This window comes from Micromys minutus (assembly GCF_963924665.1).
Source record: "Micromys minutus genome assembly, chromosome: 1".
Classification (NCBI taxonomy): Eukaryota; Metazoa; Chordata; class Mammalia; order Rodentia; family Muridae; genus Micromys; species Micromys minutus.
In genome coordinates this window covers 243,812,534-244,100,273 of record NC_137969.1, presented here as the reverse complement: position 1 = coordinate 244,100,273, position 287,740 = coordinate 243,812,534, and the positions used below count along the sequence as shown (strand labels likewise).

At 47.6% G+C, this 287,740-nt stretch overlaps 3 protein-coding genes across 5 annotated transcripts; 2 read left to right on the top strand and 1 right to left on the bottom strand.

The window, feature by feature from the left end:
- Positions 1–19,195: 19,195 nt before the first annotated feature.
- CCDC88C (coiled-coil domain containing 88C) lies at positions 19,196–134,813 on the top strand. Of its 2 annotated transcripts, XM_080931258.1 has the most exons (30): positions 19,196–19,282; positions 19,730–19,830; positions 25,061–25,169; positions 64,516–64,585; positions 78,023–78,081; positions 78,797–78,880; positions 80,772–80,912; positions 81,288–81,472; positions 82,953–83,034; positions 83,345–83,503; positions 93,643–93,789; positions 94,403–94,547; positions 98,786–98,970; positions 101,438–101,575; positions 102,888–103,949; positions 105,902–106,029; positions 106,765–106,906; positions 107,598–107,780; positions 108,795–108,956; positions 109,986–110,263; positions 112,006–112,149; positions 114,286–114,472; positions 115,696–115,841; positions 117,750–117,839; positions 119,178–119,416; positions 124,568–124,756; positions 126,332–126,400; positions 129,117–129,185; positions 130,540–130,829; positions 132,628–134,813. In XM_080931258.1, exons 1-30 carry the CDS (start codon positions 19,223–19,225, stop codon positions 133,621–133,623), a joined length of 6,039 nt encoding a protein of 2,012 aa, XP_080787384.1. In that variant the 5' UTR covers positions 19,196–19,222; the 3' UTR covers positions 133,624–134,813. The 2 variants fall into 2 exon arrangements, with proteins under 2 accessions (XP_080787384.1, XP_080787385.1); XM_080931259.1 differs by lacking the exons at positions 19,196–19,282; positions 19,730–19,830; positions 25,061–25,169; positions 64,516–64,585 and adding an exon at positions 71,039–71,145.
- A 30,278-nt stretch (positions 134,814–165,091) lies between these two features.
- Positions 165,092–166,198, top strand: GPR68 (G protein-coupled receptor 68; the record flags this gene model as incomplete). The annotated part of the gene is made up of 1 exon (XM_080909027.1): positions 165,092–166,198. The coding sequence occupies one exon, from the start codon at positions 165,092–165,094 to the stop codon at positions 166,145–166,147; it is 1,056 nt and encodes a 351-aa protein (XP_080765153.1). The 3' UTR covers positions 166,148–166,198.
- Positions 166,199–171,428: 5,230 nt separating this feature from the next.
- On the bottom strand, positions 171,429–253,504 carry DGLUCY (D-glutamate cyclase). 2 transcript variants are annotated; one of them, XM_080924771.1, is made up of 13 exons: positions 253,321–253,504; positions 216,310–216,436; positions 211,405–211,555; positions 208,391–208,589; positions 205,715–205,865; positions 204,428–204,550; positions 202,595–202,795; positions 196,922–197,182; positions 191,834–191,933; positions 188,538–188,686; positions 186,140–186,259; positions 177,253–177,404; positions 171,429–172,822 (listed from the first exon to the last, which is right to left on the bottom strand). In XM_080924771.1, the coding sequence occupies exons 2-13, from the start codon at positions 216,407–216,409 to the stop codon at positions 172,673–172,675; spliced, it is 1,857 nt and encodes a 618-aa protein (XP_080780897.1). In that variant the 5' UTR covers positions 216,410–216,436; positions 253,321–253,504; the 3' UTR covers positions 171,429–172,672. The 2 variants fall into 2 exon arrangements, with proteins under 2 accessions (XP_080780897.1, XP_080780898.1); XM_080924772.1 differs by lacking the exons at positions 211,405–211,555; positions 216,310–216,436; positions 253,321–253,504 and adding an exon at positions 209,168–209,255.
- Positions 253,505–287,740: the final 34,236 nt, after the last annotated feature.

Genomic DNA, 287,740 nt, shown 5'->3' with positions numbered 1-287,740 from the left:
GGAAAGTTCTCCCACAAGGAATGGCAAACAGTCCTACTATGTGCCAGCTGTATGTACAACAAGCTTTAACCCCTATTAGAAGGCAATACTCGTCATTTTCCATTTTTCATTTTATGGATGACGTCCTTTTATGTGGCCCTAATGTTCAAGACTTAGAAATAGCCTTTGATGATTTAGTTAAGTCCTTACAGCATTTTGGGTTAACGATAGCTTCAGAGAAAGTTCAGCGATCACAGGTGGGAACATTCTTAGGAGCTGTCATTCACCCAGAATTTGTTGTACCTCAAAAAATAGAAATCAGGAGAGATCATTTACAGACATTAAATGATTTCCAAAAGCTCCTAGGAGACATTAATTGGCTAAGGCCTTTCCTAAAGATTTCTACTGCTGAACTAAAACCCTTGTTTGATATTCTTGAAGGAGATCCACAGTTAACATCCCCACGGTCTCTGACCCCAGGGGCTGTGGCAGCCTTACAAAAGGTAGAAAAAGCCTTGGCTAAAGCTCAGCTAGTCAGAATACACCCTGGTGAACCTTTTGAGCTATGTCTCTTACAGACTGAGAAGTTGCCTACTGCAGTGTTATGGCAAAAAGGTCCTTTGCTGTGGATTCATCCACAGGCTTCCCCGGCCAAAACTATTGAATGGTATCCCTTGGCCATAGCCAAACTTGCCTTGCGAGGATTAAAGGCTGCTGTTACTCATTTTGGTACCTATCCAGAAAAAATAGTTATTCCTTATACTACAAAACAGTTACAGACTTTGGCTGCTGTTGATGATGATTGGGCCATACTTGTATGTGCTTTTTCTGGGACATTTGACAATCATTACCCTAAAAACCCAATTTTGACCTTTGCGCGCTGTCAGCCTCTCGTGTTTCCCCGTGTGATAAGCGCAATCCCTCTTACTAAAGGTGACATAGTATATACTGATGGCTCTAAAACAGGGCTAGGTGCATATGTGCATGAGGGCAAAGTAGTAACCAAACAGTTTGCCCAAAATTCCCCTCAGTTGGTTGAATGTCAAATTGTTCTAGAAGTTTTACGTGCTTTCCCTGGTCCTGTTAATATAGTTTCAGACTCCTCTTATGTAGTTAATGCAGTTAATTCTCTAGAGGTAGCTGGTCTAATTAAAACTGGGAGCCCAGTTGCTTCCATATTTATGCAAATTCAGCAGGAGCTGTTATCCAGACGTTCTCCTTGCTACATCACGCACATTCATGCCCACTCAGGCCTACCTGGCCCGATGTCACAAGGTAATAATTTAGCAGATATTGCCACCCGAGCTACTGCTTTTGCAGTCCTGACCCCTGTGGAGGCCACCACCCGGTTCCATTCTCTGTTTCATATGACAGCTGAAACCTTACGTAGGCATTTCTCCATCACCAAAAAAGACGCCAGAGACATAGTTGTCCGCTGTGGAAGCTGCAGCGTCTTTGTCACCACCCCACATATAGGGGTAAACCCACGAGGCATTCAGCCTCTCCAAGTTTGGCAAATGGATTTCACCTATGTTCCCTCCTTCGGAAAATTAAAATATGTACATGTGTCCATTGATACCTGCTCAGGAGTTATTTTTGTTTCTCCTTTATCCGGAGAAAAGGCTTCTCATGTTATCACTCATTGTCTTGAAGCGTGGAGTGCATGGGGCATACCTAAAGTGTTAAAAACAGATAATGGTCCTGCCTATACCTCAGCAAAATTCAAGCAATTTTGCCATCACATGGGAGTTTCACTCCTGACAGGATTGCCTTATAATCCTCAGGGTCAAGGCATCATTGAAGGTGCTCATCGAACCCTAAAGGTTTATTTAAACAAACAAAAAGGGGGAATTGAAGAGGTGCCCCCCCACACCCAAAATGGCCATTTCTACTATGCTTCTTACCTTAAATTTTTTAAATTTGGATACTCATGGCCATTCAGCTGCCGAGCACCATGAACAATGGCCTGTGCCACCTAAAGAGTTAGTAAAATAAAAAGACGTCCTCACTGGTAATTGGAAAGGCCCAGATCCTATCTTAATATGCTTCAGGGGAGCTATTTGTGTGTTTTCACAGGGAGAAGAAAGCCGGATTTGGATCCCAGAACATCTAACACGTCGAGTGCTACCAGAACAAGAAGCTGTTCCACCTGCTTCTGATGAGCCTGTCCTGCATGACGATTCAAGCGGAACCGAGTTGGGAGATTCTGTCGGTGTTTCCAAAACCGATGCCCATTTGCCTTAATGCAAAACTTTTTCCTCCTTTGTTTGACACCATTAAAACCTTTGATGTACCATACTTGCCCTTAGACACAGAGATAGCAGGGTTAGGGGATTATAGAACTCTTGCCTTATCAAGAAATTTTGGCATGCTTTTGTGCAGAGAGACTGTGTTTCTGCTCTAGATGGTGTGCAAACTCCGTACTCAACAATAACGTGACAACGTGGTCATAGCACAAGCTCTTGCTGCACTCGAAATGGGCACCTCTCCCTCTGTTTGGCTTAGTATGCTTTAAGAAAAATGTTGGGTCTGTGTATGGATAGCCCCTGCACCCTGAGCCTTCGAGGCATTGCACCAGAAATGGGTATCCTACACATAGGCAGCCTTTGCACCCTCCAGGGCTCGTTCCCATTGCACGCAGGAAGGTGCCTTACCCAAAATTATAAGATATGCTTTAGGAAAAGTGATGGGTCTGTGTCTGGATAGCTCTTGCACCCTGAGCCTTTGAGGCATTGCACCAGGAATGGGTATCCTACATGTAGGCAGCCTCTGCACCCTGCAGGGCTTGTTCCCATTGCACGCAGGAAGGTGCCTTACCCAAAATTATAGCTGATCATGGTCTTGAACCCTAAAGGTCCAACAAGAGCCTGATGGTTGATCGGCCATGTTTTTATTTAAGAAAGAAGGGGGAGATGTAGAGAGCCGTTTGTGCCGCACCCAAACATGGCGCCGGCTTCCCGCCGAGGACTCAGCAAACAAAGCTGTTGCCCAGCCAAGAGACTTAGTGCACATGTGCCACATATGTCACAGCCCGCTCTCGGGGCATGCTAATGAGTTACTGGAGGGTGCACCAATCAGGTAGCGACACGAGTCTCCTGGGCATATATAAGCAGTGCATTTTTCTTCCACGTGGGATCCCCTGCTCAGAGTGTTGTACAATAAAGGTTGTTCACAGAAGAATCCTGTTGTTGCACGCCTTTTCCTGCCAGCGGGACGTGGGGCACGTGACACCTACCAAAGTGTGATATTGCTAATTTTATGCCTCTGATGGCTAACGAGGCCACCACATCAGGGTACCAATCAATGACTTTTGCAGGGGAGGCATTGGGATGGATCCACAATAAAGGTCCATTTTGCCACAAGACAGCTGTCGGCAATTGCATAGTTTTGAAAACACATAAATCAAAGGGCTTGGTTTCATCAATGCACTGTAATTGAGCATCTTGTAAAGATGCTTTCTACAACTTGTAAGGCCTGGTTTGCTGTTGGCGTCAATGTTTTCGGAGAGGAGATATGAGGGTCCCCTTCCAAAATGTCAAATGAAGGTTTTAACTCAGCAGAGGGAACCTTTAAAAACGGTCTCAGCCAATTTATATCTCCCAATAATTTTTGAAAATCATTTAAAGTGTGTAAATGGTCTCTTCAAATCTCTATTTTTTGTGGAACAATTTTGTTAGGGAGAATCCTTGAACCCAGAAATGACCCTACGTCTGCAAATCAAACCTTTTCGGTAGCGATTTGCAAACCCTGTGAATTAAGGACATTAAGCAGCAGAGGATATGCTTGTTGGAGAATATTAGTATCTGCATGAGACATTAAAATATCATCCATGTAAAGGATAAGCAAGAGAGTAGGAAACTGCTCTTTTATAGGTGCCAGGGCCATCTGTACAAATAGCTGGCACATAGTGGGACTATTGGTCATTCCCTGAGGCAAAACTTTCCACTGAAAACGTCTGGTTCTGAATGATTAACTGTAGGTAGGGTGAAAGTGAAATGTTGCCTATCTTTACAATGAAGGGGAATGGAAAAGAAACAGTCTTTTATGTCTATAATAATAATTTTCCAAAATTTTGGCATAGCTGATAACAATGGCAGGCCTCTTTGTACTGGGCCAAATAAGCGCATTTGGGCATTAATAGCTCGCAGGTTGTGGAGCAATCTCCATCTTTTAGATTTTTTTCCTGATGACAAATATAGGGGTGTTCCACGGAGATGTGGAGGGCTCTAGGTGTCCAAGATTTAGCTGTTCTTTAACCAATTTTGTAGCTGCCGATAATTTTTCAGAGGATAGAGGCCATTGAGGCACCCAAACCGCCTCCTCTGTTAGCCATGGGATGGGTAGCAAGTTCTCAACAGCCCCTAAGAAAAACCCAGTCCCTGTTTTCCTTGATTACCCGAAGAGGGGAGTGGCTCTAGTCTTTCTTGTTCAAATGCTCCTAAACCTTTTCCCTCAGTATATCCCATCTTTTTCATAATATTACGTGATTGTGGGGAATATTCATTAGTCAAAGTAAGTCCAAGTCCGGACAATATGTCTCTCCCCCAAAGGTTAACTGGAAGAGGAAGAACATATGGGATAAAATGTCCTGATTGGCCCTCAGGCGCTAGCCAATATAACGATTTTGAACTGATGGTGGGGCTAGACTCATATCCTAATCCCTGCAAGGAGTGGGAGGACTGTGTAACAGGCCAGGAATTAGGTCACCAAGTAGATGAGATAATACTTTTATCAGCCCCAGTATCAAGTATGCCAGTAAACCCTTTTCCTTCTACAACCAATTCGAGTGAGGGGCGAGTCTGTAAGTCAATGGCCAAATAAGCTCCGGGAGCATCAGGTGACTGGCTATTGTTGGGCATACATTTTGGTAATAGTATCAGTTGTGCAATAGTATCTCCCATGGATATGGAGATGACTCCGGTGGGGCTGGAACACAGGACTTGAAGTTCACCCTGATGAGCACTATCTAGTATAGCTGGCAGCACTACCATACCCTTTTTTGTCATGCTAGCAGTTCCTAGTACCAATCCCGTAGTGCCCGGAGACATTTGTAAGGTTAAAACGGTGGGGATTGGTTGAAAACCCATGTCTGGCACTAGCATGAGCTGGGTGGTGGAACTGAGGTCCAATCTTGTGGGCTGGCAGCCTGGGGGAGCCCTGTTTGAGGGGCCCAGTGCTGCGGGGCGTTGGTCCCATATGTTTTGGGAGCCTGAGACCTGTGGCCCCGAAGCCCGTTTTTTGGCATACTTGACTCGGGCATTCCTTGCTGTGGCGGGGGAAGTACTCATCCCTGCAGATCTTTAATGGACCGACACTCTGATGCCCAGTGATACCCCTTTCTACACCTAGTACAGATCCCTGGAGGCCTCTTTTGTCCTTGTCCTGGGCAATCCTTTTTAAAGTGTCCAGGCTTTCCACAGTTAAAACAGACTTTAGGACCTTTGTTTCCTTTAAGATTTAGATGCTGGAGTCCTTGGATCACGGCCGCCACAAAGGCAGCATTGGTCAGAGGACCTCCTAATTCATGACAGACTCGGAGCCAATCTTGTAGACCCTTATTTTTCCTAGGGGTTATAGCAGCCTTACATTCTTGGGTGGCTTGTTCAAAGACTAATTGTTCAATAAAGGGCATGGCTAGATCTGGATCCCTAAAGATTCTAGTGGCTGCTTCGATCATCCTAGCCACAAAGTCTGAAAATGGTTCCTGGGGGCCTTGTATAATTTTTGTCAATTGATTTTCACCTCAGCCCTTTTTTGACAGCGCTTTCCAAGCTTTCACCGCTGCTGCCACAATTTGGACATAGGCTCCCCAATCGTAATTGATCTGGTTATTGGTGTATTGACCCTGTCCTGTCAGCATCTCAAAATTCCAGCTTCTTTGTGGTCCTTCACTGGCTAGATTAATTTTTACTTGAGTATGGGCAGCCTCATGCCACAGAGCCTTCCACTCCATATATTGGCCCATACTGGGTAAAACTGCCTTCATTGTGGTCTGCCAATCTCCAGGAGTCAGCGCGGCAGAAGCCAGGCGCTCAACCTGGGATACTGTAAAATTGGCATTGACCCCATACTTGCGGACTGAGTCTGCAAGTTCTTTTATTTGAGTGAACTCTACGGGCGCATGAACTCGTCCCCCTTCCGCTGCCTCAAAAACAGGGAAGGACTGAAAGATCTTGTTATGTACATCCTTAGTAAAAAAGGAGTCAAGTGTCGCCCCGGGGTCGTACGGAGGTGGGGCGGTTGGTCTTTTCAGTGGAGGGCACCGACCTCGCCACTCATCAGGATGGTATCGCTCCGCTTCATAGCGGGCAGCCTTTTCCTCTAGATCCTCCTTTTCTGAGGGATCGAGATCATAATCTAGGCCAATATCCTCCAAGTCTGCCAGTGGGTAAAGTCCACGACTCTTTGGAGGTTCTTTTTTATGATGTTTTCTTTTTTGGATGTTCTCCTGAGAGGCCCCCAGTGCCAAAGGCTTAAATGGTGCCCCAGAGGGATCAATTGCCAACAAAGGCTTATTTAAAGGTCCCTCTCCGCCAGAATTACTGGTGGGAGGCAAGCTATCTTCCATGAGGGCGTGCTTTCCCTCCTCTGTCACTACAGGGGACTTGCTGGCTCCTGTAGGGCCTGTTTTCTTTGACTAGTCAGTTCCCCTGCCTAGTTGCAGTCTCTCACTTCGCTCTGTTTCTGACATGCTATCCTGAATCTCATCTAGGGCCTCCTGTCCTGCTGAAATAACGGGCTTGTATATATCTCTTCCCAGACAGTCTTTAACCATTCGCCATATGCCCATCGTTCCTGGTTTAAGCTGGCCGTACAGCAACTCCCTCTTAAGATCTTGTTCTAATTTTGTCCAAGAGGCCAGGGTCAAGGACCCCAAGCACAGAAACCAGGGAGCAACTCGGTCTACTTCCTTCAGGAAGCCCTGTAGGTTTCATTTTGAGAGTTTTAAATCATGGTCTTTAAGGACGGTCTGAAGCGCCATCAGTAAAGAATGTGAATTGCTCATCCAGCTCCTTAATCGACAGGAGTTCTTATGGGTGAGCAAAAACAGCTCAGCGGCTTATCTACGTCCAAGTGACACAGTGCCTAACAGTCAAAGCGATGGAAACAAAACGAAACCAAAAGGAAGAGAACGGCTGCAATAAGGACGAGTATCAGAGCTTCTCCTGCGCCCCAGTCAGCGATATCAGGACCAAACATATCTTTCAGAGCCTACCTTTATCCTGCAGTTCTGGATCCTCTCCGTGGCCAGAGGGTCTCCTCGCGGTGCCGGCAATGTTAAGGCTTGTCCCGGGTTTCGGCACCAGATATCCCGCGCCACCGTCTCGCCAGCAAGAACGGATGTGGTACACAATGATCCTTCTGCAGCAAAACTTTTATGGAGGAAGATGCCGAAGGGTGGAAAAGCACCCAGTTTTATGCCCCTGAGGGAGGCGGGGGAAGTGTGTCTCTACCTGATTGGCTGCTCACTGGTGGTCTGATGATTATGCCCCGAGATGGGCGGTGACTTTGGCTCGCCTTGCTCTTCGCACATGCGCTTTTAGGTTGTTTGTCAGTTTTAGCTGATTCACGGCCCCAGAAACCGGCGCCATCTCTGCAGGGCGTTGGCTGCGGCCCCTTACAAGTCTTTAATAACAACAAAAACAACAAAAAGCCCACATACACATGGATGCTGAACAATGCTCTACTCAATGATAACTTGTTCAAGGAAGAAATAAAGAAACCAAAGACTTTTCAGAATTTAATGAAAATGAAGATACAATATTCCCAAGTCTATGGGATACAATGAAAGCAATGCTAAGAGAAAAACTCAAAAAGAAACTGGAGAGATCATATGCTAACAGCTTAACAGCACACCTGAAAGCTCTAGAACAAAAAGAAGCAGATGCACCGAAAAGGAGTAGAGTGCAGCAAATAATCAAACTCAGCTGATTCAACCAAGTAAAAACTAAAAGAACTATATAAAGAAGCAACAAAACCAGGAGTTGCTTCTTTGAGAAAATCAACAAGATTGATAAACCAGACTAGCTAGAGGGCAAAGAGAGAGAATCCAAATTAACAAATTCAGAAATGAAAGGGGAGACATAACAACAGAATCTCAGGACAAGAAATCATCAGATCCTACTACAAAAGCCTATACTCAACCAAACTGGAAAATCTAGAGGAAATGGGCAATTTTCTAGACAGATACCAGGTACCAAAGTTAAATCAATATCAAATAAACCATCTAAACTGTCCCATAACCCCTAGAGAAATAGAAGCAGTTCTCAAAAGCCTCTCAACCAAAATAAAGCCCAGAACCAGATAGATGGGTTTAGTGCAGAATTCTATCAGATCTTGACAGAAGACCTAATACCAATACACTCCACACTATGCCACAAAATAGAAACAGATGGAACACTACCCAACTCATTCTTCGAAGCCACAATTACACTCAAACCTAAACCTCACAAAGGCCCTACAAAGAAAGGGAACTTTAGACCAGTTTCCCTCATGAATATTGATGTAAAAATACTCAATAAGATTCTTGCAAACTGGGCTGGAGAGATGGTTCAGCGGTTAAGAGCACTGACTGCTCTTCCAGAGATGCTGAGTTCGATTCCCAGCAACCACATGGTGGCTCACAAGCATCTGTAATGGGATCTGATGCCCTCTTCTAGTGTGTGTGATGACAGCTACAGTGTATTCGTATACATAAAATAAATAAATATTTTTTTAAAAAAATATTCTTGCAAACCAAATCTAAGAACATATCAAAATGATCATTTGCCATGATCAAGTAGGCTTCATTGCAGGGATGGTTCAATTTATGGAAATCCATCGATGTAATCCACTATATAAACAAACTCAAAAAAAAAAAAAACACATAACCTCTCATTAGATGCTAGGAAAGCATTTGACAAAATTAACACCCTTTCATGCTAAGTCTTGGAAAGATCAGGAATTCAAGGCCCATACTTAAACATAGTAAAAGCAATATTCAGCAAACTTGTAGCCAACATCTAACTAAATGGGGAGAAACTTGAAGCAATTCCACTAAAATAAGGGACGAGACAAGGCTGCCCACTCTCCCCCTACCTATTCAATATAGTACTGGAAGTCCTAGCCAGAGCAATTAGACAGCAAAAGGAAGTCAAAAGGATACAACTCGGAAAGGAAGAAGTAAAAATATCACTATTTGCAGATGCTAAGATAGTATACTTAAGTGATCTCAACTAGAGAATTCCTACAGCTGATAAACAACTTCAGCAAAGTGGCTAGATATAAAATTAACTCAAATAAATCAGTAACCTTCCTCTACTCAAAGGATAAACAGGCTGAGAAAGAAATTAGGGAATTGACACCCTTCACAATAGTCACAAATAATATAAAATACCTTGGTGTGACCCTAACCAAGCAAGTGAAATATCTGTAGGACAAGAAATTCAAGTTTCTGAAGAAGGAAATTGAAGAAGATCTCAGAAGGTAAAAAGATATCTCATGCTCTTGGATTGGAAGGATCAACATAGTAAAAAATGGCCATCTTGTGGAAAGCAATCTGAGGATCAATGCAATCCCCATCAAAATTTCAACTCAATTCTTCATAGAGTTAGAAAGAGCAATTCTCAAATTCATTTGCATTAACAAAAAAACCCAGGATAGTGAAAATTATTCTCAACAATAAAAGAACTTCTGGGGGAATCATCATCCCTGACCTCAAGCTGTATTACAGAACAATCGTGATAAAAACCTCATGGTATTTGTACAGAGATAGGCAGGTAGATCAATGGAATAGAATTGAAGACCCAGAAATGAACCCTCACACCTATGGTCACTTGATCTTTGACAAAGGAGCTAAAAACATTCAATGGAAGAAGGACAGCCTCTTCAACAAATGGTGTTGGTTCAACTGGCAGTCAGCATGCAGAAGAATGCAAACTGATCCATTCTTATCTTCTTGTACAAAGCTCAAGTGGATCAAAGACCTCCACATAAAACCAGGTATACTGAAACTAATAGAAGAGAAAGTGGGGAAGAGCTTAGAACCCATGGGCACAGGGGAAATTTTCTGAACAGAACACCAAGGGCTTATGCTTGGTCGATCAAGAATCGACAAATGAGACCTCATAAAATTGCAAAGCTCTTGTAAGGCAAAGGACACTGTCAAGAGGACAAAATGGCAACCAACAGATTGGGAAAGGATCTTTAACAATCCTACATCTGGGGCTGGAGAGTTGGCTCAGCAGTTAAGAGCACTGACTGCTCTTCTAAAGGTCCTGAGTTCAAATCCCAGCAACATGGTGGCTCACAACCATCTGTAATGAGATCTGATGCCCTCTTTTGTTGTATCTGAAGACAGCTACTGTGTACTCATATACATACATAAATAAATAAATCTTAAAAAATAAAAGACTTAAAGAAAACAATCCTACATCTGATAGAGGGCTAATATCCAATATATACAGACAACTAAAGAAGTTAGACTCCAGAGAATCAAATAGTCCTATTTAAAAATGGGATACAGAGCTAAACAAAGAATTCTCAACTGAGGAATACCAAATGGCGGAGAAGCACCTAAAGAAATGCTCAATATCTCTAGTTATCAGGGAGATGTAAATCAAAACAACCTTCAGATTCCACCTCACATCAGTCAGTATGGCTAAGATTAAACAATCAGGTGTCAACAGATGCTGGCAAGTAGTTGGAGAAAGAGAAACACTTCTCCATTGTTGTGGAGTTGCAAACTGGTATAACCATTTTTGAAATCAGTCTGGTGGTTCCTCAGAAAATTTGACATAGTACTACCTGAAGACCCAGCTATTCCACTCCTGGGCATATACCCAAAAGATGCTCCAACATATAACAAATATACGTGCTCCACCATGTTCATAACAGCTTTATTTATGATAGCCAGAAGCTGGAAAGAACCCAGATGTCCTTCAATAAAGGAATGGATACAGAAATTGTGGTACATTTACACAGTGGAGTACTACTCAGCAACTAGAAACAATGATTTTATGAAATTCCTAGGCAAATGGATGGAGCTATTAGCTACCATCCTAAATGAGGTAACCCAGAAAAGAACACACATGGTATGCACTCACTGATAAGTGGATACTAGTCTCCCAAAACTCTGAATATCAAGAAAGAATTCACAGACCTTATGAAACTCAAAAAGACAGAAGGTCAGAATGTGGATGCCTCAGATTTTCTGAAAAGGGAGAACAAAACACCCAGGGGAGGAAATACAGCGACAAATAGAGGAGCAGGGGCTGAAGAAAAAATCCAGAGGCTGTCTCACCTGGGGATCCACTCCATATGCAGCCACCAAACCCAGGCAGTATTTATGATGCCAAAAAGTGCTTACTGGCAGGAGCCTGATATGGATGCTTCCTCAGAGGCTCTGCCAGAGTCATACAGATACAGTTGAGGATGCTTGCAGCTAACCATTGGACTGAGCACGGGGATCCCAATGAGGGAGCTGGAGAAGGGACTGAAGGAGCAGAAAGGGTCTGCAACCCCAATGGGAAGAACAATATTATCAACCAAGCAAACCCTCCAGAACTCCTAGGGACTAAAATGCAAACCAATAAGTACACATGGAGAGACCCATGGCTCCCGTTGTGTATGTAGCAGAGGACAGCATTGTCTGATATCAATGGGAGAAGAGGCCTTTGGTCCCCTGAAGGCTCGTTCTCCCAGTATTGGGGAATGCCAGGGAGCTGAGGTAGGAGAGGGTGGTTTGAACAGGGAGCACCTTCATGGAAGGAAGTGGAGGGGGAGGGAGAACAGGAGTTGGGGGAAAGGGGATAACATTTGAAATGTAAATACAGGAAATATCCAATTTAAAAAATCATTAAAAAAGAGTTTAACTCAAGAAATAATAAGGAACTTAGTGACACACACCTGTAATTTCACCACTTAGAAAGCAAATAAGATCAGGAACTAAAAGGTTATCCTCGGGCTGGAGAGATGGCTCAGCGGTTGGGAGCACTGACTGCTCTTCCAGAGGTCCTGAGTTCAATTCCCAGCAACCACATGGTGGCTCGAAACCATCTGTGATGGGATCTGATGTTCTCTTCTGGTGTTTCTGGGGACAGCTGCAGTGTACTCATACAAAAATGGATAGATCTGTTAAAAAAAAAAAAAAAACTCCTTAAAAAAAAAGGTTATCCTCAGCTAAATAATGAATTCAAGACCAGCCTGAGCTGCATAGTGAGACCCTGTCTCCAAAAACAAAACAAACAAGTTGTATTTCTGTATACTTGCAATGATCAAAATCTGAATTTTTTTAATGATTCAATATACACTGGCACTGGGAAGCTCTTTCTGCCACACTGGAGTTTATGAAGGCCTTCTAGGAATAGGATTTCTTTTAAAATATGTCTATAAAAGTATATGTGCACATGGATGCCCATGGAGACCAGAAGAGAACATAAGATCTGGAGCTGGATTATAGGCAGTCATAAACAACCAGATTTGAGTGCTGGGAACCAAACTCTGGGCCCCTGCAAGAGCAGCCAGTGCTTTTTGCCTCTGGGCCATCTTTCTAACCAGGAACAGAACTTCTAAAACAAATTTGGAAGGCTGCTGTCTTAGTCAGGATTTCTATTCCTGCACAAAACATCCCAACCAAGAAGCAAGTTGGGGAGGAAAGGGTTTTATTCAGCTTACACTTCCATATTGCTGTTCATCATCAAAGGAAGTCAGGACTGGAACTCAGGTTAAGTCAGGAAGCAGAAGCTGATGCAGAGGCCATGGAGGGATGTAACTTACTGTCTTGCTCGCCCTGGCTTGCTCAGCCTGCTTTCTTACAGAACCCAGGTCTACCAGCCCAGGGATGGCACCACCCAGAATGGGCCCTCCCCCCTTTTTCACTAATTGAGAAAATGCCTTACAGCTGGATCTCATGGAGGCATTTCCTCAACTGAGGCTCCTTTCTCTGTGAGAACTCCAGCTTGTGTCAAGTCTACCCAAAATCAGTCAGTACAGCTGCCTACTAGGCTATTTCTGGAGCTCATAGATCTTCAGTTTGAATGTTTATATCAAAGATAAGATAATTCTATTTGGACAATAGGTATGTTAATGTTGACAAAACAAAACAACATAGAAATCCCAGAAGTACCTAAAGAAAGCCAAAATGGTCTGAAAAGAGGTAGTTTGTGTTCACAGAAACTTTAAAAAAAAAAAAAAAAAAAAGACTTGTATTGAAGCCATGGTAATGCACACCTTTAGTCCTAGCCCTGAGAGGCAGAGGCAGGTGAAGATCTGTGAGTGAATTCCAGGCTAGCCAGGGCTACATTGGAGACCAAGTACAACAATAAAAATAATATATTAAATAAGTAATCCAGGCAGTAGTGGTGGATGCCCTTAATCCTATCCCAACGTTTCAGAGGCAGAGGCAGGACAATCTCTAAGTTGAAAGCCAACCTGGTCTACAGATTGAGTTCCAGGACACCAGGACTACACAGAAAAACATTGTCTCGATGAAGTAAACAGATGAGAAACAAAAATTATTAATTGTATGTGTTATGATTATTTTGCCTGCACATGTTTTTGTACCACCTGCCCTACTGGTGCCCTTGGAAGACAGAATAGGGTGTCAGACCCCCTGAACCTAAAGTTGCAGATGGTTGTGAGTCCTACTATGTGAGTGCTGGGAACCAAACTCAGGTCCTCTGCAAGAGCAACCAATGCTTTTAACCAGTGAGCCAGCTCTCCAGCCCTAGTGCCAAAATCTGAACCAACCTGCCTGTGGAAAGCCAATGAACCAGTATGAGACCAGTGTGATGCTGTGTAAGGAAAAGATGACAGGGAGATGCCTCTGAGGGGTCCATGTTGGGAATCCCTTCCCTGAGGGACCAGCCACACAACAGTATAGTACGGAATAGAGTTTATTCAGGCCATGGGAGAGTTAAGAGGGTGGTAGAGGCAGAGAGAGAGAGAAGTAGAGGAGTAGAGGCCGGCCATGAGCACATGGGACAGAGGGGGAAGGGAAGGGAAGAGGGAGGCTGCAAGAGCACAAGGGCAAGAGAGGCCAAGAGAGAGAGGAGGGGTCAAGCAGCTCCTTTTATAGTGTCAGGTCACTGGGGCGGAGCATACCTGGCCACTGCTGGGTAATTGAGGGGTGGGGTATACCTGGCTGTTGCTAGGTAACTGAGAGGTGGGGTTTACAGAATCCCAACATGCTGTATCCCTCGAGGACTTAGAAATTACAAGAAGGACATAGTACTACCTGAAGACCCAGTTATTCCAGTTCTGGGCATTTACCCCAGAGACACTCCAACATACAACAAAGATACATGCACCACAATGTTCATAGCAGCTCTATTTATAATAGCCAGAAGCTGGAAAGAACCCAGATGTCCTTCAGTAGATGAATGGATACAAAAATTGTGGTACATTTACACAATGGAGTACTACTCAGCTATCAGAAACAATGACTTAATGAAATTCTTAAGAAAATGGCTGCATCTAGAGAATATTGTCCTGAGTGAGATAACCCAGTCACAAAAGAACAGACATAATATGCAGTCACTGATAGTGGGATGCTAACCCCAGAAAGCTCTGAACACTCCAGAAACAACTCACAGACTGTGTGAAGTTCAACAACAACAACAAAAAAGAATATATTTTAATTAAAATAGAACTGTATCACATCCCCCTTTCCTCCCTACAGCCCCTCTTAGTCTCTCTTCTATCCCCTCAAATTAATAGCCTCTTTTCCTATATTATTGTTACATATATACATATGTGTATGTATATGTACCCATAAATACCTAATTACAACCTTTAAAAAATGTATTCAAAAATAAATAAAAAATAAAATAAAATAAAATACAATTAAAAAAAAAAGAAATTACAAGAAGAAAAATGGGAGGGACTGACACATTTAATCAAAGTGCCCAGTTTATATCCACAGCCAGCAATACAAACATTTAAGAATCTGAAAAAGGTCTAAATATGTGCATACTGGATGAGCGTTGTTCAGGTGGCAGTGCACATCTGCAATTAATATCCAAATGTAGCAGAAAATACCGAAGAGTCGCCATCTGACTTCTCAATAGAGGCTGAAATTTTCTAACATTTATGTAGGCAAAGAAAGAACTCCACGGTACAGCACATGTTCACCACCCCAGAGGCCCTGGGTCCTGTTTCCAGCACCATATAAAGTAAGATGAAATTAGTATGAATTACAAGTGGCTAGTAATTCAAGAAGGAAATAAGGGTCTGGCAGTAAAGTTGCACAGTGCAGTGTAAGAGCATCTAAAGTGTACCAGGTCTTACGTTCAGTGACTGATGTTAAAAACAAGCCAATGAAACATGATTACAAAACAGCAGTGACTAAAACCATGTGTCACCGACATGCAGAAATCAAATAGACTTAAGGCTTCAGAAATCAAACCTCATGGCCACGGTACATTTTTCTCATTGCTAGGCTAAAACACCTCACCAAAAAATTTAAGAATGAGTGTATTTGGAGGGTTAGAGGAATGGCTCCGTGGTTAAGAGCATTTACCATTCTCACAAACACTGGGTCTGCTCATAACTGAACATGGCTACTCGTAGCAGCTCGTAACTGTTCACATCCATCTAGAGGCAGATAGGAGGTGCACATACATATGTACATACATGCAGTCAAATGTTAATGGACACAAGTAAAGCTGATAAGAGTTTTTAAAGCATTTGAATAGAGGTACCTTGGATAGACAAATAAAACTGTTAAAACCCCAAAGCCACAGTTATTAACCCCTCATGAGCTGTTAGTTAGGGAGGCCCGAGACCCTCAGTTGGGCAGCTAAGGCCTGCTGAACTTAGACCTAGTCAAAAGCCCATGTCACGGGGAGATCGCAGGCTCTAGAGAAAAAGCTACCATCTCACCATTGTTTTGCTAAATGAGTATGTATGGTGTGCCCACAGATTTGCCTTTTGAAGAAGTGCTTGTGCCCACAGGCTACTGGTTCTGTCCTTTGGTCAAAGAAGCATCTTTTACAGTAGGCACTGGGAATGTTGTCAGGAATCAGGGACTGTTGACCCGTATATCTGTATCACCCCTTTCAAGGCTGCTGAAGGAAGGGTAGAGAGAATTAAACACCCAAGAATGGGGTGAGGTGCTGGGAAACTCTCTTCTGAGCATGCTGCAGCCATGACACTGTGAACTTATTTATTCTAGTTATATGAGTACACTGTTGCCCTCTTTCAAACACACCAGAAGAGGACATCAGATCCCATTACGGACAGTTGTGAGCCACCATGTGATTGCTGGGAATTGAACTCAGGACTTCTGGAAGAGCAGTCAGTGCTCTTAACCACTGAGCCATCTCTCCAGCCATGACACTCTTGACCTTACAGCAGGTGTTGTTACCTGACCAAGATCAGGTCCATCAATACCCTGTCCTGGAGGTGGGAGGGGATTTGTGAAGCCCCACCTCTCTCTGATGGATTATACAGGGAATGGCTGCTGGTTCTTCTTTAATGTAAGGACTGGAGGTGCATCTATGTTCCTGTAAATAATATCCTACTCAGGCTCCTGCAAGCTCATTGAAAGCCACTGGGAAAGGGGGTGGGGAGACAGAGAGAAGGAGAGGGAGACAGACAGACACACAGAGAAAGGTGATTAGCAGGAGTGGCAGGGAGGGGTGGAGAGTAGAGATGAGAATGGTAGTGGATGTATTCAATATATATGTATGATAATGTCCACGAAATTTATGCATAGTTAATATATGCTAATAACATAAATCACCCTACCTTCTACTGGGACACACAATTTAAGCTCCTACCAGGTGACACAAAAATGCCATTAGTTATCATGATGGAGTCAATATCTCCTGAGTAATATGCTTCCTCCTAGTCATGGTGGCCCGTGCTTTTAATCCTAACACTTGGGAGACAGGCAGATATCTGAGTTCTAGGCCAACCTGGTCTATGTAGCAGGTTAAGTAAGTACATGGCGAGTCTTTCTGAAAAAGAAAAATTTCCATCTAAGGACTGTAAAAGCAGCATATACATTTATATCCAGAAATGAACAGAGGCATTTTAAGAGGCCGGTGGAGGGACACTATCGGGGCAGTTTTTCAGTTCTCCTGAAACTCGGCCCCACCAAGATGGAGCTCAGGACCAGCAATTCTGAGAGCAGCAGCGGCAGCAGGCTGGGGGCCAAGATGAGGAAGACACAGTGGCTATGTATCGCTGCAAATTTTTACAAGCCTCACTTTGAATTTCCAACTTACCTAGACATTCTTGAGCAGGGAACACAATCCCCACATTTTCTTTCCAAGACTTGCAAACCTTATTGTCTGAAAACTTTCTAAGCATAGCTGGGCCACCCCTGGAGTTCACTGTACAGCTGCCCACAGGAAAGAGGGAGCTGGGGTAAATCCTTCCTATCGCAGTGAAAAGGTCCAGCCAAGGAACAGTGGTGGCCAGTGTATCAGTGACCACAGGTGGCAGCCTCAGATATGTGACAACTAACCGCACTCCTTTGTCACCCGATAGGACCTTATGTAAAACCAAAAGGTGGAGCGACTTCTATAAAACATTAATTATAGCTAACGTTTCGTTGGCATCGCTATGAGAATTTCCCAGGGTGACTATGTAGGAACTGACAACATCCTCAGGGGAGAAATTATTCCCACACTAGAATGAAATGTCTCACAATGGTCACAGAGCAGTTATTGGATGCATTTGATCGTTTGATGCACTGGATTCGATGCAATTGTTTAAAATAATATGCTTATTAGATAAGCTAGAAGAATATGTCTTTTTAAAAATTAGGTTGGTACAGAAACACATAACAGACACATAAAGACAGTTCTTACGCTTCCAAATATGCTATCTACCCACCTCACCAATCTCATTACGTAGCTCAGGCTAGCCTGGAACTCAAGGCCCTCCTGATTTAGCCCCACCAAATTCTGTGATTACAGGAACCAGGATTGACTGCCACAGTCTGAGGCAGGATGCCATTGAGCCCAGGCTAGCTCTGAAGTCGTTATGTAGCCAAGAATAACTTGAAGATCCTCTTGACTCCATCTCCCCAATACTAGGGTTACAGAGATGTACCATCATCCCCACCCCATTTTTGGGAGTAAGATTTATTTATTTTATTTTTTATGGTTTGAATGTTATGCCTTTATCAATGTCTGTGCACCATGTATATGTTTGGTGCCCTCAGAAGCCTTGGAATTAAGTTTAAAGATGACTGTGAACCATCCTGTGGGTACTGGGAAACAATCCCAAGTCCTCTGGAACAGCAGTAATTGCTCTTCATTGAAGAAGCCCCCTGCCCCTTTATTTATTACCTTGACTTCCACACTTCTTGGAACCTTGCCAGTATACTAGGGGGCTACAGTGCATTAACAGGCTTTCCAGCCAAGCAGAACTGTAATACCACATGTCATCAGCAGATGTCGCAGCCCTAATATGTGACAAAGCCACGCTGCAAAATTACTAGCCAAGGGGCAGCCATTGAGTATCCGGTGTGTTCTCGCTAAGCGTGTGCCGGGGGCTTCGGGTTAACATTGCCACATCACAGTGAGGATTAAACTCGTCAGTCATTTAGTGTTCATGCAACAACGGCCCAGCTCGGGGAGCGAAGTTATTACCAGGAAGTGGGGAGAAAGTAGGGCTGCAGGTCTCTAAGCACACAGCCCCGCCAGCAGGGGGCACGGCGTCCATCGCGCTGGGGTGGAGGGGGGGCCCAGCCTCAAAGCTGCTGCTGCGCACTGCGGCCGGGACGGGCTCTCCACCACGGTGTGCTATGGTGGACGGAGGGTAGAGCCAGAGCATTGGCGCACACGCGTGGGGCGGCCACACCGCCGGCATCCTGAAGGAACCTCTGGAAGGGAGAAGCCCGGGGAGTGGGCAGAGCGGATGCACCGGTGCGCAGCCCTGCAGCCCGAGGAGAACACCGAGCCTCTTCCTCCCCGGCCCAGGTCTGCGCGCGCAGGCTGCACCTGCCCGCGCACTCGGGCCGCCACGTGCTGTGGCCCCGCCCCGCTCCCGTCCCCGCTCCCCCACGCGCTCCCCGCCCCGTGCGGCTCCGCTCCGCCCCGTGCGGCTCCGCTCCGCTTGGCTGCGCAGGGCACCGGGCGACCGAGGAGGGACCGCGTCGCCCCTCCCTCCCCCTCGCCGCCCCCACCCTCTCGCTCTCCCCGGGCGGGCGGGGCTGCAGCCGCGCACCGTGGGCTCGCGCCCCGCCTTTGTCTCCCGCGCCTGCCGCCGGCTGCCAGAGCCGCTTTGTGCGGCGCGGCCGCGGCTCAGCATGGACGTGACGGTGTCGCAGCTCGTCGAGCTGTTTTTGCAGAGCCCGCTGGTGACCTGGGTGAGCGCTCGGAGCGGCCCCGGGGACCGGGAGGCTGCGGGTCGGGTGGGCGTCTCGCGGCTTCCCACTCGGGAGCGCGCACCTGTTCCCGGCGCCCGTGGGGGCGGGGAAGGGGGGTAACCCCGCTTGAAGCCCGCGGTTGGGGGCGCCGAGTGGGAACGCGGACCGGGCGGGCTGAGCGTGCTGCTTTCCAGTGCATCTGAGGCGTGAGGAATTTGTTGAGAAGTCCCTTTTATTTTATTTCTGTATTTTCCTCGCGCTCCGGGACGCTGGAGAAAAGTAGCCAGAAGTTTTCCTCCTGTCCGGCGTCTGTTGCCTGGCGCGGGAAAGGACAGCGGCTCGGGAAGGGTCGGCTTTTGCCTGCGAAGAGTACCGCGGTGGTGGGTGACCCTCCCTGGCCTGCCTTGTCCCCAGGCGTCAGACCAACATGCTTTTGCTTCCCTGCAGGTGAAAACTTTTGGCCCGTTTGGAAGCGGCCACCAGGACAACTTGACTCTGTACATGGATCTAGTGGACGGCATCTTTTTGAACCAAATCATGTTGCAAATGTAAGTTGCCTCTTCAGGGAGGAAGTCTTAGGGAACCTAAGATTGTAGTGTGAATGCCGGATGGCCGGGGGAGGGAGGGATCTCGTTCAGGTGGGCCGTTGGACTCCCCCTAACACCTTAAGGACATTTGCAGTTGACTCATTTGCAAACTCAAGGACTTGGTGGTAGTCTGAGCACTGACATCAAAAGTCCCTTTTCTTTTTTGGAGGGACACAGAACTGTAAAGAGGGTCTGGTTACAGGAAATGTCAGCTGGGTCTGGAACATCGCAGTGTGAACGCAAAGTTTTCACTGTGGCTTGGGAACTGAGTTTCTGAGTCTCCTTCCCTTCCCAATTGTTGGGCCAGATGCAGTGGTTATGCCTCCTAGTGTGGTTGGGATTTAGAAGGCACACAGGCAGCCATCCTGTGTTTGGACTGTTTGCTTGGGTTGAAACAGGGTCTTGAAGATATTACTTGCTGGCTGTGCCTCTGACCACATCCGTTGTGGAGTTCTGCAGAGCCTGTGTCTGTCTGACATGTCAGCACTACTTAGGTGTTGGCTCCTACCCCTACATTCTGTGTTTAACTTAGAAGCTTTGGGGATCATATTGGAAGTGAATGACAGTGTGAGTCACGGGCACTTGGAACAAAATAAAACTGGATCAGCCTTTACATGTACCCACTCAGCTGGGACTGATGGAGGTGTCACACTCAGTAATCCATTAGCTAATGAAATATAGCTTGGATTTTAGCTGGGTGTGGGGGCGGGTAGGGGGTGGTTTCCCAATTAGATGACTCCATTTGTCTTCATAGGACATTTGGTTCACAGTGGTGGAAACCTGTCTTTTTTTTTTTTTTTTTTTAAATTCTTCTAATCTCACTGATCTTCAGCATTTGACCAGATTCTAAAGAGACATTTGCTGTTGGCTGTGGCTGCGCTTCTCAAAGGACTGATGAGAATGAGGTTTTTTTCTGAGGCTTGGGCCCTGGCCACACTCCTGCCACCCTGTTCTGTCAAGCCCCAAGAATGGCTGGGCTCCATTGGTGTGAGGACCATGCAGCCTATCCCTGTAAAGCTTGAGACTGTTTAATTAAAGAACACAGCAGTGTCCTGCAGTCTCCCACTTAGCTACACACTGGCACCGGGGAGAACAAAAGCCCAGGGACCGAGCCTCTTCTTCCTTGACCTTTGGAACTCTCGAAGCCTTCACCGCTTTCCTGTAAATCAGGGAAGCCTGTTGGACTGCGTTTGGCCCCAGGCGAGATTCTGCTGGAGAGTTGGCTGCTCCCCTCCCCGACAGTTTAGTTATTGTCCCCTCTGTCATCTCTTAAGTGTGCTCATTCAGGACGAAGGACTTGGTGGGTGTGCAGCAGACCTGGGACAGCCACAGAGACCATTAAGTGGCTTCCCTGGACCAGGAAACAGTAGTGGGCACAGGACCTGCCAGTCATAACTTGGCGCCAGGTAACAGGCAGCAGAATGTCTGCCTCCGGAAGTGGGTGGGGCTTGGCTGCCAAGCGGGCTGTGGTGCTCCCTGGAATGTATTTTCCCCTACTCCGGGCTGTGACTTGAGATGCGGAGATGCGCACACCTTACTCCTTGTAAAAGTGACCTTGATGAAACACAAATAGGGGCTCCTGTAGTTTTGTGGTACTCACCTGTACCATCCAGGGTCCTGGGTTCCATACCTGTCACCTCTAAAGATGGGTAACTAATAGAACCTTGGAAGACAAGTGGTGGTGGTCTACAGCTTTATTCCTAACACTTGGAAGGTCAGGAGATGAAGGCCAGTCTGTGTTATATGAGACCTTATCTCAAAACACAATACCAAAAAGAACCCTGACTGAGTGTTGAGCATCCTACTATGTGCTCAGAGTAGGCTTGAACCTGAGGTCATCTTCCCACAAGCAGTGTGGCACTGGGATTCTTGTGGGTGCCTCAGTTTCCTTATCTTAACAGTGGGAAGCAAAATTCTACCCTAAAGAAATGGTCCTGGAGATTAAATGAGATGATTGGCTAGCACTTAGCTTGGTACTGGATAGGACTGGGTGTTGGGGTCAGTCATATACACAGGGTGCTGGGTTTCTTCGGTCTCCTTAAAAAAAAAAAAGAAAAGGTGTGAGTGTGTGTTTGTGAAGTCGGAGGGCAGCTTGCAGGAGTTGGTTCTCTCCTATTATGTGGTTCCTAGAAATTGAACTCAGACTTGGAGGCACCTCACCAGCCCCTCTGCTCCCCATGAAAGCTGAGTCTAAGGTCTAGGCTAACACTTGACGTCAGCTGGGCCTTAGTCTTCCTTACTGCCCTTGGAGCAGTGTTAGTGTAAGGATAAGGTGATTGATGGCGGGTGCTACCTCCTTCCTGAGCTGGGTGATCAGTTCTCTCCAGGTGGGAGGCTGTGGCGGAGCAGTGTGGCTGACTGTTGGGATAAGGCTGAGATGAGAGGCTGTTACCTAATACTTTGGAGCCTTCTGAAGGCTGGCTGTGGTCACATGACTGCACCTGGCCATTGTCTATGGCAACCTGAGAAGGCTGGGTAGTAGTCTCTTGGCCCTGGCCTCCCTGACATCAGGCTCACCTGGAAGCAGGAAAGCCCTGGTGGGCTCAGCTTTCAAGGGAGGCCCAGGGCTAGGATTCCGACTAGGAGAGTGCCCTGGATCACGGGCTGTTTTCTTCTGTCTGTGAGGACTTCTGGGAAACTGGGAACTTTGCTAGCTTCCACTGCTCACTGTTCCTGCACTGGGCAGATTGCTCTACTCCTGAAGCCTCGTTTTGCTCATCTGTGCTAAGGGGGCAGGATTCTGTAGATGAGGGGAGAACCAAGCAAGGTGGTGCATATTAATGTCTGGGAGTCATTTGTATAGTGAGTGAGGCAGGGCTGGGTCATGTGTGCATCGGTATCATTGTGGCGGTGTGTACCTGTACTCGTGAGGAGCCGCAGTGAACTGGGAGCTCTGTCTGCTGACTTGTGCCCTGGTTAGGAAAGTGGCAGATTTCCCTCAGCCTGTGGCTTATTCAGACTCTTGTGACCCCTGGGCCTCTGACCCTCATTTCTAGCAGCCCGGGATTCGCCTTCCTTAAGCAATGCTAAAACGTTTGGTTTATTTCCCAATAAGCGCTCTTTATTTACCCCGAGAGACTTCTTAACTGAGGGACTACTAATGATCATGATAATTAGTCTAATTAGTCATATAACTAAGCTAATGTCAGGGTTCTTTCCTAGTGTTCCTTCAGTTAGCTGTTTCTTTTCGTGCCTGGGGAGAACAAAACCAGATATGGCTCGTACATCCCAGGCCCTCGGTAGGTGCAGACCCTTTGCCAGTGGTTTGTCAGTGGTGCCTACTGGTGTTGTGGGTACCTGATATTCCTGAAGGGCCCCTCTGGTGACGACAGAGGCAGCAGGTGTGACTCCATTAGTAAGATGGTTGCCTAGTGTTCTCAAAGCCCTGGGTTCAATCCCTGGCATTGCACGTAGCAAGTGTGGTGGTGTACTCTAGGAATCCTGGTGGGAAATAGAGGCAGGAAGATCGGAAACTCAGAGTCATCCATGGTTACTTTTAGTAAGTTTGAGGCAGCCTGGGCTATGTAAAACTCTGTCTCAAAGAAAAGAAACCCAGGATTAAAATGAGGATGGAAACAGTTGGGTGTCCTAACACCTGCAGTCCCAGTCATTTATATTCAAGGTTGAGGTATGAGGAGCACTGAAAGTTGGAGGCCAGCTGGGCCACATAGTGAGAATCTGTCTCAGAAGTAAAAAGAAGAAAGGAAAAAGAAAAGGATGTAGCCTGGGTGTCAAGTGCTTGTCAATCATCTGGGCAGCCTACGTTCATTCCCTCACTTGCCCCAAACAAGAACGGTAGGTTAGCAAAGCCTGCAGCTTCTTTTAGATTCATGTGTTAAGCTTTGGTCCCGTGAAACTGCTGTTCTGCTCACAGCTGTGACCCCTTACTTGTTCATGCTAGGAAGGCTTCTGTGGCTAACCGCCTTCACAGTTGAAATGCAGAATGCTGCCTCTTTGCTAAGGCAATCTGGGGAGTGTTCTTGGCTTTATTTTCTTGGTAACAAAAGACCCTGACGTGTAAATAGGATTTCACCAGACTCCATCATGCGGTGGGGACAATGTTGTCACCTGATGTGGCCATTTGAGGGGCTGTGAGATGACTATGTAAAGTCAGGGACTGTGGGAAGGTTCAACTGCTTAGGACACTGTGTGGAACCTCTGAAGTATATGTCAAATATTTACTCAAAGGTTGACTGTTAAACAGCTTTCGTCACAAAAGGGCCTTGTGCTTCTGGTGACATTTGAAATGATTCAAGGTGTGGGTCTTTTCCTTCTCTTTCTCCATCTTCTGTTAATGTGGCCTTGAGAGAGCCAAAGAGCCCTGAGATTTATTTCTGTGGCTCCCCATCGGCTCCGAGGAGACTCTGTGCCTTCATCATCACAGGGCTTTTGATAGATGAAGCTGGAAAGAGGGGCTTTGAGTTCCCTGCTTTTATCCTTGGTGGTGCCTTGGGAGTGAGAGGCCTTTGCAGTGAAAAGCAGAGCTCCCCTCTCCACTTTGCTCTTCTTGGCAGCCGTTTCCCACACTGAGGATCTGAGGGAACTGTCCTGCATGTAGATGAGCCGAGCTGTACATCACGTGAGCTGACGTCTAGATCCTTTACTCGATTTTGCCTGAGGTTGGAAAATGATCCTCGGGGCTTTCCCACACTCAGCTTTTCCTGTGGGGTGTGATAGTACACCAGTCATAGCCTAGACCTGGACTAGACCAGGACAACAGGTTGTCAAGACACTACCGCATCCCTGGAGTGTAGATCATGAGCAGGACTAACCTAATTGCAGATGGCAGGGAAACCTTTACTGAGTGGAACATGATTCTGAAGGTCTCCAAACATGCCAGGGCCCTTGATCTGTATTTTTCTTTTCCTTTTTTTAAAAAAAAACCAACTTATTTATTTTATGTATATGGGTGTCTTGTCTACATGTATGCTTGCACACTAGAAAAAGGCTATCCCATGGGATGACCGTTACAGAAGGGGTGGAACCCAGGACCCTCAGAAGAATAGCTAGTGCTCTAAACTGCTGAGCTCTCTCCAGCCCCTTCACGTATTTCTCTGTCTTTTTAGTGTAAGATGTGGTTGGAGTAGGTTATCGGTTTTTATATATCTGTATGTCACTTTCGTTCCTCTGCTGGGGAAGGAGGTGTGTTGAATGCCCTGGGGTGTGAATTTTACTCTGTTTCTTACTCTAGAGACCCCAGGCCCAGCAATCAGCGTATCAACAAGCATGTCAACAATGATGTCAACCTGCGCATCCAAAACCTGAGTATCCTGGTGAGAAACATCAAGACCTACTACCAGGTGAGGCTGCTTTGCTGGTCCAGAGAGGGGTTCCGACAAGTCTGTGATGTGGCCTCTTGAGTGGGTTTACACACGTGTGCACAGAGCTCCCTCAAGTGGGTGTGCAGAGACCCCTTGAGTGAGTTTCCATGTGTTTGCAGTGGGGCCCCTTGAATGAGTTGCCACAGGAAGCCAGACTAAGTGGTAGCTATCTGCTGGCCTGTGGTACTTTTGCTGTTAGCCCTGCTGTGGGGTGTCAGTTTGAGGGGGAGGGGGCTTGCATTGTCGATTGCTTCATTCCAAATGCTATGAGGGCTGGAGGCCCCTGGTTCATAACCTGTTCTCTGTGTGTTACTTGGTGACTCCCTGGAAGAGGTGCATGGTCCATGCTTCTGCTCAGTGGTTTGTGCAAAAGCCACTTGAGAGCAGAGAGAGAGAGAGAGAGAGAGAGAGAGAGAGAGAGAGAGAGAGAGAGAGAGACAGACAGACAGAGAGACAGAGAGACAGAGACAGACAGACACAGAGAGAGAGAGACAGAGAGAGACAGAGAGAGACAGAGAGAGACAGAGAGAGACAGAGCCACAAAAAGGGCTACAGGGGCCAAGAATGGAACCATTGTGTTTCTAGGCCAGCAGGAATCTGGGTTTAAGGAGTGAAGGATCCACTTGATATTGTTCCATGTGTCTGACTAGATGTGCAGGTGGGGTCAGCACTGCTGACACTCAGAGAGTATTAGTGAGCTCTTACGGGAAGTAGGCTGCAGCTGGGGACCTCAGATCCCTGGCTTTTGAGACTTGCCTTAGCACTGAAACTACCTTCTGCCATATGATATCTCTTGACATTCCAGGTGAAAAACACAGCCTCTCTGAGTTGTGTGCCAGGGTTTCACCAGACCTGTGGCCAGACTCTGCACTTCCAGCTTACTGGTCTGTAACTGAGCCCTGGTGCTGGAAATCAGAGGCTGAGCTGAGACTCCCCTCTGCCTCAGATGCTGCCTTGAGTCAGCTGAGAGACTGCTGGCTGTGACTGGAGCCTGCACTGAGCCCAGGCCCTGCCCAGGGCTGTGCGTGTTGCAGGACACCTGCCTTCTCTGCAGTCTGGATTTGAAATGGGTTGGGAGAGGGAAGGATATTCTGTCATGATTGTGTCATGTCAGGGGAGGTAAGCAACACACGTGTAAAAGTATGGCTGTGGCACATGCACAAACACACCTGTACACATGCACCCCCCAACACGTGAGAATGCACATACACATACCCATCATGTGCAAAACCGAAAGAGTGGGGCTGGAGATTATATAGCTCATTTGGTAAAATACTTGATGTGCAAGCACAAAGACCTGAGTTTGATTCCCACATTCCATGTTGAAAAAAATCCAGACATGGCAGTGGGCACTTCTAATCCCAGAACTGGGTTGACAGAGATGGGAGGATCCTTAGAGCTCACTCGCCAGCCAGCCTAGCCTAATTGGTGAGCCTTAGATCCCAGAGCAAGACTCTGTCTAAAGTCTATGGCTACTGGGGAACATTTGAGGTTGACCTTTAGCCCCAAAGTGAACACACACATGAATATTCAGAGCATGGTTGTGGCTCCGTGAGATCTGAGTATAGCATCCAGAAACTCCATCCGGTCCCATCTCTTTAGATGGGGAAGGAGCCAGGGGCATGAAAGATGTCCAGGGCAAGGAGATGCCTGGGAGCCCCAGGAGAGGGTTCTTTCTTTGATCTAAGGGGAACTACACGTAGACTGTGAGCTGGGGCATTTCAGCTAGTGCCTCTTGTCAGCTGGTCAGAGGTAGTGGTGTACTCTGTGAACTTGGCATCTGTGGTGAGAAGCCTGTGGGGCTGTACTGGGTAACAGCAGACTCCTATCTGCAGGTGCCATTTGTAAGAGGCAGGTCCTCTGTGCTGCCCTGTCCCAGAGGAAACAGATGGTGCTGAGCATTCAAGAGACAAGGCCCCTACCTAGTCTATGAAGCCAGGTAGTGATAGTGCATGCCTTTAATCCTAGTACGTGGGAGGCAGAGGCAGTCGGATCTCTGAGTTTGAGGTCAACCTGGTCTACAGAGTGAGTCCCAGGACAGCCAGGGCAACACAGAAACATAAACATCAACAAAACCCCCACGAAAACCCAAAACCAGAACCAAAGTAAACAGAGAGTGGAGCAGTATAGTTACTGGGAAGGTGTCCTAGGTCTCAAAGCTGATGTGAGTCACCTCATTGCAGCTCTGGTTCCTTGAAAACACTGTTTGAGTCTCCCAGGGCTCAGTGGGTCCCCTGCTGCCAGTGATTAGCAGCTATGAGGGACCAAGTCTGGGCTGGATGAAAAGGCCTCAACATTGTCTCCATTGGAGACTGTGCCACTGAGAGGAGCTTGCTGCAGAGTTCCAAATGGGAAACTTACAAAGGAGGAACTGGGTGACCCAGAAGGACTTGGGGCTGGGGAAGAGGACCTGGTGTTCTTATCTTTTTCCACTCCTTTAGCTCTTTGAAAGTGGGGATGGCACCGGGTCACCGTCTAGTTCCAGGTAAGCAAAGTGTACATAAGCACTTGCTGGGAGCGACGGTCACTGTCCCCTCATCTTGACAGTTTGGAAAGAGCTCGTGCCATGTGGGCACTATTGTCTGACATGTGACCTGTGCACCGTGTTCTGTCTTTTCTTCCTGACCTATGGGGAGCAGAAATTCAGTTAAGTTAGAAGAATACTTGACCTATATAGACAGCTTGAAAAACAAGGACCTTGGAGTCGGGTAGCGCTCACCCTCTTCCAGAGATAATTGCCCATCCCATTTAGTATTTCCTGCCCGTTGTTGGGTGAATGGGTTTTTTTTTTTTTATGCTGTTATGGGCATGCCGTAAGTATAACTGTACATCCTGCCTTTTTCCCTTCTAATGTAGCACCATAGCTTATTTTTGAGGGTATTCAATGGGCATTTTCCCAAGGAACCACTGCCCAGCTTCCCTGTTGGAAAGTAGCCCAGAGAATGGGATGAAATGACCCACATGCCGTTCCCAGCCAGGCACAGTGGTGCACGCCTGTGATCTCAGCGCTAGAGAGGCAGCAACCCTGGGCTGGAAAGCTTGGGGCTAGCTTGGGCTGCAAGAGTTAGAGAACAGCGTAGGCCGCACAGCGAGACTGTCTTGCAAAACCAGCCACGAAGCAGCTCTTGCACTTTCCTTTGTCTGACGTGGCCAGGAGGGAGAGGGGTCACCCAGTGGTGGGGGATAGGGTGCTTTTTTTTTTGAAAGTACCTTTTAAGTGTTATCTGTGTATATGGGTGTTTTGCCTGCGTGTATGACTAGGCATCACATGCACAGCTGGTGCCGCAGAGGCCAGGAAGTTAAGGTACAGAGCATTGTGAGTTGCTGTTTGGGTGCTGGGAATCAAACTGGGGTCCTCTGCAGGAGCAAGTGCCCCTAATGGCTGCGCTGCCTCTGCAGCCCCCCAGCTCCATGTTCTTGAAGGGTCACCCCCGGCCATGCTGGGCAGTCGTACCGACTGTGCTGCATTTCCAGTCCTGCTTTGTGTGACCTTTGACCTCTATAAGCAGTGATGCCAAGCCTGCCAGCCCTTTGGCACTTGTGTTAGATAAGCATGTGGCAGGTTTGGCAATATAAGTGTCTTGAGAAAGTGAACAGTTTGAAGCATGAAATACTTTTTCATGTGTACCACTGTACCTGTGGGTTAGAGGACACCTTGTGAGGGCCAGTTCTCTCCTCCAACCATGTGGGAACTTGGCAGCCAGTCCCATTACCCACAAGGCCACCTTACTGGCTGGAATGAAACACTTTGTCAAAAAGCAGGACCAGAGGCAGGGAAGCCCACACCTGTTATCTCAGCACTTGAGATGGAGTCAGGGAGAGCAAGCCTCAGACCATCCTTGGTTTCATAGTTTGGGGACAGCCTGGGCTACATAAGACTTGGTCTTAAAAAAAAATCACAAAAAGAAAGAGCAATAGTTCCCCGCATCACGGATGGCAGTGTCGTACTGATCTCCTCAGCTCTGTTGTGTGCCTCAGGGAGTGCAATGCAGTGTTTCTTTAGCTGGTCGAGGGGTCGAGAAATTCAGGCACACACGGCTTATTTCATGAATAACACATTACACTGGCTTTGCAAAGAAATTACCTTCCCCACTGCCGACTTGAAAGACTAGAATATGTTTGTCCTCTTGATTGGCTAGTTTGCATCTACAGCTGAGGAGCTGAAAGATAATGTTTTTGACCCTGAAAATGTTTCCTTACTCCAGGTTAGGAAACGTGAAAGGAATTTAGCTCGTCTCCCTGCCTGGGGATCCCCACTGTCAACATTTTGGTCCTTGTGATTGTGTTCTTTGTGTGGCTCAAATTCCCCATGCTCTAGGCAACCTATTCTTTTTGTCATTTAAGGAGAACTGAGTGTTTTCCCTCCCGTTTAAGCGTTCGCATGTTTGAATATCTGCGTGTGTGATGTTTTTATCTGGCTCTGCTATCGTTGACGATGCCCATGCATGCCTGCATGCGTGCGTGTGTGTACGTGTGTGTGAACACATGTGATGTTTTATCTGGCTGTGCTGTCATTGATGCTTCTCGTGTCCCCGGTTTTGAATTATGAGCAGTATCACCCTGAACATACAAGGCACATAGATGTTCAGCAAATAACGGTTTTCGTTTCCCCAGGGTAAATTTCAGTTGTTGGGTCAAAGGGCGTGAATACTTTGTGTGGGGGTGTCTGCTTCTTAGTGTTACAACAACCCTATTTATAGGCCTGTCCTTTTTTTTTTTCTGGTGAATTACTGTTTTGTGCCTTTCGCAGGCTTAGTGGCTGCCGCCCTGTTTGAAAGACACAGCATTCTGTGCTGCTGCTGAGCACTGGGGATGTGTGTCCTCACCCGAAGCCCAAAGCTCTGGGGTGTATGTGTGTTTGCTTCCTCACTTTGCCAAAGCTGGGGCCTCTCAGAATGCTAGGCAGACACCGCCTGAGCTACACCCTGTGCCTGGGATGGTCCCTGCCAGTCTGCTAGGGTGGATTCCCATTGACTGCATTTGGGGATGGTGGAGGAAGGGAGAGATCAGAGAGTCGGAGGCAGCGGGACTGGCTCTGTTCCTTGTGGTCAGTGGAGCCTCTGTTTTTTCGTGGGATTCGGTGTGAATGCTGGCAGATAGCTTAAAGCGAGAGCATCTGGGGAAAGAAGTAGAGGACAGCCATCCGTCTGCGTGGGCCCCTCCTTTCCTCTTCCTGCCCCCTGCTCCCCCATGGGTGTATGCGGAGTGATGAAATGCAGACAGGAAGCCCTGGTGGCCCAGAGGTAGGTGTGGCTGGGTGCAGGATGGGGGTGGAGGGGTGGGGCATACCCATTCTTTGCTTCTTTGCTGTGTGGTTCTGAAGGCTGTTTATGTCTGAGATACTTAGGGAGGGAGATCAGGTCAATCTGTCATTGCAGCTTGTCAGAAGACATGGTAGTGTCCCTGAATACAGGTCTAGGAAAGATGAAGATCCTGACTGATGGCTCTCTTTAGGGGGTGGCATTTAGCTTGCACCTGTGTCTGAAGGAAGCCATACTGTGGAGGGGAATCCTGGGAGACACCTGAAAGATGGATCTGAAGCAGGCTGGAGACTCTGGATTTGGGACAGGGGTGAGCTTGGGGCATCATGCTACCGAACATGAACTTCATCCTGCTGGATTATGGATCTTAGGTAGTTTTTATTTTTCTAGAGATCAAAGCCACGGCCTTGTGGTAGGCAAGCACACATCTGAGTTGTGGGCTCACGCGCGCGCGCACACACACGTACTCAGAACTTTTGAAAGTGAAAGGCTGTAGCTTTCCTTTTCCCTGTTTGTTTTAGAAAGGAAAAGGACGGAGATGAAACCCTGGCACCTATGTAGAGGATGGATGATGAACGTAGGCCCTGGCAGGGGGCAGAGCTGGGAGCTGGTCATATGGCCTACATCTGACCAGTTTAGAAAACAAAGTGATTTTTGGGACACCACACCAGCCTGAGGAGGAGTGATGGTCTCGGATTAGTGGTCACCTCTGGAGCCTGTAGTTGGGTGTGATGAGGAACCAGTGTGGAAAACAGGCCAGCTTGGGTTTGGGACATGTCTGGCAGTCACATGTCAGAGCTCTGTAGGTAGTGTAACCATCCAGGTGGCAATAAGCCCAGGATCAGACTGTGGGGGGACTAAGACAGGCTCCCTAATGTGAAGACAGGGAATCCTAGGTACAGCAGAAGCCAAAGGAGAGGAGTAGTCAGCAGAGAGCAGACTCACAGCCAGCCCACTCCCAGCTGTGGGCTCGCTTCATGACCCAGCTCCACTGAGATTCCAGGCTGAGGAAAGGGGCGGTCAGCAGGGGATCTGTTCCCTCTCAGCCTTGTGGGCACGGGGAACCAACTGCTGGAGACCACAGCACCCAGGGCTGCTGGAATCCCTTTTCTACATTCCCAGGTATAGTGTTTTCTCTCCCCAGCCTGCCTCTCTGTTGTTGGCTAGGGGTATGGAGCCCTGGTCCTGAGGACTTGCCATTCCCAAACCTCTGGGGAGGCACGGTGTGAGGTCACCTGCTCCCATTCTCCCCTCACCTTTGTTATCACCTCAGACTTTGTGAAGGCCTATTGAATAGCAACAGGATTGTGGGGGTGGAGTCCAATTGGGAATCAAAAGGCTGAGATACGTGGGGGGGGGGGTGCACGACTTAGTCTTGGGACCAAGGCTTGGCTGCCCTATTCTTCATTACAGCCACATCCTCAAGAGGAAGAAGTTACTGGCCTCATTTTGCAGATTAAGAAACGGAGATTTAGGAAGGAGGAAACTTCAGCCTCAGGAAGCGTGTTTTCCCCTAGATGTTAGATGCCTAGAAAAACTTCTTTCTCAAAGCCAAGCTTCTGGAGTCTGTGGGGACATGACTTGCTCTGGGTAGATCAGCATGGGTGCAGCTGGTGGAGCAGAATGGGCCAGACTGGGGCATTGTTTTACAGTGTCCTGAAGGGGTTTCTGCTTTTGTGTCAGCCTGGAGCCCCAGAAGTGAGGGCTGGTTTGCTTGAGACACCTCTGAAACCAGCATTTCCGGGGTTGGGCAGCAGGAGCATCTGGCTTGTTCTCTCACCCACAGAGCAGCAGAAAGTCAAGATGCAGGGCTAATTGCTGCTGGTGGGAGGGGTGAAAGGTGGGTCTGAAGTAATTAGCAGAGTTGGGATTCTGCCAGGAGCATAGGAGGCTTATGTTGTCAGGGTGAGCTTGCTTGAGTGTGTATGGGCACATGTGTTAGTACGAATGAGTATTCATGTGTCTGTCTACATGCATATGCGTATTGTGTGCAGGTATAAATATGTGTGAGTGCCTGTGTGTGTGTGCATACACTTGAGTCTGGGATGTTCCTGTGAGCTCCTCCTCTTCGCCTTGAGTCCAGACCTTGGATCCCCAAGGCTTTTTCCAAATATCCCTGGACCTGTGTGCTGGCCTGCTCCCACTGGCCCTCTGCTCCCAGGTGTGGAGAATGCCACCAGCCCTGTGGCGGAGCTCTGTTCTGTCCACCCCAGTGCTCAGGGCCTCAGGACTCACTCTCCATCCTCCTGTCCAGAATCTCTAATGCACTCTTTGACCATATTGAGGTGTGCTCTTGCACCGAGGTTCCAGCTCCGTCTTATGAGGAATTGTGTTTTCCAGTCCCTCGTTTGTGGTGGGTGCACAGACCGTAGGAGGTCTGAATTCATGCTGCCTACAAAAATCGCAGCTAACACCATGCACGCTGCACCTGAGTCTCCGGTCTGCTGTGTTCATTGTTCAGCACTTCGAGTGGTGCTGTGCACATTGGAGGATGAGAATCAATTCTGTGCTGGAATGAATGAATGAAAGTTCAGTGATTTGTTCAGTGGTAGTTTCCCCTGCACAGGAGAGGTGGGAACCAGTTTCTCTTATGACCAGATAGAAGAAATGGAGTTCTTAACATTTTAAAGTGAGGAGGGGGGTTCTCCTATTTCTTTGAGGTGGCTGTCAATGCCAAGGTCAGTGTGTTTGATGTTGTAACAGGGGTATCAGATGAAGTCTGACTGAAATTTGCCCAGGCATGCTTTTTTGCTCCCTAAAAGCTGGCTGCCTAGTACACAGCCAGGCTAATAACAGTTTTTGCTATTCAACTCTCCCGTTTGGAAAGACAGGGCTGTTTTGTTTTTTTTTGTTTTTTTTTTTTTTTTCCTGTGATTTTTGCCAAGGCATTTCACAGATAACTTCAGTCTGATGTTTCTAGTAATCGAACGAGGAAATCAGGATTATAGGGGGATACACAGGCTACACCCTGCCCCAGGTTCTGAGTTTATTGGTAATAGTTTGGGGTGTAGGCATTTTAAGAAAGTAATTAGATACTCTGACAATGTGTATGCCGCAGAGGTCTAGTGGCTTGAGATCCAGTTTTCAGTAGACAATGGATTGATGGATGTCACTCTGATGTTGAGATACTCTGAAAGCAGACAGACCCCTGTCGCTCTTAGGAGCTACTACTAGTCTTGGCCTGGAAGACTGTCAGCAGGCCTCTCTGTCTGACGAGCACTGAGTGGTAGCCTTTCTAGGTACTCAGGCTGTGAAAGCAAAACCAGCATCTGAAGGACAAACAGGAGGGCAGCCATGATGGGGAGTTCCATTGCAGGATTGTCTTGGGCCCTCTAACTCCTATTTGGATAGGAACCCATGTGACCCCATTCCTAGCAACTGTAGCTTCATCCGTGTAATAAAGCAGTTGCCCTATGTGCTTTTGGGAGGTATAACCAATGACCTGAGTCTGTGGGGTCTGTGAACTGAAACAGCATGGCTCCCCCTCCCGGCTGTCTTTGTTGGGGGAGAGCTCCCGTTCTATAAGTGAGGGGACAGGGTGCATGCAGATGGGGGAATGTAGGAGTCAGGAGACACAATTCATACAGAAGAGTAAACAGTTGTTACAGACCTCTGCAGAAGCCAAGGGTGGGCTTCTCAGCTCCTCTCTGGAGGAGCTCCTCTCTGGAAAGAGGGATGATTGGCAATGCCTGCTGAGGAAGGTGGCAGGAGGGTTTAAAAGGGCTTAGTGCTGGGTTGTGCTACACCATGGATCTGATCAGGGGTGGCTGGGCTGCCCAGGGGTCTGGTAGAGGTATGGTAGGCAGGCAGGACCTTCCAAGAGCATTCTGCTCTGATTCATGTGCATGTGTATGAAATGTGTGTGTGTGTGTGTGTGTGTGTGTGTGTGTGTGTATGTGTGTGTGATTGCACATGTCTTCCCCCTGCTGGCCCTTTTCCTCTCTGATCTTTCAGTTTTATGCTTTCTGGGTACATGTGGAGTGCTGAGCAATGAAACTCTAAAAACAGGCACCGAGTGCTTTTATGTTAGTCTGTCACCACACCCACGTGGAAACAGGGCCGCCTTCCATGTGTATTAATGACATGAGCAAAATAAGTGGCCACCTGATGAAGTAGATAATTTAGATGAAACCATTTCATTCGTGGAACGTGTGGGTGGCTTGCTCTGGGTCTGCATAGGGATCCTGGCTCTGGACCACAACAACCCAACAAAGCCCCTGACCTGTTGCCCTTTCTGTACTGTTGACTGTTGGAGGGCTGCTATCGGGCAGGATTCCACCCTGACTTCACAGAGGTAACTGTCTGTGGCACAGTGCTGAGGGCCCAGGAGGCTTAAGGTCCCCCACTGTTTGCTCTCTGGCCTGTAGGCTTTTCATGTGGTGTTTGCTTTGTTGATGGAAATGCCACATGGTACTAAGAGCCTTAAGCTCAGGGGGATAAAAATTAAATTGATCATTTTCAACTTGGTCTAGCCAACTAGGCTCCCCTGAGCCTTCTAAGGTTTAAGCTTAAGCTTTAAAAAAAAAAAAAAAGGCGTCCTTTTCAAACGTGCTCTTGCTTCAGGCCAGTAGCTGTAGGCAGTGAAGTGGAGAGTGAGGCCCAGAACTGAGAGGCTGCTTTGGCACTTTCTCTACATTATCTTGTAGTCCCATTGCCTTGGGAGGAAAAAATGGTGACATGAATTTTATGGATGGACCTTGAAGAGTTGCATTTTTCACATGGAAATGGACTAAGTGGTGTTCTAAGCTCCAGGTGTCAGAGGGATGATGGTTCTGGCCTGCTCTCCTGACTATGGGATAGAAAGTCCACACTTACCTAGGTGTAAGTCACCCAGAGGTGTTAGCGATGCTCCCACCCAAGGCTTTCTCCCTTTCTCTCCTGCCCTACCTTTGTCTCTTGGGAAGCTGTGTGACAGGCTTTTTGAGCTTCTCCTTCTAAACTTGCTGAGTTTTAACTGGGGAGAGCATTTGCTCAGGCTGCCTCTGGCTTGGGCAGCACCTTGAGGGGAGGGGGCCTGAGGAAGTGCTTTCCTCTTCTGTCCAGGAGTTTAACAGTGAGCAGCTCTCTCTGTGTATGTATGTATATGCCTCTGTGTGTGTCTGTGTGTGTCTCTGTGTGTGTCTGTGTGTGTCTCTGTGTGTCTCTGTGTGTGTCTCTGTGTGTCTCTGTGTGTGTGTCTGTGTGTGTCTCTGTGTGTGTCTGTGTGTGTCTCTGTGTGTGTCTGTGTGTGTCTCTGTGTGTCTCTGTGTGTGTCTGTGTGTGTTTCTGTGTGTCTCTGTGTGTCTCTGTGTGTGTCTCTGTTTCTCTGTGTGTGTCTGTGTGTCTGTGTGTGTCTCTGTGTGTCTCTGTATGTGTCTGTGTGTCTCTGTGTGTGTCTCTGTGTGTCTCTGTGTGTGTCTCTGTGTGTCTCTGTGTGTCTGTGTGTGTGTCTCTGTGTGTGTCTGTGTGTGTGTCTTTGTGTCTGTGTGTGTCTCTGTGTCTGTGTGTGTCTGTGTGTGTCTGTGTGTGTCTCTGTGTGTGTCTCTGTGTGTCTCTGTGTGTGTCTGTATGTGTTTCTGTGTGTCTCTGTGTGTCTCTGTGTGTGTCTCTGTTTCTCTGTGTGTGTCTGTGTGTCTGTGTGTGTCTCTGTGTGTCTCTGTATGTGTCTCTGTGTCTCTGTGTGTGTCTCTGTGTGTCTCTGTGTGTCTCTGTGTGTCTGTGTGTGTGTCTGTGTCTGTGTGTGTGTCTGTGTCTGTGTGTGTCTCTGTGTCTGTGTGTGTCTGTGTGTGTCTGTGTGTGTCTCTGTGTGTGTCTGTATGTGTCTGTGTGTGTCTCTGTGTGTCTCTGTGTGTGTCTCTGTGTGTGTCTGTGTGTCTCTGTGTGTGTCTGTGTGTGTCTGTGTGTGTCTGTATGTGTCTGTGTGTGTCTCTGTGTGTGTCTCTGTGTGTCTCTGTGTGTGTCTGTATGTGTTTCTGTGTGTCTCTGTGTGTCTCTGTGTGTGTCTCTGTTTCTCTGTGTGTGTCTGTGTGTCTGTGTGTGTCTCTGTGTGTCTCTGTATGTGTCTGTGTGTCTCTGTGTGTCTCTGTGTGTGTCTCTGTGTGTCTGTGTGTGTGTCTCTGTGTGTGTCTGTGTGTGTGTCTTTGTGTCTGTGTGTGTCTCTGTGTCTGTGTGTGTCTGTGTGTGTCTGTGTGTGTCTGTGTGTGTCTCTGTATGTGTCTGTGTGTGTCTGTGTGTGTCTCTGTGTGTCTCTGTGTGTCTCTGTGTGTGTGTCTGTGTGTCTCTGTGTGTGTCTGTGTGTCTGTGTGTGTCTCTGTATGTGTCTGTATGTGTCTGTGTGTGTCTCTGTGTGTGTCTCTGTGTGTGTCTGTGTGTGTCTGTGTGTGTCTGTGTGTGTCTCTGTATGTGTCTGTGTTGTCTGTGTGTGTCTCTGTATGTGTCTGTGTGTCTCTGTGTGTGTCTGTGTGTGTCTGTGTGTTGAGGAGGGACGTAATGTAGTGTCTTCCTGTTGGTCTCCTTCCTCTCCTGGCTCAGTCACTGTGGGGTTCCCTATTGCTATGGTGCCGGCAGAAATTCCTGCTGGACTCCAGGCCCTTTCTTTTTCTGTCCATTGAGGTAACTTCTGCCCTCAGCTCCCTGGGTGTGGCCTGTTCAGGGACAGGATTTCTTAACTGGATTCTGCTGTCCAGCTGGTGTCTAGTGAGCAGGGCTTTTTTTAGGCCCAACTGCTGTCCCTGTTCTCTCTCCTGCCCATGGTTGCTTCCCTCAGCCTCCCCTGGAAGGCTCCTGAACCAGCTCATGGTTTTTGCTATTGCTCCCATGTGCTGTCTCCGTGTCCCAAGGGCAGGAACTCTGGTGCCAGCTGCCGCCCTGCCCTCACACTTGCCTGGCTCTGCTTGACTCCGGTGACTGATGCTTTCCTAAAAGTAGTCCAGCTGCTCCAGCAGCTTCCTGCCCTAGCCCAGGAGCCCGGAGCCAGGTGAGAGGCAGGGTCAGGAGAGACGGTTCCACTTTTGTCTGAATTGAAACTCAGAACCTCATTATCAATGGAGGTTCAAAAGGTGGGCTAAGGTGATTTCTCAAGTCAGAGCCTTGTGACAGGCCTTTTGATCTCCTCCTTCTAAACTTGCTGGTTTTTAACGGGAAGTAATTAGAAATGTGCCCACTGAAGCTTTTCTGTCTCTTTCTGTTGTGACTGAGGTGCCTGACCGTCTCCATCCTTGGATGGGAGGTTCAGGTCAGGACCTCTGTCCTCCCCGGTCACAGTTCACAGCCTTCCTTACTTCCCGGGTTAGTGGTTGGAATTTGTGGGACTGTGGGAGAAAGACAGTCTGATGCCAAGGTTTATGGGTCTTCTAAGTCCCTGGGTCTCCTTGAATATCTCCTGGATCCAGTGTCTGCAAGGCAGCACTGAGCTGAAGCACCAGGCATTATTAGGTTGTTGGGAACGGCATCAACTCAGGGAACTTTTATCTGGTGGCCCAAGGAGGATCTGACACCTTAGGCTCCACAGCTCAGGGTCAGGAGTTAGAGAGTGAAGTTACAGTTTGAAATCCAAGCACGTGTTCAGGGTTGAAGAGTTCAGAGGGTGTTGAGGGGTAATGAAGCTTTTAAGTTCCCGAGTGGAGCCAGAGCTTCAAAAAAAAAAAAAAAAGAGGAGAGAAATACAATTTTCCAGAAACTTCATTCCTTGTCTTGTAGAAGGCTGCCTGGTTTTGGGAGTCATTAGTTCTTAAGCGCAGAGTCCAGGGAATTACTGTTTAGTTCTGCAAGACGCAGAGAGCTGTGGAGTGAGGGAGAGCTGGATGGAGAACAGCGGCTCGTGTAATGAATGCCACTGAGCCGTGTGTGCACTGATCTGTGCACCTGAAACAGCCAGGTGCTGTCAGGTGCTAAGTATATTTTCCTGCAATTCAGAAACAAGAAGCAAAGAACCCTCGCCGCCTTTTTCTTTTGCTTAGAGGGAGAGGCAAGTCTGTGAGGATGTGAAACCAGAGCTGAGTGTGCTGGGCTTCAGAGTCTGATCAGGCACGACACACGGCCATCTAGAGAATAGGCAGGGTGCCTTCTGAAGCTTCTGGAATGTTCTAAATCTGGACCTCTGTTAGGTGCTTAGTGGTGACGATCGAGAGTTTTGGGGCGTCTCTTTCTTGTTCTTTGTTATGGCCTGAAAGTTTTGTTTTGTTTGAAGCAGGGTCTTTGATGTGTAGCCTTGGCTGACATACACCTCACTGTTGTAGACCAGGATGGCCTAGAAGTCACAGAGACATGCCTACCTCACTGCCTATACAGTATGCATTCTTACCTTGAAGATGAGGAAATGGGAGTTTAGAGAAACCAAGGATCCTGTGGGTTGTGAGGTCTAGGATATGAAACAGTAAGCAGCCAAGCAGGAGAACAACTCTTCATTCCTTCTGGGGCCTTGAACTCTGCTCCCCTGTTCTCAAGGAAGTAACTTGTCCGATTTCACTCTCTGGCCTTGCAATCCTGACATAAAGTGAGACCAGTGGTTGGCTTCTTGAATGTCAGGAGGGTGTGGCTTTGCCTTTTGTCCAGCAGTGCTGGTTTGTAATAGCCAGTTGACAAATCCTGCACCACCCCTGTGCCAGTACATTCTATAGCGCTAACATAGGGGCCACAGACAAGGCTATTTGTAACCAACAGAGCCTCCCAGTTCTGAAGGCTAGCAAGTGCCGAGTCCAAGGGGCAGCACCTGGTCACATTCTGTGCCATAAGGTGGCAGAAGGCACTGGGAGGGATGGGAAGGCTTTTAGATGATGAGGGAAACCTTGATAAAGCCTTTATTAGTTCTTGAGAGCAGCGCCCTGGGGCCCAATCACCTCTCCAACACTGTTGCCTTGGGGATCAAGTTTCCACACACTGAACTTCAGAGGACCCTCTTCAAACCAGAAGCAGCAGCGGGAGGCTCAGTGTGTGTATATGGGTGATTGTGTCACGCATGCCTGTGGAGATCGGAAGACAGTTTTGTGGAATCTGTTCTCTTCACCTCACATTACAGTTACTGTAAACTGAAGTTGCCACACAGGGGTCTTTACCCACGGAGCCATCTTGCTGACTCAGTTAGGGTCATTTTAGAAATTCGTGTTTGCACCTAGCCAGAATTGACTTGGCAGAAGTTGTAGTATCCCTCCCCACTTGAGGCCTTGGATCCTTAGACTTGCTTCTAGAGAAAGGGGTGGCATCCTCTGGAGGAAGGTGGGGCTTGGAGGCCAAGAGGAAGGCACCGCCGAGGTCAGGAACTATGTCTGTTCCCTTTTTCTCTTGAGAGAATGGAAGGCGGGTGGGTTGTGTCACGGTTTCCCTCAACCCCAGTTCTCTTGACCTTTAGCTGCTGAGCTGGGGTGCGGAGTGTGTGTGTGTGTCCAGCTTTCTTTAGCTGGAACAAATTTGATCCCAGTGCAGGAGTGTGAACTGATAACCTTGGCTTTATCTGGCCCCACCTAACTTGTGGGGTTAGGACCAAAATCCTGTTCGGGCTGAGAGGAATCAGGAACTTGTATGCTTTATTTTTGGCCTTTTTTTTTTTTTTTTTTTTTTTTTTTTTGATCACTTAGTCATAATGAAATGAAAGCAGACACATACCTGCCATTCATCCTCCTGCCTCAGCTCGTCAAAGTGGTTCTCAGTTCATTGTCTTGCTGAGGCTGTGGCCTGTCCCTGGGAAGGGAATCTCTGGCTTCCTTGCGACAGCTGAGGTCTATTAATATCTGGGGAACTCCTTTTGATGGATCCCCGAGGGAGAGGCTCACAGCTTGCTCCCCAAGTGTGCTTCTGACTCATGGCCCACTGTTGGAACAGATCTGTCTTTATTTGGTGGAAACGGCATGTGTTCGAGTGTTTCAGTCCTTTTTTAGTCATTTTTAGTGTTACGAACAGGCTGACAGCTTGCCATGTGCGTTTCTTGTTTATGTATCGGTTTGGGCTCCTACCCTGAACTGTTAAAGCATCAGGCATGATGCTCTCTGCTCTGCTCTGCTCTGCTCTGTGCTTCTCACCCACATTACACAGGAGGAGTGTGGCTAAGCCATCATCCAGAGCTCTGTAGCCAAGCATAATCATACCTAAGACATCTCCCGAGAAAATGCTGCTGGGTCCCTGTCCAGGCCTTAGAGTACCTGAACTCAGAGGTCAGGGTCATTGTCAAGGGCATTAGAGGGCTACAGGTCCTGGCTCAGCCCTCTTAATTTACATAGTAAGGGTTGTCTGAGACCACCTAAATGATTGAATAATTCAGCCAGGCATAGGGATGTAGCTCGGTGATAGAACGCTTACCTCATGTACTCGAAGTCCTGTGTTGGATTCCCAGCAACACACACGCATGCAAAGTGAAGAGCAGAGCTTGTCATGGCTCCACGTAACAGGGTTGACAGCAGTGTGGCTGTACCTCATAGATTGGCTAGAACTCACTTGAACACCCCATTTCTCACCCACTTCCTGACTGAAAACAGTTGGGATATTTCTTGGGGGTGGGAGTTCCTTAGTGTTTCTAAGACTGTAGTAGTTGTTTATCAGTCCACTGTTGTTTGAGCTTGAAAGGGTAATAGGTGTGTAGCTTCCTGTTGTGTTGCTTTCATAGAGTGGGCGCTGGGTTCGATCTCTAGCACCACCCAGTCAGACCGGACAAAGGCCATTAGCGCACTATCATCCCAGCATTCAGGAGGTGAGGCAGGACGACCAGGAGTTCAAAGACATCCTTGACTACTTGGTATCCCTATCTCAAAAAACAACAACAGAATAAAAAAACAGAAGGTTGAGAAAAGGGCTTCAGTGGGGTAGCGCTCACTTCCAGCTTCTCTGAAAGATGCTTGGGAGCCCCGTTTCCCCAAGAGAGACCAGCTAGTTAGCTGGCCTGATGATTTAGGGTACCAGCATTGCTTGAGACTTGCATCTGAATAGCTTTCATTAGAGGATTTTGGTAAGCAGCGAGGGCCTAGAACATCGGTCCTTCTAAGGCCCTCCTGTCTAGCACACGGGACAACACGTGGTTTTGATCCACCTCTTAGAGATCTGAAGAGAGCAGTGGCTGAGTCTAGACTTCATATCTCAACTCCAGTCCCTCAGGTTACTTCCCTCCTTGCCTTGTTTTTCTTCCTGAAGCTGCATAAATCCCTGTGGAAAGTCCCTAGGGCGGCTGCTGCTTACCATTGGTGTCTATGCACATTTAGCCTAAGGAAGGCCCTTGTGACTTCCTTGTTGCCTGAAGCCTCTACCAAGGCAGACTCTACAGTGTGCATGTGACTAGAAATGTGGGAAGAACTCTAGGAAGAACTTTGGGGGTTGTTGAAAGAAACAATGATAGCCAGTTGAGAGGAAATCTGATTTCCTCACATGGGGCACCAATGATGTTTTTATAGAATGTTAGGAAGAAGATGATGTCCCAGGTTTTGGCACCAGTTTTAGGAAAAAGATGAAGAGAGTGAGGGGGATATGGTCCATGGAGGTGTGGCGAGGCATGGGGGAAAGGGGGATGCCTCTGTGGGACCCATGTTGGGAATCCCTTCTCCCTGAGGGACCATCCACAAGACCGGTATAGTACAGAATAGAGTTTATTCAGGGCATGGGGAGGGGAGTTAAGTGGGTAGTAGAGGTAGAGAGAGAGAAAAGAGTAGAGAAGCAGAGGCTGGCCATGAGCAGTGGGGGGGGGGGGGGGGGAGAGAGAGAGAGGAAGGAGCATGCAGCCCCCTTTATAGTGCCAGGTCACTGGGGCAGAGCATACCTGGCTATTGCCAGGTAATTGTGGGGTGGGGTTTACAGAGTCCCAACAGTTGTAACCCTCAGTGCATTCCTGGGTTCAGTTATCTCTGATTATACAGTTCTGCCGAAGCCACCTGGCCTCATCTTCCCCGGAGGAAGGTGCTACAGCTCCCAGCATCCTCTGGGCCAGTTTTCAGGACTTGCATGGACTGCACCCTGCCTCTGGTACCTCATTCAAGAGCATGTGGAGGCATTAAAGTTGGGGTTGCACACCTTCAAACCTGCTTAAGTGGGTGACAGATCCCTGTAAGTTTGTCTTAAGTGAGCACGCTCCTGGCTTGGATGTCATCTGGTATAACCATGCTCAGTTCTAAGCTTCATCCAAGGGGTGCGGTTCCAAAGTGGCAGGGTCTAATTGGGTCTCTCCTGTGTTAGGCATTTTAAGATCATAACCCCCTGCTTTGCCCTCTTCTGCCCCCATGGCAACCCATCCCTGCTGGCTGCTTCCTCCAGTCTGCCCTCTGTAGAGCACTTGCCAGGCACCCTGTCAGCCTAGAGGTCCTAACTTCAGAACCTGAGGTGATAGTATCGTAACTCAGCCAAGAAAACACCACCAGCAGCTGTGGAGTTGACATAGCCTTGGAGGTTTGACTCGCACATTTCTCCAGCATCATGTCATTCTACGTGTCTCTGTGCCTCGGCTTTCTTCTTTACAAAACGAGACAGTAGATTGGGCTAAGGATCCGTAGGTCAATCTGTTTAAACACTCAGGATGCTGTCACTAAGTCACCACTGCTGGCTGCTGTAGTTGACTTCAGCTTTCTAGATAAGCGTAGGCTAGTTTATAGCTGACAGCAGAGCCCTGGGGTTGTCCCAGGTGTGAAGAGGAAGTATGCTGGCCCAGAGAGAATGGTGAGGTTTCCCTCCCACTTGAACAATTGCATTGTGGGAAAGTCTGAAATGTGCTAGTAACAAAACAACATGGGCATACACACTGTGGTGGTTTGAGTGAGAAGTGTCACACATAGACATTTGAATACCAGGTTGCTGGTTGATGGCTCTGTTTGCATAAGTTTAAGAGGTATGTCCTTCCTGGAGGAAGTATAACACTGGGGGGGGCAGGCCATTTCTAGTTGGCTCTCTCTGTTCCGTGTTTGTGGCTCATGATGCGAGAGTCCCCCACCTCCACCCCTTGTAACCACCATGCTTACTGCCATGCTTCCTCCTCTCCATGATAAACTCTTACCACCCTGAAAGTTGCACTGGACATGGCGTCTTGGCACAGTAACAGAAGACACACACACAGAGGAGGCAGAGGCAGAGAAAAAGAGATTGGCCCCTAGAGTGAAGATTTTTGGTCAGCCTTTAAAGCATGTCCACAGAACAGGATGGTGGTTGAGCTGTATGTACCTCAAAGTGTGCACATGCATGTCTGTGGTTGTATATGCTGCCTTTTTGGTTCCTACATGGATTAGCTTTTTAACTGTAGCTTTGTCATATGAGAAACACGGAGACTAAGCCTAGTCATCAAAGAGCCCATTAAAAATTATGAAGCAGATGGCTTGGGCATTGTTCTTATTTCACCGATGAGAAATGAGGCCCTGGAGTGTGGAGAGGCTTGCCCTGGGCCATAACCAGAGAGAGGGGATGGGGGCGGGTGGGGGGGGGAGAGAAAGTGTGTGTGTGTGTGTGTGTGTGTGTGTGTGTGTGTGTGTGTGTGTGTGTGTTTTGAGTCAGAGTCTCTGGGAAGAAGCCCGGGCTGGCCTGGAAAACTCACAGAGATCTAGCTGCCTCTACCTCTCTAGTGTTGGGACTAAAGGCCTGCACCATCTTGTATGGCCTGAGTCTCTGTGTTGATTTCGGAACCCAAGTCTTTCAGGTCTCTGCCCATCACTTTTTCTCTACACCATTTGTCTTCTGAAATAAAATTCCTGTGGTGGCCCCAGTTAGGGGTGGAAATGTGCTGTAGGGAATAGTTCCTGCTCAGGACGAAATGAGCTATGGATGCAGTAGGAACAGAGTGTGGGAGGCTTTGCTCGTAACCCTGGCACTGGGGTCGCAGGAAGATGGAGAATTCCAAGCCAGCCTGTTATGTTAGTAAGACCTAGGAGGGTATCTTGCTATACAGATTGGGCTAGCCTGGAATTCTCAGTCTTAGGTGGATCTGCCACACTGTTGGAACTGGCAGTAACATGCATCATGATCCTGATGCAGTGGAGCCGTAGGAGTTTATGGTAAAGTCACTCACGGGTCAGGAGAACGGTGAATCTGGTAGGACGTGAAAAGGCTCATGGTCGCTAGCATTCAGTGGTGGACTCTTTGGGGAAGCTGCTTGCCCATGGAGTATACTTCCCACCCGCATTTTTAATGGCTTGGGTTCTACAGCCCCAAGGATCCAGACTTCAAAGCAAAACCAGCCTATGTGCTATGCTCAGTGAAAAGGAGTGTTAATGCTGGTCTTTGGTGTGGTGCCTTAAGAGGCACCTGGAGATCTGCAAAGCCATGGGGTAGGGTGGGGGTGGGGAGGTGTGTGTGGGATAAGGAATGAATAACAAGAAAGGATGAGGTCTGTTCTCTTCTGAAGATAGGAATTGTATTATGCTTCGATAATGAGGACCTAAGAGCCACCCCTTATTATGTGCTTGAGGGACAGATTTAGGACATCGCTGCCTAAGGGAGGACCTCAAGACCAGAGTCCAGCATCTGGCTCATTACCCCATCACGACATGCCCAGTTCACCAGTTAGCTCTGTGTGATAGAATGGCAGTTTGGGTATTAGGTGTTGGTGGAAGGATGGGTGGGCCACCCCTCCTGTGGCCTGCTCTTGAGACTGTCTGGACGGCCCTCGTGGCTTGGGTTGTGGAGCACTGCCTGTTTTATTTCAGACTGAGTACTATGCACTAGGCCCATTGGTGTCCAGATGCGGTGCCTTCCTTCTGCCTTCCCAGGACTTGCTGTACTGTGGTTCTAGTGCACAGTGAGGTGCTCAGAAAGGCTGTCCCCCTCCCTCATGCTGGGTGCAGAATTTGGCTTTTGTCAAGAGAACAGCTTTGTACAGTCACCCCACTTCTGTAGAAGTTTACCAACCAATGTGTTTATTTGTCTCATGGTGAGAAAAACAGCATGTTTTTGAAGCTGTTGTGTTACTGTGCTGTGTGCTCTCCGCTGGAGAGTCAGGTTCTCTGTCCCAGCATGTGGTGGACAGTAAAATAGTTTATAACCTGCAGGAGTGTTCCTGTCTTCTCCCAGCACCTTGTTTCATCAAGAAGGAGACCGTTCCCAGGGGTGTCTAGTTTCCCATCAGCCATTCACCAGGCCCTACACTATTCTTGAGCTGGGAGAACTGGTTTTGTCAAGTGACAGCTCAGAATAGTCGTCAGCCAGGAAGATGTCAGCTAGCAAGTTGGGGCTGACAGTGGAGGAGGCTAACCGCTGGGCCCCTAGCTGTCTTCTCCCTGACAGAATGAGGGAGGAGCCCTCCCCTTCTTGGACAGTAAGGTGGAAACCTAGATCAAAGGCTGCATTCAGTAGAAACCAAGCCAGTCACGCTTCACAGATCAGATGGTGGCCCCCTGAGTTCCTAGCTGGACCTCTGACCAGGCCAGCCCTGGAGGGAGCAGGGGGAGGGGGAGGCACCATAGCTGGGGCTGGAGGGATGGCTCACTAGTGGGGACCTCCCAGTCTGTAGGCAGAGACCTGGACCTGGAGGGTGCTGAGAAGGGGCCAACCTGATCTGCTTAGTGAACTCCAGTGGTGAGTTGCAATACTGCTCAGGATGTGGCTCAGCATAGAATATTTCCTAGCAAGCACAAGGCCCTGGTTCAGTCCTGTATAATACAGAAATCAATACTGAAGCCAGGCCTAGTGGCTCAGGCTTATTATTAGTCCAGTGCTCAGAAGTGAAAAGCAGAAGTTCAAGACCCTATCTCAAGCAAAACCAGGTTGGGGAGGTTGTTCAGCAAGTAAGAGCGTGTTGTGACAGCTTACGGACCTGCACTTAGATCCTCAGCAGCCATGTGAATAGTCTGATAGCTACACACATACCTGTAATTTGAGCGCTGTGGCGGGAGGCAGAAGGGTTGCTGGAGCTTGTTCTCACTGGAATGGGGGGGTGGAGCAGAAAGCTGACCTTTGCATGTACATAGGGACTAGTGCACGCACACACACACATACACACACATATGCATGTACAACGTACCTACCCACTCCAACCCCCACGAACACAGATGAATAAAAGGGCTAACTAAGGATGTGCTCAGTGGTAGACCACTTGCCTGAGCTCTGTGACACTTTGGGTTCAATTCCCAGTATCACAAACAAAAATGAGACAGAATAAAAAGTTAAAAGGTCTAAGAGGATGTGCCTTGGTGGTAGGGTGCTTGCTTGCCTGACCAGTGTGACGCCTCAGGTTCCATCCCCAATAGGCAGCATGTGAGCTCACATGGTCCAGCAGATGAGTCTTTTTCTTACTGCTGGCTGGTTCGATGAGACTCACCATGGACCTGGCTCAGCCCAGGGCACTAAGATGCACAAGTGTGCCTCATGCTATAGGTGCGCAGAGCTTGGGGGAACACAATGAGACATGGTGCCTCCGTTTGAGGAGCTCTTCAGGTTGCCATTTCTAACTGAGGAGACCAACTTAGAGGACAGGTCACTTAGGGCAGGATTTGTTGCATGCCCACCTTTGCATGTCCTCCTACCCAGTGCTGGATTGTGGTCTCACCATGGTTAGAGTCCCCCTAGAGACCTTCTAGGCCTGGGAGTGGCAAACAGGGTATGAGAGAGAGAGAGAGAGAGAGAGAGAGAGAGAGAGAGAGAGAGAGAGTGTGTACATGTACACTGGTTGATTAGCTTTGGGTTCTGAGTCCTCCAGCATCATCTTAGGAAAGTGTTCAGTCTGTTCGTTGTGGAGACAGGACAGGCCTCGTATCTTACCCCCCCTGCCCCCCACCTTGCATGAAGGATAGTATCAGTTTACAGATGAAAACAATGGAAACCCAGGGAAACTGCCTCTGTGCCCAACTGTCGGCCTAGAATTAGGACCCAGTGTTGCAGACTCATTCCAGTGCTCTTTCTATTGCCTTGGCATCAAGGGATCATCCTAGCTAGAGGGAAGTCAGTGCTAAATGTCTGGGCCAAAGTATTTGCCGGCTGTTGAGAAAGTACACTATAGAGAGAGACCAGGAGAGGCCTGACTGGTGTAGAAGACAGATTTGCAGTCTCCCCTTCAGTGCCTTGGGTGGTGAATGCTGCTGCCTGGTGCTACACCTTAAAGCATTTTCCCCTCAGCCGCTGGGAGAATTCGGTGTCAGCAGCCCCACCCACTCATCGAACTTCTGTATTGGCTTCACAATGCATGCAGAAGTCTTTATTTATGGAGCACTGGGGGGGGGGGGGTGTGTGTATTTGAAGTGTGTGAGTGTGGTCTTATAAGATAGTGCTCGTCTTCTTGTGGTGGAGGGAGGAAGGGGTGGAAGGCTGTGCTTTGAAACTCTTGTACAACAAGGGAATATCCTGACCCCGGGTTTGTGTGGGTTGGGTCTGTATGTTGTATCTCCAGTACTCTGTGTTTGGTTGAGGCATCTTTTTGCATACCACATGTGACATGGATGGAGGATGTATCTTAGTCTCTGTTACATATCATGCACGGATAAGAAACTGGAGCCCCACCCTGCATCCTTCCGCTCAACCCAGAAGCTTCTGAGTAGTGTGTGGCGTGTTCCACGCAGGGTCCACAGCACCTGGAGCCTCGCTGAAAGCGGATTCAGGCATACATGGCTCCAGCTAGAAGCTCATCTTTCTTGCAGGAAGAGAAGCGAGTTTGTCGGTTGGAAGAGTTGCCTAATTTTTCTCGCCAGCAATCCTCCTTGCATGGGATTGGCGGGCCACATACTCAACCTAATGACTGGCATTCTGCTGGGCCAGTGGCTGGCAGTCACAGTCGTGGAGGGGAGAGAGAAAAGCTACTCTGGTAGGGGAATTGAATTCACATCCTCTGCAAGGAGCACTCCTAACTACTAAGCATCTCTTCCGCCTGTAATCGTGATTAAAAGAAGAAGAAGAAGAAAGCTTGCAGAATGAGTGGCATTCTGTTGTGACCCCGCTTGACCCCGCCGTCACAATGGCCTTTCTAAAGAGGCTGCTACCTAGCACTCTGACTCTGTGTTTCTGCCCCTCCTCCTTCTTGAGCTTTATATAATTAATGCTTTATTGAAAAGTTGTGGCATACCAAGTGCTCCCTCCAGTGACTGAAACCTCATCATTGATAGGTTTGCAAAGCTTATTCACGATGCCTGTGTTTAAATAGTAAAGTGAGTTTTGTTTTTATTGGACAAACAGTAGCAGGAAGTAAATGAGATGGTGTGAGGTCTTGATTCTCCTAGGATCTCCCTGCAGGGAAGGTCCCAGGAGAAGGGTCCTTGTAGGGTCCTATCTCAGAGTATGGGAGGCTTCTTCACAGTGGGTGTGGCCAGGCCCCAACAACTTAGCCCCACTTGAAACCCTGTCAGCGATTACAGCCCAGTGGTCTCTGTTCCAGTCTCTTGACTTGTCTAAAATGCTCTTTCTCATCCTATTCTCGGGTTTGACTCCTTTAACGAAACCTCCTGAGGACAGACAGTTAATGTGTTCCAGCAGACCCACCACTAGGAAGGCCGGAATGCATAAAGAACTCCAATTGGGGGCCGTGGCCTGCTGAGGTAGACCGTGGCTGCCAGCTGTTCAGAGTAACATGCAGACAGCTGTCGAGAAGAGCAGGTGCCAGGCTGCCGGGAAGGGAGGCAAGGTCTTCTTGGTATCCATTCTTTGTGGACCCATGGGGGCTGACTGAGAGGAGGCGTATGAATCAGGGGACTTAATGATGGACATATAAAACCAGTCAGCCCATGCAGTGACACACCCCCAGCTCATTCACCCCGTGTGGCCACGGCCTTACTCACACTGGTCTAAGTATCTTATCTGTGTTTCCACACTTGACCCTGTGTAGGTGTTATCTTTGATGTACTACTCGGACGAGAAAGAGTGTCATCTTCCCTTGTCTGAGCTGCGTCTTGGGCAAGAGATAACTGGGTGTTTTTTTACTTGTGGGTGGGAGGTGTGGGTGCCAGAACACAGGGTTTCAGAGTCAGGTTAGCTTCCGGTCAGGACCCAGTTCTTGCACACCTTAGTCTGTAATGCTGGTTTGTGGCTTCTGTGAAGGGGACATTGCAAACCTGGAAAAGGTTCCCTGTTCTGTTTCTCCTCTGAGTGTGAATTGTCACACTTGCTTTGGAAAATTTATTTGGCATTGTCTGGAGTTCCACACACCCTGCAGCCTACCTGGCTTCCTTCCTAGGCACATACATACCAGAGAAAAGCTAGTACACAGACTTAAGGAGACACGGAAGGGAATGTCTCACTGTACTCAAGTGCACAATAACAAAAACCTGGGAGGGGCCCAGTTGCCTATCAGTGGACACACTGAGACGAGACTGCACAATGGAATATTACCTAAACAAATTAAGTGCTGTGGCATGCGCTGCCGAAGATGAAGTCTAGCAATACGTAAATGTCAGGTCAAAACAGCATGCTCCTGACGCTGCTCCTTTGTTGTAAGGTGGAAAGGCTACACTAAAATCAAGGTATTTGCTAGGAACAATTACAGACACAGTAACAGGGTTTAAGGAAGCAAGTGGGAAATTTTCAGTTCTGAAATCTGGAAGTGGGGTGTCTGGTTAATTGTTGGTTCTGTCGGGGTACTGGCCTTTGTTTTGGGTTGGGGGTTTGCAGGTGGTCATTGAATTGTGGAATGAGGGGGAGTGAAGGAACGTGGGCTGTACAGAGATGAGAACCAGGAGCCCAGGATTATGCTCAGTAATAAACCCTGTTGTGTGCACGTCAGGCCAACAATCCTGCAGCTGGAGCTGGTTTTAGCTAAGGCTGCTATGGCCCAGCGTTTGCTGGGGGTGGGGTGGAGTCTGTTGTCATAGTTACCATCCCCCCACCCCTGGTTCTGTCTAGTCACCACCTGTCCATCCAGCTCAGGTCTCCCTTCTCCAGGATGCCCGCTGGCTACCATGACCTCAGCCAGCTTGTGGTTTTTCTCTTCCTTAACTGCTTATTTCCTATCTGTGACACACAATTAGTGTATGGCCTCCCTGGGTAATGGTTTCCACATGTGTTCATGTGGGTCTCTTGTGAGATAATAATCCTCACAGGGCAGAGGTCAAGTTTTATCTCCTCTTCTGTGGTGGATAAGCTCCCTAGTTCTGGGCCTGCTTGCCCCTTTCTCCCATACAGCTGAATCCCAAGTCCCCTTGTGGCTGCAGGGCCAGGCAGCCCGTTTGGCTGTGTGAAGTATCCGTAGCTACTGTGCTTCTGGGAAGCCTTCCTGAGAGGAGCTGCCTGCCCGCCTGCACCTTTCTTTCCTTTCTGCAGAGCAGGGAACTGGTCATGGCCCCAGCCTCTACCCAAAGGGCACTGAATGGAAAGCGCCCAGGGTCACAACCTGCCGGGGCTCACTTGGCTTCTCATAAACTGGAGCCTCTGAGTTGCTGTTTTTCAAGGCTTTGTCACCACAGCTGAGCATAAGTCTCTGTGATATGTCCCACAGCCTGCCACTTGCTCTTAGCATTGCTGGAACAGGATGAGGATTCCCTGAACTCAATGGCTTGAAAGTCTGGGGCATCTCCCGCTGACTTCTAGACTCGGGGACCCTTTGCATTCCATTTGCTGAGAGACCTGGATTTCCAGTGACTCCTTTGGTCCTGTCTGCTCACCCTCGAGTGACCTGGCATCCCTGGGCTCTTAAACCCCACCTGCCCATGAGTTGTCTGAGGTTAACAAGGCACTTGTGTCCATCAACTCATTTGCCACGTAGGGGTCTGTGTGTTCAGGCTCTCATTGCATGAACTGCTGTCTTTGAAGCATGCCATGGTGGGGGGGTGTACATGGGGACGGGCTGAGAGCCCAGCGTCTGCACCAGCGTCTGCACAGGAATGGGTGTTACTGCTGGTCCAACCCTGTTGAGGGTGGCTGTCCTACCTGATCCACCAACTATCATTCCTGTCTCCTCCCTAGAGGAAAACTGGTGTGCACTGTGGGGCTTGAAAGGTGGCACTTAAAATGCTTTAGTTTCTCAGTTCATTCTGGTGGTTTTGGGGTTTTGTGTGTGTGTGTGTGTGTGTGTGTGTGTGTGTGTGTGTGTGTGTGTGTTTGAGACCGAATCTTACTATGTTGCCCCTTATTGTTTCTCTTGTGAGGCCAGTGTCTTAGTGGACACCAGGTGATAGTGGACACAGGATGAAAGGGAATGGGGTGGCTTGGCTGTGTTGTCACCTAGGGCAGTCCTATAAGAGGCCCTGCAGCAACCTTGCCCTCTGACTCTGACTGGGGCAGCGGCTGCAATTCTGGAATGTTAACCTCAGGGCATGTCTGGCCTCCGAAGTCTGACTGTTTGGGAGAACACCCTTTCCATCTCAACAAGCCTGGGGCTACTGTGCGTGGCCAGCTGGAGACTGAGCCAGCCGGCTTACCCAGTGGTGGCTGATCTGCGAGGACGCTGCCCTGTAGGTGGAGTAGGCCATGCTTTTACTATTTTGTTCTTGTTCATGTAGGCCACCGCCTGGATGACAGATGCTGGCCTTGCAGCACTGTTCCTTGCTGATCTCACAGTGGGGAGGGCTGATCAGTGAGTGCCCAGAGGGCCAGAGAAATTGTCCCTTTCTTTCACATTCACACCCTGGTACCCCACTGTGAACAGTGGGAGGCTCAGCTACTTTTGAATGCATGAAGACCTGAAGGAATCTAGAAGGAAAGCAGAAAATGGAGACCAAGGTGGGGAGGCAGGTGGCTTACCAAAGTCCTGAGAGACCGCTTAGGCTTTGGAGGGTCTGGGAACACTGGCTGCAATTGCCTCAGAGAAGCCTGGCTTGTTTATCTACCTGCCTTTCCTTGGATCTCCAGATTTGTGTTGTCAGTCATCGTGACCTCAATGCTGGAAGGCCACACTCCACTTGAGGGTTACTAGCCATGCAGTAGGCCTCATAGCTTGTATCTTCGTCCATTCCTCCATACTTGAGAAGAGTGTGCAGCTGGAGGGAGCTGGCCACCCACTGCCATGCCTCTCAGAAGATCCTGTGGTGAACTCTCAGTTACTGGGTCTTCTCATGTCCTCTTTGGGCTACAGCAAGGGGAAGGAGTCCACTTGGACTGACTGCCTGCTCCTTCCCAGTGGGTTTGGCTGCACCGGAGCTAAACTGATGTACTTACTTAATGACTAGGCCTTCCACTGGCTGGCTGTGGTGCTGTGTGGCTGCTGGTCTGATTTTCTGAGCTCCTTGAAGATGCTCTTTGACCCTGGCTGTCTGCCTCACACTCAGCTTACCCACAGCTATCCCGCTTCCCTGTTTGGAAGGAAGGTGAAAGGCCCTCGGTCTTCAAATAGCAGCTGACTCAGTGTGCCTGGGTGAGAGACAGTTTTTAATCCCTGTCAGTAAGATCCATTGTCAAGGCTGTTCACATTAAGGGTGAACATGCTTCTGGGGGACTTGTGGTCCCAGGATTAGGTCATTTGGCGGTCGATTCTCCTGAGTGCTGGGCTGCTGTTTGCCACTGAATCTTAGGATTAGGAGGGAGACTGCAAAGTGAGGCTGGTTGATCCACAAAGCCCAGGGCACAGCAGTGAAGGTCACTCTTGCCCACATCCTCTTAGCATTCAGTACCATATACCCTTTTAGTCACCTTTCACATTTGATTACATGGAGGGGGTGATGCTATACCTAATTTCTGGCTCAGACATTGTTCAGTCAAGTATGGCACGTTCTGCTTTCAAGTTCAGATCTAGCCTTAGACACCCCCCCCCCCCCTTTTCTTGAGATTAAAAGTTTTTATTCTATGTGTACAGTGCTTTACCTGCATTCATAATCTGTATCATGAGCATGCCTAGTGCCCAAAGAGACCAGAAGAGGATGCTGGATTCCGTAGAAGACAGCTATAGACAGTTGTGAGCTGCCCTATGGGAACCAAACCTGGGTCTTCTGCCAGAGCAGCCAGTACTTTGAACCGCTGAGCCATCTCTCCACTCAGGGTCCTACTTACACTCCAGAGAACCATCACCAACCACCTCAGTCTAAAAGCCAAATGTAGAATACCTTGGAAATCCTGGGGTCTTTGCTTCTCTAGTGGGATATCAGACTGCAAGAGCCCATGGCAGATGTAAGTTGAGCTTCCAGAAGCTTCTTCCATCTAGGCTCCTCCGACTTGATCTTTGTTTTGCCTGTAGTTCTCATTTCACATCTCTTCCTGCCTCACACCCCACGTTACACCCCTGTCCTGTGTGATCCTTATTTTATCTGAGGCCCTGATACCCATGACTCAGATGTAGTTCTTCTCAGCCCCTTCTTTACTACAACATCCTCCGGAGCCCCAAGCTGTCAGAGGAATCTGTGGTTCCCCTTTTTGTCCCCTCTTTTTTTGAGACATCATCTAACTATATGGTGCTGATCAGTGTGGTACTCAGACCAGGCTGGCCTCAAACTCACAGAGAAATGCTTACCTCTGCCTGCTGAATCCTGGAACAAAGGAGTGGGTCTTGTATTAGCAGATGGCTCGTAACCTAACTCTGGTTCCACCTGCCTAACTTAGGACTAAATAAGATACTGCAGTATCTGACTGGTTACTGGCTCCCTGGGTAAAGTATCCTAGAGATAGACAGTGTGTGTTGAGGTCCTGTGGCTCCTCTAGACCAACCTCCCTGTGGCTATATCTGATCAACCAGTACTTAGTAGGTGTCTTCTAGGGATAGCAGCCCTAAAGTTGAAACATCTATTGAGATTTCACTTCCTGCCAGTATATTACTCATGAAACTGGTTTCTTCACCTCCCCCCCGTTCCTGGTGTCAGTTCTGTCCTGAGCTGTCCTCCCCAGTTTCCTGCAGAGAGCATATTCTTGGTGATGGAGCTTTCTTGCTATCTAGGTGAAGTGTCTTCTCTTGCTACAGATTCCTGTCTATGTGGAAAGTGGCCGATTTAAAGAGATTATCTCACAGGGTGGGGGACAGTGAGGGGACCGTTGGAGGGTGGACACACATCCTGCTCATTTATCCACTGTTTCTCTCTGCAGCCTTTGCCATTCATTCTCCCAGGCACAGACTGAGTCTGGCAGCTGTCACTCAACCACTACTGTAGACCCTTCCCCTTCGAGCCCAGACTAGGCCCTCCATTCTCAGTAGGTGTCACAACTAGCCCTGGAGAGTCAAACCTACCCTTAATGATACAGGCAGGTGTGTGTGTGTGTGTGTGTGTGTGTGTGTGTGTGGTGTGTGTGTCTACATGCCTGGTCCATGCTGTCTGTGTGGGTATGGATGTGTCGGTACTGTGTGTCAGTTTTCTATGTATGTATGTTTGTGCTGTATGTTGTTTTTCCTCATCAGTTGGAAAAAGGAGAGAGAAGATAGTTCCAGCCTTCCTTCCTTTCTATGCCTGGCCCAGAGGAATGAGTGGGGAGAATTTCTGTTTCTGAAGTTTCAAGAGCGCACAAGTAGCTATGGTCTGACTCTGTCTCCAGGGCTCTACATTCTGGGCTGTGACCTTGGATCTTCATTACAGTTGGGCTTTTCTAAGTTGGTGTGAGAAGGAGGGAACATCCGTGGCTCCTGAGTTTGTTGTGAATGAAACCTCCAAAAATCCCAAGGGTACCAGAGTGGCTTTGGGTTCAGCCAGCACTGGCTGGGGCCTGATTGTATGCTGAGGATGGGGCTTGGTCACCTGTGGGGTAGGAAGAACACTTGCTTGTCTGGCAGGGTTTCTGAAGTTGGCAGGGGCTCTTACAAACTATAGATAGGGAACTCCTTGGTGAGTCACTCCCTGAGCGGTAGCTCACACTGGGGCTCTGGAGGGGAAATATATCACTTCAGCCTGGGGTTGGAGGACAGGGGTGGGGGCACCTCTACAACTTGTTTAATCTCTGTTGCCACCTCCCCTGCCACAGACCCAGGCAACCTACATACCTGCACATGGCTGGTTGCTACCTGCTCTTTGTTCCTTCTTCATATTTCACTTTTAAGATCACCTACTTGAACCTCTGATTTAACCCCTTCTATCACTGTATACCCGAGGCAATGAGGTTTATTTTGCTCAGTTTGTGGGACTGAAAGCCCCAGATCAGGCGGATGTTTTGGATGCCTAATGGCAGAGGATGTCACGAAGGCAGGAGTGGGTGCAGAAGAGACCACTTAACAGGCAGAAAGCAAGTGAGATTTAGGGGTCTCTTGAATGACCTAGTTGCCTCCCATTCATTCAATTCTGTTTCTTAAAGGCCCCACCATCTTCTAGCATTGCCACACTGGGGACTAAGCTTTTTTTCATGAACCTTTAAGAATTGCACACCATATCCAAACTGTAGCAGGATTCATCCCCCAGCAGCCAGCTGTCTTAGGGTACTAGGCTTGCTGGAGGAACTGCCTCCTTCTGGCTATCGGCTCTGAGAGCAGGCCCACCCACATACTCAGGCTGTCCTCTCTGCTCCCTGCAGGTTAAATGGTTTTTGTTTTGGGTCCAAAATCTCTGAACAGGTATACCAGGTAACTCTCAGAAGGCACCCAGAAAACAGAGAGGCCAGCATTAAATAAAACACATTTCTCTGCCTTCTAGATGCTTGTGATAGAATGGGGGTGTTGCTAACCCCAAAGTATTGGTGTTCCCAGGGTACTCATGAAGGAAGCAAGGTCTGAGCTTGTCCTGGTACGTGAAGTGACAGACTTGGGTGTGACCTGGACTCCAGTTTCTTTTAAGTCCTCATGGGTCTTGTGTGATGTGGGCTGCCATCTTAGCTGGGGGCTTCTGGGCACTTGTTGCTGCTCTTGCTTTGGACCCCAGGAATGAAGAAACCAAGGGCAGTGTGCCAGGTGTGGAGGGAAGCAGTGGTTGGGGTGGTGCCACTTGCTGGGATGTAGGAAAGGCTCTGCCTTGGTTACTGAAGTGTGTGAGTGTAGTGCTCAGGGTAGAGGGTGTCTGCTGGGAAGTTGGCCTAGAACCTCCCACATGACTAGAGGTCCAGAGGAGTGCCTTGTTCTTTCTTTCTTTCTTTCTTTCTTTCTTTCTTTCTTTCTTTCTTTCTTTCTTCCTTCCTTCCTTCCTTCCTTCCTTCCTTCCTTCCTTCCTTCCTTCCTTCCTTCCTTCCTTTCTTAAGATTTATTTTATTTATATGAGTGCACTGTAGATCTCATTACAGATGGTTGTGAGCCACCATGTGGCTGCTGGGAATTGAACTCGGGACCTCTGGAAGAGCAGCCAGTGCTCTTAACCGATGAGCCATCTCTCCAGCCCAAGTGCCTTGTTCTTAAGACAGCACTGCAGTGCTGGACCACCACTGTGCTGCACCCTAGATGGCATGTGTCATGCTTGTCTTAGCCCATCCTGCATGTTGCATTGGCCCCTGATGGGGGATGGGGGCAGGCTCATCACTATCACAATCCAGTCTCCAGGGAACCTTCTCTTTGCCTTCTCACCAGGGAAAGTCTTGGCCTGTCCCGAAGTCTTGTTCTGCCACCTGGTTGACAACAGTCAGATCACTCTTGCTTATACGACTGCCGTTCTCCGTCGCTGTCCTATAAGCTAACGATGGAAATGTTGGTTGGTAGAGGATGGGACAGCCCTCAAGTGTAAGACACAGTTCTCTCATCTCGGCTGCACAAGTCCTTTCTTCCTTTCCCAGGAGCCTTATTGTGCTGTGAAGTGGGCCCTCATTGCACATTCTTGAGCGAAGGCTTGTGGTGTGATGCAGAGAACCCTAAGGCAGGGTCCAGTGGGAACTGGGCTTGTTTTTCTGGCTCTGTGGGGAGATCCATAAGTCTGTTCTGGTTTGAAATAATGGATTCTTGGAGCCTGGGAACAGCTCAGTGGTTAAGAATGGGCAGTGTGCTCTTGCAGAGAACACTGGGTGGGTGACAACTACATGTAACTCCAGCTCCAGGGGATTCAACACCCCCAGCTCACACACACCTGGCTACACACAGGCACACATACACATGATTAAAAACAAGACTTTAAAAGACAGTAAATTCCTCATATTCTCTAATGTTGGTTGGAACTGTATGGGCGAGACCTGCCACCCCTACACTTATGGTTGTTGATGACATCATTAGAGAAATTGGTCCCCAAAGCCCCCCCTCTGGCTTCTTGTGACCAGGCATGTGTTCACCTCATGCGGGATTCCCTAAGTACTTTCACTCTGCCCTGCTTCCTGGGTGTTAGAATATCACAGCCCTAAGGGGGAGGGGCAGGCATTTCTCAGGTCACTTGAGGTGTCCTCTGGGTCCATCCCTGTTGAGTTCCTTGAGCTCCTCCTGATGTGTGTGCAGCTGCTTGCTTGTCCAAGCAGGCAGCACTGAGCTACCAGTGTAGGATGATGTCACGTCCCCGTCCCCTGCTTTCACTCTGAAGGAAGTAGACTCCCTTAGAAGCCGGAGTCCTGTTCTGCTATGTGGCTCCAAAGGGGGCACTTGGTTTGTCTTTTCCCATGGTGCTGGCTTTTCTGGAGGCCCCTTCCTTATAATTCTCTTTGGTCAGCTCAAAGGTATTTGTCTGTCTTTCTGTCCACAGGGAACAGGCTGGTGCTTGGTTCTGTTCTGTCGGAGCAGGGTTTCTAGTGACTTGGTAACCTCAGACAGGCCTTAAAATTGCCTTATCCTAGAATACAGCTTGGCCTAATTAGGGAAAGCCGTGCAGCCATGCTTGTTCAGATCGGCTGGTTTCAGGCCCTGGGGACCCTGGATTAATTGAAACGAGGCGGAACAGATGGATTGAGTCTATCAGCAGAGCTCCATGGCAGCCTCTTCACACTAAAGCACTTCATTACCCGCTGATTGTACTAGGGCTCCTGCTCCAGTCAGCAGGGGCTGTGTTAGGACTGGAGGCCCCTGTGCAGATGGAATTACAAGCTTCTAGTCCCCCGGGTCGTGCTTTGAGCAGGTGTCATGGATAAATCACTGTTTTATGTTTTTTCACCACGGTTAAATTGGAAAATCGTGGTCCTGGCGGTAACAGTCTCCAAAAGCTCTCTGTGGCTCATGATTTTGGGGTCAAATCCCTATTGCCCTCTCAGGAGTGGCAATGTGGGAAGCATGCTGGCCTGGGATGAAGTGGCAGTCTGGAAGTGTCATGTCATAGTGAAGGCATGAAGCAGGTGTCAGCCATAGATGTTCTGGTTTGGGCCATGGCGAGATTGTGAGGTTCTGGACAAGCTTGCTCAGCCCTGCCCCCTTACCCTGGTTCCTCTTGCGAAATCTCTGAGCAGCAGGTCCCACAGACTGTGTGCTGGTGATTCCTGTCCTTGCTCCCACATAGGAATGATGGGAGGCAAACGGGACAGGAACCTCTCTATGTCTGGGTACTTCTAGTAAGAACTGAAGTGATAGATAAGGGTGTGGGAGCCATGTTGGAAGGCAGCTTTTGTTTTGCACAGTGTTGTTGAAATGCATTCTGGGAACCCTCTTGGCCAAATCCAGGTGAGAGATTTTGAGATGTAGCAGGTGTAATGTAGATTGTCTTCAAGCTGTTTGTATTTTAAAGTTAATTCCACTTCCCCAAGAAGGGCTGCCTTCAGTTCACTCCATCTGAACCTTCCCATTTTGATTAGTAAAATAAAGGAAAGCCAGTGACTGGGCGGGGTGAGGGAGGTGGAGAGGGCGGAGGGGAAAAGTCGCGGCAACATGGAGCTTCCCAAGGACCAGCTAGACCCAGGTGATATACTGATTGTCGTTAAAAAGCTATGATTAAGGATTTTCCAGGTCTAATAGCTCATATAGCAGGGGAGTTTGTATCTTTGTCTGTTTGCTGCAGTCTTGTTGTGTAGTGGGTTTGTGGATTGAGAGTTGAATATATAAACCTGTATGAAAAGCTATCGATTGGGCTGTAGAGTTGTGTTTGTGGGATTTTGGGGTAGAGAAACACCCCGGGACACAGGCGGAGAACAGGCGGTAGAAAACCGCCAGGGAGTTGCTTGAACGGGAGATCCAGGTGGCGGCTTGGACCAGGTGTGCACGGCTCCGTATCAGGGTCGGGCCTGAGGAGTGAGACCTCGGGGCGATAAAGAGATAAATTATTTTAAAGATTTTTTAATATTTACTGCAACAGTGTAAGAAGGCCACCAGGGCTCAAATGACCCATGTTATACTCCTCCAAACCTCAGGGTCTCTGTGGGGCTGTTCATGCCACACTGGGCAGAGCGGTGCCCTGCAGTTCCTAGAGAAGTTTCACAGTGGGACCCTGATGGCGTTTGTGGTCCAGTGAGGCAGTTCCTGACGGCCGTCACCACTGTAGTTTGGGAATTGAGGAGTAATCCTTGTTTTGTTCAGTTTGCTCTGAAGATGATCACATTTGGGACTCTGTAGTTTATAAAGCACAGTATGTTCAAGCCAGCATCCCAGATTCACTTTGGAACACATCTTTTACATTTATATTCAGAATTCCATTTATAGACATTCTCACAGAAAATTATAAAACATTATAAGCTATTTCTTTTTTCCCCTCCCACTTTGAAATAGTTCTTTTTTTACTACCAACAGCAAGCCATGAATCTTAAGGAAATCCTGAGAGATTATACTACGTTTGAAGGCATGAGATAATTCAGTTAAAGGAAAGCATTTGGGCTTTCAGGGTTTGGTTCTTCATCATTATGGGGGAGAGAAGACACCTGCATAAAAGAGGCTTTGTAAGAAGCCTTAATGCAGGCCTTCAGGAATATTTTCTGACTAAATTTCCTCAACTGTCACTGTTAGAGGCTTTTTGATGCCTGAGTGGAGAGCTGATTGACAAGTAAAATGTACCATGGAAGTGGCGGATAAAGAATTAGAAATCAAAACAGACAGAGGGGAGCAGGCACGTGGTTGGGGGCATTGTGTCTTAGCTGAGGTTTAGGAGCCAAGAGGGCTCTGGTGGGTGTCTCAGGGTTGTGTGTGGAAGGGCATCTCAGTGGAAAGAGCAGATTGTGCACCCTCTAGTACATGCCCATGCAACCTGGGACAGCTAGACTTTTCTCAGCCTGGTCTTTTTCCTGTCAGACTTCTAAGTATCCTTCCAGTTTGGGTCATAAGCTTCCTGCCACTGAACTCTGGACAGCACTTGTGCTGTGCTGTGGCTGTCTGCCTGCTGGCTGTTCTCAGCCACAGCAAGGTCTGCAGTGTGTGTTCTGTAGACCTGAAGGGTGTGCAAGCAGCTCACACAAAGCTGGTGTCACTCATGTTCCTGCCTTTTAGTCTTGACTTTGACTGAGACTGTGGGTAGGTCAACAGGAACATTCTTTGTGGTTTTGTTTTGCCTCTGCGGAAAGCTCCTGTTTTGCTGCATGGACCATCCCCATCTCCTTGACAACCGAGAGCATCATTTTCCTCCTGCTGCCTCTGTAGAATGTTTGATTTTGGGGGAGCTTTCTTCTCAATTCAGAATTAACAGCTGTTATGCCAACTCTTACAGAGAGTGAGTCCTGAACCTATGCCCTTGGCCTCAGCAGCTCTTAATTTTCTTTCTGGACAAACCATCAACCTATAACTATTGAGTTTCAGTGAGAAATCGCTCAGTCATTAAGAGCACTGGCTCTCTTCCAGGAGACCCCAAGTTCTTTGTGAGTACTCAAACATGGTACCTCATAGCCATCTCTGACTTTAGCTCCTGGGGGTCTGACATCCTCCTTTGGACACCACAGGTACCAGGCATGTATGTGATACACATATAAACATAGTATGCAGACAAAACACCCATACACATTTTTTAAAATGTAAGTTTCACTCAGGGTGGTGAAGGGCTGTTCTTTCCTTTTTTTTTTTTTTTTTTTTTTTTAATAGAATTTGTCTGACTGATTTTGGTGACAGGGTCTCACTGTGTAGTCTTGGTTGGCCTGGAGCTTGCTGTGTAGACTTCACAGATTACCCCCAAGAATGGTGAAAAGAGTATTGCTTCCTATACTTAGCTCCTTTTGAGAAGAGTGCTCCAAAGTTCAGGAAACCGTTTTGTGATCCTGATCATTGTGAGTGTTCTGTATTTGGGTCTCTCTTGAGTTCCCCCCCTCCCCTGCATCTGTTAAACATGTATCTAACAGTGGCTATTCATTAGATGTTCATTCAGCTTGCTCTTTAGTTCTGTTCTTGAAACTCTTTGAAGCAGGATCTTACTTGTGTAGTGTAGGTTGGCCTTAGATGATGGGCAGTCTTCCTCCTGCCGCTTCCTAAGTATTGGGATGATGGACCTAAGACCTGTGCCTGGTATGTTAGAATTCTTACAGTGACTGCTGAAAACCACAGCCTTGAAACTGGTTTCCTTCTTCCTACTGCCAGCCAGGGTCAGAATTCAGGAAGGGTGTCGTACATAGTGTAGGCACAGATGCTGTCCTGAAGCTCTGGGGCCACAGGTGCCCCTTGAGGTTGTTTTCTCTGTTTCCCTCGGTCCTAAGCACTTGATGAGATCCTGATTGGAATGGCAGAAAGGATTCCTTTTTATTTTTACAATATAAAGTGCTTTCCGCCTCTGGTTCCTCCCTGCTGCTCAGGCTGCCTCTGCAGGATGCAAACACACCCTCCACTGACCCAGATTTGGGGGATTGTTTGAAGCAGTTAACTGACAGTAGGTCATACCAGGATTGGATTTAGTCCACTTTCATTTATGAAAAGGGAAATTTGGGGTTTCCACAGCGTCTTATGTGAGGCAGCGACAACAGATGTAAAGTGTGTGTGTTGGGGGGGGGTAGAAAATCTTACCCTCCACACTGGGTAGCGGGGCTTCTCTCTGGAAGGACAGTTTGTCAAGCCTTAAGGCTATGTCCAGGCCTGTCCCTCATCAGGGTGCAGCTGTGGTATTTTGGGGTGGTTTTGTCTGGGGGACTGTGGAGAACACAGGGAGAGCTGGGCTGCACTCCAGCGTCTGCCAGCCCTGCTTCTCACAGCCAGCCTGGGTGGGACCAGGTGTCCAAAGCAGGCTGTGGCAGCCATTTCACAGAGGTTTTCTGTTCCAAGTGCCAGGCAGAGGGGCCTCTCGTCAGCACCCTGCTCACGTCCCCACTAGGCTGAGGGCCTGGAGGGAGACTCCACCACTGTGGGAGCCTCGACACATTTGCTAGACTTTTGTTGGGGAGGTCAAAGGTGCAAGGGAACTCAGGGGCCACCAAGTGCCTTGTCACCTTTGTGGGTATCCTGTAGCCATCCGTGGCTGTCAGAGGTACGGCTGGTACATCAGGGAATGTAAGTTTCTATTGTTCATTGGAATTAAAAGAGCAGGTATTCATTTAAGTGCATTTGGAACAACTAGGGAATTCAAATTGACTTGTTCAGTTGTAAATTCTATGCACCTGTACAATTCAAGTTTTTCCAAATTGCATGCCAATTGCAGAGTGATCTGAGTACACTCTGGATTTCAAAGATCCTTGAAAAAGAATGTAAGATGACTCAATAGTAATTTTTATCTTGAGGGTTTTTTTTAAATGATTATATTTAGACACTGGGTTAAAAATTATGAAAATACTTCTCACTTTTATTTACCTTTCTAAAGCTGGCTTCTGGAAAATTTAGAATTACTATGTGTCTAAAGTTACATGTTACTGGCAGTTCTGACCTTTGAGCCTGCTCTTGCAGGAAACTGATGGATGGATGATCCTTTAGGGGAACTAGTTAATGGCACTTGAGCATTTTTCCCTATTGACTTGATTTTTAGGAGACGCCTGACGTTTTAAGAGGAATCACTTTTTAAAGCCTGTTTATAATATATTGTTTTGTTATTATTGGTTCTTTGAGACAGCGTCTTGCTGTGTAGCCCAGGCTGATGTGAAACTCATACCTCACCCCTGTGAGCGCTGACATAGGCGTTCCCAGCCATGCCATAAAACATGTTTTTCATTGCATAAATAACACTTTTCTTAAGGGAAATTAGGGAGTAGCGATTAACTGAGGCGATGTCCCAGTTTTGAAGGACCGTTTTCCTAGCAGCACTTTCTAATGATATTTTGTTAGTGTTAGCGTGAAGCGTCTCAGACTTTACAGATTACCTTGAGAACAGTGAAGAGAGCCTTTCTTCCTATACTTACCTCTGTCTGAGAATAGTGCTAGAGAGGCCTGGACAAGGTGGCAGCAAAGCCACCGGGACTGGAGGAGGATGCAGAGAATTGTTAAGGATGGTCTTGTTCTCCCAGAGTAGCCTCATGCTGGGACACACCCAGATGGGGCGCTGCCTAACAGGATGGGCGTGCTGGCCCGAGAACCCCGTTTTTCAGGTGCCCTGTTTGCACATGTGTTGGGAGAGCTTTGTATGTTACCATCAAGAGTCTTGTTTGAGATGACAGCCATGGTTAGTTAGTAGGTGACTTGTCCCCACTGTCCAGTGTCTTGCCTCATGGTTCTGAGATGGTTTTGATGTGCCCAGCTGTGAGACTAGCCTACTGGGTAGTCTTATCTCTCAAATGCCCGTGGGAAGCCTGCTGGATACAGCAGAGAAATTCCACTTAAGCTGCAGCTCAGAGGCAAGCTTCACTGCTGTGCCACCCATTCCTTCCCACGGCTTCCATAAGACTGGAAGTGCGTGTGTGTCCCCTTCCGTCCATACACACACACACACTTCTTCACATGGGTATTGGTGATCCAGACTCAGGTACACCACATACTGGTACAGGCACTTCACACACACACACACACACACACACACACACACACACACACACACACACACTTCTTCAAATGGGTATTGGGGATCCAGACTCAAGTTCACATGCCGGTACAGGCACTTCACCCACTGAGACATCTCCCCAGCTAATTTGTGGAAAGCAGTTTTAATCTGGAAGGAAGACAAACCCTGCCCAGCCCAGGGGCCAGAACTGAAAGACCCATAGATGCTAGGCTGTGACTGATGGCCATGTCCTACCTTCTTTCGGAGGACTCCTATGAGGGTCAGGAGGCAGCTGTCAAGGCCACCTGACTGGGCTGAGTAGCCAGATGTTTTCTTCTAGCAAGTCACTCTCTGCAAAAAAATAAAATAAGAACATTCCCCAAAACTTGTACTTACACTCAGATCCTCAGCTTGTTAACGCTCAGTGGTATCTCCATTTTTTTATTCCCTGTTTTGTTTTTAACTGTACCAGCAAAATGAACAAAAAACAATTCAGGGTAGCTTCTAAGACAAGTTTAACCTGGCATGCCATGTATCTCCTCCCCAAACTTCTGCGTGTGCAACCGTCACTTTCGTTTGACAGAATGATCCCACTGTGTGTTGAAAGACTTATCCTGTCATTTAGGGCCCTCACGGTTGACATGTAGCGGCTGCACACTTCTCCGGTGACTTTATTAGCTGTTGCTTAGCCAGTGGCTCTTTCCTTTTGTCTCCTGTTCTTAACGGTGTCTTTTTCTCTCTTTGTCTCTGTAGGAAGTTCTCCAGCAGCTGATCGTAATGAATTTGCCTAATGTTTTGATGATTGGCAAAGACCCACTGTCTGGTGAGTGCAAGAGCCCCACTCCCACCCCCTGCAGTGCCCGGGCAATGCCATCAGTTTGGACAACTGTTAGCCACAGCTCTGGCTACCAGCTTGGAGGCAGCACAGGGAAACGTGTGATGGTTTTGGTATGATTTTAGAAAGTGTTTTTTTTGTTCTGAGACTGTAAGCCAAGCATTTCCCTCTCTGTTCTCAGATCTTCATGTGCTTTGTCCCTTCAGAGAGGGCAGGTTTGACTTTGGGAGTGTGTTGTGGTAAATATTAAAAGGATGGCCTTAATCTTTTATTGGGCCCCGAGGTCTCACTCCTCGGATGCTGCTCTTATGTGGAGCCAAGAGTACGAACTCCGTCACACAGTCCGAAAGCTGCCACTCCACACCCTTCCCAGGCGATTCACTCCGCCCACCCTGTTGCTTCTGTCCCGGGTGGATACGACCACCCCAGTGTGTGTGTTCCTTTCCTTCACTGCTCGGCACAAACATGACTCCAAAACCGCAGGTTTAAATATTAAATTCTCAGTCCACAAACCCTCTACACAATAAGCTTACATCCAATGGTCAGAGATACAAACTGCTCTTCTATGTGAGATAATAAAGACCTATAGAAACCCCTTAGAGATAATAATAACCTCATCAAGCTAAAGATGCGCCGAGAGAAACACATACATCTGCATCTGTTTCCATTCTTGCCCCAAATTTTCTCCTCTCCTCTTCTTCCCTTTTCCTAGCTTTTTCCCACCTATCTCTCCACTGTCCAATCATGTGTCACCTTAACATCAACCCACAGGAGTAGAAGTTGTGATGGGCTCTGCAGACACTGTTGTGTATCAGACTTCATTGTGAGATGTGTGTGCCGAGACTGGGATGTAACCACATTTTGGGGAGCCGCAGGGATCCTGTGATGTTTGTGTATATTCCGTGAGTGTAACCCTAGGAATTCCCATGTCCCTCACTAGACTAGAGCACCTGACAGGCAAGGATTCTCAGACACTGCATAAATATGTAAAATGGCAAATCCTCATGACACCTTCTGGGTATCACAGGTAATTTCCAGGTGACCTGAGTGGTGTGTGGCTGCCCTTACACATTGTCACACTGCAGCTCTCCAGCTCTAGGATGAGAGCTCCTTGTGCTGGCTCCATGTAGTTCATTCTTTGTTTGGCACCTCGGAGTAGGAGCTGAGAAAAACGAGGGAACCACACCTGCAGGATGGGCTGAGGCCAAGGGTCCTGACTTAACAGTTTTTACAGAAGGAGCCTGTGAGCTGCCCCTTGGCCTTGACAGCCTGGGGCTTAGCTGTCCTTTCTCCTGATTGGGACAGTACCTAAGTTGTCTTAAAACTAAAGGAAATGTATATCCAGTGAACTGCCTAGGACATAACTTTTAAGAGCCATTCATTCCATGGCATGATCTTGGGAGTGTCAGCAGTAGCTTCCTGGTACAGTAGAGGTAAGCAGGACATTTTTTTTCTGGGTTCTGGCTGGTAACATGTCCACCTTTTTTGGTTTTTTGGTTTTGTATTGTACACCAAAAAAGAAACATTCTTGACACTGGCCCGTGAGCATCTGTCACCAGCATGACGTGGTGGCCCTTCCTTGTCCACCAGGTTGCTTGGTGGGTCCTGCCTGTGGGGACCCTCCCCATTTCATCCCGTTCTATCTCATCAGCAACTGGAAGGAGCTTTTGTCCTCCAAACTCCAGCTCTGGCTTCGTCCAGCCACCTCTGAAGCCTAGGGAGGGTTGGTTGGGACCTTAGAGACTTGTATGGAACACTGGGGAAGTGGGTTGCTTCTCTGAGAACTGTTGTCTTCCAGGTTGATACTGGGCTGGTGTTAGCCAGGAGACAGGTGATGGCTTGTAAGGTCTCAGTGCCAGCAAAGACTGCCGTTCTGTCTGCTTTGAGGGCAGGGGAGGGGCCACAGTACAGAATACTTGCCCCTGTGCCAGCCTTTGAACCCATTTTAAAGTGTGGAAATGACAGTGTGCTTCTGGGTGTGTCTGTCAGCCCCATTTATAGGGGAGGAATTTAGCTATGCACACACCCTTGTCACTAGGCTGATAAGCAGAGCAGCTGATTGGTAGCCCGGGCTCTCTGGGGCCAGAGTTCTGCCTGTGTCACACACCCTGTCCCAGCAGTTGCCAGCGTTCAAGCTTTCCACACCACAGAGTTGGTTAGATGGTGGTGCTGAGAAAAATGTCCTCGGTAAATGGATCAACATGTTCCCCTTGCCCTGATTAAATACTCCCCGATCTTTCTGCTGCTCCCAAATCTGGATGCCTTTTTTCCCCTCTCTTCCTCCAGGCCCCTCACTCCTACCAGAGACAGATTGTCCGTGTCAGGGAAAACAGTCCTATGTGGCACCAAACCAGAATACCCACCGGAAGTAGATTCTTTTTATACCTGTTTACTGATTTGTTTGTGTGTTGGCAGAGTCAAGGCACACATGCCATAACATGCATGTGGATACCAGAGGGCAGCTTTCCGGAGTTGGTTCTCTCCTTCCACCATCTAGATTCCAGGGGTCGGGCTTGGTGATGCGTGCTTTTTCCTGCTGCGTCTTCTTGTTAGCCTAACCCACCTTTATTTGCACAATATTGAATCCCCTCCATTTTAAGTGTATAGTTTATGCCAGTGCCCCCCCCCCCCCCCCCCCCGCCCCAGTCTACAGAATTGGTCAATCCTGAGGAAATCGGGAAAATGCTTTTCAGTGTTTGTCAGCAGGTGAGGTGAGTGGTCCAAGGCCCCACTGTGACACATAACCAGTGCTCACCTGTTCCAGAGGCTCTGGTTCCAGTTCCTGAGGAGAGTGTGCTGAGACAGTGAGCATCAGATGTTACACTGCTGACACCCACACCTAAGCTCCGCTGCCTGGGCAGGGCTGACTGACATGGTAGACAGGGGCCTCAGCTGCCTTTGAGGGCAGGGGTGGCCTCTCCTTGATGCATGGATGGGCAGGTTTGACAGGGGCTCCTGGGGGGTTCTGAGAGTTAGGGAGGATGGCAAACACAAATCCCAGAGGCAGAGAAACGTATTTATGGAATCGAATTTTCAGTTTTTAAATTTTAAAAATAGATGTGGGAAGCATTTTGTGGTTCCTTTTAAACAAAGAACAGAGTTAGCATTTAAAAGGAACTCTGGCTGCCCCGGAGTAGAGAGAGTGGCTTTTTATACTGGTTCTGTCTCCTGCCTCTAATGAGGGACACACCTGAGCCTTTTTTGGGCAGATGCTAACACCACACTGTTAATCATAGCATTCTGATGTTTGACAGGTTTGCACTGTTGGCACATGTACCACAATGGAACCAGGTCTCTGATCCCAAAACTGTTCCAGTTCACTGTGACACACCTTTCTGGCGCCACTGACTGCTCTTCTCTTGCTTGCTACACTCCTCTCAGGCACCCACGGGGCAGCCTGTCCTTGCTCCTTGAACTTCCTCAGGGCAGCCCTCCTGGCCTCCTTGTCTCATTTATCCTGTCCTGTTTTCCCTTCTCCCCCAGCTCCTTTGAGCAGTCTTAGACCCTAGTGCCTCCATCAGAGTCTCACATGAAATATGTGCTCAGCGAACACAGCCACAGTCTATGTGCCGAGGCCTGTTCCATATGCGACTCCTTAAACCCAGCTTCCTACAGCTGTTTGACCTCTGAGTTGGACACATAAAAAAAGGTCATCCGGCTGAGGTTTAATCCCTGCTCGGTAACAGCTGTGCCTTCCAGAGATGGCCCACAGATAGAGCCACACTATCTTGCCAGCTGCGTATCCATCAAACCTATCTGTTTGGTTTATTGCTGAGACTGTTCTGCAGGAGCCTTGTGAAAATCAAGGGCTCACATCAGCTCTAACTGTAAAATGAGGTAGAGCAGTGTGGACGGCACTTGTGGTTTCCCGGCAGCCAAGCCTGTCACTGTGCCACACTACTTTTGTCTGACAAGAAGCCAGAGTGTTAGCAAATTAATTTCTGCGGTGGTGCATCATAGAACATTCTGGAAGAGAGCTTGGTTTTTCCTTCCAAGGCCTGTATCCAAGTGCAGTAGTTATTTACAGACTTGTAAATTGCTGATCTCATCTGCTAAAAGGGAAGGGAAGGAGCCGTCGAAGTACAGAGGCATAGAGGTCAGTAAACACATTTAAATCCATATGTTGCGCGCACGTTGTGGTTTTGGGTATTTGGCCATAGGTCACACCACCATTGCCCTGCTCACCCTAAATTCCAGTTCAGATTCCTGGGGACTGTGGAGGTGTTATGACACCATGCGTGTACTCTGCAGGGGCCTGTCTATGAATACAGCTGGAATTCTTGGGACCAGCTGTCAGTGGTGCTGGCCATTGGTCCCAAGTGTTCCATATATGGCACTTGCACTCCAGGAGTGGATGTAGTAGCAATTGTAGGTCTCAGAGCAGTCTGTGCATATAGCTGTCCTTCTTGGCCACATGCAGGACCCTGGCATGTCTGCTGTTCTGGCCTGGTTTCCGACCCCTCCCAAGGAGACCCAAATGCCCCTGCAATCTTTTTTATCCTCGCAGGGTGCCCCTTGGCTGGAGCCTTGCAGAAAGAGCTCAGCCCAACTCCACCCCCCAGCCTTTGCTGTTCAGATGGTCACTATATGGTTCCAGTGAGCCCAAAGCCATAGAGAAGTTCCCAGTGTATGTTGGGCAGGGAGGTTATAGAAGAGAATTCATAATGGTGGGCATCCCAGCGTGCTTCTCTGTGCAGAGGGGATAATTAATTTTGCCCAGGCAAGTGGTGGTTTTTAGGCAAGGATTTGATGAGCTCTTAGAGAAGGCAACTCATGCTTGCTTTCTGTCGTAGAACTAATACTTGAGGTGTAATCTCTTACAGGGGAATGGTCTAATTTAGAGCATGTTGTTGGGCTGCTGCCACCCATAATTCAGTTGCTTTGAGACCTGGAAGCATATGTTAGAGCAAAATTGCCCACATTAGGGCCACAGAGCAGAGGAATAAATGACCAGGGTCATAGCATGCCTCAGTAAACAAAATTTAGACCTTCTAGTAGGTCCCACCTGTTGTTTCTTAGTTATTCTACTTTGGGACCAGCCCTTCAACACATGGGCCTTTGGGGGACATTTCTCCATGCAGACTGTAGAGGTGAGGAGGGGTGTCAGGTGGGAGGAGCTGGGGGATAGAGATATGCAGGATTTAGCCCCACTGGGAGGAATGCTCCAAGGCATACATGCTTCTTAGCCCTCTAAGGGATCAGCCCTGAAGTTCTGGATCCATGGAAGCCTCCCTTACACACAGCCCACACGGAACAGCCCTGCACAGCTAACTGGGGTACCAAGGTGGGTGTGCTCGTTCTAAAGGCTGCCTTCTGCAACCCTTCAAGTGCCCAGGCTCTGCCTTTCACCATCGACATTGTTGATACCTAGATTGATCCTCTCAGGATCGAAAGGGCCCTTTTCCTCCCCGGCTGCCTGCCTGTGATCTGTCAGTGGGATGGATGAATGGGGTGGAAACGCTGGTGAGAATCTCCATGAGGCTGCTGAGCAGTTCTCGTGCCCTTTCTCCAGCCTGCTGTGTGTCTGTCTCATTTATCCAGGCCTGCACTGTTCTGATCCTGTTGTTTTTATTTATTCACTACATTTTTTTTTCTCTCTCTCCTCTCCCCCAACTCCCGTGTGTGTGTGTGTGTGTGTGTGTGTGTGTGTGTGTGTGTGTGTGTGTGTGTGTGTGTGTGTGTCTCGTAGTAAGATCCAATGATGATTCTTAGGAGCTGGTTCTCTCTTTTCCATCACATGGCGGGGATCATATCTCAAGTTGTTAGGTTTGGTGACAGTCACTTTTACCAACAAGCATCTTGCTGACTATAAATTGGAAAAATCTTTGGTTCTTTGAACGAGGAGAGAGAAAAAAATGTAAGTGCCAATGGTTAATATTTGTTTACTTGATTCGATTGGGACCCACGGGTGTTTTGAGGACATTTTCAGATCGAGTCTGGGACTGAATAGAAAGAGGAAAAGGAAGAAGCCAGTGAGTGCTTCCTGACTGCAAATACAGCATGAGCAGCCTCCTCACGGTCACCACACCTTTCCTACAACGACAGGCCTATGCCTTCAAACCTTGAGCTTTTTATCAAGTTGGTTTTGTCACAGCACTGAGAAAAATAGCTATTCCAGTCAGTTTGTAAAGTCCCCGACTCTTACCAGATTTTTGATCATTCTGGTATCTCCTGTTTGAGGAGACGTTCTGAGGGACGTGTTGTTAGCTCGCTCCAGGATTCCCTGCTGCTTGCTAGTTCAGAAGTGTGTCCCTTTTGCCAGGCTGCAGTGCTGGCTGGGTGACCTGGCCACTAGAAGTCCATGCCATGCCTCCTAGGAACAGATGGAGCTTGGTTCCCGGCATGCTCGCCCGGGCCAGTGCAGTAGTCTAAGGCCAGCCCTCTGGCCAGCAGGGCCCGCTTGGAAACCAGGCTTTGTTTAGTAAACTTCCTGGAGTTCAGAGAGAGCGCCTCAGCCACCATGGACGCCAGCAGTTCTGCTGCTCTCTGTGGTTGCAACCAGCCGAGTCGGAGGAAGCGAATGAAGGAGGAGATGTTATTTGTCAAAGGTCTTTGTCTTTCCCACTGATGTCTGAGCCTGGGGTTCTCCATTGGTGCTGGGAGGTCCCTTGACTCTGATGTGTTCCTGCTGCGTGGTTCCCATCTCTCCTGGGTGAACTATGTTCCTCTCTCTCACTTGCTTGGTGAATTTTCTATCAAGTTTGCAGCCTAGGCTGGGAGAGACAGGCTAGGGTGGCGAGGGTGTCCTGAGGGCTTGTAGTTTCAAGTTGGGGACAGCTGTCTTCCGTCCTTTGTGGTGGTACCAGGGCACTCGGAGGCATAGGACAGACTTGATATGGGAGACAGAGAGACACTAGGATGGACCAGGCAGCTGGTCAGATGCACTTGGGGCACTCCTGTACCCTTCCATACAGGTGTGTGGTGTGTGCCTACTGAAGCGTGTAGTTGGTAATGTTTGTTGGTGGACTAAATAAAACGGGATTGCATGGTCCCTTCCTCTCGTGGTGGGTGTTGTGTGTGATCACACCCTGAGGGTAAAGAAGCTGACAAACCCCAGGCCCAGAATGTGAGACTGCTTCCTACCTCTCGAGTGGGGCGTGTATGGTGGACGTGAGCAGTTTTGTGTGTGATTCCATGGTGATCCTGCCATAGAAGGCTGTTCTGTCTAAACAATATAAATAATAATAATAAATTGTTGAGTTAGATGAGTTCCCAGGAAGGCCCCAGAGCTAGGCCTCTTGGGTGAGCCTCTAGGCGCACATGGAAGACTATTGATACCATGTTCAAACTGCTCTTTTCACAAATGGGACAGCCCTGTAATCATGCTTATGAAATGACCGGTTTTTAAATGCAGAACCAGAGAAAGCGGTGTTAGTTGGGCCACCCTAGCCTGCAAACCCAGGAGGAGGAGAGCGGAATGTAGAATTACTAAGAAAGACATCTATCTGTGGAAACCAAAACTGTAATCTTGGCGATCTCCTACAACAGCTAGTCAGTCAGCAACCATGGAGGAGCGCTTGCATAGTGAGTGTGGGGGTGCCAGAGAGGAGCCATGGGTCCGGGAGCAGATCTTAGCTCTCTAACTCAGCCTCCCCCTTGGTAATATGGGGGTGGCGCTGTTCTTTCAGGACTGTTTTGGGGTTAACACTAATGGTATCCATAGCACTTGATTCTGAAGAACAGAGGTAGCGCCCATTGGTACGGAGGCAGCGTATCTCTGCAGGCGCAGGCCAGTTCTCTGTGTACTGTGTGAGTGTAAGGCTGACATGCCCCACCCACCCTTGCGAGCGTGGGATTTACAGGTCCTCAGCCTGCTGAGTTAGCAAGAAGGGGTTGAGCTGCCCTGCTGTTCTTGGACCCTGTCTCCAGATCCCCACTGCTTCCTTCCTGCCTTCCTCTAGGCTGACTGTACAGCTAGGGCAGGAAGGGCTGCTTTCTTAGAAAAGGACGCTTGCTTGTCTTGCCTGCTCCTCGGCCTTCTATCACAGGTGACAGAGTTCATTCTGGTTCTGAATCTCAACAGAAGAGGTCAGCTCTAAGCATTCCAATGGATTCAGCCGAAGGGAACCAAAGGAGGGAGGCCGGAAGGCACCCGAGGAACACAAGCATTGAACAAGACTAGTCCTGTGTGGTACGCTGGCATCTATTGGCAGCAGTCTGTAGACTCCTCACTGTCCGTACGGGCTTCGGGGTCGGTCCAGAGTCTCTCCTCTGACCTAGCTCCATGCTGTAACTGCTTCACCATTTTCCATCCCACACCTCACTGTGTGATCAGATGCTTTTCCCTGCACTAGTGCTGTGCGCGTCTTTCAGTTTTGAGTGTTCCTTGACCAGCTTATCCATTGCTTTCCGTGCTAACTGCAAAGAACCGGGTGAAGCTGGCAGGCTGTAAGCAGGCTGTAAGGCAGGCTGTAAGCAGGCTGTAAGGCAGGCCAGTAGGATTTTCTTAGACTCCACCACTGACTCAGACTGTCCGGGTTCCACAAGAACAAGTGGGTGTTTTGACTTCACTACCTGGGGTTGCTTGTGAGTCATCTGGCCTAGAAAACGACATTGTTTCACCCCTATCTCTCTGAAACAGCTCCAGTAAAGCTTAACCACAAAGCGTTTACAATTTGAGCAACCTCATGCTTTCTTACCCCTGTACCTTTGCACATGCTGTTTCTTTCCGGTGCCTGGAAGCGTTGCTAGACACCGAAAACTAGGTCCTTTTTCTAGGTCACGTGTGTGTGTGTGTGTGTGTGTGTGTGTGTGTGTGTGTGTGTGTGTGTGTGTGTGTGTGTGTGTGTGTATAAGGTGTTTTGCCTGTATGTCTGTGTCCCCACATGTGTGCAGTGCACTTGTAGGCCAGAAGAGTGTCAGATCCCCTGGAACTGCGATTACAGTGGTGAGCTGCCGTGTGGGTGCTGGGAACCAAACCTGGATCCTGTGGAAGAGCAGCTAGTGCTTATGACCGCTGAGCCGTCTCTCCAGCCCATCAGCTCTTTTAAATGTCTGGCGTGCTCTTTTGTGTCCACACCTGTCTGCATTTAGAGCCCTTGTGGACCTCCATACTTCATACAGTAGGTGCTTGGCAGGGAGTTGGTTGTCCTCTGGTCTGACTGGGTTACCTAGCCCTGCGTGCCAGCTGCAGGGACCCAAGAGAGTCCTGTGGTGTTCCCTGAAACTAGCCCAACCTATAGCCCGGGCACTTAGGGAAAACGCTTCTTTCTTTACTTGTGAAGTCTTGGAAGAAATTGGCATCCGCTCTTCACAAGAAGCAGGGTCGTCTGGGCTTCCTTGAGGAGGGACCTGCCAGGTGAAAGAGTGGGCTGCTGGCCTCAGTGGGTGCGGCACAGTGGGGCAGGGTCCTGCCTATCTGTAGGGAGTTTATTTCCATTGTGTGTGTGTGTGTGTTTTATTTAAGATTTTTATTTTATTTATACAAGTACACTGTAGCTGTCCTCAGACACACCAGAAGAGAAGGCATCAGATTCTATTTTAGATGGTTGTGAGCCACCATGTGGTCGCTGGGAATTGAACTCGGGACCTCTGAAAAAGCATTCAGTGCTCTTAACCACTGAGCCATCTCTTCAGACCCCATTGTTTCTTTTATGACATTTTCCCTAAGTTTGAGTTTCTATTTTTACCCTTTATTCTTCATTATAAGAAAAAAAAAATCTTCATTTTTCAAACAGTGCTCTACAGAGGTAGCATTTCACATTTTGTCTTAAATCTTTATGTTACATTTTTATTTATTTATTGTCTTGGTGTAGGCATGTGTGTGATGGATGGGTCCCCACATGAGTGCGGAGGTATGAAGTAAGGAGTCAGTCCTTCAAACTGTGTTGGTCCCAGGGATCAAAATTAGGTTGGCATACTTGGCGGCAGGTGCCATTACCTGCCGGGCCACCTTGCTGACCATGGTTGGTCCCCAAGTGATGATATTATAACTGTGTTGCCACCACATCTAGCTCTTCTTTAGCTCTCCCTTAATTATGATGACTTCTTGGGTGCATAGCTCAGGGTGGCACTCCAGTGCTGGTCACCCTTACTCTTAGACTGATCTCATTGGATTTTGCTGTTGTTTAGTTTTAACTACTTTTTATGTACGTGGATGTATTGCCTGTATATATGTCTGTGCATCACCTACGTGCTTAGTGTCTGTAGATGCCAGTAGGTGGCATTGGATCCCCTGGAACTGGAGCTGCAGACAGTTGCCGTATTGTGGCTGGGAATCAAACCTGGGTCCGTGCAGCAGAGCTCTTGGCTGCTGAGCCATCTCTCCAGCTACTTCCTTGTAGTTTTAAGCCCTCGAATCTGCAGGTTCTAAACCCCCTACTGCCTTCTTGCTGCTAGCTGGTGTCAGGCCTGTCCAGCACTTACTGACAGTTTGATTTATTTTTAATTGACAATTGCAAACTGAATGCCCTGTGATGTGCTGATACATTTATAGTGCGTACTGATCAACGTTAAGTTTGCTCCAACACTGATCCCTGGTGAGAACATCCAAGCCCTTTGGCATGTATGGTACATCAACTGTAACTGCTCTCCTTATAGTAGGACACAGTGCTTCCTACCCCCCCCTCCCCCATCTGTCCTCTCAAACCCACCTCTCATTATTTTAGTCTCCTAATGGGTTACTGGGATTGTTGAAGTTATTCTGAATGATGCTGTAATTAGATCCTTTGGACCTAGACTGAAGAGTGTAGATTGTCCTGTAGCTTGTATTTTGATGTTAATTTTACTTCTCCAAGATGGAGTGCCTAGTCATGGACCTTCCCATTTTAATTAATAAAATAAAGGTGAGAGCCAGTAATTGGGCAGGGGAAGGGAGGTGGAGAGAGGGTCAGAGGACAGGGGAGGATAGGAGAGAAGCTCCAAGATGAAGGTGGAGAAGGGTGAACTGCATTCAGGTGGGCTTTATTGTCGTTAAAAAGCTATGATCATTAAGGATTTTACAGGTCTAATATGTCATATAGAAGGGCAGTTTGTATCTTTGTCCACTTGATGTCATCTTGTTTAGAGGGTTTGTGAATTGAGAGTCGAATATATAAACCTGTAGCCTGCTCCATACTAGAAGCAGCACCCTTGGAGTGAGACCTAGGGGCCTATAAAGAGATAAGCATTACCATTTTTTAATATTTACTGTAACAGAAGCGTAACGATTTTCTTCATGAACTCAGACCCTAGAAGCATTTTCTTCCCTTGTCTCCGATCCAGTGATAAGGGCAGGTAAGCACGGAAGCAGGGGTTGTGTATATCTCACTGTAGGAACCTGTACTTTTGTGTCCACCCAAGGGTATATGAGGGCCAGCCATCTTTGACATTCAAGAGGGAAAGAGGTGGATGCTGACTGGCAACGCCCCAGAGTTTCTTTGCCCTGACTGACTTGAGGGTGTTAGCACCTCTTATGGGAGTTTCCTCTTCTGATTCAAACCAGCCCTGAAGGCTTGATTTTCTCCGTGATAAAGAGGGAGTGTGGTCACGGTAGATCAGAGCCTCTGGCTAAGTAGAAGGCTGTAGTGTGTGCATTCACACCACAGGGCCTCATCTAGTGTGTCACTGAGATCAAGGAGATAGCTCCAGACCCCACTATGAGCCTGGGAGGTGCTGTGGGTCTAGGGAAGTGAACTCTCATGGTATCACTGAAGAGTAAGTTAGGTCCGCAGAGTCTTGACCAGGAATTAGCAGGCTCTCACAGGTTACTGCCCACACCTCTCTATCTCAGTTCTTGGGTGTGGTTTGGGTTTTTAATTTGTGCAGTGTATTACTTTTCTCTTTGTTATAAAATGCCAGACAGAAGCAACTTAAGGGAAGAGGAATGTGTTTATTTGGTTCATGAGCTAAGAGGGTCGGTTCATCATGGTGGGGAAAGATGTGGGGTTCATGGTGGGAGTGTTGGGCTCCTGACATCACCACATGTCCTGCCTCTGTCAGGACAGAGTGGGGGGCGCTGGCACTCAATCAAGGTCCTTCCCTTTCATCTTTTCTTCAGTCCAGGACCCCAACTCACGGCATGGTACCATCTGTGTAAGCACTGTCTTCCCTCCGCAGTTAGGCCTCTCTGGAATTGCCCTCATAGACACCTACAGAGGTATTCTAAGAGCTTCCAAGTCCAGTCAGGTTGACAGTGAAGGTTAATACCACAAGTGTCTCCAGTTGATACTTGGGGCCATTTTGGAACAGTATGACAGCCAGAAGTCTTTCGGGAAAAGTTGTGTTTGGTTTTTTGGTGCACCCCTTTTTTCCCTGTTGTATGACAGGATGTGATAGAAAGGCAGAAAACAGGTTTGTTGTTGTTGTTGTTTTGTTTGTTTTAAAACAAACTTCAATGGGAACCCTATTCATGACCCAGGCCAGCTCCCTCCATCTTACAGAAGTGGGAACTGATGTTGGAGACAGTGTGGCTTTTCCCAGTCACCCCATTGTGCAGCGACCAAGCCAAGTAGAGAGCCCAGGTCCTCTGGTACTGGCTAGGTAATGGAGACAGACATTCAGCCCCAAGCACAACCAAAGACAACTTTGAATGAAGTATGGTTTAGGACCCAGATCTATTGGTCAAGGGTTGGAATGTGGAAACTGTTGCATAGTTCACAGAGCAGAATGGGACAACCTGTCTTCAGGACAGTTTGGCCACAGGACAGGTGTAATAGTATTTGCCCCCAAGAAAGCGCATAAGGCTATTCATAGAGAATTGACCACTAAGATGCTCTTTGCAGGATCTTGTATTAAAATATTGAAGACCTGCCTCTAGGAAGCAGTTGGTTAATGTTTGAGCCTCTGTGCCAAGTGATTTGGTTACCATCACAACATAATGTATACCCAGGTGCAGGTGCGTGATTGTAATCCCACAACTTGGGGTGCTGTAAAGGGGGCGACAAGGGCCAGACCACCTGGGTTTACATCCCAAGCCTTTGTCTCAGAAAACAAAAAGGTGCCAGATATGTTTTCTGTGGCTTATATTAGAACACCCCGGTCTGACACTGAAACTCACAAGCAGAAGAGCAAGGAGACAGGGATACACAAGCGTTGGCAGCGTGAGCTGAACACGTATGGTTCTCCCACAGTCCTGAGCTCTCACGTGACAGCAGGTAGAGCCATAGACAGTTGTCCCCTAATGGACTTTACTTACAGCACATGCTGAAAGCTTTTGCTGACAGGGAGGCCTGTCAGTTATCATAGAGAGATTTATGAAGTATGTGAAGGATAAAGGGCTCAAATGGTTCTCAATTGAGGTAAAACAAAAATTCTCATGAGGTAAAAAAATAAACATAGTGTGTGAAGTTACACATAGCATGTGTAAGTGGCTACTGGGTTTTCGTTGTCGTTTTGTTTTGGTCTTTATCTGATTTTTTTCCCCCTCCTTAAAGCAAAATAAACATCTCCCATTGGAACTTTCTTAAGCATTTGGATTTAATTAAACCTGTTGCTGTTTTGACACAGGGAAGAGCATGGAGGAGATCAAGAAGGTGCTGCTGCTGGTGCTGGGCTGTGCCGTTCAGGTAGGGCTGTGCAGTGGTTAGAGAGAGTTCTGGATGGCCAGTCCCATCATCGTGACAGAAGTCACTAGGAAACAGTGTGACAGCTGTTTATAGCTCTTTAGGCCAGGATAGTACACCGTGTCCTCCCCATTGCGCTTGGACGAGATCTCAGGCACCTATTTTTGTAAATAAGTCTGATTGGGCTACTGTCCTCTTCCCTTTTTGCAGTTGTCACCGAGAGCTTTCCAGCTACGGTGGCTGGGTTGAGGAATTGTGACAGTTCTCAGAACTGCCCTCAGAGGGTCAAAAATGTAAGACTGCCAGCATATCGTTGGGTGTAGACACACACCTGTAATCCTAACACTTGGGGGTAACCTAGACTACAGAGAGAACCAAGAAAACCAAGGGCTGGTGCCAAGCTCAGTAACAGAATGCTTGGCTAGTATGTATAGAACTCTGGGTTCTATCCCCAGTGCCACCAAGCAGAAACAGTTGCCCTCTGGAGTGCGCCTGCTCTCGCCCTGAGTCACATGTGCTCCCTTTGCTTGTGAAGAAATGCTTGTATGAGATCAAATATGGGCTTCTGAAGCCAGTCTCCTGTAGGTGGCCAGAAGAGCTTTGTACAAAGTCTTGGTCTGAGGACAGGACATGGACCCTGGGCTGCTGTGGGTGTAGTCGTTACCTGGGTTTCCTGCCCCTGGATAAATGCTTCCTTTAATCCGTATACCCCTCACAGTGTGAGAGAAAAGAGGAATTCATTGAGAGAATCAAACAGCTGGACATCGAGACCCAGGCTGGCATTGTGGCTCATATCCAAGAGGTAGGTATGGGGTCGGGCTGGGGTGGCCATGGATGCTGGATCTGTAGCGAGGAGCAGCATCTCCGTGGTGGAAAACTCTGAGGACTACTCACCATAAATGATTTTGTTAATTTTAGGTTTTATTACACCACAGATGCATTGATTCTGTTTGGAAAGGTAGCCACCAGCAAACTAAAATAAAATAGAGGTTTGAAAAACACACACACACACACACACACACACACACACACACACACACACACACACACACATTTACTTCAATCAAGTCATCTTCTGCCTGCTTCTTCTTGCCTTATATGGACTCAGACTATTTTTAAGAGCTGTCAAATGGTTTAGGCTCAGAATGTGATTTATAAGCCCTGAAAATGTATCCTGGCGAATGTCATCCACTCCGAACAGTTGATCTTTATAGAGACTCTATGCTGCTGTCAGTGACACACAGGGAAACAAGCTGCCACCAAGAGAGATGTCCAAACCAGCACGTCCTTAGAGCACTCCTCAGGAGGCCTCTACACTGTCACACAGCTGTGGGGAAGGACAAACCAGGCCTTCCTGCCCCTCTGCCTAAGGTTGACTGAGAGAGTGTCAACTGAAAAGGTGGCTTCCTCGTGGGGCAGATGTCCACCCAGGATGAACCTTTCTCTCGGTGCTGGATGCCTTGTCAGGGCTCCCTGTAGTTAGACCTGCTGTGCCATTAGAAAAGGCGCCACATACAAAGCTTTCATGGTAGTGCTGGTGACATGCTGACGTAAGAGGAAGGTGGTACTGGGTAAATATTTTCGACCCTCACTGTGTGCATCTTCGAGCCTAAGAAGCAGCCTGCCTTTTCATTTCCTTGTGGGAGCTGTGTTTTACAAATATGTATGTCTGGGGTCATTGAGATTTGTCAGCTCTTTGCCACTCACCGTTTGTCCTGTGCAGACAGTAGGATATTAAAAAATAAAAAGGAATATACAACCAAAGAGGCCTGTGTGATTATCAGGCTCAGCAGCCGGCATAGGGCTTCATTGGGTATCTCTTAAAAGCCTACACGCCCAGAATTTGTGTGGAGCCACTTGTTAGAATCAAGGGAGGCAGAGAAGGAACCTGTAATTAGAATCTCAGTGGGTGACCGTATGTCACTGACTTTGAGACCCTGAAGCTAGCCACAATGACTTTTAGACTCAGGGTCTCCCCAGCCCTACCAGAGATCAGGTTGGGACCTGATCCTCAGAATTTATCTTCAGGGTACCGTGGGATTAGATTTATCCTAATTCAGACATCTGAGTGCTTGGCCAGTAGTCCTCTCTCTTTTTCTGGTGTCCCCTTAGAGACTTGTGTGTTATACTGTTTTTCTTCTGGCCACAAGAAGATGGCAGCTCAGCAAATATCTGCTCAGGACAGTGGTAAAGCCGAGCTGCCCTCTGTGGTCTGTGGGAATGAGACTCGGGCCCCTAGGTCACCTTAGACTGTAAATAACTTTCCACCCCTGGAGAGAGCCAAGATTGCTATGTGCGCGCTGTTCTGAACCATATTTTGTTCTGTTTGCATTAGATTTTATTTTAAAGCAAGAGGTAAGGCCTGTCCTCACCCTCCCACTGAGAGACCTACCTTCTCTAGGTTGTAAATCCATGCAGCTTAAGGCATCCCAGTGAATGTGAATGTCTCCTTTTAGGAAAGGAAAGGTGGCTTGTATGCATGACTTCTAAACTGACTGAAGGAGCCTTTCTGCCAGCCATGGCAAATGTAACAATGAGGGCTTAGTGATATCTGAGACAGTAGGTTGTTGTCTTGTTATGGGAATGAGGTGAAAAGTGGGCTCTGCCTGGGTCACATACCACATGGCCTTGTGCATTCAGAAATACCAAGACTGAGCACAGCGGCCTCTGCTATACGAGCCATATTCCTACAGGTGACCCACAACCAGGAGAACGTGTTTGACCTGCAGTGGCTGGACTTACCAGATGTAGCCCCAGAAGAGCTGGAGGCCCTCTCCAGAAACATGGTGTTCCACCTCCGCAGACTCATCGATGAGCGTGACGAGTGTACCGAGGTTCGCCTGCGGGGCAGCTGTAGCCGGCAGGATGGGTCCCTGAGGTGGCCGCTCCTCAGCTCTTCTCTCTCGGGTCTGAATGCCTCCCGCCTGCTGGTCAGAATCTTTGGGGTGTTTCACCTGGGGATAGCCTCTGCAGGAATGGTCTTTGAGGAGATTCCCACAGGAAGACGGAGGCCGACAGACAGGGTGCCTAGCGTGTGGGAGCTGCTTTCATTCACACCTGTGTCACACTAAATAGTACCTCCTTCTGAAAGCATGCAACATCCGCTCCCCCCTGGTTCTCAGTCTCTTGTCTCAGCGGTTCTTCACCTAGTCAGGACCCAGACCATACGCAGGAGCACTGGTGAGTTGTCTTATCCCTCTGTTGTGCAGCTGATCGTGGACCTGACACAAGAGAGAGACTACCTCCAGGCACAGCACCCTCCCAGCCCTGGCAAGTTCTCTAGTCCGGACTCCACACCAAGCCCCACCAGCAGCCTGTCCAGTGAGGACAAACAGCACCTGGCCGTGGAGCTGGCCGACACCAAGGCCAGGCTGCGGCGCGTCAGGCAGGAGCTGTGAGTCTTGCTGCGTTTCCCTCTTCTGTGTGGTGTGGACCCAACATGGTCTTTGAGTGTCCTTTGCTTGCACATGTGGTGCTGTGGGCTAGCTCTGCTGACATGCAGCTGGTAGGGCTACTCTGAGCTCCGTGTGGCTGACGGCTCATCACCAGCCTGTCACGCGCCCACGCTTCCCGCCGCTAGGAACAGGCGTGCAACAAACAAATTCTTCTGCGGATAACCTTTATTGAACAGCACTTTGAGCAGGGGGCTTCTTGAGCAGGAAACTTCTCTCTGGGCCGGGGACTCACTACCGGGTTCTACTGTCTAGACAACCTCTCACGCGCAGTCCCCCACGAGCGATCTCTCTGTCCAGTCTCTGTCCACGCGGGATCTCCCACAGCCTCTCCTATCGAACTTCTCTCCATGTGGTATCTCTCCGCCATCCCTCCACGTGGGGTCTCCCGCAACCTCCCCACTGTCTTCCTCTTCTCCTCACGTGGGGGAGAAAATGCACTACTATATATGCCTAAGAGACTTGTGTTGCTACCTGATTGGTGCATCCTCCTGTAGCTCAATCACGTGCCCCAAGAGTGGGCTGTGACTTGTGTGGTGCATGCGCATTAAGTCTCTTGGCTGGGCAACAGCTCTGTTTGCTGAGTTCTCGGCGGGAAGCCGGCACCATGTTTGGGTGCAGCACAAACGGCTCCCTACAACCAGCCCTCTGCAGGCCTGCACGTGTAGGGAGGGCTTCTTGGTGCTCAGGCTCCAGCCAGACGGTCTATGGAGAGCAGGCTGCTGTGCTGTGCAGGCTCAGTCTAGGGCCGGGTGAGCAGTGTTTTCTTGGCTCACTTGGTTCTTTCTTGCTTTCTTGAAGTTGTGAATGTTACTTGTCCATCTGGGGAGTTGCTCAACCCTGATTCTCCATGTCTGGTCTCACAGAGCCATCTGTGGACTCACAGAGCTGTGGCTACACTCTTCTTGTCTGCTTTGTGCACTTAGGGACAACAGGTGATGTTTAGACGCAGTTTAAGGGTACGTGTTAGAAACCTAAGCCTTTTGATCTGGGGAGATGGCTTAGTGGGTACAGTACTTACGAAGTTTGGAGCCCCAATACCCATGCAATAGCACATCTATAACCCTACACTGGGGGATTGAGACAGAAGGATCCCCAGGGCTTGCTGTCTAACCAAAACAGCAAGTTCCTGTTCCAGTGAGAAACCCTGCCTCAAGAAAAGTAATATGGGGGGTGTAAAGAACATGGACTATCAAATGTCTAGGTTCTACATACACTTGCACAAGTGAGCATGTGTGCACGCCCACACACCCCAGGCACCACATGCACAGACATACAGAAGTGTCCAAAACATTTTCACAGGCTCCCAGAAGCCCGTGTGCCCGTCCTCCTTTCTCCTCTGTGGTCCCAGAAGTAGCAGTCTGTTCACAGAGCCTGCCAAGGAACATCCTCCCCCTCACAATCTCCTAATCACCCGTACAGGGAGGAGAAGACGGAGCAGCTTGCAGACGCCAGGCACGAGGTGGATCAGCTGGTCCTGGAGCTTCAGAAGGCCAAACAAGATGTAAGTGAGCACTCTATCTTGAGGGGAGGAGGCCTTCATGTCCAGGGTCTGAGTCTGGGGTTGCCCAGTAACTGGCCTCGGGGGATCAGGAATGTAACATGGAACTTGTCCAGCAGAGCTGTCCAGAGTTGTTGTCTTGAGAGCATCCTCAGGGTGCCAACTATGTTTCATAGTATGGGGAGACCCCACAGGGAGGCATGGACTTGTTATTCCTTAGCCACCAGGAGACCCCACACTGTAGGTATTTGACCCTTTCTTCCTCCCCAAATGGGTGCCTTAATCTGGGTTTCCACCTTCTCCACCCTTCCAGAATATTCAGCTTGCAGCTGATGCCCGGTCAGCCCGTGCCTATCGGGATGAGCTGGACTCGCTGAGGGAGAAGGCGAACCGTGTGGAAAGGCTGGAGATGGAGCTGGTCCGCTGCAAGGAGAAGTTGCACGATGTGGACTTCTATAAGGCTCGCATGGAGGTAATGTCCCCTCAAGACAGGCTTCCATACACTGCCGCTGGACACGGCCTCTGAAGCATGTGTCTTTGGAGGATCTGAGGACAGACCCCTACTGGATCAGCTGCTTCCTTTAGATAGCCCACCCGCCTAGGCCCTTCTGGGTCTCTCTCTAGCCCTTCTCTTATCTCCAGATGTTGGCTGGGCAAAGGGAGTAGAGCTGGCTGAGAAGGGCAGTGATGCTTTAGAGTTTTTCTTTCTCCCACTTCATGTCTAACTTAGCGTTTCTTCCGCTGTGATAGGCACCATAACCAAAAGAACCTTCGGGAGGAAAGAGTCGATTTCATCCTGTAGCTTGTAGTTCATTGTTGACGGAGCCTAGGTCAGGAACCTAGGTGCGGGAGCTGCTGGGGAGGCTGAGGAAGAATGTTCCTTTCTGGTTTGCTCAGCTCAGGCATTGCACCACCTACTTTGGGCCAGGTCTTCACATATCAATTGCCAGTCATTCGGAGGCATTTTCTCAGTTGAGGTCCCCGGTCCCAAAGGATTCTAGCTTGTATCAAGTTGTCATAAAACTAGTCAGGACAACATAATGATGACTTCTACTTGTGGTTTGCTTGTTTTCTTTGTTTGTCTGTTCCTTAAGGCTTGCCATTTCTGGACCTATTTGCTAGGCCTCAGTCTCTGCATCTGTAAACACAAATACTGTTGAAGTTTTAAAGATGCGCCATGTGGAGTGCTGGCGCTTGCGCAGGTCCCCCATCTACTCACAAGTGGAAGTCTGCCAACTTACTACTGTTATTTTACTTGTGTTTACAACTGTGGGCACACACCGTGCGTGTGTGCTGGGCAGAATGACTTTCCGGTGTTGGTTCTCTTCTACTTTGTTTTCTCTGTGGTTAGGCTGTGGCATTGTCCAGGATGCTTCCCTCCTCACTGCAGGACACTATGACACGGGACGCTGTGACAACAGATGTGTGCTGTCACCTCAGGCTTTCACAGTATTCTTAGAGATTAACCTTATTTTTAATGCCATGTGTGTAGGTGGGAACCACACACATACATGTGCCATGGTGTGTGTGTTGGCAGGGACTGTGTTCATGCGTGTGCACGTGCCCACAGAGGCTAAGCTGAGGTTAAAGATGGTTGTGATCTGCTTAATACTTAGGTGCTGGGAACTAAACTTGGGTCCTCTGCAAAAGCAGTAAGCAGTGGTAACCACTGAACTACCTCTCCACCCTCTTGTGTCTAGTTTTTGATGTGGATTCTAGGGATACAACTTGAGTTGTCAACCTTATATAGCAAATGCTTTTATGTACCAGGCTATCCCTCCCCCGCCCTCCTCCTCCTCCTCCTCCTCCTCCTCCTCCTCCTCCTCCCTCCCCCCTTCTTTTTTTGAGATTGGATTTTGCTTTTCTGCCCACACTGTCCTTGAATTCCTGGGCTCCAGTGTCTTTCCTCTCCCCTTTTACTGTTTGGGCTCTAGGTGCATGTCACCAAGCCCAGCTCAAGGCTTTACCTTCAATCCTGTGCAGATTATGGGTTAAACCGGGTGAACAGATCAAGGATAAACCCAGGGGAGATCCCTGATACCCTGACCGTGATCTGTGATGTCCTTGCATCTGTGACCCCCTTTGCTGGCTGAAGGTTTATGAATATTACCTCCCCTCCCTCTTGGGCTGTGGAAGTGGCACTAAGTAACTGCTCGGAACATGTGAATTGCCTGAGACTAGATTGTTATTTGCAGTAAGACATCCCAGTGTTTCAGGCATCCCTTTGTCTTGGGAAGGGCTCCATGGCTGATTTAGGAAATGTGAGTTCTGGCTTGAGGGGCTGCAGGTGAAGAATGTCCAGTAATTAGGCTTTGATGCTTATTCAGATGCCACTCTCGGAGCCTCAGGCATGGTCTTGTACAGTTTAAAACAGCTGCCTCAGTAGCTCCCCTGAATCTGGGACCTCAAAAGGTACCCAGACAGGGTCAGAAATACAGTGTGATGGCCAGGACTCACTCCAGTACTCTGTTCCCCAGAGCCAGACTTCGAGTTCATTCCAATATTGTCCCAGCCTTCTCCCTCCCTGCAGATGAGCTACTGTGCTAGAAGCTGCTGTGGTGGTGGTTGTGGTGGCGGCGGTGGCGTAGTTGACAGTGACGATGGTGATGATGTAGGAGTCATTTCTCTGAACAGGAACTATCTAAGCTTTGAAAAAGGTTTGCAGGGAGACCCCTTTCCCACCTCTTATTTCAGCATCTGACTCAGTTCAGTGCAGTAGGTTATCGTGAAGTAAGTAGGTCGTTCTTTGGGTTTCACGTTCATTTTGGTAATAGTAAGAAAGGATGTATTTCAGAGCAGGAGATGATGCATGCGTGGTTCGCAGACTATTGGGCAAGCCTGCAGTTAGGATGTGATGTCCAAGTGCTCAGCAGGTACGCCCCACAAGAGGGCCCCTCAGAGCTTGGGGAGGGACCAGGAAGGCTTTCCTGGGGAGGCCCGCTGTGAAAAAGAAGTGTGTGATGATGATGATGGGGCGGCTACAGTCTGGAAGTACCATGCAGAGGAGGACTCAGATTCTGGGAAGCTGGAGAGAGCAGCAAACAGGGCAGTCAGTGCCTAGGGTGAAGTCAGGGTTATGCCATCCTGGTGTGACCATGGTGCACAGTGCAAGTGACTTTGGAGGGCTTTGGAGCCCAGCCAGCCAGTCCTCATTCAGGTCTAGTGAGTGGGATGGGGTTGGATTATCTCAGAGGCTCCTCAGGGCTGACACTTAAGCTTGTCTCCCTACTTCTCTGGGCACAGCCAAAAGGGCCTTTCTGGAAAGGAATTTGGTGTACGTTGCTGATGATGCGTATTCTTGGCAACTGAACAGTCCTGGCTCACACCAGAGACTGGGGAATCATGCTTCTTGGATTCTCTCTTGATGGCGCTGCATTGTCGATCTGGTGACTGCTGTGTATCTTGGAGATACAGGCTGTCCCCACCACCACTGGTCTGTGCACACAAGTGATCACTGGAGTGAAGTAAGTTGCCACTAAATTTAAGTGCAGCTCGGAAACCAGACAAACCTTGCTTTGCCCGAAGATCCTGGTGTTGTCTGGGCCAGCAGAGATTAGGGTAATTGTTCCCCATCAGGGCTGGGCCTGGGCCTATAAGCACCTCTTAGTGTTGAGTGTCTTCTTGTTGGGGCCAGTGCTGTCTTAATGCACAGCTGATTTTGATGGGTCTAAGTTCACTTTTAATTAATTATAACTAACTTAATGTAAAAATCAGATTTTTTAAAAGTGTTGTGATAATTATTATTTTTCAAAGGGATTCCCCATGAGTTCCTAAAGAATCATTTTCGATTAACTAACTTGATTTTTGCCTATTTCAGCCATGTATTTGGCACACGTTCCTCACACCCCACCCAGTCTTCTGACAAGTCCCCGTTCATGCTACTCTGCTTTATTTTGGGACCACTGAGTTTAACCCAGGCTGCCTGCGTGGCTGTGGGTGTGGAACGGGCCATTGCAACTGGTTGACTCACCATCAAGCACACAACTAAGGCACAGACTTCTCCCCGGCATCCATCAGTAACCAACAGCTCTCCCGGGAGAAGTAAGAATTGTTTCTAAGCAATTAAACCAATGCCGTGGAGAGTGGTTGGTTGTGCCGACCCGTGGGAGTCCTAACGTTAGAGAAGACACAAGTGTAAGGTGTGCAGATGAAGAGTTAGAGCAGGGGGCAGTTGCTTCGACATGTGATGAAGTAAATATTCTGAAATGTTCATAATAGAATCCAGGAGATGTGTACGGGGGTGTAGACAGTGTTAATCTTGGCTTTTTAGCACACTTTATATATATTTTATAATGAAATATTAGTGATAGAAGGGACAGGGTGAGCTGAGTGGGGGTGGGGGCGCATACCCACAGTCTCATCACTTGGGAGGTAGAGGCAGGAGGATCAGGAGTTAGTCCTGGCTACACAGTAAGTCTGAGTCCAGCCTGAGTCTGAGATGGTTCATTAAGAACAGTTGCTGTTCAAGCATGAGGGCCTGAGTTCGGATCCCCAGTGCCGAGATAGCATGACCTCTGGCCTGTAAGCCCAGATGGGGGAGGAGTGGAAGTGGAGACATGAGTAATGCTGGGGTTTGTTGGCCAAAGAAATCGTGCCCTTCAGGTTCAGGGGAAGAGTGTGTCTCAGGTGAGAACAGCATCCTTCTCTGGGCTCAACTTGCTTATTACCACAGACACAATTAGTTGGTCTTTTGTTTTTTTAACCCCCCCATCTCTCTGTCTCTCTCTCTCTCTCTCTCTCTCTCTCTCTCTCTCTCTCTCTCACACTCACACTCACACACACACACACACACACACACAACACACACACACAATTTAAGAGGAGAACATTAGCTGGACCACATTAGTTGGATCACATCAACTTCATTATGAAGCAGTTAAAACTATTAATTAGTTTGAAGCTATAAAACACCTTCCTTCCCTGAACCTCAGCTCTTCATTTCTCAAGCTGTAGTCGGAATCAGCCTTGAGGTCTGTTAAAGACACACATTCCAGGTGGCTAAGAGTCCTGCTTCTCAGGGGTCCTAGGTTTGATTCCTAGCATCTACATGGCAGCTCACAAGGGTCTTAACTCCAGTTCCAGGGGATCTAGCGCCCTCTTCTGGACACTCTGGGCGTTAGGTACACGAAGCCCAGATATGCACCCATATGTATAAAAAAATAAACATACACATTCTTTTTTAAAGGTGAGGGTTAGTGACAAATCAGCTGGTAAAGTGCTAGCTACATCATCGGGAAGGCCTGAGCTCAGATTGCTTTGCAATCCCAGCACTGTAGGTTGGATATAGGAGGATCCTGGGGCTTGCTCTCCAGCTAGTCTAGCTAGTCAGTGGGCTTTTAATATAAAGTAGAAAGGAACTGGGGAATTCCTCAGCACCATCACTGGCCTTCTTGACAAATGGATTTGCACTGCCCAATACACACCCCTCCCCCCACATACACAGAGAGACAGACAGACAGACAGAGACACATATGTACACACCCAGAGAGAGACAGAGACACAGAAGCAGAGAGACATATACACAGAGAGATAGAGACACACAGAAAGAGACAGAGACAAAGAGATAGATACACAGAGAGAGGGAGAGAGTGGAGAGGGAATATTCCTAAGTCCCTAGGGAGCAGCCTCGTAAGTTTGGATTTTTGTAGATGGTACTTCTGCACTCCCTTGCTGGTGCACCTGTGCCAGTTTCAAAACCCCTGGAGCCTTCTGTCTCAGCTTCCTGAGGTGTTAGAGTTGCTCAGGGTTAGGGCCAGAGATTCATTCACAAGGAGAAAAACCGATTCCACCATTTTGAGCCAAATCTGAAGCAAGTTTTATTGAATACTGACCGAGATGGGCTTTGTTCAGGACCATCCCCTGGAATTCCCAATTAAGTGACCTCAAGACACATTTTGCAGGCACTTGTAAAAACAAACCTATAGGCCACCATACTTTCCCATGAAGCTTTGCTATTTTTTTCAAGAAAGAACTATAACTCCCAGCACTCTAGAAAGCTACCTGTTCCTTGGGTGGGTGGGGCTTCCAAGGTTAATTTCACACTTACATACTTTTCTGCTGAGGCTCTTGGATTCAGGATGCTCACTTCCACAGGTGAGAATTACAGAATGTAGTACCTGTCTGTGTGGGCTTCCAGCCCTGGTGGTTTTTACCTCACATGGTTAACAGACACAAGATCTTTGGGGACCACAGCATGAAGTGGAAGAAGTTTTGTGCTCTGGGGAGAATGCAGGGGAGAAGCTTACGGTGCTCTCCCTGGGACTAGAGTGATTCTGGTCATGATGCTCACCTAAGGAGCATCAGATACAGATAAGCGATACAATCCGGTTATAGCTTTGAGTCAGCCAGCAAAATTCGTGACACTTCTGAGTAACCGTGCCAGGGTGGGGTGACTCAGACACTCTATCTGACCTGAAACTCGCCAGTTCAGATCCCCAGAGGAAGAACGCAGCAGTGCCGTTGGGAGGGGCAGATAAAGGAAGAGCTCGGGTGCAAGGGCAACTTTCCTTAGTCAAATGTGGACCACACGCTTACAGTTGTTTGTAAACTCCAACGGCTTTCCATGGCTCCTGGTCCAGTTCACAGGAGGGTTAAAACCAAATGACGGCAGCAGGAGGGGTGGGGGGCAGGATTAAGCACCCAGAGACAGGAGGAATTGAGAGCTGGTCCATGTGTCCTCCTCAGGGAGTCAGGCAGAGATATAGCCTGGATGGTTTTCTTTGTCAATAATTTGTGATTGACTTATAATTTCTGCCTGAGGTTAAAGGAGATGCCCAGGTACGAGGGCATCCTCAGGGTAGTGGTCTCCCTGTACTCTGTAGACCAGCAGCTTTCTAAGAAGTGCTAGTTTCAGACAAATCAGAGGGGCTGAAGCACAGCAAGCGGTACACTAACCTGCCAAATGTGGGGCAAGTCTTGTCCTGTTAGAAAGAAGGAGCATGTCCTGCCCTGGCCTCCCAGGCTCAGAGGCATGCTTGCAGCAAGCTTATCCTAGCCAGCCTTTCTCTGTAGGGAACCCCAGAGTGGAGATAAAAGCTCTGGAACAGGTCCTGCAGAGAAGAGGCAGCCAGAGAGATGGGTGGGTCTCGGGCAGGGCCCCGGTCTTAGGAGCTAGTTTAATGATCAGTTCCAGCGTGTTTCATCCCTAACGCTCCCCCATTCCAAGATCACACCCCTAAGATGACAGCAGTGGGGCCCAGGGTCAGGAAAGGATAGGGTCAGTCAGCTCTGCCATGACTACGGGCCGACTTGCTACCCTGTCCTATGAGGTTCCTAGCTCTTCTGGATGTGCTTGTCACCTTTGGTAGGTGATGCTCAGGACTCACTGAGTACCTGGAGCGTTGGGCCCATTTTGTGCTCTCAGAGCCTCATCCCATTGGAGTCTTAGTTAATGTGTCCAGAGTCATTACCTGCCTTCCACGCCAGCCTGTGTTCACTGTGGGGTCTGGTCATTTTCCTTAAGCTTAAACCCAAACAGCAGTTCACCTCCCTTTTGTCACCTCACCCCCACCCCCATATGGGTCAGGCTCAGGTGCTCACCGTCCTTTAAGCTCAGGTCCCCACCTCCCAGTGTTTGTGCATCACTCTAACTGCCTTCTGCTGGCTTGCGCTGGTTACTCCAGTGTCTATACACAGGAGCCCTCCCTGAATCTAAGCTGGCTTCGGGGCTCAGCTCCTGGCCTTCCCCAGGGGTCCACACAATACCTCTCCGTGCTGGACTCACAGCCCCGCCCCCACACCCTGTGCCCCAGGCCACTGCACCTTTGCATAAACACTCCCCAGGCTGCCTGCCTCTCCTTGATCATCCAGGAGTTTAGGGCCGGAGCAGGGCTGAGTCTGTGAGCTTAGGAGGCTATGTCCCCAGTCTCATGCTTCACAGTTCTTTTTATAAGCCAGCCTCCTCTTTTGGGTTAGTGTATCAAACACGGTATCACCGTGATGTATGTTTCTGTCTGTTTCCTGACCAGACTGTAAGCCTGGGAAGATAGTGTCATCCTGTCAGTGAAGTCTCTCTGCCTGTGAGGTTCCTCTCCTCCTAAGCCAGTAAACTATAGTCCCTAGATTAAATCCACCCTATCCTTGGCCTCTAAGGGTAGAGTTTAATTGGAACATGATGTCTCCCTACATCTGACAGAGAGCATTACTCTCTGGTCCCTTACAGAGCAGGTGCACAGTGAGTGATGTCTTGAGGTGAGCAGCAGGGACAGTGGAGCCAAAATGGTGTTTAGCTCTAGGTCCACCATAGCATTTAAAACGCACAGTGACCCTGTGAGGTTTAGCAGCCTCCTTTCTTCAGACAAGAAAAGGCACCACGGTTGCTAAGCAAGTGGTCTGGAATTGGAATGTGTCTGGCAGTCTCTAGAGCCCTGACCGGCTGCCAGAGAATGAGGGGGCGCCCTGACCATAAGGAGAAAAAAAGGGGATAGAAGGGTGGTGCAGGGGAACTAGAGGTGCTTTAGAGGGACCCCAGTCTCCCATAGCTCATGATCATCTCCCAGGTGAGGAATGTGAAAATCCAGGGAGTTTGCTGAGAACTCAGATGCTGAGGGTGAGCGGGCAGTCTTCTGCTTGGGACTTCATCCCTGTTGCTTCTGGGGTCTGTGATGAGGTCTGTGGAGTTGAACAGGACAGAGGAGCCCTTTGGTTTCTGGTCTGGCCCTGCATTTCTTCAGGTCAAGTCATGTTGCATGCAGACAGGCAGGCAGGCAGGCTTCAGGGTAGCCTGCAGATAGCATCCTGCCCTTTACTCTTCATGGCAGTGGAACTTACGAGTGAGGCATGGGGTGAGCGATTGTCCTTCTGGAGACGGGCCAGAAAGGAGCAAGAGGTCTGTTGCTATGGACCCAGTGTCCCAGTGCTTGCGTCCCCCAGCACCCTTGGGTTTTCTCTTGCAGTGGACGCCAGGAGTTATTGTCTGTTGTGATCCCAGACTCACTGGGAAGGAGACTGTTTGACTCACAGACCCTCTGGTGTTTGCTGTTTGTGGGGAGTCAAGAGGTACTCCTGGAAACCAGTTACGTTGTTGTTGTTTTTGCTTTTGTTTTTCGGTGTTAGGACCAGAACTAAGGTCTTCCTGTAAGTCACTCACTGCTCAGCAACACCACTAAGCCCTTGCAAAACAATTTCTTGTCTGTTGACAAGGGAGCTGTTTCATGGCTGAGTGCTGGATTGAACTTTGTCCCTCGCAGGTGTGAAGTGTTTTGTGCTGGGATCGGTGAGTTCAGTCGGGCATTGTGTGCCGAGAGTTGTACACATGTTAGTAAACCACATTTTCAGTTAGATGGAGTTATGGAATGAAGTTAACCCTCTAACTCCCTGCATCATTCTCTCTCTCAAGTCACAGTGGCAGATCAGAAGAGGGCTCTCAAGATACTTGGGGACAAGTCCTGCAGTCTAACCTTTGACTGCATAAACACCCCAGCTGTTGACTGGGCGGGGTTGGGCTTGATAACAGCTTCCTGGTTGGGGCAGATAGATATGCCAGTCTCAGACAGCTGCCCAGAGCAGTGGAGACCGATAGTGGAACTGCTGGTCTGTGGAACTTGAGCATGGCATCCTTCAGGGCTGTTCTGTCTTGTGAGGTAGTAGATGTTCGAGGAAGGGTAGAGTGTGTCTATTGTTTATTTAGTGAACACAGGCCACCAAAACGCAGTATGAATGGAGCTTAGAGATGATTCTGTTGAGCGTTGTCTCTGTCTGTCAGAGTATCTGAGCCCTTCAAGGACCAGCACATATGCATAGAAGTGTAACAGTCCTGTCCCATAGAGTTCCAAGAGTAGGGAACAGGGAAGGATAGAAACCCAGAAATAGCTGACTTGATCTAGTGAACAGGACAAAGTAGACTGCCCAGTCCTCAGAGGGAGCCATTCAGGATGCTCTTGAAGATGGAGCGGGAGTCACTATGTGCATAAGGCGCAGAAGCTGTCTTCACACACACTCTGACGATGCCAAGCATTACTGGGAAGGACTCATGAGACATAAGAAGCTCAGACAAGGCTTGACAGGCATGGCACACAGACTGGCCTCTTTCTGTGATGCCAGCCAAAGCCACAGTCTCTGCCCGCACCTGACTGTGGGATTCGTATCTGCCTGCCCTGCTGTGCTGGGACTTGGCCATTGTAAAGACTTCCTTATCTGGCATAAATCCTGAATTGAGAGGATCTGACTTAGTCCTGGGCTCCTTCCCCTCTGCGGACTCTCAGCTACCCCATTCCCCTCTATTAAAGGAAACTCAGTGGAGTCCACTTTCCCATCGGGTCCAAGTGTAGGCTTGTGGGAGACCTCAAGGAAGCATTGCCTTTTCAAAGCCGTCTCTTGCTTACTGTGCTTAGGAGCAAACCCAGGACCTTGTGCATGAGAGGCAATCACCCTACCACACCCCCCAGGACCATTAGCTATTTTCTTGATTCTTTAATTTTTCTTTGAGAGTCCATTTGCCTGGCCTCTGGGCACAGGTGAAGGTGATAAGAACTGTATTCAGAGCTTCCTGCCTGCAGGTTCCTGGGCTGGCTGCTTTTTGCTCCAGGGTCCTGAAAGTGCGTTGTTTAGAAGTCCTGTGGCCATGACCCTTGACTTTTATCTGACGGCTCTCCTGTTGGGTTTGCTCTTCAGGAGCTGAGAGAAGACAACATCATCTTAATCGAGACCAAGGCCATGTTGGAGGAACAACTGACTGCCTCCCGGGCTCGCAGTGACAAAGTCCACGAGCTGGAAAAAGAGAACCTACAGCTAAAATCTAAACTCCATGACTTAGAACTGGTATTAATGGACCGGGTGCCATGCGTGGAGGTGGGGGAAGGAAGGAAAAGGGGGATGGGACTGGTGGTGTAGGTGGGGCCTGTGGGGAACTGCAAGCTCTTCCAATGAATGTGTCAGCTTCTAAGTTCGCTGCCCGCCAGCAGCTTGTGACAAAAAGAAGAGCTTGCTGAGCTCAGCGGCTTGAGTGGGCACTTAACTGTCCTTGACACGTCTGGGACCTGCTTCTGCAAGGGTGACCACAGGTGTGTTCTTTTCAGAGGTCATCGGTGGCTCTTGGATGGGCTGAGCACTGGTGTGTTGTGCCCGCCACTACATTCGAGGCTGCAGAGAACTACTTAGAACCAACAAGTGCTCACCACCAGGGCGCCTATCACAAAGCCCTGCCCTCGTGCAGAGAGTGTTCACTGAGACCTTAAGACTTCTTCTTGACCCAAGTAGAAATGTCAAGAGACTGTCTAGTAGCCGTTCCTGTTGCAGCAGGGCCCCAAGTGGGGTGTTCTGTATACCTCTGCTTGGCAGGAAGCATGCTGTCCTCCTGCAGTGGAAGGAGGTAGATACTACTAGTCTGAGGCCAATCAGACCTGTCCTCACACTCTTCCTCTTTCTGCCCTAGGACCGGGACACAGACAAGAAACGAATTGAGGAGCTGCTGGAAGAAAACATGGTTCTGGAGATCGCACAGAAGCAGAGCATGAACGAGTCAGCCCACCTGGGCTGGGAGCTGGAGCAGCTGTCCAAGAATGCGGACTTGTCGGACGGTAGGCCATGCCCGGGGGCCGGGATCCAGCCTGTCTCAGCCACTGCCGCTTATCTGGGAGCTGAGCCCTTGGCTCTGAGTCTCCTTAGAAACCCACCCACTCTCCACGAGTAAATGTGATTTCCTCAAGTGCCTTTTGGAGCTGTTTCATTACAGTCCTCCCCAGGGGAAACTTGAGAGGCCTGGCAGCCCGGATGCCCGGAAGTAAACTACAAATGAAGTGTTGGGGTTTGTTGGTTTCCCATATGCACTCAGGAGCTTCCAGATCACAGTTCTCTTTGCTGATGACGGAAAGCCCTGACACCAAGAAGTGTCCCCAGTGGTCACTAATCCTTATTATACCCTGGACATTATTTGCATAATTGGGCAGGATGGATGCAGCTTATCCTGTGTCCCTGGTGGGGATGTTAAGTGGCTACTATTCCCCAGTCCCAGGCTCTTTATGGATCTTCCCTGGGGGTGGGGGTGGGAGGATGGGGAGTCCTCCTTCCTGGCAAGTACTGCTGCCCTCTGCTGGTACCCTGAGATAAGGTGTCCATTATGGGAAGGGTGGGGGACCCCAGTCAGCACTGCAGCAGGAAGCTCCATCGCCCTACAAACAATAAGCCAATTCCTGTGTTTGAAAATAGCTATGTTCACCTTTCCCATGCACCCGACGGCCAGCTAGTATCGACTTAGCACTTTATGCAGCTGGCGTGGGCGTTTGGATTATTTTAGATTTGAGAGATACTGATAGAAATTCCCTGAGAATACTACCAAGGTCATTTCTTCCAGTGCCCTTACCAGCTCTGAGCCTGAAAGCACTTCAGTAACTTGTGTCTGTGGAAACTGAGCTGTGTCTGCTTTGGTGCTGTGTAAGTGAGGTGCTTAGGGAGCCACACAGGGTGAGAGAGAAGGCATTGTCTCCCCTGTGATGTTCCAAGTCTACAATGAGGACCATCTGCCCCCTGGTGGTCTGGAGAAGCAGTTCAAGCCCTTGGGGCCAGCCTCAAAGACCTGCTCAGTTCACACTGCTTGGTATAGTTTATGAACCCTTTAAGGTCAGACATGGACGTGTTTTGTTTATTCTATTATTATTTTTATCATCACCATTATACGTACACACATATGTATAGCGGTCTCACTGGCCACATGACTTATGTGCATCTTTTGGCTATGTATATAATCTAGAGGGTCTTGGATCCCTGGGAATTGGAGTTTATGACTATGAACTGCCACAGGACTATTGTAAACTGAACCCAGCTCCTCTGCAAGAACAGCCAGTGCTCTTAACCCCTGAGCAGTCTCTCTGGGGCCAGTGATCTATTCTTAGTGTCAGTTAGTGTCTCTGTGTCACCAGACTGGCTTCAAACTCCTGGAATCAGGTGGTCCTCCTGCCACATTCTCCTGAATAGTTAGGGTTGGGTGTGCCTGCCTCTAAAGGTTTCAGCTGTTCTTGCACAGAGGATTAAAGTCAGTGCCTTGGGCACACAGAGCACATCCCTTACCACTGGGCTGCACCCACGACCCCTCTAGTAGGCTCTGAAAGAAAGATCTGGAAAGGCCAGGCTTCTGAGCTTGTCAGCTGAGTAACCTGGAGGATGCCATGTCCTTAAACTTTTTCTTAGCATACACGGGAGGAGACAGGCTTTAGCCTTACCTGGCCTCATGTGTGTTGCCATGAGTCCCAGTTGCTGGGCGGTGTGGTGAACAAGCCCTTGTGCACAGTGTGGAGCTGGCTTAGTTAGTGATAAGCCACTTGCTGTGGTGCTGTTGTTGAACTGTAGGAGCGTGACTGTTCCTCTGTCCCGAGTCTCGGCATGGAAGGATGAGAAAGATGGACTATGGTGATGGTGGCCAAGGAGCATGTGTTCCCAGTGCCACCGTGCTGAACCTGTAAAAATATCTAAGATGAGGCCAGTGAGACAGCTCATCGAGTAAAGGTGTGGGCTGCCAAGCTTGATAAGGGGCTTTACTTAGCTGCTTTTCTTTTTTTGTAAATTAAAATAACAATAACTTTATTTTCCCCTTTGCTTTCCTCTCCTTGCTCTCTCTTAAAATTATGGCGTCTGTTTTTTAACTGTTGTTTTACACGTGCGCACACACACACACACACACAGTTAAATAAGTAAATGCACCCTACCCTGTCCACATTCTGTTGCTTGTCTGTATGTTTTCAGGGTTGGCCACTGGTACTGGATAACCAGTCTGGGGCTCTTCCTTGGGGAAGACTGTTTCTCCTGCTCTCAGCATTCCTTAGTAGATCTTTGTCTAGGGTGAATTCCCATGTCATTTCCCCCCTTGCATGTTAGCTTGGCTGCTCCGTGTTGTCTTGTTCAGATTTTGCTTACACAGCTATGATGAGACTTAGTGGTGTTAGCTTCTGCCGTTTCTGGGAATTCTACTCTGGCTCCTCCAGTCTTCTCCAGCCGGAACGGATCTGCAGGATTTGTGTTGTAAATGTGTCAGGTGTGTTCACCTGACCATTTGTTCTCTGCATTTTGATTGGTTGAGGTTTTTTCGAATGATCTCTGTTTCAAAGAGATCAGTTTTTTGTTTTGTTTTTTGTTGGTTTTTGATGATGGTGGTGAGTCCTCTACAGGGTAAGTATTTAGAGTCTAGTCAGGTGTTAGACTTGTTTAGGAAAGTGTTGCTGTAGGTTCTCCTTCAAGATCCATGATGGCTTGGTTATGTTCTTTAGCTGACTGAAAAGGAGGCCTCTTGAGCACATCTGAATCCTCATTGGTGCTAGAATTAGACACACTACGTTGTTGTCATGGTCCCTTCCCACTAATGCTGTTGTGGCTTTGAGTCTTTAGGATGGTCTAGCCTTGGGTCTGTGCTGTTGCTCTGATAGACGATAACACTGTGGAAAACACACTCTTCGCCCTTACAGTTGCCCAAGGATCCAAACACAAGCATCACACACGGCATTTGAACATGCGTGGACGCCTCTGCTGTGGACCTCAATACCCTGTCAGAGCCCCGGGGTGATGAGTTAGAGGCAGGAGTTGGAAAGACAGAGAACATCAGCAGTACAGTGCTGTAACGAACAGTAATTGCGGTTTTCTACCCCATCTTTGATCACGTAATTCCCAGATAAAAGACACAAAACCTTTATTTTATAACAAGCCTTAAAGCGCTAGAGTTGGGCAGATATCAACCCACTGTGCTGTTTTGTCTACTTCCCTGTCAATAAGCCTGGGATATGACTTGCCGTGTTCCATCTGGGCTGCTCTGACTGGCCAGCCCTCAAGGCTGGTTCTCATGACCCCTCCTTACCTGTGGTCTTCTCTCTCTTCAATATCAGCTCTCTCTTCTTCTGGTTTTTACCTCAGACTCCAAGCCTGGCAACCAAAGCCCCACCTACCTCTTTTCTGCCTGCTGTAGGCTGTAGGCATCTTTATTAAACCAAGTTTAAATTAAGGAACAGTTATATTGCACCGCTTGGTGGATGTGAGGATTTTCTTATCCCTGAGTCAACCAGATTGGGGGGGCGGGGCAAGTGTTAGTATTTAGCATTACAATTCACAGCAACACAGTAAACCTCTACTGTATCGTGTGATAAGGCTCTGATGGGTAGACAGACAAGGAACTGAGGAACAACATCCATGACTGTTTCCTTGGGGGTGTTTCAGGCCTACTGGGTTCCTCCTGAGAAGTCCCATGTCTTACCTAAAGTCTTGCATTTTCCCGTAGGAAGAAGAGACCAAAAAGTCTAATTCTTGACTCTCAAGAAAGGATAGGTTGCTTAAAAGCAGAGTAGATGACTTTTGAAACATTCAGCTTTTCTCCAGTCTCACTGAAAAGTCTGAAGCAGCTTGCATGTCTGACTTTCCTTCAACGTAGTGTGAAATTGGAAGAAATCTCTACTGCCAAGGTTTTAGCCCAGGCTGTCCAACCATGGGCTTTTAGACACAGGCATATCTTTCCTTCACCCTCAGTCAGCTGCTCACTCTGCCCTCTGCTGAGCAGCGTAGACTCCCACTGTCCCTATAGTGAGCACAGAAAATGCCTGTGGCCCTCAAGTCAGTCTGGCGAGCAGTGTGGTGACCCAAGTCCCAGGGAGATCTGGATTGAGTGGCCCCCAATTCTGCCAGCAGGGGGCCTCACTGTTGGGTGCTGACACGGGATGCTTGGAATTCCTGTTGGGATGAGAATAGGGAGCAAGAAGGGAGCCGAGCCCTTGGGCTCAGCTTATGTTGAAAGGTGGAAGCTGGGTTTCCAAAATGCCAGGCCCTAACAGACTCGGCCTTTCAGCCTCCAGGAAATCCTTCGTCTTTGAGCTGAACGAATGTGCCTCCAGCCGTATCCTGAAGCTGGAGAAGGAGAACCAGAGCCTCCAGAGCACCATCCAGGGTCTGCGGGACGCGTCGCTGACGCTCGAGGAGAGCAGCCTCAAGTGTGGGGAGCTGGAGAAGGAGAACCAGCAGCTTAGCAAGAAGGTGACCTTCCAGGGCCAGACTGAGATTTCCTTACTCGTGGCTCTCCCATGGACCTGGGTCTCACGTCTGTGTGCTTCTCGGTCTCACATGAGGCTCCTGAGGCAGTGGGGGAGGGGGCCCGGCCTCTGCTGCTTTCTCTCCTCTGTGTGGGGCTTGGCACACGTTTCCTGCTGTAGAAAGGATCTCAGGGAACCATCTAGCTGCATTTATCCCCCCTCCCATCACTTACCCCCTTTAAGGACTGAGTGTCATGTGACGTTTTCACTGCCAAGGGACTTGTTCTACCTTTAGAGGACAGTAGGAGACCTCCTATCTCATGCCTTGTCTTTTGGAGCAAAGCAAAAATGGGAAAAGTGACCACATAATTTGGTCTCTAAGTTTCTGTAGTCTTAAGGCAGGGAATGCCTTTATAAATGGACACCCAGTCTTGTAGACTATGAAAAAGAGCTGACATAAAAGGAGATGGGACACACACCCCCCCCACTCCATGGATTTTTAGGCAGGACTAGGGACAATGTGGGTCTCCTCTGCCCTGTAACCTGTTTTCTGTATACAAATATGTGCAGTGGGAACTGCCACCAGCAGGACTGCCTATGTCTCAATGTATGGGTGTGTGTGTGTGAGAGATACAGAGAGACAGAGATACCCTCAGTAAGCAAGAGTATGGAACAGAGAACAAAGAAAGGAAAAACTGAAGGCGATCCATCCATCCATCCAAGCAGGACACAGGAACAGCCCATGTTTAGATGTCAGCAACTGTCAGACACAAAGTCTGATGGCATACCTCTCTAGGAGTGGGGTCAAGCATATTTGATGGAGAGGGTGTAAGCCAGGAGGCTGTGGTATTTATTGTCACTCAGGGAAGAGCTGGAGACCTTATCCCACAGGCTTGAGAACATGAGTGGGAAAGACTCAGGTCCTTCATAAAGGCAGGACTGACACCTCCTACTAGCAACTGCTTCTGTTTCTGGCCACACAGCTCTTTGCCGAGGCAACTCTGCCTTCCTTCTGAGGTCTTGGGTAAGGGGTGGCACAGAGATGGGTGAGACAGGTGGTCTTGATTTTGGAAAAGATTCATATGTGTTACATCATAGCACCCTTCTGGAAAGCCATAACCCGGCAAGACTGGTTGAGGCATACCTGGCTAGGGTCCAGTGCTGGGATTTTAGCAGCCATGATGCATGCAGATCCCCTACAGCCCTCACCTTTCCCAGCTTCCCCTGGGGAGAGTCTTGGTGCCCATAACTATGCAGGAAGGAGAAAGATTGCAGGGTCAAGATAGACGGGGATGCTCAGAGCTGTGGGAACCTGAACCCTCCTCGTCCGTGTAACACCTCAGTGTAGATGGCCAAGGGAGAGCCACAGCTTGGTCCCTGTGCGCTCAGGGTCACTGGGCAACTCTGGTCCTCCCTTAAAAGTTCAGACTGAATGGTGTCCAAGCTTCAGGTACTTTGTAGTATTGCTTTTAGAGCAGTGACTCCCCAACCAGCAGCCCAAGGCTCACATAAAACACAGACCCCCAGGTTCATAGAGTCAAAAACTGGGCATGGACCCAGCAGTGTCCAGGGAGGGTCAGCTGCCTGAGGTGCAGTAGGTATGGTTGAGCATGATGAATGTTTCGGGCCCTGATCAGTTACTAGGATCTTCCTTGAGGCCACAGTAGGGAGGACAGATTTTTGACTCTTTGTCCCTCTGAGACCAGCACAAGTATCTCATGCTGAATTTGCTTGGTGATAGCAAGAAGAGACTGTAGCAGAGTAGACTGTAGTGTGGGCATCTCCAGGAAATAGGTTTGCCAGCCCCGCTGAATCAGGACCTGAGTCCTAACGGGCACACAGATGCTCTGAAGATATGGAGAGCTCTTGCATAGGTAGCTCATGTTCTAGGAAGCTTGGGCACTGGTGGGTTTCCCTTCAGAGCCTGGTGTTGGTGGGTGGTGATGGGAGGAAAACCGTCCAGGCAGGATAATACATTCTGGCGTAGGGCAGCAGTACTGGATTGTAGGGGGGTAGAGTGGGCAGAAGGGGCAAGGCTTGATGTTGGGCTTACCTGGAGAGTACCTGGAACCTAAGCAGCTGGATGCTACCACCAAGCATAAAGAAGGGGAGGGGAGCCATATGGCCCTTGTCGGGAATGTGTGTGGTTAGGTGCATTGGTACGTGGTCTGACCCTGAGCAGAAGTGGATGATGTCAAAGGGGAAAATAACAACAAGACATGGAGAAGATTGGACGTAGAGCACCAGGGGTAGCCTGGGACAGACAGTGGGCTGCTGCCCAGTGACTGACTTCTCTTACCCCAGGCAGAAAGTGCAGGTAATGTCAGGCCAGTGACTGAGGGAAGGTGTAAAGACTTCGCTGCAAAGCTGCATTGGTACCTCCGCCCCCCCCCCAAGGGCCTGTAAATATAACCTGGGCAGAGAAGGGTCTGTCTGAACATAGCTCACAGGCTGAATCTTTTCATCTGCAGATTGAGAAGTTACAAACGCAACTGGAGAGGGAAAAGCAGAGTAACCAAGACCTGGAGACGCTGAGCGAGGAGCTGATCCGAGAGAAGGAACAGCTGCAGAGCGGCATGGAGGCCCTGAAGGCAGACAGGGCCAAGCAGGTAGGCATAGCCACCACCACCTCACTTGCTCATGCTGGACGAGGGGCTGGGGAGGATGGCCATGTCACTGGACAGTGTCCCCAGACGGTTCTGATTGTTCTGACTCTGGGAAGGGAATATGAGAGTTCCTGGCATGACTGTTCTAGTTCTGTTCTGCTGCTGTGACAAACACCAAGCCTGAATGCAGTAGACAGGAAGGTGATATCTTACAAGTAACAGCCTATCATTGAGGGATGTCAGGGAAGCAGGAACTTGAAGGCAGGGCTACTTGATACTCCACACAGCATTACTTCCAGGAAATGCACTCACAGCCAAGGATACTTGTTCTCTGGCTCTCTTGGGCTCATGCTTACTTAGTTTTTCTATATAGCTCAGGATTCTGCCTAGGGAATGATGCTGCCCACAGTGGACTGGGCCCTCTTACTTACAATAAATAAGACAATTCCCCCCCAGAGGCCAATCTGATGAGTAGTTCCTCAATTATAACTCTTCTCTGCTGGCTTAAGACTGTGTTAGGTTGACAGTTAAAGCTAACTGGGACATGGGTGGAGGCTGCTAAACATCCTGCAGCACACAGGACAGTGACTCATTTCTAAAAGCTGTTAGTGACAAGGGTGAGACCTTGGCACATCTGCAGGGTTCTACTTGCTTCCACCATAGGAAGCATCAGGGTACTGATAAGTAATTCGGGGGAGCCATCAGGACCAGGCCATTGCAAAGCTGCTGAACATCTCCATTCTATGGACAGAAATAGTGGAGAATATCTAGCATTTAGGTTTTTAGCTTCTGTTGTAAGAAGTAGGGGGAGGTCAGGCAGCACTGTTCATGATATATAGGTGGGACCCTGTCCGTGCAGCTCACCTCAGAAGGCAAGTGTCAGGCAGCAGGCACAGGGATCTTTGTGCATGACTAGACAAGGTACGGGCTGGTGGGTAATAGTAGGTACAGGGCTGCTTTTGAGCCATTGTGCAAGGTTGTTTGGGGCACTGACCACAGATTGAGAAGACACAGGAAGGGAGCAAGGCAAAGAGAGCAGTTCAATGTATCCTTCAGGAAGACACTGGGAGACAGTAGAATGTGCCACACAACAGAAGGTCTTGGAGGTGGGCTGGGTGTCCACTGGGTCCTGCTGACCACGACAGAGGGGACCAAGGGAATCACTCACATCACGCACACTGCACGGAGTGTGCTTTGACGAGCCATGGATGGGGTTGGGTGCACTGTAGCTACTGAAGGCTTCTACTTGGGAACCTAGATCACTAGTGGAGCTTCCTGCAGCAGTCTGGGTCATGCCTGATATCTTTGCTCATAGATAAAAGATCTGGAGCAGGAGAAGGGCCACCTCCACCAGGCTGTGTGGTCACTGCGGGAGAGGCCGCAGGTCAACAGCACGAAGGATGTGGAGAAGGAGAACAGAGCCCTCCACCAGGCTGTGACCGAGGCAGGCAGCAAGCTCAGCCAGCTGGAGTTGGAGAAGAAGCAGCTGCACAGAGACTTGGAGGAGGCCAAGGAGAAGGGAGAGCGGGCAGAGGTGCTGGAGAAGGAGCTGCACCGGCTGGAGAAGGAGAATGAGCAGCTGACCAAGAAGGTGACCTCCCTGAAGACGGTCACCGAGAAGGTCGAGGCCCTGGAGCATGAGAGCCAGGGTCTGGAGCTGGAAAACCGGACGCTGAGAAAGTCCTTGGACACCCTGCAGAACGTGTCTGTGCAGCTCGAGGGCCTAGAGCGGGACAACAAGCAGCTGGACCAGGAGAACCTGGAGCTTCGCAAGATGGTGGAGGCCATGCGCTTCACCAGCACCAAGATGGCTCAGATTGAGACGGAGAACCAGCAGCTGGAGAGGGAGAAGGAGGAGCTGCGCAGGAATGTGGAGCTGCTGAAGACCTTAAGCAAGAAGTCGGAGCGCCTGGAGCTCAGCTACCAGAGCGTGAGCGCTGAGAACCTGCAGCTGCAGCACAGGCTGGAGAGCAGCAGCCACAAGTCTCAGGCCCTGGAGAGGGAGCTGAGCGAGCTGGAGGCCGAGCGCCAGGCCCTGAAGCGAGACCTGGAAGCTCTACAGCTCACCAACAAACAGCTTGAGGGGGCTGAGAAAGACAGGAAGGCCCTGGAGCAGGAGGTGGCCCAGCTGGAGAAGGACAAGAAGCTGCTGGAGAAGGAGACCAGACGCCTCTGGCAGCAGGTGGAACTCAAGGACGCCGTACTGGATGACAGTGCCACCAAGCTGTCGGCGGCCGAGAAGGAGAGTCGCGCGCTGGACAAGGAGCTGGCTCGCTGCCGGGATGCGGCCAGCAAGCTGAAGGAGCTGGAGAAGGACAACAGGGACCTCACCAAGCAGGTCACTGTGCACACGAGGACACTGACCACCCTCAGAGAGGTGAGCCTCATGCATGGGCAATGGCAAAATGGGCCTGTTTTCAGGGTGGGGGGCTCTAGAAGAGAGGGGTCTTGGTGTATCCTCCTGAGATGTTTTCCCCTGAAGCTGAGCATGTGGTAGTTAAGTCTGATCAGCCTGGGTGAGAGGCATTGGAGGGGGTTCTCACTCACTGCACACTGACAGCCCTGCTGTCATTTCCTCCTGCTCTGCCCCCATGCTGGCGTTTCTCCTCTTGCAAAGGCTTGTTGTCCCTGGACTCACTGTTCACTGAGTACCATAAGCAGAAGATGCGCTTAACACACTTGGTCTCCTGCCCTTGGCTTAGTCACACAGGTCTCGGTGCCTGTGATTCCCTCCACCCCCAGTGTCAGCTCTAGCTCACTGCCTGTGCCCAGCACTTAGAGCCAGCATTGAGCCATCTCTATTGCCAGCCTGGGGTAAAGCCAAAATTCCCAAAAATTAACTGTAAAGTGAAAAACAGCCATGCACCGGAGGATTACTCCATTCCAGACTACAAATGGGTCAAGGCGTTGTGTGTTTTCATTTAATTACATTTTCAAGTTTTCCCACATGAAGTAGATTTTGGGTTTTGGGGTCATGGTTTTCTTTTCTTACATTCATTTATTTACTTTGTAAGTGTGTGCGGGCATGTGTGTGTGTCGCAGCTTGCATGTGGAGACTAGGAGACAGCCTGAGGGAGTCCTTTCTGTCATTCCACCATTTGGGTTCTGGGGATCAAATCAGGTTGCCAGACTGATTAGCAAGTGCCCTTAGCTGCAGAGTCACCGCCCCCACTTACCACAGTCTGTCCTCGCACTTACCAATCCAAGGTGCTGTCCCGCTCCTGCTTTTGAAAACAGATTCTCGCTCAGGCTAGTCTGGGATTCCCTGAATAGCCCAGGTTAGCCTTGAACTCTTGATCCTCTTGTCTCAGCCTCTTGAATACCCACCTCTGAAAGGCTTTGACCTAGAACTCTTCCATCTCAGCACTAGGTATGGGTGGTGGTCATGGCAGGTTAAAAGACTATCAAAATAAGAGACACATGCAGCTCTCCTTGGCTTCATCCAGATTCATCCAGATCCTTGATATTCTAACCCATAACCCCTTGCCAGGGCTGCTTACCTGGCACCAGCTGCTAACAGGGCAGGACGATTCAATCCGGTACTAACCTGCATATGATTTGATAAGAGGGATAAGCTGTACCCCAGACTGGAGACAGTAGCTCCCCTCAGTGAGCTGTACGGGGACAGAAGCAAAGCGATTGTAGAGGTGAACCTTGAGCTCGTCGTCCATGTTCTGAAGGGTTAGCCAATGCAATGGTTTAAAATACACTCTCGCAGCATGGAGACAGGAGGCTTGGTTGGAAGTATGCTTGCCTTGGCATTCATGACGCTCCCCCTAAGCCGGAATCCCAGCACAAAATCAGGCATGGTGGTGCATACATGTAATACTAGTACTTGGGGGTAGATTAGAAGTTCAGGTTTATTTTCAGCGACAGAGCAAATCCAAGGCCACCCTGAGTTACCTGAGACCCTATCTCAAAGAACAGTAACAACAACAAAAAATCTCCTTTTTTTATATTTAATTACTTGCTAAATGTGTAATTTTTAAGTCAGTCACATTAGTGGAGATAATACTCGCTGCTAAAAGTCATCCTAACAGTGTTTCTGACCTGTTTTAGAGGAGAACATTCTGGTTCCGTTCTATGTATGTTGGCACGTGGTCTGTTGTTTACAGCACCAGGGGGGCTGGGAAAGGCTGTCCATCCCTTTCTTTTGGTGGAGCATTCAGGAGCTGACCACACCGTCAACTAGCCCGCTTGCCTGAAACATCTGAAACAAACAGGTTTGGGCAAGGTGTGGCTCAAAGCTGTGACACCACGGTGAGGCTGTAGCCTCTCCACCATACCTCTGTCAGACTCCTGTCCACAGCGCTGTTTCCGGTCTTGCAGGACCTGGTGCTGGAGAAGTTGAAGAGCCAGCAGCTGACCAGCGAGCTGGACAAACTGAGCCAGGAGCTGGAGAAGGTCGGCCTCAGCAAGGAGCTGCTGCTGCAGGAGGATAACAGTCTCAGTGACTCGTAAGGACGGGGCCCTGCATTGACACTGCTCTCTGATGAGTCTGAGCTTCTGGGTCACTGTGTGACTTCATTCCTTGTGTCTGTCCTACACGCTTCAAGTCTTGGCCCTAGGAGTCTTGGGAGATATGGAAGGAGATTGTTTTGTGTGATCAAAAGGCTGTGGCACTGGCCAATAACCCCAGGGCCTCCTGCAAGCTTGACAGGCTCTAGACTGATCTGCACCCAGCGGCAAGAAGAGCCACTTCTCTCTTTAATTTGATGATTGCAGTGTTTCCTAGCTATGCTCTCTTTGAACGGTGTGGCTTTTCAAAGAAATCTAGTATGGCAACCTTTTCTAGATTTGTAACCTACAAGACTCAAATGCCTGCTTTGACATGTTTGTTGCTGTGGGAAGGCTTCAGGCCTGCCACAAGGCTAGCACTGTGACCCTGGATTGCTGGGGTTTCCTGAGATGGAGTCTCCCCGTCTATAAAGTGTTCGTGATAGAATACTTCTTTAAGGAGTGGCTGTAAAATGGAGTGGTGATATTTTGTATGATGATGTTGTGGGTGTGTCATCCAAACAAACAGCCCCTTCTCCCACCCCCTGCCAGGGGTCTGGCTCCCAAGGTCTCTGGAACATCTGCCAGTGGTACATAAAACCAGCTTAGTGGGAAGGGTGTGTGTTGACACAGGGGATGGGATTAGAGGTGAAGGGGATGAAAACTGTACTATTATTGTATCTTTATATTTTCAGAAAAGGCAAGATTTGGGAAGGCAAAAACGAATCCGCATTGAAAACAACACTGGCTATGAAAGAAGAAAAGATTGTGTTTTTGGAGGCACAGGTGGAAGAGAAAGAGAGCTTGAATCACCAACTCCAGATTGAACTGCAGATGGTGAGGGTCAGGCCTCTGTCAGAAGCTGTGGCTCAGGGCAATCCCACACTTCCAGGTTAAATGTTAGGAACATGAAACAGCCCAGAGAACCAAGTGAAGACCTGCAGACTCCTAAGGCCCCTTGGATGGGACAGGACCTTATATGACTATGTTTATCAGCTCTTGAGCACATATAAGTACATGTCCCCATACATGTATAAAACATGTGGAACACGTGCACATTCTACATTAGACAGACATGTTTTCCTCACATGTCAGTAAGGTGTTCCACACACACACACACACACACACACACACACAGAGACACAGACACACAGACACACACACACACACACACACACACACACACACACACACACACTTCTGCGTACACCCAGTCTCCATCTATGAGTGGACTGACTCCATGTGTAGGGTTTCCCTTTTTGAACATGTGGCACACGTCCAGGTTACAGAGTTGATTTGGGATCTGAAGTCAGGCAGATGCAGAGCTGGCAAAGCCTCTGAGATGTATGGCTGACCCTGCCTTTCCTGTCTTTCTGAGAAGAACACAGGAAAATAGAGCATCTGGCCCATCCCTCGTCAGGGGATGAGAGGATGGGTGTCTTGAGACTTTTTGAGGGGTCCCTATCTGCTAGTGGGGTTCCTGCATGTCTCCTTCCTGCCTGAGTCTGCTTTTCAACGTGGCCTACAGGTAAAGAGAGAGCGTGAGCAGCTCAGGAAGACCCAGGAGAACGGAGCCCAGGCGCAGACCGCACCGAAGCACCCTCCAGGCAAGGCCACCGGTCACCAAGAGGAGGCCTGGGGGCCCAGCCACAAAGAGGCCACCATGGAACTACTCCGTGTGAAGGACCGGGCCATCGAGCTGGAACGCAGTGTGAGTGGGCTGCCCGTGAGGTGACCATACTGTTAGCGGCTGCCCCCGTAGAGCGTATTATCTCTTAAAGAATATGGGTAGCTAAAGCCATGGAAGACAGATCTAGTAGGACACTGTTGAGTTGTCCTGGCCGGACCCTTAGGTGGCTTTCATAATACTCCCTTCAGAGTTTCTAATACAAGGGTCATACCCAGTGTCCCGGGCTGAACCCCTACTTACTGAGTCAAGTCCAGAGCATGACCGCCATCCTTCATCCCCATAGCGTTGAGTTTTCCAGAGCTACAATCCCAGCACTTCCTCCCAAGCCGTGTCTAAATAAAGCTTTATTGACCTTTTATATTTACATGTGCTCTGGCCGCTTTCCCACTGCAGGGGCAGCTTTCTCTTTTTTGGGGATAGAAAAGCTACAGTCACCAAACCCTTGGCCCTCCCTTATCAGAAAAAAAAAAGCCCTCCAGTGTGTGCTTGTCCCTCTGGTTCTGTTTGATTCACAGCAGTGATTTTGTGAAGTCCATCCTGGTGATTCTCAATGGACAAGCAAGCTGAGGCAACTTTAGAGGCCTTTTCAAAGCCATGCTAATGAGGGGTAGCACCAGCCTGCAGCCGAACCCGGCCTCCTAGCCTGATCCCTGGTGTAACAGATACGACCTCTGCGAGTTTCCTATACTTAAGCACCCTGTCCCATTTGCTGTCTCAAGGGTAGGGGCACCTAGTGATGAGGGCTTGAGCTCTGTAGTCAGTGGGGGGGTGGCTTCAGCTCACAGAAGTACTTTTGGGGTACCCTACACCGAAGGAAACAAAGGGAAATGTGAAAGGGGTCTATATGCCAATATGCCCCAGGCCCCGGGCAGTAGTCCCTATAAAATATTGTCTCTTTATGAATTCTGTTCAATGTCTGTTTCCAAGAGGGAAACGGTTAATTTCCTGTACCAAAGCCGCACCTGCCCTTGAAGGTTCAGTAAAACCCCAGGTCCCAGGCCCACACTGTGTAACTGACGCTTGCGTCTCCCCTAGAACGCGGCTCTTCAGGCCGAGAGGCAGCTGCTGAAGGAGCAGCTGCAGCACTTGGAGACTCAGAATGTGTCCTTCAGCAGCCAGATCCTGACCCTACAGAAGCAGAGCGCCTTCCTGCAGGAGCACACCACCACCCTGCAGACCCAGACTGCGAAGCTGCAGGTAGCGTGACCCTCATGGCTCCTCAGTGGGAGCCGCAAGGCCAGGCATGGGGGACCTGGAGACCAGGTTAAGAGGCTTACCGTATACAGACTCTGCTGTAATAGGGAGATTCATGAGACATTTCCCATAGCTGGGCCTAGACATGCCAGGCTAAAACCTCAGTTCTCTGCTTTTCTGTGTGTGTGTGTGTGTGTGTGTGTGTGTGTGTGTGTGTTAAAGAAAAGAGATTTGGAATCGTAAGCTTGGTTGAACAGTTTCTGTGCAGTAGACCTGGTAGAGCTGTATTATGTGGATAGAGGGAAAATGGGGCTGTGACCTGGCTTCCATCTGCTGGAATCACTCAGCAGGGCCAGCACTGAGGCCCACTTATTATGTGGTCTGTAGGTGGTGGGAAAATGAAAAATTACTCATTAATGTAATTTCTGGGAAAAGTTGGAAAGTTACTTATGGGACAGAGACAATAAACAGGAAACTTGCTTGGCAAAGAAGTTGGGTTTGTTTTGTTAAAATAAGAAAATAGGATGTTGGTTTGTTACTTTTAAGTCTTTGTCTGGTTTTAATATCGGGGCAGTTCTGGCCCCTGTTCAGTTTTTAATGTTTTGGGATTGTGTTAGAATACTTTAAAAAAAAAAAAAAACTTGGGTGCTCAGATGTAGCCCATTAATAAAACTATTTAGTGTGTACAAAGTCCTCAGTTCAAGCCCTAACGGCACAAAGATGAATATAATATCAGTTGGTTGACAGTATTTTCTGATACTCGGTCCTTACAGATTTTCTGTTGACTTTTAGAAAATAGGCTTTAAAACTAATCAATAATGACGTGTAAGGAGCTTGTGTAGAAGGACAAGGTTTCTGGAGTTGGCTCAGGATGACAGCTTTTCACTGCCAATTTCTGCCATGTCGGCCCCACTTCCTAAGCCATGTTTTGGTAGCACTGCCCATGGCCGGCCTGCCTTAAGGTCCCTCCGAGTCTGTCTGTTGCTGGTCATCCTTGGCCTGATCACACACAGGGCTCTGCTCTCCTTACAGGTGGAGAATTCCACACTGAGCTCCCAGAATGCCGCACTCAGCGCACAGTACACAATGCTGCAGAGCCAGCAGGCCGCCAAGGAGGCCGAGCACGAGGGTCTGCAGCAGCAGCAGGAGCAGCTGGCCGCCGTCTACGAAGCCTTGATTCAGGACCACGAGCATCTGGGTGCCGTGTACGATCGCCAGTCCTCAGAGTATGAGGCCCTCATCCGCCAGCACAGCTGCCTGAAGACGCTGCACAGGAACCTAGAGCTGGAGCACAAGGAGCTTGGGGAGAGGTGGGACCTGGGGATAGGGAGGCAGCTGGTATGCTGTGCCCCTTAGGCTGTCCCAGAGCTAGTGGTACTTTCCCGAGGCCCCCCCACCCCCATTTCCCCTTGGCTGGCTGCTTTGTATTGTTGCTGCACCTGAGCTGTCTCAAGGGAAGGAAATAGAACCTTTAGCGATTTCTGCTTCCGTTTTGTTTGTCCAGCTGGGGGCTGTGGCAGGGGACACGGGCCAAGGAGTGCCATGGCTCACTCCAGCTCTGGGTGGCCCATTGTGGACACGTGGAGACTTGTCCTCTAAGAGCTCTTTTTCCTTCCTCCATTTTCTTCTCTTCTGACCTACACCCCTGGGGAAGTTCTGGCTACGTTGTGCAGGGTTGTATTCATTCACACTTCAGGCTCCCTTTCCTAAGTCAGAGGCTAGAAAGCTTGCTTAAAGGAAACAAACAACAGAATGCAGACAACAGAACAGAAAGTAACCCACACCTCTGACCTCAGCACAGTTGGAAGGTGGAGGCAGGAAGGGAGATGCTGTGTCCCTAGCTGCCCTCCCAGGTGCCCACACTACATTTTTCTTTTTAAGGTAAATTTTGCATATGTTGAAGAATACTGCTAACTTTTCACCACAGAGCCCCCGGTCTCTCTGTGTGTGTCATTAATTCACCCACTGTTGGCCGAGCCCACACACTAAGGGTTCCAGATCCCTGAGCTCACTTACTAAGGGTCCAGAGTCCTGTCTTGTCAGCTCCTCGGTGTCCTTGGCTGGTTGGGCAGAGCTGGAGGCTCCTTCAGTCCCTGCATTGGACTGTGAACGCCTGTCACACAGCATTGACAAAAGTCTGGGGTTCCCCCCCCCCATTTGATACCTAACTGGACTGCTGCCACAAATTTACTGTCCCTTGTCAAAGGCTCAGTGGTAAGCAAGACCCCAGAAGCCTTTGGCCGTGCTTGATGCGTGTTCTCTGAAGTGGTACACAGGGAACAGGGATCAGACAGACCCCTGCACCTTGGCCGTTAAGTGAGTTTCCTAATCTGATCCCGTACTTGGGGTCTGGCGAGAGGATCTAGGTACTGCTGATGTGGAGGGTAGAATTAGAGAAGAGCCTGGGGACAGTGCTACCTACTCAGAAGAGAAAGGGGGTTGAGGAGCAATTTAAGAAACCTGCCTCAGAAGACCATTCCTCTCTCTGACTTGGAGATCCTGGGCTTGTCACGTTTCCACCTTGTGCTCTGCTGCCCTCCAGTGGCAGCTCTGTAATCTGCAAGGGCTGAATGAGAAAGAAAGTTCATTATGGCAGGGAGGCCTCACCCACCCACTCCCAAGGCTGGGAACGGATATGCGGGCCCCCTTACAGATGGAGGAGGGCGTGAGGAGGGATTAGCTGTTTCATAACAAGGAACTTAGCGGTTTACTTTGTAGTTTCCTTTCGATCTACTGGTTCCTAGTGAACCACTTTGTAACACGAGTCTCTAAAATAAAAGATGTTGCATACAACACTCATGCATTTGGGTGACCTACATAAGGAGCCAGGCCGTGGTAGGGAAGCCAAGGAGCCAGATGGAAGATGGGGGGGGGTGAGGGGTACTGGCCGACCCCCACTCTGGCTACATTTATCTTGCTTCCCTCCGTCCAGCCTCTCTTCGCAGAGAAAAGGTTTTGGAGGAATCCCCTCCCCCTTTCTGAGAAGGTAGTTCCAATCTTCTGGGGGCATGAGTTTGTTGTAGATAAAGCCTGGCCATGCTTCCTCCACTAGGCACGGAGACCTGCAGAAGCGTAAGGCAGAGCTGGAGGAGCTGGAGAAGGTACTGAGCACCGAGCGGGAGGCACTGCAGCGGGAGCAGAGGACCAACGCCATCGCCACGAGCGAGAACCAGAGGCTGCGGGGAGAGCTGGACAGGTGAGCGTCCGGGCACACCCACCTAGCCTTGGGGGTAGCAGAGGTGACCACAGTCTGTCCACACTGGTCCTCTCTGAAAGCCACTAGTGTAGGCTTGTGTACTGCAAGATGTTGGCTAGATAAGGAGCTGAGGGCTATGCTGTGGGGGCTGGGTGGTGGTACTCAGTACAAGGAAGGGCTGGGTCTATATCTGGTTAGTCATAGGCTCCTTCAGATGTGAGCCCAGCCCTCGGGAGCCTGTCTTCAGGTTCACCACCCATTGCACACTACAAAAGTCTTTCTGGGATCTGTTCTGGGCCGTTCCTTCAGGGTTTAGTGTAGAATCCTTATCTTGCTGTGTAAAACAGCCCCTGGCACAGTGCTCAAGTGCTGTCAGTGTCCTTGAGTACAGAGGAGCAGCCTGGCAGAAAAAACCCCCGGTGTTAGATAAGCTTCCCTTGCCTGGAGTCCTTACCTAGAGGCAGCATTACATAAAACACCTTTAAGCAGGCTCTCACCGGAGACTGCATCTTAATCAGTTATGAGCTGTGGCTGGCTAACACCCCTTCTTGTTTAGAGACAGGAAAGCGGGTAGCTCAGAGATCAGGTAACACTCGAGGTTAAACCTTTAGTTAACACCAGCAAGGGCTGAGTCCAGATCTTCTCTTGTTTCAAGTCTGATGGGGAGAAACACCACTTCCTTCCAGGGTGTTAGTTCACCCTGGGTTTTACAAACCCAGGTGCTTGGGGGGGGGGCAAGCATTTGGGGGAGTGCTGCCCCAGCGGGCACAGACTGGTATGGAACACTTGGACAGTCAAAAGGGTCCTGCAATGGGCTGAATTCGGCATCAGGTTGTTCCGTTTCTATCCTGTGAGGCATCTGAATTCTTGGATGTTGACAGTGGACTTGTAGTTTTTTGAGTGTTTGTTTTAATTGTGTGTATCTGTGTGTAGATGTGCACATGAGTGGCAGGTGCCTGTGGAGGCCAGAGATGGCAGATCTTCCTCCAGCTGGAGTTCAGTGAGTGTGAGGAATCAGGTCCTCCGCAAGAGATGTGTGTGCTCTTAACTGCAGAGCCGTCTCTCCAGCCTGAGATTCAAGGTTTTGAAAAGCTAGCCGACTCATGAGAGTTAGGATGGAAATCAGTGTTGCAGGTGTGCGGAGTCCCTTGCCGACACATCCCATTGCACAATCTCAGAGTTAGAAAGCCCCACCAAGTTGGGCATCATGTTTGTATTTTATTTTTTACAGTGACTCACTCTCCATATGTTTTCTTACAAAGGTACAATGTAATTAAATATTTTATTAGCTCTGATTTTTCTTTTTTTTTTTTTTTTAAAGGTAGGTTTCCAATACCAGTCAGAGCCTCTCCCTGACCTTAAGTCCAATTAGAGAGTTGTTGGTTATTGCCAAGGTGAATGAACCACTGTTGTGCTTGTAGGGTTGTCAGGGTGTGCTGGTTGGTGGCTGGTGTGGTTCCTGAGTATCACGGCTGGGTGGGGCTGTTGCTTGTCTCTTGGAAGCTTTCGAGCACAGCATTTTAGAGGGAAAAAATGTTCTCTGTTTTCTTTTAATAGCACAGCTTTGCTTTTTTTTTTTAACTTATACCAGATTGCCTGAATTATAACGTAAAAGGCCATGTGTCTTTTGTAATGGGCCATGATGTCTTCTTCGTTTCAGTAGACAGCTACGTGAGCAAAGTGGCCTGAGTTTGAGTGTAGCTTCCTAGCTTGGGTCCCGGGGCTGGGTGATCCAGTGGTTGGTGACAGAGCTGGTTGGAACCAGCCATTGTGGGAAGCAAAGCCTCTCAGACAGATCTCTCTGTACCGAGAGTTTGAGGAGAGCACGTGGGTTCCTCCTCATGTCTGAGAGACACGTAGTCCATGATGTCCTTTTGTGTCCAGTGTCATAGCCTGCTTCTTGTCCTCCTCCCCCCACCCAGACCAGTACGGCACCAGGGCTGTCTTCCTAGAGCCCCAGAGAACACGGTTTGAAAAGCAGCGCTTTTGCTCAGTGTTCTCACATTACACAAGGGTTGCCTCTGTGTGACTGCACGGTCTGCCACGGTCAGAGCAGACGCAGAACCCGGAGCTGCAGGCCTTTCTGTCTCTGGGATGAGTTTGAGCCCCTTTGCCCTGGGACTCTCCAACCCGCAGGGTTAGTTTCCTGCACCACCAGCTGAAAGGGGAGTATGAAGAACTACACGCCCACACCAAGGAGTTGAAAACTTCGCTGAACAACTCTCAGCTGGAGCTGAACCGCTGGCAGGTGCGCTTCGACGAGCTCAAGGAGCAACATCAGAGCATGGACATCTCTCTGACCAAGCTGGACAACCACTGTGAGGTGAGAGATGCTTTGGGTAAGTCTGTGACAAGCCAGCACTCCTCCTGGGTAGCTTCTCTGAAACTTGAGATGTCCTTAAAGCCAAGGTTAGACCAGAATGCCACCTGCGGTACCACATCTCAGAAGCCACCTTGTCTGACATTTGCCCCGTGGGGTTGGCATTGTCTTCCATGCGTCCTTCAGCCATCTTTGGTCCTTCTTTCAGTAGACAGATACATGAGCAAAATGGCATCAGTTTGAGTATAGCTGCCTAACTTGGATCCTGGGGCTGGGTGATTCAATGGTGGGTGACGCAGAGGTGGATCAGAAGTGGCCGTTGTGGGAGGCAAAGCCCTCCTTTAGACAGACTTTCAGATAGATCCCACTGAACAGAGAGTTTGAGGAGAGCAAGGGGGTTCCTCCTGATTTCCGAGAGACCCCTGGGAGACACATAGGCAAATAGGATAAAAGCCCAGTCTCTGCCCTCAAAGCCTCTGGGCCTTCCCCCTACACCACAGTACGGTCCTAAAACAAAATCCGTGAACTTCAGCCCACAGGCCAGTCCCTCCCCACCACCTGCCCACAAACCGAGAACGGCTCTCGATGTTTTTAACGGTTGGAGCTAAAAATCAAACGAACGATATTTTTGTGGCTAGTGGAAATTATATGAAGTTTCTGTCAGTGTGTGCGAATGAAGTTTTGTTGGGACACAGCCACTCTTTGGTTGTCCAACACAGCTTTTATGCTACAAGGGCACAAGATGCTAGATGACTGGGAGGACGCAAGGTTTTTATAGGCATAAGAGGCATTGGGCATAACATAAAAGGCTTTCTCTCATAGCAGAGTTTTTAGTGGAAACATGGAAGCTTCATGTGCAGTTTAATCACTTTGTTGTAGCCGCCTTTGAGACAGTTGTTCTTTCCGATGAGATTAATAAATTTTTCCTTGTCAATGCTGGAGATGGCCGTCTTCCACCACTGAGCTCCGTCCCTGGCCCTAGTGAAATTAATTGTAACAACACTTTATTTAACCAGTAGATCAAATATCTTAAGTCCCCTTCTCACACCAAGTTTTCGGCGTCTCTCATGCATCCTGTTTCACACCTCAGCCCTGGTGTCTGATCTGTGCTCCTCACAGCCCGGAGCTGCCAGGCGGACGCCCAGTGAAAGGGTTCCTTTCCTTTGAGAGTTTGCAGTGTAGTATCACAGGATCACGGCGTCTGAACCACTGTCGGTCTGTTTCAGCTGCTCTCCCGTCTCAAGGGGAACTTAGAGGAGGAGAACCATCACCTGCTGAGCCAGATCCAGCTGCTGAGCCAGCAGAACCAGATGCTCCTAGAACAGAACATGGAGAGCAAGGAGCAGTACCACGAGGAACAGAAGCAGTACATGTAAGTGGAATGAGGGCCGTGGCAGGCCATGTGTCCCTGGACCACTGTCCCTAGCCCCCGACAGGATGCAGTCCTCACAGTGTGCGATTAAGTTTGTCCTATACCCTGCTTAACCTTCCCCCAACCTTCCCCTAGGAGCCTGGAACGGTGAGGCGACAGGAATGAACAGAACTTTGCCCCCTCCCTACTAGTGTTAGAGAGGTAAAGGGAGCGTTTATGCTTCGGAGATGAGAGGAGACCATGCTGGATAGGGAGGGTCCAGGTGAATGTGGGAGAAAGGGATGCCCAGAAGAGATGTGTCTAGTCCCTTGTCAAAGGTAGTGAACAAGAGGAAGAAGTCTGATGCTGGAAACCCACAGTTGAATTATCCAGGGTGTAACATGCTATACGGTACCTGTCCTTCCCCGTGGCCAGCATCTCAGGCAAGCTCTGTGCTCCTGGCTTGAGTGTGCTTAAGACAAGAAGAGCCTTGTCTGAAGGCACAGTGGCACATGGCTTCAATCCCAGCACTCACAAGGCAGAGGCTCGTGATTGCCTGTAAGTTTGAGGCCAGCCTGGTATACGTATCAAGTTCCAAGCCAGCCAGAGCCACATATAGAGACCCTCTCTCAAACAAAATTAAAAAGGCAGAGATTATGGAGAGGTGTGGTCCCTGGACCCTTGGTGCTGTCCCAGCTCTTTCTGCTGCATCTGCTGGGAGTCTGGTCCTAGGGAGATGATTGGTGTTGTTTTGTTTTGTTGCATTATAGAGCATCTTTGTCAGGCCAATGGCTTGGCATACCTCTCGTCTTTCAAGCAGTGTGCACCATTTTGGAGCCTTGTCCCAGAGTGCAGATATTACAGTAGGCTCGTGGGAAAGCCCTCAGCACGGACAGGACCCCCTCTGCTCCACCAGTGAAGTAATCTGAGCTGTTACTGCATAGGGCTTCACTGTACCATGAGGAAGCTGAGGGGTTCAAGCCAGCTGACCATACAGGGACATCCCCCGCCTTCCCCAGCCATCCCCCCCAGCCCAGCAAGCATAGCAGACACCCCAGGGAGCAGAGATGCTGGACTTGTCAGTCATTTGCTGTGATGCAAGTGTGAAACAGGTTCCACCATTTAGGAACAGAGATTTGCTTCAGCCCCTGAGCTTCTTGGCTTTCAAACTGTCACCATTTGCCTTCTTCCTACTGGCTACCCTGGGGGGGGGGCTGCCCAAAGCATGCTCAGACTTGTTACTAGGCCACTCTTGGGTCTTCAGCTTGCTGCCTTCTCTTATCCCCTGGAAGCAATTTGCCTCATAAGCTGTTACTAAGCCCCAGGGTGCCTTGGCTACACTGACGTTTGTAACCTCAGTGCCCAAGTGTTAGCGTGCCTGACTGCATAAGAGAGTGTGTCAGGCTGGAGGTGCCTGTGGTCTACACAGTTTGGCCTAACCAGGAAAGCATGGGAATTTGAAAGCACGAGTAATCAGGTGGTCATAGATTTACTCTCTTGAGCCCTCTTAGCCAGATCCCAGGTATTCCAGGAACCTTTGTAGCTGTATTTTTTTTTCATGTGTAACTGGGGTTTTGTTCATTTGTTTTTGTTTTGCTTTGTTTTGAAATTTTGAGATAAGATCTCACTTTAAAGCTTTGGCTAGACAGGAACTATGTACACCAGACTCACCTCTCAAACTCAGAGATCCACCTGCCTCTGCCTCTGCCTCCTGAGTTGCAGGGTTAAAGGAGTGCCCCACCATGGCCAGATTTGTAGCTGGTACGGCTGATGGTAAATTCTCAATTCAGTGACCGCTGTGGGGATGAGCACCCTCAGACCTGAATCCAGACACTGATTTCTGATTTCTGATCTAGGTTGGGGTTGGTAAGTACACCCACTCATTTATTTAATCTGGATTGGTCTCCTTTCTGTCACTTCTGTTCACAGAGATAAATTAAATGCCTTACGGAGACACAAGGAAAAACTGGAAGAAAAAATCATGGATCAGTACAAGTTCTATGATCCTGCTCCAAAGAAGTGAGTAGATCTAAGTGATCATAGTCAGCTTAGCTGGGAGACAAGACAGCCTAGGAGCCATGGGACAGGACCAGCCCTATGTCCGTCTCCCCGCCCCCACACTCACCCATTTACAGATGCCTTAGCACAGTAGTTCTCAACCCTCCTAACACTGCAACCCTTTAATACAGTTCCTCATGCTGTGGTGACCCCCAACCATCAAATTATTTCATTGCTACTTCGTAAGTGTAACTTCGCCATCGTTAAGAATTGTGACATAGATATCTGAGATGCAGGATATCTGATATGTAATCAGAAGGGTCACAGCCCACGGACTGAGAGCTGCTACCCATATAGCAGAAGCCCCAGCTTGTCCTGTGAGGGGTGTCAAATGCCAGCCAGCCCCATGAGACATAGAGGTGACTCGATCTGATAAGAGGCGGAAGGCTGTGAGTCAGAGCCATTAAGGCTGAATGTTGTGGTTGCTTCCGAGTTGAACATGATGAGAATAGCATAGCCACGGTCCTGTGAGGGAAAGCCGTTGTGAGCAGAATAGCTGGCTGGGCCCCACAGTTATCCTGGGGTACACACTGGCCTTATTTCCTCTGTTTACAGACTCTCTGGGATGGCTTCACAAGTTATGTTTACTCCCATGAGCAGCCCCAGGTTGTGGGGCTTGTTCAGTAGCTGTAGCTCTTGCATTGCCCCCTTCACTGGCCTGAGCCTTGAGGCTGTCCTTATGGGCTGTTGTGGCCAGGCTGCAGAGTTTAAGTCATCACCAGTCCTTCAAGGGAGCTTCATAGAGTTTCCCAGCCGCAATCTTCTGTGTGATGGGGAAACTGAGGCTGTCGTGAGGAGTGGGAGTGGCAGGTACCCATGAATGCCTTCCGTTACTAGGCAGCTGATGTCCATCAGTTCCCTTCTGCCCAGACACCTCCTCTGCCCCTGGTGCGGCTTGCTCAATGCCAGGGGCACAGTCGGTGAGCACGGCCTTGTCATTGGTTAACTTGAGCAGGCAGTATGCCTAAAAATGACTTTCTCAGGAATAATAGTACAGCCTCCTCCTTGCACGTCCAGATGAGGAAGGGAACTGTAAGTGCTCTTCCGGGAGACCAGCGTGGGTCTCTGGTACCACATACCTTCTGCCACTGCACAGCCTGCACCCAAGGATTTGGCTCCTCAATTCCAGGCCTCAGGTGTACAAATCAGAAAATGACTATGTTCGTGAATACCATCCTCTCTTGTTGAGACCACTGGGACGGAACTTGGGGCCCTGCCACCGAGCTCTCCCTCCAGCCCAGTGCCATGGCTTGCCTCTCTGAGCATGGGTTGTAACATCTAAAACAATTTTCTGATTAGGAAGAACCACTGGATTGGAGCCAAAGCCCTAGTCAAACTCATCAAGCCAAAGAAAGAAGGTTCCAGAGAACGGTTAAAATCCACCGCTGATAGCCCCCCCTGGCAGCTGGAGTCCTCGGACCCCGCCTCGCCACATGCCTCTCAGGCTCTCAGACCACAGACGGAGAACTCTGACAACCCCCCATCGGGTTCAAACTGTGCAGAAGAGCGAGACACCCACAACGGGCCTGTGGGGAAAGGTAGGTGCAGCTGCCAGACGGTTCAGGGTAAGGAAAGAAGCCCTGAAAGTCCCATTCGCTGATGGGGTGTGCCATGCTTCAGTGGGAGTGCGGCGGTACATGAATCAGTGTGAGTGCCCTCCTACCTGGGTATCTCACCAAGCCCATCTCTGCTGTGGCCCTGTTGCCCAGAATACTTTGTTACCTTAGAATGGGAAACAGCATTCATTATGTGGGCTGGTCGGTTATTTGAATGTCTGAAGTTGATGCTTGGTTGGGAACCAGGCACAGCAACCGGTATGTTTGGGGCTCCCTCCAGTGTGTCAGAGGTCATGATTCGAACATTTTCCACACGCCCACTTTCGGGAAGTCCTGAGTGGCTGTCACCATCATTGTGGGGACACCTTGGTTATCCTCCACACAGATCTGCCCTTGAGTCCTGTAGCTTTGGGACACTGGGGGCTGCTGTTCGCAGCTGGCTCTGAAGTTAGAGTAGGAACACTAGTCAACCTTTCAGGCCAGGTAGGTTATACTACCGCTGGTGAATGGCAAATGATGGCCTTTCACCTCTGAGTGGTCGGATCATGTTCCTGAGCAGTAAAAATCTCATCTAAAAGATACACTGTTGGGGCTGGAGAGGTGGCTTGGCAGTTAGGAGGACCGCCTGCTCTTGTGGAAGAGAGGGTTTTGATTCCCAGCACCCACATAGCAGCTCACGACCATCTGTAATTCCAGCTTCAGGAATCCCATGTCCCTTTTTGTTACCCACAGGCTCTGCATGCACGTGGTGGAACTAGATACATACAGGCAAGCAGTCATACATATAAAAGAAAAACATTTCTGGGTTTGTTTTTTTTTTTTTTTTCAAGACTGTTTTCCCTCTGTAACCAGGCTGGCCTTGGACTCAGACATCACCTGTCCCTGCCTCGGGATTAAAGGCGTGCACTACCATGTCTGTTTTTGTTGTCTTGTTTTTTTAAATAAGTCATTGTGCACACTTGGAAAAGGAAGAGCTTGGTGAGGTAGGTTGGATACAGTACAGATGGCTTTCACCATCACTGCCAGGTCTATAATGACTGAACATTTTTTAAATCCGGGTTCAAATTTAAGATGTGTTACGGTATCAAAAATAACTGTCATAGGACCTGAAATGCAAGTTGCCTTAAACATGGAGGAGTTCAAGTCTAGCGGTTTACTAGGTGGGTTATTCGTGCCAGACCTTCACTTGAGTAGCTTAAACATTTATCAAAGACACTGGAACCTTCTGAATGTATGTCAGGGAGTCCAGTGCTCTTGGGGTGACGGAACATTGAGTAACAGGTGCCCTCTGTGTGGGCGAGGCCACATAATCACTATAGGAGTTGTCATCATCTGGGGGCGTGCACACACCTGTCAGTTGCATCCCTTGTTTGTTGTGGGGACGGGCGTAGGTGAAAGGTGTGTCATTGAGGAAGCAGCAGTGAGATGTGACATTTGTGACAGACCATGAATGAGTGGCAATCCTCCTACCTCAGCTTCCTGGGTCTATAGGGACTACAGGCGAGAGCTACACCCAGCCCTTAACTGGCTCTAAACATTAGCTTAACTCTTCTTACCACCAGAGAGGGCCCTGCTGCTTCCAATTTCCCGTTTCAGGCTGTATTGTCCTTAAAGCTGACTGAATTTGGCTATGCTCAGCTTAAGTGAGTTAGGGAAACTTTCAGAAGCCCTGGTGTGGTGCCACACTCCTTTAGTCCCAGTACTCTGGAAGTAGAGGCAGATTTCTGAGTTCAAGGCCAGCCTAATGTACACCTCTAGTTCCAGGACATCCAGAGCTACACAGAGAAACCCTGTCTTCAGGGACAGAGGTGGGGTGACAGCAAGAAAGAAAACTTGAGAGGAGACTGCCACTGGGGGCGGAGTACCCTTTGAAATACTTTACATGCTTTCTGTCCCATCCAGTCCATAACAACCTATGAAGTGGACATCAGTCACTACTGTCTGTTTTTTATGTTATTTATTTAGTTTTTAGAAGGCAGTCTTGTGAAGGGAACCCAGGTCCTCTTTCTTTTAACACTCAGGAGATAAAACTGAGACAGTAATAGAGATCCAAGCCCAGGCGTCTCTGGCTCCTGAGCTGGCACTACCTTTGGTAAAAGCAGCTTCGGACCCCTGCACATTCTAGATAGCCTGGCTGTGGAGTTTTGTTTAATGCCTCCCTTGGCTGTGGTCACTACTCTAGAACTCTTATCCTGCAATGTGAAAGTTGACCACTAGGTGGTAGCATAGCAAAAGAAATAGAGATTCTTTAATCCTGAACCAGAAATCTGTTGGATCATTTAATAAATATCACTGAAAGGTATGTCCAGGAGCTTAGATCAGTCGTCTGCTCTGTGGTGTCTCCACTCTAATGGCCAAGGAGTGGAGAATGTGGGGGTTGGGGAGATCTGAAGGGAGATAATTTTTCCACGGTTTAGGAGATTGGGGTATGAAAAGGACACTTTAGTGTTTTTTTAATACATCTTGCCAAAGAAGGTAATTTTAGAATTATAGACTGTTGAGGTGTTTCAGGTAGACTTCGTCCTGACAGTGGGCCAACCTGTCATTAGGTGTGTCCAGTGTCCTGGAGGGGTTACAGTAGCTGTATGTGAGCTGAGTAGTCAGGGAGCCTGTCATTAAAATGGTTGAGCAAGAGGAGCTGCGGTGCTGGTAAGCATTCTTCTTCGGTAATTTAACACGCTGAAATTGAAAAATCCTCCAGACCAGCATTGTGCATCATGAGTAATGGTTGGCACCAGGGTGCCGCTAAAGTAAATTGAGTCAGAGCATAGCTGGTTCTGGCCAGGGTGTCGGGCTTCGGTTGGGGACAGGGTTCTGTTTCCCTAAGTACATTTTGCTGACTTAGACTCATTTGTAATTATTGTTCATTTCATTTGTGTTTTTTTTTTTCTTCCTCTTTTCTCTCTCTCTCTTTTCCTTATCACAATGATAAAAATTTAGCATCCCAGCGCAAAAAGAGTCCTTTTTTGAGAAGCAAAAGCAAGGACAAAGACAAGTCTCCATTGGTCCATCCAGCTCTCTCTAAACGCCTGCGGTTCTGGTCTTCCTCTGACATCCCATCCTCCCCTCACGAGTCTGTCTCTCTCTCAGACATTGGGGATTTCTGATCCCTTCCTTTACCATGTGTCTCCATCATGTGTCCCTCCTTAATTTCCGAAATTCAACCAACCAACCAAAGGAAGTTAGTCCATAAAGGCCCACTCAGTCCCTAGTGGACCCCCGTTCCTCCCCCAGTTCCAAAGTAGCCATCGTGGATTCTGATTGCAAAGTAGAAGATGACTTGTCATGCTCCCTGGACCATTGCTTCAGCACAGCGCAGTTTTAGGGGACCCCAGGAAGTGCATGCACTCACTGTCCTTGGGCCAGGAGATTCATGCTAAGTAAGTGAAAAGCCTCGTGCCCCACCCCCTCCCGCATCTGCAAGCTTCTGCCGTGCCCTGTGTAAAGAGGAAGTGGCCAGTTGTCGCTTTGCTTCCTAAAATAACCACCGTCGGAGTGGGTGAGCCGCCTTTCTAAAGATTTACTTCTGAGCAGCCAAACCTCGTCCACTCTTGTCAAAACACAGAATTACTGGCTTCTGCTCCTGAGCCCGCAGTCCTGTGTTTTGAAGGATTGACTGCTCTTTTTAGGGCATCTTGAGTGATTGAACTGATGTTGCCCAGGCAGACTGAAGTTTTACGACTGTGTTGGGATCCTCTGGCATCTTGGATGGCGAAATCAAAGCCACAGTGGACAGAAAGCGTGTCAGGACATGAGTCACACCCAGAGCAGGGGAAGAAGTAGACCAGAGAGGTCACCCCCACTGTCATGGTCCCATCTTGAGCCCTCTTAGACTCCAGCTCTGATTTGGCCCTTGGCCCCCTGTCTCCTATGTGCGGTTTTTCCGTACTGTCCCTTAACGTGACAGACTGCTGCCCACTTCATCCTTAAAGGAAAGGTTACTGCCAGTGCTGTGCTCAGATGGAAAGCAAGTGTCACCCTAGCAATCAGGTGGCCAAAATAAACCTCCACCTATGACAGTGTTAAGGTTAGTCGTCATTGCCACTGACTTGTCACCCTGTTAAGAACTCTAAGCCATCAAAGCTCCTGGTCCTAGAGTCTGTCTTCCTCGCATGCTGTTGGACTCGTGCTTGTCTCTGTCTGGTGTCCCTGCTGTTTGCTCTCCTCACCTCCCTCTGCACCTTCGTTCCCACCTACCACACAGGAAGGCATGTCGCTGTTGCTTCTCATAAGGTTGTCCTCCAAAATCCAACCCCCGCTTCCGTTCTAAAGATCTGGGCCTTGAAAGCCAACAGAGATGAGCTGTGAGGTTGAAGGGCCGAGGAGTCTTTATGCAGGAGCAACCTCCACCTGTGTCCTGGTCTTCGTGTATAAGGCGTGGGCATTACACAGAAGGCCTGGTTGTTAGAGATGCCCCCATGTTTTTGTTTGTTGGGAGTTGTTTTGTTCTGAGGTACTAGGAATCTGATTATGGGTGTTAACACATGCAATGGAAGCGCTCCCCCCTTCGGCTGAGTCCTTCTTCATATCTTGTATGTGGAGATCCCAGACTCAGTCCTGCTTGATTTTCTGTTTATTTGGGTGGGGGATACTTTTCAAAAATAATACTTAATTTCAACAGATATATATGTTCATAGCAGAAAAGTAACACTGCTTAAAAGCCAAAGACAAAAGACAAAGACCCCTTTGAAGAGATTAAAGTTGCTTTGTTTTTTTTTTTTCCTGAGAAGAAACTTGTGAGCTTAGCAGTGAACTTTTTGATACCCCAAGAAATCTGGTTGTCGGTCCTCAGCACCTCAGCAGGAGGTGTGGAGAAGACACCTGCAGATACTTGTTTGAGCCGTTGAGACAGTACTTGGAGTTGTGTACAAGCAGCAGAAAGTGAGCCCTGCGGCTGACTTTTGAACCATCCTCTTGAGTTCTGTTTCTTCCTGCCAGTTCTGATGCTAACCACCTGGGCTCACACTGGAGCCCGAGCTAGCCCTGTGGTGCCCTCCCTCCAGCTGCAGCTGGAAGCCCACCCAGCTTGTGTCTCTGTGGTCTGTGCCCTGCCGCAACTGCTTTGGGCCTCAGTGTGCTTGTCCAGCCTTGGCACAGGCTTACAGCCTCATTTCTCAATGTCTTCTGCCCCAGGCCTCGGGGATCTAAAGCCAAAACGAGGGTCCCCACGTGGAGGCAGTGTTGACCGCACAGACACCTCCACTGACCCAGCTGTGAAGTCCTGGCCCTCAGAGCCTGGCTCCCGGACTTTTTCGACCTCAGCCACCACGGCAACCCTCTCCAGCTCCACTCCTATCCCCAAGCACCTAGGCCGCACCAAAGGTGAGTATGACTCCTCTAAAGGGTGAGCTGCAGGCCTGGGACCTGCCTAAAGTCCAGGCATATCATGAACAGAGGGAGAAGCTGATGAAGATTTCTGAGTCATACTTTGGTGCAAGCCTTGTCTTTGTTTACCAGCCAAGTGATTTTGGCTAACTTACTTAGCCATCAGTAGGCCTAAAAAACCAGGAAGAAAGCCTCAGAATCCACCAGCAGCAGCATTCAGGCATGGGCAGCAGCAGGGTTGGGCTAATACCAGGCAATTCTCTGGAGTCATGGGGTATTTTCTCTAAACAAAAGATGAATGAGAGGGTCTCTAACCCAGAAGTCTGTTGACAGAACTGAGGGCACGCATCTTATACTGGAGAAACGTCATCAGGGGAGGATCTGCAAATGTGCGGTATCGTAGTTCTTCAGTGGCTGTGAGTTCACACCTCAGATGCAGCATTAATAGAGTCTTTGAGTCTTGCTGTGTGAAGGAATTCCAAGCCAGCTGACTCGGTCAGCTGTTGCCATAGAAAGCATGTAGAAGCTAAAGAAGAACCTGTGACCCCAAACAGAGGAAAATAGATGAACAAATAAACATTTAAAACAGTGCAGAAGTCACTGACAAAGTGAGGTGTCAGGAGGAGTTGCTTAAGAGAATGTTGAAGTGCCTAACAGTGATACGGAGAATTACTATGTTCATGAAACAAGAGCAGGATGTCTTGAAGCAAGTGATGGCCAGAGGTTAGTAAACAAGGGGAGCAATGTTAAGCTGCCATAACAGAAGAGAGATGACAATACAAAAAGAAAAGAAAAAGAAGACAAAAACCCAAACTAGCTAAATCTGACTGCCTGTGCAGGGCTAGGGCTATGCGCTCAGCCTTGGGAGGCTTAGGCATGCACAGCGTCATGCCAGAAGTAGAGTACAAGCAACTCACACAGGGTCCCTAAACTTTGAGAGTCTCACGGTCTGGACGCTTGCTGCCAGTGGGTAGGTAACTGATTTAAATATGGAGACCTTGTCTTTTCAGAGGGGACCCCACGTTCAGTACTCAGATAGAAACCTGCAAGCTTGGAGAGGCCCCTAGATGACTAGCTGGAAGCAACCTGACTAATGTATTGTTGGGAGCTGAGGGGACAAGGCCCGCTCACACTCCCACCTCGGGTGGTGGGATCCAGTTTGTCTCTTTTTTCTTTTCTTCTGTCACCTGATGGTATTGTGTCCCTAAAAATGAATTGTTTCTGCACTCTCTGCCTTTGGCTTGCTTGGCTTTTGGAAGGATTCCTGAGGCACTAGAACATCAGGTCCCTTGTCCTGGACCTGCGGCCAGAGCTCATGTGCACTTTACAGCCCTTCATGCACAAAGTGTGACTTAAATGCAGTCCATCTAGTGGTTAGCCCACCCTCTCCTTCCAGCTAGACAGATGTGTGGGGGCTCTCCTCACACCTGTCCCTCACCCCAAGAGCTGGGCCTTGCTGTGATTCTGGGATGAACAAAAGCATAAGTTGGTCACACAGCCAGGGACAAGGGTTTTCCCTGTGGGTTTTGGGCACTCTAGAATCCCAGCATATTGACTTCATTCTCATCTTAGGTTGTAATTCAGATGACAACCTCTACGAGCCATCCTCGGAACCCGAGGGCCCCTACCACAGGCAGCAGGGTGAGTGGCCGATGTGGTATCAATTGGTTTTTGTCAGTAGCACTTGGAGTTTAAGCTAAGCAGCATGAACTCATGGAATTATAGCACACAAAGGTGAGGGTGGGTAGATAGGGCGGAGCCTCTCAGAGCTGAATCACCGGTCTCACTACCCCCTACAAGTCCCAGGTTCTACAAACTCTTAACGCGTCTACAACACCCTCCAGGTATGCCAGGGAGCACTGGTGACCAACATACGGAACATGTTTTAGGAAGGCCTGCGCCTTGTTTTTGCTTAGGTTCCACATGTCCATGATAACGTCAAGTTGTGTGAAATCTCAAACGATGTTAACTAGGATGTTCCCCCCGGTTGTGGATATTTTAAGTTTCTGCAAAAGAGAAAACGTTTAATATCCTCCCAGGCTTCTCAAAACTACAGGTTGCTGTGTATTCCCACGTGTCCTTTTCGGTTTCTCCCTTCTCCTTAGCCTGTGCCCTCCTTTCCTGAGTCCAGCCTTCACACACACAAGACAAGCACTATGGCCAGTAAGCTCTGGGCCTTGTTCTCAGTTTTTAAATGTACTTTTTTATGCATATGAATGCTTTTCCTGTGTATCTAATTGTACACCACTTGCATGCCTAGTGCTCAGGGAGGCCAGAAGAGGGTATTGGATCCCCTGGAACTGGAGTCAGAGATGGTTATGAGCCACCATGTGGATGCTGGAAAATGACCTGGGTCCTCTGGAAAAGCCTCGTAACTGATGGTTGTCTCTCCAGACTTCAGGTCTGGTTTTAAAAAGGGGGCTGAGAGAGTGGCGTAACGTGTGTGGGCCTAGTGCGGGTCTGGCAACCCGGGTGTGATCCCATAGCTCATGTGGTTGCAGGAGAGAACCAACTACTGCGTTTGCCCTCTGACCTCCATATGCATGCTGGCACATGTACACACACACACACACACACACACACACACACACACACACACAATAAATATTTAAAAAGAGTGAATGGTCTAAGAAATAAAAAGTAATGAGATAGTGGGTAGCCTAGTGGGTAAAGGCACTTGGCACCAAGCTTGATGGGCAGAGTTCAGTCCCAGAACCCACATGGTAAAGTGGGAGTACCACCTTATGCAAGTTGCCCCCTGACCTTTGTACATGTGAGAGTGATACAAGCATACGCACACAGAATAAACAAATGTTAAAAAAAGAAAGAAACCTAGAAGGGTAGGGAGAAAAATCCTTAAAAGGGAAACCTTGGCATGTTTACATGGGCTCAGTCTATGTCTGATGTGTTCAGTAGTTGAGGGCGCCAGCATCATCTCCTGCCCGCTGTTTAGAGGGTATGATGGTGCTGACATGGGTTATTTATGATTCCATGAGAAAAGACAGACTCTTGTGGGGGAGGTGCTGTGGAGTGCACATCTCACGGAATCACCCATTTTAATAGCCAGTAGCCAAGTGTATGAACCACAGAGTTCTTGAGATACATCCCGCTCTCTCCAGCTTCTCTGTGGCATATGGAACAAGAAGGATTGTTTAGTGGACGCAGGTGAGCAGGCATGGTGGGTCGGGCCTGTAATCCCAGCTTTCAGGAGTCTCTGACAAGGGGATTGTGAATTAAAGGCTACCCTAAGCTACCCAATAAGGCACTAACTCAAAATCAAAAATGAATGCTACTCACAGGTTCCTGGGCGGATTGCGTTGCAGCTTTCCTTCAGTGCCCATTACAGAACAGCCTGCATTTATTTCTGACCGTCCCTCCACCGAGGATCTCAGTCCACTGCTTTTCCCAAACGCCAGGTCTTTTTCAGCTCATCCCTAAATACTGTTTGCCAACAAGTATCTTCCAGTGCCTGTTCTGTACAGAGCCTACCATGAATGGGTCCATATAGACATCTGAGCTGACACTCCTTGGGGACAGCAAGTCGGTCCTTCTGGCGTTTCTGAAGGGTTTCTCCCTGCTCCATACCTGCAGTTAGCTCTAGAGCTACAGAGTGTTGGAACACTGCCCCCTGCTTTTCGGGGTTCAGAGTCCAGCAGCAGAGGCATTTTCTCAACATGACACTGGTAGAGGCTGCTGCAGGCAGACCAGGAGATGGCAGGAGGCTGACATGTAGACATAAGGGCTGGGTTTCTCCACCCTTGTTATAGGAACTCTGAGTTTTCAGATGAGAGCTGATAGGCATTTGGGGCAAGTGACTGAAAGACAATATGTACTATGTCACTCTGTTTCTGACATCCTGGCACTCCACCCTTGGTTACCTGCATGAGGATACTCAGGCACACCCTGCTGTGTTCACATGCATGTGTGCACTTGCTATCTTGAACAGCACCCCATTCCTGTTTTGGAAAGGACTGTTTGCATGCATCCCAGAAAGACTGGGGCAGTAAGACAGGTGGTCTCTAAGCTCCAACCCTGGGTTTGCCCAGAGGAGCCCTTAGCTACTTCTGTTCTTGAATTCCATGGTGTGATCTGCTTTGCTTTCATTTTAAACTAGAAGCCTTAGTCCTGGTGACAGATACAAACCCAACATCGCCAGGATGGTGCTGCTAAGTGCTGTGTCTAGCACTCAGTTGCTGAAGCCAATATGCACAGCATCCTGCAGACCTTTCTAGCAGGGGATGCTGGCCTGAGCTAGTGTGGAATCGCTTCGATTATGTTTTCTTCGTGGGGTTGGATGTTAATCTGAGATCTACCTGGTCATTGGCCCTTTGTGTTAAATGTATTCGTTTCTCCTCAGCATCTCGTCCAAACAGCTTGGAGAGCAGCAGGAACACATCCAGCAACAGTTCACCTTTGAGCCTCAAGGGTAAGGCTCATACCGTAATTCTTACAGCGCAGTCTCTGTAACAATCTGATACAGTCACGGGCCATAGACCAAGGTTTCTAGCACAGACCAAGGAGTTTCGACCAAACTAGGGTTCAGATCCCTTTTTCCCATGCCTGCCCTGGGGGTGTGTGTGAGTCACAGATCCTCTGGGTTAGAGCTATGTGGAAGGACAGGGACTGATTTTTTTTTTTTTTTCTTTTCTTTTTCTCTTTTTGTTCTACTTGAAACCAAGAACAAATGTGATTCTTTTTTCAGGAGTTTTATATCCCAGGCTGGTCTTCAGCTGACTTACAGACAAGACCAGAGTGTCACCATGCCAGTTTATGAGGTGCTGGGACTCTAACCCAGGACTCGTGCACGTTAACCAAGCACTCTTCCAACTGAAGTGTGTCCCCAGACTGGATCTAACTAAGAAATATTAAAATTTAAGGGCTCCATTTCGTGGTCTGTTTTCACATTTAGACCCCTTCGCCAGTTCTCCCTGCATTGGAAGAGCACACGTGCTGTCACGCGACCTTACGGCTTGAGACTTTTGATCAAGACGTTTCTTCTTGCCTTCTCTGTGTGACTAACCCCTGCGTGTAGCGGGTGCTAAGTGAACTTGTATCACGAGAATGAATGAGCTACTGAGCATGTGGGCGTTGGTGATTTAATTTTCACAGCGTGCTCAGCACGAGGATGCACAAGGACCGCATGCACACTGGGGGTGGCGTGAGGCGCTGTGTCTCTGCTGTCCCAACGTAAACCTCACACCCCAGTACACACATGCTTTTCTGTCTTCTGTGACACAAAACTGTTGTTAGTTTCAGTGGTGCAATTTTTCGTAAGAGTAGATAAATAAGACCAGGGCTGTAGCTCTGTGGATAGAGTGTTGGCTTGGCATGGATGAAGCCCTGAATTCAATCCCAGTGCTGCATAAACCGGGTGCTTGCCTGGAATCTCAGAACCTAGGAAGGAAAGGCAGGAGGACCTGGAGTTCAAGGTTGCCAGCAAGTTTTAAGCCATCATGAGCAACATGAGACCTAGAGGGTTTTGTTTGTTTGTTTGTTTGTTTGTTTGTTTTTTTTAAACTAACTAAATAATAAAACATGGAGAACTACTGCCTGCTGTCTAGGAGATGGGGGATAAAAATTTTAAAAATATATTTTTAGTGAAAGTTTCCTACTTTTACTTTTTACCAATTTGTTAAGAGCCAACGTAAAGTGCTAACAGCTGCAGAAGGGATCCCAGCTGGGTGCCCAGGGCACGGTTGTCTCAGGTGGGGTTGTAACAGGTTAGCCTCGGGGAGCGGGAGAGAGCTGAGACCGATGTGTGCCCCTGTGCTGCCCCCCAGGTTCCTCTGACCATCTGCACAGCCGGTGTGAGAGCTTTGGCAGCGCAGACCTGATCCCAAGCAGGGACCCTGCCACACTGCCTCGGGATAGCAACACCTCAGGACGTGCTATTCTCAGCCGCCATGAGTACCCTCCACCCCGGAATGGGCCTGCCTCCCAGGAGAATATCCAGAAGAAGGGTGCAGCTTCAGCCCACGCGGGGGTGCGTCCCCACTCAGCTTCTCCCAGCAGCGAGATGGTCACCTTGGAGGAATTTTTAGAGGAGAGTAACCGTGGGTCTCCTACTCATGTGAGTTCTATGGGACGGCAGGAGCCACTGGTGCAGGGAGGGACAGCAGGACTGGCTTGGCTGCAGCAGGATATCAAGTGCCACTAGCCAAAGGGTCACTGTGAGCTGGCCCTCAGGCCCCAAGCAGCAGGGGCTGCTTTCTCCTTAGACGCCAAGCCAGGGTAGCCTATGGCCACCACCCACTGGCAGGGTTGAATCTCACACTGGGTTTGTGGCAGAGCTCTAAGTAACTCCAGCAGCCATTGGCAAATGTGGAAGAGTCTTCAATTCTGCATGATTCTCACATGCCATGAAGTCACAGAGAGGGGTGTGTGTGCGTGCATGCGTGTGGTTTTGGCTTTATGTGGTAGTGGTCATATTGTGGTCTCAGCACTGAAAAAGTGGAGCCATGCAGACCCCTGAGGCTCCTAGCCAGCTTGCCTATGCTAATTGGTGAGCCCCAGGGCAGAAAAAGACCCCATATTAAAAACAAGGGCATCTCCGATATTTAAACCGTAGTAGAACCCTCCCCCAGCAGGTACTCACATGCAGACACTGTGGAAAGCTGATAGAAGTGGGTTCTGGTGGCAGAAGAAGTAGAGGAGCACTTGGATTCCAGACAGAAAGGGCACACACTTACTTTAGGATGCCTTGGCCTGCGTAGAAGGCCGAGTACCGTGAATTAAATGGTAGAGTCATAAGTGGGTTCAACAGAAGGCAGGAGGTGCCAGGGAGAAAGAAGCTCAGCAGGTAAAAATGCCTGCTGTGCAACCCTGATGATCTGAGTTCAATTCCCAGAACCCACGCAGGAAGCTGCATGCATGGTGGGGAGGAGGGTACATTCTTAATCTCAGAGCTCCTCGGCTGAGGTGGGAGGGAGATAGGTTTGCACAGAAGTTTCTGGGTAGCTAGCCTAGGCAAGCAGTGCCTGGCAGAAGTGAGAGGCCCTGCCACACACTTGAGAACCAACTCCCAAGAACATGCTCACAGACATGAATGAATGAATGAATGAATGAATGAATGAATGAATGAATGAATGAATGAGCAACATGCAGAGGGTGGTGGCTGCTGTGGAGAAGGCGCAGGTCAGAAAGCCTTGGCTTTACCCCAGACCTGCCATCTCAGGTTCTTGGGCTGCTTGTTCTCGTTTCTTTTTCTGTCATTAAGTAGTTTTTCCACAGCTTGAACCAAGCCCTGCCAGGCTACTTTGGGAATTGGGTGATGTTTTTGGTTGGTTGGTTTGGTTTTTTTTTTTAAGATGCAACCTACAGCAGGCCCTGGTGGTCCAGGTGGTAAATGTCATCCCTGGACATTAATAGTTATAGCTCTTCCTGGATGCCCACAGCATAACATGTCAGAAAGCACTACAACTTTCTGGGTTTGTTTAGCAGCTAGAGATGACTCCTGAGCCACTGATGCATTCTTCAGTCCGGCACCTCTGCAGGTCACAGTAAGCCAGGGTCTCACTCTAACAGGAACCTGCCTCTGCCAGGCTGTGAGACGCTAGCCAATGGCTGTCGACCCTGCCAGCATACAGGCAGACCTTTGCCTTTGATCTTTCTGTTTGTTTCCAGAGTAGTGGCGAAGGACACCTTCTGGGTGGGAGAAGCTGAGTCCTAGGGAAGTTCATTGAGCCTTGAGATGAGCTGTCTCCATGTCTGGGCCGTCCATCTTTCTAGCTTCTGAATTCTCCCATCCTGCCTCTCTTTCCTTTCTCAGGAGGAATGTGTGGGTAGCAGTTACAGTTCTGGTGTATATGTTGTTTCTTTCCTGTCCTTGTGAGTGTCCAGTTTTCCACCTGTTTCTCTCCTCTCCCCAGGATACTCCCAGCTGCCGTGATGACCTGCTTAGTGACTACTTCCGAAAGGCCCATGATCCCCCAGCTGTGGGAGGCCAGCCAGGATCATCAACTAGAAAAGATGGAGCCAAGATGCCCACCAGCTTTGTGGCTCCAACCCTCAAGATGTCAGTCAACACCTCTGAGGGGCAGCAGCTGAAGCCTGGGCACTATGTAAAACCCAACCTGAGACCATCTGAGGCCGAGGCCTTGGCTGGGATCCCTTCGAGACAGGTCCAACCTCCCCAGAGCCTGTCTCTGGGTAGACCCAGGCAAGCCACACAGCCCCAATCTTGTCACGTGCCTGTCAGCCGAAGTGCATCTCTGAGCAGAGCCTTCAGCCTGGCTTCAGCTGATCTCCTCCGGGCCAGTGGGCCAGAAGCCTGCAGGCCAGAGTCTCCTCAGAAACCAGGGTGTCCTGAGGCTGTAGGAACCAGAGAGACAAGCAGCCACAGCCTACAAGGCTCCCACATCCTTGCCCGGGAGAGGACTCCAATAGTAGGAAAAGCTGACAGTTCCTCTCCAGGCCCAGGTACCCGAGGCCGGCCACTGGACACAAGGCGCTTCTCTCTGGCTCCCCCGAAGGAAGAGAGGCTAGCCCCCCTACAGCAGTCTGCCACAGCCCCAGCCCTTGCTACTGGATGTAGCAGTGTTAGCAACCCCCAGATCCAGCACTTCTCTCCCACTGTGGTTCCTGCGGTCAGGACAAAACCCAAAGTACCACAGCACTCGGGGGAGATAGCCACCGTGGCTCCTGTGCGTCCGGGGCTTGGCACCTCAGAGGGAGATGGGGGTCCAGGGCATGGTTACAGCGAGGGGCTTCTGACCAAAAGCCCTGGGAGGTCTTCTGACTTGGCTCCCGTTGTCAAAAGAGGTCCTGATGACTTCACTCAAGGGAGCAGCTCAAAGAGCACGCCGGCATCCCCAGAGCCGGGTGGGGACCCTCAGACAGTGTGGTATGAATATGGTTGTGTGTGACCTGTGTCACAGAGCCTTCTGATTCCAATGGCCTTTTCCTGTTTGCCTGTGGTGCAGGGGGAAGGGTGCAGAATGAGGAGTGGGGTTCCCATACAGTCATCCTATTGGCTGATGGAAACCCTGTTGCCAAGCCCTAAGAGGATTACCCTCCAGGGTCTGTAACTTACCTTCTGTGGCTGCAGCTTCCAGCAGCTGATTTCTTACAAATCTGTTTAGCATGGGGGCCCGCTTAGGAGCCAGTGACAGTGAATTTACCCAGAAACAGACACTACTTGAGTAGGAATACTCACCTGCAACCTGTCGACCTCCACTAAAGAGCGTGTGCACGTGTGAATACATGCATGGGTACTAGGCTCACAAAGCTAAGCCCTGATGGGTGTGGAAGTCCCACTCCCATCTAAAAGCCACTGGTCCTAGGAAAAGCTCAGACTGGGCAAACCGCCAAGATTTGCAGGTTTTGGGGGAGAGCCCAGAGCAGGGCTGGCTGTTAGACCCAGGACCATTTGCCATCCGTTCCTGAGGTCCAAGCAGTTTCCTTTCCAGCAGGACCAAGCTTCAGGATCAGCCACAGGGTCCTGGCTCTTTGTAGCTTGCTCTTGGGCCCTACCTACTAGGCTTTAAGGCTTCCTAGGAATCAGCCTTTTGGGACTTCCTAGGCTTTACTACAAACTTTACTACAAACACTGGATCTGCCAGGCCTAGGGTATGAGGCAGAGATACCTACGAGTACCCCAGTCTGGCAGGTGTAGTTACTACACAGAAGGAAGGACAAAGCCACACTTGCTCTGTAATGTGGTGGTTGCGCCCAGCCTTCCTTGGCTCAGACGGAATCTCTTTATTTCTGAATAACTTTTTGGGGGTAGAAACCAAATTTCTTTTATATGTATGTATGTATGTATGTATGTATGTATGTATGTATACAGTTTTGGGGGCCTATTTATGTTCAGTTGGAAGTCATTCCTTCAGGAGTCTGACCTGCTGTTTGTCTGTCTGGTCTACTTCCTGGCATGTTTTGTTTCCTTTTGTAATGGTGCTTTTCCTGGGATGGACTAAACGACTGATTTTCTGTTTCGATGCAATGTGTTGAAAAAGGAACAGGGGAGACCTTGAATGTTAACAGGATCCATGGTGAAGGTGTTTGGGTTGTGTGTTAAATAGCCATTTGTTCTGGAAGACCAGGACAGGGCCATAATAAAGTGGAAAGGACTGTGACTGAGCCCTGGTTTTGTTGAGTGAGCGCTGGCTGCGTGCAGAGGATTACTGCAAGCTAGGACTCCAGCTCCCACACCTCAGGCTCCTCCAGCTGTGGAGGTCTGTAGTTGTGTAAGTCACTAGGTGTATGAAGTTGCACAGCCTTCAAGGCCAATGTAGAGAACAGAGCTGTCCTTGGAAGTGACAGCAGCCCGTGGTCCGCATCACATTAATTCTGCATCTGGTGAGTCCCAGGTGAGCAGGGGGCTCTATTCCTGTCAGGACAGAATCCCAAAGCTACAACACTCCCAGGTGCTAGACCTTGGAATTGGACCTCAGGGCATCGTATTTAAATCAGTGAAGTAGGTGAAATGGGAAAAAGTATCGAAATCTTCCCCAGGTGACCAAACCCTGTCCTGTTTTCAGGTTGGCCTGATACCTTGGTTCTCTCTTCCTTCACCAGACTTCCTGCAAACGCCACTCTTGCCTCCTGGCCCTGCCCTTTCTTCCTGAGTCTGCAATCTGTCGGATCTGGCTGCTTGGTGGGAGCTGCTATCCATGGACAGTCACTTGGCAGGCTTCGCTCCCCGTGGCCTTTGTAGGATTTAACACCTGGCCAGTTACGCCTCGTTGGCAGCCTCTGTCTCACGACTCCATCCCTTCTGGGACAGCCCTCCCACACTCACGCTTACAGGGCTCAGCGATCCACAGAGCCTGTGGGCCGCCCTCAACCACTTTGCCTCCCTTCACACAGCTCCCTGTACTCACAGTAGACCTCCTAGGCGCTTCAGACACGAAGCCCACCCTCCTGCAGCCTAGCCTGGCAGCTCACCTCCCCTCAGCCTCCATCCATCTTGCGCCATCTGTTGTAGAAGCCTGGATTTGGTCTTGGCTCCTCAACTGTGTAGAGATCGTACTAGATCCTTGCCTTTAGTTAGTTCACCCTAGGCCTCATCCTCCAGCCCTGGGGCCCTAGTTCTGATCTGTCTCTTCAGCGCACTCTAGTTCTGTCTGATGTAAAAGGCTGCTATTAAGTCACCAGTGATGCTAAATCCAAAGGCAGTCTTGTCACTCTGATACATTCTCCCCAAGTGACCTTTGCTCTGAAACATTCCCGCTCTCTGTATGTCCGAAGTAGCCACACCCTGCGCTCTGCAGACCAAGTCCTGCACACCTGAGGCACACCTAGGTTTCTCATCACCTCTCATGCCCTGACAAGCTCCTACCTACACATCCACAATTCTAATTACAGGCCATTCCTAGGAGGCAAGGAGCCGGCATCTTCAGCCCCCACCTCCTTTGGAATTCTAGATGTACACACATCTGACTGAGATGTCCCTAAGGTGTCTAGAACCTAACTGACATCTGCCGAAAAGCTGGGCTTCTCTCTCCCCTTTTCACTAAACCCTGATGTTTGACGTTCCCTTCCCTTCTCCTGTGTTCCTTCCCTCAGATGGTTTCAACTCTGAGACTTCAAATATCCAGATCCAGTCAGTCTCAAGTGAGGATAATCCCCATGTATTCAGTGTGTAAGGAGTATGTTCTAAGGGCCCAAGCCCCACCTTCTATTCCCATATAGTCTTTGGATATCTAGAAAGTAGTTCTTCATGTTCACAGCATGGGGAGATCTTTGGGACAGGGGCTCTAGAGAGAACATTTGGGACATAACAAACATCCTGTTAATACCTGGGTCTGGGAGGGATACAATTACACATCTAGCTCCTACTGAGGTAAAGGATGTGTGATATTTACAAGGAATAAAACTTTATTGAAGTCTATGTAGTCAACGGATTATCATAGAATGTTCTCACATTTGTCATGCTTAATGTATTAGTGTCAACCTGTGTATGGCTGGCAGGTGACTGTCATTCCAAAATGAATGTGGCTTGACACTTTGTCAGCAAGTCAAAGGCAGGTTTCATTGATGGTGTGAGTGACTGCTAAGTCACCTAGTACTTTCTGAACACTGTGGAGAGTCCCATGTTCATATGGTTCACATGGTAGTGGTCTCCAATACAGCTACCCTTACTTAAAATGAAGGTAGGACCACAGTATTCACCAAGACATACTTTTATATTACCAACATTTGTCTTCCTTGATTTCAAACGTCAGAGACTGAAAAACAAATGTTAAACCAGCATGGTGGCACAGGTCTTTAATCCCAGCCTTCAAGAGGCTGAGATGAAAGAACCCTGTGTTCCAAGCCCCCCGTGGACTACACTGAATCCTTAAGGCAAAGCAAAAAGCAGAAGTCAACTACAAATCCAGCATTTTACGAAGCATGTTCATTTCTGTGGTATAAATGCTCAGCTGATTTCAAACTGCCTTCGTGGTGTAAGAGCATGAAGAAGGAAGGGGTGTGCAGCCCCCTACGCACTGCAAAACACCCTCTATACGAATTTCCATGTAGGAAGTGGATGAATTTTGACTTTGTGATCTTTGTCTTTATTACATTGTTTAATCTCAGGAGCCAGAATGGGCCAATTCCAGCTTTGTCGCCACTGAGGAGTGAGCTAGGGAAGGGAGGGACAGAGATCAAGAAGAAATGGTCCAAACCAAAAGAACAAGGAAGGGATACGAGAGACTGGCAATCCTAACCCGAAACTGAGATGGATAGGCAGCTCCTCATCCTTCCAGCCTAAGACTGACCTGGAAGCCTGGGCGGCCACAGGGAGTGTGGACTCTACCTTCTGATACAGGTGGTGCAGTGGACTCTGGCCGGTCATTCCAAACTTAGCTGCCCTGAGACTCTGCCTTGGGGAACTCTGTGTGAGAACCTGTGTCCCCCACCTAGACCCTTTCATTTCACAAGGAGCACAGCAGGAAAACCTGCTTGGCAGTAGACAGCCTGAAGCCAGCCAGAGTTGTGGACAAGAGGACTGTCCTCACCTAGTACATGGGGTGGGAGGGAGAGGAAGATGGTCTAGTGACCTATCCCACCCACCAAGTCTGTCTCGTCCCTTCATTCTGTCTAGCTACACAATATAAGCCACCTGTTCCTCATCTCCCGGCCCCCAAGTACTTTCTTAGAACAGGGGAAGGGATTTAGGTCCCTCCATCGCCAGCCTCTGAAGACTGCACTTCCGGGCCACTGTTGGGTGGTGGGGAAGAGCTGGTCAGCGCCAGGGTGTCTGTCTGGGGCCTGGGCTCACTCGGGTCCGGTCAGTACGGTGGATGCCAAGCCTCCATCGGACCTGCGCCACGCCCTCGCCTTGCGAGCTGCTTGCCTTCCGTGCCCACCAGAGAGGTGAGTAGCTTCCACGGCTCGCGGGTGGAGACCCTCAGGGAAAGCGCAGCTTGTGGGCAGGAAGGAGGAGGGGAGTGGTCTGCAGAGCAGGCCTGGGGCTGGCTCCTCTACCCCAGCAAAATTCCAGCCACATGCAAGGTACCCCTGTACCCGCCGAGGCTTCCTCAGTATAATTAGACAAATTAGAAGAGAACGGAATAGAAAGTAACAACAAAAGTCACTAAACAGTTCCAGTTGGAGCTGCGCCTCACAGGGCCGAGTGGCAGAAACAACGTCTTCGCCGTGTTCGTAGCAGCTGAAAGGATGTCTCTTACGGGAAACCATCCAACATGCACCCATTAGGAGGCCCCACCTCTCCCATCGCAACCCCCTCTGTGCTTTCTTCCGGTGACATTATTTTCTATTCCGTGTATCATGCACGTGTATCATCTTCTCACTGTTATTATTACCCAGGGTCTCCTCTCGGTGGCGTTGAGGATACAGAACAGCTGGTCTCTTGGTCCCATTCTGACGTCCTTCTGTCTTTTTCTGCCTTCCTCCTGTTCCTCATCCAAGCCCACCCTGAGCTACCTATCCCGGAAGGTTCCATCCCTGGTAGAACGTTTGTTTCCATGGCCTGGGTACTGGATCTAATTATACATAGGAGCTGGTGGGTGTTGTAAAGCCACAGAGTTCAGTAGATGCTGTGGAGTCTCCATCCTTCACGGAGGCAACTGGGAGAGGACCCAGTGGCTGTCCCTTCCCTCTTATGACAAATGACCACAAATGCATTGCCTGAGAACAGCGCAGATTTACAATCTCAGAATTTGGAAGGTCAGATCCAAAAGCTCTCAGGGTGCAGAGCTTTGTGAAGGCCCCCGGACAGTGAAGGTTCCAAGAGGGCCTTCTGGTGGCCTTCAGATAGAAGCTGCTTACACTCAGTCCCCTTCCCTCCTTCAGAGTGGACAAAAGCCCCGTGGGCTTTCTGTACATCTCTTGCCATCACATGAGATCCACTCAGATAACCAGGATCGCCTCCCTATCTTAAGATTTAATCACACTCACCACATCTCTTTTGGCATTTAATAAGACATACTCACAGGCTCCAGGGACTAGGGCATAAATATTTTGAGGGATGTGCCTGGGACCTCTGCTCTAGGGCTGTGTTCAATGTAGCTGACACTGGAGGGTTACAGCACAGCATCCTGGGAAGATGGTGCCACCAGACATCTTCATTGTACATATGATGTACTAAGGACTTTAGAACTCTGCTGGTAGCAGAGCTGGGCTCTGGAGTACCCCTTTCTGACCTTGAGGTGACCCCCACCTCTCTGCCACCATTGTTGCTCCCAAGAGACAAGCCCAACCATAGGCCCATACCAAGCAAGGACTAAAGTTGACTGAATTCAGGGGGAGAATACTGGGATGTCTCTGGTCAGGCCTTGGTCTATGTTACAAGTTTGTTGTTAATCTTCTATCATCTCATTCCCATAGTACCCACACTCCATAGTAGACAACTAAACCATGGACCAGAAGACTTGAGGGGGCTTTTCTGTAGATGCTTTTATTGTTTGATCGATAGTTGGTTGTTTGGTTTTCTTGTGGTGCTTTGGACTGAACCCAGGACCTTGTACAAACTCTGTGGGCTCTCTACTATTGACTTGTAGCCCCAGGCCACCCCTACATGCAGGCAGGCAACCATCCATCCATCCATCTATCCATCTATCTATCTATCTATCCACCTATCTGTTTGTCCTGTCTGTCTGTCTGTCTATCTATCTATCTATCTATCTATCTATTATATATATATATGTATATATATATATATATATATATATATATATATATATATATATATCCAGGGCCTCACTATGCAACCTGATCTTTAACCCTTGATAGTCTTGCTTCAAGCTTTGAGTGTTCAATTCCATGTGCACTGCTATGCCAAGTCCCAGTGGCTCTCTCAGGGCTCTTTGTCATCCTTCTTCCTCCATGTTCTCCAAAGTGATAAGACCATAAAGGAGGCAACTCTGGAAAAAAGAAAACAAAACCAGTCTCCACCTTCCCAGCTCTTAGCCACTAAGAATCTTAGCACACTTAAGTCAGAGCAGAAGATAGTGCCCTCCTGTGGGTGCTGCGTTCAGGAAGGCTGGCTTAACGTTCCCAGAGCGCTTGCTAGGTCCAAGAGTTTTGGACTTTCTAACTCATTTTCTGCAACCATGTGAGGTATTGTTAGTCATGCCATCTTACAAATAAGAAAATGGAGACTCGGGGACACTGAAGGTCACAGAGCATCAGTGGAGAAGTCAAGGGTTTGGTGCATGTTCCATGATCAAGGCAGATACTGATAAAGCTGCTGAGCAGCCCCCATCCTGGCTCGTACAACTGCATCCAGCAAAGCCCCTCTGTGCCTTCTCTGCCTCGCCTGCTCTCTGAGCAGCCCCCATCCTGGCTCGTAAAACTGCATCCAGCAAAGCCCCTCTGTGCCTTCTCTGCCTCGCCTGCTCTCTGAGCAGCCCCCATCCTGGCTCGTACAACTGCATCCAGCAAAGCCCCTCTGTGCCTTCTCTGCCTCGCCTGCTCTCTTCACACCCCTAGTAAACTCAGTTCCTTCCTAGACTGGGACTAGAACCCAGGGCTTTATGTGTTCTAGTCAAGCACTCTACCACTGGGCTACATCATCTCCAACTCTTACTTAGGCTTTGAAATTGTTAGAAGGGCCTCAAACCCTTCCCCAGCCCACTTCATTTTCTAGACTAGCTGGGACCACAGGTTGCACCAGCACATTCAGCTACTCTCCTGGTTTCTGTGGCAACCAGAAGTGAAGGTTTCCTTATATTCAATTCATAATCCCAGTTTAAAGAAGAAACTGACCCAGTGGAGCTGCCTAGTTCTCACAGCAACAGACCTGCAAAAGCCCCCTGAACTTCCCCCTTTCCGAAGAACTCAGCCTAAGCACGCCTAGCCTGAAAGACGCTCCTTGGATCCCAAAACCAGCCATTAGATCAGTGGCTCTCGATCTCCCTAATGCTGAGACCCTTTAATACAGTTCATGTTATGGTGACCCCCAGCCATAAAATTATTTTCATTGCTACTTCATAATGGTAACCCCGCTGCTACTAATGAATCATAATGTAAATGTCTGATATGTAGAATATCTAATACAGGACTTCCCCAAAGGGGTCGTGACCCACAGGTTGAGCACCTCTGCTCTAGATGCCTATGTTCACATTCTGCCTGGATGTGAGTTGTCCATCCTCTACACACACACACACACACACACACACACACACACACACGGGGGGGGGGAGTGGTTAACATCCCCTGTCTGCAGATGTCCCCATTAGTCACAGTCTTCTGAGCGCCTTCAGATTATCTAGGGAGGAGCAGAAACAACCATGTGGTGCTTATCCAGGTCATCTGATGAATCAGCTCAGGCCCCGGCCTGCTGGTGTGTGGTTGATGCCAGAAATGATCATTCTCAGAGCGACCAGCCTCCTGCCGCCCAGACTATTCCAGAAGGTGCTTGACTCAGCAAGGGTGGGTATTTCTGAGGAGGGAAGCTGGCTACCTGCATCCACTTGCATGATCAGCTCTGGGACATGTTCCGCAGTGACAGGAAGCCAGGGCAGGGCAGGCAGTGATGGGATCTATGGGGCTGAGCAGGTACAGCAGTGAGCTGGCACAGGAGACAGGAGAGACTGTTCTTCTGTCTGGAGCATGAAGGGAGATTTGGTCTGAGGCTGGCCAGCTGTGGGCATTGGAAGGGCAAGCAGGGAAACTTAAAAGTAGTTCATCTTAAAAGTAGTCACGTGGAACAAACGTATGTGGGGAAGCCGGGGCTCCCCCAAGGCCTATAGGAGTAAAGCAGGGGAAAGGGCAGGAGTGAGAGGTTAATAAGAGCCGACACCTCCAGTAGAGGAGGCAGCTGACCTAAAGTCACACTGGCAGAGGGACTAAATCTCCTTTTAGTGGCCAGACGTGGAACCCAAGGCAGGGAGCCGAGACTGAGTCTTCCAAGAAATAGGGGTAGAGTGGGTGTGGACAGGCAAAGGAGAGCACTCCGAGAACTGCCTGGGCGCACAGTCCAATGTCAGCCATTTTCTGGCCATTTTCAGAGCATCACCCCAAGTTTGATACTGGAAAATGGAATAAGCCCATTGTTGCTGAGCTCAGCATAAAGCCTGTCTTTAGGCAAAATGCCAAACAAACAAACAAACGAACGAACAAGAAAACCCAAACCCACAGGAGACCGAGAAAGGAGAGCAAGAGCAAACAATGCCTGCTGGAGACTGAGAACAGGCCTCTTCCCTGAAACTCAGCCCATGAGGGAAGGGATTTCCGTGGGCCCGAAAGGCCGTCATTAGTAGAAGATTCCAAGTTGGCATTCCTGGAGCACTTACTATTCCAGGCCCAGGAAGCTTCTAGAAGATGATGTGCACTTCCTTTCAACTCAGTGAGGCCTGTGTTGTCTGTAAGGTTGTTGCCAGGTTTCATCTGCAGCACAGCGAATTCCACGGCCCATGCCAAGGCCTGGCCAAAGAAGAGCAGCCAGAAGGATGGGTTTCTTTGCCTTTTTGGAAGGGTGGGGTGTTCAAGACAGGCTTTTTCTTTGTAATAGCCTTGGCTGTTCTGGAACTTATGCTGTAGACCAAGCTGGCTTTGAACTCACAAAAGATTCACCTGCCTCGGCCTCCCAAATGTTGGAGGTAATAAAAGTATACGCTCCCACACCCCACTTGCCTTTTCAAATCTAGGATTTTCTTATGGAGGGCAAGGCCAGTATTGCCCCCCAACTGTACCTCCACTAACAGTTCTGATGCTCTAAGAAACTGGAGTAAGGGCCATGTACCACAAGGTTGAGGTACAAATTAAGAGGAAGCTTAATTCAAGGGCTTTGGGATCTAGGACTGGCTCTGGGGCAGAGTGCTTGCTTAGCATGTATGAGGCTCTGGGTTCAATTCCCAGCACTCTGGAGTTTGTAGGTAGCAAGAAGCAAAGATGTTGTTTGGGCATCTGCAAACAGAGATTATGGGATAGAAATGGAGAGACGGGACCACTAAGGAGAGCTGCTCCGAGCCAGGGGACATCAACCAGAGTTTAGACATAGGTCATTCACAGAGTCGCATGAGAGCAATGTGGGGCTCACTTTATAGCAAACTATTACCACATCCTGGAGAGTCCGAAGCGCAGATGTCCAGCTGACTGGGCTTTAGCACAGCATTTTCTTCACTGCAGTCATTGCTGAGTGAAACAGGTTTATTTATTTTTTTATGTATATGAGCACACTGTCACTGTCTTCAGACACACCAGAAGAGGGCATCAGATCTCATTACAGATGGTTGTGAGCCACCATGTGGTTGCTGGGAATTGAACTCAGGATCTCTGGAAGACCAGTCAGTTCTCTTAACCACTGAGCCACCTCTCCAGCCCTGAGTAAAATAGTATCAGAGTCTGAGCTCCCACAGTGTCCTGACTGGGTGTGTACTTAGGCAGTTTGCAGCACCTTCTTTTTTTTTTTTTTTTTTTCTGGTCTATGAAATGGAGAGAATACAACTCATTGCAATAAAAACTCAGACATAAGCTCTAAGGATACAGTAAATATAAAAAATCATAGCAGGAAGCCGTATGGTGGCGGCACGTGCCTTTAATCCCAGTTCTCAGGAGGCAGAGGCAGGGTGATCATATCTGTTCCTGTCTGACCCTGTTTCAGAAACAGAGAGAGAAAAAGGGTATTTGGAATATTGACCAGCAACAGCAACTGATATGACAGAACGTTCATCACTGTGTGCAGAGCCTTGTGCTGAGAAGGCATCCCTTGGTTTAACTCGTGTGACATGACAACCCCTCTTTTAGGTAGTGTCCCCATTTTCAGGGAGGGAAATGCTCACAAAGTGGCTAAAAGACTGAGTGCAGGTCACCCTCTCAGTGAGAAGGGCTGGAATTTAAGGTCAACCCTGAATGCTTAGCTACATTCACAGTGGCAATTTAAACAAAAAGCATGGGGGTGGGGGATGGAGGTGAGGTGTGGTGGCGGGTGACAGCTGTGTAGGTAATCCCCGAGGCTCTCTAGCCAACTGGTCTAGAAGAGGGTAAGCCTTGAACTCAGGAAAAGATCCTGTCTCAAAAAACCAGGTGGGATGCTCTCCACTCACACAAGTACACTCATGCATGTACACCACATACAAGATTTACATCATTCAGTTCTCTCCCTCTCTCCCTCCCTCCCTCTCTCCTCTCTCTCTCTCTCTCTCTCTCTCTCTCTCTCTCTCTCTCTCTCTCTCTCACACACACACACACACACACACACACACGGATAAAAATTAAGAAAAAAATTCAGATGAACATTTGCAGGCACAGATAGTTTAATCTGGAAAATTCCATTTGTGAGCATTTTGCAAAAAGTGATTTCACAATGGGGACCAGAGAGCAGGCTGATCCCGGCTCTGACAGCAGCAGAAGAGAAACATCCCATCCACCCCCCAACCCCACCCCCACCCTGTGCTATTTGGCTGCCCTTGACCTTCTGCCTTCTTCGGCAAGCAGTTCTACCTAGAACAGTAGTTCTCAAACTGTGAGTCATGACCCCTTTTAAGATCTAATGGCCTTTTCACAGGGGTCACCTAAGACTAGTGGGAAAACACAGATACTTACATTATGATTCATGACTGTAGCAAAGTTACAGTTATAAGGTAGCGATGAAAATAATTTTATGGTTGGGGGTTCACAACATTAGGAAGGTTGAGAACCACTGACCTACAGACTACATCCTAGCACTCTGGGTTCCGCAGAGGTCTTGGCAGCCGCGGACGTAGCTCTCCTCTGTCTCTTTCCAGTCTACACCTCGGCTTGCACTCCATCTCTATCCTAACCGTCTATCTGTCTCAGACATGAACTCTGAAGACTCTCCACCAACCAGTTCCAGACATTTATTTCATAGATTCGAGTGTGGGTCACACAGACAGGCAACTGTGTGGCAGCAATTCCCATCAGTGCAGAGACCTCTGGTGGGGGTATCAAGCCCAATCTGGGAACGTTCAGAACAGAGGCAGAGGCAGAGAGGGTCTTCCGGGGTGAGGGACCACCGGAACCCAGGTATGCGTTTGTGAAGGAGAGAGGAAACATAAGGTGGGATTTGAATCTCAAAGGCTTCATTAAATAGATGGGTGACCTAGGACGAACTAAATTGTTCTCTCGTGCCTCAATTTCTCCCAATATAAGTGGGAAAAAATAGTAGCATGTGTCCCATAGAGTTAATCAGGTTAACACGTGTAGGTGCTTATAACAATGCAAGCTGTTATAATTTGCTATTAGCATTTTGCGGGAGTATGTAGGGCAGAACACAGTAAGTTTTCCTTGATGGCTTCATAAAACCAGAGGAGGTCATTTACAAGGTCTTTGCCCATCCTTTCTGGCTCTGGAAGCACGGGGTCTGGGATCCAGAAGTCTGAGCCCCAGGCTTCGGGCAGGTAGAGAAAGGCCCAGAACTGTGACACCCACCTCATTTACTCAGTGTTCTGATGTTGGAGCCTGAACGCGGAAAGGCTCCCTGGGAGTGCCTGTGGCTGAAGAAGTCCCCTTGAGCTTCAGTAGCGAGGCTTCATCTGCAGAGCCAGTCTCTAGGTCCGGATGCTAGCGGGGAGGGGGAGGGGGAGATGCTGCACCTCCGGGACCGGCGCGCGCTTAGGCCACCTCGGCCCTTCTAGCAGGCGCCTCGCCTGTGGCCTGCGGTCAGTGTGAACTGCAGGGCGTGGGCCGACAGGTCTGACTGTGCCTGACTGGGGTTGGGAGCGGGAGGAAATTCGCACAACGTGGCCCAGAGTGGCAAGGAGAAAGGGACCTGCGAGCCTGCAGGAGTCCCCAGTCTCTCCTGGCGGCGCACGCACCGCACCAGAGGACATCGGGCCCGCGTCCCAGACTGTCGCCGCTCAGGTACGTGTTCCCGAGAGCCAGGCTCTTTTATTTATTTATTAATTTATTTTTTTGCCATGGTCACGGGTCGCTGGCTTACCAGGGCTTGGAGAAGCGCGTAGGAGGTCTGGTGGGTTCTGGGTCCTGCTCTGAAGCGCAGGGTCGGGTGTGCGCGCCCGGCCGGCGGAGGATGCGGGAGCGGCCGCGCGCAGACGCTTGTGCTGAACCGAGGCGGGCACACCCCCAAACAGCACCGTGTGCGTGCGGTGAACCCACAAAACCGACTGTGACCGAAGCCACCAGAAGATGTCTGCCCCGGAGCGTCGGCGCCTCCCGGTCCCTCTCCTGGGTCCAGTGTCTCCTTATGCGGTCACCACCGGGTTTAGCAGCCGCCCCCGCGGCTGGCTCCGTGGCCACCTGGTAATTTCTTCACCCTCAAAAAAAAAAAAAAAAAAAGGATGAGACCTCTAACCCTTCATTTCCCGAGCTCTGATGATCTAAAGATTGCTCTGGGGTCTTTTTCTATTCATAACCGAGGCCGTATGACCCTTCTAGCAGGCTCTGGTCACACCTCAAATGCTGAGACCCAAACAGTTTCCTGTGTCCTCACCTTCTGGTCAGGAAGGGGAAAGCTGGCCCACTGCCAGTCATCAGGAGCAGTACCACCAACACTTGCTAGTCTGAGCCTTAAGTCCCCTCCGGGAATCAAATGTCCCAAAGAGAAAGAGCTGTGTTCCAGGTCTGGATGAAGGAACAGGTGGACAAAAGCGTGACAGGTCCTAAAGGCAGCAAGCTTTCCGGGATTCAGCACTGGGTAAAACGGGCACTGTCTTGGTGCCAGTGTACCAGAATGGCTTTGGGCATGTCTTGGTGTGAGGGGAGGGAAGGATACCTGTGGGAAGATGAAACAACCCTAGAGGTTCATGAAGTGGCATGTGGCAGTCGCTTGCCCTCCCACGACACAAATCTGAGACAATAGACACTATGGCTTGCTTCATTCCTCTGCCTCCTGCCTGCACCTCCACCTCTCAACCCAGAGGTGAGTGTCCAACAGGCAGAGAGGGCAAAATCCTGAGCTCAGAGGGCTGGGCCGGCTGCTGTATAGGGAGCGCCTGGAGCTCCGGTTCCAGAACTTCATGGCTCACTCAAAGCCACTTCTGTGCATTAGAGTTTGGAGCTCCTCTTCCTCCTTGTAATTTGTCTTCTTCACCCTTTCTCTCCTACCTGCTTCCCAGAGGGCTCACCCCCAGCCCGAATGCCCTCCTTTCAAGTTCCAACTGACCCCACTGAGAAAGGGACATACCACTAGAGCTCACTTTTAGTGTGGCGATGAGACCACACAGGCAATGCTTGCACCTCCAGAGTGTACACGCTAACTCTGAGAATCTCTCCTCACCCTCTCTCTGCTGCAGCTTCTGGCTAAAAGGCACCCTGTATGGAGCTACTTATCCAACAGGGACTATTTATTAAGGCAGAAGGACTGTTAAACCGAGATCTCTAGGGGCTTAACATCCACATTCCTGTTTTAGCAGGCAGACCTTTCTGAACCTTTGTATAAGTCAGGGAAATCGAGATGATAATACTCACCTGACAGAGTGGATAAAAAAATAATAAAATCAGATAACCAGGCAAATAAGCCCAGGGCACGATAGACCCTAACGTGGTTTGGGGGATGGTAACACTAATGTTAGCCCCTGCAGCACAGCAAAGCACCTGAAATGTATGAGCTCAGCTAGGAACAGTTGATGGCATCTGAGGGAAGAAGAGCCAGTCTGCTTTAAGGGTGTGACTCATGACAGGTCAACTACAATCCAGTGAGTGACCCCACTATGCTGCTCATACTATCCCTATATTCCAAATGGTTCCTTTTTCCCCTGAATAAGTAACGATGTGTGAAATAAACCCAAATCCTGGAAGAATTAAAATGCACACCTCTGGGTGGATGAATGAGGACGAATGTTGACAGAGGGTAGGGTCTGCTCCTCCAGCAGGATCAAAGGTTGTATTTAGAGTCATTCCTGTAGCTCATACCGGGAGAAAGAAGCCAAGGGCCGCTGTAATAAGGCAGCACAAACTGCCTTCAATAGGGCATAAAGAAACGAGGGCAGGAAGTTGGGGGAAGAGATAGGTAGGTGGAGGTGGACCTGGGAGAAGTTGGAGGAGGGGAAAATGGAAGTGAATCCGACTCAAGTACATTGTATTAAATTCTCAAAGAACCTATAAAAGGCATTATGTCTCTAAAGAAACAAGACAAGCAAGCACACAAACAAACGTGCACTCAGAACACTTGTTTACATTGCTCAGAAGAATGATTTAGGAAGAGCTTAGAGGCATGGGTGCTCTCTGCTTGTGAGTCAGATGGATGGCCCATCTGCCATCGGCTCACACACTTGTACAGCAGGAGTGTTGTCCCAACTGTTCAGTGAGAGTTCACCGGCAGTAAGCTCTTGTCTTGGTTGTTGAGTGCCCTCCCAGTTTCCACCTAAATATCAACAGCAACTCTCTCCAGAGTGGGAGGAGTCTGTTCCTTCAGGCCACACTCAGAAGCTGAAACACTATTATTTCCATTCAATTCTACTGGTCAGGCTGTCACAGAGCCCACGGGGATTCAGGGGCTCCTACTCCCTGCAAGATGAATATCAAATAGATTGCAGACATCTTAGAATCATCCCAATGTGGATGTCTCCTCTTCCCTTCCCTTTCCCCCTTCTTCCCTACCCCCTGTTGCCTCTGTCTTTACACAGGCTGATGTAGCCCAGGCTAGCCTCAATGTAGCTGTGTACTGGAGGATAACCTTGGGCTTCTGATCATCTTGTCTTTGTCTTCCCAACACAGGGATTACAGGTACATGACACCATGCCTGGTTTTATGCAGTGCTGAGTATTTGAACCTAGGGCTTTACATGTGCTAGGCAAGCTTGCTACCAACTGAGTCAGATTTCCAGCACCCCCACTTCCTTCCCTTTGGGTACCATGAGTTAATTCATCTTGAACAAAGATGAAGGGTATCTTTGGGGTGAGGACCAGCAGTGGTGCACAAGTCTATGCCAAAGATGTTATCAGAGTCAGCATCTCTGGTCCTAAGTCAGGGATAAGAGAGTAGGCATCCTACTTGATAGTTTTCCAAGCATCCATTTCTCAGGAAATCTCTAGGGCATCACTCCCCACCTCTGGCAACTTCATGCCTTCAAAACCAAGAGGGAGAGGCTAAAGACAGAGTAATTTGGATTTTGAAAAAGAGAATTTAGCAGGTGGCCCTAGGTCAAATGTTTTGAGCATCTGGGCAGTGCCCAGTTCCTGGGAGAAGTCTGTTTGCTTTCAGGAGGTTTCTGCAAGTGTTTGGATGACTGTCGTCATACATTATTGGATCACTAATTAACAAGATAGAGCTCTCTGAGTGGGTAGGCAGGAAGTGTAGGGGGAGAGTGCAGCGGACTTGGGTTGCCATGGCAACCTAAAGGCCTGAGGTTACTCTGGCCTAAAGCAAGAAGGATGCTCAGACAGCTTCCACCCCCTCAGACCCTCCTGGCTTGACGTCTCTGGTTGGGCTACACAGGCTTCCAATGTGATGCGTGTTCACCCAGAACCAACAACCCAACACCTTTAGAAAAAAAAAAAAAAAAACCTGACCCTCTTCCTGTTCTCTCATCCACAGCCGGTCTTTCTCCCCCAGTTTGTCAACTTCTGACGTTAGTTCCAACCACACCAGACTTCAGACAGGCTGCAGAAGATGGGACTGTTCATTCGTGCAGACACTTGAGGTAGTTAGTGTACATTTTCCTTGATAGAGGACAAAATGGACCCAAGTCCTCCATCACAGAGTCGGCTGCCTAAATGGTGAAGCGGGAGGCTGAGAATATGGGTCAGAGGTCAGAGGTCAGAGGTCTAGCAAGCACAGGGTTGTGGTACTAGCCTCCAGCAGCACAAACAAAATGAATAAGGGTGTGGGCGTCCAGAAGTCACCACGCACCACAGAGCTGCAGCCTGTGAAAAGCCCAGTGTCTTACACATGGTGATAGCTCAAGGCCTGCAAGCACATCCCAGGTCCCCACACTCTGCACTCACCTGCCACAGGAACTCCCTGCCGCACCTCTTCCTGTGCGAGGAGCCCTGGCCCTGCTCTCACAGTCATGAGAGGGAAGGACAAAGAATTCTCTGGGCCGAGAAATTTAGCTTTGTATCATAACCACCCAGAGGGATTGTTGAAACATGGCATCCCAGACTCATCCCAAGTGTGTGTGTGTGTGTGTGTGTGTGTGTGTGTGTGTGTGTGTGTGTATTCTTGGACTCATCCCCTGTGTGTGTATGTGTGTCTGTCTGTCTGTGTGTATTCATAGGCCAGGGGGTAGGGCATTTTTCCGGACTTATCCCCAGTGTGTGTGTGTGTGTGTGTGTATTCTTGGACTCATCCCCTGTGTGTGTATGTGTGTCTGTCTGTGTGTATTCATAGGCCAGGGGGTAGGGCATTTTTCCGGACTTATCCCCAGTGTGTGTGTGTGTGTGTGTGTGTGTGTGTGTCTGTCTGTCTGTCTGTGTGTATCATAGGCCAGGGTAGGGCATTTTTCCGGACTCATCCCGAGTGTGTGTGTGTGTGTGTGTGTGCGCTCGTGTGTGTAATCAGAGCTCTGGAGCTGGAGTTACAGGTGTCGAGGAACAAAGACTCCCATCTCATAAGAGCTGGTGATGAAATATTGAAAGTAAAGCAGTTTATGTTACAGCCTTACAATGCTGGCACCAACCTAAAGAAGTAAGCAGCCAGAGAACTGGTTTAATAACCTGGACGTGGGTCCCTTCCTCATTGTCCTCGAGTGACTGAGTACTGTGGTGGGCAGATACAGTCTATCATGTCTGTTACTTATGTTTGCCTGTTTTTCATGAAGGCCATGGGTGGATTTATATCAACGCTTTTGCATCCTGCTTTTTCCCCCCTTTTTTATCTTCAAGTACATGACTTCTGTAGGTCATGAGGACCAGAGGTTGTTAATACTTTTCTCTCTAGGTGTCTAACCTGCATAGGGGTAGCTAGAGCAGCAGGCATCAGTAGGAACCAGAGCTTTCTGTTCGTTTGTTGCTGGGCCTCAAGCTAGTTTTTGTTTTGAAAATGGACCCTTATTATTTTCTTGCATGGATATTTGTGGATACCTAGATTTGGCTGTTTTTTTTAAATTAAAATATTTTTATTTTATGTGTATGGTTATTTTGCCTACATGTTTGTGGGTGCACCACTTGTGTGTGCCTGGAGCACTTGGAGGCCAGAAAAGGGTGTCAGATTCCCCTGGACTTTATAGTTACAGATGGTTGTAGAAATCGAACGTGGGCCCTCTGGAAGAGCAGCCATTGCTCTTAGGTGCTGGGCTCTCTCACCAAGGGCTCAGGGTTGTTGTTGTCTGGTTGGTTTGTGTTTTAAGACAGGGTCTCATTATGTAGTTCAGGCGTTGTGGAACTCACTATATAGACCAAGTGGCCTCAAACTCAAAGGGATCCATTTGTGTTTGCCTGCTAGCTTCTGGAATTAAAGCATGTGCCCTCATGTACAGCAAGATTCTTGCCTTGTTATATCCAAGGGGTCCAAACTCTGCCCCTCAGGATTATATAGCAGGTGCTCCCAACTGTTTGGCCATCTCTCTAGCTGTGAGTCCAGGGCCAGGGCTGGGCTCTGCATCCAGTCACCTAGGGGTTAACTGAGACAGCCGTCTCTAGGATCATCAACAGTTGCTTTTGAATAACTGGGAAAGGGCGTGGCCTTCAAGATTGGGAAGAATAATATAAAGATAACAGTGAGGGTTATGTAGGGAAGGGGAACAGAGGCTGGATTACAAGGAGGGTTACAAGTTGGGTCACGCAGCACCGTGTGCTGAGAGGCTGAGTTCTCCCAGCTTCACTCTCCAGAATTTTGCCGCCCACGCTTGGCTCTCGGGGACGCAGCTCAAAGCTCACCTCCACCCAGAGGCTCCACCATTCCCACCCTGTCCACACATTGATGACTGGTCCCTGTGGCTTTGTTTCAAAGCTTGAGACCTTGTCCCGGTTGGGGTTGAGGTAGAGGGCAACATTGTTGTGACCCTTTAATACAGTCCCTCATGTTATGGTGACCCCCAACCATAAAATTATTTCATTATGACTTCGTAAGTGTGGTTTTGCTGCTGCTATGAATTGTAATATAAATATCTGATATGTGACCCCTGTGAAAGAGTCATTAGGCCCCCGGAGGGATCTCGACCCACACATTGAGAATTGCCGACCTAAGGTAATAGGCAGAAGGAACTAAGGTTGCTAGTAAGCTGACATTAAAATAACGAGACTTTCCGTTGCCAATTGAGTGAATGCAGTTTTCCACAGGGGTCCCTAAAAGTGAAAGAGGAGGGAGGAGAGAGAAGACATGTTAACAGGAACAATAGTCATGTAGTGTGATGGGAAGAGGGTCCAGTTCACCACTGCAAGCTCTGGAAATGGGAAGATGTGCACAGCCTAGAACTATGGAAGCTTCTAGAAACTGAAAAAGATGAGGTGACCCCTTTGATCTTGCTACCAAAAAAGGGAATTCAGTCTGGGGACAGATTGATATTAATCCAGTAAAAGCCACGTGAGCCCCCAGAGTTGTAAGATGAGAAATTGCCTTGTTTTCAGGCAACCTGTTTGTGGCCGCCTGCTTTAGGAAAGCGCCCTGGTCTAAAGCCTTATGTGGAGTCAGACAACCCTGCACTAGGATCATAGCTCACATGCTTGCCGTCTATGTAACCCTGAGCAAACCAATTTCTGTCTGAGTCTCATTTCCCTCATCCATCGAACAGGAATGAACCAGTAGCGCAGGGTTGTAGAAGAATTAAAACAGAATCGATCATCATGTTTGCACCTTTAATCTAGCACTCAGGAGGCAGAGGCAGGAAGATCTCTGTGAGCTCAAGGCCGGTCTACACAGTGAGCTCCAGAACAGTCATGTAGATGGACCCTGTCTCCAAAAAAATAATGTTTTTTTTAAAAGGCCATGCAAGATGTCTCACTAGGAAAGGGACTTTGCTGCGCATGCCTTGTGACAGTTCAGTCGCTAGGACAGATCTAAAAGTGGAAAAGGAAAATCATCACAAGTTATCCCCTGACCTCTGCACACGCTGAGGCACATGTACCCATGCACACACAGTGTGTGTGTGTATATATATATATATATATATATATATATATATATATATATATATATATATACTTTACCTGAAAACCGGAACAATCCTTGGCTGGCATCTTCAGTGGCTACTGCAGATATTGAGGTGCCCAGGCTCTTCTGGAGCCCCCAAGACAGTGCTGGGCCCTCTGGGAAGTGAAGAGTCTTAAATTTCAGGGCCATTCTTATTCCACACGTGACCCACTTCGAAACCACAGCACCACTAGGAATCTAGGAGACATGCAGAGCCTACTTGAATATAAACATACGATGCTTGGTAATACACAGCTACCAGAGCACAAGTCAGGAAAGGCTCCCTGCAGTCAAACTGCAGATGGCTGGTCACAGGCATTGCTTACAACACCAGAGGCTCTGGGGAGCCCCTCAGCCCCTCCACCCTGATTAGCTTCAAATTGGTGGAGTAAATTTGAGTCCCTCAAAACCCTGATGGTAATTGATGTTACTCCAGAACCACTTGTCAAGTCCATCTGCCCAGCCTCTCTACCTTGGCTTATCAGATGGCAGGACAGAGAGTTCTAACTACAGCCTCACCATCACCACCACCACCACCAACATCATCATCATAACCATCTTACTGGTCCTACCAAGTGCTAGCATTTTGCTGGGTCTTATCCTTTTTGAGCTTCACAAAGTCGCAAACATGTATGATGCTCTAGGCTACAGGATGTGGAAGTGTTCAACTTGGCCCTCAGGTCTGGGCCAGAGCCTGTGCTCCTCCTCTACCTTCCAACCTGTACTGGCCTCCAAGTGGCCATGGGGTTGCTCCCATATGCTAGAGACCTTACATGTAGCCCCCAGGGGCTACTTATGCTGCCTCCCATGCTGCCTGCATTTCTGGGGTGGGTAACTGAAGGACTTGTCTTAGGACTCTGTCTCAGAGTTGCTCTCAAACCAAATGGCAGCCAGCAGCCACCAGAACAGCTGAGGGAAGTTCACAACTCGTTAGAGGAAGATCCCAGAAGCAGATGTTTATGTTGAGGCACAATGGGGACAGCACTTTGTCCACTGGGGCCCATGGTCCTTTGCAACTGAGTCACTGTGACAGGGGCATATTGGAGAGATGTAGCTGGTCTTTGGCTATGTTGTGGGTTCTTCTTTCTTCCATCCTTTCAACCCACTAACACTAGGTAGGAGAGAACAAAGGTCAAAAAGGAAAGGGGACCATGTTATCATCAGACCATTTCCTGCTGATTAGGGGTGTTGAAAACTGAAACCAACCACCCACCAGCAAAGCACTATACCCTTTGTGGCCCTAACATTTGTATAACCTCTGAGAAATCCCCATAATTCCAAATGTCACACAACCACAGAAACTATCCAGCTGGCAAAGTCACACCCCTGCTAGAGCATGAGGCAAATCATAGTCAGCTGCTACAGGTAGTCTGAAGCAGCCCCATGTCCCACACCTGGGATCAAAGCAAAAACATATTCTTACCTGTGTTTTTTAAAGAACCCCAAATTCCAGAATTCTAACTACAGAAGGATGTGGTGTTGCTTGTCCGTAATCCCAGCACTCCCGTGGCTTAGGCAGCAGGATAATGAGTGTAAGGCTAGCCTGGGCTACATAGTCAAGTTTCAGTCACCCGAGTTATATAAGAGACTGTGTCTTTTTAAACCAAGGGAGGGAGTAAAGAGATCCACAGGTGACAGGCCTGGTCCCATTCAGTTCCTCCATCTTCCTCTCCCACCCTGCCCTGCTCAGTGGCTTCTCCTCACATTCTCTATGGCTGGAGGGCAGGAGCCTGGACTAGGGGCAGGGCTTTGCTTTTCTTGATGCTACAGCAGTGTGTGGCGGGCTTGTTGCTATTATACAACTGTAGGCTTTACTGGAGAAGTTTGTAAAGAGCCGGGACTTGTGGGGCTTCTGGGGTTCCTGAGGCCACTGTGAAGTGTCAGTATTGAAGATAAAATTCCAGTGACTCTGGGTTTTTGTTTTTTTTTTTTTTTTTTTTTTTTATTTTTAGTACATGGATATTTCATAGAACACAGACTAAGGAATTCCTCCACCAATATGCCCAAGGCTTGGTAGGTTTGCTGGGAATGCTTATTCTAGGTGAAATAAGGTGTGTTTTCTAGCAAAGGTAGGATATTTTCCAGGTCCCTGGATGTCCTGAAGGAGGTTCACAATCCCGTTACTGGTTCCTGAGAATGTACAAGGTAAAGGTGTGGGCGTAGTGTCTGTGTGTCCTGCTAGGCTGAGCCACACTGCGGAGAGGGTCAAGGGTGCTCTCTGTGACCAGATATGACCTGGGAAGCAGTCAGGCAGCCACCACCAGTCTTAGATTCTCCCCTCTCCGTGTGACACACGGACAGCCAAAGTATTCTAGACCACAGGCGTCACATCTGCCTCTAGCAGATGGCCGCCCTAGAACAAGGGTTGTAACTTAAGACCTCCAATTAGCAACTGATGTAGTGACGGTTGGAAAAGGTCTGTTATGTGCTGGCGTTTCTTGGCAGAATCCTTAGCTAACACTTCCCTATACTCAGACTGTAGCAGTTCGTTCTCTGGAGAAGACAGGTCCTAGACATCACAGTGATCTCGTGTCCCCTGGGTCATCTATGCGTGGTGTGCTTGGGCTCCAGGTATATTTCGAGATGGGCTTTGAAGGACCCTAGTTTGGAAGGAGATGATTAAGCCAAGAGAACAAGGCCCCTGACATCGCCTTAGATTTCAGTCATATGAACTGTGAACTGTCAGTCACAGTAATCCTGTAGTGGCTAGGTTCCATCCAGGAACCTCTGGCTCAGGGGGGTGCGGTTTTTCCATATGTAATTGAGGGGCTAGACTGGAGAACTTTCTACATTACCCGGTATGGTAAGCTGGCAGGGTTCTAAGCTTAGTCAGCACTCCGGAGAACATACCTTATCCAGCCCAGAGCTTTGACCCTGACACCACTGCCCCGTGGGTCTGTACAGAAGGTCCCATTTGCCCATCCATTTTAGTGCTGACTATGGAACTTTGCAGAACACTGATGTTCAGACCATTTAATTAGGTTAGAACCTGCCGTTGCATACATTAAAAAAAAAAATAGTGTTTCCTGACAAATGTGGCCAGGGCTGAGACCCCAGTAATGGAGATGTTAGTTGCTGGGAGGAAGGGTTTGAGGTTAGGAGTGCAAACAGTTAGGTTTCCTGTTCTTACCCATTGCCTGTTTTTCCCTGCTGTCAGAAGGGCTTCAGTGAAAAGCCAGCCTGAGGGACTTCAGTGAAAAACCCCATGAATGGGGTTCAGTGTTCTGTGTCCAGATTCTAGGCTCAGCGTTTTCCCAGAGGCTGCTCCCTGACTCCACCTGGAGCAGGTGGAGAGCCTAGGAGAGTGGAGGGTGTGTGAAGGGATCCGCTCTGCCGCCCCGCATCCTCCTCCTGCTGATGGGAGGTTCCTCAGCAACCGTCCAGCCTGACACCAGATTGGAGTTCACATGATTCTGCCTCAGCTCAGGAATGGGTAGCTTCCAGCTGGGGATTTTCTAGATGAGCTGGGAGGTTTTTTTTTTCGTAGGAATCGAGAGAGGGAGAGATTGTCCGTGTGCGGGGTTGTCCAGGCACTGCCAAGTTGAGCTATAGGAGTACAGCTGGTGGAGGTTTGAGGGTAGAGCCTAGCTGGGTGGGCTAGATCAGAGTCGATTCTTGTTAGGTTCTCTTGAAAAGAACTCTCAGGGCTGTTGAGGGTGGACCTCACTGCTGGCTCCCCATTTCCTCCTCAACTGGCTGTGGACTCCTCGCTGCCTTCCTTTGCCTTCCCAGGAGGCTCTAGAAGAAGCCAATCAGTGTGGATATGGGGCTGGATAGTTTCCAAACTGACCCACTTGTGGGACAGAAATCAATTTAATAGCTCAAGACCTGTTCTTAAAAGAAATGAAATAGAAGAGACAATGCTAGTGTGAAAAGCAAGCATCAGGTAAGCATTGTGTGTGGGAGTTTCTTAATCCGTGTGTGTGCATATGTGCATGTGTGTGTGAATGTATGTGTGTGTGTCTGTGTGCATGCATCTGTATATGTCTCTGTGACTATCTGCATGTGTGCGTGTGTATGTATGTATGTGTCTCTGTGTGTATGTCTCTTGTGTCTTTGTGTGTGTGTGTGTGTGTGTGTGTGTGTGTGTGTACAGGGCCACATTTCTCAAGTGTACTTCTTGCTATTGTTTGTGATTTGTTTTGGTTGTTTTTGTCCGAAGGTTAGCAATTAAGTACCGGGGTACTTTTGTTCTGGATTCAGATTCACCCTGACTTACTGTGTAAGCTCTGGGACCTGGTTCAGCCTCCTTGGGCTTCAGGTTCTATGAAATGGGTTAGCAATGCCAGCCCCACGCAACTTACAGGGATTTGCTAAGACTTTGAAACTGTTACAGGACATTAGAAATGAGACCGGATTGTCTTTGTTATTGCAGAGCTGAGACTATTTGGAAGGGGGAAAGGTGGGAATAGAAGGGGGAAAAAGAGAGTTGATTTCTATTCCTGGGGGAAATTCCTTGGAAACCTGCCTTCTTGGGACAACCGGGCAGCCCAGTTTCTCTAGAAACAGCCTGTGTAAATGTCTGGAGGCTTGGCCAGCTGAGGGAAGTGAACCAGGCATGCAGGAAACCCTAGCTCTGTGGGCTGAGGCTGTGAGTGGTCCCCAGCACCGGGAGATTCTGTCTGAGTACATGCTGAGTATGGTATGCATTGGGGTGGGTGCTGGGGAGATAGTTATTCATGAGCCAGGACAGATCCAGCTCTCGGTCTCTGCCTCCTACCTGGAAGCAGCTTCTGTCAGAGTTGCTTCCTTCCCATCAGAGCTTCATCTGGTCATTAATCCTGTGGTGATATTTCCCTGATTGATTCACATCCATGTAGGGATCTGCCTCGAGGTGTCGCGTCATCTTCTGTGCATTTCTTCTTAGTTTCCCAGTTAGATGGTAAAGAGCTGTCTCCACCACTTTCTGTACATCCCTCCACCATAGGAGACTAAGGACAGGAAACATAGTAGGTCACACCCTCCAGGAGCAGGAGGCTAACCCACAGCCATGCCTACTGGTCCCTGTGGTAGCATCTGCGAGGCCTGGTTGTTCGTTGGTGATCCTGATCAAGGGTCAGGAAGTTGGGAACAAAGTTTAAAGCCTGGCCTGTCATACTGCAGCTGTGGAGTGTCCAGGGGGCTGGCCTGTATCTGACCATCTGGGTTCTCACTGAAGAGGTGGAGTAGACATTGAGAACTGTGCCTGGCTAGCAGAGGACTCGGTGCAAATGTGCCTTAGCATTTCCACTTTTGAATACTTCTGTGTCAAGCATGGTATTTAGTTTCTGAGTTGAGTTTTTGAGAGAGAAATTCAGGTAGATTCCAGGTTAAAAAAACAAAAAAAGGACAGTCCTGGGAAGACATGGCTTCCACCGAGGGGCTTCATCCTCAGAAGTGGCAAGAGGGTGAGCTGGCTGTGGTGGGGACTCACTGTCCAGCTAAAGCAGCCCTAGAAATCCTCCCTCTCATCTTCCTACTTCTGTTAGTGACAGCATTGCTCTGGCACCCAGCCTCGAAATTCTCACCCATCGACCTGTGCGCCTATCCACTCCAGCTCTGTCTCCCTCCCCACCCGTGTTTCCCTCAACAGTATCATCGATGCATCTACCCATCCATCCGTTCATCTGTCTACTCACGCACACACCCATCCGTTCCACACTCACTTATCTATATCCAGCTCCCACCCAGAAACTCGACACACTTACCTCTCCACCTACCATCTAACAGGTAACTTTTGAGAGGCTAGAGGACCAAGCATTGAAGACCCTCTCCATTTCCCTACCGTTCCCTTCCTTTCTAGTTTGTTGGCATTCTTGTCTCCTCTCTGGCCACGTCTGCCTTATATCTACATCCTTTCACGGCAAGTTCTTTTCAGTTCCCCAGAGGTACTCATTTCCTCCCTCTTGTGCTTGATGGCATGCACACATTTTCCACAGGCAGAAAGTCCTCACTCTTTGGGCAGCTCTTCCTCTTCCTCTTAGCCTTAGTATGACTGTCGCTGCTCAGGAAGGTTTTCCTTACTGCATTAGGCTACCTCCAAAGAACTCCTACGCAGTCCTGTGCTTGTCCTGAGTTTACTTCATTTATCTGCTCTTCTTCATGGAGCTAAAATGAAGTTGGATATTAGGGCCAGTGTATAGTATAGCACCCTTCCATACAATGGACATTCAGTGACTTTGGATTTGGATGGATAGATAGAGGTGGGTGGCTGAATGGATAGGTGGATGAATGGATGGACAGATGATGGAGGGATGGGCAAATGATGGATGAATGCATAGATGATGGATGAATGCATAGATGATGGATGTATGCATTGATGGATGATTGATTAATGAGCAGATAGATGATGAGTGCATAGATGGGCAGATGAAGAATGGATAGATGGATGATGAATGGGTGGATGGTGGGTGGATGAATGGATGGATGGACAGATGACAGATAGATGGATGAATAATGTATGTTAGATAATAGAGATTGATGAGTGAGTGAGTGGATGGGTGAGGAGGTGGATGAGTGAACGATTGGACAGCCAGCTTTTGACTTGGTTAGCTTTGTGGTTCAGAAGATGGCTTTGAGGTGGTGAATTGTAGACATGAACCTGACTTAAGGTAGTTGCACTGACTTCAGGAAAGAAGTCATGATCCATCCTTAGGATCCAGTAAGAGAAAGGGAGAAAGGAGAGATGCTTTTAAACATTTAGTTGAAAATTCTACAAGTTGGCAGTTTACTTAAAGATGATGGAGAAAGCCAAAGGCTATCATTTTATGGTGAATAACTGGGCAAGGGGGACATCTTTTCTAAAGACAAATTAGTGGCCAAAATGTTAGACCAAGTCTGGACCCCACTGAGTATGTCCTGTGGTGTGGCAGGAGTGGTTTGTGCAGCCTCCATCCTCGGGGGAGCAGTGAGAGTCATCAGTGTGTGATGAGATTGGAAACGTGGAAAGTATGTCTGGAATAACAAGCGTGAGCAGACACTGAATGTGACAATGGTGAGGGACCCTTGCATCCGCCAGACACTGCCTCTCTTGGCAGTGATTAGTGCGTGTGGCCTTCCTGACTTCTGGACTTGGAGGTTCCCTGGGCGAGGGAGCTCTTTCTCGTTTTATTTAAGTCCTCCAGGTATGTGCCTGGTCCTGTGAGCACTGCACATGATCCACAGGTACCTGTTCCAGGAAACCTGGAGGTACTGGACTGTTGGGAAAGCTGACTCTTTGGACCCACGTTACCTTGTTTTAAATAGAAAACAACAAAACCTCCCAAAACAAAAAACTGACCAAACAAACAAACAAACAGCAATAACAACAAAACCGGGGTATGATGGTAGAGACAAACTACAGAAGTGGAACCTTAATCCAGAAAACATTTGCCAGCTAAAGGGACAGGCACAGGAACACTTGCAGTCACCACCCCTTGAGGGCCACTGGAAGAAGCAGAGGCAGTGTAGAAATGCCCAGGGCCTGTGCCCTTGTTCTGCCCAAAGGTTCTGCTGTTTTAAGTCCCTCCCAACTGCCTCTGCTCCCTGTATCAGGAACTCATGAAAGAAGGCATGCTCAGAATCTTCTAGACTCTTCTGGTGCCTCACTACTCAAAAAGTGTCCCCCAGCAAATCTGCACCTCCTGCATCTCCTGGGAGCTTGTCTGAGATAAAAGATTTTCAAGTGCCCCTTTCTCAGACCCAGCCAGCTTGGAAACTCTGGAGTATGAGACTCTGCAATGTCTTAAACCTCCAATGGACTCCAACGCAGACAGTTCAAGAGCTGTTGTTCTTTTTGATCCCAAGTGAGCGTGGGAGGAGCCTCAGCCTAACTGAAGTCAGTGCTGCTTTTTGGCTCTTCAGGCTTGGACATTTCTGACGTTGACTGCAAGAAGTAGCTTACTGCTGGCTTAGGAGAAAAAGGAAGCTACAAACCTCGCCCCGCCCTACCCCACACGTCCACACACTCACCACGAGTAAACAACTGAGTGAGGCCTGGTGACTATCAGGGAATTTCCAAGACCTGACAGGACATGTTTCAAGACAGAGGCTTTGTCTGTTCTGGTCTGTGAATCCTGAAGCCTGTCCTCCCCCACCCCCTTCTCTTTCCCATTTCATGTGGTGTGTGTGTGTATGAGTATGTATGTATGCATGGGAATATGCATGTCTCTCTGTGTGCATATCTTCAGTGTGTGTCTGTATGTGTATGCATGTGCGTGTGTGTCTCTGTATATATGTACATATTTGCTTGTGTTTGTGTCTGCATGTGCGTGTCTGTGTGTGTGTGTGTGTGTGTGTGTGTGTGTGTGTGTGTATCTGTGTGTGTCTTCATGTGTGTGTCTATCAATGTGTGGAGCCCCAAAATTGGTGTCAGGGATCATCTCCAGTCATCTTCCTCTTTTCTTTATTGAAACAAAGTCTCTAAATCAAACACAGGGCTCCCTAAAATGGCTGGCTGGCTTGTGCTAGGGACTTCCTGTTTCTGCTGTTCACACCTAGAACTATAGGGGTCTGCCATGCACACCTGTTACTCACGTGTATTCTGGGTGTCTGAACTCTGATGTATGGCATGTGTTTGAAGGTCAGAGGACAACTGTGGGACTCCAATCTCCCACCTTTGGGCTTGAACTCAGGCCATCTTGCCTGGTGGCAAGTGCCATTGCCGGTTGAGCCATCTCACTGGTCCACGTCCCTCCTCTTGAACCCCTTTCCTTACTTGAAAAAAAATTAAAATGCCTTTTACCTAGTCATCTAAGAAGTCCCTAAACAGTCCACACTGCATGGAGAGGTATTATTTATCAGTGACAAATGGAAAAGACCTCTGCTAAGTGGGAACTTTCATCCCTGGGAAAACTGGCCGTCAGTAGGCACACAAGTTAAATAAATAAGACATAAATCTGAAATGCTTATGAAGCAACAGGATATGAGATGGAGACAGGCAGTGTGTGTGTGTGTGTGTGTGTGTGTGTGTGTGTGTGTGTGTGGTTGGTTTGTGGGTGTGCATGCATGCTCTAGGTGGGTTCCAGGGAAGGTCTTTCCAGGAAATGAGGAAATGACAAGGATCTAGCAGAGAAGGATCAGGGGTCATGGTGGATGGTGCACAGTGAATCAGACTTTGAGAAGGACTGGCTAGGCAAGATCCAGGTTCACAGACTAAGGACAGGAGGCAGGTCCTGTGTCCTCAAGGAGGGGGTGGCGGGCAAGGTTGGGGAGCCAGTTCTTGGGCCTGCTGGGTCTGGCAGGGATGCTTGGATTTTAGTCTAGGTGTGAGAGAGGCTGTTTCTGAGTGTGTAAAGCAAGGGATGATTTGAGATGTGAACCTGTACCCATGATACAGTTTACTTTGTATATTAGACATAGGAAAATGTGAGCAGCAACTAGTAATGAAGTGGAATAATCACAACAGTAAACTTACTACAACAGACAGACATCAATGTGCTTTTTCCCTTTCAAAACATCGTTCTGTCTTTAAACAGAATTTTTACTATCTAATTAGCCAAGGCTGGTCTTGAATTCGCAATAATCGTCTAATTATTACAGATGCATGGATATGTTCCACCACCCCATTTATACATACATATATATATATATATATATATATATATATATATATATATATATATATACACATATGTGTGTGTGTAACATATGTGGTTGGTTGTATTTGTTTATCATTGTTTAAGTGACCAGCTTTTGCTCTGTTCCTCATGGTGGCACTGAAACCTCCTGCCTCAGCTTCTTAAGTTCAAAATACATTAGTGCGCTACACTCACCCATCCTTTTTCCTCTCAATCATGGTTAACCTTGGGTGGCTGAGATCAGGGATGCAGGAACCGCAGGTCAGAGCAGGGGACTGTGCATAGTTACCTACAAGGCTGAGGATGACTTCAGAGAAACTCACCACGTTAGTTCTCAGGCACCTTCGGACAGGAACTGTGGGGTACAGATTTCTCTGGGTCCCTTCCCATAGATTGGGTCAGCTCCTCGGCCTGTCTCTGCTCTGGTGGTCCACCCTCTAGCTCTCTTCTCCACCTCATCTCTGTCTCCACCCAACCCCATCCCAGCCCTCCCACTCAGGCCCATGTCAGACAGGCAGCAAGGACCAAGGTCAAGGGTGATGGTGGAGAGGAGAGCTGGGCTGTTGGGGTGGAGGAGAAGACTTTGGAGGGAGCTACAAGCCTGTGGAGCCTTGTGATCTGCTGAGACTTGGTCATGCTTTCTTGGAGGTTTCCCTCTGGATCCCAGCTGTCCCTTTGCTTTCTGAAGAGAGCACAAAGTATTGACTTGTAGGTACCACACAACAGCTTAATTTAGACTCTTTGGTCAGGTAGGCTGTAGGTGCTACAGGGGAAGGAAGATTAGTTCTTGAGTAGGGGTAGAGTGAGGGAAAAAATCTGAAGGCTCACAGTGCTGTGTCACCTTCCAGATGAAGTCAGCATGAGCATTCAGGAGACCTGTGGCAGTAAACTTCATCAGGAAACAGCAAATACTGAGCCTAAAAGGGATATAATACCAAAAAAAGCCTTTAAAGATGCCAATTTGTCAGGGCAGATGGCACCTGCTGTCACCCCAGCACTGAGGAGCCTGAAGAAGGAGGTTTGTGAATTTGACACCCCGGTCTGTGCTACACAGTGAGACAAAGCTGTTCAAAAATAATAATAGTAATAAAGGTCAAAAAGAGAAAGAAAAAAGTGCTGATGTAGCCTAGTGAGATTTTTTCCCCCACTGAAAGAGAAGGGTTAAATCCGTAGGACAGTTGAAGCCTCTGCTGTTTTGTTAGGCTAATTTATCAAATACACTCTACCCTTGATGGGATTGTGGTCTGGAGTTCCCTTTGTTAAATTCTCAATGCAGTAAACAGCTCACTAATTTGGTGAGGAAGCAGAGCATCTTTGAGTCTCCCTTTTGCCCCTGATAAACATTGCAACTCACCCCCTTTGCCCCTGACAAGGATTACCATGCAGCCCCCCCATCCATCACCCTCCTGATACCGACCAAAAGGGAAGGTTTCTGTTTTTAAGATTTATTCATCTATTTGATGTATATGAGTGCACTGCAGCTGTCTTCAGATACGCCAGAAGAGGGCATCAGATCCCATTACAGATGGTTGTGAGACAGTTTGGTTGCTGGGATTTGAACGCAGGACCTCTGGAAGAGCCAGCTGTGCTCTTAACCACTGAGCCATCTCTCCAGCCCTGGAGAAGGTGTTTTTAATCCCCAAATTCCAGATGAGGAAACTGAAACTCATACAAGGTTAAGGAATCATAAACTTAGGCAAGTGCCTGGCCTTTGGCTTGACAATCAATCCTTTTGATTGCTAGTCCAGAGACTTGCCCAAGATCTATCGAGGAGATGAGAGAAGTAACCCAGGAACTCAGGCAGGGCCCTGTGATGAGAAACTGTCTTTTATTTCTTGCCAAAGCACAGAAGGATGTGGACCAGGCCATTTTTCTTCTGATGCCCTGTGGAGAGGTCCCTGGAATGGCGGTGGCCTCATTGTCTGGCCTAGTTACCACAGTCCTATGATGTTAGGCTGTTACTGCCATGTAAGATGACAAAGCCCTTACACCGTGTTCAGGTTTAAAATGCTCTTGCCTCCAGTCCCCCTTGGAGAGCCAGGATCTCCTCCTGACCTACATTGCTTGGACCAGGGGCCAGTAAAATAAATCAGGGACAGGAGGTAAATAAGGGAAGGCAGAGATGGGGAGCCATAGCTGCACCTTGGTGTTTTGGACTGTCCCGTCCTGTTGCTCTGGAGTTGCTTGGCTGGCCCAACTTCTAGATGAATATAGCATATGAACGGTGTCTGTCAATGGCAGGTGTCACACAAACGGCAGCTGCGATTATTCAAAGCCTTTTCCACCTTGGCTCCTAGGGGTCTGCCTACCACCGATGATGTCTCCATCCTGACACCTTTGCATCAACAAGAAGGCAAGCGAGAGACTGGCTCCATCTCCAAGCCCATGAGGAGTAAGGCCCCCTTCTGGCCCAAAGATGGGGAACATCACTACGGAAAACTCCTCACTACCTTGCCCCATCGACCACACCATCCACCAGACACTGGCCCCAGTGGTCTATGTGACGGTGCTGGTGGTGGGCTTCCCGGCCAACTGCCTGTCCCTCTACTTCGGGTACCTGCAGATCAAGGCCCGGAATGAGCTGGGAGTGTACCTGTGTAACCTGACCATTGCAGACCTGTTCTATATCTGCTCGCTCCCCTTCTGGCTCCAGTACGTACTCCAGCATGACAACTGGTCCCACGGTGACTTATCCTGCCAGGTGTGCGGCATCCTCCTCTATGAGAACATTTACATCAGCGTGGGTTTCCTCTGCTGCATCTCCATCGACCGCTACCTGGCGGTGGCCCACCCCTTCCGCTTCCACCAGTTCCGGACCCTGAAGGCCGCCGTGGGTGTCAGTGTGTTCATCTGGGCCAAGGAGCTGCTGACCAGCATCTACTTCCTCAAACACAAGGAGGTCATTGAGGACAAGGACCAGCACCGAGTCTGCTTTGAGCATTACCCTATCCAGGCTTGGCAGCGTGGCATCAACTACTACCGCTTCCTGGTGGGCTTTCTCTTCCCGATCTGCCTGCTGCTGGCCTCCTACCAGGGCATCCTGCGGGCTGTGCGCCGCAGCCACGGCACACAGAAGAGCCGCAAGGACCAGATTCAGCGGCTGGTGCTCAGCACGGTGGTCATCTTCCTGGCTTGCTTCCTGCCCTACCACGTGCTGCTGCTGGTCCGCAGCCTCTGGGAGAGCAGCTGCGAGTTTGCCAAGAGCGTCTTCAACGTCTATCACTTCTCCCTCCTCCTCACCAGCTTCAACTGTGTAGCTGACCCGGTGCTGTACTGCTTCGTCAGTGAGACCACCCACAGGGACCTAGCCCGCCTCCGAGGAGCCTGCCTAGCCTTCCTTACCTGCTCTAGGACAAGCAGGGCCAGGGAGGCCTACCCTCTGGGTGCCCCTGAGGCCTCTGGGAAAAGTGGGGCCCAGGGTGAGGAACCTGAATTGTTAACCAAGCTCCACTCAGCTTTTCCAGAACCCTAACTCACTGCGAGTGGGAGGGCCCCCCCTCCACAGTTGGCTTGACCTAGCTTGAGTCACATGTATGTGAGGCTGAGTTAGGGCCTGAGCTTTTCACCACAACAGGCCTTGTGCTCAGAACCATGGTCTTAGGCCACAGCCAGGTCCCTCTGGCCCCTGGAGACCTGCTCTGTGTGCTGAGTCTGGGCACTGCGGAGTGTGTGAACAAGCCCTGTCTTCTCCCACGTTCTCTGCGGCCACCTGGGCTACAGATGGGAGGGAGTCAGAATGGTCCCTTCCGGGAGGATGGCATAGAGCAGCAGGTCTGGGATGTGGAGAGGAGTATAGGAACCTGGGTGTCCACCTGCCAAGCTTTCCGGTGCCTCTGTTGTCACAGATGAAGCCAGCCCAAATGCGCTGTAGTCTTCTGTGACACAGGAAGCCGTATTGTCACCATCAGTACTTGAGCTTGCCTCTAAACTAGTCTAGACCAGAAGACTGGTTATGGTGAAGCGCAGGGCAGGGTTGGGGCACTCATACTGGCAGTCAGGGAAGAAGCCCCAGCACCAGGCACATCTCACTTTACAGGGCTGATGGCAAAGAAACCCCAGGGCTCCCTGGGGAGATGCCAGGGACCCTTCAAAACAGCATATTAAAGCTTAATAAAAAGGCTTAGGCCTGAAGCTGTGTCCCTAGCCAAGTTCCCGGCACAGGCTTTTCCTAATTAGCTTTTTTGTCTCCATCTGGCCAAAGTGCCAGACCTGAGAGCCTAAGGGAAAAGAGAGAGGGAGAATATAAAAGTGGCAGGGTGTCCAGGGCAACTGTGTGCCAAGATGCTGATACCAGGGTCACGTGACTGCTGTCACTAACTTCTACCTGTCTCCACACGCACCATAGAGCATCCAGCAGCCTTTGGGAGGAGTGTGGCAGTTTCCCAGAGTTCCCAGGTACAATAAACTAACCACATGGCACAGGTTTGGCTCAAGCTCCATTTTGGTATAGGAGAGTTGGCAAAGACACCTGCATACCAGAAAGACCTACCCCTACCCCAGCCTAGGTCCGTATGGGGCAATGGTGATCCCTAAGTGTTCTGTGCCTCTTCATCCCACAGTATTTTCCCATTTGACCTGAAATTCTGGATTCCCACTGGCTTGGACTGGAACAAGCTAAGCTCCACTCCCCTTACTAAGGAGAGCTGTACCTTTGTATTGTCTTTTCTCTTATGCCAAGTATCCCTGTGTTGGACTGTGAGGTGGGTTGATGTAGTGACTTCAGTCTGCAAATAAAACAAAGTAACCAATCGCAGCAGAGTGTGTGCAGTCCTTATAGGCAGAGACTCTGCCCACACTAAGGAAGATCCAATGTGAATAGAAAGATACATGGGCAAGTTGGGGGCTGCCCTTGAGTGCCTAATACACGGTCAAGCCCAAGCCACAGAGGATGGTAGGGTTTTCTCTTCTGCCTTGTGACAAGTCCCATGCATCTGTGCAATTTGTCACAAATCCAACCTGAATGCATCTGTGCAAGGCCTTGTTGCAAATCTGCCCTGGGACTTCTAAGGACAACGCCCAGCCCTGTGGTTTAGTGAACGCCACTCCCTCTGTCTTTGACCACATGGAGTTCTGTAGATTAACTAGCTTCCCCCTCACCCCAACAAGGGTGAGCCCCCATCAGACCAGAAGGGCCTGTTGCTTTCGTCTCTGACATTTCCCCAGAACCAGCTGGTTTTGTTTGGAGCTGCCCACCTTGCTTGTTGGCCACCTCTGTCTGCCGTGGGTGGGGGGACCTCTCAATAGTGGCAGACTCCATGTTTATTACTAAAGATTACCCACATCCTATTGATGTATAAATTTGATTTTTGACTTCTTAATCCCTCTGTGGATCAGGCTTCTGGAGTCCAGGAGTGTTATGGAGAAATGACTCTTTCTTCCAAACAGTCTAAGCAAGAATATTACTAAGGATTAATCCTGTTTTGTTTCCTAAGAGAAGGACTGGGAGCAAAAGTCCATCTGGTTTAGACTGAAGGTGACAGAAGCCATTAAAATTCCTTTTTTACTCCCCAGTGTTGCTTAGTGAGACAAGGACTCATCTTCCTGTTTACACACACTGGACTGTGGGTTGACCCAGGAAGAGTAGGAGAAAGCTTCAGCACAGAACACATCTCCATCTGTTGCTTTCCAACAGCTCGTGTGTTCCAGAAAAAGCCAGAATCTGACCCAACTGCTTTACCCATCTGGGGATGGAATCTCCATCCCTGGAATTCATCTGGTCTCAGTGTCCAGGGCCCTGGGGGGAGATGGGAAGATCTCAGTTCCATTCTCTTTCAGTTAGCAAATATCGAAGGAATAACTCTATGAGATATTCGCTATCTGTGCTGAGAATGCCAGAGAGGTCACAACACCCAAACTCCTCACTGCAAAGAACCTCTGCCAGGTCCCTCAGTCCAGTCTCTCCACAGACACTAGGAGTGGCAGCTAAGTCACCACTATGCAGATAAGCCATTCCAGGGGCATCTTAAATCCTAAGGACCCCAATGAAGAATCACTTTATCTGCCATCTCTGATGGGACATAACCCTCTGAGGACTGCTGTTCAAAAAGACACTTCTCGATGACAATTCTAGCTCAGATTAGGCAAAGATAGATTCAATTAGAGTAACTAGCAACATACATCACAACGCTGTAAAACAAGGGAGGTAAGAGCAAATATCTCATGGTTAGTCAATCTCTAGCCCCAAGTAATAATGAAAACGACCATCATAAGCGGCTGATACAAGTTTATTTTGTGTTCTTAAGATGTCCAAAGAAAAGGCTCTAAGACGGCAGCTTCATCGGGAAAGTGCTTTCTGTGTAAAGCATAGGAATTAAATTCAGTTTCTAGAACCCACACTAAAAGGAGGAAAGAAGGAAAGGAAGAAAGGAAGAAAGAAGGAAAGAAAGAAAGAAAGAAAGGAAAAGAAAGAAAGGAAGAAAGAAGGAAGGAAGGAAAGAAGCAAGGAAGGAAGGCAGCACTAGGGAGGATCTTTGTGAGTTTGAGGCCAACCTGGTCTACATAATAACTCCCTGACAGTTAGAGCTATAGTGAGAACCTGCCTCAAAACAACAACAAACTAAAAATCCACAAAAAAACAAACAACCAAAACCAGCATGTCTGATGCTTATGTCTATAATGCCCGATCTGTAGAGGTAGAGACAGAAGATCTGGGGGCTTGCCAGCCAGTCAGTCTAACTGAATCAGTGAGTTCCAGGTCCAAGAAAGACCCTTGCTCAGAAAAGGAAGTAGAGACCATTAGGGAAGGCATCCAAAGCCAACATCTGCTCTCCACACTCATGTGTCCATACCCACACTTACACACACACACACACACACACACACACACACACACACACACACACACACAATTTCCTTAAAGTTCACTGAGCAGCTTCTTTTTGGAAAGTGATTTTCCCAAGTAATGACAGCAATTCAAATCCCCCCCCCCCCAGCGAACCAGTTATGTTACTGTAAAGAATGCCAGAGCGCCACTGTCTTCCCCCTGAAGAGTTAGTTCAGCTACAAAGTTCTGCAAGATGAGACCTCTCCTAGGAAGATATGAACATCTTAACACACGCTAAAAGTATTACCTCAATAATTATCTGTTTCCTAAAATACTTCATCTTTCCTATAATTTTTAGTCTCCGAGTACAGTCTGTAAAAGCAGCCTGGGGGGTCCAACTGGCTCTGCCCATCTTTCTGTGTCTTGTCTCAGAAAGAAACAACTTTTTCTTTTTTTCTCTTTCTTGCAGATGCTGACCAGAGCCTAAGCAGTTCTTTCCTGGTATTTTAGGCTTCCTCCTTACTGGTTTTCCCCTAAGCTTGTCCATTTTCCCCTCTGGGCACCTGCTGAGACTTACAGATGTCCTGCCATGGAGTTTCCTTTTAAGCTCCAATACAATCCTCAAGCTTCTGTTTGAGTCCATTCTTAAAGTACTTTATCAATAAGACTAAGAACCCCAAGAAAGAACTTCACCTTCCCTGGCATTACCTGACAACCATAAAGGAATACCCCAGAATTTTCCAGTAGCAGGTCTATAATTGTGGGATTCCCCCTGCCCATCTACAAAAGTAAGAGAAGTGTGAAGAGAATGCCACATGCAATAATGGCCAATTAACCTGATCCTGGTCACATGAGCCCAAGCTACAAGGGAGGCTGGGAAATGTAGTTTTACTAGGTGACAGACAAGGAGAGGTGAAATTGGTGAACATCTAGCCAATCTGACTGACAGTTCAAATCACCTCTGCCTAGGTCTTAAGCTGTCATCTGATCTGAACAAAATCTACTTGCTCAAATGTGCTACCTGGATCATAACCCTCTGCTTCTGTGCTTCTGGGAAGCACATCACATCACTGATATAGAGAACATACAATTTGCTAGTAAGCCACACAGTCTCCATCCTGTGTAGAGAGGAATGAAGCCAGCAGAAACCATGCATAATGGGCAGGAAGTAGCAGATGCTATGGGCTGGGACAACTTGGGGGGTGGGGTCAGCAGGCAATGGGAAGCAAGAGGTGACCTCAGAGGAATGTTTTTCCTAGCTGAGCAACAGGGTGTCAGTTGTGTAGAGGACATCCAGAGATAAGGAGCTGGTACACTTATATAGAGAGAGCATGCTACCCCAGTAAGCTTGTGAATACCAACTGTATGTCCTATGTACTGTTTCCTAGGTTCTCTTTCCACAGCATCCTAAAAAGCCTACAGATTCCATTTGCCCAGCAATGGCTAGAACCAGGCTACCTCTCACCCTGGGTGACACCACAGTTCCCTGTAGGCCATCTCTTGTTCTTGTCACTGATTTCTGGAGGTGGTAGCCGTCACAGACATAAACACAGACACATCTCCTGACAACAGACAAGAGTAGAACAAAGTTTGAGTGGGAATCACAGTGTGGAATGAAAAAGTTTTAAAAGCAGAAAACAGGGTACCAATAGCCCCTGGGATGGACATCGGGAAGGGGTCCTCCCCCGCTTTGTACCTCAGACTCAACATAAGTGCTGAGTCTTCATCTACCCATAAGGGACAGCATTTGTACTATTTCCCATGATGCACTATGTTCCACTCAGAACTCGCCTTCTCTGAACTTAACTGAGTCTTAGCCTTTTTCTTAAATAGCTCAACCATCTCTCCATACGTTTCTTCCCACAGCAAGCATAACTTGTAACACGTTGCTCCTCAGCTTGTTCAGTGCTAGAGTAGAATTCTATTATTTGCCAAAAGCCAAATCTATGAATATTTCCTTCAAAACATGAATCATATAATTGTTGGCAGCTTTTCCACAATGTTGATAGTATTGTAGTTATCTTTTTTTTTTCCAATTATCAGAGTATCCTTTTTATCAGAGTCTCTCCTGGTGTGAAATTTGTAGTGAACCACAATAACTCAAAGAGACATGGGCTGCAGAGCCAAGGTGTGTTTGCTGAGTTGTGAGGTCTCGGGTGGAGGACTGGCCCTCCTTCTGAGTGTCTTCCACAGCACAAGCACAGATCCTGCAAGTGTGAACCCTGAAGGTGTGAATCCATGCCAGAATGGCAAATAGAGAGCAAACACTAGAAGTTCATACTAAAGACTTTTTCTCTTCACACTTACACTTTATTGGAGTGTAAGCTCTGTATCATGTGTTCCTTCTTCACAATGAAGGCCCCTTAAAGAACAGTACCAGACACCAGACATGTGTAAAGACATGGAACAACATTTACTAGGCTCAGATCCCACATGAGATGTCATCATGATGACAGGACTAAGCATGTAACGCGGCCTGGTCAGTGACTCGGTTTCTGATTTTGTTGAGAAATGTAGGGTTGGAGGCTGTGAAAGATCAGGAGAAACTCATCTGCCTGAGTCCTGGGGAGGTCTGACTCACCTCTGGGTTCTACTGGCAAATATGGCTTCCTTCCCCCACAAAGAGGACAGAGTCTGGCTCGAAATAAGCAGACAGGAAGTATGTGTAAGAAATGTCAAGGGTGAGTGAGGGTGAGGCGAATGTGGGATGTAATGGCTGGAAAGATCTTGTGGGGAATCCCTTCAAACAGTTAATGTATGATTATTAGGGGGGAAAGCATTTCAAAGATCTAACTGTTCTGCTGGTGGTGGTAGTGGTAAGTATGAACCCTCGTGTTTCAACCCAACATTGTGTGTGGGCTCTCTATCCTTTCTCAATTGGCCCAGGTCATGGTGATGCCCCTCCCTCTTGTTTTTGAGACAGGATTTTTCTGTGTAGCTTTGGCTGTCCTGGAACTCACTCTGTAGACCAGGCTGGCCTCAAACTCAGAAATCCAGCTGCCTCTGTCTCCTCAGTGCTGGGATTAAAGGCGTGTGCTGCCAATGTCCTTATGTCTGCTCTACAGTTAACTGGTCCAGAATTATCTCTCAAGTGAGAGGCAGAAAGATGCTCAGAGCAGATCGCAGGGTCCGAAGAAGCCAGGATGAAGGGCGGTTAGAACAATGCCTCTGGAACTCCTGCCTAGACAAAGGCTGACATCGGGCAGGGACTTTGCATACAAACAACACAGCTGGTCACACATGCACTGTGGTGGCATCCACCAGCTTCTGGACCATCTCAGCATGAACACCATGAAAAGGCAGCCCATCCACTTCCATGCCCACGACGCCCGAGACTCCACTCCGGACTTGGTTCTGTACCAGGATGCCCAACATTTTTTCTTCCTGGGAGGAAAAACAGAGCGGAGGAAGAGACATGTAGGAAGAGGGAGGGAAAATGCATAAATCTCTGAGTAGAAAAGAAGCTTTGGGCTTGAGATCTCTGCCTCTCTGTCTCCTCCTTTTAAAAACATGGTCTCTGTAACTCTGGTTGTCCTGGAACTCAATATATAGACCAGGCTGGCCTCACACTCTTAGAGATCCACCTGCCTCTGCCTTTCAGGTGCTGGGCATGAAGGCATGTGGCACCACACCTAGGAGTGTGTCTTGTTTTAACAAGTAAATTTTGTGAGAAAATATTAACTTACTGGAAAGCTCCTTATGAAAATCAAAATCAAGAGCTGGCTGTGACAGCTCACACCTGTCACCTCTGTACTTGAGTTGATGAGGCAGGAGGATTACAGTCAATTTGAGACCAGCCTGGGTTGTATAATGAGGTCCAGGACAGCCTGGCCTATAGGGTAAGAAGTCTTAACCTCTCCATGTCTTGGAGATCTTGTCTGTCAAGTGGGGTTGCTGCTGTCAACAGTATGGCTTCCAGACGGTGTTGTGAGGACTAAATGGGACATTGGAAGTAAAGCATCTAGCTCTTGGCACACAGTAGGAATGATGCTGGTTGTCCACACAGTGGGGAAAGCCCAGAGCTTGCTCTCTTTAACTCACCTGCTGGGTAAGGCGGAGGGGCTGCTCCTATTTTAAACAGATCAGCTTTGGGTACTTACCTTCCTGTGACCATATTTCATGCCCTGATAGAAACCTGTGTGGTCCTAACACATACCAGAAATATAATCCTCCCACTAACCCAGCCCCCAGCCATATCTTGGATGAGCTCCCATGAATCTGACTGTGGCAAAAGATCCCTCCTGCGACCCCACTGTTAGCCCCCTGGAGGGGGTGGATGCTACTTTAATTTCTCTTGCTGAGATAAACACCATGAGTAAAACAATGTGATGGGGGAAAAGGTTTGTTTCAGCTTACAACTCTCAGGTCATACTCATTACTGAGGGAAGTCTCAGGACAGGAACTCAAGGCAGGAACCTGGAGGCAGGAACTGAAGCAGAGGCCATGGCTGTGAGAGGCCAGCCATCTTTAACCCAGGAAGAGTGTGTCCACCAAGGCACTGACTTTGCAGAACCTTCGGTATTGGACTTCCCTGATCTAGAATTGGGAGAACTAAGAATGAGCTGTTTGGGCCTTCCAGTCTATGGCATTTTGTTATAGCAGCCTACACCGACTAATCACAGGGCAACTATCAGAGGACATTAAAGCCGAGGAATAAGTAGAGTGAGGGGCCTTGTGGATGCTCACCCAACACTTCATACAATGAAGTGATGAGAAGCTGGGGAGCTGGCTCAAGTGCTTTAGTGTTTGCCACATGATTATGAGACCCCAGTCCCCAGCACTCATGCAAAAGCTGGAAAGGCAGAGACACGAGGCAACTGTGGGATTTATTTCCTGGCTGGCCATTCTAGCCTAGATTTAGTGAGAAATCCTGTCTCAGAAAATAAGAGGGGAGAGATTGAGGAAGACATTTGAAGTCAGCCTCTTGTCTCTACATATATGTGAACACACATGTAAGTGTACCAAAGACACGTGCACACATGAATATGTATGTATACACACTGGGGAGGGGAGGAGACAGAGAGACAGAGAGAGAGAGAGACAGAGAGAGAGAGACAGAGAAGTGTTGGACATTTCCACACGCATCTTTGTCAAGAGCCCCTGGCAGGCACTCCCCAGCCCAGACAGGCATCTCCCACCCTTTGTTTGGGCTGGAATCTCCCACTCCTCTTCTCCATTATGAATATTCTCTCTTCACAAGGCAACACTTGTGGTACCACAGAGCTGTCTCCTCCCAGCACACTGCCTGGCCTTACTCTTCCCATCCTTCTGGGACATGGAGGGGGCTGTGGAGTCTGCAGGATGAGCTAACAGGTCAGGAACTGGCTGGCATTCCAGCCTCTAAAACCCAGAGGGACCAACTGGGCCAATTGCCACTCCCAGCAAATTTCCAGGAAGGACCACCCTGTTTTCTAGACAACCAAGTAGAGGGGGCAGGTCCTCCGGGGTTCGGGCAGAGCTGGGGACTGAAGTCCTGTCCAGGTTGCTGCAGTGAAGCAGGAGAGTACTAAAGTGAGGTGTAGGCCATGAGGATGGAGTCAAGGTGGATGGGTAAAGAGGTCCCAGGGTAACTTCTGGGCTTAGAGACTGGATGTGTGGTGACCTGCTAATAATCCACTCTGGAACATGGTGGGCCAATGCCTATGGAAAATGATTTTTTTTAAAAAAAAAAGCAAATTAGATTTTTTAAAAAAAATAAAACTAAGTTTGGAAGCTGTGAGTACCTATAGTCTGAGGTACTCAGGAAGTAGAAATTAAGGTAAAGATTGCTTGAGCCAGGATTTTAGCCCAAACTAAGGGGGTGGTGGTGGAGGTGCTGGTGAGTGGAGAATGGGCTCCCTTGTCACTGTGTTCCCTGCCCAGGCTTCTTCCCCAGGGGCCCCATCTGACTGGGCATTGTTTCCCAGAACAAGCCTGGGTCTGGCCCCCAGGAGGGGCTCAGCAAATGAGGTTCTGCTTTAAAAACAAGCCTTTCCATTTCCTCCTTGAGAGCAGGGCATTGTTAATTCACTTCTGAAAGGCTGAATATCCATGCCAAGAGGAGAAATTTTCCATTCCCTGAGGCTGAGTGTGGGGCTCTGGGGGTTGTCTGGGCGGGTTCACACTTTGTGTTTGTGTGAATCAGAAGTCATGTGGGAGGCCGCCCCCACCCCATGTTTTCCAGTTCAAATTCAGGAAGCGTAAAGAAGGACCAGTCAGCCCTCTGGGTCACCCAGAGAAGACTAGACCATTTCCCCTATGAAAATGTCACTTGGGTCTCACACTCAGGTCCCAGCATCCTCAGGAGCTGAGAGACTTCTGGGTCACCTGAGGCAAGCCCCAAGTCTGAATCAGAGAGACTCTAACTCCTATTTTAGCTCTGTCTCTTATTGGTGGTCTTGGCAAGACTACCACCTACAGCCCACCAGCTCCCTCCACAATGAAAAGAATAATACCACGCCAGAGAGATACCAAATTCACCAGGAAGGACTGCACAAAACAACATGAAGAAAATAAAAAGCAGCTATAAGACCCTCTAAACATGGGAGGTTGTCTGGAATGGGGGAGGGTAATGGCTGGTAGACACCACAATTGTCTGTTTCTTGTTTAACTAATACACAGCCCTAGAAATTGACCCAGTCAGTAGCCAGCAGGTCTCCAGGTGTCTACACCTCAGAGAACTGGTCTGGACTTTACTCGTTGGCCAGCCTTAGGCCTCCCAAGTCAGGAGCCGGAAAGACCGGCTTAGCACTGAGTCTAATGTGCAACTTGCAGTTTGTTTTCTCTTCACGTTTGTGATTGAGGATGTGAGTTCTCAGCTTCCTGCTCCAGCCACCATGCCTGTAGCTCGCTGCTGAGCTCCCCTGGCACAGATGGACTCCTATCTCTCTAGAACTGTGAGTCAAGGCAAATGCCTGTGTAAGCTTCCTGGTCATGGTCACAGCAACGGAAGAGTAACTAATCCACTAACCAGGGCTCTGGACCAACACACTGTACTTCAGATTCTCCTTGAGGCCACCCATCAAGAAGCTAATACTTCATCTATGTCCTGTAAGTCTGACCCTTCAAGAAGCTCCCACGTGGGAGAGGTTTGGGGTTGGAATCAGTGTTGGTGAACAGGATGTCTCCAGGACACACACACACATAAATATATGTACATATATAAATGAATGCCTTTGAAGGTGGATTTGGGGGCTCCTGGGGCCTCCCCTGACATCCATCACACTTATGCCTACAACTCTCCAACTAAGAGCAATCTTATACATCTGGGGGTCAAACTTATACTCTGTTCCTATTCTTCCCACCTGGAATTCATTCCCTCCACCCCCTCCAAATCTGGTGGACTCCTAGTCTACACTCACAGAACTTTTTTCCCATCTGATCTGCCCCCACACTTTCAGCATGTGTGATACCCAAAGTGCTTTAGAACCCTGACTGAGTTGTCACTTGTGTGACCAGAACAGTAAGGACTCCCAACCTCACTCCTGACCATAACCTGGACAATGGCTTCCATGGGTCAGGCATTTCTTTCTTACAACAGGGCTGACTGTACTCACTTTACAAAGACCAGGTCTCTGAGAGGGAAAAGCAATCTGCCAAAAGTTGAACCAGAAAGGAAAGGATCTCTCTGAACGGGTCTTATATAGGACCAGAAGTAGATCAAAGCATTGCCTAATTCTGTGACTCAGCCTGGCCCATCAGGGAGAAATTCCCTCAAGGCTCACTTTGGGGAGCATGGTGGTTGATGTGGTCCTACAGCTTGGAGCATTCGGCCTGCTGGTTCTCATCCAACAAGGAAGTTGTATCTTGGCCAGCGGCTTGTTGCCATGAATTACCTTAGTGACAGATGGCAGGGCCTGAATCCAGCTCTGTTCTCCAGCTCCCCTGGAAGGCCCAGTTGCCCTCCTCAGGTAACGCTCATGGACTTGACATGAGTTGAGAATGTATAGAGCACAGGCCAGGGCATAGCCTCCCCAGTTAGAAACACCTAGAATGCAAAAGGAAAATAGTTCCATTATAGAACTGTAAAGGTTCTGGGGTCCATCGCTCTGCCTCTGAGCATCCGGTGCCACCCCAGACCACTGGCACAAACAGCAGGCACCAGGATTACCCAGGGACTTGTTGCAAGTTCTTGGGTCCCAGCCCAGATCTCCTGAATCAGAATTTCTGCAAGATTGCTGGGGTGCAGGTGAGTTTCAGGGAGCCCTGGAGGTATGCTGGATTCAAGCTAAAGTTTGAGAGCTATTGCTTGAAGCTATTAAGGCTATACCCTGTTAGTGGCTGTTAAAGGAAAAGATACAGCCACCATAGAAAGCCATTCCAGAGTATCCCCACACTAAAGCACTGCCCAAGGGTACAGTGGATTGTCACTTCTCTGTGCAGAAGACCATCTCTAACTCACCCTCAGACATCCTTCCCTAATCTGTCAGCCAGGCCCCAGGGCCCATTCCCCGAATCCATTTCATCTACTTTCTGATACCTGTGAGTTCTCAGTCCTGTCTAAGATCTGTTGAGCTCTAGACTCTGCATCATCATTAAGGAAGAGAGGGGGATGAGCACAGTGGGTAAAACTCTGGCTGCCAAGTTCAGTCCCCAGAACCTATACAGTGGAAGGAGAGAACTGATTCCTGCACGTTGTCCTCTGACTTACACACACACACACACACACACACACACACACACACACATACACTCTCACACATACACTCATACACTCACACACACACACACACTCATACACTCACACACACACACACACATACACTCACACACTCACACATACACTCACACACACACACATACACTCACACACACACACACTCATACACTCACACACACTCACACATACATACACTCACACAATGCACACATACACACACACACACACACTCACACACAAATAGGTAAATATCTCTTTTAAAGGAAGAGGATAATCAGATCGAAATGAGAGGCCAGCCTCAGGGTAAGCCGATCATGAATAAGATGCTTGCAAAGGACTATGGGACCACTGATAAGATACCAGTTATTCTGTTTGGTTCAGGAAAAAGTCACAGAAAAGAGTCATTTAATGTGGACGTGATGGTCTGGGTAGAGTTCAGCTGGAGACAGAGAACTGTGTGGTGGGAGCAGCCAGGTAAACAAACGTGCAAACACAATTCCCAGTGAGTACAGCCAAACACGGCCAATGAAGGCTACACGGCAGCTCTCGGATCGTATTTCTGAGATTCTAAGATATTGTAGCTACATCTGCATCTCTGAAACTGGCAAAAGTCTGGGTCTATGGTCGTATCCTACAGAGGTCATCAGCTGGCTTACTAGTGCTACACAAAGAGTGGGGACTGAGTCATCAACGGAGCACTCACGGGAAAAGAGTGTTGCTTTGGTTGATCACTTCAGTCGGCCCTTCAGTCGGCCCTTGTGCTGTAAATGTCTTGTGTGATTTAGCTTTGGAGTCCTAAAAGGCATAGTATCATGTACCATGTGAGCAACTTAGGAACAGATATGGGAGGGTAAAGGTCACACAGCGAGCACCTTGTAGGCACATGATGTCCCTCAAGCCATTCCCTTCAGAGTTCACAGTCCTTTTCTTTTAAACATGATTTTTAAAAGTTTTTAATTGTGTTAAAATCTACATGACATGAATATAGGGGGAACCCCCCTCCCCCCCCCAAAAAAAAACAAATGGTGCTTTCCCTATTCTCACACCAGCAACAGAGAAGGTGATGTGACCACCGAGGGTATAGGTGTTTCTCTCTCTCAAATCTAACAGTTTTGTAGCAACAGATGCCTAATCTGAGTGTGCGACCGTCCTGTTCAGTTCTGATGCTACGCATCTCAACCATGTCAGAGCCCATGGACGGGGCTGAGGTCTCGGTCTCCAAGACTGCCTCCTCCTCTTTTGATTCCAATTTGAGCCCTGGGTCGCTCATCATGGCCTCTGACTGACGGGTTATATATGAGGGTTTCTGAAAGCTCTTATTGGATTTAATTAACTTGCTTCAACAGCCACAGGGGAAGGCTGTTTTATTACAGAGGGTGTTATGGAAGATCCAGATGAAAAGGTACACTGGTCAGGCACACAGAAAGAGGCCTGGTGCTCTCGATGGTTGCTCTGTCCTCCAGGAACAGCATGTGTCTGGCTATCTGGGAGCTCTCTGAACTCTTTTGGGCTTGGGTGGAGAGCTATGTTAGCAGACAGGGTGGGAGCTCAGCCAAACTGGCTTTCTTGGGCTCTTGGCCTCTCTGTGCAACATCCTTCTTACTGGGTGAGGAGCAGGACTTAGGACATTTCAGACAGGGGTAGATTGGAAAATTTCTTATGGTGCCTAAAAATGGGAGTAGATTCCCACTCTGGGGAAGAGAAATTCTAGAAATTCTATGGTCTACCTTGGAGAGGGAGTTATATGAACCTAGACCCATGAGTGAAAACAAAGAAATTACCCACCTACCTACCTACCTACCTATCTCTATCTATCTATCTATCTATCTATCTATCTATCTATCTATCTATCTATCTATCATCTATCGATCTATCATCTATCTATCTATCTGTCTGTTTATCTGTCATCTATCATCTATCTATCAATCATTTATCATGTATTTATTTATGCATGCATGTTGTATACACAAATGTATTATCTCTCTACCTATCATCATCATCTTCTAACTTTCCAAAAATTTCACATTAGAATTTACCACCTTAACCATCTTTATGATTATAGTCAGTAGTGCTTAAAAAATTTCCTCTCTATCATGTATTTTGTCTGTTTAAAATATCAGGAGAAGTCATCAGCGTAACCATGTTTAGGTGTATACTTTGGCAGTGTTAAACTATTCACTGTAAGACACACAGACTGTGCCACCTGAGGGATGGGCATGGGACTAACTGAGGTGGAGCACGCTCAAGCCCTAGACATCTCAGAGATTTAAGATGGCAGGAGCAGAGCTAACTTCCTCCCCGTCTCTATGCCTGCTTTGGGGGCATGTAACCACAACTTTTAACTAGGTGATCTTGGGTAGTTAGTCACATAGCACAGCCCCTAGAATCCTTCCCCAGACAAAAAGAACAACACCAACATCTTAGCCTCATCAAATAGAATATGTTTACCCCCAAATCCCATCTCATTCCCCAAGGTTTATACAGTTCCTGTCCACAAGGAATAAAGCACACACTGAGGATTGTCTAAGACTGGCTGTTTTTACCGAGATGTAACACTTGGAGAAAAGCTCGTTACCCCCAAAGCACTCATCTTTGGACCTTGGACCCACCTGCCTGGCCAGACTCCCCTCCCACTCACAGAGGCTCACATCACAGCAAGGACTCGTGGCTGACACAGCTGCTGCCACCAAGCGACCCAAGACCTAGGCCACCTGCTCTGTGCTGGCCACACAGCTCTTTTTCCCTTTGTAAGAACTGTAACACTTTCAATGTTCCTGTCTGGACTGGAGCCCTGCGATCCTATTTATCCAGGACTCTGCTCCACCCTCCTCAGTCTTGAGTACAGACCCCACCCATCCCAGCCCTGCCCTCTCCTAGCTGGTATAATGGTGGCACAGACACCCAACCACGAGAGGCAGAACCCAGACCCACAATCCACCTATTTAAAATATCAGAATTGGGTCAGGCATAGTGGCACATATGCCTTTAATTCCAGCACTTGGGAGGTGGAGACAGACAGATTTCCATGGGTTTGAGGACAACCTCATGTATGGTGTTTCAGACTGGTCAAGGCTAAACAGTAAGACCCTGTCTCAACATCATCTTTGAAGGTACAGTTTATATAGCATTAAGTATTCTACTGATCCATTCATCCAAAACATCACCATTTGTGAGAGTACAATTGAGCAGTATGAAGTCTGTTCTCATAGTACAATCCTAGAGTTCATCCTCAGCCCCTGCAACCGTAGAAAGTAAAAAACATGTTTGGGAAGCCATAAGAAAGGAAAAGGCAGAATTTAAACGCCTTGTTCATCAGTTTACAATGATATCAAAAGGCTGTGTACTGAGGAGGAAGCTGACAGGCAAGCTAAAACCGACTGCGTTATGGTAGGATGACACAGCATATTTGCCTGTGTCGTCACCTTGCACTACCTGCATCTTAAGAATGCCTTTGGCCTTACGATGACATCATCTTTTCAATGAACAAGATGCTATATTTAAACAATGGTCGTGGCTATCAGACCTGGATCGTGGGGGATGGGAAGGATGAGAGGGACCCTGACAGCAGCTTACTTAATTAAGCTCATGTGCTGGAGACTCTGTGAGCTGAACTCACTGTAAACTTTGACATAGTCCCTAGCAACTGGTGATCATTCCATGGTCTCCGTAATTTTCCTTTTCCAGAACATCATATAGCCGGGTTCAGATGATCATTCCACAGTCTCCGTAATTCTCCTTTTCCAGAACATCGTATAGCTGGGTTTAAATGGCACAGCCTTTTCAAACTGGCTTGTGCATTTACTGATATTCTCTTAGAGTTCCTCATCTCCTTTGTGGTTCTCTCTCTCTGAATAACAAATGAACACTGTGTGCGGTGCAGGTTTCTGTGTAGGCATAATACATGCCAAAGTGTGACTGCTGGATATTTATTTACTTAATGTATATGTGTGTGCACTAAGGATAGATACACACACACACACACACACACACACACACATCATGTGCATGCAAGAACCCTTAGAGGTCAGCAGAGGACATTGGATCCCCTGAAACTGTAGTTACAGGTAGTTGTAAGCCACCACTTGGGACCTGGGAACTGAATTTGGATCCTCTGCCAGAGCAGCATGCAGTTTTAATCGGTGAGCCATCTTCTCAGCTCTGTATGGTAAATATATATATATATATCCATTTATTTGTGTGTGTGTGTGTGTGTGTGTGTGTGTGTGCAGGTACATGCATGTGCCATAAAATGGGGTGGAGGTCAGAGGCTATAAATCACACACCCAAATGGGTGCAAGGAGGGAAGGAAAGAAAAGAGAAAAGGAGAACATGAGCTAAGCATTACCAGTCATCTTTCCTGACTCCTGACTCCAGGCACAGTGCGATCCAAGGCCTTGAGCTCCTACTGACTCATGGTGAACCGGACCTCTCACACGGTGAGCCAAACCCCTCCCTTAAATCCTTTCTCAGGATTGTGTCCCAGTGATGATAAAGCAACTGATACAGTGTCCCTGCAACAACTTCCAGGGAAGCTCTTTTATTCTGTGTTGAATTTAATTTGGGAGAACTAACATCCAACACTGTCGAGAACTCCTTTCCATGAACAGGAAATGTTTAGTTTTTACTTCTTTGCACTAAGAGGATTCTAGTGTGATGCTAAAAATCTTGTGAGAAAAGACATTCGTACCACACCACTCCTGGCTAGACTTTTAAAACTATGTCTTTTTATCTCTTTTCTTATCATGTAACCTTTCTTCTTTAGCTTGTTATCCTTCACATCTGAAATAAATCCTAGTTCGTTAGTGACAAGTTTCTTTTGTATATCGTTGGGGTCTGTTACAAATACGCATGTGTGTGTGTGTAAGAATGTATTTATGCACTAGTGTGAGTGGGCACATGTGAGTCTCAGACTCAAATTCAGGCCACCTTACTTGGCAAATCTTTGAACTTGCTGAGCCATTTCCCCTGCCCTGTTAAATTAGTGTTCATGCTCATGAAACATGGTGACTATAATTTTCTTGTAGTGTCATTTTAAGGTGATTGGAGTCATACAGTGAATTACAAAGTTTTCCCTTTGCCCAGTCTTCGGAAAGACTCCGTACAACACTTATTTCTTTTGTAAATGTTTTAGAGTTCATCAATAGACCCACGCAGGCCTTGTGCTCTTTGGTTTTGAAAGGTATTGATTTGGTGTTTCAGTTTCCTTAAGAACTATTTCTTTTTGTATGTGTACGTCTTTCAACATACAGTTTTATCTGTATAATCAAGTTTGAGGGCCTATAGTTGTTTATAATAGTTCTTCCTCATCCTTTATGCGTCCACAAAACCTACAGAGGCGTCCCTTCTTCCGTTCCTAATAATAATTCATAGTTTCTTGCTTGCCTCAGCCTGGCTGGATTACCAACTTCATTGATCTTTTCAAAGACTTGCCTTTGGTGTTGTTGCTTTTTATCTGTTTTTCTAATGTTCCAATTTCTGACTGTTTTTGTTCTTTGTTTTCTTCTGACTCTTTAGTCTTCATATGTTCTTTCTGACTTCCTGCAGGTGGGAGCTAAGAGAGCTGGGGTTAATTATGTCTTATTGTCTTTCTTTCTTCTTAAAGAGGCCGTGTGTGTGCTTTTAAAAAAAAGATTTATTTATTTATTTGTTTGTTTGTTTGCTTGTTTATTATATATGAGTACACTGTAGCTGTCTTCAGACACACCAGAAGAGGGCATCAGATCCCATTACAGATGGTTGTGAGCCACCGTGTGGTTGCTGGGAATTGAGCAGTCAGTGCTCTTAACCACTGAGCCATCTCTCCAGCCCATGTCTTATTTTCTAATATGCGCATTCAGTGGTGGTTTGAAGAAGACGTGCCCGTGTGCAAGTGAATACTCGGTACTCAGTTGAAGGTGATGTTTGGGAGGCAGCATTGAAGGTGTGGTCTTGTTGGAGGAAGTACATCACTGGGGTTGAGCCTGAGAGAAAAAATCCTGGCCTACTTAGGGTTTGCTCTCTCTGCTCCATATATATATGTGTGTGTGTGTGTGTGTGTAATATATATATATGTATGTATATATTCAATATATCTATTTATATATAAATAATTATACTATATATATACATATATATATATATATATATATATATATATATATATATATATTACCACTCCAGTATTAGATACATACAAACAAAGGATTGTTATATCTCCCTTGTATACTGGCTCTTTTATAATATAAATGTGCTTTCAAAAAAATTCTGATAATTTTTTTTTTGTTCTGAAGCCTGCTGTGACTGAAATTAATATAGTGGTTTCTGTCCTCTTTTGATTAATGTTACATTTAGTTTCTTCTTCCTTGGTTTCTTTCCTTAGAAGTAGAGCTGGGTATCTCCTTTCTCTCGCTGGATGGTGGCAGTGGCTGGACCTGGGGATTTCCCTTCTCCTAGGTAAGTGTGGTTTGCTCACAGCTCAGCAGACTGGTTTCTCTTCAGGCCGGATCTTATTTAGAATGGAGTGAGATGGTATATTTCTGAACAGTTCCTTGTTTCTAGTTTTCCCCCTAAGCAGGAAGAGATTTTCCTCTGGTAGTCACTATAAATCCCTAGTTAAGTGCCCAGAAATAAGCCCCTGATTGGGTTCCCTGGAATTGGTTTTTGTTTGGATTTTGGGTTTTTTGGTTTTTTTTTTTTTAATCTTCTTTCTTTTTTTCTTTCCTTTTTTAAACATTTGTTTATTTATTTTATGTATGAGAGTAGACTGTCGCTCTCTTCAGACACACCAGAAAAGGGCATTGGATCCCATTACAGACGGTTATGAGCCACCACATGGTTGCTGGAAATTGAACTCAGGACCTCTGGAAGAGCAGTCAGTGCTCTTAACCACTGAGCCACCTTTCCAGCCCTGGATTTTGGTTTTTTAAGACAAAGTTTCGCTGTGCAGCCTTGGCTTGCTTGGAGTTCTGGTGCTTACTGTATAGACTAGCTTCAACTTCATAGAGGTCTGCATACCTCTGCCCCTCCCCAAGTGCTGGGACTAAAGGGGTGCCCTGGCTCCCTGAAGTTCAACACAGGTTTATGTAGTGAACCTCCAGCAACTCAGCAATACGTTTCCTATCCCAGAGTGTGTTTGCTCCTCTCCAGGCTGACTCTGACCATGAGCAGAAGATAGCGTTTTTTTTTTCAGGTGTCAATATTTCCAGAAACTTCTGGTGAGGCTAAGAGAAAGCCAGGCTTTGAAACACCTGAACACACAAGAAAGGTCGGTTCTGGGAGGAAAGGGCAACAGCAGGAAGGACAGGAACCTGAGGCAGAAGTCAGTGAAAGGAGCCATGGAAACACATTCTCCCATTCATAGGTACTCGATGACCGCTCATCAAAGTGGCTCTCCTGTCTCTCATCTGTCCCGGGCTCTTTTGTCCTCACTCCTGTCATCACTGTACCGTCTGTTATGTATATTCATCATGGCCGTTGTCTCTCAACTCTGGAAAAAAATTCTTTGGCACACATCTTCTCTGTCGTTGTCCCAGAACCCAGAAAAGAACAATGCTTGACATTGTTTATTGCATGGCTGAGTTCCCACTCAGGGTTCTCCTTGACCCTGGTGCACAGAAGGAAAGCTCCTGTTCTACTGAGATGGTCACCTTGATTGTCAACCTGACCAGATGGAGAGGCGTCTGGGGGATTAGTATAACACATGTCCAGGTGTATCTGTGAGGAAGGGCGTTTCCCGAGAACACTGCCTGTTGGACAGCAACTGAATGAGGAAGACCCAACCCAAGTATGAGCAGAACCGTCTAATAGGGTGTGAACCCAGATAGAACGCATACAGAAGTAGCCAAGGAAGCACAAGGGCTCTTCCTCTGTTTCCTGGTCACCATGGAAGAGGCAGCACTTCCACAGGCCTGGGAACAATAAACCCAACAGCTGTGCTCTGAACCCACCACCCCTTTTCCTCCTTTGAGGTTGTTTCTTTCAGGTATTTGTGCCGTGATTAAAAACTGTTCAATACGCCTGGTCAGGCTTGAAGCCAGGCCCCTCACGCAGAGCAGCCAGGCTCTTTGTGACTCCCAGGTACTCACCAGCAATGATAGCAAAGTCAGCCTCCACATCGCAGGCGATGACGTCTCCATTTCTAATGCGTTTCTTCACGGCCTCCTTTACTTTGCCCATCCCAAGCTCATTGCCTCCATCCCCGATGCCTGAGGGAAGAGAAGCAGAGTCAGTAAACGGGATGGGGGCAAAGTGTGTGTGTGGGTGGGGTGTAGGACAAGACAGCTCCTCCCCGAGTGCCAGTGACTGGCTCTGAATGTGTTTCTGACAACAAGAAGTTAATTCTTCTTCAGGTCCTCTAGAGTTAGGAATGAATCTGACTTTGGAGCTCACTGGAGTGGGACCATGTCTTCTGTGAGGTCACCACATCCAGCCACTGGTGGGGTGCCTTGTGTTCTGACAGGCCCACTGGAGACAAGGGTGTGTGACAGGCAGTAGCTCCCGCACACTGCCTCCTCTCGCTGAGCTGTACCGTGTGACTGGCCAATAGCCTGCTGGCAGAGGTGAACTGTGCTTTATTCTAAAGCAGCGGTTCCTAATCTTCTCAATGCTGCGGCCCTTTAATGTAGTTCCTCATGTTGTGGTGACCCCAGGCATACAATTATTTTCGCTACTACCACATAAGTATACATGTGCTACTGTTATGAATCATAATGTACCTATCCGGCATGCAGGACATCTGATTTGTGACCCTCGTGAAAGGGTCACTCAAGGCCCCAAAGGCTTTGTGACCCACCGGTTGAGAAGCACGGCTGTAAAAGCTTCTGCTTAAGGAATGTGAAAAATCTGTTATGTTGTTCATTTAGATTGAAACCAAAGGGGCATCCGGTTAACACCTGAAGCATCCCACCGGGAACACCCATTGCTGTCTACTGGGAGGTGAGAGAGTAGGTGGAGACTTCCAGGAGTTGGGTACCATCCTGTATAGCACTGTGAGGGTAGTCCTAATAACTTTTTATGCAGGGGCACGCCCCAGCACCTTAAGGACAGAAAACCGGACCTCCTTGGCCCTCAGAACTTGGGATTACTGTATTTGAGTTTCTTCTACAAGGGCCTATAATAAATACACAGAACTCTGCTAAAGCAGTGGCCCTCACCCTGTGGGTCGCAACTCCTCTGGGGTCCAAATGACCCTTTCATGGGGGTTAAATCTCAGATATCCTGCCTATCGGATGGTACACTTCATAGCAGTAGCAAAGTTACAATTATGACGTAACAACAAGATAATTTTACAGTTGGGGGGGGGGTCACAGCAGCAGGAGGTATTAGAGGGCTGCAGGATTAGGAAGGTTGAGAACCACTGTGCTGGACAGAGGCTAGAACAGCTCTCCTTCGGGAGCTGATGGAGAGGGGAACCAGACGACCTCAAACACTGGTGATCGGACTGAGCCAAAAGACTCACCTGCCCAGCCCAGAGGGACAGGAAGTGAGAAACCAACCAAGCAGACCACACTGCGTGTGCCCCACCCACAGCCTCTTCTGGGAAGATCTGGGGATTTGCAGAAACTTTCTAATCATCCCAGAAGGTTTGCATTCACTCCTCAAAACCTCAAAAGTCAGAGGAGACTAATGGGTCTGGGAAACACTCAAGGCTTGGAGAACAACAGAGGACAGACAGGATTTAATTATCCCAGCCCTGCCCACCCCACCCCCCATCAAAGGAAGATCTGTGTCCTTGGGGAGTGGGGGGGAAGGGGAGACTGGCTCAGTCATAAGAACAGTAGGGGCTAGACCCTCCTGCTGGCAATGTTAATTAGCCAGCCTGCTCGGACCCCTCTAGGCTTCATTTTCTCGTCTACTTCCTCCCTACTTCATGTTTTAGAATAGGATAGTGGTTGTGAGAGTTCTGGGGGGGAAAGTATGGAGTTCAGTACAAAATCTATCAGATTATACTATTAACACTAGCAATTTGCTTACCCCACATTTAATATACTTAAAAAGTGAAGCATTTCTTCAGGTGACACATGGCAACATCCAGCCTGTCTGGTCACAGTGATACACCATGCCTTGATTTCATTATCGTTAATATTTCTTTTCTTTTTAAGCCTACATACAGCACCCGGCATTCCCAGGCGGTCTCCCATCCAAGTACTAACCAGATCCAACCCTGCTTAGCTTCCGAGCTCAGGCGCGTTCGGGGTGGTATGGCTGTAGACTATTGTTAATATTTCATGATGAGTTAATGACTTCTGAACTGGGCAAATTGAGTATGTCCAATGTGTGTCACTTCCCTTGCTCCAAAGGGAATGTTGCATTTCTTAATAATGGTGTCATTCATGTCTAGACCGGCTGAAATAAACAAATCCCAGTTTGGAGGTGGGTGGAAAGCAGCAGTGACCACATAACCCTTTCCTGGCCTGCTCAAGGGTCAACAGAGGATGCTTAGCAATGATGTCTTCATGCTGAATTCTTAGTGCCCCCACTTACCAGTTGATGAGATTCCAGGAATCTTTTGTGCGGCAAGGAAAATGTCATCAATGGGGTCAACTAAGTGCTTGATGTTCATCTTCCTCGCATTGTAGTAATTGCCATCAGAAGCCCTTCCCGCACGTTCTATGGCCACCATGTGGTCAAATCTGCCCGGAAGCAATGGTGGTAAATCTTCACAGGGAAAATGGCAGCTTCCCTGGCTCTAACCTTGTGTGTCCCTGTGAATGGCCCTTGGTGTCTTAACTTCCTTATGAACCTGACTGAGGACCTGCCTACTCTGGGCAAGAGCCATCATCACAGGTACTAATTCACTACTTTGTTGATGGAAAGACACAACCCAGGGCTGATGCCAGAAGCCTGAGGAGTTCCTGCGACCTTGGTCAGGTAAAGCCGGTTCCTTCACTGAGCTGACTACTTTGCAAATAGAATTTCAAAACGTGTCCAAGAGAAGCCAAATTAGCAAGTCTATTGAGAGAGAGGAGAAAGATTTAAGTAGGGACAATATGTCTCCCTCCCCCACCTCTCCTCACCCCCTCCTGCCACACACAAAGACCAGAAAAGGACAGTACACATCCTAGACACGGAGGTAGGCTTCTCAAGAGGGCAAGAAACACTAAGGTGTTTTTAGTAGCAATATATGTGAAAAAATTATATATATATATATATATATATATATATATATATATATATAGTGACCAAGTTATACAGCTAAAAGGGTACAATTTATAATAAGGCTTAAAGATTAAGCAAAAATTTAAAGTTAAGTAAAAGATGTGAGCTGGTTTATTTATTTTTAAAATATTCCTTTTGCAATAAGGTGTACTGCTTGGATGAAGTGGGGGGGGGGGGTGACTGCTAATTTGGCTAAAGCCACATTTACAAACATCCTGGGCCTGAGTAAGCAGAGCCTTCTGCTGGTTTTGGTTCTGTTGTTCCTCCTTGACACAAGGTCTCTTGTAGCCCAGGGTAGCCTCTAATGTGCTATGTAGCTAAGGATGACTTTGCACTTTTATTACTTTTAAAAATGTATTTCTATTATTATTGAGTGTGGCTAAGTGTGTCTGTGTACCACAGCAAATGACATGGAGGTCAAAGCCTGGTGTGGGTGCTGGGAACCAAATTTGGATCCCCTTCAAGAGCCCCAGTTGTGCTTCTCTGGACTTTGTAGTTGTGTTCAGTTTCTCTCTGGGAGTGTCTGAAATGAAGACTATTTTTCTTTTCCATGCCCCCTTAATTTTCTCCATCTTTCTATCCAACCTTCTAACAAACAGCCACTTGGGTCTTCTGCAACCCAATAGTGTAAGAAGCTGAAAGGTCAGGGTACCTGGGTGTCTGGGAGATGTCACTAAAACTCCATCCAACATCCCTCATCCATAGAGTGGCCAGTCAGAGAGGAACTGAGTGTGGCTGCTATGGGCCCATTGTCCTCCATTTCAACCTCTCGGATTCAGATCACAGATGTTAAACAATTAGGAATAAGTTTGAAAGAAGAACAAATGAATGAAACATGACATGGATTCCTCAGGAGACAAAGAGGTAGAGAAATAAGAGCACAGGTGGCATGGTGGTCAAGTGGTTGGAGTCCTGTCACACAGGTCACGCTCTGAATCTTCCTGTCACTGACCTTGAGTGAGTTGTTTGGTCTTTCTAACTACATGTTACCTTTCCATACCTCATGTTTTCCATCTGCAGTCATTACATATCTGCAGGGATCACACATCTGCATGACATCACACATCTGCAGGGATCACACATCTGCAGGGATCACACATCTACAAGGATCACACATCTGCTGGAATTACATATCTGCAGCGATCATATATATGCAGGAATCATACATGTGTAGGGATCACACATCTGTAGGAGTCATGCATCTGCAAGGATCATATATCTGCAGGGATCACACATCTGGAGGGATCACACATCTGCAGGGATCATGCATCTGATTGACATCACACATCTGGAGGGATCACACATCTGTAGGAGTCATGCATCTGCAAGGATCATATATCTGCAGGGATCACACATCTGCAGGGATCACACATTTGGAGGGATCACACATCTGCAGGGCATCTATAGCATTGGCAGGGTTAAGAAAGTGTTTGTTGTGGGACCTGCAGCTACTCAGAGCTCAGTAAGCATCATCCAGGCTTGCTGTTGGTATCTTTATTAGCAGGAACGTTTTAAAGTTCACTTTTATTTCTGTGCCGGTGTGTGTACCTACTTGTCTGTATGTGTACCATGTGTATGAAGTGCCTGTGGAGGCCAGAGAGTTATCAGATCCCCTGGGAGAATGGTTCTCAACCCTCCTGATGCTGTGACCCTTTAATACAGTTCCTCATGTTGGGATGACCTCCAACTGTAAAATTATTTGCTATTTCATAACTGTAAATTTGCTATGCTATGAATCATAATGTAAACGTCTGATATATAGGATATTGTATTATATGTGACCCCAAAGGGGTCATGAAGCACAGGTTGAGAACCACTGCCCTAGGACTTGAGTTACAGGCAGTTGTGGGCTGCCCAGTGTGGGTGCTGGGAACTGAACCTAGGTCCTGTGCAAGAAAAGCGAATGCTCTTCTATAGCACCATCTCTCTGTCCCTGTTAGCAGGAATGTTGTTTTGATAATCCAAAGTGAGAACATAGAACTAGCACTTTCACATCTCTAAATGTTCCCACAATGAGTTCTTCAAAATCCCAACTTCAAGATGAAATAGTTTAGCTATTCTTCAAAGTGTTGAAAACAGACTTCTCATATGATCCAGAAATTCAGCTTCAGTGTTCATACTGGTAAGATCTGAAAACAGGAAACTAATGAGATGTTTGTCTGCCCTTGTTCGGAGCAGCACTACTTAGAACAGGCAACATTTGAAACACACACACACACACACACACACACACACACACACACACACACGGGATGTATAAAGTAGAAAGAAGGAGTGGGGAGGTAGAGTTTCAGGAGAGCACTTTTCATTGCTGTACAAGTTGTACAATGCTATTTCTGTTTTGTTTTTCTGAAAGTTTTGGCTACCGCCCCCAGTTGAAATTATTTGACTACTATAAGATCCCATTGCTGAACAATTGCTAACTTTGTTTCTTATTTTGTCAGGTATGGGTGCCATCTTTCCCTGCTGGCATGAATCTATTTCTAGACATGTTCTATGGGACTCTAAGCAGACCCTGATATCCCCAGCCTCATGTCTTTCATAGGATGATGTATTAAAAATCCTTGTCAGCAAGGTCTTCCCCACCACCATGCACTCCATCCGGGGTACCATATACATACCTAGGAGACTTGGGGTCTCCATCTTTACACAAAAATGCCTGTGCATCTTCCACGGATCTTCCTTGGTAAGTTAATATGGGGATTGGTGTCTTCAGAACTCCTTGAAAATAAAGACAATGGGTAACCATGTCAGTGCTGGGGTTGTGCTGTGCTTTGAAAAGTATCTTTGGGCAGTACTGTAGCCATTATTGAGTGGCCTCCTTCAGTACACTGATAGAATTCAGAGGAGCATAGGTTTACTTTTAGTTCTGACTGAACTACAGAGTTGGAAGGGGACAGAGAGTTGAACTGGATCAGTATAGACCTGGCGATATGTGGTATGTTGGACAGTCTGTTCTGGCCCCCTGCCAGCAAGGGTACTGTGCACTGTTTAGATGCCCAGGCATGGCCTAGCACTTGATATGGATGCTCTCTCTCATTTAAATTCCATAATCATGTTCCACAAAGTGATTGTTACTTTGCATTTTATAAAAGAAAATGGATGCTCAGACATCAAGGAAGTTGATCAGAGTCAGACGCAGTATCTGTGTTGCTACAGATGATACAGATACAGACACAGTTACAGACACAGTTACAGACACAGTTACAGACACAGTTACAGACACAGTTACAGACACAGTTACAGACACAGTTACAGACACAGTTACAGACACAGTTACAGATACAGAACAGATACAGACACAGTTACAGATACAGATACAGTTACAGATACAGTTACAGATACAGACACAGTTACAGACACAGTTACAGACACAGTTACAGACACAGTTACAGACACAGTTACAGACACAGTTACAGATACAGAACAGATACAGACACAGTTACAGATACAGATACAGTTACAGATACAGTTACAGATACAGACACAGTTACAGATAGTTACAGACACAGTTACAGACACAGTTACAGACACAGTTACAAACACAGTTACAGATACAGACACAGTTACAGATACAGTTACAGACACAGATACAGTTACAGTTACAGATACAGACACAGTTACAGATACAGTTACAGACACAGAACACATACAGATACAGTTACAGATACAGACACAGTTACAGATACAGTTACAGATACAGAACAGATACAGATACAGTTACAGATACAGACACAGTTACAGACACAGTTACAGACACAGATACAGATACAGACACAGTTACAGACACAGTTACAGACACAGTTACAGATACAGAACAGATACAGACACAGTTACAGATACAGACACAGTTACAGATACAGTTACAGACACAGATACAGTTACAGTTACAGATACAGACACAGTTACAGATACAGTTACAGATACAGATACAGCTACAGTTACAGTTACAGCTACAGACACAATTACAGACACAGTTACAGATACAGACACAGACACTAATACAGAAACAGATATAGTATCTGTGTTGCTACTGCAGCTCCTGTTCTTTGTTTAACTTTTGTTACTGTGATAAAACACCCTGACCGAAGGCAGTCTAGGGGAAGAAAGGGTTAATTGGCTGGAGGGAAGGTGAGGCAGGACCTTGAACCATCACACCACATCCACAGTCAAGGGCAGAGAGCAAGGAATGCCACATGCTGCCTGCTTGCTGCTAGCTTCTTCCTCTTTTATACTATTCAGTAGCCCTTACCCATGGTTGGGCCCACAGTTCCACACAGACGTGTCCACAAGCCAGCTTGATCTAAACGATCCCTCAATGGAGACTCCTTTGTCAGGTGACTCTAGGTTGCAGCAAGTCGACATTTGAAAACCAGCCATTAAATTTCTATTCCTAGACCTTACTAGTTCCCTCTCCGGGCAAACATTTCTTCGGAGGAGACTAATAACCGAGGAAGAGTCCCCGAGACTCGGGTTAGTGTGGGGCCAGGGAGTCATGGGATAGAGGTGGCAGGCACTGAGTAAGAGTGAGGTTGAGGTGTGTTTAAATCCTAGAAATCTCATTCTGAGATCAGCAGGAGTTGGACAGCTCCCTGATTTTACCCTGAGCCTGCATGTCCTGGCACATGGAACCCCGTACTCCCATTTTTGCCCCCCCCCCCCCAAGAGATCACATAGCCTTTTAGCCAGGTTAAATTTTCTCTCCTCGTGTAAGGTCATGTCCAGCAGCACCCGGAATTCCTCTTTATGCAAATGAGGCATCCCCAGCACCCTGGCCTGGACCAATGATGTACATTCACCCTGAAGCCACTATCCACCTCCAAAGTTTTAAGTAGCCTTTATCCCCCCCCCCCCATTAAATGAGTTGTCTCACTGAAGCTGTGTCACTGAAGAGTCTGTTCTCTCTGTGGGACACCCAGAGCTGCCTGTGAGTCTCTCACACTCCTGGTCTTGTCTCACTTTTCTCAGATCCACTGCAGTTGAGGCCATCAAAGGCAGGTTAGTACTTACAGTAGTGATTACAAAGTGAAACTGGTTGTGAGTGCACAAATAACACACATTATTGTAGATTATGTGAAAAATAATACACATATCTCTCCAAATGAAATTCATTTGGTTTTCATTCATTCATCTCTCAGAAGTTTGGAGAAGAATCCTGGCTTATTCACAGGCCCAGGGCAAATCTTCAAGTGGAAGGAAAGATGGCCAACAGGGCACCCTAGTCAGTGTCCCTGGACTCGGGACTTAGAGGCAAGCGAATGTGGGTAAACCACATGAACTCTCTGAGCGCCGTCTGTAGAGTAATGGCCACCCACTGACTTTGCTAGGGTGGCACCGTGATGGTCTCGATACCTGTCAGTTTCCTGGAGTCTGGTGCAAGCCACTGTCTTAGTCAGGGTTTCTATTCCTGCACAAACATCATGACCAAGAAGCAAGTTGGGGAGGAAAGGGTTTATTCAGCTTACACTTCTCTATCAATGTTCATCACCAAAGGAAGTCAGGACTGGAACTCAAGCAGGTCAGGAAGCAGGAGCTGATGCAGAGGCCACGGAGGGATGCTACTCACTGGCTTGCTTCCCCTAGCTTGCTCAGCCTGCTTTCTAGGGATGGCACCACCCACAATGGGCTGGGCCCTCCCCCCTTGATTACTAACTGAAGAAATGCCTTACAGCTGGATCTCATGGAGGCATTTCCTCAACTGAGGCTCCTTTCTCTGTGATAACTCCAGCTTGTGTCAAGGTGACACAAACCAGCCAGTACAGCCTTTTACCATGGCTGTACTGTGTCAGATGCTAGTCAGGGGAGTGAGTACCAGGGAGCCCAGCCAGGTAACATGAACCACATATCTGAGAAGGATACCCTGTCAAGGTGGATTAGAGAATTAGAGAGATGTGGCTTCCTTCTCAGAGCTATAGAGTACAATTCTTGTTGGGCTTGTGCCCATGAGAGGGGAAAAGGAATTCTTCCCTTTTCCCCCTCTAGGTCTCAGCAATCAGTAAAATAATTGCAATAGTAATTTGAACAAGTTGTTGCTGCATTTGCTTCATCCAAATGTAACAAAAGTTTTGAGCCTGGCTGTGGTGAAGCCATTTGTCTTTGATTCCAGCACCTGGGAGGCCAGGGTAGGCAGATCTCTGAGTTTGAGGCCAGCCTGGGTCTACTGATTGAGTTCCAGGACAGCCAGAGCTACACAGTGAGACCCTGTCTCAACAACAACAAAACCCCAACACAGAGAAACCCTGTCTTGAAAAACCATCCATCCATCCTTACATCCATCCATCCAAACAAAGAAACAAGCAAATAAATAAAGTTCCACAGAATCCAATAGAGCAGCTGTATATGGATGGGGGCCAGTCAGCTCCAAGTCCCTGAGAACCAATCCAACTGAGCTCCCAGGTGAAGAGCAGGTCACAGGGCTCTCTCTTCCTCCCCCCCCCCCGGCCCCCAGATAATTAATATTAAACATAGCTACAGAACCGAATCAGAAAGCACCTTCTCTTGGCCCTGGAGCAGAGCTTAACATGATCACGTGTCCTATGGTTTTCTGGTCACACTTGCTGATCCACCTAGAATTCCTTGATCCCTCCTCCTCCTTCTTGTGAAGGACCCCAAGGTGAAATCCTGGCTTTGTCCCTATTTATCCCCACAGTGGTCTCCCTAGAGTTTCCCCCATAGAGGTGACATGTAACTGGTCCAAGCTTCCTTTTTCACAGAATTCTATTCTCAAACATTTTGGCTGCCCTGTAGCCAAGACTTGAGATGGGATTCAGGTGGATTCCTGGGACACAGAGCCAAGAAACTGAGGGAAGAAATAGGGACAGTGAGGAGAGGGATGTATTTTTAAATATTCACTAAGATTTATGCCATGGGGTTCTGGATTGGGTTCACATAGCTTTGGACCTCCAGAGTACTGGCATGGTAGTGGTAGTGGTGGTGATGGTGGTGGTAGTGGTGGTGGTGGTGGTGGTGGTGGTAGTAGTGGTGGTGGTGGTGGTGGTGGTGGTGGTGGTGGTGGTGGTGGTGATGGTGGTGGTGGTGGTAGTAGTGGTGGTGGTGGTGGTGGTGATGGTGGTGGTAGTGGTGGTGGTGGTGGTGGTGGTGGTGGTGGTGGTGGTGGTGGTAGTAGTGGTGGTGGTGGTGGTGGTGGTGATGGTGGTGGTAGTGGTGGTGGTGGTGGTGGTGGTGGTGGTGGTGATGGTGGTGATGGTGATGGTGGTGGTAGTAGTGGTGGTGGTGGTGGTGGTGGTGATGGTGGTGGTAGTAGTGGTGGTGGTGGTGGTGATGGTGGTGGTGGTGGTGATGGTGGTGGTGGTGGTGGTGATGGTGGTGGTGGTGATGGTGGTGGTAGTAGTGGTGGTAGTGGTGGTGGTGGTGATGGTGGTGGTAGTAGTGGTGGTAGTGGTGATGGTGGTGGTAGTAGTGGTGGTAGTGGTGGTGGTGGTGGTGGTGGAGGAGGAGGACTGCTCACCATGCGGACAACAGTGGTTGATTAGATCACTTGGACTTTTTGGAACCTCAACATCTTTTTCTATAAAATAAAATTCTTGTTGCTTATAACAAAGCTGTTCTAGACTTGGAGATAAAACACCATGCTACAAGGAAACATCCCGGATCTGGTACATGGCTGAAGGCAGGCACATCAAGTTCCTCCAGTCTTTGCCCCTGAAGGCCTGTGTGAGGAAATGGCTTGAGCCCACATCACTGCTCACCTTGCTTAACGGCATCTTCAACAATCCTCCTATGCAAGTTCAAGGCTCTCTGGTCTACCACCAGGGCGGTCTCCTTCCCCAGAGCCTGCAGAAAGGCGGCTAAAGCGATGGCTCCCGGTGGGCCATCCGTCTCTTCTGGGGGCTCATGACTGAAATGTGTCGGGAATCCAGTGGTGACTAGTACGGAGCGAGCGTGAGACAGTGACAGAGATGCCTGCAGCAACTCATCTTTAAGTAGTAGGTGCCTGATTCCTCGGTTACCTAAAAATCACAAAAACGAAGTAACATATCTTAGCTGGTTGTGTTTAAGGTAGATACATGCTGATAGTTTGGGTTGGTTTTGGTCCAGAAGTCATATGGACCAAACGGATGAGGCAGTCTGACTTGTTCATATGCATTTGTGTCTCTCTCTCTGCCTCCCACCTCTCTCTTAGCCACAGGACTGGCTCGGACTTGAGGCACGTGAGGAAGGGATGCCCTGCTGAGCCCTGTGCTTTCCTGTGTCTCTCCAAACACACCGACCCTCTTTTCGTCTGAAACTGCAGCAGGTAAGATGGCCGAGCGTTTGGGACCCTAAGTGGCTGGGTAAAGCAGAGTCCCTCCGTTGACTCAGAACACTTTGAAGTCATGCCATGTGCTGTTATGGGGAGGTGACACGGGGTTCTTTGGCATTTTGGGCAAAGTTTGCTGAGGCTCGTTTATTAGAATAGTTTAGCAAAACCTAACTAATAAAAGAATATATAGGGAGGAAATGGTAGAAATTTACTGGTGAGTCCTGCTCACAAGCCCAAGACAGGGTTTGCGGTGCCGTTATTCCAGGAGCTGATAATCCTGGCAAACATGAGACCAGGAAACCAGCAAAGGATTGAGAGTGAGCGAGTTAACCCTCGAGGCAACCGGAAATCCGTCCTACCTGAGACCCATGGAGGATGCACCCTAGAATTGCCTTATCAGAGGACCAGAGGCTACCCACCTGTTCATTGGCTTCAGTCACCTATTGGGAGAAGGTTGCCCATGGAAACGTCAGCTACATTGCGCCTCTGGACTGTACCTCCTATAATAAAGTCAGATACTGACTGCCCTCTAGTGGAGAAACTGAGCAATTGGGGAGCTATCCATTACCTCCGTATAGGAATCCACGTGTGTCCCAAGAGACAATAGTTAGTCCTAAGGTGGGCAGGCTGAGCAACGCCACTTCCTGACTCTCGTTCATACCAGCGTGCCTCTGTGTGCCATCAGGCCTCCTGTACACAAGTGCCACACGGAGTGGCAGAGTGACTCACCTTCCACTCTAGCTGGCTGCCTTAGAGCAGGCCAGAGGATGTGGAGAGGGTTGACCTGCAGTTGAGCTTCAGAGATCACGGATGCTGCCTTTGGAACCCTCCTATGGAGTAACTGGTCCAGACTGAGAGGGATGCCAGCACAGGACCTGGCAAACGATATCTGTGTGTGCTTGGTTCTATGTTTTGGTTCTTCTACATGGATAACAGGGAGGGGAGCCCCGATGGAGAAAGTCTGTGGGGACAGAGACTCCCACCTACTGGTTTTAGCGTAGGAACTGGAAGTTGGAGCCTGGAAGATGATTTTTTTTTTCCCCTCTTACATGATTTGCAATTCTCCCATCTGGTGTCTGGCATCCCAGATAAAGTAGTCAAAGAGCTATGTGTAGAATTGAGTGAGAAGGGTACTTACTGTGGCATTGCTTAAGGTATCAGTGGATTACTGGTCAAATGGTGGCATGCTCACACAATGGATCCTTTTGAAAGGATGTTGTGAACCGAGTGACTCATTTCTGAGATCCCAGCTCTCCTCCAGGGAGACTGAGGCAGGTGGATTGCAGAGAGTTCAAGGCTAGCCTGGGCTATAAAGTAAGACTCTGTCTTAAACAAATAGTGTGTAGATGTCGAGAAAATTACTTCATATTATGGAAGGTCATTACAATTTATTTTTAAAAGTCTTAAAATAGTGTCACAGTGCGGTTCCAGTACATATATTCCTATATGCAAAGATTTGAGATAAAAAAGGACTTCGAAGGCAAACACAAGCCTGTTAATAAATTATTGATTGTAACAGATTTTGGTATTTAAAGATGTGTGTGCATCGGTTTATGTGTTTGTATGTGTTCTTGTGCATGTGCGTTTGTGTGATAAAAATGTGTGTGGATAGGTTCATGTGTTTGTACATGTTCTTGTGCATGTGCGTTTGTGTAATAAAAATGTGTGTGGATCGGTTTATGTGTTTGTACATGTTCTTGTGCATGTGCGTTTGTGTGAATGTGCACATGGACGCCAGAGATTGATGTCACGAGTCTTTGGTTATTTGCTCCAATTAATTTAAATAAAAAGTTTTCTGTTGGGCTGGAGAGATGGCTCAGTGGTTAAGGCACGGACTGCTCTTCCAGAAGTCCTGAGTTCAAATCCCAACAATGACATGGTGGCTCACAACCACCGGTAATGGGATCTGATGCCCTCTTCTGGTGTGTCTGAAGACAGTTACAGTGTACTCACAGAAAATAAATCTTTTAAAAGTTTTTTGTTGTTGTTGTTTTTGTTTTTTTGAGGCAGGGTCTCTCAGTGAATCTGGAGCTCACTGATTTGGCTCGGCTTGGCTGACTGGCTGGTGAGCCTCAAGGATCCCCATCTTAGTTCTGGGGTTCCAGGCACACAGTGCTGTGCTCTGCTTCTCTTATGTGTGCGCAGGGAACTGAACCCAGCCCCTCTCCTGTTGTCCTGGCAAAGGGAAGTAACTGAGCCAGCTCCCCAGGTTCCAGGATTCGGGTGATTTTTATAGCTTCTTCACTTTCACACATTTTTTCTTTCTAAGACTTAATTTTATTAATTATTAGATTCATTTTTGAGACTGGGTCTAGCCCCAGTCTTGCACTAATGGTCCTCCTTCCCCAGCCTCCTAAATGCAGAGATCAGAGGCAGGCATCACTACCATGGCTGTTTTCATATGTTCCTACAATGAACACGAACTGCTCATGATGAGAAAGGAGAAGAAGAACAGCATTCTGTACAGTAAAACTGTGTGTAACAGGGTTCACGGAGTTCAGTGAATCATATTAAAAAGGGAGTTTGGGCAACTGAAAGCTGTGTATATAGATGATGATTTTATCACCAGTGCAAAAGCCATTACTATAAATCTTGCATCCTCCACATCCTCCAGACACTGCATATGCAAGTCATTGTCCTCTTAAAAATGACCGAGTGTCTCTATTAATAAGCCCGGTAAACAGTGCCCAGGATACCGCACACCACCATTAATCATATCTGCTTATTCGGGTGGGAATCAAAACCATCTATTGTTCTTGCGGATTAAAGATGGTTTTTTCCTAGACAGAATCAGCACCTCAGACAGTCATCAATCTTCCTCCTCTGGGACTCGTGCTTCAAGCCCCGCCCCAGTCTGCAGGAGCCCTGACGGGAGGTCACGTCTGACCTCTCTGCCCATTCGGTGCTTTGCAAAGCAGCTGTGCATCTGCCCAGCCCAAAATCTGTCAAGCCCAAAGCTAATTACAGAGTTAATAATTCATCTTTTCTCGTGATGCTATATGTTAAATGGGGGAGCCATTGGCTTGGGTAAGACTGTCTGGGAGGGAGAAACTGTTTTAGGAAAAAAATTAAATATCTACCCACAGGCATGTCAGAGATCAGAGGGCAACTTGGAGGAGTTGTTTCTTTCTTAACACATGGGTCCTGAGGATCGAAATCAGGTCATCGGCTTGCTAGCAAGTGTCTTTATCCACTGAGGTGGCTCAATAGCCCCGGAGCACCCTTTTTGATTACCCAGGCACACCATATAAGACTCTATGTGCATACGCCACGAACATGTCCTTAGAGGTGTCCCTATGGTAGGCATACATGATGAGTTTACTCCGTGTTTATATGTCAGTAAAACCTTTGTCCCCACAAAATGAATGAACAAAGAAACCAACGAACCGAGGAAAAAGCCACGTCTGGTAACTTATCAGGAAGCTCAGTGATCATTATTGTCTAGAGCCTCGGGGCACAGAGGAGCCGTTTCTCAGCAAGGAATGCTCCTTAGGGTCCTCTAGCTGGCCAGCAGGTTTGTAAGGGGTTCTCAGGATCCCCACAGGGTCGGTTTCACAGCAGAGTGAGGCACTGCTCTCTTTAGACAGTTTTCAGAGGCAGCTCTGGCTGCTCCTGGGAGTCTCCTTCCCAGGCTGGTTTTACCCCTCTGTGCCCCCTAGATTCACCCAATGATTGATTCCCGACATCTGTTTGGGAAAATTCGAATTATTGGGGCATTGAGAGAGGCCATAACTCCCAGACAATGCCAGATACTTGAGATGTTTCTGCCCTCCAGTTTTGGGAACACACTTCATGAGAATGTGGGATGGGATATGAGCTAAGGAATGCTAGATAACTTTTCAACTGCGCAGGCAAGAAAACGACACATAATTTAACTTTCAGATTCTAATATATACAGCATGTGTAAACCATGGCTCACAGAGTCAGCAGACAAGGGCTCAGTGTCTTCCCCAATCACCTACTGGAAATGTGGATGGGTATTTCTTAACTTTATATGCTTTGGTTTCTTTTACTAAATGAAGTAAACCAAAACTATCTCATAGAGACACCAGAGCATTTACTAAGATAGGACAGAACATGCATTTACCAATGCCCAGCAGGGAGTAACTGTAACACGACTAAAGTTCTTGTTATTTAGCACAACCCTGGCAGAGAGGTGTAATTGTCAGTAGTCTTGTTACATTGATCAGGAAACTAAGGCAAAGCCACACAGCAATTGTTTCATGAGAAGGGGCGCTAACTATACCATACAAAATAGCGGGTGACCTAGCGCCCTCTGCTGGCTACCTGGGGTTAAACACCGTATTCTCCCAAAGGGAAAAGCTTTGAACCAGCTGTAGACCTCCTAAGTGTCATCAGCAAGCTCCCTGTAAGGCCCTACCAGCCGTGTCCCATGCTTAGAAAGCTGGTGGCTTACCAGCTGTAGAAGGTCAGTCATTTCCCTGAGATGCTGTGTACAGTGTACTTAGGCTGCGTTGCTGCTGCGACTCTGTAGCTTCCTGGTTCCAACACTGGGATCCCCAGATAAAAGGCATCTTATGTCCTCCCCCGAATCCTGACGCACAGTGTTAAAAACATGCATATATGCGTAAAATATATATTCCACAGGGATTTGATACAGAAGGGGAGGATTGGGATATTAATAAATATGCATGTAACTTTGTTGTTGTTTTATTGGGACGGTCTCATGAAGCCCAGTCTGGCATCAAATTTTTTTTAAAAGATTTATTTATTTATTATATATAAGTACACTGTAGCCATCTTCAGACACACCAGAAGAAGGCATCTGATCTCATGACAGGTGTTTGTGAGCCACCATGTAATTGCTGGGATTTGAATTCAGGACGTCTGCAACCTAACCACTCACCCATCTCTCCAGCCATTACTATGTAGCTGAGGATGATCTTGAACTCCCAATCCTCCTGTGTCCATATCCCAAGTGGACACACACACACACACACACACACACACACACACACACACTATACTGAGATGTCAGATGTGTGCTATCATGCCTAAGTTTTTGCCTGGAATCTGGGGTTCTGAACTCAGGACCTAGTGCTTGAGCAACAGGTGCTCCGCCCACTATCTCCCCTGCCCTGAATACTTTGTTTCTCACCTGGGTCTATGGCAATTGTGGACTCGAGCTCTCTGATCTTTTGAGCAGCAGGGGCTGACACTATGCTGTAATGTAAAGGGTCTTTGGAAATGGCATAGACTTCTGGAACCATCTCAGGAGTCAGACAATCGGCTGGAGACACTGAGCCCCTTGGGATCATCACCGCGCAACCTGGAGGGCTGGTGAAAGCCAATGGAACCTCTGCAACACACAACAGAAGGGGCTGTGATGTCACCCTGCCAAGCCGGATCCATTTTCACCCAGCACAGCAGGCTCACTGTCCCCTCACCATCCCCACGGGATGTGCCTGCAAAGTAGATCTCAGCACACCTCTACCCTCTTAAATCTGATGGCATACGGTTGTGGGTGAAAAGAAATGCCACCATCGGCCATTGTTGGATGAACCATTCTCACACCTCAACATCTAAGTTTTATTAGCTGGGGGATATTTCCTGTCTGTATATGCACATACCTGCCCTCCTTACCTGGTCCATACCTAGGAATTTCCACAAGCTCTCCGGGGACATAGCTTTGTGCTCACACCTGGCATATAGTAGTAGGTACTCAATGCATGAACTTTTAACTAAACAGTAGAATCCATGGACCGTGTGATCCATGTCTTGCCACCATATCAGGAGGACATTCTGATAGCTGAACTCCCCTGAATACAATAAAACAAAGTAGCATCAAACCTGACTCTGTCTGTTCATCTGGTTTTGGGAAATAGATTCTAATAGCATAGAGGGTAGATATCTGCCCAGCTTTAATGTTGATTAAGGCTTATTACATTAATAAAAGTTTTGGGTCTTATATCCGGGAATGATCAAAGGTAGGGTAGAAGCCCCCAGATGAGAGTAAATAATTTCTACAACAAATTGTTGACTGAAAATATTCAAAAGAAGAAAATTTGTGTCTCTGGTAGAGACAAACAGGGTTTTCTTTTTTTTCTTGATGTTCACCCTTAAAAATACAATATAATGGGCACAGAGAGATGGCTCAGCAGTTAACAGTAATTGCTGCTCTTGCAGAGGACTTGCGTTTGGTTCCTAGCACCCACATGGCTGCTCAGAACCTCCTTTCAGTTCAGTTTCAGGAGATCTGGCGCCCTCTTCTGGCCTCCGTTGGCACCACACACACACTGCACATACGTAGTGCAGGCAAAACATTCATATGTTTAAATAAATACATCTTTAAAAATAGAGTCTAAGAACTACTCACAAAAAGCACCTAACATTGCATTAGGAAGTCCACGTGCGCAGGAAGGAAGGAGGGAGCACAGACACTACATACATCTTCCGGGAGAAGCTAGATTTTGGTATTGAGGGGTCCTGGGATTGGACCTCAGCAGACGCTGAGAGGCGACATTGTTGTAAAATTCAGCTGTGTTTCTCCGCTTCATCCTTAGCTTCCAAGGCCCCACTAATTTCCAAAGTGTCTCAAAAAAGTCAAGCTGGAAGTTGGTTCTTCCATCAGATCAAGCTGTGAAGCTTCAGTAGATGAAAAAGTATTTCGTCAAAGAGTTCGAGCTAAAAACTAGGTGCGCTGGTTAGGATCCTTAGCAGGGGATTAAGCTGGGAATGTAGGAGAGACATTGTAGACTTCTAACCGCCCCCCCCCCCCCCCCGTGTTTATTTCCCAGTGCGGGGGAGGGGGTGTCGGACACCGGCCTCTAAGCATTCTGGGAAAGTTCTGTACCACTGAGCTCCTTCCCAACTCTAGGCCTGTGTTTTCTGGGTTTCGTTTCAAGTCACTGAGCTGTCAACCTGTGCGTTCAAGAACTCCGCGCCCACTGGACTACATCCGAGGTGACTCTGCCCTTGTTCCCCAACGTACTGCAGCTGATGACCGCCTCCAGACTGGTCAGCTGGGAAGGCCAGAACACTGGCACGTCCTCGGGCCGACACTCCACGTAAGTCCCATAGTCAGGTTCGGAAAGTGCGTCGATTCCCAAAAGTTCTGCAGATGGGAAAACAAAACAAAACACCCCAAACCAAACCCAGGATCCCTCTGGTTGGTACTGAGGACTCTGTGGGTCCCCGCCCCCGCCCCCATGCTAGTTGTAGCATTCTCTTAGACGGAAAAGGGGAAAGAAGAGGAAGGACAGGAGGAAGAGGAGGTGATGATGGCTAGGGGTGGACGTGTTAACAGATCAGGCTGTTCTGTAACGTGGGGCCCACGTTGACTGGTACCTTCAGGCCTGAAATCTCAAACTGTGTGATGTGGTTTCTGGAGGGAGTCTATAGTATGCTTAGCTCAGCACTAGCCTCATAGCACGCAGAGTCCTAACAGGGCCAGCGTTGTGTGTGTGTTCATCTTGATCAAGTTGCATGGCTGTAACCTGTTATCACTTCCAGCAGCCCCAGCCCTGGCCAGCCGTCCCCCTACATGCTGTGGATGACAAAGCTGGATGCGTTGGGCCTAGTTTATCCCCGCTAATAAGACAAGTTGGCAGATAGTCTCTGGTGACCCTCAGACTATTTTAGGTGAGGAAGGTCAGTAGAGCTGATAGTATTTTCACAGGATATCAGGTCTTTGATAATTCTGCTGACCACAAGGCTGGGCCAGTTCAAGTACACAGATCCTAGCTCTCACCCTGGGCCAACCCCAAACTCTCCTCAGGCCCTCTGAGAGCTGCAAGAGGCCTGGGAAACATCCAGACTTGGCTTTGCCCTTGGATGTTCATTCACTCTCATGCTAAGTGATATAACTTTCAGTCCAAATGCAAGTTTGAGTTTTATTTATTAATATAAATAATATTATGTGTGTGTATGTGTGTGCATTTGTGTGTGTGTTTGTTTGTGTGTGTGTGTGAGAGAGAGAGAGAGAGAGAGAGAGAGAGAAGGGGGAGGGGGATGTGAAGGGGGAGGGAAGGGGGAGAGGGGGAGGGGGAGAGAGGTGTACACAGTTGTGGACAACACCTGAAACAAAGAGTCCCATTTTAACCCTCCAATTGCCAAATCCAGGGATCACAAGACACCCGTAGGAGTTTGTGCGTAAAAAATCCTCAAGATGAGGCTCACTGGTCTGGCAAAGCTCTGAGGGCACCTCACCCCTGAGACTCCCCTCAGAATCGCACAAGCTCCTGCATGCCTCTCAGGCCCATGCTGGGTGGACGCTGACCTGGGTCACCGATGTGGATGGGTTGTCCTTGCTGACCTCCCACGGAGTGAGTGGCCTGCAACAGCCTTTCCAGTTTGTCCTTGGGAACGGGTCTCATTGTGACCACCAGAGGGCAGCAGAAGCCAGCAATGGCGGCACAAGGTACTGTTGTCTGATAGTGAAAATGTAGGGAGAAAATATAGGGCATCAGCTCAGATTCAAGCCCAGAGCTCCCGGCCCAAGAAGCAGCAGGAAGCAAGAGATCCCAGGAGCTGTAGCAGCCTGGCTTGAAGTGAGTGACTCAAAACTGGGATGGGGCAGGGGGATCCTATTCATTCATTTATTTTTTTTTTTCCTTTTTAATCTGTCAGCATCACTTTGGCAGTCTGACACATCTTCTAAGCTGGACAGAGTGATGTTTTAACCACATAAAAGAAAACTCAGGATGGCATGTTGCCTGTAGTCCCGGCACTTGGGAGGCTAAGGAGATGGGGAGTTTGAGCCTTGACTACAAGGGAAGTTTTAGGGTGATCCTGATGACACACTGAGAGCCTGCCTTAAAGCAAACACACAGGCGGGGCAACAAAGAGGTGAGGGGAAGAGAAGATTAAACGTTCCAAAGGAAACCAGTGCTACTTCACATGTTCAGACATAGTTACCAGAGCCCCGGAAACAGTGTACTTTACCATTAACAGCTAGAGGACAGACTAGCAGATCTGTTACCGGAGTGTCAGTATATAGGGTGTTTTCGAGAACTGTAGTGTTCAGCTATTTGCCTCAGCATTACAGGATGTATTGACTTAGCAGTCCTTTGTCAGCAACATTCAGAACCAAAGGAAATGCTAACTTTTAGCTGAGGTTTATCTCTCTCTCTCTCTCTCTCTCTCTCTCTCTCTCTCTCTCACACACACACACACACACACACACACACACACACACGCACACACAATTTCTCCATTCACATGGGCCTCTGAATGTTCTCCATGGACCTCAAGAAGCCTGCAAAGTTCTGACAGAATCAGGCAAAAGGGAGCAGCAGACAACCCCAGGAACAGCCTCAGCCTGCTTCACTTCTAGATCCTACAGGGGACGAGCTTGTCCCTGGATGCCCCAGCCTTCCTTTTGAAGACTGCACAGGTCACCCTGGGTGACTGTCACTGGTGGTACACTTCTCCCCCTGCAGTGGGGTTTCCGGCAGGTTTAGAACACAGCCAGAATCATGGTCCACTGGCACTGGGACAACCTCGGCTGCCACTTCACTGGCTTGCTACTACCACCCTGGCAGCCTGGTGTCCGTATGACAGCACCTGGGACAGAGCAAAGGTACATGTAGGCCACTCACTAAGCCAGGCAGGGCTCCCGGGGACCAAGACGCCTCTATTTAGGATGGGACATGTATCCAGGCCCAGACGAAGTCAAGGTGGCTTTTATCTAGCCATCTTTTTCAGGGCCTAAGGGCAGTGGGGTGGGTTGTTCCAGACAAGCTGTGTGGTAGCTGTGGGAAGAGGGGACAGTGACACGCCATGGAGAATTGGCAGGCTTTGGTGAACAAACTTTCTTCATCACCATACCAGCCACAGGTGTGGTTCTGGGACTCCAGCAGGTCCCCATCTCACGCTCTCTAGGTCTTATTTTCTTCACTTCAAATGAGGGATTGTGCTGATGAGCCCGAGGCTACCCCAGCTCGCTCGCACCTGCTGCGAATACCAGTGGGCCTCAGCCAGTCCTCTCTGTCCTCTCCCTTCACAGCATTCCAGTCTCTTGTACCTTGTAGGGGAGTGCAGAACAGGAACATGCTTGTGTGTGACCCGATGCGATCCAGGCCTCTCTGATAGGAGCCGAAGTGAGACACTGTGACAAACAGCGTGCAAGATGAAAACGTTCAGCCACTGTGAACAGGAAAGCCCAGAAGCTGGGCTTTTGCACACGGAGGCCTGGAGGCTACTGATCTGGCCCAGTGAGCCCTTGGACTTGTCCTGACAGCATCTGGGAAGGAGGCAGAGAAGGAAGAACTTCACTCTTCCCCCAGGTGGCTGGTTTCCGCAGGGACAGTCCCTAACTGCAGGCATGTCCCAGGAGAAGCCATCCTTAATCCCCTGTGCTCACATCAAAACTGGGCACGGTGACACTCTGCTTGTAATTCTAGCAGACAAGAGTGTCCCCAGGGCTCTCTCAGTGAACCCCAGTAAGAGGCTTTGTCTCCAAAACCGCAGGTGAGGCCAGTGGGGTGACTCAGCAAGGCACTTGCTGCCATGCACGGTGACTTGGTTTGATTCCCAACCCCCACACAGAGGAAGGAGAGAACTGATTTCCTTAAACTGTTCCCTATCCCTACACGTGCATTGAACTTCCCAAATCACCCCTTCTTCAAATAAATGTAACTTAACAGAAAACCAGGTGTGCTGCTCCTGAAGAACACCAGTCGACCTTTAGCACAGACATACATTCACACACACACACACACACACACACACACACACACACACACACTCCAAATAACTTTGACTGACACTGCATGGCCATATCAGAGGTGGGTAGGAGAGAGGCTGACTCAGAGGCTAATGGCTTTACTTGGGAGGGTGACTGAGCTAGGACTGACCTTAGGGTTTCTACTTCCTGAACCAATGTTTGCTCCACCACAGGAAATTACAAGTCCAGCTACATTTTCCAGTTGTTTGCCCAAGGGTATGGCCTTACCTTGTATGCTCCTGCATGGCTGGGACCTGTTAGGTCTCTTCTGGGGATCCCTGCCTGCTCCAAGGCCTCTTCTATGGAGAAGCTGTAGTCCATGATGAACGTCACCATGTCCTTTAGCTTCTCTGAGTACTCTTCCAGTGATGTCAGGACGCCTGTGCAGGTGCCAAACTCGTATTTCTGAAACTGTGGACAGATGGTCCTAGGAACACAAAGCAATGCTTGCAGGCTCCTGGTGTGCTTTTTTTTTTTTTTTTTTTTTTTTTTTTTTTTTTTTGTTTGCTTGTTTGTTTTTCCAAGACAGGGTTTCTCATGTAACAGCCCTGGCTGTTCTAGAACTTGCTCTGTAGACTAGGCTGACCTCAAACTCACACAGAGATTCATCTGCCTCTGCCTCCCTGGTGCTGTGATCAAAGGTGTATACCACCATGCCCCCTCAGGCCAATGATGTGCTTATGAAAAGGGAAGTGGTGGGGGGAAATTCTCTGATGCTGACATGTCTGGAACTCTATACTGGGGACTTGGTTTTCACTTTGGGGCTTTGTGTTCTTGAAGCATGACCAAACCAAAGCCACTGGATCAACGTGTATATAACATAGCCTGGGGGGGGGGCACCCCATTCCATGTCCTGAACCTCAATGTGAGACCAGTCAGATCCACAAGAATAAAACAATAATGGATTTTCTGCCACAGGGGGATGCTGTTAGACCCAGACAGAGTCTGGTGGCCTCTCCTGTGAGGTTGAAAGCCTCACACAGTATAGGCCTCACTTCTGCTCACCCCAAATCATTTGCTATGTTATTCCTCCTTTCCAGCTATGTGCCAGGGGACGGGGTTGTAGGGATGGCCAGGGTGTGACTCCATCTTCAGACATCAGCTACACAGAGCAGCAAGTGTCTGGAGAGTGGGAAACAGAGATACCCATCTCTTCTACTGCTCTGCTTTGGATCTCGAGCGTCCATGGACTATCCCAGCCGACGGTGGTGGCAGCAGGTATGGACCTTTAAGAGTGAGAGGAAGTTATGTCATCGGGAACATCCCCTTTAAGATGAGGATGCTACTTCTCCATCCTCTCTCTGCTTCCTGAGCAGCTTGGCTCTACTCCACAGCCCCTGCTTTGCCACAGACCCAAGCTATAGCCCAGTCAACCATAGGCTGAAACCTCCAAACTGGCAAACCAAACAAACATTCCCTTCCTTAAGATGTGCGTCTTGGGTATTTCCTCATATGTGGGAATGCCAACAACCCATGACAGGGGAGGTGATAGGTCTTGAGGCATAAATAGGAATTTACAGGCTGGACGAGGAACGCACACCTAGGCAGAATGTGCTAAGTGTGGTGGCATTGAACATGTGAACTGTGGGAGGCCTGCACAGGACGCTCCAAGCTGGTGACATGGGAACCAGCTCAGGCCCTAGCAGTATTTTTTGAGTGGTCCCCTCATCCTTGCGTCTACAGAATGATATGGGAAGCCTTCTGTCTGGGAAGAGAGCTGGCGGGTGGACCCGGGTATCAAGAGAAGCTGAGCAGAGGCTGGGTCACCACTAGTCTTGAGATGGGGCTAAAGCACAGGCCACAGACTGCTGGCCTTGGAGACTTTCTAATGGTAGAGTCGCACGATCAGATGCAGACTTAGGAAAGGCCACTTTTGTGGGTGAGTAGAAGATGGCCAAAGATGGAGGAGAGAGCAGGAGAAAGACAAGGAGGGTTACAGTGTCTTACAGTCTAGGTCAGAGAAGATGGGAACGGTAGCTATGAAGCTAGGGCAAAATGAAGAGGCAAAGAGGCAGGGCTCCTAGGGGCACCTGTGAGGCTTGTATGCAGTGCTCACCCCTTCCGTGTGGAAATACATCTAGTATCCCCAGTGGATCCCTGACACTGGCAAGTCCCAACCCCTGTATGTGTCATTGTCCCTGTATTTCTACACTGACATTTACTTTATAAGTCACAGATACATAGTAGTTATAATTATATACTACAATAAAAGCTATTTAAAACATTGAGTTATTTATTCCTGGAATTTCCCATGCCATATTTTTAAGACATTGGTCACCTGTTGGTAACTGAAACTCTGGAGTGTGAACAGGAGCTAAGGGGGACGTCTGCTCTTTAAGAGTGTGGGCAAACACGCACAATATGAATGGTATTTTCCCCTGGGGGTGAGTGATTCGAACATCGTTCTTCTTAATCCTGTGCAAGGGCTTTCTGGTAGGAGTGATAAAGTGACAGGTGGCATGGCCTGTCATTGTTCCTTTTAATCATCAGTTTGACACCACCTAGACTCACATGGGAAAAGAGTCTCAGGCTGTCCCACAAGGATGTCTTTGGGAGACTGCACCGATTAATTGAAGCGGGAAGATGCATCTCCTGTGGGTGGCAGCATTCCCTAGGCAAGGGGATCCTGAACTAAGAGTGAAGAAAGCAGAAGAGCTGAGCTCGGGAATTCATGCATTCATGTAGTACTCTTGGACCTGGCAAGATTAGTGCACACTTTAATACTAGGTGGCAGAGGCAGAAAGACCTCTATGAGTTCAGGGCCAGCCTAGACTACGTAGTTAGTTCCAAGCCAACTAAGGGTACATAATGGGTTCCTATATCAAAACAAACAAGTAATCAAAATCAAAAACAAAACAAACAAAACCTGACCTCTTCTCTTGACTGTGCTTATAATGTTACTACTGGCCGTTTCAAGTCCCTGTCACCTCGACACCCCCCCACCTCCATCCCTATTATTCTGAACTAAAATAAGCCCTTTTCCCCTTAGTTGCTCTTGTCAGGGTATTATATTAAGGTATAGCCCACAGGATTTCTCCAGGCTTGGGGCAAGGACAGGAGCAGGGGGCAAGTATGGGGTTGGAGGAGAGGGTATGAAGCAGGAAAGGTAAAGAGGGCACTTTGCTGCTGAGCAGAGGTCACACCAGGACCTGTATGGTCCCCAAGGCAGGATCAAAGTGCACCTAGTAACACAGCACCCCAGCTTCAGCAACCTTACAACCATTGTAGCATAGGCTTCTTACCTTGTGTCTGGAACAGCTCTCAGCTGAGGAAGTGTCTTCTCTGCCTCACTTTGGTCAAGTAGGGGCAGAGGACCACGGTTGACCTGGCAGAAGCTTTCAAAGGCTGGTGCCAGGGATCTGGGCAGGACCACCACACTAGCTGGCTGGAGTCCTGGATTGGGTGGGAGATGGGATGAAGGCACACTTGGTTGCTGCTTGCAGACCCGTGTTAATTTGATTTTTGATGGGCATGTTTTAGACACACACAATAGTGTACTTAAGTATGCAGCATAGCTGTATACAGGGGAGGAGTACACCTATAATCTTAGTACTCAGGAGGCTGAGATCACAAGCTTGGGGTCAGCCTGGGCTATACAGTGAGACTCCATCGCAACGATTGGACAGAAATATACAGTCTAGTACTTTTTACACAATAAACACACCCACCTAACAAGCACCCAGATTGGGAGACATGATTGTTTCTTCAGAGTCAGCATCTTGGCTACTCCATCTATTGTACCACTGTCCTAACTTCTAATCCACACATGACCCATTACTGGACTTCACATAATGGAACCTGTGCTGACTGTGTTTGTGTGTCAACTTGACACAAGCTGGAGTTATCACAGAGAAAGGAGCCTCAGTTGAGGAAATGAGGCTGTAAAGGCATTTTCTCAACTAGTGATCAAGGGGGGAGGACCCAGCCATTGTGGGTGTTGCCTTCCCTGGGCTGGTAGACCTGGGTTCTATAAGAAAGCAAGCTGAGCTAGCTAAGGGAAGCAAGCCAGTAAGTAACATCCCTCCATGGCCTCTGCATCAGCTCTTGCTTCCTGACCTGCTTGAGTTCCAGTCCTGACTTCATTTGGTGATGAACAGCAATGTGAAAGTGTAAGCTGAATAAACCCTTTCCTCCCCAACTTGCTTCTTGGTCATGATGTTTTGTGCAGAAATAGAAACTCTGGCTAAGATAGAACCATATAACATACATCTTTAGAGTCCTAATTCTTATGCTAATATATGGGAATTAACTCATAATGTTGCATTTAGTGGTTGCCTGTTCACCTGCTATGGGATGTGATGCACTTACCCAAATGAGAATCGACCCTTGTCTGATGGGGAGGGACTTTTAACTTGGGTTATTGCAAATGGAACTTCCATGAGTATTACAGAGTGTGCATTTGGGAATGCATGTGCTTTCTCATTTGACATGGGCTTACAGTTGAAAAACCCAGTCAGCTTTACCTAGTACTTCCCGTTCCTATTGTGGCTCTACTGAGTGGCACAGGCCTGGTGGGCATCTCTGGGACTAGGTGCTGCATGCCTTTGTAACGTTTGTAGTCCTGGTGGCTGTGTCAGAGTGACACTGTGTTTGCAATGTGCTGTACTGGTTACTTTGCTCACCGGTTGACAAAAACAACTTGAGGGAGGAAGGACTTGGTTTTGGTTCACAGTTGCAGGAGATACAGTCATAGTCTCTGTCTCTCTCTGATGGAATAGCTCAGAGGATTGTATCTGCATAATAATCATGGTTGTCTCAAGGAGACAAGACTGCAAGCGATGTTGATGCTCTTCTGTATACCTATAAATCTAGCACTGTGTTTGGACATTTCCTAGAAGTCATGGGTTAGAACTTTGGTTCCTCTATGTGTCAGTGGGAGATGGAGCCTAACGGGAGGTTTATAGGCCACTGTGAGGCTGTAGCCCTCACTGGTTGGTTAATACCTTCTCATGTGATGTTTTACTCTCATTAGTCTTGTTTAATCACCACGAAGGCGGTAGTTTCAAAGCAACCTTATCATTTCTGATGGCCCTTGGGCATGTAGCTGCTGAATTCCAGCACCAGGCTCTTGAATTCTCTAGTTTCCTAAACCATAAGCCAACAGAAATCCTTCCTTTTTATTAATTACCTACTATGGTGATTAACCTTGATTATCAACTAGATGGGATTTAGAATCACCTTAGAAACAAATATCTGGGCATGCAGACATCTGTGCGTAGACTAGATTGAAGAAGATAGGAAGACTCACCCTAAATATGGGCAGCACCATGTCATGGGCTGGGGTTCAGGACTAAATAAAGCAGAGAAAGTGGGCTGAGCAGCGGTAGGCATCTCTTTTTACTTCCTGACAGCCCATGCCATGTGACATGTGCCTCCCTCTCCTAGAGCCATATCTTCACAATGTGGACTGTATCTCCTGGAACTGTGAGCCCTAACAAACCTTTCCTCTCATAACTTGCTTCTGTCAGGGACTTCGTCCCAGCAACGAGACAGATAACCAACACGTCTAGTATCACATGTTTTGCTACAACAATTAAGGCAGAGACCACACCACACCCAGAGAACTGTGCTCTACTGGAGAATAACCCAAGGGACAATTTTCCTAACTGCCAGATATACTTATCAACCCATGGACATTTCTGCTCTACAAGAACACTATTAGCAGACATTTGTTGTGTGCTTATGGTACTTCAGGTTGCTCTGTGCTAAGTGATTCAGGACCTCTTTGTCATGGCACTGTATCCACTGGGTCACAGGCTCTAGACCTTTGTAGTATGGGTCTAACACTTTCTCAGAGAAGAGGGGTGCAGTAGACATGACCATCTTTTGGGTGAACCTCGGGACCAGCAAGTGGTAAGGCAGTGTTGGCACCCTTCACCTGGTAGTACATAGCATCTGCCAAGGTCACCCACAGGCTTTCCAAAGGAGGACGCTGGGGCAGGAGGAGGACGCTGGGGCAGGAGGAGGACGCTGGGGCAGGAGGAGGACGCTGGGGCAGGAGGAGGACGCTGGGGCAGGAGGAGGACGCTGGGGCAGGAGGAGGACGCTGGGGCAGGAGGAGGACGCTGGGGCAGGAGGAGGACGCTGGGGCAGGAGGAGGACGCTGGGGCAGGAGGAGGACGCTGGGGCAGGAGGAGGACGCTGGGGCAGGAGGAGGACGCTGGGGCAGGATGCTGCTGCTGCCCTGCATCTCTCAGGCTTGCACAGCTGTGGGTCCACAATGACCTGCATCCACAGAGAGGTGGAGAGGAGGAGACCAGCTTAAAGGCCTTCCCCCCCCTTTCCTCTGTCTCTTCCCTCCAAAGCCTATTGTGAGGACAAATTGGATTTTTAATGCAATGAATCAGGGAGGCATTAGGGACACAAAGCTTCTTTGTTTCCTTTTTAATTAAATGCACTTCAGGAGCTGAGTTTAGGTTTTGTTCATCTTCACTGAGGGAGATGAATAAAGAGTCCTAAGTTGTCCCCATTAGCAACACAATATGGAATGGCCACCTTAAGGTCCCCCTCTAGAGGGTGGTGGGGCAGACCACACTTCTAGGTGCGGGTGTCTCACAGCCCAGGGTGATTCATGTACCCCAGGGGCTCTCTGGTTCCATTTATGGTCATGACACTTTATCTTTGTGGAGAGAAACTGAGTGATTTATTCTGAGTCTTTTAACCAAAAATTGATTTTTTTTTAACAAGAAGAAACGGGGAAAAACACTTTAGTGCTCTGAATTGGATTTAAAGCTTATAAAATTCAGTTCTAGGTTGGAGTTTCTAGCTTTGGGGACATGTGCATTCTTCTGATGGATCATTCTATAGCAGCTCTTGGCTTGGAAGGACCTTAACAACCCAAGGGGGGCCCTTCAGATGGGTGCTGGGGAGGAGCCTATCCCCATTTTTATTTTGGAAACAAGCCTGGGAAAATCACACAGGTTACTCACACTGTGATTCTAGTGAGAAGCAAAGCTGGAATCACACCCTCACTGCCTATTCTGGAGGCCCAAGGCCTGGGCTGCTCAGACCCACAGCCTCCTGAAGGTCTGCCCATCTTGGCTTTGGTAGACCTTGGAAATCTTCTATACAAATTCTGCTTCTTACCATTCACATATTAATAGACCACTTTCATTGGCTCAGGGCTTGGCTTTCATTGGCTCAGGCCTTAGTCATATGACTTGTTTTGGCTGAGATGACATTAGGACATTAGTCTGTGGTGTGAACAGTCTAGAGTGTGAACAATTGCTGACTTACTTACTAAGCTGGCTTATGCTCAGTTAGTTTTCTTATACAGCCCAGACCCACACCTAGTAATGGACCTGCCCACAGTGGACCTATTAAAATAATTGGTAATGCCCCCACAGACATGGTCACAGACAAATCTGGTTGAGAAAATTGCCAGTTAAGGTTCCTTCTTCCCAGGTAATACGTGGCATTGTTGAGCTGACAGTAAAAACTAACCAGCAGAGAGAGGCTCTATAGAAACAAATTTTAGGCTTTCTGGTCCCGTCACCCCAGTGGACATCAGAATCTGAGGGGGAAGCCCATGAATGGCCCAGCTTCATGCTGCAGGCAGAGAAACTCCTTCGCAGAGCTAGACTTGTGAGAATTATGGTCCTAAGCCATTACTCCTTAGGGTACTTTGCTGTGCAATGCTAGGTAGCCAGTCACCCATAAGTAATAATGGAGGCCCGGCGTGGCAATGCACTAAATAATACACTTGATGTCCCTTGCTTTAAGGACATCAAGCACACTGCTGGCTTCTCCTTTGGTGTTTGCAGCATAACTAGAAAAATCTATAGGCTATATTCTTTCTTCCTTTTATGTTTATTTATTTATTTATTCATTTATTTATTTTTGTGGTGCTAGGAATAGAACCAGGGCCTTGAGCATAACAGGCAAATTCTTTACCATTAAGCAATGTCCAACTCCATGTTTGTTTGTACTGTGAACCATCAGTGGTACTTAGGTCAGTGACATATCTGATGTGTGTGTGTGTGTGTGTGTGTGTGTGTGTGTGTGTGTGTCTGTGTGAGTGTGTAGGTGGAGTCAGAGGGTCAGGGGTTCAAGGTCATCCTCAGCTACATAAAGAGTTTGAATTCAGAAACCCTGTCTTAATAAAACCAGCCAATCAAACACCCAGACAAACGTCTATTCCCACTTGCCTTCAGTCATGCTGGATATGTTTCTGATGTGTGTTGTCTTTGGTAGACTCCTTATGGCAGAGGGAAGACAGGACCTCAAGAGAAGTGAGAAGGGCATCATGCCATCCTGGAATGAGCCGCAGGAAACCTATGCAGTGAAGGAAGGTAGAAGTTAGAAGCAATTTCCTAATAGGCACAGAGTTAGTGTTGGATTCTGTGCCCTGGACTTTCCTAACACTTGGTGACTTCTGCATGTTCTCTGCCTGACCTGGGTACTTCCATCCTGCTCTGAGGCCTTTGTGTGCTACAGTAGTGACTGAGGATCTAGTCTCAGCATGGCAGCATCAGGCTGGGACAGAGCCACTCCATTTTAGAAACATTATTTGAACTACTCTTTGGGACAGGAGCCACAGCTGACTAATGTTCTACTTGACTTTGAACTCTGTTCTCTCCCGGGTATATGGCAGACAGAGAGACAGCTTAGACTTCCTCTATGGACTCCAGAACATGGATGACAACCCAAGTAGTAGAGCCTGAAATTCTCTCCATGGACCAAGTAAAGGAGAGAATGGTATTTATAACCACAGATGAAACATCAGCTCCATTAGCTGTCTCCTGTGACTTTTGATGTTTAGATGAGTTCTTAGAAAGTAGGAACTTGATGTTTTTTTTTTTTGTTTGTTTTGTTTTTGTTTTTGTTTTTGTTCTTTTTTTGCTTATGCCCTCCTCTACCCACATTTCATTTAGGTTTTTGGCAAATGAATAAATATTATACATTTTAAATATAGGATATGTTTTAAGGTTATAATTAAAAGTTTAAAAACTTGGGACTTGAGCAACCACTCAGCTGGCAAAATGCTTGCTGCGTAAATGTAAGAACCTGAGATTGGGTCCAACACCCAGGTGAAAAGGCAGGCATAGCACAGTGCACTTGGAAGTGTGTGTAGCGCAGAGTGAGGAGCTATGGGACTCGATGGCCAGCCAGTCCAATCAATCAGCAAGAGACCTTGTCGAAGAAAACAAGGTGGAGAGCATTGAGTAAGATCTCTAACCTTAACTTCTGGCCTCCAGGCACACACGCACCCATGTGCAACCCCCCAACCCCACACGTGTGAATACCTATGAACACATATACCTTATACGAAGTTTAAACATCATTTCAAAATACAGAAATGGTCTCAAAGCTGTAGGAGATTATGCCTAGAAAGGAATCTTGTAAGCTAATTTTTCTTGTGGTACAGAGTGTTCAGCTGGGTTAGCTAACAGCACTGACCTCTGACCCACATCCTTTTTAGCCAAACAGGCCATGTGCCTGTTGAAAGAACGTAAAAGCTAGTGCTTGTTGAATGACTGGCTGATTGCAGAGTGGAGGAAAGTGTGGCTTGAGAGAAGTGTCACAGTGAGGACTTTGGATAAGCCTAATTTCCCACAACCCTTTCTATCAAAAAGAGATGTACTCAACAAGATTCAAAACCTCCAATTTGTGTTGTCAATGCCAGCCAATCTCTTAGGTTAAAAAAACCATTTAAGCTTCAGGTCTAATTTAAGAAAGCTTTGAGCTTGTATAGAATCCCAAACAAACAGAAGAACGAGATTGTCCTAGGAAGAAGAGAGATGCATTTAAATCCGACTCAAGAGGGTTGATTTAATAGCTGCAAACAAAGGAAACACAGGAGAGAACAGTTAGTCCTCGCCGGGTTGGAGAGCAGGAGGGGTCAGGTGAGGTTGGATTCCCGGCCCCAGTGGACGGCAAAGCTGAGGCCTAAGGCAGCTCTGGCAGGTTGTAATGGTATCTGTCTTCTGGACTGGCAGGCCTGACTCTAGGCCAAGCAACTAGTCAGCTGCTGAGATCCTAGATGTCTGTGGTTCCCAGAGTCACTGCAGGGGACTTAACACCTCTGTCTGTCGCTCAGTAAAGGCCAAAGACAGAACTGTCCTGCAGCCACATGGGAGATGGCAGTCAGAGCCTCCGGTTTCAGCTTCATGTGTAGCTGGAGAATGAGGGAGTGTGAACCAAGCCCCACTGAAGAAGGCATCCATGCACACAGCTCACAGCAACTGAAAGCTGGGCTAGACGTTCCTTTTAACTTTAGTTCATCGCCCGAGGGATGTCGCCTTCCTTCCCTTTATTTATCTACTGTGTTAATAGAATATAAGTGGATAAGTCAGACACATGCAGATGGTAGCACATGCCTTTAATCTTAGCACTCTGGAGGCAGAGGGAGACAGATCTCTGAGTTTGAGGCCAGCCTAGTTTACAGAGCAAGTCCCAGAACAGCCAAGGCTACATGGACAAGCTCTGTCTTAAAAAACAAAAACAAAACCTCCACCACCATCCCCACCCCCACCACTAAACCCACAAAAATAAATATATAAAAGTTGATCCTTGATTGATTTCCCAACCCGGAAATTGTGGAAAGCCGCAATAACACAAGATGGCGCTGACTTCCATTGCGGCAGCCTGGCCCCTCCCTGTAAACAAACTGGGCACATGCGCAAAGAGTGGCTCAAGCCAAGTCACTGCCCATCCCAGGACGTCATGATCAGACCACTGGTGGGCAGCCAATCACACAGCAACACGCCACCCTTGGGGGTATAAATTAGGGTGCTTTCTCCTGCCCGGGGTCTTCCTCTTCACGATACAATAAACGCTTTGCTGCAGAAGGATCCTGGTGTTCTGTGTGCGTTCTTGCTGGCGAGACGGTAGCGCGGGACAGGAAATAAATATAGGAAGGTAGAAACCTGTCCTGTGGAATGCACATTTCAGGTTTGCCACATGCTGTTCAGCAGGAAAGGGGAAAAAAAAAGCAGCATTCCATCTGGTATCTAACTTCCAATATTATGGGTTATTCCCTGAACAGAGGTTAAACAGCCAGAGACTGTCTGCTCATAGTACATGAGAGCAGCTGCCACCATCTCTGGGAACCCACTATGTGTCAGGCACCATCTATTGGCTATTTGTAATAGCCACTAAAGAAAGGCACAGTTTAGCTCTTTGTAGACAAGGAAACAAGAGGTCAAGGTGGGGGGCATCTAAGAAGTTACATAAAGTCCATAATTCATGGGCAGAGATCAAATTCAAACCTGATTTAAGTCTATGAGTGATTGCTATCTACCTACCAATATATCTATGTATTTACATATCTATGTTATTATTTATCCATCCATTCACCATCCATCTGTCCTGTATTCATCATCCACTTATCCATCCATCATCTATCCATCATCCATCCATCCACCCATCCATCCATTCATCCATCTACCTATCCATCCATCTATCCATCCATCATACATCTCTTCCATGGTACATCAGTATACCTTAGCAATAGCACAGACCATTGCTTATCAATCACAATGTGATTGTAGAGCCAAAACCTCTATGTTTCTTAGGAGACTGAGTACCGAACTCCTTCAGCTTTTCCTCATGATCTCTGGTGAACCCACTGTGGGGTGGCCCAAGTGTTTCCTTCCTCAGTATCTTCCTCTAGAAATGAGAGAAGACAAGATCCAAATGGTGAGTTCTGAGAAGCTGCCTTCCTACCAAGAACTCTCTCTTCCAATATCTCTCTTAGAGAACAAACTATTAAATCCACAAATATTATTTTCTAGCATCAAAGATCCTAAAGCCGGGCTGTTCTACTTAGGTCCAGATTTCTCTTCCCTATCCCATGCTTCCAGAAATAAGACTCAGACTCAAAATACATTTGCAAATACTCTGGCCACATAGCCAGGCTCTTCTCTAGAATCATAATTTAAGGTAACCCATTTATTTTAACCTACATTCTGCCACGTGGCTAGCTACCGTTGGTATGCTCTTACCATATAACTGTCCGGTTACATCTTCCCATGCCTTCTCTATCCCAGAGCTCCACCTTTATTCTTGCCTAAGCCCTAAGCCATAGGCTTTTAAATTAGCAGATGATGAATCTATACAATACATAAGACACTCTACACTGGGCCCCAAAGACATCCTCTCAGCAGGGTCTGAAACACCCCAACTCCAGAGTAAAAATATCTGGTCCATTCCTATGGCAGATGACTGAAATTCCACCTTCACATGGCCACACCTTTGCTTTATTCAATTCTAGGAATGTGTCCTAAGATATTTTCAGGTAGCGAATAAAATCCCAGAGTGCACAGCAGTGCTGGTTGTCATATAAATAATTTAGAAGCAACTAAATAGAAGCTAATTAAACACATCCAGAATAGGTTTTGTGTGTGTGTGTGTGTGTGTGTGTGTGTGTGTGTGTGTAATAGTCAGGTATGATGGCACATGTCTTTAGTTTCAGCATTTAGGAGGTTGAGGTAGGAGGATTGCCAATTTAAGGCCAGAGTGGACTACATGAGTTTGAAGCCAGCCTAGTCTATAGTATGAGTTACAGAGCAGCCAGGGCTACACAGAGGAACCCTATCTCCAAATTCCATAAAAAATATAAATTAAAAACAAACAAACAAACAAAATCTAACCACTGTAAGGCATACATCCAAACCACATCCTAACCAGGAAACGTCAGATCACCCATTTTTTTTTAAATGAGCGAACTCCTTAATTTTTTTTTTACAAAACAAACAAACAAATTTTATTTGTTTGTTTGTTTCTGCTCTCTCCTACAGTCACATGAATTGAATTCAGACTGTTGGGCATCGCAGCAAACATCCTTAGCTACTGAGTCATCTCACCAGACCTAAAGTGAAGTATCACTTTGTGCCTCGTCTAAAACAATTTCTCCAGCATACGAAGGAAACAAAGCTAGGGGTTCTTTATGGACAAGTAAATATACCACCCACATCCAAATCCAAACAGACCAATTCCGAAAGGGTAGACATGGCAGTGATGGGGGACTGAGTTGAAAATGTAAGTCTTACACGTGAAGAGGTTAACTTCTGTTCTCATGCGTCCCTAGGTCTGTCCTGGCCTCCATCCAGTCTTTTTTCATTTTTTTTTTTAAGATTTATTTAGGACTGGAGAGATGGCTCAGCGGTTAAGAGCACTGACTGCTCTTCCAGAGGTCCTGAGTTCAAATCCCAGCCACCATATGGTGGCTCACAACCATCTGTAATGAGATTGGATGCCCTCTTCTGGTGTGTCTGAAGATAGCTACAGTGTACTTATAAACAATAAATAAATAAATCTTAAGATTTATTTATTTATTTATTTTTATTTATATGAATATACTGTTGCTGTCTTCAGACACACCAGAAGAGGACATGGAATCCCATTACAGTTGATTGTGAGCTACCTTGTAGTTGCTGGGAACTGAACTGAGGCCCTCTGGAAGAGCAGTCAGTGCTCTTAACTGCTAAGCCATCTCTCCAGTCCCTCCATCCACTCTTAAACCTCCCTCTTCATTCAACTCCAGGGAGCCAGAGTCAACCAGGAGAGCCTTCCCTACTCATCCGAACATTCCACACTCTGTCAGAAACCCAGAGTTTCCTCTGTTCTCTCAGAGAACATGCCCCTCCTCTCCTTCTCTGTGCCAGATGAGGGGTGCTGGGAACACTGAGGACGGGACCAAAGAGGTGACCTTAGTGTTCCACTGCTGTAAAGAGACACCATGACCATGGTAACTCTTTTTAATTAATTAATTAATTAATTTTATGTAGACACACCAGAAGAGGGCATCAGATCACATTGTAGACGGTTGTGAGCCACCATGTGGTTGCTGGGAATTGAACTCAGGACCTCTGGAAGAGCAGTAGGTGTTCTTAACCACTGAGCCATCTCCCCAGCCCTGACCATGGTAACTCTTATAAAAGAAAACATTTAATTGAAGCTTGCTTATGGTTTCAAAAGTTAAGTCCATTTTCATTGTGGAAGGGAGCATGCAGCATGCAGGCAGACATTGTGCTGGAGAAGTAGATGAGACTTTGGGCCTAGAGTGGGCTTTTGAAACCTCAAAGTCCACCTCCAGTGACACACTTCCTACAACAGAGTCACACCTCCTATAGTACCAAAGTCACACCTTTCAAATAGTACCACACCCTGGTAACAAAATATTCAAATTTATAAGCCTAGACCAGTCTTTCTTATAAACCTCCACAGTGACCTAGAGTGTGCTCTGGAGTGGAGAGGAATGGGGTAATATTTGTGACCCAATCCTAAATTCTTTATCATAAACTATCTACAATTTATACTTGCACCAGTGTACAGTAACCTACCTATCCACCTATACATCTACCCATTTCCATCCGTTTACCCACTCACCCATCCAACTGTCCATCCATCCTTCCACCCACTCATCCATCCATCCACCCACTCATCTATCCATCCACCTACTCATCCATCCAACTGTCCATCCATCCATCCACCCACTCATCCACCCATCCATCCATGTATTCATCCACATCTATCCATTCATCTACCTACCCACCCACTTATCCATCCATAAAATATCATGGTAAAAGTGCAAACTGGGAGCAAGTTGGAATCTCAACCTAGCTATACACTTATGGGGAATCATTGACCTCTGTCTGTTTTCTCATTAATGCCTTGGGACTACTAATACTCTGAACCTCAGGAGCTGTGCTTGGCCCTAATGAGTTAGCACACGTGACATTCATGGGTCACTTCCTGGCCTAGCTTCTATTTAGCTTTGCAGAAGTGTTGCCTTCAATTGTTACTCTCTGTGCAGTGTGCTGGAGACACTGTGGTAATATGACAGCCACAGCCCACGCCTATAGGGATTTACCAGCCCTGGAGACAGACATTAAACGCATAATTACCATCAGCCTGTCTCCTGTGGAGAGAAAAAAAGTAAACAGTTAGCTACAATACAATGTGCTTAGCATTCCTAGGCTACAAGAACTAGGGCTAGGAAAGGGGCTGTGTCCAAAAGGATGAGTAGAAGTGAAAGACCTTTCCAGCCCATTGACAGAAGGAACAATGGTAGAGAAGCTCATGAAAGGATGCAATGTGACACAGGTAGGGAGTGGCAAGAGCAGAGGGCACCAGCAACAGCACCTGACAAACAGGAAGCACTCCTGTCAAGGGCTGTGGGTATAGAAAACATCACTCACTAGGACCCTAGAGATGAGGCAGCCAGAGAGGAAAGAGGCTGAGAAGTCCAAGGCAGCACGTGTTTCAGGGAGAAACCAATGGTTCGCCGGGTCAAGTACTATGAAATATTGCAAGCCTTCACTGGGATATGACATGTTCTTTTCCAACATTATCATGCTCTGTCAGCAACAGATACAGAGGACCCTTATATTGGTGTAGGCTGTATCTGGGACTTCAGGGGGCACACCGAAACTAGGCAATACAGTCTGTTTTCTGGACGCCTGAGGTCTAGGCTGGAAGACTTGTTTACAAGAACTAAGAATTTTCAGTGTTACAAAACTCTGCTTCTGGTTTCCATAGCTGTCCCCTGGATCAGTTCCCTAGAGTCCCTCCATGTGACGATGAAGGAACAAAACGAGTAGGTGTTCAGACCTTGTCTCTACTCATTAATTTCTGTGGTGGGAGTTGCTCCGTGTTTGCCAAGAGAGTTGCTGGTGGTAGCCGAAACACAACTGCAAATTTGCAAAATAAATGTTGCTGTAAGGAGGAAGGCATCCTAACTGTACAAACATTTCATTAGAAATGTCAGGACAATAACAGAGACAAAAGATCAAGGGAATGCTGGTAGTCATAATTAGCATTTGTTTATTTAGTAGGTCAGATGTGAGTGCTCCCAATATGAAGAGAATCGTTAACAAACAAATATTTCCCATCATCAAGACAAATGCTGGTTCCTTCATCTTCCCTTTAGGTGAAGTCTTCAGATGGATCAGACAGAGGTAGAAGCCAAAGGTTGGGTTTTGGGAACAGTCATGGTGACCTAAAGCAGGCTGTCAGAGCCTGAGTAGGCTGAGGAGCCAAGTCTAGGGAAGATGACCTGGGCTTCAGTGTCTCAGCTTCACAGGGTGAGAGTGTGTCCTAGTGGCGAGAGTGGTAGGGTGTTGGTCAGACCTGGCTTACAGGAGAGAGAACAAGCAGACTGAGGTGGCTGCTACGTGGAGAAAGAGGTGGCAAGAGGAGATTTGGCTCTGTCTAAAAGGTCAACGAGACACAATCCTGAGACCCGTCTCTCAGTGCTACAGAGAGCACAGCATGAGGGAAAAGCCTGGAACAAACCCTGGAGCTTCAGATTCCCATCATGTATCCCTGTGAATAGTGGTTCCCACTGCCTAGAACTACCACTTTTTTTTATGTCAGGGACCCATTTCTGTAGCTCTGGCTAGTTTAGGACTCTCTATGTAGACCAGGTTGGCCTTGAACCCACAGAGATCTACTTGCCTCTGCCTCTTAAGTTCTAGTAGTGCTTGGCATAACTAGATTTTAAAGAATGTATGTGGAGACAGACAGACAGACAATCTATCTCCCAGCTCTTCCTGGAAGCAGAGGAATCAGCATATCTAGCAACACATGGATTTTGGACTTAGAACACCTTTGACTGTTAAGATGAATTGAGATTCCTTAGGGGAAATTCATCTGAGAAAGGATGTCCTCTTCTAGAGGACCAGGGTTCAATGTCCAGCACTCACATGGTGTCTCCCAACAGTTTGTAATTCTAGCTCCCAGAGGATCTGATACCCTTCTCTGGCTTCTACAGACACCAGGCACACAATGCGGTAGGTAGACACAAAACAAAGTAGGTGCTTAATGAAACAGTCCTATACATATAAAAATGGCAAAATGTATTCAATGTATGCTTTATTTATAATGGGTGGTGTTGTCAGCTTGGATCCAGAATCAAGTATGGGGCAAGCCTCTGTGCACTAGTGTTGGGGCTATCTAGGCTAAGGCTATCCCTGAGGGTGCCTGTATCTCCAGTATGTTAACTGATAAGAAAAGACACATCTTAACTATAGGCAGGGCCTTCTCTGGTAGGTGGATGTTGGGCTGTATAAAATAGAGAAAGCAGCTGAACATTTGTGTTCACTGGGCTCTGTTGGAGCTGTGATGTGACCAGCTGCCTTAATGTTCTCGATTCCTTGGCCCTTCGCTATCAAGAACTGTACCCTTGAAACTGTGGACTGAAATAAACCCTTTCTCCTTTTGGTGGCTCTTGCCAGGGTATTTATTACATAACAGAAAAGAAAATAAAGGAAACCATAAGAAAAATTTTGAGTTTAAAAGTTAGCAAATGCAACCTGTCATCACGATTGCTGGGGCCAGGCACCCATAAGATGATCCTGGAACATCTCATCCGGAAAGAAAATGTGTGCTCAAAGAATAATGAGACACACAGAAAGGACACAGGGCAGAGGACTCTCACATTGGGGCGATTTTTGATCTGTAAAAAAATGATAGGTGGGCTGGAGAGATGGCCCTGCAGTCAGGAGCACTGGCTGCTCCTCTAGAGGATGCAAGTTTTATTTCCAGCATCCACATGGCAGATCACAGCTGTCTGTCATCCCAGTTCCCAAAGCATCCCAAACTTACACAGCATCCCAAGCTTACACAGCATCCCAAGCTTACACAGCATCCCAAGCTTACACAGCATCCCAAGCTTACACAGCATCCCAAGCTTACACAGCATCCCAAGCTTACACAGCATCCCAAGCTTACACAGCATCCCAAGCTTACACAGGCTCCAGATACACATGGGATGTACAGACATAAAACACCCATACATACAATAAATCACAATTTTTAAATAATGATAGGAACATGGGCTAGAGAAACAGCTCAGCAGGTAAGGACACTTGTCTCCAAGCCTGAAATCTGAGCTCAGTCCCCAGGACTCCCATGGCGAAGAAGAGCATCAACTCACACCTCTGCACACACACTGTGGACATGTACACAGATCAACCAACCAATCAATCAATCAACCAACCAACCAACCAACCAACCAATCAATCAATCAACCAATCAACCAGTCAGTCAGTCAGTCAAATGTAATCAAATAGAAATAATGGTAGGAACAGTCTATAACTCACTAGCAGAGGAATCTCTATATCATTACAGATATTAAACAGTTCATTGAAAATTGCAGAATGCTGTGAAGATAAAGCACTCAGATCCTGAGGCTATTATTCTTGTGATATTAATCATTTTGTGATTGTTTCAGAGTCTTAAGATGAGAAGAAATGAACTATGGTAAAATTAAATCATGGGTAAACAAAACGTGCAGTCTACAAACAGTGGAAGAGTTTCCGTCCTTAATTTGTTATAAAGGTAAATAAATAAATCCTGAGGGTATCATGTTAACCGAAGTAAACCAGACACAGAAAAACTGATAGTGTGTGAGTCCACGCAGAGGATCCTGCATACTGGGAATGCGGATAGCGGGCAGCCAGTGTTTAGAGTTTCAGTTTGTAGAGATGAGACTGTTTTGGGAAAAGGTGGTGCTAACATCTTAATGACATAGGTCAATGCACATAAAAGTGAAAAACAACTGAAGAATTTCATGTAACATATATTTTACTATAATAAGAAAATTTTAAATGTGTATTTTTAAAAATGTTAGTTGGAATAGTTAATATTAACATTCACTTTAAATGCTCAGTTGAAATCAGAGGTGTGGGGAGTTACTTCAGACTCCTATGAGTTTTTGAGGTTCCTGTCTCATCTCTAGAAGAAAGTAGTTTATCCTGAGAAGGAGAGGTTTTGTGTGGATGTTTCACATGGCCAGACATTCACTGTATAACTCTGAAAATCTGACCATAACTCTGTCTGCTAGCATGACTCTGAATGTCCATGTTTAGAACCATAGAATGTCTGAGAACTCTGTTCTTCAAAGTGAATGTGCTTTGAGTTGTCTAGCCAAGTAGAGTAACCCAACCATGGGGCAAAACTCCAAGGCATGACTGCTCTGGGCAAGAAAGGCATCCTTCTGTTTAGGAGCTGGCTTGGCCTGTGAAACTAGAGCACGCGTGTTTGCTTATTTAGTATGGAGTTTCTGCAGTGGCTCTATCAGGACACATTCCTGTAACCACGAAATATGACCCAGGAATCCACATGGTGTCTGAATGTAGGTGCTGCCAACAGTTAATGCCAAGCCACATGGCTCCCCGGGTAGGTCTTAGGTTAAAGCAGGCGGTTACTTTAGTGATGTCTAAATATCTTTGCACTGCCCAGTTTAATGGTATGACTTACAAGGATACCATAGGCACCATTTCTTGATTGAGGGGATTAGAGGCTTCGAACACTTTAATTGCTAGGACAGGGCTCTAGTAGCAAGGCCCTAGAGACGCTGCCTGCATGCGCAGAAGGGTGCTGAACTAAAAATGAAGTGCATGTTCCTGCTCTTTAAGCTTCTCCTTTTTCCCATGTTGGAGGCTGCATATACCAAGGTGGACATTTTGTGAGCATCCTCTGGTGCTATGAGTTTTACAGTTTCTAACTATGCAACTGTTTGTGGGTTGACTATGTTACTAATTTTGTTTTAAAAGGATTTACTTATTTTATATATGTGACTACACTGTCACTGTCTTCAGACACACCAGAAGAGGGCATCCAATCTCATTACAGATGGTTATGAGCCACCATGTGGTTGCTGGGAATTGAACTCAGGACCTCTGGAGGAGCAGCCAGTGCTCTTAATCACTGAGCCATCTCTCCAGCCCCTATATTATTAATTAAAAAACCTCTTTTATTAAGGGCTTCTTTAATTGAAAGTAAAATTAATTTCACTTGGTTAGTACTTAGTCTCAGAATCGTACTTTAGTCCAGGATTGCCTCTATCCTGCTCCTGAAGAAATGTGTTACCTGAGAGCATCAATGTATGAAAATAAATGTTTATTTATTTATTTATTTATTTATTTATTTATTTATTTATGTCAATCAACTGAAGAATATATTAAAAATGTGGTACATCTACACAATGGAATACTATTCATCTATTAAAAACAAAGACATTGTGAAATTTTTAGGCAAATGGATGGAACTTGAGAATATCATACTGGGAGGTAATCCAGTCCCCAAAGGACATGCATGGTATGTGCTCGCTGACAAGTAGATATTAGCCTTAAAATACAGGATACCCATGCTTCCCTCTACAGACCCAAAGAAGCTTTACAAAAAGGAAGTTACAATCGAGGAAGCTTGGATCTCACTTAGAAGAGGAAATAAATTAGTCATAAAAAGGCAGATGGAGGGATGGAACTGGGTAGGAGTGAGGAGGCAGGGGAATGGGGGAGGGTTCAGGATTAGGTATGAGAAGGGTCAGGAGAGATGGTCAAATGACCATGAGAATGAATAGAAATCTGCAATTGATGGGGGTGAAGAGATGGGGGCATATCCAGGACATGACAGAGACCAGGGTTAAGGGAGATGTTCAAGAATCAATAAGAGTGACCTTAGCTGTGACTCACAGCATTGGGGATATGGATCCTGAAGAGGCCATCTTCTATAGCCAGGCAGGAACCTCAATGGAGTGATAGGGACACCATTCCACTCATGAAACTTTTGGCTGAAAATTTATCCTGTCTACAAGAAATGCAGGAGTGGGGGATGGAACAGAGACTGAGGGAATGGCCGAGCAAAAACTGTCCCAACTTGAGACCCAACCAATGGGCAAGCACCAATCCCAGACACTTTTAATGATACTGTTATGCTTGCAGACAGGAGTACAGCACAGGTATCCTTTGAGAGTCTCCATCCTGCACCTGACTTGGGCATATACAGAGACACACAGCCAAACAGTGGCCGGAGCTTGGGGTCTCTTATGGAAGAATTGGAGGAAAAATTAGGGCCCCGATGAGGATAGGAACTCCTCAGAAAAATCAACAGAGTCAACTAACCTGGTCCCTTAAAGCTCTGAGAGACTGAACCACCAACCAAAGAGCATCTATGGGCTGGGCTTAGGTCTCCAGCACATATGCAGCAGATGTGCAGATTGGTCCTCATGTGGGTCCTGAACAGATTGAGCAGGGGTTGTCCCAAAAGCTGTTGCCTGTCCATGGGATACGTTCTGGCTGGGCTGCCTGGTGTGGCCTCAGTGGGAGAGGAAGCACCTAGTTCCGTAGAGCCCCGATGTGCCAGGGTTGGGGATATAGGGCAGGATTCCATCATTTCAGAGAAGGGTAGGGGAGTATTGCGAGAGGGCAGGACCAGGAAGGGGGTGATGAGGGGGATCTAAAGCAGATTAAAGATAAAAAGAGTAGCAAAGGGAATGGCTAGTGCACAGATTTATGATGAATTTACATCAGCCATATTAACTATTCAGAAATAATCCTTTCATAAGCTTTTATGAATTTTGACAATCTGCACAGTGACTCTTTTATCAGGTGTGTTAAAGAATGGAGCAATTTGCAGTAGTAAGTTTGGAGTCAAGATAATATATTAAGTACATAATATGTCTAAGTACATCTGTTCTGACTTTCCATAAATGTCTTTAGCAATACAGTTAGGGGATTTTTTTTTTTCAAAAGACATAAATCCACAGTTTGAAGAAAACAGGACAAACAACTAAATACTGGAAAACAGAGACAGGCGGCAATGACACTGCAGAGTCTGAATCTGAGCACTAACCCGGTTTACACTCAGGAAATCTCAAGTGACCCTACTGTGTCTCATTTTCTATGCCTATTAGATTGCGCCAAAGGAGTCCTGGTAGCTGGCAACATCAAAAACAACAACCAATACAAAACAAGCAAACAAATCAACAACAACAACAAACCTCCAACACCCTGGACGAGTCTGAAAGAAACTAGGATTTGAGTCAGTTCACTGAATGAAGATCTCTTCTCATCCGTGTAGGTCGGCCAAGAAGAAATGGAACAAACATGGCGGAAGAGATGACTCACTGTCTCCTAGAGCTGTTGTATCCAGAAAACACATGTTTATAATACACACAGGATAGTGCCCTATTACAGAAACAAATAATATAGGACAGCGATAATAACACACTTCAACATTAATCCTTTTCTGTTTGGCCCAATATAAGGTTATAGTTAGTTCAGAAGGGGTATACTGGTCCATGGGTTACATTTTGCAAGATGTATGCTAAATCCAAAGGAAGGAGAGCTGAGCTCTGAGCGGGTTATCTGTGCACGTGTCCCCTGCCTTGCAGAGACTGGTACATAAGAGCGACTCCATGGCTCCAGCTATTGTTTCAAAGGTCGTTGAGTCCAATAAATCTATGTCCAAAAATAGTGGAGTCTGGGCATCCCTGGGTTCCAGCAAGGCTTCACAGACTAAGGGCCAGTCTCAGGTAGGATCACGCTTACCCCGCCTGGCTTACTGGCTTAGATCTTCTGAAGTTTCATTTTATGAGTATCCCTGAGTACCAAATGTTCAGCACTCAGTCCTTGCCCTTGTAAACTCATTATTATCCGTTGCACGAACCCAGCGTCGGTTCTATATCCAGGCACATGCTCACAACTGTGAGCACAGGAAGCTTTGGAGGATTTGTCTTAAGGTGACTGGTTAAGCATATGAAGGAAAGAAAAGTTCCCTAAATGATGTCCCTGGCAACTCTCAGGGATAGTCTTAGTTTACGGGGGGGGGGGGGGGGGGGGAGTGGAGGGGAGAGGAAAGGAGAGAGGGCTCAACTTTGGGTCCTGGGACAACCACAGAGAGACAGGAAGAAGCCTCCAGGGGCCTTCTCCCAGCATGCAGCTGGCAGCTGCAGGAGCAAGTCCCCGTTCTCCCTGGTTCATTTCCATGGGAACGGCAGCTCGGTGCTGGGAGGTGTGCTTCATCTATTTCTATGGCTTCTATCACCATGGCACCTACTCGCTCTGAAAAACACAGCTAAAAACGGAACATTAAGAAGGGGCGTGGGGGGGGGGGACAAGCCACTTCCCTGCAAGCACCTTTTCCTGCAGCGGCTGTCATACCTGGGATTGCTCACATGGGCCTTTCCATTCCAAGGTTCTGTCTTGTACGTGCCCTAAAGAGCTAGAGGCCCAGAGGAACTCAAGAGTGAAGAGGTTTGCTTAGGAAAGAAGGGAGGAGTTGGGGGAGGGGGAAGTAATGTCTACACGCACAGATGTGCTCAAGGAAGAGCCTGTGTTTATTCCAACAGAGGACCACAAGCTTTCCTGGGAGCAGGATTTCTGTTCAGGGAAAGATGCCTTAGGGCCAAAACACTTACTAGAAGGGTTTTCTCAAGTTTGCTTTGAAACTACACACTTAGCCCACGGTGCTCTTGAGTTTCCAACCCTGACTCATGCACTCACTAGCCATTCAAGCTTGCTGAGTCCCTTTAGGAGAGATCAGAGAGTACATACATACCTCACTGGGACAAGCTGCCTCCTGTGACCTGGCCTTCACAGTCCTTGGCTTTCTTAGCTATAAAAACGGGAATAAGAACACCTGACTCAAAAGGCCTTCGTGGCCGTCCCGGAAGGAAGTGCTTCAGTGGCTGAGAGACCACCCGTGTCCTGCAGCCGATGATACCCACTAGGCATGAAGGTGTGAGAAGCCATCACAGGATGCCCAGTGGCTGCCTGTCTAACTCTCCAAGGCTTGGTGTCCATCCTTAGTTCCCTGGAGCAGGTACAAGTGAGGCCCCAGTTCCTGAATAATTCCTGCCTCTAGACTCCCACACACATCGGTGTCTGAGGGCATAGTACATGTAGCACAGGATACACACTCACAGTGCAAAGTGATTCCCAAGGACTGCGACAAATCCCACCATGGCTCCCTGCATGTCAATAGCCAAGGGGGGAAGGGTCTTAACCTCTCTTTCCCATGTATTAATTGAGTGGCTGTGGATAGTCATCTCTCTCCCTTCCCACTGCTTCCTCATCTCTCCAACCTGTGAAATGGGTTAACAGTTCCTGTTTCAGGGACATGGGTCCACAAGAGAGAAGAGTAGAAAAAGGCTCTTGCTCAGAGTACCCAACAGCCTCTGTGTAACCGTGAGATCTAGTCCCCTTATAGCTCGGTGCTGAACAGTTTTGAGGCAGAGTAAATACTACAAGAACTGAGTATGGAGTGGGCCTTATAATGGGAGGAAGCAGACTTGTTTCCTGAATGGGCCGGTAAACTCTGTAGAAAACTCCAGGTCACCCCTCTCCCGGCCCCACACTTCAGAACAAAGACTGTCCTGTAGCAGCCACACAGGCTGTGCAGCTTTATTCCTTCCTGTCTTTTTTATTTTCTAAAGGCGATTCCTGGGGCTAGAGAGGCTCAGCTGTTAATCACTCTCTTCCGTTCCCAGCGTCCACTCAGCAGGTCACAACCATCTGGAAGTCTAGATTCAGGGGACCTGGCACCCTGTTCTGGTGTCTGTGGGCTCCCGAATGTATGCATGTGGGGCACATAGACCATGCAGGCACACATGATACACACATAAAATAATAAGTAAATCTTTAAAATAAAACAGTACCCCACATTGTGATCATTCTGGATAATTCTGCAAGAATTCTGGATTTTCACATAGGGAACCCACATGTTTCTAAGGAACTGGACTCTCCTTAGGCATCTAGGGCACTCATTTTCAACCTGTGGGTCTCAATCCCTTCAGGGGTCATTTAAAAGCACTGGAAAACAGATATTTACAACTCATAATAGCAGCAAGACTACCGTCATGAAATAACAGTAAAAATAACTTCACGGCTGGGGGTCTCCACAACATGAGGAACTATATTAAAGGGCTACGGCACCAGGAAGGCTAAGAACCGCAGCTCCAGAGATAGAGCATGCGCTCTGAGCTACAGCCTTGCATGCAGAAGTTGGTGGGTGTGGTCTAGGCTGGTCCAATCCAATTAGAATGACTCTCAGGATGTCCCATATGAAAAATAAAAGGGAGGGGGGGGGGTTTGTGCTCTGGGTTCAAGGCCTGGATCTGGTCCAGAAATTTACCATGCTACACAAAACCAGAAACAAAAAAAAAAAAAAAAAAAAAAAAAAAAAAAAAAAAAAAAAAAATCTGGCCTCCAGAGGAAAACCTTAGAAAGAGGTGCAGCCGGAGTCATGACGCCATCGTGAATTCCCACACGTACCACACATATGACTTGCCCAACTCCTGAACTGACTAGTTCTGAGCGGGCACATTCAATGTTTAAAGCAATTCAAGGTGGCTTTTCTGTCACTTCACGATGAAAGCAAGTGGTACACTGCTTCCTCCCCGCAGGTCCGGGCTCCTCGCCACATGGAAACCCAACTCCAGCATCCGTTCCTGAAGGGACTTCTCTTGTTTGACTCAATTTCATTTCCTTCCCTTTTCTCTAACCCCCGTGTACCACTAACAAGTGCCTTCCGCACACCCAACCCTCACAGCAAAATTCACCGGGAGGCTGGGAGCGAGATGGCTCGGTAGCTAAGGTGCTTGCAGCATGAGCATTAGTCCAGACCCCTGACACCCAAGTAAAAAGCCAGGCATGCTTGTAGCCCCAGCTTTGCCAGGCAGATCCCTGGGGCTGGTTGGCTAAACCAGCCCGGTCGAACGGGCGGGCTCCAGATTCAGTGACAGAGCCTGTCTTAGAAATGAGGCAGAGAGAGCGATGGAGGAGGACGCCCGTCGGTCCCCGGCTCTGCGTCTGTGTGCACTTCCTCCTCACCACATGCACACACCTAAATGAGGCCAGAGGCTGGTAGTGATGAAAACATTTCCTCTATAGCCATACCCTTAAAAGTTGATGAGAGCAGATTTAGAAGCAGCCCTTGTTATGTGTTCTTCTTTGAATATGGAAGAGGGATGCACACACACTTGTGAGCATGCTGGTGGAGACCAGAGGTCACTTCTGGTGTCTTCCTCAGTTGATTTCCACATTATCACCATCACCATCACCATCATCATCATTATCACCATCATCACCATCATCACCATCATCACCATCATCACCATCACCATCATCACCATCATCATCATCACTACCATCATCATCATCATCATCACCATCACCATCACTATCACCACTATCATCATCATCACCATCATCATCATCACCAACACCGCCATCATCCTCATCCACATCCTCATACTGAGACAAGGTTTCTCACCGAACCTAGAGCTCACTGATTCAGCTCAACTGCTTGACCAATGAGTTTCAGGCATTTCCTGGTCTCAGTCTCCCCGGCCCTTGGGTTGTAGGAGTATACCGCTGCATCCATATTTTGCTTGGGGGTCTCAGCATGGACCCGACAAACTGAACCATCTCCCTGGCAATCTTTTTAAAATATTATGTCGTTTCATCCCCCCCCAGTTGAACTGTACAATTATATTTTTAAAGATTTATTTATTTATTATATATGAGTACACTGTAATTATCTTCAGACACACCAGAGAGGGCATCAGATCTCATTACAGATGGTTGTGAGCCACCATGCAGTTGCTGGGATTTGAACTCAGAACCTCTGGAAGTGCTCTTAACCACTGAGCCATCTCTCGAACTATACAATTCTTGATGACAAGGTTTGTTCCTTCTTTGATCTTCTGGTGGCAAAGTTACTTGATAAGTGCCCGCTCTTTTTCTCAGTCTATGTTGTATGTTTTTATCTGAGTGTGCATAGGAAGGTGTACATAGATATGTGTGCATGTTGTGTGGAGACCAGACGTCATTTCTGGTATATTCCTTAATGGCTCTCCATATCAAATGGCACATGGAGCTACTATGAGAAATACCCTCAAGGGTCTGACTTCTGAATACTTTAAAGAGAAAAATAACCAAACCAGACTCCAGGATAAGTGGTTGACATGTATAATCCTTTAAACAAAATGGTTTGTTGAATTTACACTATTCTTAGACCTAAGGGGCCGATGTCTTAAGGGCCAATGTTTTTGTTTATATTACGGTTTTTGCTTTTGTATTTTGTGAAAGTCAGTAAGTAGAGTCTGTCAGTCTTTCTACACAGAAGTCAAATTCAGAACAGAGCGAAGGAGTAAGGCTCTTACCCTGTAAGTGGTCAAATTCAGAACAGAGTGAAGGAGTAAGGCTCTTATCCTGTAAGTGGTCTTAGGCAAGTAGCTTTGCCTATTTGAGTCTCTTCATTTATCAGATAAATACAGAATCCCAACGCTTCCCTGGATTGTCAGAAAATTAAATCATCAAAGTCAACCAGCCCAGAATTATTGCCAAGCATTGCCTTAGTTCATTAGACGTCTTGTACAAGCGCTGGCCAGTGGCCTGTCCTCATACGCGTGTCTTTCCTAGCCCATGGCTGAAGGCCAACCTTACCTTGAAGCCAACATATACTACAAAAGTTCAAGAAAACAGGAGCCACCAGGTAGGGAGAAGTTTTCATCTCATTTCTTGCCAAGCACAGACTCACTTCTGAAAAGCCATAGCATGCTAACAAGTGTTTAAAGCTTGGTTTGCTTTGTTTAACATCCAAGTTCACTGTGTTTAGATTACAACTAAGCCCTTTTCCTTTGGTCTCTGCCTAGCAAGCCACGGACACTTGTAGATCTGACTGCTTGCGCATCAGGTTTGACTTATTAAAATGCAGAAAGTGATTTGCCAGGAGTTCAGGATGTATTTTCAATTAAGGTGTGAAAAGGTTCCTCAGAACATTCACCAGCATCTTGAGTGTTATAGAATCCCAGCACTCAGGAGGAGGGTCAGGAATTCAAGGTCACCCTTGAACACATCAAGCTCTAGTTTGAAGCCAGAAAGATCCCATCTCAAAAACATCCAAATTATGGGCTGGCAAGATAGCTGGCTCAGTTGTAAAATAAAAGATCTTTATTTTACAAGCCAGGGACTTTAGTTTAATTCCTGTAACCCACAGCGGAAGAGGGCATTGGATCCCATTACAGATGGTTGTGACCCACTATATGGTTGCTGGGAATTGAATTCAGAACCTCTGGAAGAGCAGTCAGTACTCTTAACCGCTGAGCCATCTCTCCAGCTCCAAGTTTCCATTTCTTAACTCTATTTAGCCTCAAATATAGCCATTCTCTGTAAGTTTTGACCCCTTTGACAGTCATATATATGATATCCTACATATCAGATAATTTACATTATAATTCACAACAGCAATAAAATTACAGGTATAAAATAACAACAAATAATTTCATGGTTGGGTGTCACCACAACATAAAGAACTATGTTAAAGGATTGTAACATCAGGGAGGTTGAGAACTGCTGCTCAAATACAAAGCATAAAGCTTAGCTTTTAAAAAATATTTGTATATGTGTGCTTTCAAGACAAAGTTTAGCCCCATGTAGTTTAGGCTAGCCTCAAACTCATGAACCTCCTGCCTCAACATCCCAGAGGCTTCTGATGCACTTTCTTTTTTTTTTTCTAAGAAGCAACCCAGTTTCTCTTGACCAGAGACACTGCTTTCAAAGTGTGGCTCTCCACCTGCATCAGAATCCTGGAGCGGTTGCTAAACATGTGCCCTTCTGGCTCTGTGACAGTTTTACTTCATGAACCATAGAGAAATGGGTGGCAGTTAGTGTTTGAACCCCCCAAAATTTACCTGTAAAGCTGTGTGCAGCGGTGCGTCCCTGCAGTGAGAGAAGAGGCTGAAGGGAGGAGAATCTTGAAAGTTCACGGCCGGCTAGCCAGACAATACCACGGTGAACAGCAAAAAAGAGACTCCGACAACTTAAATGGAGGTAGAAATGGAGGACTAATACCTGAGTGCCTACATTACACACACACACTCAGAATGAGACATGCACACTCTCACACCTAAGAATGGATATGTACACTTACACACAAGAATGGGACATACACACTCTCACACACAAGAACAGATACATACACACTTAATATACAAGAATGGACACCCTCACACATGAGAATGGATACAGGCACACACACACTCTCTCTCTCTCTCTCTCTCTCTCACACACACACACACACACTCATACACATACACAAGAATAAACACCTCTCTCTCAGTTTAGACCCCCAACATGTGTAGATAAGATTAATGTGGACTAGAATCCAGGATCCAGATGTGCTGTCACCCTCATGGACCTTGGACAGGTTGGGCCTCTCTGGACCTCAGATTTATCACCTGGGTAAAGGCCATCCAAGCCTTGAGAGGAACAGGTTGCCTCTGCCCCGAGTGTCTATGGCAAAGCAGCATTGTGGCTGATCTCGCTGCCTTAGTTGCCCCATTTAGTGTAGAGCAGCAATTCCATCTGAGCCGTCCCACCCCAAATGGAGGCACTAAGGAAGAATGAGTCTCATCTATTCTGTGGAAGTGAACACCCACCACTTGTCCAGCCCAGCCATAAGGTGCAAGATGATAAATAATTTATTTACACTAATAAAAAGTTACAACCTTTGAACTTAATGAATTCAATTAGAAACACACAGACTTATCGAAATCATAACAGCGGGGGAGGGTAACTCGGTCGGTAATGTTCTTGCCTTGCTGAGCCTGATTCCTAAAACCCATATTAAAAAATGCTAGATAATGTGGCATATGTTTGTAACCCCAGCATAGGAAGGATGGATTCCCCGAGGTTCAGCTGCCAGCCATCCTACTTGATCTGGAGGGTTTCAGTTCAGTGACAAATCCTGTCTCAAAAAAAAATGTGGACAGTGCCCGAGGAATGGTGCTTGAGATTGTCTTCTGGCATTCCGCACATAGACAAAAGCATACTAACAGAAAAATCAGGTTTGTGAGCTTATCCAACACCCCAGACCCATGAATGATACAATCTACTCACCCGAAATGTCTAGAGAGAAGGGCACCTCACCAAAGCACACACCAATGAGTCATTGGAACACTTGGTTCAAATGTCACAAGATCACCAGGTGACAAACCTGTGTGACCCTATGTCCAGGCTTAACCTCATCAATGGTTTCCATTCTTTACACTGTTCACTCCAGACACTGCTGGTCACCTGGTGTGGCATTTGTTCCTGGCTCTCTTGCTCTGTCATGGCCCTGCTAAATACTGTGGCTGCAGGCGGTCCTGAAAAGCAAGGCTCAGCTATTCATCCTCCGTCAGCCACTGAGCAGGAACGTGGTGATGAAAAGCAGAGAGGGGTTTGTTCATTGTGACCACATTGGGAAGACAAACACGGAAGGGGACTGATGACCCCAGCCCAAGTCCATCTTTGGGTCCTGTTATGAGGTTAAGTTTAAATGGAGGAAAAGGTGCACATGACTAAGTAGTCCTGACCAAGTCCTTTCTGGGCTCCTGGCACTAGATGCGTCTTCTGTTCTGCTAGGCATTAGCTTTATACAAACTCTCTTTCCCCTCTGGCTGGCATCTTGGCCCCAGTCTTCTCCAGGGAGTGACTCCTAGAGAAACCCCAGTTCCTTGGGGCTCATTGTCTCAACAACTGTCCGTCTCTCAAAATACCTTCTCTCCCGGCACTATGGTTATACTTTTGTAGCCTTGCTATAACCTGGAACTTGCTGAACATTCAGCTAGAGTCCCAGGTTCTAGGGAGAGAGCCTGTCACAAACTGGTTCTGGATCTGGACAGATGGCTCAGCAGGTAAAGGTGCCGGCCACCAAGCCTGGCGACATAAATCTAATCCCGTGGACCCACGTGGTGAAAGGAGGGAACTCCTAAAAATTGTCCACAAATCAAAACGTGATAATGCCAATTAAGCCCACCTGGATCTAGTTCATCCTTTCAGGTCTCCATCTTGGAGTTTCCTCGGTCCTCTCCTTCCTCTTCCCTCTCACTCTCTCTCTCCACCTCCCTTACTGGCTCTGGCTCTCCTTCAATAATTAAAATGGGAAGGTTCAGATAAAGTCACCTCAGGAGTACTAGGTAGCCCTTCTTGGGGAAGTGGAATTAACATTAAAATACAAACAGCTTCAGAACAATCTACTCTGAGCATATAACAGCCCCTTTGGACTGGCACAGATCACAGTCCCATCCTAAACACCAGACCTGTGTAAGCTTGAAGTTATGGAAGGTGGAAGCTCTGAATCAGAGCATCAGCAGGACCATATATCTTCTGTAAACTTCTGGAACATTCCTGTCTGATCTCTCTCAGCTTAGCTTCTTGTAAAATTATATTTTCTAACTATCAGTGGTAAATGAAAGTGCAATTGGCTTGTATAGATTGGTTTTATGTCGACTAAAGCTTTCCTGAATTATCACATGGTTTTTGATAAATGAGTTGTAGGTGATATTGGATTTTCTCTGCAATCAGAGCTTCTTCTACGGAGTGACAGAAATGGCCACAGGCAGTTCTTGCTTATGTTGTCTTTGCAGACAACAATTTAAAAGACATGGGATATTTATTTCCTTGCAACTACACATAGGTTGATGCCATGGGTCATGTGGCTATCCCTTAACAAGCCTAAGCCTGGGGCAGAGAGTACAGCTCGGTGGTAGTGTACTTGCTCATCAGTCAGGAAGCACGGGGTTCAGTCCCCGGAGCTGCAGGGGAGAAGGGCACTTCATACACATGAGTAAGGGGAAAGGTTATTTGATTGACCACTTAGGTCTGAAATACAAACTGTCAGCACCACCAGGAATGGGGAGGGACAATCTTCAAACCTTCCTACATGCTGCTATTTGGACTTCAGGCCACTCTGTGATCTTATCTCAAGAGTCCATGTTGTTACAGCTGCAAAGACTCGTGTGTGTGTGTGTGTGTGTGTGTGTGTGTGTGTGTGTGTGTGTGTGTGTGTGTGTAGAAAGAAAAGACGAAAAATAGAAGAAACACAGAGGTGTGGGTCTGCAAAGGGAGTGAGAGACGAAGAGAGAACCCTAAGCCAGGACAGTCTGGGGCCACCAAAGCACATCACATACACAGGCATAAATCTAAGAAAACATGAAATCTCTTTATGGAAAACTTAACTAAAACACCTTAAAGAAGAATAAATGGAGACAAAGTTCTGTTCATAGCAGAAAGACTCAGTATCATAAATATGTCACTTTTCTCTAAATTGGCACATAATTCTGGGATATTTCAACAAAAGTCCTAGCAGTGTGTGTGTGCGTATGTATGTATGTATGTATGCTGTATGTGTTTAGTCACGTCTGTATGCAGGGACATGTGGGCATGAAGGCCAGGGGACAGTCTTGAGTATCATCTCTTAACCAGTCACCATTCTATTGACTCTCCCTGGCCTGTCACTCAGCAAGTAGCCAGGCTGACCAGGTGAGCTTCAGAGAACCGCCTGTCTCTACCTCCTCAATGCCGGGCTTACATACGTCCAATGTTTTGTATGTATTCTGCAGCTTAAACTCTGTTTATTCTTGCACCTTAACCAATGGAGCGACCTCTGCAACTTAGACATATACTATTTTATTTTAAAGGAACTCAACAAACCAATTCCAAATTTATTATTGAGATGGGGTCTTTCTGTGTTGCCAGGCTGGCCTTAAACTCACAGACTCGGGTGATCCTTTCTCTTCAGCCTCTTGAGTAGGTTAGTCTACAGGCATGTGCTATGTTACTGTGCCTGGCTCTGATTTCAAAATACATATGAAAGTGTAAAGGGCCAGGAAATATATCATTTCAAAGGAGAAAGGAAGGGAGGAAGGAAGGAAGGAAGGAAGGAAAAAGAAAAACAACAACAACAACAACAACCCCCCCCAACCAGACCTGTGTTTAGATGCACATCCTCTACCGATCTCAAGAGTCATGCAACCATAATGATTAAGAATGAGCGATGAAAATTCGCAACTCAGCAACAAGAAGTGAAGGGGCTTAAATAGATCTTTCTCCAAAGAAACTGTACAAAGGAGCAATGAATTAGAAAAAGAGGCAGACTCTCTTAAGCAGTGGTTCTCCACCTTCCTAATATTGGGACCCTTTAAGACAGACAGTTCCTCATGTTGTGGTGACACCCCCCTCACCACCATCATAAAATTAATTTCATTGCTACTTCATAACTGCCATTTTACCCTTGCTATGAACTGTAATGTAGATATCTGTATTTTTGTATGGTTTTAGGTGACCTCTGTGAAAGGGTCATTTAAACTACAAAGGGGTCAAGGCCTATAGCCTGAGAAGAGCTGCTGTATAGTATAGAGCATCAGAGTGCAAGCTGAACCACAAGGATCTGACTGGGAGTCTTATTGCCAAACACAACAGCAAAAGCTGGTAACAGGAGTTAGCCAAGTGTAGACCTCTGAGCACTCCTGCTGTGAACATGAAATGGTGGAGCCTCTTTGAAGACCCAATGACTAATCCCCAAACAAGTAAACAGTGTAGCCAGCAAGCCCATGTCAGGTGTGTGCTCTAAAGGACAGAGAGCAAGAAAGTCACTACGCGTGCACACACCAGTGTCCATAACTGAATCATTGACTATGGCTCAAAGACAGAAGCGATCAAATACTGATGGGTGATAAATACTTAGTTATGTGCTTCTAACACAATCCTGTTCAGCCTTTAAAAGGGAATGGAAGTTCTTACACATGTAATATAGATGTGTCCTGAGGGCATTATGAAAGCCACTACAAGTGAAGCCAGGTGTAAGATAAACATTGTATGATTCTACTTATATGAACTATCTGAGTGAGTTAAATTCATGAGGATAAGTTCCCAGTGGCTGGTAAAGGGGCAGGAAGAAGGGAAGTATTTTAGTTTGACATGAGCTAAAAGTTCAGGAGAAAGATGGTCATGGTGGTTGTGGTCCAATGCCTCTGAATTCACACAGAAAACTGCTAACATGTTAAACTGTATGGTCAGTAACCACAATTTGTAAAGCAGCTGAAACCTCTGCTGTGACATCTGCCACTTATGTACATGTGAAGAGAGGTTAGAAATGTAGATTTCTAAAGAGGAGGAGGAGGAGGAGGAGGAGGAGGAGGAGGAGGAGGAGGAGATGGCTAGATAGTATTGTGTGGGCTACTTTCAGCCTGTTCTGTAAGAAAATAACACTCTTGGGGCGGGAGAAATGACTCGGCTAGTAAAGAAAACCCTTGCCTGAGTTTAATCTCTAGACCCCAAGTGCAAAGACTGAGCATGGTGCATGGTAGTACTCTCGGAGTGCATGCACACACACATACACATTTGTGAAAAACGTTTGTAGGCACAAATAAAAATTAAATTTAAAAGAGAAAAAGACACTCCTCAGTCTCAGTTGACCTTCTGGAAGGCGGGGAAAGGAACCACAGCCAGGGGCTCATCTTCCTTTCTGGAGTCAGTTAATCAACTGGCCCAAGAACTAGGAAATCATATTTCAGGATTGCAAAAGTCTATTTCCCTGTCCCAGGCTCCCAATGCAAGCAAAAGTTGGGAGAAAGACAGTATAGTGGGGGACAGGACACAAACCAGGAGGCCTTCCCAGTTGCTCCAACTCTCAGAAGTACCAGTACACAAAGGGCAGTCCACTGGAGACAGCAGGAGGGCCGCTGTATCAGCCCCACCCCACCCCTCAGCTCAACTTGTCCAGGGCAGAGGCCAAGAGGCTGTGGTGCAAAGCGTGGCTGGGGGAGGGCAGCATGCAGGAAATGAGCCAAGAGCCAAGGCAAGGCCAGAGTCCAGATTCCAGGGTGTGACTTGCCTAGGTTTCTGGTCTGCTTGGCAGCCCTTGGAGTTATTGGCTTTGCAACTGTGTAAGAGTGTCAAAGAGTTGTCTTGCCTGAGGTACTCTAGTCAAGCAACCCACAGCGAAAGATCATTCAACTTCCAGAGGCCAACCCCAGATGTGCAAATAGAGTCTAGAGTCATTGTCCTCTAGAGGGGACATACACTCTCTCTCTCTGATGTCCTCAGTGAGGGCAATGATAAGTGAAGTCTGCTGGAGAACACGGTCCTGCATCCTCTGGATGATGAAGGAACTCATAGTCTTCAGCAGACACAAAGAGGCTCCTTGTTATACTTCTGCAACCTATCACATGCTGAGTGACAGCAGCATGCCCTGCCCCCTCCCTCCATCCACGAATTACGGTCTCCTATTTTGTCTCTATGCTAAATCCTGCATAATGGCTAGATTAAGATCAATGTCATACCTGACCAAGAAAAATACACATAAGCTAAGTTTGTAGTTTGGATCATGTTGGGCAGTGCGGTTCCAAAATTATTTAGCTAGAAAAGGTGGGTGGTAAGCAGTCAAGGGGTGGTGCTTAGAGCCATCTCTTTCTTCCAGTATTGTAGTGGGTTGTCTTGAGGCTCTCCAAACTTGAGTTCCTGGTAACTGAGAACATAACTTTCTTTGAGAAAAAGGGTATTTGTAGATACAATTCCATGAAGACTCTTAAGATGAGATTACTGGGGGGGTCAACTAAGTGACCCAAAATCCAATAGCAACATCTATGAAGAAAGAGTTAAAGAGCAGGAGGAACAGTGAAGGGGTGTCTTGTAAAAGAGGAGGAGAGGTGGGAGGGAGGCCCTAAGCCAGGACTGCAAGGACAGCTTGAGGCAACCAAAACCAGGACAGGTCAGGAAAGAATGTTCCAGAAGCTTGCAGAGGAGGAACGGTTCTGCTGACTCTCGGATGTAGATCTGCCTTCCAGAATGACGAGCAAACATACTCCCAATGTTTGTGATGTGACATGTGATGTGTGGCAGCCCAAAGAGGCTGTTACATGTCCAGAAAGTTATAAAAATTATGTATGTATGTATGCATGTATGTATGTATATGTCTCTGTGTTGTGTATGTGTGTATATACTACAGCATATGTGTGAAAGTCAGAAGACAACTTTCAGGAGTTTATTCTTCCCTCCACCACATGGTTCCTCCTAGGAATTAAACTCAGGTTGCCAGGCTTGGTGGTAGACACCTTTGTCTGCTAAGCCATCTTGCCAACCCCACCTAAAAGACTTTAAGACTGTTCTTCCTCATCCCTGGTGGGACTGTTATTTCAGTCTGTATTTCAACCAAAATAACCCTTCCTCATGAATATGATGTGCCCCACTCCTCAGTACTAGGGTTTGAACCCAGGGCCTCCTAAATGCTAAGCAAGTGTTTTACCACCAATCTGGACCCTTAGTCCCAGGTCTGTTTTGTTAAGGGATGGTCACATGACCCATATAGACACTCTATGTGTAGCTTTGGGGAAATAATATTTCATGTCTTTGAAATTGTTATCTGTAAAGACAATGTAATCAGGGTCTACCAGTGGCTATTTCTGTCACCTCATAGAAATAGCTGACCGGAGGAAGAAGCCAATAGAGAAAAAAAAAAACCTAGACTGAAAAAGGGAAGTCAGGTCTCCAAGTACCCCACACTCTACAAACAGGTATGCCTAGAAACATGTTTTAGACAGTAAATCCCCCTTTATGGCTTAAATCACATTGAGACAGAAGCTCCATCATTCCAGAGAGCAAGTCCAGCAGTAAATAAACATCAGGTCTGATAACTAAAAACAACCTTCACCTGACAATGAAGGGAAGTTCTTCCTGGTGGACAATGTTACAGAGTAACACATAGGAAACCCCTTCACTAGAACTGTGCAAGAAGCCCCAGCAGCCCCCCATCTGAAGAAAGCCATATCACCCAACAGCAAGCCTAATGCTTACCAAGTCGCTGCCCTGCAGAGGACCTTTCTAGTCCTTCCAGTTCCTGCTGAACTGTCAACAGACCAACAGCAACGATGCTATAAATGGAGGATCCCAGAGAGGAGAGGAAGCAGGGAAGAGATGGTGCTCTCTGCCAGCTGGCTGTGTAACTCCACGAGAACGAGACTTAAAGCCATTTGAAAGTCAGAAACAGCCAAGTGTGGTGGCTCAAGCCTATAGTTCCAGTACTTGGGAGGTGGAGGCAGAAGTATTAGGAGTTCAATGCCATCCTCCATTACAAAGCAAGTTCTAGGCTACATGAAGTGCAGGAGACCCTGCTCCCCTGAAAGAGTGAAATAAAACAAAAATGTTGGAAGCATGCTGAAGACTGACACTTGACAGTGACAAAGAGTGACACTTTGACAGTGACAAGGTTCTGAAAAAGCACAGTTCATTTCTTTCCCATTCATAAAGCAACCTCCACATGTATGCACGGGTTGTAAATAGGGAAATAAGATGAACGTCAGATGTGAGGAGGATGTTAGCAGTTTCATGCCCCCTGGGCTACAGAGGGATTCTCTCTATATCTCTCTATCTCTCTGTCTCTCTGTCTCACACACACACATACACCACATACATACACACCACACACGTGGGGAGGAGGGAATCCCAAGTAGTCATGGTATCAGGGAGGTGGTGCACAAGTTGAGTTTTGGTAGAATTTAGCACTAGAAGATAGGTTGGCATCCCAAATGAAGGGCACCACCGTCAATAGTAATGAGGGTCTGGGAAGGCAGATGACACTGATCAGAAAGTTATAGGTTAAAGTAAAGGAACGTGAACATCATCAGTGCCCTGCTTTGGATCTCAAATATCTCCCACAAGTCCCTGTATTTGTTTGAGTAGCAGAGCTCATCTTTAGGAGATAGGGTCTATAGAAGTAGGTAGGCCTTTAAAGGTTCAGTCTATCTCCAGTCTTTGGTACAGCTTCTTGTTTGCCGATTGTCACCATAATGTGATTAGTTGCCTCATTCTCCCACCTACATGGACTGAGCTGTTCCTGCCACCATGCCTCCCCCACCATGACCGACTGAGAGTCCCTGAAACTGTGAACTCATGTAAGCTTTTCTCCCCTTTGAGTTGTTTTTATCAGACACTTTGTCACTGCAAGGAGGAAAGTATTTAATACCATTGGGAGAACTTAGGAAGCAGAGAAGTAAAAGGATGTTGTGAGCAGCTGTCCAGCCACGACTTGGATTAAAACTGAAGATGGTCCCTAGGACCTTTACCATAGTTGTGTGACTTTTTCAAAAGCAAGCAGGACTTTCCCAATGGCAGAGAAATGAGAAGAAGCAAAGGTTCAGGCATTGGAAAAGGTAGACTTGGCAGATGTGAGACCTGATGGAATTCGAAGACACTATGAGAAAGAGGAATCCTCTGTTATGGTGAGATTTCTTTTAACATAGGCAAACTGTGACCCTCATGAAAAGAAAGGATTTTTTGTTTTGTTTTATTGAGACAGGGTTTCTCTATGTAGTGTTAGTTGTCCTGGAACACACTATGTAGACCTGGCTGACCTTGAACCCAGAAATCTGCCTACCTCTGCCTCCCAATGCTGGGATTAAAGGTGTGCACCACCACCACCTGATGAAAAGAAAGATTTAAGAAGAGCAGATCTTAGAGGGAAATGATGGCGAGTCTGGTTTTCATAAGCTAAACAGGAGGAAGCCATGTGACATGTGTCTCAGAGGCTGGGCGTCGAGCACCAGATCTAGGGAGGTGATACACATGGGGGAGGGCAAACGGGAAACAATCAGCTCTCATCATGTGGTAGAAGACACCAGAGAACAGGGCAGAGGTCAAGAAGGACAGTGAACAGGACACAGAGACTCATGGGCCATGGATGAGATAAACGAGAATCTCTGAAAAGGCAATGGGAAGTGTGTCTATCAAGATAAAACAGATACCTCCAGAGTCATGCCACTGTGAGACACAGGGACAAGATTTGTGACAATGTCTAGTTCCAGAAAGATGTGGTCAGGTCAAAGAACAGCTTCAAGTGACCCAAGTATGGCTCTGTTTAATGACTTCAGCACAGGCAGGCAGATCGGCAAACAGAACCCACGTGGATATGGGTGGCAGTGGGCTGAGTGGGGAGGCAGTGTACACAGCTAGTGTAGACAATTCTTTCAAGGAGCTTGCTGTGAAGGAAAAGAGAGAAGCCCAAGAATGATGTTGGACAGCAGGAAGTGTGAGTGTGTGTGCCCTTTCTCATACACAGGAGTGTCTGAAGTAGACAGCAATAAGTGCACTGGCATCACTAGAATATAGGCTCAATGAATGACCGTGACAGACAGACAGACAGACAGACAGACAGACAGAGACAGAGATAGAGTTAACAGAATGTCCTAATTAATTGACAAAAATGATAGACTGGGTGTTAGGTGTATTTTGTACTTTGTAAATTACAGAATGGTAATAGCTGTGCTCAGCTTACATTTGAGAGAAAATTTCTTTTTTTTTTTAATTAGACAGAAAGGGTGAAATGTGGGTTGACATCTATATGCAGGGGAGGGCAGGCACAAGATAAGGCAAGGCCTGTGATTGGACAGTAAAAAAGAAAGGCAGGAGTAGAGTTTTTGAGAGGCAGGAGAGATAGGAGAAGGGAGGAGAAGAAACCAAGATGGAGGGAGAGAGGATGAACCAGCCTTGTGTGGCTTTAAGTAGCCACAGGAAGTTATAAATATCTTATAAGGGATGGATTATTACAGGACAGTTTGTTCTATCTAGGTGGGCAGTTTATATCAATATTAGTTGGCTCTGAGTTTATTGTGGGGACATTTTGTGGAGTGAGAATTTAATGATATAAATATGATTGATGAATTACAGGCCTCTAGAGCTTTGATTTTGTCGGGTTACTAGGAATTGTGATTATAACCACAGAGGGCAGATTCTGGGAATGAGAGTCTGCAGCAGAAAACTGAGAGATAGGCGGGCACTGCATGGGACTAACCATAGAGGCAGAGAGACCGCTGGGGACAGAGAGTAGCAGGGGGTAGTGTGATATTGTGCATTTTATTTATTACTATTTACTACTACAGGAGACAGAGAGACAAAGAGGGAGGAGGGAGAGAGGGAGCGAGGGAGGGGAGAAGAAGGGAGGGAGGGAGAGAGAGAGAGAGAGAGAGAGAGAGAGCACCATGGGTGGAGGAAGGTTCCAGGAGAGATGGAGCAGCCCAGAACACCATTCTTTAACATGAGAAAGATAAGTGGAGAGGAGTTGGAGTGGTTGGGCCTCAGTATCTCAAATTTCCTACAGCTTCAGTGTCATTCAAGCACATCAATGGTCAGAATCTATTCTGTGCCAGTGACAGCGAGGTTTGAGAAAGGATTAAGGGGATGTGAACACCGAGGGACGAGGAACTATCGAGGGACAACTAGAAGGGTTTCCAGGCAGCCTTAGGGACCAGGACTGTTAATACATCAAAGAGGACATGAGGAACCAAGTTCTCCAGCGTAGTTAGTTCTGGGGAAGGGGCAGGGCAGAGGTATTCCAGATTTGGGGCTCACCTGGCTGGGTTTGGACAAAAGGGTAAGTAGACAAAAGTGGTTAGGGGGGCTACAGCGTAGAGAAGAACACTGACCACCACAGCCGCATGAGATTCGCGCTTCGTTTAGCAGTATCACAGACTTGGGTGTTCAGCTGAGAGAACAAGGTGGTTCTGCACACTCAGTAGAGCCCATCTTCAACAAAGAAAGCAAAGGACTAGCTCTAGATGATGTAATAACAAAGAGCTAGGTGCGAGGGACCAAGCACTCATGGTTCAGATTTAACCCTACTGTTCTTCTCTCTGAGATTAGACTCTTTTTATTTTTGTCTACAAAACATGAAACATTCATACTCCGTAGTACTTATCAGGGTGAAATGAAAAGATTAATGTCATATGTCTCTGCAAAACTCTATTGGGTCAAGGCTCACGATTCAGTACCTTAAATTAGTAGGTGTCTGGCGGATAGTAGGCACTTTGCAATTATATATTTTTTTCTTCCCATGCTAACATTATTCATCAAAGCACATTTTGTGCCCTGAGCTCAGCTCTTCCGAGATGTTGGTATTCATTTCCAGTCTTAGTTCTGTACAACAATGAGAACAAAGCACGGATACATTCATCCCTTTATATCTTTTCTCTGAGCCAAGTTAAGCTATGACTTGACTTACTGAAATCTGGGTGTAAGTATCAAGGCTGAACTCTAAAATTACAAAGGACCAGGCCCTCATTTCTGTTAATCCCACCAACAGACAAGTGAGCTGGCATGAGTCAGCTTTCTGCTACTATAACAAGTATCTGAGATAAATTAACTTATAATGAGGAAAGGTTTATTTTTGCTCAGTTTCAAGTGTTTCATAGTGGTCTTTTGGGCCTGAGTAGAGGCAGAAAATCGTGCTAGTGGGATCATGACAAAGGAAGTACTGACCTCCTAGTTGAGAGAGAGAGAGAGAGAGAGAGAGAGAGAGAGAGAGAGAGAGAGAGAGGAAAGAGGAGCAATAAGGTCCAAATATTTCCTTTAAAGGAATGCCTTCAATTTTTTGACCTATTTGCCTCCCATTAAGCTACTTTTCAAGGTTCCAGCACCTCTCAATAGCATTACAAGTCTGTGACCAAGCCGTTAGCCCACAGAACATTTTGGGGGTACTTATATAGCCAGCGTGCCTAGATTGTAGACCGTCGTAGAGAATTCCTGGTGAGATAGAGAAGGTCCCCTCCACAACAGAGATCGAGATGGATCCCCAGAAAACAGAAGGACACCCCTTCTTTGTCAGCCACCAAAGACCCAAGATCACAAAGATCAGCGTGTCTCTAGGGAAGTTGTTCAAAGATCCAGAAAAGCAAGTATAATTCAAACAGAGCCCAGCACCGCTGTTTCTGGGGTATCTGGGTACAGAGGGCACAGGCTGGGCAATCATGGGCAGTCTGACCAGCCGCTAGAAGCCAATCCGTTCACTGCTAGCATGTTCAAATACAGCCAAGGGCTAGCCCTAGGTTTGCTAGAGGAGAAACCAAGGGTGAAGGAGCCCTCCAGCAGGCAAGAAGCAGCCCAGGCAAGATTCAAGTCCAAGGGACACATCTGTGGGGACATGGAGCAGAGACCACCAACTGTTCTCAATTTCCACTCTCTCTTTTCTTTTAGAAGAAGAACCCCTAAGCTAAGATTTATTTAGGCATCATTAATTGGTACAGCTGGAGTCCCCACTTCCAGATTCTCCTGTGGTAACACGTGTCCAGGTGCTGGCCAGTGTGAAAGAGCAGTCTACCTGTGGAATTCTATCACTCAGGAGGCTGTCCAGCCATTGTCCCATCCCTGTCTTCCTACAGGCAAGAACAGGAGGGGGAGAGAAACAAGGGAACTTTTCGAGGAACAGGGAGCCAGAAGGTAGAGGAAGCATGTGTTCCACGGTAATCTGTGGACCAGAGTTGTTGCCCTCTTAGTTACCCTGAACTGACTTCCACCTCTTAGTCATTAGGTGAAAGCAAATCATGTTTTAGCCTCTCTGAGGAAACCCAGTTTAAGAACCTTCAGTTACAGCTTATTCAGTGCCTGGCTAATAATGTCTTTCTCCAAAAGACCGATAAAACAAGGGCTGAGCTGTATTTATTGAAAGCTTACCATGTGCCAGGAGTTGCTCTAAATACTTTACACATGCCGTCTCATTTAATCCACACCTGCCTCCCAGATGAAGGCTTTGGTTCCATTTTGCAGAAAAGGAGATGCTGTACTCTAACCGTCAACCCGCCATTATGGGACCACAGGACCCGCAGCCTAACCCGTGTATTCTGGAGTGAGATGCTGTCCTCATTCATTCACTGTACAGTTCCGTGTGGTCAGAAAGACATGGTTCAGAGCCAGCAAGACTATTCTGCAGGGAAAGGCAAGTTACCAAGCAAGCCTGGCAACATAGTTCAAACCCAGAATATACACAAAGGTAGAAGGAGAGACAAACTCCACAAAGTTGTCCTCTGACTTCCACAGGACATTGTGACACATGCAGTCATACATACAATGACTTAAATTTTAAAAAAAAATTAAGAAAATGCGGTATGAGTGTTCAGAGACCTGTGCCTGAATAGTAACCTCGATGCCGTAAGTCATTCAGTGTCTCCACAAGTTAGTGTCCTTCAAGAGAGTGTCTGAGAGGAACGGAGCCACCGGCCTCCCTGAAGGAGGAGAGTGATTTACGAATGTTGAAGAAAGCTTTGGAAGGTATAAGATGAGACACTAGTGAACTGCCTTAAGGCAGGCAGGAAAAATCCTTAAAACCCAAAGAGCAAAAATGCACTTTATTATTATTATTTTTTTAAATTGCAAATACCATCTAGCAATTTGGCAGATATCCTAGAAAGCCTGTAAAAATCTGTCAGGGAGAGGGGTACATTTGGATTTCTACATCTGTCATCCTTAACTGAAGAAGGGAGATTTAATTAAATTAACTGCAAGAGTTTGGTCCTATGTACCTGGTGTGGGCTTGCATGTGCACACCATACTCATATATACACAAACAGGTACACATACACACACATGCTCACAGAGGTTTGTGGGGCAATGGATTGTGCCAGGAAACTGGGTAAGGTTGAGTGGGTTGGAAGCCCAGGAACTCAGAGTGGGAGGTAGGAGCTTCGTCTCCTTCCAACTAGGCCCCTATCACATGACCACACTCCCTACATAGGTCAAGTATGGTTCTCCATGCTAAAGAGGTATCTAGAGGCACCGAGGGTTTAGACAATAAGCTTCCCTCCTCTTCCTGCAAAAGGTATTTAGTCTCTGGTCCACCCTGAGGAGGTAGTATGCGCTCATTTTCCACAGTGCACAAGCAATAAACAGCTTGGAACCAAGAACTGTCTCTTTCATCAAGAACCACCATCGGGAGCATGGGGAAGGCCTTTATCTACAGTCTAAGGCTGTCCAAGTCTCCCACAGAAGGTCCCTCTTCTCTCCCAGACAATCATCGCTAAGCTTAGGACTCGCCACAGCTAAATTAAGCCAGAGTTCCCCTTCCCCCAGCCCAGGATCCTCAGCCCAAGGGCCCAACTCTGTTCCCAACTCTCCCTGAGACCCAGCAGTATCTGGATGTCCAGGAGTGTAGGGGCCCTTGGTCCCTGCAGGCCCATGGACACCCACCCCTACCCTCTGTCCCAGGCTCCTCTGTGTGGTGCGGCTGGGCACCAGGAGTCAGGGAACCCCAGCTTTGGACTCCCACATCTTAGGATGAGCCTAGCACCTGATAGCAGGGCGAACCGAAAAAACCACAGAGCCATATCCACAGGAACTCACCAAGTATAGAAACAGGTGTGGCAGAAGGAATTCAAAGGCTCCCAATTAGGTGAGCTGGGGACTTTGGCTGTGCTGTTGACATAGGAGTAGTCCTATGTGGTAGATCTTTCAGATATGCCTGCAAAATTCCCCAAGTTTTTTTCTTTGCCTGCATATATACATCATTCCGGGACAGTTGAGCTCCTGGGATTCGGTCCCCCATGACAGAAGGAACAGCTGATTCTTTAAGGTTGTCATGATATGAACTGTTATAGAAGGCTTGGTTCCCAGTGGGCAGTGTTCAGGGGTGGGACCTTGTGGAATCACATGTGCTTAGACCTCATCAATGGGCTTTTGGAGGCAGTGGAAACCACAGAAAAGTCGGGCCTCTTTGGAGAAAGTTGGTACTTGGGGGTGTGCTAGGGATGGGCTATTTTATTTCAGCCTCTTCCTCTTTGCTTTCCTGGCTACTGTGTATGAGTTGAGCTAAGCACCTGTTTCTGCCACGTTGAGAGATCCTGAAAGTGGCCAGGTCAAAGGGCTACGAACTGGTTGGATGAAGCCTTTGAAATCGTAAGCCCCAATAAACTTTTCCTTTCTAAAGTTGCTCATGTCAAGGGTTTCGTCATAGCAACGGAAAGCCAACACAAGAATTCTTCATCGGGAGTATATACAAGCCCAGTTTAGCTTTCGGCTCATTAATTCTACCTTGCTTGCCTTTCTGCCTCGGTTTCCCCCCATCTGTTTAGGGGAGGCAGCTTTCCTTGTGCTTCTTGCTCCAGGCTTTAATCCCCCCTCTCCTGACAGGGCTTTGCTACTTTGAAGGTGCAATGCTCCTTCCTTCCCTTCTGGACCCATGAAGGGCCAGCATGCTGTTTCCTGCCCTTCCTAGCACACATACATGCTCACGACGTCAGGAAGATGACTGTCAATGAAACCCAAGGTTAATCGCACAGATAGAGAAGAGACTTTCCAGAGTCGCAGGTGTGCCAAGGCAGCCTTGGCTCCCCAGTGGGGACGGAAGCAAGCTGATTCTCTGTGTGAGTTTGCCTCACCTGCAGAGGGAGGCACCTCAAGCCCCGTGGTTATCTGGCCAACAACCCTAGGCCTGAGTTGGCTTGCCCTGTCCTCCCCTCATGCCACCCCTGAAGTCACTGCCACTAGCTTCCTCCTTCCTAGCAGGTTGTGGCCCAGTGTCGAAAGCCTTTGATTTCAGTTTCCCCTTCTTGGCTTTCATGTGATCTTGGGGATCTCAAGGACAGGAAGATGACCTTGAAAGGCCATCCCAGGAGGATGGAGAAGCATTCCCACAACTCATGGTCCCCAGTGTCAGGAACAGAGATTTGACTTTCAAGGGGAAGCTCAGATGGTTTACAGGAGAGAGCTTATTGATTGATTTTGGCCTCTAGCCCCGCCCCCGGAGCGGTTTCCTCAAACCCTTGGGCTCCAGAGGTAGGGCAGGGTGGGGTGTGTGGATGTTGCGTAGGGCAGAGAACTATGCTGTGTTCCCAGCTGACTTACTGTTGGTTTGAGAGGTCTGGACTAGAGCAACACACAATTCTTTCCTTTGTTTCCTCAGCCTCGCAGAATGAGCTTCCTTCAGAAAGGCATAAAGGTTCTTTTCTTCAGCTCCCGAGGGGCCGCTGGGGCTGCCTGCCGCCGCTACCGCGGGCCGGCCTATTCTGCCCAGTTCAGACTCTGATCTACACGCCTGGGCCAGTCTCAGGCAGCACTGACTGCTATAGCTCTGCCCTCCTGCAGCCAAGATTCTCAAGGCCTGCACGGGGTGGTGACTTCCCAGGCAGGATGCCAGCCCTGGCTCTTAAAGCCACAGAGCTGCTGGTGTTGGAAGAACCCGCTAAGGCTAGTTCCCTTTGCGGGAGTTTCTTGCCTTCCCTGAGCAGCAAGGAAGCACGATGCAGGGGCATGGCCACAGTTACCCACACAAATGTAAAACCCGCAGTGGTGGGGTGGCAGTCCCAGAAATTCTAATTGTCACGGACCTAGGAACTCACACAGAGCACTGAGGAGTTTCACAACCACCCTGGTGATTCCAGTGGGAAGCCAAACTCTGGGACTGCCATCTGTGCTGTCTGGATGTCAGACTGCACTGGGTCATTTAGGGTACAGACGAACATGCAGGTACTGATCTGGGAGCCAGGCTCAGTTGCTGGCCCTGTGGCTGTGCTGGGTTAGGCAGGGTGTGTGTGTGTGTGTGTGTGTGTGTGTGTGTGTGTGTGAAGTGTGGGTAAGTTGCTCTCAGCATTCAGTGTCCTCCCCCTGCCATCTTACTCATCTGAGGCTTAACTGAGATAATCTGAACACAACACTAACTCTGTCTCCAGAGCTCAGAATATGCTTGACAGACACTGGCAGGCCTGTAATCCCCCCCCACCCCCCCTTGGTCTGGATGCCTCCTGTGAGGAAGAGCAGGTTCTGCTTTCTCTTGCTTCAAGGCTTTCAAGACTTCCCTTCAGAGCCAGCATTGATCCCAAACATACCAGGTTCTAAACCAGATGATACCAGCTAGCCCCTGAGGCTTTACCCTCCCTGTCTCTCCTGAACTTCATGCCCCACCCCAGCACAAATCACACAGGTAAGCACATTGCAAGTCTTCTTGGTGCCAGGCTTGGCATGTCTCTTCCTGGGTCACTTTTCCACTTTTCTAGCTGATTAACTTCTTCCCCTCCTAGAGCAATTGGGCTCACCCTTTGTTATGTCAGGACAGCAAGAAGGCACCATCTGTACCCATCCTCCCCCCCCAAAAAAAAAACCCAAAAAACCCAGACTCCCACAGGATACTGAATCAGCGGGCACCTTGATTTTAGCCTTCCCAGTCTCCAGACTTGTGAGAAATAAATTTCTGCTGTTGACAAGCTTGTGGCATTTTGCTATAGCAACCTGAATAAATGGAGACAAAGGCATTGTGCTGAGTGAAATAAGGAGATGTTTTAGTTAGGGTTTTACTGTTGTGAACAGGCACCATGACCAAAGCAGCTCTAATAAAGGACAACTTTTAACTGGGGCTGGCTTACAGGTTCAGCCCATTATCATCAAGGCAGAGCATAGAACCGTCAAAGCAGGCACGGTATAGGAAGGCTGATAGCTCTACATCTTCATCTGAAGGCTGCAAGAGAAGACTGGCTTCCAGGCCCACAATGACACACTTCCTCTAACAAGGCCACACCCCTCCAACAAGGCCACACTTCCAAATAGTGCCACTCCCTGGACCAAGAATATTCAAACCACGGCAGAGGAGTCTATAATTCTACCTGTAATAAGCTACCTGCTTAGGTCAGCCAAAGTCACTGGGACAAAAAGTAAACTAGTAGATAGCAAGGTGTGGATGAGAAAATTTTGGAGTTACTGTTTAACAGGTACGGTCTTCAGTATGGGGTAATGAAAAGGTTCTGGAAATGGATATTGTGACGTTGGTTGTAAAAAACACCGTGAATGTAATCATGTAGTTAAGCTGCCATTATAATAAAACATCTTATTAGATATCTAAAGTTTAAGGACACTCCTAACCTGTACCCCTCAGCAAAAGGCAAATATCCAGGTCTGAGGCAATGCCCTTTCCTCTTCTCTAGAAGCTTAAGGGTGAGAATCCGGAAAGGAAGACTGTGTGGTTGGCCAGAGATGAAAGAATGTCAAATATTTACAGTTAGATTCTTCGGTGGATGTGACTGAGGCAGAAGTTCTAAGGGAGAGAATTATCTCAACATTCAGTGTCAGAGTAAACTCTGCAAGGAGAGCAATTGCCTAGGTCAGAAAAATGTAGAGCTGCAACCAAACTTGCCTAGAAATCTCCTTGCCAAAAGTTGAACAGCAGTGGAATCTGGTGACAATTGCATGCTCACAGTTGTAAGGTTAGGTGATTGATTACAAGGGCTCAATGGGAGGTAGAAATAAGAAATCAAGATTTGCTTTCCCCCTCAGAGGTGCTTCTCAACCTAATTAGACAGAAAGCTTCTAGAGACCGTTACGTCTTTATTTTCCTCCGTACTCCTACACTGAAACACCAACTTTCCAATGCAATGGAATCTGAGGAAGTACTTAGGACTAGATGGGCTCCTGAGGGTGGGTCCTTCTCTGATGGTGTTAGGGCCGTGGTAGGAAGAGATACCAGAGAGCTTCCTTTTCCATCATATGAGCACTGTCCACATATCACCGTCGTCACCAGTCCCAGCCTGATGCCCACCGTATACTCTGATCTTCTGTCTTAGGGCTTGTCCAACCAGCAGTCAATACCCCCGGTAACAGTGCAACCCTAGGGCCAAAGCAGAGAGTAGGGCAGGGCTTCCTGTATCCACTCTTTAATCCTTCCTGCTTTTCCTGTGCCTGGGGACACCTGCCAGCCACTTTGCCCTATGTGCTAGGCTCACTTTCCTCTGAGACTTGTAGAAAGACTACCACAGCCTGTCCCCAGTCTTGGGAATCCAGCAGCTCTCGAGTCTCTTCTGATATCAGAGCCAAGGAGGTAATGGCTCCTGCTGGAACAGGGTCCACCTGAAGGAGTGTATGTGTTTGTACAAGTGAGCTTATGTGCAAGGGACCCTGGGTTTGCCATGTTCAAAAGTTAATTTTCTTAGCCACAAAGAATGCCACTGGCACAGGGGGACTTCCTGTTTTTCACAAATTAGTCATAGTAAAAACACAGGGAGGCAAAAGCCTGGCAGGTACTGAGTCTGTTTGGCTACGGAGAATGCTGAGTTCTGTGTGGTGTAGGGCAGGCAGAGACCCGGGGAAGGCAGGGGTAGCCAGCTTCCTCCTGCACCAGCTTCTGGCCCAGTGCCTCGGGCTCACCCTGCTCAGTCTATTTCCTGACTGCCCTTTGCTCTCCGGCTCTTCCCACCCCTCCATTGCTCCCATGCCGACCATCCCCAAAGCGTGTTTTGCTCATATCATTCATTTGCTCCAGATCCTTCAATGGCCTTTGTACTGACGACAGAGTCAAGTCTAAAGTCAAGTCCTTCCTCTAGTTCTGAACAAGCTTTGCTTCACAGGGCCAAGAGGGCACCAAACAGTTTAGTAACCATACGTAAGAAGACCAAGTTTTAAAAAGTCAAAGTTCATACAAAAAGCTCCATGGTGACCCAATAACAAAATCGTAACTATAGACAGCGGTGTCCCCATATTGCGTGTCTGTTCCCTTCACAGAGCTTCCTGGCTGGGCCATCCTGGACTCCTTCTCAGATGATACCAATCCATCTCAGAAAACCCTCTCTGTGCCTCTGCTCACAGACCTTTCTGCCTCAACCGTCCTTGCCATCATCTTCTGTCTGGGTTCTAGTTCATGTTGTCCTTGGAGAACTTTCACACTCCTTTAGAAGTGGCAGCAGAGAGGGCTGGGGTGGAACTCAGTAGCAGAACGGATGATTAGCCTGCTTGAAACCCTGGGCTTGATTTCCAGCAGAGGAAGGAGGAAAAAAGGAAGAGAGGGAGGGAAGGAGGAAGGGAGGGAAGGAAGGGAAAGGAAAGAAGGAAGGAAAGGAAGGAAGGAAGGAAGGAAGGAAAGAAGGAAGGGAGAGAGAAACAAACAAACAAACAAACAAAAAAAAAAAACCTGTAGGTATAACAGATGTCCAGATGGGTATGCAGCTCATAGGCTGACGGCTTGCCTAACTTGCATGCAGTCCTGGATTTGATTCACACCACCATATAAACAGTGTCTGGTGGATTACACATGTAATCCTAGCACAGTGGGGTAGAGGCAGGGGGATCGGAAGTTAAAGGTCATCCTTTGTGCTACCCGGTGAGCATGAGACCAGTATGGGTTACAGGAGATCTTGTCTCAAAATAAACAAAGAGTATCAGATGCAAACGTCCTGACCAAGGCCTGGCCTGGACTCCCTGTGTGAAGTCACTCCCTGGTCTCTGTTTCTCTGGCCTCAAGGGTGGATGTGTATGCCTATGTCTTTCTTGCGTCTGTTGCTCAAGTCTCCAACTGGAACCCGATCTTCCAGAGCAAGGCTTTCCCTGTGTCTTCACGGCTGAGGTACAGAGCCTGGTGTGTGACACAGACTCAGTAAACCATCATCAAACTGAATTTCTTCAAGCTAATTCGCAGGTATGCTCTTGATCTAGAAAAGGCAAAGGAAGCAGTGAGATGACTCAGTGAGTAAAGGCATTGCCAGCAAGCCTGACAACCGGAGTTCCGTCCCAGAACACCAGATCATGGAAGGAGAGACTCTGACCTCTCACGTGCACCCTGGTACATGCGCACATGAACATTCACACACATGCTAAATAAATAAAGTAAATGCAATTATATTAGTTTAAAAATGAATGACGTTTGTGGTATGCATGAATGATTTATATGTCCAAAGAGTATACAACTGCTTAAGGCTGCCAAAGGATGCGATTTGTTTGTTTGTTTGTTTTGTATTTTGAGACAATTTCTCACTAGGTAGCCCTTGGCTGGTCTGTACCTCACTGTGTAAGACAGGCTGGCCTTGAACTCCTTGAGATCCTCTTGCCTCTGCCTCACGGTTGCTGATATTGAAAGTTTATGCTACCACATCTAGCGTCATTTTGGTTTGGTTGGATGTAAAAATATGAAAACTAATGCTGTGGACACATGGTAAGTGAGTGACACTGTTAACTTTGAATTTTTGTTTTCCTTCGTGTGTGTGTGTGTGTGGGAGGGCATGGGGAAAACAGAGGACCGACCCTTGAGTGTCAGTCCTCAGCTGCCATCACCTCATTTATAAATAGAGGGTCTTTCAGCTGGGTTTGGTGATGCCTGTTTGTAAACCTAGTCCTTGGGAAGCAGGGACAGGTGGATCTCTGTGAGTTCAAGGCCAGCCTGACTCACATAATGCATTTTAGACCAGCTAGGGCTACAGAGTGAGACTCTATCTCAAAGAACAGAAACAAAAGACAGGGTGTCTCACTGGCTTGGGACTCACCACACAGGCAATGGGCTGGCTAGCAAGCTCCAAAGATCAGGCTGTTTAAACCTTTTCAGTGCTGGGGGACCCATGTCACACCCAGCTTTTTATGTGGGTGCTAGAAATCTAAGCTCAAGTTCTACTGCTTTATAGTAAGCACACCACCAACAAAACCATCTCCCCAGCTTCTTTTTTTTTTTTTTTCTTCTTCTTCTTCTTCTTCAAAAGTCTGTTGAAATATAACTCGTTTACCATAAAATTCACACATTGACAGTTTGGGAGTTTTCACAGTTACAACTTGCAACTGGCGATCTGGGCTAAACCAAAATTTTCTCTAGTCTATGTAGCCAAAGAAGATGCAAATTCAGGGGATGGGGAGGTAGCTTAGTGGGTAAAGTATCTGCTGCGTAGGTGTTGAGGACTGAGTTTAGATGCCCAGAAATCACATTTTAAAAAAAGGAACAACAACCTGGGCAGAAATGTGCCCTTATTAAGCCACTGGGGAGAAGCAGAAACAGGAGAATTTTTGTTCAGGCTAGCCAACCAGTGAATGGCAGGTTCTAGGAGACCCTGTTTTGAAAAATAAGGTCAAGAGGGATCAGAGAAGCTGTCCAGTGTTGACCTCTGGACTCCAGGTGTACACACACATACGGGGGGGGGAGGGACAGAGGGAGGAGAGGAAGGGGGGGAAAGGGAGGGGGAGAGGGAAAAGGGGAGAGAGGAAGCAGCAGAAAGACAATTGTTTCTAGGCATACAAAGAGGGAAACTGAGGCAAGGATACTCAAGGGAAGATAAAGCAGAGTCACTATAGCTTTCTCTGTGCTGCCTCTGGGTGAATAAAGGGCTGTCCACAAGGGAGGAGGTATAACCTGTCTTTGAAGGAAGAAGAGGGAAAATGTCACATCTTTGCAAACCTCTGTTCTGCTCTGGACAAGCTGAAAGTTCTCCATGCTTTGTGTTTAGAGCAATAATTTCATAGTTGTGAGATGATTGTGGCTTCTTGCACTTCTCAGCTAAAAAGTGAGTAGGTGTGAGGGTGTGTGTGTGTGTGTGTGTGTGTGTGTGTGTGTGTGTGTGTGATAAAATCAACAGAGAACATGAAGTAAGCATTCGACTCCTCTATTGGAGGTGTATGAAGTAAGAGCCATCATACCCCCAGTCTACTGAAGAAGGAACCCAGGCTGCCAAGCAACAGGAAGAAATTGTTACTATGAACACACAGCTGGGAGGCCGAGAGCTGGGACTCGAGCCAGACAGGCTGGCTTCTCATCCAGCATGGAAACGACAGAAGTCATTCCTTAGGAAGGGCAAGAACTCAAAAGGGACAGCTAGTCTAGGGTGGAGTCAGAGGGAGGAAGCATGCACAAAAGAATGGCCATATTATAGGAATAACAGAGAGAGGGAGGGGAGAAATAGAAGGAGGGACAGAGAGAGGGGAAGGGAGAGAAAGGACGCATTTGATGAGCACAGAAATGTATTCCTCACACTTGACATCCAGGAAGATTCCCCTAAGCTTAGTCTAAGGGCTCCTCATCGATGGCACATACTATGATGTTCCTGAGTCATTCTTCTTATTTTAAATTTAATTTTAATTTTTACTTATTTACTTTACATCCAGTTCACTGCCCCATTCCTGGTCACCCAGTCCCACAGTCCTTCCCCCATCCCCTCTCCTCTTCTCCTTTAGCAGATGGGGCCTCCCTCGGTGTCCTCCCAACCCTGGCACTTCAAGTCTCTGTGAGGCTAGGCGCTTCCTCTCCTACTGAGGCCAGACAAGGCAGCCCAGCTAGAAGAACATGCCCCCCACACAGGCAACAGCTTTTGGGACAGCCCCTGCTCCAGTGGTTCCACATGGAGCTTGGGGACTCCTATGGAAGAATAGGAAGAAGAGTTGTGGGCCCTGAAGGGGACAGGAACTCCTCAGGAAGACCAACAGAGTCAAATAGCCTGGACCCTTGGTGCTCTCAGAGTCTGAACCACCAACCAAAGACCATACACGGGCTGGACCCAGGCTTCCCTGCTCATATTTGGCAGATATGCCCTGGTCATTCTATACCGTAGGATGCTCAGAAGTGTCCCAAGCTCTGCCCACCAGACGTTAGAAAAAAAATAGTTCAGATATTGCCAAACGTCCCTTGGGGAATAAAAGTACATTGGGACCAGAACTTCACAGAACGGTGGGTCCAAATCAGAATGAAGCAGAAAGATGAGGGGACGGAAGATGAGGGAAAGAAAGCCAAAAAGTTTAGATGAACGTGCAGAAAATGATGTGGGAGCAGAAGGTTGGAAAGTGTGGCCAAGGGGCTTGGTTGCTGTTTTGAAACTTCCGTGTTTTGTTTGTGTGTTTGTTTAAATCAAGTATATGAGGTTAGAGAGAGCAGAGAAGGTCTAGGGCAGGTGAAAAGGATACAGGAGAGAGTGAAAGTCTTCAGATGAAGAAAGGAAGAAAGGAAGGAAGGAAGGAAGGAAGGAAGGAAGGAAGGAAGAAAGGAAGGGGGAATATACTTGAATGTGATTTCCTGGAATAGACAACATGGTTACTCTTCGGGGGACCAAGGAGAAAAGCCCAGTTTGAAGATGTAGGATGCTCTGCATATTTTGCAGTGACAAGGAGAGAGAGAGAGAGAGAGAGAGAGAGAGAGAGAGAGAGAGCTCCCATCTGTTGCTTCTATTTTCCAAGCGAGGCATGTGGTATGGTCATCCCCAGAGCTGGAGAGGAATCTGGGGAGGAGGAGGAAGGAGGCGGGAAGGCAGCAAAGAAAAGCCAAGAGGGGAAGGATAAGATGGCTAGGTGGTGCAGAAAGCCCTTTCCAGTCTGGAGCTGGGAATTTAAGATGAGGCCAGTCTGTTGTGTAAGAATTTTCTATAGCAACTTCATGCTGTATGGGGACCGACATGGGTCACATGGGCAGAAACCTTGGGAACTGACAGTAGCCTCCCCAGGTAGCCTTAAGGAGTGGTTCTTCAACACTGAGTGAGTCTGCTCTGGCCAGACAGATAGGTGAGCACCTGTATGTCAAGAAGCAGGAGCCCACAGCATCCTGCCATTCCTCAGGATCAGAAAGCAACTCCCTAGGCCCTTCAAATCCCCTGCCTCCTACTCTCTGTAGGGATGTGTCTCCTGCTGTACCCTAGTAAAATGAGACGAGAGACTGCTGACTTTCTACAGATGGAGAACCCTCCTTCTCTGCAAGCCTCCCACGCAATGGCAGCGCTTTAGTCTGGATTTGCAATGCCCTCTGAAGACAATGTACTAAAGATTTGATCCTCAACTACCAGCACTGGGAGATGGTAGAAGTATTAGATGGCAGGGCCTGGTGAGAGGCCTTCAGGCCAATAGGTATATATACACCTTCCAAGGGACTGTGAGCACTGTTTCCTGTCTCTACCATGATGTGAATGGTTTTACTCTTTTACAGGTTCCCCACTGTCTCATTTCAGAACCAAAAGCCACAGGACAAATTGATCATGGGCTGAACTTCTAAAACCGAGTCAAAAGAAACCTTTGTCACTTTATAGGTGACAATCTCAGGTGTTTATCACAGCAGCAGATATCTGACTTATAAGCCACCTTCACTTAGGCAGCTGTGCCCAGTCCTAGAGGGGTGGAAGCACTGGTGAGCAAAGACCCCAGTGAGAATTAACATGCAGAATTCTCGTCACAACCATCTGCTTGTTCATCTTTACATGGGGCAAGCCTGATGCTGACTTGGACCAAAGACAACTCTACGAGAGGCATTTAAATTGGCCCCGAACCCTTTCTTCTGGGATCTGCCCAGCTTTTCCTTCATAGCTTTAATAGTAAGAGTTTCAGAAGTTTGAAACACTGCTTATTCTGTTGCAATCCGAAAGTCGCAGGTGGAAAGCAATTTGCCTCGACTCAGAGGCGGCCTGAAGAGGCAGCTGTATGCTTGGTGTGACACTTGGAACTTCTCTCAGCAAGTGCCAAAGGTTGGACAACTATAAACACACCAGGAATATGGGTTTTCAGAGGACCACTGCCAAGGTGGCTACTAACCAGATAACAAGAATCCCAGCATCACACAGGGGCTCTCACAGAAGTTAAGACAAGCCAGGTGAGATAAAGCTTGCATAGTTCCATTTCCATCTGAAACAGCCCTGTTTCCCATCCACAGCCTCCAAGACCAGAATGCTTGTTGCCAAGGGACTGAGGTGAGGAAAAGGGGCATTGATTTACTGATGTCCACAAAGTTTAAGGCAAGCAAGATAAAGAGGTTACTGAGACTCTATACAGCCCTGTGCCCAGTGTTTTCTGGGCACTAGAAAATATGTCAAGAGGTTAGAGTGAGGCATGCCTATAATCCAGCACTTGGGAAGCAGAGGGAGGCTGAATCTCTGAGTTCAAAGCCAGCCTGGTCTACAGAGTGAGTCCCAGGACAAACAGGGCTACATAGAGAAACCCCAAAGAGGAGTAGAGTTCATGACATGTGCGCTACCAAAATAAAAATCAAAGTTTCTTTTTTTTTAAAGATTTATGTTTTTATTGTATGCATATGAGTACATTGTCTCTGTCTTCAGACACACCAGAAGAGGGCATAGGATCCCATTACAAATGTTTGTGAGCCATGTGGTTGCTGGGAATTGAACTCGGGACCTTTGGAAGAGCAGTCAGTGCTCTTAACTGCTGAGCCATCGCTCCAGCACAAACCAAAGTTTCAAATATGAAGAAAGTGTGAAGAGGGAGGGGGCCTAGAATGGAGGAGGGAAAGAGGGTGAAAGGGGAGAAAGGGAATGCAGGAGGAAAGAAAGGCAAGAAGAAAGGAGGAAGAGAGAGAAGATTAAAGGAAGTGAGGAGGAGGGGGAAAAGGGAGGGAAGGAGAGAGAAGCAATAAAGGAAGGGGAGATGAAGAGGGGGAGGGAGAGGCAGGAAAGAAGAGAAAGTAGAAACTATTTCTATTCTGCAGCTTGTTAGAACCCAGCTCCTGGGCCCCACCCTGAGCTGACTCAGTAGACCTCTGCTGAGGCCACATTTGCATTTCTTGGCCTCCCAGCTCCTGTAAGGGATGCTGGCTGAAAGCCATCTCCCTAACCAGGTGCCCTTTGGCAAAGGTAACAGGTGAAAATGTTAGAGTCAAGTTTGAACCCTGGGCCCTCTTGAGTTAGGCCAAGTTGGCAAGTTCAGTGCCTGCTCCTGTATGCCCAGAGGACTGTCAAACTGAACACCTTGAGAAACTACTTTGAAAGTCAGAAAACAATCATGTCAAGTCCAAGGCTTTGAGGAGGCACCCGGTAAAAGAAAGTGGGAGGCTATTCTTGTCCCTTACCTAAGGCACCTCCACAACTCAGGGCTGTTTGGATCAGGCATTCAAGACAAGCACCAACGCGGCCTCAGGAGTCAGGAGGAGGTTACTGAATTGGTTACCTTCCCACTCTCTCTTCCTCCTCTTCTGAACACCCAGGCACCGAAATAGGCCTGAACACCCACCGAGGCACAGCCAGTAATGACAGTTTTAAGCAGAGGAGAGAACCGATCACTTTCAAACTTGATATTATTTTAAGTATAATTTCTCTAAAATCTGGGTCAGGATAGAAAAAAATGAACTTGTGCTCATAGGATGTTACAGCTGAAAGGAAACTTTAAAACCATCTAATTTTCCCATCAAAGGTGAGGAAACAGAGGCCTAGAGAGGGACAGTGACAGAAGGCAGTACAGTAAAGCTAGATGACAAGGGCAGCTCTGGTAGCAAAGAGTACTGTCTGAATGCTAAGTAGATGCTTCTCCAGCTGTGGTATGCTGGCTAGTTTTTTTTTTTTTTTTTTTTTAAGATTTATTTATTTAATATATATGAGTGCTTTCTTTTCATGCACATGAGAACCGGCTGCTCTTCCAGAGGTGCTGAATTTTTATGTCAACCTGACACAGGCTGGAGTCATCAGAGGAAAGGGGCCCTCAAATGAGAAGATGCCTTCATAAGACCAGATTGTAGGCAAGCCCTAATTAGTGATCAGTCGGGGAGAGCCCAGCCCATTGGTCCTGGGTTCTATAAGAAAGCAGTCTGAGCCGGCCATGGGGAGTAAGTAAGAAGCAGCATGCTTCCACAGCCTCTGCCTCAGCTCTTGCCTTCAGGTTCCTGCCCTGTTTGAATTCCTGTCCTGCTGTCCTCCGTCGATGAACTAATGACGTGGAAGTGCCAGCCAAATAAACCCTTTTCTCCCCGAGTTGCTTTTTTTGGTCACAGAGTTTCTTCACAGCAACAGAAACTCAAAGAAACCTGGGTCAGTGTGAAGCACCAGAGAGTCTGAGCATCTGGGGTCTTCAAAATTAAGGCAATATATTGACTTCCTGAGAACAGAGCAGCATCAGAGTCTCTAAAAAATAAGGGATTTGCAGGAGGGTGGGAGTGGGTTCTGTAGATAGAACCCTAGGTCCAGTGTATGCTGAGCATGTGGTTTGCACACTGAAAACTGAGCTATACCCTCCAGCCCAGGAGGATTTACCAATGAAGGGCATTTATCAAAAACAATGGCCCCACATCATGATACTTCTTCCCTTCTTCATTTTTCTCCTGATGGGTCAGAAACTTGGCCAGCTTTTTCCCCTTAATTTTTCTGTTTACTTCCAGCTTCGGGCAGGCCCTTCCGTTTTCCTCTTTGTCTTCTCTCCTCTAAAATGTTACCCCACATCAGAAAGAGCTTGCTCCGTGCCCAGGGCAGAGCACACATCTGTGACTTCAATCGATAAAGAAGCTCAAGGCGTTCACTTTTCGCTTGTGCCTTTCCTCTCCTCTTCACTTAGCCAATGTTTATAGAAGCCAACATCTGCCAAGCATTCAGGAAATGCTTCTGGGTTGACAGTAAGCCCCTTTCAGCAAGCATGTCCTGCATGTCCACGCTCTGAGGACCATGTTCTGCTGGCCCCCGGGCAACAGCAGTGACTCAGGGAAGAACAAGGTAGATACAGTCCCTGCTGTTGGGGGTATCCAGGCTGACTTTTGAGAAATGGCTGGTTTCTGAGTAAAGGCCAAGCACCAGAAGTGGGGGTCAGGATGTGGCAGCTGGTATAGGAGCTGGTTCACACAGCCTGTAGAAGTCTACCACTCATTTCTGCGGGGATCTTTTCAAGCTGATGATGAACAGAGCCAGCATTAGAAATGAGGTTACATAACAAGAAATGATATCAGAAACAGCAGTCACAGACACTGACGGCTTAGCCTCCCTTCTTAATTATTTTTAGTTGTGTGTATGTGTGTGGTGTGTGTATTCATATGTGTTTTCATGTTCAAAGGTGTTTGAGTAAACACATGTGCATGTTTTGGGGGGTGACCTCCTACTCTACATATTTTTTTACTTGTTGACAGTATCTCATCCCGTACCCAGAGGTCACTTATTAGCCAATTTGCCACAGGATTTCCTTGTCTCTGCCTTCCAAGTGGTGGGATTACAGGAGGGTCATCACACCCACCCCACATTTACACTGGTGCTGGGAATACACACTCCAGCTGTCATTCTCACACAAGAAGCACTTTACCCACTGAGCAGATCTCCATGGCTCCTATTCTACAGTTTCCAACAGAGCCTTTTGGTCATGGATCAACTGACCTCTCACACACTGTGACATGGGAGGGACAGTGCAAAGCCCACCGGTCTCAGGACATGCCATCCTCTACCAGCAACAACCTCTGAGATCCCCATGATTTCTGTGAGCTATGTCATTATCTCCAGAGGCCACAAGAGAGATTCTTGGGATCCGTCTTGGGCAGTGATGAAAGAAGCCAGCACCAACCTCAGGTCAGGAAGGTGTTTCATTGCAAAGCAGGGTGAAGCTCTCATATAGTGGACAGTGGAGATGTGAGATTCAGGATCGGAACAGTAGTGAGACCTTTAGTTTCTACAGATAAAAAAGATGGGCTTTTGGGCTAGGTATGATGAGGTGAAGGAAGGGATGGGCCAGTGGAACAGACCACTGAAGCAAAGTTGAGAAAATCTTCCATATTGAATGGAAAAAGAAGACTAGAGTGTTAGTGCTGATCTGGCTGTTCCAGCCTCCACTTCCCCCTCCCCTGTCTGAATTATCTCCATTCTCCCCATTTTTCTCTCTCTCATTCTCCCACACTATAAATAATTCTAAGTCTTTGTTCTTTGCCTTGGGAATAGCTTCCCCAGCTGTTACTGTGTTTCTGAACGGAATAAAGCTTCTCTTGAAGTCTACAAAAGAAATTGATTGAGCTCTGTGTGTGTTTTAAAGTGGCTCAACTCCATTAGGTGCAGGGGTTGGGGCGGGGTCCAGGAATCTCAGTTGCAGAATAAATAACGTGAGGTGCATCTAATAGACTTTTGTCCCCATGTGTGCAGATGTGCCGAAGAGCTTACGGTCAGAGTGGCCCTCACTGTCACTCACTTTGCTGTGGTAGACTGAGAGGAACAAGGGCAGGCTAGGGGTGGAGCAATACCCTGAGACCCTCTGAGGAACCCATGCTCTTCCTCCTCCTGCCCCCTCCAGCCCCAGACAGGAAACAGCATTTACCAACCACATCTCTTGGAAGAGCTTCAGGCATGGGTGGATTAATTTCTTAGCAATAATCGCCGTTTTCTGGCATTATGGGAAGCAGTTCTAGAAGGCAGAACTGCCGAGGAATGACATCTGCTCAGAGAGGATGCCGAGGAGAAAAGCAAACAGTACATATGGTCTCCTTTCAAGGCCAAAGAAGCCGGAGGTGGATTTCTCGTGTATGTTGGCTCCATGAAGGGGGAGATGGCTGGAGTTTCTCTCATCCAGGAGAGGGGACTGGTCACTAGTGTCAGCTGAGAGTACTTTAGACCACTGGTGAATATCTATAGGAGTACATATTATTAGCTTACAGAAAGTACACACACACACACACACACACACACACACACACACACTTACTTGTTCTTCATGCTGATACCCAGAAGGCCAAATGATGGCCTGACCTCCTCTAGAGCAATCATGGTGTGGTTTATCACTACAAGCCTGGAGAGATTCCAAAGTGCTCCAACTTGAGTCACCAGGTCTCAGGGACCCCACCCCATAGCCACCTCTGCCTCTGGGATCTCGTTTCCGTGTGGACAGTTGTTGCTAACTTTGTTTTGGTTTTGTAGTAAAATGTCCACTTTTAAAGTACAGAGTGTAGGAGCATTAAATATATGTGCAATGTATCAGAATCTGGTTTCAGAACTTTCCATCACTCCTAATGGAAACCCCACATCTGCTAAACAGCCACCCCTGGCTCTCTGGTCCCCCCATACTTGCTCATCTGCTTTCTATTCTATGGATTTTTCTTTTCTGGACATTGTAGGCAAGTGGAATCAGCATATGATATGTGACCAGCTTTTTTCCTAAGCATCAGGCTGGTGTGTGTATGTGTGTGTGCATGTGTGTGTGCACGTGTGTGTGCGAGTGCTCGAGCTTGTGTACTGATGTCCACGTGCCATAGCATAAGTGTGAGGACAACTTTTGGAGGTCGGTTTTCTGCTTCCACTATGGGATTTAGGTTGTCAGGCCTGTGAAGCAAGCACTTTCACTGAGCCCCCATCCTACAGTCCACCCTTCCTGTGTCTGAATAATCTGAACACCCCATCTTGGTTATCTTGTTACATTTTTGTCCATTCTCCACCCAAACATAGTGCTCAGTGCCTTCCTTCTATTACCACAGTGATTTCCACTACTTCATGTGAGTAATGGTATTTTATAGCATGCTGTGGAGGTGAAGTAATATGTACCCCATAAAGTTACCAAAAGCACTTAGCAGTCAGTGCTCACCAGCATTATTAATATATAGCCATTGTGATTATTCTATAACCTTAAGAGCCTATGAGTTCCTTATGGTCTCCCCATTCCTGCTGTATTATCTCACTTACTTTACAACAGACCATAAGTATATTATATATTCTGAAAGGTAACTAGATGAGGTACCTTTGGGAACAATATTGAACTTCATCTCCCATTGGTTTCCCATCTGGGTGGGACTACAGCCATGGCTCCACTAAACTGCTACAGCAAGGAGTTCCTGGCCGGCATCTACAGGAAGTTATCTGGTGCCCAGTGACTGTCCCTATTTTCATATAGTGAGCGGCACAGCTGTTTCTCAAATGTATAGTGTTCTTGTTAGGACAAATAAACATAAACAAATAAAAGACAGCTGGTGTCAAAGCCTCTTACTGTTGTATGACTTCTCAACCCAATAATCTGTATATTGGAAATGAGCATCCACTAGCATAAAACACCACAAGAAACCCAGAACAGTCAGCTCAGATGGAAACGAGACCATCCGTGTGAGTTTAGTGAACATTTTACTGTGAGTTTGGAACCAGACCACGTTCTAGGTGAGGTAATGGGGTTATGAATAGGAAGCAGGTGACTTTTATCTTGTACACTGTAGCTGAGAAGACCAGGGTCAGTGAAATGATGAACTTTGTGTCCGCATAAGACCCACTACTAACGCCATCCTTCTGAGAAGAGATAAAAATCACCGTGAGCCGATGTCATCAGCTTCAGGGAAGAATCTGGAGGGATAAAGTAGGTTGGAAAAGGGTCAGGAGCTCCAGGTAAGGCACAGACCGAAACGAGGAAGAAATATGAGGCTATAAAGTTGGCTTGCCCGAAGTAAGAGTGTCTGGTTTGGACTGTAACTTCCACAGCTGGTAAGTCAAAAGACAGAGCAGCGATGCTGGAACCCGGCTAGACAGGAAGACAAGATCTGCTGGACCGCTCAGTGGGAGGAGCCAAATGCGGCGAGTAACAAGAAACCCAGTCTGGTTGAAGCAGGAGACTAGAACCAGGAATGGGTGCAGGCAAACTCAGAAATGTTTCCATCCCGTGTGGTAGTTATTTCAGGAACTCCATCGAGACAGACTGTGTGTAGCACTGTCTCCTCTGACGCAGTATTTTTACCCTCCACACGGTCTTCTAACACAGACGTGCAAATTTGCATTGCACAGATGGGCTGCGGACCATGGCCCCATTGCCAGAGAACTGCTTGCTTTATTTCCAGGTTCGGGAAAGAGCATATACCCTCTGGGAGTTGACAAATGGGTCAAAAACTTGCCAGGTTTTAGAAATGTCTTTCCACCCTCAGTACTCTTTAAGGCCGTGGCTTTCACGTGTCGAAGTCCATCTTGACCGTGTTCCTCCCTGTTCGGTAGAGGGCAGAGGGCAGAATGTCGAGGACTGGTATGTTTGGAGAGGCTCACATCACCACATACATCATCAGTTGGTTTACATCGGAGGATACAGCCTCTTGGTCACACTCTGGTAAGTGGCAGGCCTATTCTTATCTGCACATTCCTGGGCTTCTGAGAGGAACAAGATGAAGGCCACACTCGACTATAGAAGAAGGAATAAACATCGCCTCACCATCTTCTCACCTGTCCTGAAAGCTCACTTGTGTGATTCCTCAAATAGGACCACATGGGGTCAGAAAGGTTGGGTACCACTCACTGTAGGCTCGACTAGAGACTCTTAGCATCCAGAAACCTGTACTGGTGGCTCTCCATTTGCTAATTAGCATGGGACCTGCAGAGCCCTGGCAGGAAAGAGAGCATCCACCCTGACCCTCACAACCAAACACTAGGCAACCTGCAGAAAGTCCTTGTCCCCTAAGCTCAGCCAAGGAATACTAATCACAGTCAAGGTAAAAATTAGCAAAGTGTTTTTAAGAAGCCATTGGGAGAAGCCCGGTGTCGTAGTGCCTGCCAGGTGGGAGGCAGGGGCAGCAGATGCCTGGAAGTTCCAGGCCAGCCTGGTTTACACAGTGAGTTCCAGAGCAGTCAGGGATACATAATGAGACTCTGTGTTGAAGAAATAAGCAAATAGAGAAGCCACTGAGAGGCTGTGGTGCAGGACACGGCGGCACCCAAAATGTGGGGAGAGCACTAACATTGTTCTTCCCCTTCTTTGGCTGTGGAACCTGAAGACATACGTTTAGAACAGGCTGTTCCTCACCCCAGAGCAAGCAGTGTGTCTTCAGGCCGTGCCCTGGCCTGGGCGATTTCCATTTATAAGCAGTATTTGACTCCATTTTTGAGCACCGGTGCTTGGGAGCCCTGTGCATGCAGATGCTACTTCAAGCACAGCACTGCCCATGAGGCCCAGACTGATAAGTTATTCACAGCTGTAAATAGGCACAGCCCTATAAACTTATCAAAGTAGACAGAGACCACGCTGGGGAGTGTTAAACTTACATCAGAAGAATCAGAACAGAGAACTTACTAAACATGCCAGGCAAAGGAAAAGTACAACACCCTCAACTGGACTCCATAAAGAAGCCATCTAACATGAGGACAGTGACTGGCCCTCCTGCCAAATGTCAAGGTATCGACATACAGAGAGCTTCCAACCGTCTCAGGAGCTCAGCTCAGTTCTTACTGCTAACCTGGCCAGCTAAACTGGCACCTGTCCATCCACAGTTCATCAGGCTGGAGCTGGTACTGTTTCTCACCTCCACAGTCTTATGGTCTTGCACTGGCCCATAGTGGCTTCTATCATCCTTCATCTTACCTCTACAGCTCAGCTCAGGACCACCAACTACTATCCAGCTGTGTTTATTAATACCTAATGTAAATTCCCTTTGCACCTCTGCCTCCTTGACTTCCTTGAACTCTGCTGTGGCCTTGTTCATACTTTAATAGCCATTCTATAACATCTCTCTGTCTATATATTTAGATATTATTACTATGTGAGGTGTAATATTTAATCTCATAATTACTGTTCTTAATTGGGATTGAAAGAAGCCAAGTTTGCTAATTGTCAGCTATCAAAGCTGAGATGACTTACCAAATGGTGGCCAAAGAAACCAGCATAACTTGTGGATTTATTGGTAGTCAATAAATTCTGACATGGCGGGGACGCACACCTATATTTCTAACAGCACATTTAGGGCAAGGTCCATAGGGAGGATGAGAATCGTTCTTGTTCCTGATCTGTGGCTTTCCTCCATGGTTAGTTTACCATTCCTATCATTAAGTGCCCAAGAATTTTACTTATATGAGAAAAGGTTTATTTAGCTCATACTTCTGGAGGTCTTGGTCTAAAATTAGGTGGATTCATTGCTGGAGATTTCTGATGGGGGTGTCAGATGGCAATAGAGAAAATTTATGGCAGAGCAAATTACTTAACTCATGGACAAGAGGCAAAAACAACAAGAAGGCACTGTGCCCCCTTTCCCCATCAAGAGCATCCCAAGAACATCTTAAGTGCATTTCTCCAAGCTGTACCTCCTGCAATCTCCACCATTCATCAAGACCACCATATCAGCTACACTCTAGATTCCAAATACAGCATTCTGCTCCAGAGACCATCTCAGAATGCAAAAGGCCTTTGATCCATCACCAAGAATCTCATTAGTGTTTCAGCATTGCTTAAAAGTCTAAATCCAAAGTCTCCCCTGAGATGCTAGGCCAAGTCAATAAGTGAGCCACTGAAAAAATAAAAAGGAAAGTTGCAGACTTCCAAGACTCGATGGTAGGCTAGCCATGCTATGAATATTCCTATATTGAAAGGGAGAAACAGGAGATAGTGAGAGAGATTTGCTCAAAGGAAGACCAAAACCCAGAGAACATTCACTCTCCAAGCTCTGTGCCTAGTATCTGGGGCATACTGAAGTGGAATGCAGGCTTTCAAGAGCTTGGCAACCCTGCTTCTATGAATTTGCTAGTTGCAGTCTAAATGACCTTTCCCTCCCCCATTTTTATTACATTTATTTACTTATTTTCTATGTGCCCTGGCACATTTGTAGAGGTCAGAGGACAACTTTAGAGTGTTGATTCTCTCCTTCCATCATGTGGGTCCTACGGAACGGACTCAAATTGGCAGGCTTGGTGGCAGGTGCTTTTACTGGCCAAGATGTCTAGTTGGCCCTAAATGACCTGTTCTTTCAGGCTGATTTTTCTTATTGCCTATAGCTTGCCTTACATAGACACTGTGCGTGGCAGACTCCCTGGGAGTCTCCAGTACAGTTTAGATTCCTGTTCTTCACCCTAGATTCACAATACTCTTGCAGGGGTTGTTTGTAAGGCCTTGCACCCTACCATACACTGCCCGCTCTGCACTCCTTGGAAAGCTGGTGGAAGCTGCCATGACCTTGTAACTTTTACGTTCTGCAGGCCAGGAAAACCAGCATCATGGGGATGGTGCCAAAGTCTGCTGACAGTGCAAGCTGTACTTGAACTTACTTAAACTGTGGCTTTTGCAGGCACTGAACACTTTGCCAGCTGAATATGCACCAGTGCATGTGCATGTGCACATGTGTGGGAAGCGTGCATGTGCACACGCAGGACACTTTGGACCTTTTGGAATTTTTCTGTCCTGAAAAGCTAATTTGTGTCTCTGTGACTGTGCTGGGTGAGGCAACCTCTGCAGATCTCTGAGATGTCCTCAAGGCATCCTTCCTATTGTTCTTCATGCAAAGCACTTGGCTTCTCTTTATGGGTGCTAATCCCTCTGGCAACCGTGTCCTCACAAGGGCTCCTTTTTCTGCCAAGTCTACCCTTTTTGTTTTTCTCCCTTTCTCGCTGCTGCTCCTTCTTCTCACTAAGCTTGGCTGAAAACAGCCAGTAAAATTCATGCTCAGCCTGAATATTTTATTGCTTTGGATTTCTCCCATCACATAAAATAGCCCATAATCTTGAAATGTGACCTTCCACACAGAATCAAGACAAGGACAAGATACAGCTAAGTGCTTCCACTGTGTAACAAGGATGTCTCTAGTCTAATCTCCCCCAACCCCCACAGAGTCATTTACATCTGAAACCTCATCAGCCTGACTGTTATGCCTACATTTTTATCAGCAGTCTATCTAGTCTTCTCTGCATTCATCTGGATTGCTTATCAAATATCGAAAATGCTAAAGAGTCTTTTCTTTTTTTTGGCGTGGTAGGCATGTGCTTTACCACTGAGCTTTATCCCAGCCCTTCCACTGAAAACATTTTAAGATTTCTCTCTCTCTCTTGCTCCTTTAAAGTCTTCTAAATCCATCCATGATAAAGGAGTATACCACCATACCATTAAGGAGCTAAAATCGCTACAGTCAGCAGTCCATTCTTGGTCCAGGTTTTCTATTAGCTTCCCATCACTATAAAACAACAATAATAACAAATCCAGGGATAGTTATATAGAAAAGGCCTTATTTAGTTTATGGTGCTAGAGGATCCAGTTCAAGATTGGGTGGAGTCTTAGTTTGGCCTCTGCTATGAGTACCAGATGTGGATGTTGGGGAGTACCCAGATGTAGATGTTGGGGAGTACCCAGATGTGGATGTTGGGGAGTACCCAGATGTAGATGTTGGGGAGTACCCAGATGTAGATGTTGGGGAGTACCCAGATGTAGATGTTGGGGAGTGCACGGTAAAAAAAAATTTAAAAAAACCAAAAAAAAAACCTGCTTAACTCAAGGCTAGGAAGCCAAAGCAAAGCAAGAGGAAAGGACAGAACCTTGCAATTCCCTTTCAGGCCAGGTCCTAATGACCTAATGGCCTTTCATCAGTTGCCAGGCCTAGGAGATGAGAGGTAGCACCTCCCGAGAGACCTACGCGACCTACTACCTTCCTGTTGGAAGTATCCATTACTGCTAAGAATTTAATTCATGGAACTTGAGATAATACTGTAGATGTAAACCATAACACCCCATAAGAACATAATGCAATTTTTTTTAAATTTAAATTATTTGTGAGGCATTTTGGGACCAGTTTGGAGCAAGGCATGTTCTTCACTGTGGTGACATGGTAGGAACATGCCTAGGCTGAAGGAAGAGAGGACAGGTTATTTAGACTCGTATTTCTACATCTTCCAGGTAACACTGAACCAATCAGATGTTCCGAGAATTATCAGGACATTATCACTGCACCTTGACACAGGATGAAATGATTGTCTCTATCTTCTTAATTAGTGGGTTGTAAGGAGGGTGAACAGAAGTCTTGCTTTATCCGGGACCATTCCAGGTTATATCTGTCATGTCAGCCTAGTTATGAAGACAGCCTTACATAAGGCATAGAAGTAGCTTAAGCAGAGAGGATCTGACTGCCCAAACCACAAGCAAGTCAGACAGGATGGGAACCAAGGACTCTGCCCAGAAAGGCTGCACTGGGCCTCCTGGTTTTGTTTGTTTGTTTTCTGTTTTGTTTTGTTTTTTACTATGTGGCTTTAGTTGTTGCCTCCCCCCCCAACCCCCCTCCCAGCCTGGTAACTAACTTTTCCTCAAGGCAGAGTTTATATTATCCCTAAGTGGTACATTTGACTGTTTCTATTATTAGAGAGCCCAGGAGTTTCTGAGTTGCTAAGCCCTAGAAGATAAGAGAAGGAACTTTAGGGCAGTAGGTAAAGCCAAAGGAATCCTGGGAGGATGGGGAAAAGTGCAGTTTTAGAAGAGGTAGAGGGGTACAATTACTTTAGGGTCCAGAATAATAAGTACCCCATGTTTAACCATAAGTACCCCATGTTTATTGAGTATATGCCTCCTGGCATTCAGCTTCATCAAATAAGCTGGTTATTATCTTATGATCCAAAGAAAAGTCCTATTCCTCACTCCATACAGAGAGATGCCATTCAACACCAAGTGGAAGATAATTCTAGCTTACTTTGCTCTTTTCTCGCTGTGATAAATACCATACATACCAAAAGCAATCTGTAAAGCAAAGGGTTGGGCTTAACATTTCTAGGTCACAGTCTGTCTTTGAAGGAAGTCAGGGCAGGAGCACAAAAGAAACTATATTTACCCTCTGGCTCTGCTCAGTTAACTTTCTGGTAGAACCTGCCTAGGGATGATGCTGCCCACAGTGGGCTAGTCCTTTCTACATCAATTAGCAGTCAAGCCAGTGCCCCACAGACGTGATCACAGGTGAGTCTAGTTGAAACAGTTTCACAGTTGAGGGTACCTCTTCCCAGGTGTGCCAGGTTGACAATTAAAAAAGCTAACCGTGACTGAGGCAGGGCTGGCCTTGCAACAGGAAGGTCAAGGACTTCATTTCCTGAGGGAAGATGCAGCTCCTCTGAATGCCTGTGCTTTCAGGTGGGTTGGAAGGTGACTTTGTTTACCTCTATGTGCACATGTGTTTACCTGCTAAAGTCAACATTCTAAGACTCTGAGGGTAGAGGTCAATATAGCTGGCAGTGACTCCTACCTACGGAGAGTGACCCTATTGAAAGGTCCCTTGTTCTTCTTCCTGATCATAGCTGTCATCTTTACCTGGAAGCATTTTCTCCCTTGGACAACCTCTGCCTTAAGTTCCAGGTTTTGACACAGGTCCTGTTGACAATGACAGTTGCAATAACAAATGGCAGAGGACATACCCTCTGGCCCATTCATCTATCCATTTTTAAATTTTCTCTTCCTTAGGTAGTTACTAACCCTGTTCCAGGGATACCAAGATGTGGAATTTACCACAGAAGTTAGAGGTGTCTCTGGAAGAAAAGAAAGGTAAGCGTCAAACCATATTCCCAGTCAAGTGAAGTGGAACCCGGAGGTTCAAATGGTCATCTTTTCATTTATCTTTTACTGTACATTCCTTGAAGGCAGGGTCCTTTTGTGTGTGTGTGTGTGTGTGTATGTGTGTGTGTGTGTAACAGAGCTGGCAACAGTATTTGGCACATATGCTGAATTCTCAATAATTACTCACAATTCCCAACAGGGCTCTGTTCTCTCCTCTGCCAGATCGGTCTTCTCTGCCTGGAACATCTTCCTTTGGCCCTTTGCCCAACTCGCCTCCTCCTCATTCTTAGAGGTTTCACTCATCCATCACTTTCCCAAATACCTCCTCTGACCTTAACTCCCCTCCCGAGGCCCAGCTGGGTTAGATGCTCCTTCCCTAGATTGTCTCATTAGCCAGACAGAGCTGTCTCTCCTACCTGCAGAGGGGCTTCTGAAGAGAACATAGGTCCTGGCACACAGTACATTGTCAGTAAATATTTGCTGAATGAGTAAAGGTGGTTTTATGAGCAATGTCTGATCCTAGGCACAGGTAAGATGAAAAAGATACTTTTTTGAGGCTTAATTTTTTTCAATCTCTAAAGATGAGTCATAATACCACTTCCACCTATATTGTAGCAAATTATAGATTCTCTTTGAATCTCTAACATTCCTAAGTGGGACCCATGATTTGCAGCCACTTATTTGGACCCTGGGATCAGTCCTGTAATTTTGATCAGCCAAGCTTCCTCATTTATTAAATGCTATTTATGGGGTGTCTTGTCCTTGAGGCCACTCAGTCTGACAGAACATCTGAGTAGCTACAAAATATTGACCCACGAGAGCTGCCAACGCATCATAGAGGGCCTACAGAGTGGGGGTGTCTGCTGGGGAGGAGGAAAACACAGAGGAGCTGCCCAGGGCTGGCCCTCGAGTGGAGCGTGAAGATTCTATGGATGAAGACCGAGGGGCGGACTTTCAGGGCCTGTTTAGGAGAGAAAACAGATGGCAACTCCCTTAGCTCTAAATCAGGCCACATCCTCAAATTTCCCTTAACAACCTTCGACACACAGTGAGTTAGACATTGTGAGGGCAGAACAAAGCTAAGGAGAGGAAGAAAGGTTGTTCTCCCTGTCTGCATCCCTGCTCTGCCCTAGGCTCCTCCCCTCTATCCTGTCAATCATCCATGGGTTTGTGGCATTAGCATGGAACACAGGCCTTATAGAGAAGAAAGCGGTATCTAAGATTCAGGAGGGATACCCACTGGCAGGATGGGACAGATTGGGACCAAAAGCACACTTAACACTATCAAAATGGCTGCAGCTCTTAAACATTAAAAATACATTGTGAGACTGCCTGTGAACCTCTATCTTTCCCAGGTGAGTGTCACAATCTGCTTGGACACTATGACCAGTCCTGTCTTATATAGGGTGGCAGAGGAAAGCTGAGGTTTTACAAGTTGTTAAAATGTACTTGTGACAGATCAGTCTCTCAGGCCACTAAATGTGATGGTTTGGATAAGTGCATGTTATTGGCCCGTCAGAGTTTTGGACTCAGCACTGGGGGACTCCACTGAAGGTGAGTAGGATGCAGAAAAAGATACAGGTAAGGAAGGCTGGAAAGATGGCTCAGATGGCAAGAATACTCAGTGTTTACATGGAGGACCTGGGTTCAGTTCCCAGCGCCTACATCAGGAGGTTCACAACTGCCTATAAGTTCAGTTCCAGGGAATCTGATGCTCTCTTGTTTCTGAAAGCACTTGCATGTATGTCTTTAGTACATGTAAGCAAATGTAGACACATATACATCTTTTTTAAAAAAAAAAAAAAGGAGTGAAGGGATGAATAGCAGAGGAGGCACTGGTAACACTTAGAATTTAATAGAAGAGGAATACCCTGGAACTCAGCAAACATACATCCTTCATTCACCAGTGACAGTTGTCGGCTCTTCTACATGTCAGACATTGTACTGGGTACTGGCGAGGTAATAAAGGACAACGAGAGAAGCCTCTTTCGTCTGTGGAACCTGGGTGTTTCCTCATTCTAGAAAGGGAAAGAGGATGGGTGGCAAGCAAGTGCACGGACGAGATCATTTCAGAAAGTGGTCCATGCTGGGAAGACAAGAGAGGGATGGGAGGGAGAGTGCTACACTAGGAGAGCTTGTGGAAGTGACCCTGTGAGGTGGTAGTGGGCATGAGTTCCGAGTGATGCATTGGCAGCGATCCATGGGAAGGCTTTTAGACAGAGCTTAAAGGTGTGTTCTACTCTGTTACTTTCTGCCTTATTGCCTTGAGACAGCAAGACAAATGAACCCGAAGCTCCCCATTTTGTGTCATCCCCATTTTGTGTCAGCTATCTGGCCAGTGAGCTCCCAGGATCAGACTCTTTGACCAGCTTTTAACATGGATCAGGGGATGCAAACTTGGGTCTTCATGCTTGTATGCCAACTACTTTAGTCATGTCTTCAGCCCCAGTTAATTTATTATTTTTTTTAATTAAAAGAAGAAACATCTGTGCTGTCAGAATTGGCATAAAAGTGATGGGGGGGGGGTCTCTATTCCTCAGGAAGGAACTCCAGGATATGTGGTATTTTGCTTCTTACTATACCAGGGGTCAGCCCCAGCATGGGGAGGGGGGTTCTTCTCTCTTGCCGGTTTTTCTTGAGGCAGCAGCGGGGAAAGAGCGTCAGTGGAGGGTAAGAGATACAGGGGTAAGACTTTGTCTTATGAGATATTTAGGGTTGATGTATAAGAAAAAGTATACTATCTAAGTCTGTTACTATGCTACTGACCTGCCTTCTGTGATCCTCTGAAGCCAGAAACTGCACTTAGCACCTTTTCTTAGAACAGGAAAGGATTAAGTAAATAGCCTTTGTACTATCTCAGCTGGAACTGGCTGGGCTCTAACTTTTAGCCTGCTAGTCAGAAGTCACAGGAAGAAAAAGGGGCACTTAGAAAAGTGATTATAATGTTTATTACTAAATAGTAATGAAAGTGATCTAAGAGAGCAGAAAGATCCTAAGTGGGGAAAGGGAAAAAAGGTTCCTAAGGGAAAAAAGTTCTACTAGGGTGGGGAGGGATAGAATGGGATGGAATGGGATGGAATGGGATGGAATGGGATGGAATGGGATGGAATTGCCTCCCTCTCTCTGTCCACAGTACTTACACATCTTCCAGAACACATGATCACATGTTACAAAGTTCACCACAAGTTCACACAAAAAATCAAATCATAAATTGAAATAGAAGTTTACAGCAGAGAGTGTTTACATGCATATCCATTAGGAGTAATTATCTGGCTAAATATCTATCACCTATCACAGCTCTACAGGTTCACTGAAGGTTTAAAACCATAACTAAGTTATTAGTGAAGTTTTGTGTAGTAAACCCAGTCAATAGTTTATCCTCTGTCCTAGCACCTATAATACATTGTTAGTTCTCTTTTTATGACCTTTGGTTAATTGTTTTACACCCTCTTGGAATGTGCTCTGAGTAGGAGAAAGTCTGGTTACCATCTAAGAGCAATTAACTGGTGACACTTGGGAGACTGGCAGAGTTCTCATTGCAGTTTTGACTAGAAATGACCTAATGGCAGTCCCACTATAAAAGAGCTTAATAATCAGTTATGATTTAGGAATTCTTATAGGATCATCCTTAAGACTTCTATTTGTCTATATATTATCACTACAACACAGTACATCTTCATAGATCTTCTCCAAAGGTGTGTGCTATTGCTTAATGATTGTTATATATGTTTAATAATAACAGGAAAAGTGTATTAATAGCAGGAATCTTTCCTAAAATGAATCCCTTACAGCCTTGCTGAATAAGGGCAAACCAGTTACAGATTATCATCTCAGGGTGGTCACCTGCTACTTATTACCTTGTCCCGTTATGGCTCCCGATATTACTGACAACATGACAACTGGATCAGTACCTGAGGATGATCTCTTTTCAGTATTTCCCTCTGTGTTTAGCTGTGAGAAAAGATAGACTCTTTGATATAGAGGAGACCTGCTTAGGATCGTCCCTAAATAAGTCTCTCTGTGTGTGGACGGGACATACAACACGTACAGATATCCCTGAGCTAAAGAAGCACAACCTACATATTCCCCAGAGTTCACCATTGTGTGTGTGTGTTCTGGATAATATGGCCAACTCTAAACAAGAACTTTACTGGAACCCTTGGGTCTGCTCTTAATCAGTTTCCAGCCTTGTATGGTAGGAGGATGTGATCAGTTGGTACCACCAAACCTTCTAGTATTGTGACCTAAGAAAAATTTCCTCTCCCAAGGGGTAAGACAAAGTATAATTGCTTCTCAATGATGTCCTTGATATAACACCATAACAAGCTTCGTGGGATCATCTATGAAGTCTTTAAGAGTGAAGAATGGGAACAACACACTTTGACCCTTGGGTCCTGAACCTCTCTCAAAGGCAAGGAGGGGGCAGGTTTTATGTTTTGTCTTGGATTTACTCCCCAGTAAGAAAGGATGTTTGCGGATTTGTGGTCAAATAGGCAAACATCATCTCCATGTTCTATCACAGTTTCTTTCTTTTCTACTCTTTCAAACATTACCCAGCAGTTGTAGACCAAGTAATTGCTCCTCCCACAAGACATCCATATACCAATCCCTGTAACTGTGATAAAGTCACTTGATACAGTGAAAGTCTTGTCAGAGAGGTGACTGAGGGTCTTAAGATGGGGAGTTTTCCAGGTGGGTCTAATGTCATTCCAAGGAGAGCCAGAGAGGAGGGAGCTATGATAAGACATAGAGACTATAAAAATAGAATCTGAAGATAGAGACCATGAGTGCAAGAGGTCTTTAGAATCTAGAGGGCAAAGACATGGTTTCTTCCCTAGAGCCACCACACATATCATAGCATTGATGAAAAGTTGATTTTAATCTGAAAGATGCATTGTAGACTTCTGATTGTCAAGAACATATGGAAGCTGTGCTGTTTTAAGCCACTGTATAAAGCCCCCCAATATATGTGTGTGTGTGTGTGTGTGTGTGTGTATGTATATGTATATATATGTATATATATATATATATATATACATATATATATATCTTACAATAACATAAGGAAATCTATCTCCCAGCTGAAGTCCTCCAGTCTTCAAAACGTATGTGTGCACTTAGGCCATGAATGTCTTATGGTTGCCTATGAATTAGTATACAATATTTCAAAGTTAGTACTGAGCTGTCAGGTACCTTGGTTAGGGCTACTACTGCTGTAATAAAATACCATGATCAAAAGCAACTTGGGGAGGAAAGTGTTTATTTGTCTGACACTTCCAAACCATAGACCATCATTGAAGGAAGTCAGGACAGGAACTCAAGCAGGGCAGGAGCCTGGAGGCAGGAGCTGATGCAGAGGCCATGGAGGAATGTTGCTTACTGGCTTGTTCCCCATGACTTACTTGCTCAGTGTGCTTTCTTATAGAACCCCAAACTGCCAGCCCACAGGGGTGGTCTCACAACCAAGGACTGGCCTTTCCCTGATCACTTGCTAATTAAGAATGTGCCCTAGGAGCTTGCCTACAGCTTAATGTTATGGAAGCATTTTCTCAGTTGAGGTTATCTCCTCTTTGATGACTCTAACTTGTGTTATGTTGGCATAAAATTAGCCAGCACACATGGACTGGGCTTCTTGATTTCTTCTAAGTGCTTCTTTTACTTTGGTAATGTGACATTCATTCACTTATGTGGAACATAAAACAGAGATAGTCCCCCCCCCCTTTTTTTTGAGACAGGGACTCATGTGGCATAGATTATACCTTAAACTCACTGTGTCTGAAGATGGACTTGAACTCCTAATCCTCTTGCCTTTGCCTCTTAAATACTGGGATTTATGGGAATTGCCACCATGCCTAACTGGTACTTCCTTAATAAGCTCTTTTTGAATATATGAGTGGAAATTGCACTGTTTTCCTAATTTTCCTTTGAGTCTCAGAAGAATTGAATATGATGTATGCAGAGGCATACATATGTTTGTTGAACATTGCCCTACAATCTAAAAGGTTTCCTCTAGGATTCCACTTTTGCACTCTGGTCCTATGGTAATACTCCAAGCCTGTTTAGGAAATGGTTGTTTAACAAGATGTTGGTTAAAATAGAGAAACTGCTAAAAGTGATATTCTCTAAGCATTAACTTGAGATTAAGAAATAAAGGCATGAGACCAAGGGCTGGATATATGTATGATTGAATAGTTAAGGACACTTGCTATTCTTGTTGAGGACCCAGGTTTAGTTTTTAGCATGTACATAGCAGCTAACAATCATCTTCAGTTCCAGGGGAATCTCATAACAAAGTGTATGCCTAGTATCCATGGAGACAAGTAGAGAGCATCAGATCTCCGGTAACTGGAGCCCATCCCTCCAGCCCCTCATTTGCTATTCTTTTGATGAGTAACAAAGGAGTTTGAATATACGTCTATAGACAGGAATTCCTCTTAGATTTTGTATATGTACCATCCAAATTTCATCTATGATTTCAAATTCTGGTCCCTAGTGTTTCCTCCAAACCTTAAATGGGAAATTGTGATATGATCCAATAGTTCTACTCTAGGGTAGATAGCTACAAGAACTGGAAGCAAAGACTCAAGCAGAAATGTGTATATCAGTGTTTATTGTAGTATCATAGCAACCCTAAACGTTCAGTGTGGCATAGCTCTTGTTTATTTGGGGCAGGTCATCATTGATTGGATGAGAAAAGTCTCACATAGTCTAGAGTGGCTTCTAACTCACTCCTAAGCTGAAGATGACCTTAAATTCCTAATCCTTTGGCCTCTACCTCCCTGGAGCCGCCGTACCTAGTTATCTGTGATGCTGGGGTGGGCTTTGTGCAGGCTAAATAAGCACTCTACAGGAACTTCTAGAAAGACTAGAACTCTTGAACTATGTTTCTAGCCCCTCTTCTTCTTCTTCTTCTTCTTCTTCTTCTTCTTCTTCTTCTTCTTCTTCTTCTTCTTCTTCTTCTTCTTCTTCTTCTTCTTCTTCTTCTTCCTCTTCTTCTTCTTCTTCTTCTTCTTCTTCTTCTTCTTCTTCTTCTTCTTCTTCTTCTTTTTCTTTTTCTTTTTCTTCTTCTTCTTCCGACAACTGTTCCTTTAATCTTAGCCGTGGAGGTCAAGCTGACATCTTTAAAGTACTCCTCACAAAAAGACAGACTGTCCAATTCAGTGAATGAATAAATGAGTTGAAGGAGAAGAGAATTCCAAGAATTGAGCCTCACTCTCAGGGGAAAACTCTTTGATTTTCCATCACAACAGTTTCACCATAAAAACTTAAGTTCCCAAGCCACCAGCATGCATTTTTAGGACAAAAGCAGACCTCCAAGTCATTTACCGACAAAATAGTTCAAAGTTATTAAATTTGGTTTTGAGGGAAATTCAATTACATCGATCATTACCATCATCAGACTGATTATTCAAAGTAGATTTTATTAATACTGTTTAAAAATTTTAAGTATAAAAATTTTAAAGAATCATTAAGAAAACAAGTTTCTTAAAAGCCTGCCAGTATTAATTGTGACTATAATCAGAGTCTATGTGGAAGATCTGGCTTGTATTACTTTTTTAAGAAGTTATTTTAGAATGTAATCTTTCTGAGGCAAAAATCTCCCTGTGGTTTTGAAGCCATCCTGTTTCAAAGCTCTCAGTGGTTCTTAGATCCTGAAGGTCACCTGCCATTAGAGACATGGTACATAGTCATTGTGGTCTGGTCCCCAGTGACTTCCCTCCTGGCCTTATTGATTTGAAGCTCTGTGTTTTTTCCGTTTCAGTATTTGTTGCTTTTGTTATGACTGTTTCTGTGCATGAAATGCTGACTGTATGTCTTGCCTAGACTCACTCAGCCTTCAGTATCATCATGACAAGGAGGACTCTGCTCCCTGGGTTTGAGAACTCTCCCCGTTCTACCTCTGATAGTTCCTAAGCATGGCCCTTTGGACTATCCAAAGGACGGCTGTATCCACTTGTTGTCCTGTTGCCCGGTCAGGATCTCCTCAAGCCCAAGTGCTATTTGTGGTCCATCACTAGCCCTGGCTCCCAGAATGAGCTCAAGAAAGGCTTCGTAATGAATGAGCAAACTAACTACCTGGGCTAACACTGTCCCAGAACTCTTCTTCTGTACAGCGGGCTGGCCTCAAAGTCAGAGACATCTGCCTTTGCCTCTCTAGTGTTGGGATTAAAGGTGTGCACCACCTGACCAGCTTGGAGTGACTCTTGATTCCCATGAGGTTTAAGGAAACTACCATATCATTGGATTGATTGACAGTTTACCTCTAAAAATCACTGTACCTTGTCAATCATAAGCAGTGAGCGGAGCTGACCTCCTTTACAGCAGAGCAAACAGGTTGTAGTTTGCTGACCTGCAGATCAAGCCACCATTGCCAAAATTAGTGTCAATTCCTGCACAATGCAGTCCAAATTATTTTCCTCACTTGGCTCTTGCTGTCTTCCCTAGTGTGTTCTTATTTTCTACCTGGGGGATTACTGATATTCCTTGGACACTTCCAAAATGCTTCATGGTACATTCTATTAAGCAGAAGTCGAGAAGATCTTGTCAGGATCTTGGTTCTACGATAATTTGGCAATTATTATTATTATTATTTTAAATTCATGCATAACCTGCCTTTGAAGCTTCCTTAAGACCCTCTCAGTGGCTTCTAGCCACTCCATCTACATGTCTCCTGCCGGGTACTGCCACTGTTCAACCAGGGACCATAGAGTCTGCTGTGGCTCCATTCCGTGTCATCACTGATGATGCCCAGATCTTGCCAATGACTCCAGAGTGGTGGGGTTGGTGATCTTGGATGAATCAGAGTGGCAGCCTGTTCCATTCATGGTTCACAGAGAGAAGGGCACTGAAGCAATATTACCTAAGGTCTGACATTTAAGAGAGCATCCACAACACAATCCCTCTTATGGCAGCCCTGCCTCCACAGAACCCACAGTGATAATCACTGGGCCTGAGCCACCAGAGTCTTCCAAGGCTCAGTCAGGAGACAGTTATTAAAACTTTCTTATAGCTTTGGTGACCATGACTTTTTTTTTTTTTTTTTTTTTTGTCTAATCAGGGAAATCTGTTGATGTTTTGCTGAAATGCTGCTACTTCTGGATTGATTATTCCAGACTCCCAAACCTTTTGAATACAGTCTTCTCTAACTTAGTCCCTGTCCACTGGATTTGGGGTGAACACACAGAGCTTCTACTGTGTGATACATATGCGTCTCTCCTGGATCTCCTATTTGACTGGTTTCCCATACAATGACACTGCTGATGGGGTCATATCTTATATTCAGTCCTTTCAGGAAATGTGCACTGTTGAAGATTTTCCTGGGTGCAAGTGTGCCTTTACTTTATGTCACCTTGTAGATGGGTAGGTATGTCCTCCTGATGTGAAGAACCCTACCTCTGACAGTCCCAGGCCTTACCTGCCCATGGTTCCCAGAGACTCACCGTACTCCCAGGGCTGGGGGCATTATTTAAAGCCATGCTTCTGTGTGGCAAACATTTCCAAAGGCTGCAAAATCCTTCATTGTAAAAGAAAAACGTGTCATTTAGTCATCTCTCTGTTTCCTGAATGTGTCGTTTTTCAATTTGTTTGTTGTTATGGAAATTGCTTCTGTGAACATTTGTGTGTGACTCTCTGCCATTCGACAGGAATGCACACAGTCATAATGAGACAGAATGACAAGGAGGTGCCATCAGTGGAAGAGTAGGCCAGACTCTCTTAACCAAAGGAATTCTGCAAGGGCCAGCTCTCCATCACCAAGCTTAACTGGAACTATGTGCATCCTTGACACTCTAGTGCCGTCAATTTCCTGAAGGATCATGGGAAGTAAAGGAGAGTCTTTGAAGCAGCCCAGCGTACGCACAAAGTCCCGGAAAACCAAGAGCTTTCGTGTTCAGAGTAGCTCCTCCCACTGCATTATTTAGACACAGGAATCAGGACACTCCAAGGACTTCTGGTGATGAGTCTCTGGCTTTTCTGCTGTATCTTGTTATTTTAAGCATTGTGTTATGAAAATGGGCTTGATTATATAAAATAAACTACAGCCTATTGTATCAGATAGAATGACATCAGTCCTGAAATGACTGGAAATTTCGTCATGGAATAACCTTGGGGTGTTTGTCAGTTTTTGTTTTCCTCCTCCAACCTTGTGCAATCCAAATGCATTCTTAATTTCTCCAGCAGAGGCAATGGTTTATTCACAACAACAATCCCTGCCACCTCGCACATTACCTCACTTGGTTCTCGGAACAATCCTCCGAAGTACAAACAGTTATTTTTATTGTCCCGGTTTTATAGCTGCAGAAGCTTGGGCTCGATGTAAAATGATTTCTGGTCTGTTTCCCAGTTTCCAGGCAGGCTGTGGTTAATGACAGAGATGCAACTCACAGATAGTGGTTACAGAGCTGTGTCCTCCTTTCAGTCTCCCTGGGAAGTGGCAGTCCTCTGCCACAGACAGCCCCCAAACACACCAGAGCATTCACAGGCAGATGACCACCTCTCATGGGCTCCGATCTTGGGCTGCTTCCCCACTTTCTGCAATACCTGTGTGGAACTTGTGAATCGGACTAATGGCTCTGTCATCTCAAAAAAGTCAAATGCTTGGGTAGGGGTGGAGGTTGTTCTTTGAGCAAAGTGACTCAAAAGCTGAAAAGAAGAGAGGCTTCCTGCTTTTCTAGCTGAGTTAGAGATGCTATCAGATGTCAGTGTTAATTTCTGTTACTATCTCCAGAGGGAGGAAATCAGCATATTCAGTACTTCCTAGCCCTCAGAGTATTACAGTTAATAAGCCCTATCATAACTGAAAGGTACTTTGCACATGCTAACTCAGATACAAACCCTTCCAAGAGTGACTTGCCTGCAAGAAACACTGGTGCAATAGTGGCACAAAGCTTATAGGAGAAACCAAGCAACACCTGATTTGAGTTAAGGCCCACTCCATGGGATGGAACCCATACACAACATTGTTTGGGTGGCCAAGAACCGGAGACTAGATAACCTAGGGGAAAACCAAACACCACTGTCTGGGAAAGGAACGTAGCAAAAATGACCCCTAATGACTATTCTACTATAGTGTACTATAATCATTGATATGGGCCGTGCTCAGCCATCATCAAAGAAGCTTCCTTCTGCAGCAAATGAGAACAAACACAGAGACCCACAGCCAAAAAAATATGCAAAGAGTGAGAGACCTTGGGTTACTCAGCTCTAAAAGGGACATTTCCATCAGGTCCCTCTGGTCAAAGCACAGGGAACTCTGCAGAAGAGGAAATAGAAGAGGTCAAGAACCAGAAGGGATGGAGAACACAAAGGAATCAATGTCTTTAATACACAACAGGGCTGGCACGAATGTCAGAGACAATGGCAGCATGCACAGCTCTGGGCTCCTAGAGCTGAAAGGAGACGTGAACACATGCCCCCATCCCTAACCCAGAAGATATCTCCATTAGTAGCCACTTGCAAATGAAAGATTAGTTTTCTCCACAGCAGTCTCATTGGTGAAACAAACCACCTTAAGGGCAGGCTCCATGCCCAGCAGTAGATGTCCAACAGAAAATGAAGCCAATGGCATCTTTGAAGGTTCTTTGTCTCATAATGTTAAGTCAAGACACTTTCCTCCACCTTAAAGGTCCTTGATGTATATACTATGGCT

Bases quoted from the DNA above. Each gene is read 5' to 3' on its own strand.
- CCDC88C (XM_080931258.1), top strand. From the start codon at position 19,223: ATGGACGTGACGGTGTCGCAGCTCGTCGAGCTGTTTTTGCAGAGCCCG. The intron at 80,913-81,287 runs GTTCGCCTGCGG...TCTGTTGTGCAG, and splicing joins AGCGTGACGAGTGTACCGAG to CTGATCGTGGACCTGACACA. The intron at 83,035-83,344 runs GTAAGTGAGCAC...CCACCCTTCCAG, and splicing joins TTCAGAAGGCCAAACAAGAT to AATATTCAGCTTGCAGCTGA.
- DGLUCY (XM_080924771.1), bottom strand. From the start codon at position 216,409: ATGATGCCCTTCTCACTTCTCTTGAGGTCCTGTCTTCCCTCTGCCATA. The intron at 208,590-211,404 runs GTAAGAAGCCTA...TTGTGTTCCTAG, and splicing joins AGAGCTGTTCCAGACACAAG to GACCATCTGTCCACAGTTTC. The intron at 205,866-208,390 runs GTAAGGCCATAC...TTTCACTATCAG, and splicing joins GCCATGCAGGAGCATACAAG to ACAACAGTACCTTGTGCCGC.